The 288,358-nt window shown below is 43.8% G+C and overlaps 1 protein-coding gene across 1 annotated transcript; it reads left to right on the forward strand.

The window, feature by feature from the left end:
• The first annotated feature begins 159,212 nt into the window (after nt 1-159,212).
• On the forward strand, nt 159,213-159,833 carry LOC126249497 (uncharacterized). Its single transcript, XM_049951149.1, has one exon. The coding sequence runs from the start codon at nt 159,213-159,215 to the stop codon at nt 159,831-159,833; it is 621 nt and encodes a 206-aa protein (XP_049807106.1).
• The last annotated feature ends 128,525 nt before the right edge of the window (nt 159,834-288,358 follow it).

Genomic DNA, 288,358 nt, shown 5'->3' on the forward strand with positions numbered 1-288,358 from the left:
CTGGTCCGAAATAATTGTACTGCGAATTATAGCTGTATTATTTAAATGTTTGCTGTGGGCGTAGAAGTTGAGTGAAGTGTTTGGACAGAGCGGCGAGCTGTAGCGGAAAGTAAACAGAGGGGCTATTTAATCAGGTCGCTCATTGTCTTGGCCGGCCGCCGGCCGATACACACCGGCGCTGGCGGTGTTTGTATGCGGCGGCTGGCGTGGCCGACACGTGGCCCGGCACGGTTGCGGCCGCCCGCGCACACACACGCTCCTTCCTTTGACGTAAACAGAATGCGCGAAATGAAGCAGTGCACTGTTTGTCCGGCGAACAATACTCTGTTGTTATTGACCTGAAGTCGGCCAGCGCGTCACCGATATCACGAAAAAACTGCGCAGATCACAGAGTGATCGTTCTGGAAGCACGTAGGTGATTATTTTCAGGAGTGATGGAAATTTCTTCTGTGCATTGTTCTTGCGTCACAGCAAAGAGGAAAAAAAAAACGCTGTAACTGTATTTTTCTCACTTGCTATACGTTTACCCGACATTTCCGTGGTACGAGCTTTTTTCTGAGGAAATGAGCTGTCGTCATGCTAGCTAATGAAAGTGAAACGATATTTGTGGTCGAACGAGCCCGAGATTTGCTGAAGAGCCGCAGGGCTCGACACGGTATCAAGCGCTGTTTAAATTTCGTCAACACTGGAGGAACTAATAATAAATCCTGTTTTCGACATTCACAGTACGAACTACTGATTTGTTTGAAAAAACTTGTAATAAGGGTTCTCATACAGTACACATGGTGTTCCAGATATGGTATGTGCTCTGTAACTTACAAAATAATAAGCGAAAGGAATATTTATTTAGGTAGGCGGAAGTAAGAGATGTTGCTCTTTCTCCTGAGTTATGAACATAGCTTATTAATTAATTTCCAGAGAGCTACACAAACGAGTTGTTATTTTTAAACAGAACTTCTTTTTTTCTGTCATGTAGCTGAGGTATTTAAATTGACTGTATACAGATAAATTTATTTCAAGCTTCTATCAATTTTATCTAGTGAGCTAGGATCGTTCAAAGTTACAGGGATAGAGGCAACATGCTGTTTTCAGATGGATTTTTTGTTGGTGGAACGTGAATTTAAGTGAGATGTTCAAAGAAGTGCCCATGTTTTAAACGCACAATTTAATGCCTTCTTAATGACAGGCGGACGAGATGAAAAGCACTGGCGACACATAGCAACAGGCTTCTTAGACACGCTGTTTGATGTCACCTGCGGTTGTGGGCCGCCACTCAAAGAGAGACTGGTGTTAAGTTTTACGACAGTGCGGGCCATTCCTGAGGATCAAGGAGCCCTAACCATCTTCCAGGACATCTGTTGTTCAGTTCTTGCACAACATCACCCCTAGAGTCCGCAGCTCGTGGTCGTGCGGTAGCGTTCTCGCTTCCCACGCCCGGGTTCCCGGGTTCGATTCCCGGCGGGGTCAGGGATTTTCTCTGCCTCGTGATGACTGGGTGTTGTGTGCTGTCCTTAGGTTAGTTAGATTTAAGTAGTTCTAACAAGGGAACCTCCCCATCGCACCCCCATCAGATTTAGTTATAAGTTGGCACACTGGATAGGCCTTGAAAAACTGGATCCAGATCAATCGAGAGAACAGGAAGAAGTTGTGTGGAACTATGAAAAAATAAGCAAAATATACAAACTGAGTAGTCAATGGGCAACATAGGCAACATCAAGGAGAATAAGAGCTCAAGAGCGCCGTGGTTCCGTGGTTAGCGTGAGCGGCTGCGGAACGATAAGTCCTTGGTTCAAGTCGTCCATCGACTGAAAAGTTTAATTTTTTTATTTTCAGACAATTATTATCTGTCCGTCCGTCCGTCCGATGCAAGGTAACTGCGCCGTAGTATGGGGACGCCACACCTAAACAAACATCGAAACACACGACGTCAGTCGACTACAGTGCACGGAAGAGAGAGTATTCCTGCTAACGAGGCTCCCTGGCTGGCAGTTGACTGTTCACTACTTTGGACGAGAGTGCATTAAATAAGTGAGATGTATTCCGTGGGCAATGTGAATCCAGCAAATATAGCTCGGGCCTTCAATAACAATCGCACGGTTTTGAGGTGCGGTCGCAAAACACAGGCGCTAAACTTATTACAATGAACAGAGACGTCAGTGAACGAACAGACAGATCATAACTTTGCGAAAATAAAGAAAGTAAAATTTTCACTCGAGGGGAGACTTGAACCAAGGACCTCTAGTTCCACAGCAGGTCACGCTGACCACGGGACCACGGCGCTCTGAAGCTCCCACAGTCCTTGATGTTGCATATCTTGCACATGGACTACTAAGTTTTTATATTTTGCTTACTTTTTTCATAGTTCCACACACCTTCTTCTTGTTTTCTCGATTGATCTGTGTTCAGTTTTTCGAGGCCTATTCACTGTGCCAACTTATAACTAAATCTGAGGGGGGTGCGATGGGGAGGTTCCCTTGTAAGTTCTAGGGGACTGATGACCATAGATGTTAAGTCCCATAGTGCTCGGAACCATTTGAACCATCACCCCTAGAATGGGCTGGACGACCATCGTGACCGATTTAACACCAGCAGATCTCTTTTCGTGGGAACCCACAACTCCGGATAACTTCGATCACTGCATCAAGGAAGCCTGTCGCTTCTTGACACCGGATACTTTACATCTCGTCTGCAGACCGTTTAGAAGGTACACTGAGTTGTGCGCTCACAAAAATGGGCACAACACTTCACTTAAATGAACATTCCACCACTTTAGCATCCTCGCCGGAATCGGAAGTCGAGATCGAGATGCACGCACAAGCATTTTGGCGTAGACTTGGCGTCAGTTGTTAGGGCCCCATTGCGTTCGCCTCGGCAGCTGCGCGGTCAGCGCGGCGCAGTGATCACAGAAAGGGCCCGAGTTCGACTCAATGCCTGGTCGAAAACTATCTCCGTTCAAGCACTGGGTACTGTGTTGTCCTTACATTCGTATCGTCATAATTGACACTTCACTCTTCAGTGGCTGTATGGGCACGTCCCGAAAGCCAAAAAATTAAAAAAAAAACGCACCCTGCCGATATAAGAGAAAAGTATGGACGCTTTTTCCAAGCAGTTGTGTTGATGTTTCAGAAGCTTTCCGATTGCTGACATTACTTTCTCTCACAGTTCCACGCTTGCTCTTCGTTATTCTCTTGTTTTGCTATTGTGGTTTTGTTTGCACGCAGTTGACGATTCGTGGCTTTCACTTTTTGCATTTGTGTGCAATTTTTGCCATCGACGACTCGTTTCTTTCTGTCACAAGCCACTCCCACACCTTGGTAGAGCGTTACGAAATCCGCCAAAACTTCTTCCATCCGAATGCAGCCAATGACGCAGAGCATGTTGCACGCTTTGAATGTTTCTGGATCCCTAACTAAAACTGACAGAAATCTACATTTCGCAACACAATTAGGTCCTCTTTCGATACTCAGTAATTGTGTCCCTTTGTGACTCAGAAGTTTGAAATTTAATTCAAAGGTGCCTATAGTCTTCGTCCATAATGGTGCAAAAACGTGACGCCCTGCAACGTCGAACTCGGGCTCTGACGTGCCACATTGCAGGAAGGCTGTCACACCCTTTGTTACTCACGTTTCACCCCTTCAGCAATGGAGATCAGAACGGCGACGCCCAGCGCTGAAATCCATTTCTACACACCACAACTGAGTGGCGTTATGTCACTGAACTAGTGACTGTTGGCCACAGGCGAAAGCTAAGAGGAGTTGAGAGAGATGCCAGCGCCTAGGAATCGGTGAATGGCTGTCCCTGTTCAGGGGCTGAGGCGAAGCGCCTTCGCATCGCTCCTGTCACTTATGAGTCATCGACAGATGTCACCACCTGACATGGACCTGTGTTACAGAGCTGCACGTAGTTGTACTAGTAGGCGGCAGAGGTCAGCAGTTGATGGACAGTGCTAGCAGTCGTTGTCAAAAAAATGCTGTAAAGTTATGTTTGATTAATATTTAATGTATTTGCATAATTATAATTGTTTTATATGTGTAGTTATTAGCAGTGTGAGTGTTGTATGAGTGAAGAAGAACAGAAGTAAATGAAAATTGTTTTGTTTGTTCACGAAGTACCAGTTAAACTATACAGGGGATTTACCATAATTAAATGTGCAGTCAGTTTATGGTACTAAAAATCGTGAGTAGAACACAAATTAATCGGTAATTTCAGAAGGAGTAATTTTATATTTGATACTTTTCTAAATTTATTTATTTAGCAATTGACATAGAAAGAAATGTTTTACTGTGATTGGTTATTGAAGTAAAGCGCGGGTTAGCGCGGGATAATACTGCAACCTGATTTGCTGTTTGTGATACCAGCCAATCAGAAAAATGCAGGCTCGCGCCAAACTATGCTGGGAACAAAGCCTTTGGTGTGATCTAGAGAGTTCGGGGCTGAGGGTTCGAACTAGTAACATCTCATTGAAAGCAGCTCTGACGAAAGTACTGTAAAATCGCGGAAAAGTGCTAATTACGAGTTCGCGAAGTAGTACAAAGTGTATTTAAGTGAACGGTATAGTGGAAGTCGTGTGGAATTTCGGACGGAATATCAAAATTATTGCTTTTGACTGTTGTTAAAACCGCGTAGCGTGTTGTGCGATCTAAGACTGGAACAGGTATTACTTGTAGAGCAGAGTACACAACATTTGAGCGAGCATTTTTATAACTAAACGATCCGGTGAACACTATTAACTTCGGTAACAGGTGTAAACACCATAAACTGGCTACGTGTGTGATTGTGGTGTGCGTGTGAACTTTACATTGTGTTGCCACTTAGTACGGACTTGGTAGTATTAACTGTGATCTTTATCGTAAAAATTCACCAGAAAATTTACATTGCCAAGTTAAAACTTTAATTTCAGTAGCTAGCCACATCCCGTTTACCGGACAATTCTATGTATGTTGCGACCTGCAGTAGACAGTAGTGGTCTAGTATTTTCTACTACAGCTTTTAGCTAGACAAATGAACGTTGCTGGACACTGGCAGGGCGGTAAAAAGTAACGTGCTGCGCCGCAGGACGTTTGTTAGTGCCCAACGAAGTAGCGCGGGTGGCACCGATAATGTTCCCGGGAGGGGGGGGGGGGGAGGGTCTTAGAGGGCCGCTTTACCGTATTATTCACACATGTGTCAGTGTCGCAATCCCCATGATCACGCCACAGGCGGGTGTCAAACACAAGGGCTGAAAACGCATATACAGCCTTTGCTGCTTTAGGTCACATTCAGATTTCGTCCAATCGGTTTAAATAGAGCTACCTGTTTGCACCCTGTGCACCTCCCACACTCGGGAGGGGTGGAATCACATTCAGTGGGATTACAGGCTCACGATGTGTTTTGAGAAGTGTTGCATCGTGTGGGGGCTATCAGTAGTGTCAAAGGTTGTCTACAACGTCGTACTGTTGCTTATCGCACTGTGAACTGACGCTTTAGAACAGGGCTTAACAACTGGCCGGTTTTGAGCGCGAGTACTCGCGTCTGCTCAGGCACGTGCTCGCGAGCAGGTGCAAGGTCGCGGAGTAGGGAGGGAGGGGAGGGAGGGGAAATGCGCGCGCACGTTTGAATAGGGCCGCAGCTTGCCTATTGAAATCGCGATGACTGTGACGTTTAAAGTATTACGATCAGCTCTAACAGTCACTTCGCTGGTTAAGAATCATGTCAAGTCGCCGTTGTGTAACCCCAACCATGCCTCCGCAGTTGGGAGGAATTGTATCTGTTTACAGAAAAAGATGGTGTTGCAAAATGTTTAGTAGGTCACAAAACGCTGAATTCATTTCGGAAATTTAATTTGCAGCGACATTATATGTCGTACCATGCGAAAGACTACGGAAGTGGAAAATGTGATGGACCAGATCGTGCACAGGAAGTTATTAAACTTAAAAGGAAGCTATCCGAAGAAGATCTGGACGACGAAGAAAAATAAACTGAGGCAGCTCTCAGAGTGAGTTACAAAATTGCTTTGCTTTTAGCAAAATCCCTGCACCCCTTCACTGATGGCGATTTAATAAAAGAATGTTTGGTAGTTGCAGCGGAACATTTGTGTCCATCTCAAGTTGAACAGTTTCGGATTGTGCCATTATCTAACATGACCATTATGCGTTGCATACAGAAGATGGGAGACGACGTCCAGAGCCAGCTTGCAAATATCTGTAAAGATTTTATGGCGTATTCTCTAGCTCTGGACGAAAGTGTTGATATCACTGGAACAGCGCAGCTTTCCATATTTATTAGAGGTGTTAATAGAGATCTTCAGGTGAGGGAGGAGCTCCTCGATGTAGTAGCCATGAAGGACACTACAACCGGATGTGATATTTTAAGTAGTGTTGAAGAAAGTGTTGAAAATATTGGATTGTCGTGGAATTCTGTAGTTTCAGTGACTACAGACGGCGCACCAGCGATGATAGGGAAAAAATCAGGTTTCGTTGCGATATTGAAGGAGAAAATGCAAAAACTGACCGTGCCGAATGAAATAAGGGGCGTTCACTGCGTGATCCACCAGGAAAACTTACGTGCAAAGAGTATCACTCTAAAAAATGTGATGAGTGTTGTTGTTTGTACAACCAATTATATAAGGAAGCATGGGCTACAACACAGGCAATTAAAAAACTTTCTTGAGGATGTAGAAAGCCAGTATGGTAGCCTGCTTTATTACAGCGAGGTCCGCTGGCTTAGTCATGGCGAATTATTAAATCGATTTTTTTGCCTATTAGGTGAGATAAATATGTTCACGGAAATAAATATAATGTGTGTTCCTGAATTGAAATAGCCTTCATGGAAATGTGATCTCGCGTTCTTAGCAGATTTAACTAGCCATCTGAATGCTTTGAACATTTCACTACAAGGTAAAGATCTGCTAATTACTCATTTTATAGATCGAATACGAGCTTTTAAAATGAAATTGACACTTTGGGTGGGTCAGCTGGAAACAGGAAATCTAGCTCATTTTCCTAAATTATCATCCATGCAAGATGTTCACAACGACTGTGAACGTTATTCACATAATTTAGTTGCCCTTAAGGAAGAATTTGATCAACGCTTTCAAGATCTGACAGCACTAGACAGTGATTTTGATCTGTTCTCCTCTCCATATCCAGCGAATATTGAAGAGATTCGTCCTGAGCTGCAACTAGAAATTATTGACCTGCAGTGTGACAGAGAATACAGAGACAAATTTCAGAACAAGAAAAACATTTTGGAATTCTACAGGTACTTCCCTCAGGATAGATTTCCTCGTTTGCACGAACTGGTGGCTACAATAATATCAATGTTCCGTTCCACGTATGTTTGTGAACAACTGTTCTCTGCAATGAAATGTAACAAGACGCGCCTGAGAAACGCATTGTCTGATCGAAATTTAAACTGCACGCTGCGCCTACAATGCACAAGAACAATTACTCCGAACATTAGACGCAACTGTAAAGGGCAAAAAGTACAAGATAACCGAGAATCCCACACTTCAGTGACACCTTTTATTGTGTAAAAGTTCACAAATTAATACGAATGTAGAGGCATACACTAAGCTAATAAAATTATGTGGCACGTGTACATTCTCCTTTATTTGTTTCATTTGTCGCAGTAATAATTCGTGAGTGATATCCCTGCAGGTGGCCGTGGATTTACATTGACTGGCGGCAGCTGTTGTGTGCCCCACGTGACTCCCCCCACTCTCCGCTCTGGTCCGGTAGTGGGGGTAGCGTGCTCGTGCAGCTCCGTGCTCGCGCCTTGCTGCTCACAGCTTGCTCCGCGAGCACGTATGTTGTGAAGCCCTGCTGTAAGTGAACTTCGCAATTAGATTGGCTGACGTCGGTGTGGCGTATTCCTGCCAAACTGTGGACGTAAATTGCCTAACGTGGTGTCGATAGCGTACGACACCACAGGAGACGTATTTGCAACACATTGCAACTACTTCTAAGAAGCCAATAATGCAGCGTAACGGGTGATTCAAAAAGAAAAAATAGATTTCCGTTGTTTACAACAGACAAACTACGAGGGTTGGAACTTAAATAGTGGCAACTGCTTATTCACAACCGATACAAAATAGTTACATGTTTGCACCTGTTACTGCCGTTCAAAGTAGTGACTAGCGTTGTGTAGAACCCGTTGCCAGCAATGTAGAAGGCGTAGAATACCGTCAACAGAGCCTGCTTTGTTGATGGTGCGAATGGAGCGGTCTACTGCCTGTCGAATCTCTGGAACAGTTCTGAAGCGAATGCCACGAAGTAGTTCCTTCGTCTTCGGAATCAAATCAAAGTCACAAGGACTTAAGTCCGCGGAGTATGGTGATGGAACTGTACTTCCCAGTCCCATCGACGAAGCAGAGCAGCCACAGCTTGCGCTATATGCGCCCGCGCATTGTCGTGCAAAATGATGGGTCGGTTGCGCAGAATGTGTCGCCGCTTCTTTCACAAAGCTGGTCGCAGGTGATACTACAAAGACGAACAGTAATTCTGTGCACTGACGGTCGGCCGTGGAGGAACGTAATGAGTTAGGATAACACCATCACAGTCGTACACGAGAATCACCAAAACTTTAGACCGCTCCATTCGCACCATCAACAGAACAGGCTGTGCTAAGGATATACTACGCCTTCCATCGCTGGCAACGGGTTCTACACAACGCTGGTGACTACTTTGAAGGACAGTTCAAAAATGGCTCTGAGCACTATGGGACTCAACTACTGTGGTCATCAGTCCCCTAGAACTTAGAACTACTTAAACCTAACTAACCTAAGGACATCACACACATCCATGCCCGAGGCAGGATTCGAACCTGCGACCGTAGCAGTCGCACGGTTCCGGAATGCGCGCCTAGAACCGCGAGACCACCGCGGCCGGCTTGAAGGACAGTAACAGGTGTAAACATGTAACTCTTTTTGAATCGGTTGTGAATAAGTAGTGGCCACTATTTAAGTTCCAGTCCTCGTATAAAGGATAGAAACACATTGTGCATACCAGTCGACAGGAGATGGTTTAAAGTTATGACACAGGTGTACTGTTAATGGCGGAGAAGGAGGACATTAGTGTTTAACGGCCCGTCGACAATGAGGTTATTAGAGACGCAGCAAAAGCTCGCATTAGGGTAGAATGGAGAAGGAAACTGACAGCGCCCTTTCGAAGGACTCATCTCGGCATTGGCCTTCAGCGATTTAGGAAAATCACGGAAAACGTAAATCAGAATGCCGGATGCTCGTTTGATCCGTCGTCCTCGTGAATTCGAGTCCAGTATGCTAACAGCTGCGCTACCCCACTCGGAGCTCTGTTGTTCGGTTGTATCCACTTGACGGTTACACCACAGGAGAAATAATTTTGTACGTTGGAATTTGCGAGAAGTCAATGCACTGTTCAAGTGCTACATGCATTCCGTCGTCGATTTACCTAGAAGCTGCCTCTGCACAAATAGAGCTGTGACTGGCATTAAAAATTCTTGGAAGTTGATTGCATACGCAAAGAGAAGGTCACTGGCCGGCCACGCATATCTGATGAAAATGTGCAGCGTATCCGATATGCGTTCACACGGAACCCTCGCAAGTCCACATGTCGGACAGGCCAGGAACTTCAACATCCTCAAAAATTGGTGTGGTGCGTGCTGCAACGACGCTTGCATATGCAGCCTTAATAGCTGCAGCTACTGCAGCAACTGCGTCCCGGTGACAATAACAGAAGACATGAATTTTGCATTTCAGTTTTCCGGGATATGGCGAGGCCTACGTTATTCCGAACGACTGGGCTTTTATTACGAATCGACGTTCATCTATGAGATAAAGTAAACCATCATAATGTAAGAATATGGTGATTATAAAATCCTGGCTTCGTTGTCGAGCATGAAAGACACTGTTTCCTCAATTTCAAGAAGATTCCAGTGATTTCATATTAATGCATGACGGCGCCCGCCTCACTTTCACGTTGAGGTGCGGCGTTATGCTAACAAAGCCATACCGAAACGTTGGATTGGAAGAGATGGACAAGATTTTGTTTACTGCTTTTCGCTTCCCAGATCACTAGACCCCACACCTTGCGTTTTTTTTTCTGTGGGGCTACATGAGGGACTGAGCCTGTATCACAACAATGGCAGTTACTCTTCAAGAGAAGAAAATGGTATTGTTGAAGCTGTCGATTTAATAAAGAGCGACCTGTGGATTCGTGTTTGGAATGAGAGGACTACCGTTTTCATCTTTCTCGAGCAAGGCATGATGCTCACGTCGAGTGTGTAGCATAGCGTCTATGCGATCATAAAACTGTGAACCGTCCTATATCCAGTGTCATGCGCAGTGTGTTCCCTTCTTTCATAGTCTGTCATCTATAAACGACTAAAATCTTATCTTTCCTTTTGAAACACTCTCTGATTTCATAAGAAAGATATTATCACTAGTGTTTATTCTCAACTTTTCATTTTTCTCCGGGTGGGGTACCCGAGCGGTCTGGGGTGCCCTGTCACGGTTTGCGCGGCTCCCCCCGGCGGAGGTTCGAGTCCTCCCTCGGTCATGAGTGTGTGTGTTGTCCTTAGCGTAAGTTAGTTTAAGTTACATTAAGTAGTGTGCAAGATTAGGGACCGATGACCTCAGGAGTTTGGTCCCACAAAACCTTACTACAAATTTCCAAAAAAGAGGTATCATTTTTCTACAAAAGCAATAATTTTGTTGCTGAATTAAGTAAGTACATTAGAAAGTGCTAATACAGTGAACAGTGCCACATAAAGCCTTAAATTGCGGCATACAACTTTAAATTGTGATAGACATTTAGATTCTACAATACGTAATATATCTGTAACTATGGTTCTTGATACAGTCTAACACACGGAATTACACATCTTAACCCTAGGTTATTAAATCCTTGTAAAGTTTACGACTATAGTTGGCATCTCTTCGTGGTTCCCACGATTCTGAACACATTGGCGGCACGTGCTCTTGAGGACCTTTTTAGAAAGCATAGGTGTTAACAATGGCTGTATTTTTTATAGCCTGACTCCAACCGCTTGCTGGCACTGGAGTCCTGGTCGTAAATATCACGAATGTTTAGTAATGTTGTGCTTTTCTATAAGTCGGTATACTTGTTTTATCGCTTAGAATTTATCTCAGTGTGCACCGTACGTGAACTATCAAGCAGTGGTAGTTGGAAGAGTGTTAACTTATATCACATTGGCCCTCTTCAGTGCTAATCTTGCTACTGAAATTAGGACGATGTGGGTGGTTACGAGTATTAATATTGACACTAACATATTGGGCAATTTGCTTCAAGAAGCTGATGAAGAAACAGACAACGGAGAATTTAGTGAAGGACAAGATTTTCTTCAAGAAGGTAATATTGCGTGTATAGATGATAGTAATGTACAGCCAGATGTTGAAGCAGAAATTGAGGAAACGGTGAAGAATCCCTAGGTGATCATGAAAGAACGCAGAAGGCTCTATACTTATTTTGTGTATAAAGTATTCTTGGAGTCATAAACATGATAATAATTTGTTCAAATGGTTCAAATGGCTCTGAGCACTATGGGACTTCACATCTCAGGTCGTCAGTCCCCTAGACTCAGAACTACTTAAACCTAACTAACCTAAGGACATCACACAAATCCATGCCCGAGGGAGGATTCGAACCTGCGACCGTAGCAACAGTGTGGTTCTGGACTGAAGCGCCTGGAACCACTCGGCCACAACGGCCGGCTAATAATTTGTAAATAGTGCATAGCATATATCGTGACATCTTTCTCCATAACAATTTGCGCAGTAAAATTTTCATAATAGGGTGCAAAAGAAGGAATTTTGTTCTTATTTTGTATGTAACATAGCACTGGAGATCTAATAATTGTAATTAACCATTGCATAACTTACAGATTATGACGTTTTTGAATAAAATTTGGAGTATAATGATTTACGATGGTTTAGCAGTAACGAAACATTTTCCCGCTTTAGCGCTTTAGGGTTAAAATCTGTTAAAGCTGAACTTAGTCAGGACTATGATAGTTTGATAACAGAAGAAAAACTATTCACGCCCATAGATTGAAACAAAAATGAAGTACCTTTGGTGGCTTGTCTGCAGACGAGGATACTGCTCTTGTAATTGGACAAACAGGTCATTCAGGCAGGTGCTATACCGTTCATCTATCAGCTCAGGTTGGAGGTAGTAACGAGGTACATAAGCAGCCAAAAGCGAGAATGGTCTGACAAATAAATCATAATCAATCTTCAATGTGCAAACTCTTGGAGTCTTTTTCAGAACTCACGATTAAATTTTTCAAAAAAATGGTTCAAATGGCTCTGAGCACTATGGGACTCAACTGCTGTGGTCATAAGTCCCCTAGAACTAAGAACTAGTTAAACCTAACTAACCTAAGGACAGCACACAACACCCAGCCATCACGAGGCAGAGAAAATCCCTGACCCCGCCGGGAATCGAACCCGGGAACCCGGGCGTGGGAAGCGAGAACGCTACCGCACGACCACGAGATGCGGGCCTAAATTTTTCAGTTATTTAAACGTATTCAGTCATTAACTAAGTTTTCTCATAATAGCCGCCTAAAGTCCAGCCAGCGTTCAATCTCGTTCGTTAGGAGACAAGTTCATCTCTACGACAGGTAACGTAATTACGTTCCAGTGAATTTTTTTCCAGCTCAAAACAGTGCGATGGTGTGTTAACCCTAGATTACTAAACCCTCGTAAAATATACGACTGTAGTAGGGACATTTTGTAGTTTTTATGTGGTTAAGCACCTTCCAGAGACTTGAAACTATACTGAAAATAAAGCAATTCCCATTCAACATTGAATGATGTGGCTCCTCTTCTACCTTTCTTTTTTGAGAAGTGTGGACGCCATGGCATTCCTAACGTAGAACGTAAATATAATTTAGCGCTATTGGTATTGTTAATAAACTGTGAGAAGCCGACTGTTTAGTCTAGCGGCGTTCGGCATCTACCATTTCCTGTTCCTCCTCACCCAACAGCCCTCCTCACTGGTGGCCTCCGTGCCCCATCATTTGTTGTGTTGCCACTACGTACTCGTACATGTCAGGCAATGCGATAATTTTGCGGGTCGGTATAATAATTGTTGAGGAAAAGTGATTTAGGTATAGCCGTTAAGTTTACAGCATCTTAGCTTTATTAACTATTTTCAACATTATTTCAAGAATGCCACTTCCCTGTGCCAGATTGATTGTTGTAGGGATGCAGATTTAGGTTGACCAATAAGATCGAACAGTGCATTTTATTTAGGAATGATAGCACCATAGTGCGGAGGACATTTGACTAAACACGAGGTCTAATGCGTCACATACAGACACACTCCAAAACCATCATGCGACAAGTGACCCCATTTTCAAGTTTACTTCTGACGTAATTGATGGGGTCAGCAGTGTCCACCGAACATCAAAAATCGCGGCTTTGAGATATTATAACATAACTAGCTCCTGTACTTGCTACGACCATCAGATTTAATAATCGATAGAGTTAACGGCCCACAGATCACTCTTTAAGGGTGTAAATTCCACGTCGCTTAGGAGCGGACTTTGATCCTGACCCCCTAAACAGTACTAACTCGACGCACTATTATCTCCTCCCTATATGTGTCTGAACGCAATACGAGTCTTAGCCTGTAATTAAAACTTTGCCAGTCATGCCAATGTAACAGTATGATGCCGTACCGAAACAGAAACGCAAACACTAGCTACTCATATGTCATCAGAGAAAAACCCAATGAACTGAAGCGCATGTATATCAGTTGCCACTGAATGGTCGCGAAAGACGGTTCAGCACAGTGGAACGACTTCCAGGTCGTGCCCGTCCACCACTTATCATTTTCCCAAGATTGTGACAACGGCTACGTGAAACCGACATCTCCAAACTCAATAGGGCCGATTGTGGTCGTGGCCCGAGAGGTCGCACTGTTGATGTGGAAGACGGAGTACCCGTAACATCACAGATTTCGCGGATGTATTGCAGAGCAGCGTCTGGCGAGTTCTCCATGAACAGCTGCTTCACCGATACTACTTCCAAATGGTGCAGATGGTCCAGCTGATTCTGCGCCACATGTCGATTACTATGCATGGTTCCTACACCGTTGTGTCGAAGTTCCAGAATTTACACGAGTTATTCTTTTCACAGATGACGCACAGTTCACAAACGAAGGTCTGCTAAACCGTCGTAGTAGCCAGATGGTAGAGTTTTGGCAGGACTGGCTCTCCCAAGGCCGTCAGTAGTTCTAATGGAATGTTATCTACTCCCGGAGCCTTGTTTCGACTCAGGTCTTTCAGTGCTCTGTCAAATTCTTCACGCAGTATCTTATCTCCCATTTCATCTTCATCTACATCCTCTTCCATTTCCATAACATTGTCCTCATGTACATCGCCCTTGTATAGACCCTCTATATACTCCTTCCACCTTTCTGCTTTCCCATCTTTGCTTAGAACTGGGTTTCCATCTGAGCTCATGATATTCATGCAAGTTGTTCTCTTTTCTCAAAGGTCTCTTTAATTTTCCTGTAGGCAGTATCTATCTTACCCCTAGTGAGATAAGCCTCTACATCCTTACATTTGTCCTCTAGCCGTCACTGCTTAGCCACTTGGCACTTCCTGTAGATTTCATTTTTGAGACGTTTGTATTCCTTTTTGCCTGCTTAATTTACTGCATTTTTAGATTATCTCCTTTCATCAATTAAATTCAATATTTCTTCTGTTACCCAATGATTTCTACTAGCCCTCGTCTTTTTACCTACTTGATCCTTTGCTGCCTTCACTACTTCATTCCTCAGAGCTACCCATTCTTCTTCTACTGTATTTCTTTCCGCAGTTCTTCTCAGTCGTTCCCTAATGCTCTGTCGGAAACTCTATACAACCTCTGGTTCTTTCTGAGTATCCAGGTCCCATCTCCTTAAATTCCTACCTTTTTGCAGTTTCTTCAGTTTTAATCTACAGTTCATAACCAATACATTGTGGTCAGAGTCCACATCTGCCCCTGGAAATGTCTTACAATTTAAAGCCTGGTTCCTAAATCTCTGTCTTACCATTGTATAATCTATCTGATACCTTCTAGTATCTCCAGGATTCTTCCATGTGTACAACCTTCTTTCATGATTCTTGAACCAAGTGTTAGCTACGATTAAGTTATGCTCTGTGCAAAATTCTACCAGGCGGCTTCCTCTTTCATTTCTTACCCAGAATCCATATTCACTTACTATGTTTCCTTCTGTCCCTTTTCCTACTCTGGAATTCCAGTCACCCATGACTATTAAATTTTCGTCTCCCTTCACTACCTTAATAATTTCTTTTATCTCCTCATACATTTCATCAATTCCTTCATTATCTGCAGAGCCAGTTGGCATATAATCTTGTACCACTGTGGTAGGCATGGGCTTCGTGTCTATCTTGGCCACAATAATACGTTCACTATGCTGTTTGTAGTAGCTTACCCGCACTCCTACTTTTTTATTCATTATTAAACTTACTCCTGCATTACCCCTATTTGATTTTGTATTTATAACTCTGTATTCAATATTTTAAACATAGCTGCACAACAGCAACGGTTTCACGTAATAAAATTATAAACAGTAGACCAGTTGCAATGGATAAAGAAATTATTTACCTAGGTTTCGACAAATGTAAATTAGTTTCTTCAGAAGGTAGCCTAAGGACAATGAACATCATAGCTTACATTAGAAAAGTATGAAAATTTTAAGCCGAAAATAAATTTTAACACAAAGTAGAGAACTCTTGCATTACAGAAGTATGATAACGACGACTGGTACTTACAATTTTACATTAGTAAGGACTAATGTACCATCGCCGTTTTTACAATTGTCGGCGTAGATCCGTGTGTCAAAACTAAAATGTAGCCGTAGAATTAGGGTTTGTCACGTAAATATAAAATACCTCATGGATCTTGCAGAGCTCACAACTGACTGAGTGTAATCGGCGAGCGTAGTTACTCTGAAAACATGGCAGGTGGCGCTCGTGCCGAGAAACATGTTCCAATTGGCGTACAAAGGCAACGTGTAAATTATCAGTATTAATAACGTCCTTAGGTAGAGTAACAATAAAAAAGGAAGGAAATTAACACTCCCGTTATAACAGTATGAGAGCATTGGTACAAATAATGTAGTTATACATCAAAAAAGGCAGGTGGCGCTCACGCCGAGAAACTTACGCCCAGTGGCATATACAGCCAAAATATAATCAACAGTGCCTAGATAAAGACATTACCCCTGATTATGTGAAGGCGTACTTAAATTTGAAACAGTGTAACAAAGTGCCTTCCGTTAAAAAGAAATTGGTACGTTTCGTCTTTTCTGACAGCACAGTAAATTTATACAAGAAAAAAGATGATCTTAACATTGAAGCTTACTGTACGCAACTATTTTTAACAGAAGCCTTTAAAGATCTTTTTAATTTCCAAATTGACCACCTGTGGAATAGTATTAATGAATGGCTTTTTAATCGCAAAGAAGAAATTAGGGCCAGACATGAAAGAAAGTTGTTGAAGTTTAGTAATAGGGCCACAAGTAAAAATGTTAATATACCAGACAATAGTGTCAAACTCCAGTTTTACGAAAGAATACTGAATAAAACCAACATTTCTTTTATGCAAGTTGAAAATGACTTGCTATGTAAAAGCCTTAAATATAATTTGCCTGCTCAACTCGATAAAGATCCAGTTATCTGTAATCTTATTGTAGGTCTTAAAATCGGTTTGGAATGCCTTAAAGTAGAGAAAACCGAGCAAGTCAAATGTGCCTAAGAATGTAATAATATAATAGAAAAAGAAATTAAACTACATTCTAATGTTCAGTCGGGTGAATATAGAATAGTAAAAAACATTAATCGTAAACTGAGAGAACACGACGCCTTAGTCACTAAGAGTGACAAAGGGAACACTGCTGTCGTGGCTTATATAAATGAATATATTGAAAAGACTGTAAAGTTTTTTGAGGACAATGACATCGCTGAGGTTACCATAGATCCAACCGCGGAATTGCAAAAAGAAATCAGGCGTACTTTAGCTAGTTCTGTCAGCTTGTTCAATAACTTCCAAAAGAAATGGCTTATAAATATGAACCCGAAACCACCCGTGCTCAGAAGTCAGTTTAAACTGCACAAACAAAATAACCCGATTCGCCCTGTAGGTAGCCCACATCACGCACTCGCTAGGCGCCTCCATTTTAAAATTAAAGATGCTTTCATATTCGAAAATAATTTTCGGTGGAAAACTGCAAGGAATTGATCAACAATATTCCAACTGTAAGATGTACACCTGACACTAGACTGGTTTCCTTTGACATCGTCAGTCTTTATACAAATGTCCCTGTCGATTTAACCTTTGCCCTTGTAAAAAGGAATCTACTATAACATAAAAAACTAAGTGAAATTCAGATTGCGGAACTGATTAGTTTGCTTAAAGTCGTTTTGAAAAACAATTATTTCACGTTCAATGGGAAAATGTATATACAACAAAGATAGTTTAGCAATGGGTAGTACCCTCGATGGTACTTTGGCAGATCAACGCTCTGAAAATAACGTTCTTCAGTACAAGTTCAGAATTACGCCACAAAATCCGCTATTATGCACGTTATGTTGACGACATTGTCATTGCTTTTGACGGTACTGATTATGAGTTAGAGCAATGGTTTACATGAAAAAATTTTTTTGGTTCATTGATATAAAAAAAATTTCCTTCACAAAAGAACTCCAGAAAGAAAAAGGTGAACTCAACATTCTTGATTTAAAAATTTCTATATAGAATAGTTTCTTCAATTTCTACATATTCCGTAAGGAAACGTATTCAGATAATGTCATCCCTGCTGACTCAACTTTTCAAAAGCTCATAAACTGGCGTTTTTTCATTCTGCCATTCACCGTATTGTAACTACTCCTTTATCACCTGCCGATCAATAAAAAGAATTGAATGGCATCAAAGCGATTGCGGTTAATAATGGGTACAATCAGAATATGATTGATTACATGTTCAGTAAGAAAACTTCCCAAAACTGTTCGACTTTGAGCAACAGCCTCCCCACTGATAGCAAAGAAGCTAAAAAATTTATTTCTATTTATTTCTATTTATTTATTTCTATTCCTTTCTTGGGCAATATATCATATAGGGTAAAACGTCTTCTAATGAAAAAATATAACTGTAACGTCTCCTTCTCTACAGATAACAGTTTAAAGGCAAATCTTGTACATTCAGTAGAGATCCCCGGCGATTGGTTTTCCAATTCAGGGGTTTACAAACTAACCTGTAACAACTGCCCTTCATATGGTATTGGTCAAACAGGCAGAGCTGTGAAAACAAGATATAAAGAACACCTATTAGGTAAAAAAGGAGCGAATATACACAATTCTACTTTTGCTGAACACCACCTGATAGCCAGTCATACGCCAAAGATTTAGAAGACACTGTTATCGTACACAGAGAAGACAAAGTGCGTAGATTAGATCTGTGGGAAGAGTTACAAATTTTCAAACACCTTGAGCTCAAGGATGGTAATATACCGAACGATCAGTTGAACCTTGTTTGTAGAAAAATTTTCGAAGGCTTTAAACCTGTACTGTTTACGGTATAACATTAATGCTGGTAACCTTAGTGGCTTATTTCCTCAGGAAGCTATGATGCACCTTCAGTGCTTTAAGCTCACTACCCCTTATGTAATGGTGTATGTTTGCTACTACATCGGCTCTTATGTGATTTAGCCTGGCTCTAAAATTTTGGTTTTCCCTGTGAATGTGTATTAACAAGATCGTGTACCAGTGTTCGTAATTCTTTCTTGACAAGAGCCATTATTGTCAATTTTAAAGTTCTGACATGTATACCGTTGGTGGGCTTCACGAATATAGTAATTTAATTTTTTATATTTTGGCTGTATAATGTCGCTGCAAATTTGCGCCGAGAAACTTAGGCCCAGTGGCATATACAGCTGTCTTGGAAACGTTAAGAAAAGTGTCAGGTAGGCAGCAGATATGTAAAACAGGAATGTCACTTCCACCATGAACCGAAAGCGTTTTCTGTGACTAATGTAAGAAGCTTAGGTTTTCCTGAGAGTTAGTAAGTGTTCTGCTCAAGAAACTCACTGAGGCACCAGTGTGCAACTGCATGCGTGTATGGCAATTGGCAATCTGCAGAATGACAAAAAAATTATCAGCATGACGCTGGATGGAAGAAGTGTGTGACTTCTTCACTGTTGCACTAGATTTGCACGATCGGGCACTAGAGACACTACTTGGCTTTGAAAAATTTGCATTGACGTTAATTGACTGAGATTTAGGAGAACGTTCAGAGTGCGTGATGAGTTTTTGCAAACAGACAGCTTGAAAGTCACCGTGCTTGCCATAATGATAATACCTAGCGTCACGACTGGGGTACGCCTGGCGCTTACGAACTGTGAAACATCGAGGGAAAGATTTATCACCGCCAGTCTGCTACCTAGCATACTTAATATGTTTACGTCGCTGCCCTGGCGGAGACTGGGCACAACTTGTTTACTACTGCTCTGTATGGCATAAACAGCAGCGGAATCAATGTCAACCGCTGCGCTGTCATACAAATGCTGACGCTCCTCTAAATCCAAAACCTGTTGGTAACTAAGATCAGGATACTTAAGAATTTGTTGTTGTCGTATGCGAGGATATGATACATTTTGAGTAATGGCGTCATTAATCGTAGCATCAGTGTAATAATGTTCACACTCCCACTGAAATTTGCAGTCGTGTGTAAGCACTTGTAAGACTGTTACCCATTATTAATGAGTCTGATTAGGTTGCCTCCCCAAACGAAAGAATTTGTAATGCGCAGCTGTTACATTAACCTGGTTATCGAACTATTTGTCAATCGTAGCAATAAATTCTTCATGGAGAACATTTTCAGGGTAGGTGGTGGGGAAAAGTTTGTAGGCAAACCTGTACAGTGAGACGCCGACTGTTGTAAGAAAACAAGATTGGCTGACCTTGCCTTCGATGTGATGCACCGTGATGTGCTCGTCGAGCTGTGATCGGTATTCGAACCATTCCCTGTGTGTTGAGTTAAAAGTTCGAAGTGGTGGTATGGAGACAGGCGCTTCTGGTGGTGGCTCTGCTGCGGCAGGCGTAATTCGGCAGCTCCTTGTTAGCGTGTGCCATGAGTTGTCTTGTCATTTCCATCAAAGTCCACAAATTCCGTGCCTCAAACTGAACAATGTGTATTACTGACAAGTCTTCCGAAGGTCTAACCATGATGAATACGCACAAAAATTTCAGTGAAAAGGTATAGACACTGAAAAAATGGATCAGGCATTGAAAAGCGGAATAAAAAATAAAGTAGAGGCAAGTCCCGGCCAGAGTTCGGAACACCCGCGAATACAGTCTCGTCACCTGTTGTTCGGTGGATCCCGGTGTGGATTCGGAGGAAATGGTGGATGATGTAACAAAGAGAAAAATAATCAGAAGCAAACGCGATGGATATGTAACATCGTTTATTTAACTTCCTTCTGCAAGTCCAAGAAGTATTCCACAGTAGTCCGTTACACAGGCAAGTTCGTAATACACAATCACAACAACAGAGAGGCAAACTATTAGCGCTCAAAGGCTGTAAGTCAGGGCTTAACAACTGGCCGGTTTTGAGCGCGAGTACTCGCGTCTGCTCATGCACGTGCTCGCGAGCAGGTGCAAGGTCGCGGAGTAGGGAGGGAGGGGAGGGAGGGGAAATGCGCGCGCAAGTTTGAATAGGGCCGCAGCTTGCCTATTGAAATCGCGATGACTGTGACGTTTAAAGTATTACGATCAGCTCTAACAGTCACTTCGCTGGTTAAGAATCATGTCAAGTCGCCGTTGTGTAACCACAACCATGCTTTCGCAGTTCAACCCCCATTAGGAGGAATTGTATCTGTTTACAGAAAAAGATGGTGTTGCAAAATGTTTAGTAGGTCACAAAACGCTGAATTCTTTTAGGAAATTTAATTTGCAGTGACATTATATGTCGTACCATGCGAAAGACTACGGAAGTGGAAAATGTGATGGACCAGATCGTGCACAGGAAGTCATTAAACTTAAAAGAAAGCTATCCGAAGAAGATCTGGACGACGAAGAAAAATAAACTGAGGCAGCTCTCAGAGTGAGTTACAAAATTGCTTACAAAATCCCTGCGCCCCTTCACTGATGGCGATTTAATAAAAGAATGTTTGGTAGTTGCAGTGGAACATTTGTGTCCATCTCAAGTTGAACAGTTTCGGATTTGCCATTATCTAACATGAGTATTATGCGTCGCATACAGGACATGGCAGGCGACGTCCAGAGCCAGCTTGCAAATATCTGTAAAGATTTTATGGCTTATTCGATAGCTCTGGACGAAAGTGTTGATATCACTGGAACAGCGCAACTTGCCATATTTATTAGAGGTGTTAAAAGAGATCTTCAGGTGAGGGAGGAGCTCCTCGATGTAGTAGCCATGAAGAACACTACAACCGGAGGTGATATTTTAAGTAGTATTGAAGAAAGTGTTGAAAATATAGGATTGTCGTGGAATTCTTTAGTTTCAGTGTCTACAGACGGTGCACCAACAATGACAGGGAAAAAATCAGATTTCGTTGCGATGTTGAAGGAGAAAATGCAAAAACTTACCATGCCGAATGAAATATGAGGCGTTTACTGTGTGATCCACCGAGAAAACTTATGTGCAAAGAGTATCACTCTACAACATGTAATGAGTGTTGTTGTTCGTGCAACCAATTATATAAGGAAGCATGGGCTACAACACAGGCAATTTAAAAGCTTTCTTGAGGATGTAGAAAGCCAGTGTGGCAGCCTGCTTTATTACAGCGAGGTCCGCTGGCTTAGTCGTGGCGAATTATTAAATCGATTTTTTTGCCTATTAGATGAGATAAATATGTTCATGGAAATAAATAACATTTGTGTTCCTGAATTGAAAGAGCCTTCATGGAAATGTGATCTCGCATTCTTAGCAGATTTAACTAGCCATCCGAATGCTTTGAACATTTCACTACAAGGTAAAGATCTGCTAATTACTCATTTCATAGATCGAATACGAGCTTTTAAAATGAAATAGACACATTTGGGTGAGTCAGCTGGAAACAGGAAATCTAGCTCATTATCCTTAATTATCATCTATGCAAGATGTTCACAAAGACTGTGAACGTTATTCCCATAGTTTAGTTGCCCTTAAGGAAGAATTTGATCAACGCTTTCAAGATCTGGCAGCACTAGACAGTGCTCTCCATATTCAGCGAATATTGAAGAGATTCGTCCTGAGCTGCAACTAGAAATTATTGACCTGCAGTGTGACAGAGAATGGTTCAAATGGCTCTGAGCACTATGGGACTTAACATCTTAGGTCATCAGTCCCCTAGAACTTAGAACTACTTAAACCTAACTAACCTAAGGACAGCACACACATCCATGCCCGAGGCAGGATTCGAACCTGCGACCGTAGCAGTCGCGCGGTTCCGGACTGAGCGCCTAGAACCGCGAGACCACCGCGGCCGGCAGTGACAGAGAATACAGAGACAAATGTCAGAACAAGAAAACCATTTTGGAATTCTACAGGTACTTTCCTCAGGATAGATTTCCTCGTTTGCACAAACTGGCGGCTACAATAATATCAATGTTCGGTTCCACGTATGTTTGTGAACAACTGTTCTCTGCAATGAAATGTAACAAGACGCGCCTGAGAAACGCATTGTCTGATCAAAATTTAAACTGCACGCTGCGCCTACGATGCACAAGAACAATTACTCCGAACATAGACGCAATTGTAAAGGGCAAAAAGTACAAGATAACCGAGAATCTCACACTTCAGTGACACCTTTTATTGTGTAATAGTTCACAAATTAATACGAATGTAGAGGCATACACTAACCTAATAAAATTATGTGGCACGTGTACATTCTCCTATATTTGTTTCAATTGTCGCAGTAACAATTCGTGAGTGATATCCCTGCAGGTGGCCGCGGATTTACATTGACTGGCGGCAGCTGTTGTGTGCCCCACGTGACTCTCCCCACTCTCCGCTCTGGTCCGGTAGTGGGGGCAGCGTGCTCGCGCTGCTCCGTGCTCGCGCCATGCTGCTCACAGCTTGCTCCGCGAGCACGTATGTTGTGAAGCCCTGCTTTAGAATGTGGAATGTGTAGGAATCAACACCCAAAGGGCTGCCACCAAGGCCCTCTCGACAGCATGTAATTAGGCTGCACCACTGACGGAAGGGCCTCACCGCCTCACTCTGGCTACGACGACAGTACATAGCGATCAGATTAGTGCCTATAGCGGGACCAGCAGTGACAGTTTGTAATAGAGCAGCAGTGACAGTTCGTAATAGACAGATTACCGATATTGTCTGCAAGAGGGCTATTACTGATGAACTTCTACCACAACACATAGACTCTATTCTTGTTAAGTAACAGCTTCCTTTTTATGTAAATAAAGAACCATATTAATCATTTATGTTGTAGAGAGAGGATACTGGCCACCCGTAACAACATCCTCTCCCTTGCTTCATTGCTGTACAAGACATTACAGTTTTATTGACGCCCATTAAGCCAGCCCTGTGGTCTTTTCGCGTGTATTCTGAGCGGCGTTGTGTCACCCATAAGATTTCTACACTGGGAGTCGCGTTTTTGGCCTCCATTGAAAAGCCCTCAAAAGAAAGGGTGAAATGTGGGTAAGAGGGAGTGTGACGACGTTCTCATTGTGTGACACATTCACGGTGGCGTTGGGCAGAATTGCGGTGAAATTTGGTGCCAATATGACATCATTAACCCACCTTACACCTCACATGAAGTTGTGAGCTCTGGCCTTTCTTTCGCATGTGTCGACAAATTGCTGACTGAAGCGCCGCCGAGCCCGAGGGCTGCACGCTTTTGTACCATTACACAGAAAGGTTACAGACACCTTTGAGCCAGATTTAAAACCTCTCTGTCACAATGGGAGACGATTACGTGGTTAACAAAAAGTGACACTTAATCTGTGTTGCGAAATGTATTTTACTAAATCTCTATCCCGTCACCATAACGAGTTGCAGATTGCCTATCTACTAACTTTCAGGGGCAACAGAAAATTTTATTTTCAGTATTTCGCATAATTAATAATCGAATTTAAAATTTAAAATGCTGTCGTAATCTACTCGTTAAGAGATATAACCTTATGTTACAAGCTCAACACAATTAGACAGGTATTACAATTAGAAAATATGTTACTGTTGAAATTTCCTGGCAGATTAAAACTGTCTGCCCGACCGAGACTCGAACTCGGGCAGAATGAGACCACTTAGAGACTTCCGAAAAACTTAACACATAATTTCAAATCCTTACGAAACTTTTTCTCGGTGTCACCCTCCACAATATGATCAAAGGGGAAAAGGTTATCGGTCACCACATTTTCGTTGTTCATGTGGTCAAACTTCTGCATCAGGCATGACAGTTTAATTTACTACTTCTTTACTAGTGATTCTATTTTGCAGACAGTATCCACATATACCACTGAATATATCTGCAAAATAATATCACTGTATGACTCACAATTCAGGGGGTGTGACGTCATGAACATTGCGATGAGTGAAAAACTAGCGTTCGTTTAAAATGGCGTGCCAATTAGCCAAACTATATTTATCTGTTGTTTCATAATAAGAGCACAGACTGAAGCATAATTTCAAACCTTTCCCACTTTCCCAAACTTTTTCTCCCACACATGCTTGAAGTTAAGTATTGAACACATTAACTTATTTGTAAAGTAATTAAAAGTTTGAAGCTGTTTTACGCATGGCAGTTCGATTCCTTAAAGAATAACTTACTAGAGTGACATGAATCGATTTGCACACTGTTGCTTTTAATGAATCAGCTACATTACAGAATTATATAATGTTCTATTTATAAACTATAACTCGTTGCTGTAAGATTAATGTTACTTAGGTTTGTCTATCGAAATAAGTGTGGTGTCACCGCCAGACACCACACTTGCTAGGTGGTAGCCTTTAAATCGGCCGCGGTCCGTTAGTATACGTCGGACCCGCGTGTCGCCACTATCAGGGATTGCAGACCGAGCGCCGCCACACGGCAGGTCTAGAGAGATTTCCTAGCACTCGCCCAGTTGTACAGCCGACTTTGCTAGCGATGGTTCACTGACAAAATACGCTCTCATTTGCCGAGACGATAGTTAGCATAGCCTTCAGCTACATCATTTGCTACGACCTAGCAAGGCGCCATTACCAGTCACTATTGATGCTGTAAAACATGTACCGTCAAGAGCGATGTTCACCAATTATGGATTAAAGTTAAGTATTCCAGAAGCTACGTACGTTTTTTACTAGTCTCATTTCCGTGTCCTGTTCCAGACCTCACACCAGCCTGCGTGAGCTTAAAGGTGTGCCTTTCGGCTTCTTCCTAGTTGGTTGGCTGTCTTGCCAATCCACAACAAGTGGCGACGAGGCCACGCCGCGTTCGTAACTATACTGCCCTGATTTACTTGTGTAATGGCTTCGCCACAATCTCCAGATGTACTGTCCGAATTTTATCGCTTACGGAATCAGCAGACGTAGGCCTTACTGGATGCCCTTGGACAGCTCGTCCAGGGTCAACGTGCAATGCAAAACGATGCGGCAGCCGCCGCTCCACCGCTCACGCAGCCACAACACGCAGTTGCACCGCCTTTTCGTCCTTTTGATGCGGCACTGGAAAGCTGGACGGAGTGGTCACGCCAATTTGGATTCCATCTCGCCGCCTACAGAATTCAAGGTAATGAGCGGCAGTCTTATCTCCTTTCGTCCGTCGGCGTCCACACGTACCGTGTGATAGTCAAATTATTTCCCCGATGCGACGTAGCAACTCTGTCCTACGACGAAATTTTGTCTGCATTAGATGCATATTTCAAAGAATCAGTAAATGTAGTTGCAAAAAGGTATACCTTCTTTTGTACAAAACGTACGGCAGGTCGGACTAATCGGGAGTGGGTTGCAACCTTGCAAGGCCTTACTAGGGATTGTGCTTTTGAGTGTGAATGTGGACTCCCTTATTCAGATACTATGGTACGTGATGCAATTGCACAGAACGTTTCTGATGTTCGTATAAGGGAACAGATTTTGAAGCCAGTCAACCCCTCCCTTCAACAAGTGATGGACATATTGGTTCGGCAGGACACACTTGACTTTGCTCAGGAATCATTTGAAACTTCGCCACCCGTGTGTCAGGTTAACCAGCACACCGGGCTAGCTGCACGGAACAGTAAACAGTCCTCGCGCCCGGCCGCGCCAAAGCCGCCTGGCTCTCAGCCACGTGTACCGCGCCAGCAAGCAAATGCGGTGAAATCATGCCTGCGGTGTGCTACTAGACATTTGCGTAAGAATTGCCCGTCACGCCAGGCTATTTGCTTTTTCTGTAATAAAAAAGGACATGTTCAAAGTGTTTGGCAGCAAAAGCTCAGATCGGACACTCACAACCATTCCAGGCCCTTTGCTTCGCGCCGGAATCAGAATCGAACCAAGGATACTCCGGCTCGTGAAACATCGCCCATGGAAATTCATATAGTTCATGCCACTCCGCCCAGTGCCACTCTCTCTCACAGTGACTGTGTTCGTCCCACAAATAGTGTGCGTCGACATCGCCAGAAATCCCGTCAAGTCGCAAGTGATTCTGTACCAGTGTCAGTTCACGTTGCACGAGACAGTCGCTCTTGTCGTCAGCAGGACAATAAACTTTTTGTGGACTTGGACATTAACGGCAAAGTGATACCATTCCAGCTCGATACTGGAGCTGCAGTTTCATTGATAAATCACGACACGTACAAACAGCTGGGCACGCCTCCGTTGCGTGCCGCAAATGTTAAGTTAAGTAGTTATTCAGGACAAGCGATCCCTGTGTTAGGACAGTGCAGCCTTCTTGCCACATACAAAGGACACACAAAACGTGTGTCATTTTATGTCCTTCGTTCTTCTGCTGCAGTGAACTTGTTTGGTTTCGATTTATTTCAGTTGTTACACTTGTCTATAGTAAATCAGCTCCTCTCAGTGAACCAGACTGTGCCTTCCGCCAGTGTTTCTCGTCTATGTGAAGAATTTGCAGACATTTTTGCACCGGGCCTCGGTTGCGCTAAGAACTATAAAGCACATTTGGAACTGAAAGTAACCGCGCAACCGAAATTTTTCAGAGCGCGCAATGTTCCCCAAGAATTGCGTGATGAGGTCGCAAAAACATTACACGATTTGGAATCACAAGGTGTCATTGAACGTGTGCAGGCTTCTCTCTGGGCATCACCCTTAGTAATTTTGCAAAAACCTTCCGGAAAATTGAGACTTTGTGTGGACTTCAAGGCAACAGTGAATCCACAACTAGTGACTGCAACTTTTCCTTTCCCCCGCCCAGAAGATCTTTTTGACAAACAGTGCCCAGGTAAATATTTTTCGAAGTTGGACCTAGCAGATGCGGTGGACGAAGAATCCCAGCGTGTTTTGGTGGTTAACACACATCTTGGCTTGTACCGATTCAAACGACTGCCATTCGGGTGTGCATCCGCCCCTACATTGTTTCAGCAATATTTACAAACTGTTTGTGCGTCGGTCCCTACTGCAGCAAACTATCTGGACGATATTGTGATCTCCGGAAAGACGGAAGAAGAACATTTAGCCAATCTCAGAACATTATTTCAGGTCTTGCGACAAAATGGTCTTCGCTTGCGGAAGGACAAATGTGTGTTTTTTGCTCGTGACTTACCCTATCTGGGACATGTTCTCAATGCCCAAGGCATACATCCCAGTCCAGAGCACCTTCGTGCCATACAAGACTTGTCTTCGCCGCAGAATTTGAAGCAGCTACAGAGTGTGCTGGGAAAAATTAATTATTATCATCGCTATGTGCGCCACGCCTCTTCCCTTTCAGCTCCGCTTCATCGCTTACGCCGCAAGGGTGTTCCGTTCGTCTGGACGACGAAATGCGAACGCGCCTTTCGCCAGTTGAAATCGGCGTTGATTTCCAATACTTGCCTTACGCCATTCGATCCCCGGAAGCCCCTTTTGTTGATGGTGGATGCATCGGATTTCGGGATCGGTGCTGTGCTTGCGCACAAAGATGGATCGCACGATCGCCCTATTGCCTTTGCGTCCAAATTGCTCTGGTCTGCGCAAAGAAATTATTCACAGATCGAGAAAGAAGCATTGGCTCTCGTATTTGGTGTTACAAAGTTTCATGATTTCTTGTATGGTCGTCAATTTACCATCATCAAAGACCACAAACCTTTGAAATCACTTTTTCATCCGACCAAGCCTGTACCTCCAAGTACAGCGCAGAAATTCATTCGCTGGTCTATTTTCCTCTCTCAGTAACGCTACGATATCTTGTATCGGTCCACTGCTAAGCACAGAAACGCCGATGCGTTGTCCCGTTTGCCTGTAGATGAGGATAGAGTATTCGATTCCTCCGAACATGCTTGCATGTTCATTGATGCGGAAACCGATGACGTGGTCGAATCGTTTCCGATTGATTTTCGTCGTGTAGCTACAGCCACAGCTGCTGACCCTGTCCTTGCTACCGTTCTGCGTTTTGTTGCTACGCAATGGCCCTTGTCAAAGTCATGGATCGAGGATCCGTTGGTTCGCCAATTTTTTGCTCACAAGGAGAAACGTTTTGTACGACGTGGTGTTTTGCTGTTGCGTTCTGATAATGATCAGTCCAGGGTCGTGGTCCCACGTTCGTCACAGTCCTCTGTCTTACAGCTTCTCCACCAAGGACATTGGGGTATAGTGAGAACGAAACAACTTGCTCGTCAGCACTGTAGTTGGTTTGGAATCGATGCTGCGATTACGAATATGTGCTCTTCTTGCATGGCGTGTGCCGAACCACAATCCGCACCACCGCGGAAATTCTTTGCATGGCCAAAAGCCACTTCCCCTTGGCAACGCTTACACATCGATTTTGCTGGTCCATTCTGGAATGCTCGATGGTTGGTTCTGATCGATTCATTCAGTAATTTTCCTTTTGTTGTCTGGATGTCTTCCACGATGTCTTCTGCCACCATCCAACCGTTATCCGCTATCTTTTGCATTGAAGGTCTTCCACAGACTATTGTTTCCGACAATGGCCCACAATTCATGTCCGCAAAATTTCAGTCATTCTGCAAGGCCAATGGTATTCAACATCTGACGTCCGCGCCGTTTTCGCCACAGTCAAACGGTGCCGCTGAACGATTGGTCCGGACTTTCAAGTCACAGATGTTGAAGTTGAAAGAGTCGTATTCTCGGGAGGACGCGTTATTGCTCTTTTTGTCCTCGTATCGCTCTCAGCCCTGAGATGGTCGCTCGCCGGCTGAGTTGCTCCACGGTCGCCCTCATCGAACCTTGATGTCTTTGCTACATCCGCCGCATCAGGTTCCTGTGCAGTGGCAGACACCTGCTTTTGCTCCAGGCGACGTTGTCTACTACCGCAACTATCGAGGTTCACGGTGTTGGCTCGAAGGGCGCATTCTTCGCTGCTGCGCTATGTATCTGGTTTTTGGGGGCCTCTGGTGAGGTGCGTCGGCATCTCAATCAGCTGCGCCTCTGTCGTTGCACGGAATCTGCCACTCCCTGTCTGCTTTCAGCGACGGTGCCGTCCGGTCAGCGCCCTGGGGACCCATCTACTGGCTCGCATCAGCCCCAGGTGTTACCGACGATGCCTTCCATTTTGCCCCATGGCGACGCGCCGCCACCGCCGCCGCCACCGCCGCCTGTTCTCCCGCCGGCGCCGCCCGCAGTGGACGCGTCGCTGCAACCGCCGGGCGCCTCCCTGGGTCACGCGCCGCCGATCGCTTCCCGTGACCAGTTGTCCTCCGACATGGAACTCTTGCCCGATCCGGACCATATGTCGTCTTCGCCCGTCGGGTGCCCCGGCCCGATGGAGGTCGACCCTTCGGCCCCTCCTGTCTCTCTACGGGCGCATACACCGCATGTTGGCGTGCACCCTGGAGTAGGTTTTCAGGCGTTTCCTAGCTCCCCTCGGACCGAATGGCAGGGTGCGGGTGGCACAGCCTCACCTGTTGTTAGGCTCCCCACCTCGTGCCGGCCGAAGTGGCCGTGCGGTTAAAGGCGCTGCAGTCTGGAACCGCAAGACCGCTACGGTCGCAGGTTCGAATCCTGCCTCGGGCATGGATGTTTGTGATGTCCTTAGGTTAGTTAGGTTTAACTAGTTCTAAGTTCTAGGGGACTAATGACCTCAGCAGTTGAGTCCCATAGTGCTCAGAGCCATTTGAACCATTTGAACCCCACCTCGTCACATACGTCAACATGGGGTCCTCCCCACGGCGGGCGGAAGCCTTATAACACAACCTTCCGCCGATTTGCGGGGGAGGAATGTGGTGTCACCGCCAGACACCACACTTGCTAGGTGGTAGCCTTTAAAACGGCCGCGGTCCGTTAGTATACTTCGGACCCGCGTGTCGCCACTATCAGTGATTGCAGACCGAGCGCCGCCACACGGCAGGTCTATAGAGATTTCCTAGCACTCGCCCAGTTGTACAGCCGACTTTGCTAGCGATGGTTCACTGACAAAATACGCTCTCATTTGCCGAGACGATAGTTAGCATAGCCTTCAGCTACATCATTTGCTACGACCTAGCAAGGCGCCATTACCAGTCACTATTGATGCTGTAAAACATGTACCGTCAAGAGCGATGTTCACCAATTATGAATTAAAGTTAAGTATTCCAGAAGCTACGTACGTTTTTTACTAGTCTCATTTCCGTGTCCTGTTCCAGACCTCACGCCAGCCTGCGTGAACTTAAACGCGTGCCTTTCGGCTTCCTCCTAGTGGGTTGGCTGTCTTGCCAATCCACAACAATAAGTTTTGCTTACATCTATTATTTTCTGAGTTTCTTATCTGATTTCACAAAAGAACAGTAAATAGGTTATTTCAGTGTAGCAGTTTGTAAGTTATTCACTGAACGTGCAACATGTCTAACAAATATTTAATGGAAATAGAACTGTACATTTATGGTTTCTCTTTATTTCACTTTCTGAAAGTTATTATTTCCTCATAAAATTTCATTATTTTGATGTCCATATCCTGTAACTGTAACGTTATTCCCTCCTGTGTGGCACTACAATGAGTTCCTCTCAAAACACATAAACGTATTTATGCGTCTTGCTTAAATGTTATGCCATGGAGTCTCTAATCTTGCTCGAAAATATTTCGCTTGATGACGAACGTTTTCGCCTTTGACTGTTAACTTTATTTCCAGTCACCACGATTGTAATTTCGATTGCAGTATCATTTTCAAGTGGAAGATTTTGAGCTTAGCTACATGTCAAATAATTAAACACACCTTGTCACACATACATATGGTATGGTAATTTCCAGTTAAAGTGAAAAGTAAAAGGCGAAAATATTATCATTTAGAAAGTATTACATGATTGTAAAGTTGTCAAAAGCAGAAATATTGTTTCAATTGGTTTTCCATCGAAGTCTTCCATGACGAATTCCTCGGATAAAATGTCCGTTAGCACCTATCGTTCTAGGATGCCCTGTCTCTGAAGATCCGTGGACTCAAATATTTGTGCATTTGACGCTATTAATACATTAGACCTTATCATTCTGGAATGTCCTGTTTGTGAAGATTTGCAGTTTCAAATAAAAGACAACTGAAACACACATTGGCATTGTTAAAGATAAAGAAATCTGGTACCTGGTGAAAGAAGTAGCTAATATGGTATCCTGGGAGGAACTTAGAAAAAGTTTAGAAAATAAAGACACAGTACGAGAAAACCCGATTGTGGTATACCGGGAGTGCAGTGAATATCACCTGGAATTCATTGACATCGGAATTAACTCCTACACAGAGGAGAACCAGAAGCAGTGGATATTTGGCTAACAACGTAGCAGTTATGGCAGTACTAGCAGAATGAATAAGAGCTGATAGGTGACTTATATGGGTCTCCCAGCAGAAGAAGGCTGCCGGAAGTGTCGTGACTCCAATTATTCAGCGCACTGGGACTGTGAATGACAACACTAGTTCACCTGTGACTCTGTCTGAGGGCTAGAGAGCCGCAGGGTGAGCTCGGGATTGTTAGATGACTGTGTATGTTCTAGAGATTTAGCATGTTGTCCCCAGTATCTGAGGCTCCCTCGCATGGACGTAAGAAATATTAGCATTGGCCATAGACGTCAAATTCCCCAACAGGGATTTCCTGAAGAGTATAACTTTCTTAAGCCTGAAGAGTCACAGTAATATCAGGCACTGCCAGTAAGCCATCTGCTGCAATCATAATGTAGATAATCAACGAACGTTGTACCACGGTTTAAAGGTTTGAGGTGTTTTTGCTTTTTTATGTTTGATTTAATTCACCAATTACATTAAATGCTTAACTACATTACAAATCAGGAAACGAATATTGCTCGCATTATATTCCAAGTGCTGGGTATCGTGATTGTAACCAATAATAAATGAATAAATAAATTGCTGAGTGCATAACCGGTTCTCTATTGAAGTTGTTATCATATAGCCTAATTTGCACTGTTTTACTGATCGAAGTGTTAACTAGAATTCTTGAATGTTCTAACTTAGCCTTCTGATTATTTATTTAATTGAGCTTGATCACCGCTGATTCTACATCGAAAATATGAACGCTGTTGTTGTTGTGGTCTTCAGTCCTGAGACTGGTTTGATGCAGCTCTCCATGCTACTCTATCCTGTGCAAGCTTCTTCATCTCCCAGTACCTACTGCAACGTACATCCTTCTGAATCTACTTAGTGTATTCATCTCTTGGTCTCCCTCTACGATTTTTACCCTCCACGCTGCCCTCCAATACTAAATTGGTGATCCCTTGATGCCTCAGAATATGCCCTACCAAACAATCCCTTCTTCTAGTCAGGTTATGCCACAAATTTCCCTTCTCTCCAATTCTATTCAATACCTCCTCATTAGTTATGTGATCAACCCATCTAAATTTCAGCATTCTTCTGTAGCACCACATTTCGAAAGCTTCTAGCCTCTTCTTGTCTAGACTATTTACCGTCCACATTTACTTCCGTACATGGCTACACTCCACACTTAAATCTATACTCGATGTTAACAAATTTCTCTTCTTCAGAAACGCTTTCATTGCCATTGCCAGTCTACATTTTATATCCTCTCTACTTCCATCATCAGTTATTTTCCGAAATAGCAAAACTCATTTACTACTTTAAGTGTCTCATTCATAATCTAATTCCCTCAGCATTACCCGATTTAATTCGACAACATTCCATTATCCTCGTTTTGCTTTTGTTGATGTTCATCTTATATCCTCCTTTCAAGACACTGTCTATTCCGTTCAACTGCTATTCCAGGTCTTTTGCTGTCTCTGACAGAATTACAATGTCATCGGCGAACCTCAAAGTTTTTATTTCTTCTCCATGGATTTTAATTTCTACTCCGAATTTTTCTTTTGTTTCGTTTACTGCTTGCTCAATATACAGATTGAATAACATCGGGGAGAGGCTACAAAACTGTCTCACTCCCTTCCCAACCACTGCTTCCCTTTCATGCCCCTCGATTCTTATAACTGCCATCTGGTTTCTGTACAAATTGTAAATAGCGTTTTGCTCCCTGTGTTTTATCGCTGCCGCCCTCAGAATTTGAAAGAGAGTATTCCAGTCAACATTGTCAAAAGCTTTCTCTAAGTCTACAAATGCTAGAAAAGTAGGTTTGCCTTTCCTTAATCTATCCTCTAAGATAAGTCGTAGGGTTACTATTTCCTCAAGTGTTCCAACATTTCTACGGAATCCAAACTGATATTCCCTGAGGTCGGCTTCTACCAGTTTTTCCATTCTTCTGTAATGAATTCGCGTTAGTATTTTTCAGCTGTGCTTTATTGGATTGATAGTTCGGTAATTTTCACATCTGTCAACACTTGCTTTCTTTGGGATTGGAATTATTATATTCGTCTTGATGTCTGAGGGTATTTCGCCTGTCTCATACATCTCGCTCACCAGATGGCAGAGATTGGCAGGGCTGGCTCTCCCAAGGCTATTAGTAGTTCTAATGGAATGTTGTCTATTCCTGGGGCCTTGTTTCGACTTAGGTCTTTCAGGGCTCTGTCAAACTCTTCACGCAGTGTCATATCTCCCATTTCATCTTTATCTACGTCCTCTTCCATTTCCGTAATATTGTCCTCAAGTACATCGCCCTTGTATAGACCCTCTATATACTCTTTCCACCTTTCTGCTTTCCGTTCTTTGCTTAGAACAGAGTTTCCATCTGAGCTCTTGATACTCATACAAGTGGTTCTCTTTTCTCCAAAGGTCTCTTTAATTTTCCTATAGGCAGTAACTATCTGACCCCTGTTGATATATGCCTCTACATCCTTACATTTGTCCTTTAGCCATCCCTGCTTAGCCATTTTGCACTTCCTGTCGATCTCATTTTTGAGACGTTTGTATTCCATTTTGCCTGCTTTATTTACTATATTTTTATATTTTCTCCTTTCATCAATTAAATTCAACATACCTCCTGGTACCCAAGGATTTCTACTAGCCCTCGTCTTTTTACCTACTTGATCCTCTGCTGCCTTCACTATTCCATCTCTCAAAGCTACGCATTCTTCTTCTCCTGTATTTCTTTCCCCCATTCTTGTCAATCGTTCCCTAATGCTCTCCATGAAACTCTCTACATCCTCTCGTTCTGTCAGTTTACCCAGGTCCCATCCCCTTAAATTCCCCCCTTTTTGCAGTTTCTTCAGTTTTAATCTACAGTTCATAACCAATAGATTGTGGTCAGAGTACACATCCACCCCTGGAACTGTCTTACAATTCAAAACCTGGTTCCTAGATCTCTGGCTTACCATTATGTAATCCATCTGAAACCTTCCAGTACCTCCAGGCGTCTTCCATGTATACAGCCTTCTTTCATGATTTTTGAACCAAGTGTTGGCTATGATTAAGTTATGCTCTGTGCAAAATTCTACCAGGCGGCTTCCTCTTTCATTCCTTAACAGCATTCCATATTCACCTACTACGATTCCTTCTCTTCCTTTTTCTGCTATCGAATTCCAGTCACCCACGACTATTAAATTTTCGTCTCCATTCACTGTCTGAATAATTTCTTTTATCTCACCATACATTTCATCAATTTCTTCGTCATCTGCAGAGCTAGTTGGCATATAAATTTGTACTACTGTGTTAGGCGTGGGTTTCGTATCTATCTTGGCCACAATAATGCGTTCACTATGCTGTTTGTAGTAGCTTACACGATTCCTATTTTTTTATTCATTATTAAACCTACTCCTGCATTATCCCTATTTGATTTTGTATTTATAACCCTATATTCACCTGACTAGAAGTCTTGTTCCTCCTGACACTGAACTTCACTAATTCCCACTATATCTAACTTTAACCTATCCATTTCCCTTTTTAAATTTTCTAACGTTCCTGCCCGATTAAGGGATCTGACATTCCACGCTCCGATCCGTAGAACGCCAGTTTTCTTTCTCCTGATAACAACGTCCTCCTGAGTTGTCCCCGCCCGGAGATCCGAATGGGGGACTATTTTACCTCCGGAATATTTTATCAAAGAGGACACCATCATCATTCAACCATACAGTATAGCTGCATGCCCTCGGGAGAAATTGCGACTGTAGTTTCCCCTTGCTTTCAGCCGTTCGCAGTACCAGCACAACAAGGCGGTTTTGGTTAGTGTTGCAAGGCCAGATCAGTCAATCATCTAGACTTTCCCCCCAGCTACTGAAAAGGCTGCTGCCTCTCTTCAGGAACCACACGTTTGTCTGGCCTCTTAACAGATACCCCTCCGTTTTGGTTGCACCTGCGATATGGCTATCTGTATCGCTGAGGAGGAGTGGGTTAAATCTGATGGGAGGGGTATATGTCAGGACGGATTTGGTTGTCAGGGAGTGGGGTCTGTTAAAACTGCGCTGGGAGAGGATAAGGAGAGAGCCTGCGTCGGACGTATTGATATATGTGCGGCAGTACACCAGGATTTCTGGTTAGGGAGGAACCAGTGTGTTTCATTGGGGTGAGTTTGCGGGAAGTGCAGGATATATGGAGGTGCTCAATGTGAGGAAGGAAGTGGGAAAAAGAGATGAGCTGATAAAGGGTTCCTATTGTAGGGGATGGTAGGCGGGTTCGGAAAGTAAGACCGAGTGCGTGGCGTTCAAGGATTTGGAAGGTTATAGAATGTTGATGAGACAGATATCCAGGCGACATTTGACTAGGAGAGGACAAGTTGGATCAAGGCTTTTTGATTGTGTGGATGTTGGAGTGTTGTAATCTCCATTTTCGGCCTGTTGGTAATTTTAGTATATCGTGGTCTTTCTGTCGGATGGTTAGCAGGTGGGGTTTCTATGCGAGTTTACGATCAAGGGTTAGTTAAAGATATTTTAGTGTGTTGGTTAATTTTATATGACGGTCATAAATAGTGAGATAAGAGTCATGGAGGTGGAAACTGTGAGTGATTCGCCCTATAATAATTTCCTGGTGTTTGAGGACCCACAGGAAGTGAAATAGTTGAGATGGATGTAGAGGGAGTACTGGACTTTCTGAAGGGCAGGGTAGAGGGCTAGGCAGGCGGTGCCATCGACATGTTCGAGGAGGTGGTGGTTTAGGCATGCCAGCAGAAAGGGTATTAGCGTGTTAGCGGTACAGGTGCAGATATTTTTATTGGTATCTGAGCACAGTACACTGAACCACATTACATCAGTAATTACTTCATTTGGAGACTAATAATTATAGCTATTAGGACTAGTATATTTTGAGATTGGTTAGTACTCCCAAGTACATGCGGCAAGAGCAAGCCACTAATGCTTATTTTCCCGTGGACAGCAGGTCAGGTGCTCAAGTGTGGACACGTTGACGCAAAACAGTTGCCTGTATTGACAGACGTAGTCCACTTAATGGTACAGAGACTACTGTGCAGAAAATATCGGGTAGTGAATTATGTGACGTATTTGCGGGAAAACTGTTAGACACAGGGAAAAACAACTAACACACTGAAGTGAACGCATATTAAGGTACCAATAATCAAAAGATTTGCACTTATACCGCTAACAACATATGTAAGAGAGGAGAGAGGACACAGTCTTGAGACGCATCCGCCAGTAGGGTCGAAGATATGGGGACGCATATTGTTAATAATGACAAAAATTGACGGTTAGATAGAAAGGAACCAGTTAGGCGGACATAGATAATTAGAAGAGCGTATGTCGGGAGTTTGAAGAAGAGACCGGAATGCCATACGCAGTCATAGGCTGTTTCTAAATCAGGGGATAAAAATCGGCGGCTTTATGAATATTAAGCTGTTGTGATAGGAAATGGGTTAGATCAAGAGTCGTTAATCGGAAGATAAATTCGGGGAAGGCTCTCTGATTTATAGGCAGAGTTATTAATCGGTTAGATAGTTCTGAATGCTTTGAGAGAGGATGGTTCAAAGACCTTGCTAAACAGTGAGGTGAGGCCGATGTGGCGGTAGGAGGAGCATTCACTAGGGAGTTTATTCGGTTTTAGGGAAAGTAGGATTCTGGAGGTTTTCCACGTTTCAGGATGACAACTTGTATGGAGGATAGTGTTGTAAAGAGTGGTAAGGGTTGCTCGGAAGGTAGGAGGGCATTCTTTTAGATGTATACGGATAATGCAGACGTGACCAGGAGCAGCGTCACGTTTCTTGTGGAGGATCTGTTTAATCTTATGTGATCTGATTGCTGTACTTCGTTCTGTCTGTGCTACGTTGTATAAGTACTGGAAACTGGGGGCAGGGGTCGGGGCAATCGTATTTGTACGTTTATGGACTGTTGAGAATATGTAGCAGTCGAAATGAGTGTCATGAGGAATTGCAGAGATGTCGGACACACAGGTTGCAAAATGATTAGCGTACTCAGGTCGTCAGAGCCCGCCCGGTTGGCCGTGCGGTCTAACGCACGGCTTTCCGGGTGGGAAGGAGCGCCTGGTCCCTGGCACGAATCCGCCCGGCGGATTTGTGTCGAGGTCCGGCGAACCGGCCAGTCTGTGGACGGTTTTTAGGCGATTTTCCATCTGCCTCGGCGAATGCGGGCTGGTTCCCCTTATTCCGCCTCAGTTACACTATGTCGGCGATTGCTGCGCAAACAAGTACTCCACGTGCGCGTACACCACCATTACTCTACCACGCAAACATACGGGTTACACTCGTCTGGTGTGAGACGTTCCCTGGGGGGTACACCGGGGGCCGAAACGCACAATAACCCTGGGTTCGGTGTGGGGCGGCGGAGGGGTGAAGTGGACTGCGGTAGTCGTCGTTGGGTTGTGGACTATTGCGGCTGTGGCGGGGACGGAGCCTCTCCGTCGTTTCTAGGTCCCCGGTTAACATACAATACAATACAGGTCGTCAGAAATGAAATGGTTCTTGTAGAGGAAAGGATAGTAAGGTGCAGAGCTGTTGCTGGTGAACTGGTGGAAAGCTTTCTAGTACGTGAAGTTTGTAGGGATTCAAGAATTATGTCCGGTATATGTCTGGCTCCAGTCAAAACCTTTTTACGTTCAAAATGCTTTTAATGTACGTCTGTAGTTTTCTTTGGCGTGTGAGTGTATCCTGGTTCACCATCCCGTGTGAAGGACAGTTATAATCGATGGGATTGCTGTGGGCGGAGTAGAACTACAGGAGGGAGAGTGGCTGAGTTAGGATAGATAGATAGATAGATGAGAAAAATAAAACCAAGATCATTTTTGATTTGGATAGCTTTACGGATTTCGATGTTAGGATGGGGGATAATACCTTCTCACCAGTGATCTAAGTCGATCCTTGTGATCAAAGTTTTGGGGACGGGAAGAGGGAAGGGAGGTTGGTATGGGAAGTGGTAGGAGTGACAGAGCTGGGTAGACACTGGAGCTGACGTCAATACATGGGAGTTTATGGAGATGTCTGTGTGGCAGTTAGGATTGGAGGATTTGATCAGAATTGAATCCTTTCCGAGGATTATTTGCTACATGGCAAGGTTTGGGATTTGGGATGTATTTTTCGATTTTGAGGGTATCCATAAATTTTGGTTCACCGCTGGACAGGACGTAGTTGTGAGACTCGGCAGAAGGTGAAGGAGGTGTAGGCGTTGCGTTAAGGTATTCAGTGATTTTTAATTGTTTTTACGTGTTTACTGCCATTGTGAAATTCAAATACCTATTGGTAAATGTTTTTCCTTCTCACACGAGACATAACAAGATCATCTCACAAGCAAACAACATTCAAATGCGCTTCCTGAATAAGAAACCCGCTGGGTAAGCTTTCTTTATGTACAGAATGTAGACTGCGTTACTCGTGCCTACCTTTTGCAGTAGTGACAAAGTGCTAATCATTTGCTTATCTAAGCATATGTCACGCCAATTTGACGACTGTTGCATGTTGACTTCATTGTGTTACAGACTTTGGCCAGAGAACACACTGGTTTGATTTGCTTAATTTATTCTTCGTGATATGGTATCTGCCGTCTGCATGGGAAGTATGATAATTAAGAAGTTCTTGTACAAAACACATGTAATAACAGAGGAATAGGGGTACAATCGTTTTTATTAATTCACTTTTAAAGACGTATTTTACCTTTAAGTGTTCACAATGTTATCTCAGTTTGCACCATGTTTACACTTCGTGATACATTGTCAATATTGCTTCCCCTCTTTCAACGCTTTACGTTCGCCAAAAGCCCCTAAATACAAAACTTCACCACTCTCCTCTTTTATCCACCCTCGCATCTCTGATCTTCCACCACTGAACTGATACTTGTCCGGGTGAGTCACAATTCAATCATAGGCTTCAAATATCCACACCATTTAAATGTATTGATTCTCATTGATTCATGTACTAAATTCGGTTTCAGATTTCTACATTACCTGCTACTGGTCCCATTAATAAATACCAGTTACAATGCTAGGCACTTCCATGTCAATTACATTTTGTTATGACATTATAGGATAGGTACTAATAACCCATTTCACTTATTGTTTCTAAGCTATGTTACATTAATATCTTCGTTATCTAACAGAGAAAGGGAAGTGTATCTTCTGTTGCAATAGTTCCAATTTCGACCAGACATGACGTCACTTCCTGTTGCACTAATGTCGTCATCTTCCCATCTTCCCATTCGCATGACATCCCTCTTGCTAAAAGGCTTTTCGAAGTTTTCATCGTTTTAATTTGATCAGGGCAAGAAATTCAGTGTGTACTCTCCGTGCATACCCGGAGCACTCATCCCATATGTGGAACGGGTCCTTCCAGATGCCACAAAGAGCACAGTTTATCCTAAACCCTCTGAGGCATTGACCATCCCACTGGCTGCTCCTGCTTGGCGGTTTTCTCCATGGTCTCCCACACTCTGCCCTCCAAGGTGCTGGATTTTCTGTTGTACCGTTTTGTCATGGGTGGATTTAATTTGCAATCTCCCTGAATGACCCCCCCCCCCAGTCTTTGTACAGGGTGAAAGTTTCTGATTTTATGACAGCTGGCATGTAATCTGTGAGCCCCCGTCACTTTGTCGCCAAATGAAACAACGAGAAAATTTGGGAAATCAGAGCTAAAACAGAGGGCTGCAGGCAATCATTCTTCCCACTTGCCATTCGCGAATGAAGTATGGAAGGGAACGGGGGGAGGGGGGTTCAGACAGTGGTACCGGAAGTACCAGCCGCCACACACAGCAGTCAGGTGGCTTGCGGAGTCTTGACGTAGATGTAGATGTTCCTCATTGTGGCACTGGCTGAAATCTTCCCAATGACTGGCACCACGCTAGACATTACTTAATGTTCCGTGTGAGTTAGTATGGGCAGAGGTCATTGTTGGCAACCGGAATAAAATAATAATTGGATCCTATTACGGAGCTCCAAATTCAGATGATACAGTTACTGAAAGGTTCAAAGAAAACTTGAGTTTGATTTCAAACACGTACCCGACTCGCACGATAATAGTTGGTGGTGACTTTAATTTACTCTCGATATGTTGACGGAAATACATGTTTAATTCCGGAGGTACGCATAAAATATCATCCGAAATTGTGCTAAACGCATTATCTGAAAATTATTTCGAGCAGTTAGTTCATGAGCCCACGCGAATAGTAAACGGTTGTGAAAACACACTTGACGTCTTAGCAACAAATAATCCTGAGTTAATAACCAGCATCGAAGCCGATATGGGGATTAGTGAACACAGGGTTGTCGTAGCGAGATTGAATATTCTAATCCCCAAATCCCCGAAACATAAGCGAAAAATATAACTGTTCAAAAAAGCAGATAAAAATTCACTTGACGCCTTCCTGAGAGACAATCTCCACTCATTCCAAATTAATAATATAAGTGTAGATCAGATGTGGCTTAAACTCAAAGAAATAGTATCGACAGCAATTGAGAGATTTTTACCAAATAAATTAACAAACGACGGAGCTGATCCTACTTGGTACACAAAACCGCTTAGAAATAACGAAATAACGAAACAACGAAATACACTCCTGGAAATTGAAATAAGAACACCGTGAATTCATTGTCCCAGGAAGGGGAAACTTTATTGACACATTCCTGGGGTCAGATACATCACATGATCACACTGACAGAACCACAGGCACATAGACACAGGCAACAGAGCATGCACAATGTCGGCACTAGTACAGTGTATATCCACCTTTCGCAGCAATGCAGGCTGCTATTCTCCCATGGAGACGATCGTAGAGATGCTGGATGTAGTCCTGTGGAACGGCTTGCCATGCCATTTCCACCTGGCGCCTCAGTTGGACCAGCGTTCGTGTTGGACGTGCAGACCGCGTGAGACGACGCTTCATCCAGTCCCAAACATGCTCAATGGGGGACAGATCCGGAGATCTTGCTGGCCAGGGTAGTTGACTTACACCTTCTAGAGCACGTTGGGTGGCACGTGATACATGCGTACGTGCATTGTCCTGTTGGAACAGCAAGTTCCCTTGCCGGTCTAGGAATGGTAGAACGATGGGTTCGATGACGGTTTGGATGTACCGTGCACTATTCAGTGTCCCCTCGACGATCACCAGTGGTGTACGGCCAGTGTAGGAGATCGCTCCCCACACCATGATGCCGGGTGTTGGCCCTGTGTGCCTCGGTCGTATGCAGTCCTGATTGTGGCGCTCACCTGCACGGCGCCAAACACGCATACGACCATCATTGGCACCAAGGCAGAAGCGACTCTCATCGCTGAAGACGACACGTCTCCATTCGTCCCTCCATTCACGCCTGTCGCGACACCACTGGAGGCGGGCTGCACGATGTTGGGGCGTGAGCGGAAGACGGCCTAACAGTGTGCGGGACCGTAGCCCAGCTTCATGGAGACGGTTGCGAATGGTCCTCGCCGATACCCCAGGAGCAACAGTGTCCCTAATTTGCTGGGAAGTGGCGGTGCGGTCCCCTACGGCACTGCGTAGGATCCTACGGTCTTGGCGTGCATCCGTGCGTCGCTGCGGTCCGGTCCCAGGTCGACGGGCACGTGCACCTTCCGCCGACCACTGGCGACAACATCGATGTACTGTGGAGACCTCACGCCCCACGTGTTGAGCAATTCGGCGGTACGTCCACCCGGCCTCCCGCATGCCCACTATACGCCCTCGCTCAAAGTCCGTCAACTGCACATACGGTTCACGTCCACGCTGTCGCGGCATGCGACCAGTGTTAAAGTCTGCGATGGAGCTCCGTATGCCACGGCAAACTGGCTGACACTGACGGCGGCGGTGCACAAATGCTGCGCAGCTAGCGCCATTCGACGGCCAACACCGCGGTTCCTGGTGTGTCCGCTGTGCCGTGCGTGTGATCATTGCTTGTACAGCCCTCTCGCAGTGTCCGGAGCAAGTATGGTGGGTCTGACACACCGGTGTCAATGTGTTCTTTTTTCCATTTCCAGGAGTGTATATATGCCAAATTTAAACAGACGCAAAGTCCCCAAGATTGTCTATCTTTTACAGAAACTCGAAATTTTGCGCGGACTTCAATGCGAGATGCCTGTAACAGTTTACACAATGAAACGTTGTCTCGTAACCTGGCAGAAAATCCAGAGATTCTGGTCATATGTATGTTAGCGGCAAGAAACAATCAGTGCCTTCTCTGCGCGATAGCAACGGAGATACTATCGAAGACAGTGCTGCCAAATCAGAGTTACCAAATACAGTCTTCCGAAATGCTTTCACAACGGAAGACGAAGTAAATATTCCAGAATTCGAATCAAGAACAGCTGCCAACATGAGTAACGTAGAAGTATATATCCTCAGAGTAGTGAAGCAACTTAAACCACTTAATAAAAGCAAGTCTTCTGGTTCAGACTGGATACCAATTAGGATCCTTTCGGAGTATGCTGATGCAATAGCTCCATACTTAACAATCATATACAACCGTTCGCTCGACGAAAGATCCGTACCCAAAGGCTGGAAAGTTGCACAGGTCACGCTAATATTCAAGAAAGGTAGTATGAGTAATCCACTAAATTACAGGCCCATATCGTTAACGTCGATATGTAGCAGGATTTTGGAACATATATTGTGTTCTAACATTATGAATTACCTCGAAGAAAACTGTCTATTGACACACAGTCAACATGGGTTTAGAAAACATCGTTCCTGTGAAACACAACTAGCTCTTTATTCACATGAAGTGTTGAGTGCTATTGACAAGGGATTTCAGATCGATTCCGTATTTCTGGATTTCCGGAAGGCTTTTGACACTATACCACTGTACCACACAAGCGGCTCGTATTGAAATTGCGTGCTTATGGAATATCGTCTCAGTTATGTGACTGGATTTGTGATTTCCTGTCAGAGAGGTAACAATTCGTAGTAATTGACGGAAAGTCATCGTGTAAAACAGAAGTGATTTCTGGCGTTCCCCAAGGTAGTGTTATAGGCCCTTTGCTGTTCATTATCTATATTAACGATTTGGGAGATAATCTGAGCAGCTGTCTTCGGTTGTTTGCTGACGATGCTGTCGTTTATCGACTAATAAAGTCATCAGAAAATCAAAACAAACTGCAAAACGATTTAGAAAAGATATCTGTATGGTGCGAAAATTGGCAGTTGACCCTAAATAACAAAAGTAGGAGGTCATTCACATGAGTGCTAAAAGGAATCCGTTAAACTTCGGTTACACGATAAATCAGTCAGATCTAAAGGTCGTAAATTCAACTAAATGCCTAGTAATTACAATTACGAACAACATAAATTGGAAGGAACACAAAGACGATGTTGTGGGGAAGGCTAACCAAAGACTGCCTTTTATTGGCAGGACACTTAGAAAATGCAACAAATCTATTAGGGAGACTGCCTACACTACGCTTGTCCGTCCTCTTGTAGAATACTGCTGCGCGGTGTGGGATCCTTACCAGATAGGACTGACGGAGTACATCGAAAAAGTTCAAAGAAAGGCAGCACGTTTTGTATTATCGCAAAATATGGGAGAGAGTGTCACAGAAATGATACAGGATTTGGGCTGGAAATCGTTAAAAGAAAGGCGTTTTTCGTTGCGACGGAATCTTCTCATGAAATTCCAATCACCCACTTTCTCCTCCAAATGCGAAAATATTTTGTTGGCACCGACCTACATAGGGAGGAACGATCACCACGATAAAATAAGGGAACTAAGAGCTCGTACGGAAAGATATAGGTGTTCTTTCTTTCCGCGCTATACGAGATTGGAATAACAGATAATTTTGAAGGTGGTTCGATGAACCCTCTACCAGGCACTAAAATGTGATTTGCAGAGTATCCATGTAGATGTAGATGTAGATGTAGATGTCTGCAGTCCTGAGTTATCAAGAAAGCAGACACCCAACAGCAAACTTGCTAGTTTCTAATGAGAATGCTTGTTATTTCCTCATGTCTAGTCATGTGCTCGTGATGTGGTGGCATTGCAGTAGGTGTCTGTCAGGTTTTGCACACGATACTCTTCCCGAGCAACGCAAACAGTTTAGTTATACTGTTACTGTCTGGCTTTTGGAAAAATCCCACGTCCTAGTTTTAGCTCAAGCATTCCTCTCAGCCCCGGTGCCTGGTGGCTCCTTGGCATGTCTCGTAATCTTTTGATAAAAGAGGGTTAGAGTGATGGTAATGTAGCCCATATATGCTCAGTTGAGCTGTCACACTAACACATTTCCTATAATTAAAAATATCTCTACTTCCTACTGAAAAATTTCGTTTGTGCCCAAGCGTGTCAAGCCCAGCGGATAACTAACACAAATAAATCGCTTGAGAAGTTATTACACGACCTATTACTACTAAAAAGTATGTTTGGTTTCTGTTTCTAAAGCTGAGCTGTGTCAGGTTGGTTTCTGAGTTATTTCTTGATATGGCGATGAACTGAAGTTCTCGTACCCAGGTGTGTCTAAAGGCAGAATTCAAATGGAAAACATCCAGGTTCCTGGAAAGGGGAAGCTTCGTTCTTAATTTTAGTTATCTTCTTACTCTTCTTAATTACACAGAAGAGCCAGAACAACTGGTACACCTGCTTAATATCGTGTAGGGACCCCGCGAGCACGCAAAAGTGCCGCAACATGACCTAGCATGGACTCCACTGACGTCTGAAGTAGTGCTGGAGGGAACTGACACCATGAATCCTGGAGGGCTGTCCATAAATCCGTAAGAGTACGAGAGGTAGATATCTCTTCTGAACAGCACATTGCCAGGCATCCCAGATATGCTCAATAATGTTCATGTCCGGGGAGTTTGGAGGCCAGCGGAAGTGTTTAAGCTCGGAAGACTGTTCCTGGAGCCACTATGTAGCAATTATGGACGTGTGGGGTATCGCATTGTCCTGCTGGAATTGTCCAAGTCCGTCGGAACGCACTATTGATATGAATAGATGCATGTGATCAGACAGGATGCAACGTGCGTGTCACCTATCAGAGTCATATCTAGACGTATCAGGGGTCCCATTCACTCCAAATGCTCACGCTCCACGCCATTACAGAGCCTCCACCAGCTAGAACAGTCTCCTGTTGACATGCAGGGTCCACGGATTCATGAAGTTCTCTCCGTAGCCGTACACGTCCATCTGCTCGATACTATTTGAAACGAGACTCGTCCGACCAGGCAACATGATTCCAGCCATCAACAGTTCAGTGTTGATGTTGATGGGTCCAGGCAGGCGCAAAGCTTTGTGTCGTGCTGTCATCAAGGGTACACGACTGGGCCTTCTGCTCCAAATGCCCATATCGATGATGTTTCGTTGAATGGTTCGCACGCTAACACTTCTTGATGACCCAGCATTTAAATCTGTAGCAATTCGCTGTAGGGTTTCACTTCTCTCACGTCGAACGATTCTCTTCAGTCGTCGTTGGTCCCGTTCTTGCAGGATCCTTTTCGGGCCGCAGTGATATCGGAGATTTGATGTTTTACCGGATTCCTGATATTCACGGTACACTCGGGAATTGATGGCACGGAAAAATTCCCACTTCGTTGCTACCTCGGAGATACTGTGTCCCTTTGCTCGTGTGCCGACTATAACACCACGTTCAAACTCACTTAAATCTTGATAACCTCCCACTGTAGCAGCAATGACCGATCTAACAACTGCGCCAGACACTTGTTGTTGTCTTATATAGGCGATGCCGACCGCAGCGCCGTATTCTGCCCATTTACATATCTGTGTATTTGAATTTGCCTGCCTATACCAGTTTCTTTGGCGCTTCAGTGTACTTTTAATTGTAAACTCAATCAATTTTTGATTCGTTATGACTCACAACAGTTATGAACTTGTTTGCACTGGCTTGTTGTCCTATGCTACATCATACTGAACGTTGTGCATGATCAAAATAAATATTTTCTTATCATTCATTTTTTACCGATTTTGAAGTAATATTTTGCTCAGAGAATATGCTATTCAGTTTAAATTAATTTAATGAATGTAACATATTGTTCAGAACAAATCAAATTCATAGTTTTGTGATGATACTTACTGACTTTATCAATAAATGGGTAAATGTTGCACTGTTAATCCAAACACACTCAATCTATTCCATGGCAAACTTATTATCTGCTGGTGGTGCTACAAAGCCCAATGCTACTGAGCCCAATGACGTAAGTGTTTCTACTGCTGCAATTTATGCACCGCTTGAAGAAATCTTAGATCTCATGGGGAACGTTATACTCCCACTCAGGTAGGGAAGTTGCAGGACCGTTTTAACCACTACCTGCATAGAATGGGTGAAATAGTGGGTGTACACAAGACTCAGGAACAGTGTTTGGAGGCCAACAGTAACTCTACTAAGAATATAGGATAAATAATTCTATTAAGGCTATTCTTAATATCGGAACCCTTTAGAAGTCCGAACTGTAACTTTCATGTGGTTAAGAAGCCGATTGTATATTACCTTTCCTAAAATTGTCGAGAACGATGCCAAATGTGAAACTGAACGGAATTTTATGACATTTATCTCCTTTCTTAAACCAACACTTAATTTCAGAATATCTCAACCATTCAGGAAATGTCCCACTGATAAATGACTGGGCACCATGATGACTTCAAATATTACTAAACTCAGAAACACACTCCTTAACAAACTTTGTTGATATTTTATTTATCCACCAGAATTTTTTTGATTTTATAGGTTTTATGGTGTATATTACTTCTATTGGCGTAATGAGGGTCATATTGATACCACTGAAGATATTTGCAATGACTGATGTGAGCTATTCCATGGTAGTATCTACTGAACCTGACAACCCCATCCTTTCACTAAGAGATATAAAATGCTTCTTAAAAAGTTTTGTAACACTGCACACACCTATTGCCAATATATGATTTACTCTTAATGCTACATTCTCTTCTTCTTGTCTGGTTCCACCAGTCTCCTCCTTCACTGTAACCCAATGTTGTCTTTAATTTGTTACGTGATGTGAATATCTTTTTCACATAATTTATTCGTATTGATGTCCCTGTTACTGTTTTTGACTGAGCTGTCTTTAACTGACACATACAGCTTCATTTTTATTTTACATGTTTATTCGTTGAGTAATCCGTGGCTACTCTAAAGGCTTTGGAGTAATGTATATTAGTTTTGGGGAAAACAGTATTCAGATAAGTTGATGACTATATTAATAAAAGTGGTGCGGAGGAGGGGGGGGGGGGGAGGGAAGACAGGTTCAAATGGTTCAAATGGCTCTGAGCACTATGGGACTTAACATCGATGGTCATCAGTCCCCTATAACTTAGAACTACTTAAACCTAACTAACCTAAGGACATCACACAACACCCAGTCATCACGAGGCAGAGAAAATCCCTGACCCCGCCGGGAATCGAACCCCGGAACCCGGGCGTGGGAAGCGAGAACGCTACCGCACGACCACGAGCTGCGGACTTCATAGGTTAAGATAAATTTAATCAAACAAACATTTATGCTCTTAAGAATGGTCTTTCTCATCACGATGCACTGCTAGATACTGTATATGATATAGCTCCATACAGTAATGCAAAACAGTCCTCTGAAATGTGCGTTCAGTTAACGATTTAACGACTGCAAATTTTAGGGAAAGCTTCCAGCAGTCAGACTGGGATGATGTGTACCGGGAAGCTGATGGTAATTTGAAATATATCTTACTTCATAATATGTTTGTGAGTATTTCTGGAAACAGTTTCCCTAAGAAAACAGTGAATTATTATTTTAAGAAACCATGTAGAAAGCCATGGCTTATAGTGAAAATTCGAGACGCCTCGAGCTAGTGATGAACGCTTGCGTTAGATACGTATGCAATATACGGTTGTATGATCATATCAGTCCTTCATACTCCCAGCTAGGTTGGATACGCCCACATAAGGCACGCGATCTCCACACGATGTGCTTACTTCATCGATTTCTTAGCCACTGGTGCCCCCAATACTTATCTTCTCACATTAAACACCTATCATCATTCCACAACCGCAATACCAGATCGGATACGTCTAGCATCTTGGCTGTACCTTTACATAACACAAAATCTTTCTCCATGTCATTCGCCATCTCAGCCATACGACTATGGAACGCGCTCCCCTGTGATCTGCGTCTTATCCGGAACCACTCAACATTCAAGAGTGAACTCAAGACTTACATATTAGGGACGGTTTAGCCACCATTGTTGGGCCCCTCTCATCTCTTTCTTTCTCCTCTCCATCATAGCTTCGAATTTTACCATTCTATTTCTCTTCCTCTAACCTATCTACCTCTTCTATATCTCTTTCACCCCATTCTATCGTCTTATGTCTCTGCTTGATGAGAATAACTCACAAGCTGCAAGAATATAACGAGAAAATTCCCAACTAGCAATAGGACTGACATTCATAACAGAAAAATATGTTTACTTTCATATACATAGTCATTATTATTATTATTATTATTATTACTATTATTATTATTCTTGATTGTTATAATTAATTTTTGATTGTTATAATTATCATTGTACTACGTTTATAATCTCTATTTTTTTTCTTAACATTAATACTGTATAACATGTAATATGTCCTTAATGCTCTGTAGAAACTGAAATTTGTTGAATCTGAGTATGCCTGGTTAGGTGTAAGAGAGGGCCTGAAGGCCCTAATCTTGCCAGGTAAAATAAATGCATAAATAAATAAATAAAGGGGTAAAAATATCTTGTAAGCGGAAAAGGGAAATATATCTAATAGCAGGAAAGAATAATGGCTCAGAAACAGTGAAATATTACAAAAGCTACTGTAATATACTAAGGGAAGTTATTTAAAAGTCCCGAAGTATGTGTATTATGTCTGAGATTAGGAAGTCTGATAATAAAATTAAAACAATTTTTTATATTGAAATAAATGGCTGCAACTCCGTCATAAATTGCGTTGAGAAGTATCCTTTTTTTATTTCTTGATGGTGACTAGTTTCGTATACCCGTGTCCGTTTTCAAACCATCCTACAAAGAAAATTACTGTTTACATGACATGTATATAGAGACGAGGTCCATATTTGCAATGCAATTATACTATTCTAATATGCATGTAAGATATACAAATTTGTCATGGTTATTTAGTCTAGTTACGTAACGTACTGTAAGTGTGACAAATAGAGGCGATAGCCTATGTACAAAAATTTCCTCTGCAGTGATGATCAGAGCGTCACTATGACCGACTCAACAGCATAGACCACATAGTACGGACAATAGAGAACTGGTGTGCAGAGGCGCCAGTGGTTACCAGGTAAAACTCTTACAGGCTGCTGAAAGCGGCGCGAGCCGAAGATAAAATGTTCACTGACCAAACAACACTTTCTTTTTATTTAATTAACTTAATATAGACTTAAAAAGGGTACAATGGCCAAACTTCTTTTGCTATGACCACTCATTGGTCTCCAAAGTGCCGAATTAGAGCAAAGCGCTATGCGTTACGTCATGACTTGACGTCACCTGCAGAAGATGCTCCAGTTACGTGAGCTACGCTCAGTAGCTATACTGTTATGCATTACACATAATTTATGCCCAGTTCCAAAAAAGTTACATATCCTTACTACAACTCAAAACAAAAAATTGTGGCAGCCCCCACTCTAAATATAAATTAACCTGGCAATTTACAAGAAGACTGCCCCCAAGCAGATCATCTCAACAGTAATTCATTAGTTTCTATTCAGTCTTCTAATAGAGAAGAGAAGTGTCTTACTTTCATATAAAACATAGTAAAACAGTTTTACATAGCGACCAAAAATTACGTTTGATTATAATAACCTAAAGCCACAACGTGCAGCATTATGCCCAAAGACTAAAACATAGAATCTAACAACCAGCATATAGTAAAACACCCTTAGACAAGCCATTTACAACAGATTTATGGTGTTACGTACTGTGCTCTAATGAGCAAAAATTACATTTCTTTTTGTTAAAATTTAAATCCATAACGCAACTAGTGGGACAACACATCTAATATTGAAACACCAAGTCATTTACAACAGTTTTACATAGTATTGCGTACAGTACTCCAATGAGCAAAAATGGCGTCTCTTTTTTTTTTACAAATTAAATCCATAGTGCAGCTAGTGCGACAGTACATCCAAAATTGAAACGTTTCGCACGGTCGATTGACGAAAACCAGAGGGAATGACCAAAATACCTTTTTAAAAAGTTTTTAAGATCCGTCATAAAAGGAATAAATCCTTTTTTTTACAGACTGAACTTCATACTATACAACTCAACTCGTTTGCATACATTAAAGATACTTATAGGACAGTCCAAACTTCTGTGAACATGGTATAAATGATGGCACTTATTCACTCTACAATATCAAAAAAGCTAAGAATATACACTGGTGTCAAGTGGCCAGAAATACAAGAAAGTGCTCTTGCGCTGCGTCAGTGCCGCCACGTGTAGATGGCGCCACAGTACCATAGACTACGCTCAGTAGTCGTACTGCTATACATTACACTTCGATAAAATATAGCACCTAATGAAAAGACAGTCATCCACACGAAGTCGTCTCAACAGTTGACATTAATTGACATACAGTTCTCTAATGCCTGAGAGAAGAGATTTTTTAACTACAACTTACAAACCACAGTAATGACGGTGTTTAAATTCATTCTTACAATGAACAAAAATCTTTACAATTTCATTATTACTGCATCGAAAACCATAATGTACGCAAACACGAACGGAGACCAAAATAACTACCAGCTTATAATAATCCGGTTGCCATGTAAACCGCCGACAAGTAAAACCAGGTGACACTAGGAATGATTACAGTTCCTTTATAACCACTTAAAAACAATGTCAACTAAATTCTGACGTGCAGTAACCCACCAGGTGCAAATCAAATGAAAAACCGCATTAGACAAACTATTAACAGCCAAATGAGCAGTTTCATGGTATTAAAATTTGACTGCAGAAAGCATATTTTAGTCCTTAAACCATTGTAAGGGACAACAGTCATATCAACGAATAGGCTATACAACTTCGTCCCCGATGTCCGAATGTAGAGATGTTCCTCACACTGCAAAATAACAAGAATATTATGTAAGTAACAGGTCAAAAATGGCGTAAAATACATGATGTCATTGTGCCGTGACATACGGTAAACAACTGTTTACTATCTGTTTATGCTAGCAGTACACACTCCATCGCAGCAGGTGGTATCTCCTCCCCCACATGTTAGTAACTACGGTTCCTGCTTGAACAGAGCAAAGAACCTTTTATGTCTAAAATCTACTTCCTCAATGAGTACTTAGTCTGTTTCTTTGATTTTATTCCCGTAAATTTCTAATGCTTCAAGAATCTCCAGCTACAGGCCTTTAGGAGCAACGTGCTAACTAAGATGACAAAATTTGCATATGGCACTTTACAATAACTTAACCTTACAGATTACATGAACGAATTAAATAAACATCCAACAGATGGCACCAAAGGCTGGTCAGGTAGCGCCTATGCACAATCAGTATATGCAAAACAGTTTGGAAAGTAATAAACTAATACACTCTAAGACAAAAAAAAGTGCACCACGAGGGAATTATCCAAGTAGGACGGAAATCGGTAAGTGTGATGTACATGTACAGACAAACAAATGGTTACAATTTCTGAAAAATTGTATAATTTATTCAAGAGAGAGATTGACTTTTCAATTGGTGACGGTCTTTCTCTTGACTAAATCAACTAATTTTTCTGAAATTGTAATCACTTACTTGGCTGTACATGTACATACATCACATCTACCTGTTTCCGTCCTATTCGGATAATTCCTTCATGGTGCGTCGTTCTTTCTGTCTTAGAGCGTATCTAAGCGTGTAGCCTTAGTATTATGAAGTGAACAGATGTCCACAGTCTACTGCAATAATCGTTTGTAGTCGCTGGTGCACAGACTTTTGGATAGACTTACGTGTTATAGACTGGTATATCATGGTACGCACAGCAGCTTCGTGAACCGGCTCCACACGTCATCGAGGAGCTATTTGTCCGACGATGGTCGCTTGGACTGAAACCGGTTACCAAAGTGAATGAATAAATAAATAACTGTAGCTATCTGGTCCGACTTTATCTGTTATACCACCGATGATCTGGCTTGGGCGAAGGATGTGAGTTGCACAGTACGTGGGTAGCATGGCATATGGGTAATATACCTTTTGGTGCTTTATAACTGAGTAATTGTTTAAAGTTCTGAGCCAAATTATCACAGATCTCTTTGCTGTTCAGGCACAGCTTTCTATTTTCATCTACGAAGTACTGGAACGTCAGGTTTACTATTGGTGTTTTATTTTGTGACGAAAGCTAACCGTTTGCAACGTACCAGTTGGTTTGTAGCAACAAAATAAAGGGTAGTTAATCATCAGATGAATCATTTTGTTGCTACCTAACGACAGGTGGGCAAGCACACAACAGTTTAATAAAATCAGTGGCTGGTTTGCTATCTTAGGTATGAGGTTCTGGGCTGTTGCACTGCATGCATAAGAAATTCCGTAAATAATAATGAACCAGCCTAAATTAAGTACCATTGGATGAATAGATTAAAAAGTGCAAATAAATATGAAATCCATAGATATTATAAAAATGAATGTATGTGTACATGTATGTATGTGAAAGTACAGGGTGTCCATAATTAAAGTTACAGTTTCAAAACGCCGTAGAAAGAGAATAACTACTCGGAATGACCTCTAATTTGAACAGCATAATACTGACGCAGGGGAAAAAGTCATGGAACAAGAAAACAACTATCGCCAGGGAGGATCGCACGCTGCTGGTCAATCTCTTTTGCAGGAACGGTGTCTGTGCGCCACTTGCCCTTCAGAAGTTCCGAACACTCGAGTGCGTGAAGAAAGGCGTTGCCCCACGTCTGCAAAAGGTCTGGAGAGATCAGAAAACTCGAAAGACAGGTTGTTTTGAAGTGGAAGGAAAGCAGTTGATCTGACGTCTGTCGAAGATGTGGCCACAGCACAGCAGGAGGAGTCGAGCAGTGGTGTACAAACAGGCAGTGCACGAAGAATTGCCGAAAGTTGGAAATGCCTGCGAGCACGGTGCATAAAATCCTACGAAACATCCAGCATTGTGATCCATACAAAATCATCTATGTTGAGGAGTTGATTCCCGCTGACCTGCCAGCAAGACAAACGTTCGCTCTAGAATTTCTTGCTCGCATGGAAGTGGACAATGAATAGCCATGGAACATTCTGTGGACAGACGAAGCCCATTTTCATATCGAATGATATGCCAATAAGCTGGATTACAGACTATGAGCAATGGGGAATCAGCACGCACATCAACCTGTACTACTTCATTCTGCAAAGGTGAGTGTGTGGTGTGGGTTGACAGCGTCGTTTATCGTAGAGTCGTATTTTTTCGAGGAGATGAGTCCTTAGGGTCTTGTTGTCTGTACCATCAATGGTAAAAGCTATGAGAGTCTTTGCGCACCAATGTCATTCCAACACTTCAACAGCATGAAAGTGTTGGTAGGATAATTTTTATGCAAAATGGCGCTCCTGCGCAGACTGCACAGTCAGTGAAGCGGCTGCTGCAGAGACATTTCGGAAATGCTAGAATTATCAGCTGTCATTTCCCTACAGCCTGTCCGTCCAGATCACCTGATCCTAATCCGCGTGACTTTTGGTTGTGGGGTTAGCTGAAATATGTTGGGTTCAGTGCTCCAATTACGAACGTAGCTGAACTGAAAGTACACATTGTGTATCGCATTCTGAACGTAACCCCAGAGACACTCCGATCTGTTGTGGAACGTGAGGTTTCTCGATTTCAGCTTGTGGCAGAAAACGGTGGACAGCATGTTGAACATGTCTTGCCCCAGTCTCACGACAGTTAGAAACTGATTTCATTTCGCTTTTTGTGCAGTTTCTGGCCCCAGGACAATTAAAAACCGATGCCTTTTGGTTTTTATGCGGTTTTTTCCTCAGGACAATTAAAAACCGATGTCATTTCGCTTTTTATGGGTTTTTGGACGCAGTACAATTAAGAGACGATTTTTACAATCCGATGTGGTACGATCTTGCCGTGGTGAACGGGATTACCTAAGTAACAGTGGCACAACGGTTGACTGTCGAATTTGTGTAGTCAAGCACAGTGGACAGTACGAATAGTGTAATGTGGAACTCAAACCATATCCGTCATATTGCGATTCGTATGTCATTTGTAGTCGACATAATTTACGTTAAGATGCTTACAGCTCCAATTATTGGTAAAATTTTCGTTAATTTTCTTTCTGGTTCCATGACGTTTCCCAGTGTGTCAATAATACGCTGATCAAAGTTGACGACATTCTGAGCAATGGTTCTCTTTCTACACCGTTTTGAACTGGAAGTTTAATTATGGACACCCTAAATGTTCTATATCTCCTCCTAAACCAAACTTCGTACACATATCACTGATTAAAAAGAATCGCTGCGGGGTTAAAAACCACCTACCTAACAAAGAAGTGGCGTGAAAAAGCAACGTAGCCCACGGCGTGAGAACATACTTACTTTAGTCATCCAATATTTGAGATTGAGAGTACTTAATGCCTTGCAACAAACGTTACAAATAATTTCAAACCTTCACGAAACTTTTTGTCGCTGACAGTCCCCACAAAATGATGAAAGGAAAAAAGTTTATCGCTTACTACATTTTCGCTGTTCATGCTTTAAAACAGCTGCATCAGGCATGACGTTTTAATTTGTTACTTCTTTATTTCTAATTATACTCGCGACACACTTTGCAGCCAGTATTCACATATACCACAAAATGTACCTGTAATTTGATATCATTGTTCAGGAGATTTGACGTCAAAACACTGAGATGCGTGAAAAACTGTCGCATCTTGTATGGTTGGTTCAAATGGTTCTGAGCACTATGGGACTTAACTTCTGTGGTCATCAGTCCCCTAGAACTTAGAACTACTTAAACCTAACTAACCTAAGGACATCACACACATCCATTCCCGAGGCAGGATTCGAACCTGCGACCGTAGCAGTCCCGCGGTTCCGGACGGAGCGCCTAGAACCGCTAGACCACCGCGGCCGGCGCCAAGTAGGGTATATAGTGAGTGTTTGTTTTGTTTAACTGGCCCATAAAATACTGGACTGTGATTTGAGGAGGGCGAAAGATGTGTATTTTCGCTCAGAAGATCTCTGACCAACCAAGGGTGTGGCTTAAGAAGGAGTTGAAACACCGTGTCCAGTGAGGTACAGTACATGCTAATTGCCAGCTTCATTTTAATGGCTGGTGAAATACTTGGATTTGATTGAGGGAGAGGATGGAGTGAAGGGGAGGAGAGCGGACGTGACTTAGGAAGGTGCGTGGCTTAGGAACAGGGTGTGGCCGGCACCCGCCACGGTGCGAGGAATGGCCGTTTTGCATATTTGGTCCGAATGCCAATTGCCCTATCCATCTATCTTCACATCTTCATTTTCTTCGTCTTTTTTTAAATATTGTTTTCAAGCTTTCTTCCCATAAAAAGACCTTTTATGTATTCCTTCTACCTTTCAGCTTTCCCTATTTTGCTAAGTATGGGCTTACCACCTGAACTTTTAATATTGATATAGATTCTTTTCTTTTCTCCAAAGGTCTCTTAATTTTTCCTATACGCTGCATCTAAATTTCCATAATCAAGTTTCGTTCAGCAGCCTTGCATTTTTCGTCCACCCATTCATTCCTGCGAGTTTGCACTTCGTGTCAGTCTCATTTTCAGACGTCTATATTTACTTTTGCCTTCTTCAATTACTTCTTTTAAATATTTTCCCCAATTGTCTTACATTAAATATCTCTTGCAGTAGCCAAGAATTTCTACTAGGGCTTGTCTCTTTGCCTATTTGATCCTCTGCTGCCTTCTATATTTCATTTCTCAGGCTTATCCGTTCAACTTCTGTTGCGTTCCTTGCACCTCTTTCCGTCAATATCTGCCTAATTTTCCCTTTAACCTTTGAGCGACATCTTTTTCTTTCAACTCACCGAGGTCTTATGCCCTTAATTACTTACCTATCTACAGTTTCTTTAGTCTACTCTTAAAGCTTTTAAAATAAAAGAAACGTTATTCACATTCTACATCTTTATTGTTCGTGTCCATGTATTTGCAGCCCTCTGCCTCTAGAGAGCTCCAAGTTGTAGTAAATAACATGGCGGTGTGTACTGTGGCTATGTCGATACGTGAGAAATAATGTGTTGTTACGGATTTTCGAGTTCGGAAAGTTCGTCCACACATGGAGCGCCCTTTCCTTCAGCATGACATTGCCAGACGAGTCGAAACAAGAGCGTTGCAACATCTGCAACAATCCGACGCCATGGGATCACTGTCATTGATCATCCTGCCTACAATTCCGACTTGGCCCCATCAATTTTCATGTTTCCAAAATCTGAAGAACACATTACAGCACTTGAGTTTATGATGAAGCGGTGGAAGCGGAGTTGATGTTGTGGTTTCATCAACGAAGTCAAACATTCTGCTGTGACGGTATCAACAAATTGATTTCTCTTTGGGAGAAATGTCTTCGTCGCCAGGATGACTATGTTGAGAAATAAATACCTAGAGATGAAGAATGGTTCAAATGGCTCTGAGCACTATGGCACTTAACATCTATGGTCATCAGTCCCCTAGAACTTAGAACTACTTAAACCTAACTAACCTAAGGACAGCACACAACACCCAGTCATCACGAGGCAGAGAAAATCCCTGACCCCGCCGGGAATCGAACCCGGGAACCCGGGCGTGGGAAGGATGAAGAATAAATATGTGGTATGTTAATAAAGTTTGTTTTATTTAAAGGTTTAAAATACTTTAAAACTTTTCACATAAAAGATTCTGAGGCATTACTTTTCAGCATGTCCCCGTAATCTACAGTCCATAATCGATTAATTATGATCACAGTTCATATCTCCCTCTGGAAATATTTTGCAGTATAAAATAAGGTTAACAAATCTCTATCTTAACATAATGTACTCTATTTGAAACCCACTGGTCTCTCCAGGTCTCTTCCACGTATTGAATGTGGTTTCATGATCTTTTCACCAAGTTTTAGCAATGATTGAATTATTCTCGGTTCTAAATTCCCCTTTTCCTTTCCCTTATCCTATTATTCTTCTCATCTAATCCATGTTCTCCTTCTATTTTTTCTTTTCGACCTTTTCCTGCTATGGAATTCCAGTCCCTTATCACAACTGAATTCTGATATTTCTTAAAAATTTGAATAATTTGTTTTGTCTTAGCATACATTCTTTCAATCTCTTCATCATCTGTGGGACTTGTAGGCGTATACTAGTGTGGTGAGTGTCGTCTTTGTGTCCACCTTGGCCACTATAATGCGTACACTAGACTCGTGTTCCTATTTTGTTATTCATTATTAGACTTACTACTGAAATATCCCTATTACCTTATGTGTTGATGACGTAGTAACCACTAAGCCAAAAGTCCTGTTATGCTCCAGTTCTGATCCTGTTCTGTTGCTACTAATTTCCAATTTATCTAACCACAGCTTGCCAATTTTCCTTTTTAAATTCTCTAACCTAACAGAATCAGGGATCTAATGCTATATGTTTCGACCCGTAGAATGCCAGTTTTTTTTCTGTTGATGTCATTCTCCTGAGTAGTTCCTGCCTGCAGATCCGAATGGGGTCTATTGTATGTCAGGAATATTTTTCCCCGGGGGGATACTGTCATCATTAAGCTATACAGTAGAGTTGCATACTTTCGGAACATGCAACGGCTGTGGTTTTCCCTTTCTTTCAGTCATTTGCTGTGTTGTATCCGCCTGATAGTCAATTCATATGTACTCCAGGCCGGCCGTGCGGGTAGCGACCCTACCAGCGGACGTGCGCAAGTGGCTCATGCCATAGAAGGGAAATACACTACTGGCCATTAAAATTGCTACACCAAGAAGAAATGCAGATGATAAAGGGTGTTCATTGGACAAATATATTATACTAGAACTGACATGTGATTACATTTTCACGGAATTTGGGTGCATACATCCTGAGAAATCAGTACCCAGAACAACCACCTCTGGCCCTAATAACGGCCTTGATACGCCTGGGCATTGAGTCAAACAGAGCTTGGATGGCGTGTACAGGTACAGCTGCCCATGCAGCTTCAACACGATACCACAGTTCATCAAGAGTAGTGACTGGCGTATTGTGACAAGCCAGTGCTCGGCCACCATTGACCAGACGTTTTAAGTTGGTGAGAGATCTGGAGAATGTGCTGGCCAGGGCAGCAGTTGAACATTTTCTGCATCCAGAAAGGCCCGTACAGGACCTGCAACATGCGGTCGTGCATTATCCTGCTGAAATGTAGGGTTTCGAAGGGATCGAATGAAGGGTAGAGCCACGGGTCGTAACATATCTGAAATGTAACGTCCACTGTTCAAAGTGCCGTCAATGCGAACAAGAGGTGACCGAGACGTGTAACCAATGGCACCCCAACCATGACGCCGTGTGATACGCCAGTATGGCGATGACGAATACACGCTTCCAATGTGCGTTCACCGCGATGTCGCCAAACACGGATGCGACCATCATGATGCTGTAAACAGAACTTGGATTCATCCGAAAAAATGACGTTTTGCCATTCGTGCACCCAGGTTCGTCGTTGAGTACACCATCGCAGGCTCTCCTGTCTGTGATGCAGCGTCAAGGGTAACCGCAGCCATGGTTTCCGAGCTGATAGTCCATGCTGCTGCGAACGTCGTCGAACTGTTCGTGCAGATGGTTGTTGTCTTGCAAATGTCCCCATATGTTGACTCAGGGATCGAGGCGTGGCTGCACGATCCGTTACAGCCATGCGGATAAGATGCCTCTCATCTCGACTGCTAGTGATAAGAGGCCGTTGGGATCTAGCACGGCGTCCCGTATTACCCTCCTGAACCCACGGATTCCATATTCTGCTAACAGTCATTCGATCTCGACCAACGCGAGAAGCAATGTCGCGATACGATAAACCGCAATCGCGATAGGCTACAATCCGACCTTTATCAAAGTCGGACACGTGATGGTACGCATTTCTCCTCCTTACACGAGGCATCACAACAACGTTTCACCAGGCAACGCCGGTCAACTGCTGTTTGTGTATGAGAAACCGGTTGGAAACTTTCCTCATGTCAGCACGTTGTAGGTGTCGCCATCGCCGCCAACCTTGTGTGATTGCTCTGAGAAGCTAATCATTTGCATATCACAGCATCTTCTTCCTGTGGGTTAAATTTCGCGTCTGTAGCACGTCATCTTCGTGGTGTTCAAAAATGGATCAAATGGCTCTGAGCACTATGGGACTTAACTTCTAAGGTCATCAGTCCTCTAGAACTTTGAACTACTTAAACCTAACTAACCTAAGGACATCACACACATCCATCCCCGAGGCAGGATTCGAACCTGCGACCGTAGCGGTCGCGCGGTTCCAGACTGTGCGCCTAGAACCGCTCGGCCACCCTGGCCGGCTCTTTTTGGTGTAGCAGTTTTAATGGCCAATAGTGTAGCAATGATTCTGCGTGGCACGAACTCGACAAGGGGTGGAAGGTTTCGAACGGAATGCGGCACGAGATGTCTGCCAACAGACCACACAAATCTCCTAAAATATTGGCCGGCGGTTTGTAGACTCGTAGCTGACGCACAATAGCAAACTAAATTTATCTCAGCGTGTCCATATCACGCGAATTCGGAGGCCGACACATCAACGTGATTTCACTACCGTGCTCCTGAAATCGCTTCCAACGATTGTTGCCATGTGACACAGTTATCCTGCAGGAAGTTGCCTCCGCTGACGGGAACGACATCAAGCACGGAACGATGCAGGCGATCCGCAGTAATGTTCACGTAGTCCACAGTTGTCATGGTGGCTTCTATTACTACTACAGGTCTCTTGGAAGTCAATGCGAACGTAATCCATAGCATAATACTGACCTCACCCCACTGCATCTCTAGTACGGTGCATGTTTTGGCTGATGGCGTTTCTGGACACTACTGTCGACTGGATGTAACAAGAAACGTGATTCCTCCGACAAGCTCCATACGTTTCCATTAACCCACGATCCAATGTAGATGAACGCGTCCGCATTGCAATAGTAACCGTCGGTGTCGTTGTGTTAACATGGTTACACTGTGCTGCAGAGAACTAAACAGTATGCTCTGAAACACTTGTGCCTGCATCAGCATTGTACTCTGTTATCAAATCCTCCAAATCGGCACACAGTGAACAAGATTCCGACATTGACGTTCTGTGATGAAGTGTGGACGTCCAACATCTTACAGTTTACTCGTGGTTTGACCGTCCTTCGACCACTTTCCGTAGCTGCTGACAGTAGTAGCATGTGGTCAGTCGACCATCTTCGCTGTTTCCGAGATGCCCATTCCTAGGCGCCATGCCATAACCATCTGTCCATTGTGACAGTGGCTTACGTAGTGAATTTCCCAATTTACAGCCCGTATCGTGGCTAGAATGATACCCCATTGCTCTGTGCTCGACTTAAATGCTTCCGCTGTCTCCACCAGATGGAATTTAATCTCTCGATGGGCAGTGGTCGCAATGTTTTGGCACATCAGTGTAGCTACACTGCACAGGTAGAGTAAATCATAGGCATAAATGAAGTCCTATCTGGCTCGTATCGTGACAGAATTAAATTAAAGTACTGCTCATTACACGATTCTAATAAGATTTTCGGGAGGTTTCCCTTGGTTGTAACGCCCATGCTGGATTCCAGTTTACCTAATAATAATAATAGTAATAATAAAAAGCTTACATTCAGAGTTTCTCGCTGCGTCGCTTTCTCAGATCCTTGTTTACACTGCTCTTCAACTTTTTAATATCTTTTCTGGTGTTGAGGCTTGTGCTACTGACTGTTCTTGCTTAGAAAGTTCCTACACCGAATTCCTTTTCTTCCTTCAATGACGACGCAGCTCTAGGTCGGTCGTTATATAACCCTGTATCAGCTCGTTTTGAGCTATAACCGTAAAATTTTAATAAACTCGTGTTGGAACAAATACGAAATTCACCTTCCAGTGAAATCCGTAGTTCTACTAGCATTCCTCCATCGCAGACATCAGTATAATCTACTGAAGCATGAATAAATTTCTTGGCCACTGCATACATCGGCAGGACGTAATTCTGCCGATTTTTGCATACAAAACACCAGCGCAGGATCAGTTAAAATAGCGACACAGATCATAATGATGAAGAAAGTAGGCAAAAGTTTGAAATAGTCTTCAAACCTAACGCGGCAAGAAAACTAAGAGAATGTGTTGCAGCAAATTCATTTGTTGAAAAAAAGTTATTTGGCTAGAAATAATGGGAGATTTGTGCGCTAAGATCACATACGCGTCTTTGTTTAACTGTGTGATGATCAGTTATTCAAAATATTCATCGAGACTGATTACCATTATGTGCTAATTACTTCTAGCACAAACAACTATTTTTGATCTAATAGGGGAATTAAATGAAGTTCTTGTATAAACGGCAGCAAGAAGCAGTGATCCTCCTCAAAAAGTGCACAATGTACCACAAGAAATACTTTGTGTGCCGAAGCTGGTTCCTGTAACGCAACTCCTTTATAAAAATCTCGTAGGGAGATTCAACTAGTAATCTGGAATACGTACAGCCTAATATATAGTTGGAATTAGTGACATATTCGTGAAACACGAACTTGCCTGCATTCGGTAGTGCAGCAAGTCGCTGCTAAGTATTTGGCAGAGGTCACTTTGCTCGAATGTAAGCCACTTCTAGTTCCATTCAGTTCACGAATGGAGCGAGGGAACAATGACCGTTAGTGCGAATGCAAGATCCGCAGTCTTTCTCATTTTAGTCTCATGATTCTTAAGTAATATGTGCGACGCCTCGAAAACCGGTACTGTGAATTTATCCCACACTATTTTACGATAAGCTTATATTTTCACCACGGAATCCAGTGCTTTGAGAATCTCTTCTAGATTTTCGTATGGTTTAGCCCATATTTTTTAAGATTGTAGGTGGTACGATAAGAGGATTCTTGTCAGTAGGTGCATTTTTTAACACAGAAGTTGGCGACATTAAGTTTCAACATCAGATTGACCTATCAGGACCTATATGGAAGATTTGAAACCGTTCGCCGAATAAAAAAATTTCGTAAAGACGTTCCCCAAGATATGACTGAGGAAATTGTCAACTGTATGCTTAATCCTTCCTATTTTTGCACAGCTTACATCCCCTTCCGACGCGAGAAAGAAAAAACTTCAGTTTCATTCGTTGGTACCATGAAAATAGAATAGCTATTTGCTTATCCTTCACTAAGTATCAATGTAAAGCAGGAGTGTGCCTGGGTTTTGAACGCAGCTCTTTTATGGCTATCAGCTGTGAACTAAATGTTTTCAGCCGATGCTAGTGTTTGTTATTTATGTCAAATAAAAACAGTTTCATAGTGATCTTGATAACTATTGGCACAACAGTAGCATCATGATAACTAATTCCTTTCTCTTTGACGACAGTGACGACTAGATTACGTGTGCTGGTATCCAGGACGTAGGTGTTCAAGACAGTTATGACAGAGTGTTCATTATTATTTCAGATTTATGGTTATCTTCATGGATAGAATAGATAAGTAATCATTCCAGTCAATACTAGGAAAATTAAAATCACCTATATCTGATACCTTCTGTTCCACGTTATCGAATGTAGAAGACCTTTGAGCGAGTCTAATACTGACCTGTCTGCATCTGATGGCCAGTAAAAATCTCTTATTGTTAATCTACATTTCACTATCCCAGTTTATCTCATCCTCTTAAGTTCTCAGTTAAATCATTTACCTAGTTCGAGATGTACAGAGTGAAGGTACGCAATAATTTAAACAGCCTGGATGCTGACTGATGTAAAAATAGTTCTTTATCTAACGAGATATCATCTTTTCATCATTGTCAAATTTTGCAGAAAAACAGAAAAAGCATCACAATTATTGTCAGGCAAGTGGCGATGCTATGGCACTAAAGATCATAAAACTGATTTTTAGTACGTCTCAATACATGAGACACAATGAGTTGAAAAGATCTTTTAGTTGTACATTAAAGTGAAAGTAATGCACTAACAAATCTCCATATACAAGTTATAAACAGTGACATAGCCATTGGCGTCCATAAGTAGAAAGAAGGGAAGGAAAAATGTTCGGTTGCACACTCAAGAAAACTCTATTCGACTTTCGGGCAGATCTCCTTGATTTATCGGTCAATAAAAAAAATGTTTCTGGTCTTCGTGACTGGCAGCGATATTTCTGTTTATTGAGCAATCACACGGGCGGTTAGAGAACTCGGAAAAGTACCCTGTGTGGATGTAGGTTATATTACATTCTGTTTTCTTCCTTACATTCGCTTCGAATCGTCAGAAGCATGCAGCAAGCAATTCTTCCGTTAAACGGCACTATCCGCTGTTGCTTAACTCTAAATTGAAATGTTGTTACAAGCATTTTATTGGAAGCAGCAACGAAGAGTCATAAAAGAACAGCTAAGGACGAATATTTTCGTTTATTGGAAGTTTTGTAGTGTAACGGCGATAAGCAATGTTTCTCTGGTACTTAGACATCATGTAACAGTTAAAGACAAAAAATGGAAATTATAATACATGGACCAAAAACTATCAACGCCTGATTACAACAGTTAATAGCATGGAGACATATAAGAGGGCTGTAATGGATCGTGCAGCCACGCCTCGATCCCTGAGTCAACATACGGGGACATTTGCAAGACAACAACCATCTGCACGAACAGTTCGACGACGTTCGCAGCAGCATGGACTATCAGCTCGGAGACCATGGCTGCGGTTACCTTGACGCTGCATCACAGTCAGGAACGCCAGCGATGGTGTACTCAACGACGAACCTGGGTGCACGAATGGCAGAACGTCATTTTTTCGGATGAATCCAGGTTCTGTGTACAGCATCATGCTGGTCGCATCAGTGTTTGGCGACATCGCGGTGAACGCACATTGGAAGCGTGTACTCGTCATCGCCATACTGGCTTATCACCCGGCGTGATGGTATGGGGTGCCATTGGTAACACGTCTCGGTCACCTTTTGTTCTCATTGACGGCACTTTGAACAGTGGACGTTGCTTTTCAGATGTGTTACGACCCGTGGTTCTACCCTTCATTCGATCCCTGCGAAACCCTACATATCAGCAGTATAATGCACGACCTCATGTTGCAGGTCGTGTACGGGCCTTTCTGGATACAGAAAATGTTCGACTGCTGCCCCGGCCAGCACCTTCCCCAGATCTCTCACCAACTGAAAACGTCTGGTCAATGGTGGCCGAGCAACTGGCTCGTCACAATACGCCAGTCACTACTCTTGATGAACTGTGGTATCGTGTTGAAGCTGCATGGGCAGCTGTACCTGTACACGCCATCCAAGCTCTGTTTGACCCAATGCCCAGGCGTATCAAGGCCGTTATTAGGGCCAGAGGTGGTTGTTCTGGGTACTGATTTCTCAGGATCTATGCACGCAAATTGCGTGAAAATGTAATCACATGTCAGTTCTAGTATAATATATTTGTTCAATGAATACCCGTTTATCATCTGCATTACTTCTTGGTTTAGCAATTTTAATGGCCAGTGGTGTAGTATGCCTGTTTCTACAATTGAAAGATGATGTCAATTGAAATATCGCGCCAGTCGCATAAGAGTGGTACTAGTAGCGCTACTATGAGGATGCAAATAAGGTTCCTCGCTCCAGAAATCCCACTTCCCGTATCTGACCAGTATTTGTTGTACGGCTACATGTAACGTGATCGTTAGTTACCTTTGAGAGTGGATGTGGTGAGTTGATGTTAGTACCTCACTGTACCACTCTGTACCTCACTGACTTTGAACGAGGTTGTGTAATGGACCTACGAGATGCTCCATGTTCCTTCTGCGATACTGCAGAAAGGTTTGCCAGGAATATAGCCAGTTACACGATTGCTGACAACGGTGGTTACGAGAATGTATGGTCACAGGAAGACCGGGCTCCGGACGGTCACTTGGCACTACCGAGAAGGAGGAGGGAACACCGTCGTGCTCGGCGCATGGCTCTGGCGGATCGTTCTGCATCTGTAGCAGCATTCGCAGCAGTAGTTGGCACCACAGTGGCACAACGAACTGTTACAAGTCGGTTACTTCAAACATAGCTCCGAGCCACAAGCCCTGTAGGGTGTGGTCCACTGACCCCAAACCACCGCTATTTGAGGTTTCAGTGACGTCAAGCGAGAGATAATTGGAGGGCAGAGTGGAGTTCTGCTGTGTTTTCCGATGAAAGCTGATTCTACCTCAGTGCCGGTGACGGCCGTGTGTTGATGAGGTAGGAGGCCAGTTGAGGGCCTGCAACCAACCTGTCCGCGTGCTAGACACACGAGACCTACACCTGGAGTTACGACGTAGGTTGTGATTTCGTACGACAGCAGGAACGGTCTCGTGGTTATCCCACGCATCCTGACCGCGACGCTGTACGTCAGTCTGGTGATGGGACCCGTTGTACTGCCATTCCAGGGGTGCGTTTTCCAACAGGGTGACGCTCGTCAAAATGCCGCTGTTGTAACCCAACATGCTGTACGAAGTGTCGAGATGTTGTCTTGGCCTGTTCGATCACTATATCTGTCTCCAATCAAGCACATATTGGACATCATCGAACGACAACTTCGGCGTCATCCACGATCAGCATTAACCGTCCCTGTATTGACCGACCAAGTGCAACAGGCATGGAACTCCATCCTACAAACTGACATCCGGCACCTAACAACAAAATGCATGCAGGTTTGTATGCTTTCATTCAACATTCTGTCGGTTACACCTCTTGCTAATGAACCAGCGTTTCACATTTGCAATGCCTTATCCCGTGCCGGCCGGTGTGGCCGTGCGGTTCTAGGCGCTTCAGTCTGGAACCGCGAGACCGCTACTGTCGCAGGTTCGAATCCTGCCTCGGGCATGGATGTGTGTGATGTCCTTAGATTAGTTAGGTTTAAGTAGTTATAAGTTCTAGGGGACTGATGACCACAGATGTTAAGTCCCATAGTGCTCAGAGCCATTTGAACCTTATCCCGAGCTTACATTAACCTGTGATCTTGCAATGTTAATCACTTAAATACACTATGTGATCAAAAGTATCCGGACACCTGGCTGAAAATGACTTAAAAGTTTGTAGCGCCCTCCATCGGTAATGCTGGAATTAAACATGGTGTTGGACCACCCTAAGACTTCATGACAGCTTCCACTCTCGGAGGCATACGTTCAGTCAGGTGCTGGAAGGTTTCTTGGGGAATGGCAGCCCATTCTTCACGGAGTGCTGCACTGAGGAGAGGTATCGATGTCGCTCGATAAGGCCTGGTGCGAAGTCTGCGTTTCAAATCATCCCAAAGGTGTTCTATAGGATGCAGGTCAGGATTCTGTGCAGGCCAATCCATTACAGGGATGTTATTGTCGTCTAACCACTCCGCCACAGGCCGTGCATTATGAACAAGTGCTCGATCGTGTTGTAAGATGCAATCACCAGATTGAAAGATGCTCTTCAACAGTGGGAGGCAAGAAGGTGCTTAAAACATCAATGTAAGCCTGTGCTGTGATACTGCCACGCAAAACAAGTAGGGGTGCAAGCCCCCTCCATGAAAAACACGACCATACCATAACACCACCGCCTCCGAATTTTACTGTAGGCACTACACACGCTGGCATATGACGTTGACCGGGAATTCGCCATAGCCACACCCTGCCATCGGATCGCCACATTGTGTACCGTGATTCGTCACTCCACACAATGTTTCCCACTGTTCAATCGTTCCATGTTTACGCTCCTTACACCAAGCGAGGCGTCGTTTGGCATTTACCGGCGTGATGTGTGGCTTATGAGCAGCCGCTCCACCGTGAAATCCAAGTTTTCTCACCTCCCGCCTAACTGTCATAGTACTTGCAGTGGACCCTGATGCAGTTTGGAATTCTTGTGTGATGGTCTGGATAGATATCTGCCTGTTACACATTACGACCCTCTTCAACTGTCGGTGGTATCTGTCAGTCAACAGACGATGTCGGCGTCTACGCTTTTGTGCTGTACGTGTCCCTTCACGTTTCCACTTCACAATCACATCGGAAACAGTGGACCTAGGGATGTTTAGGAGTGTGGAAATCTCGCACACAGACATTTGACACAAGTGACACCCAGTCACCTGACCACATTCGAAGTCCGTGAGTTCCGCGGAGAGCCCCATTCTGCTCTCTCACAATGTCTAATCACTACTGAGATCGCTGGTATGGAGTACCTGGCAGTAGGTGGTAGCACAATGCACCTAATATGAAAAACGTATGTGTTTGGGGGTATCCATATACTTTTGATCACATAATGTATGTTACCTAGGAAAAAGTGTTCCCAAAATTTCATTACACTACATTAATTATTTTTGGTACTGCGATATTTTTTCCCATTAGTGTATTGATGGTGATATTTTAGACGTCCTTTTGAGACGGGACATTTCAAAAACGACTCTTTAGACATGAATTTGATTCGAGAAGGAGTCATGAGTGCAGTGTATTAACAGAGCAACAGGCAGTATATCAGAACATGAAATGAAACAAATGGCTCCGAGCACTATGCGACTTAATGAAATGAAACAAAATACCTTTCGACGTAGTCGCTTTGTTTTACCACTGAAGTTTCTTAATGAACAGCTGTATTTATCTAGAAGGATCGAAAACTCTTTATAGAAACCAACGGGCTTCCTTTATGTTATTAACTTTGGAGTATCCAAGACGAAAACTCGTTCGAATTTTTAGTATTTTAATTTGGTAAAAAATACTGTCCAATAGCGTGTAGGATGCTTTACCACATCACTTGTAACATTTCAGTTTTTAAAACCAGATGTCTGGTATTTTGAACGGCTAGAGGCAGGCAGTGCGGTATCACCACATGAATACTTTTATTAAAAAACTGCTGCACTATGATGCCTTGTCCCGTATCGTCTCTTCCTCTCTCCAGAAATCTCCACTTCCCATATCTGACCGCTATTTGTTGTAAGGCTGCATGTAATGAATGGTTCAGCGAAGTAAATCGACGTTATTTCCGCCAACACGCCTCATTACCGCAAAAGATAATAATTTTACTGTGAGACAGAGAAATGAGAGCACATTTGTCCCAGACACCGAACGACGCCAACCTAGCTGCACGCGGCTTCTGGCATGCGACAATGATCCGCATCGGCTGGACCATCACAGAGGCAGATAGCTGCCCTCGAACACCGATGTGATAATCAGAACTGCCGCGTAACGGAGTGACGTGATGGAAAGGGTAGCCCTGACGAATGAGTCCTGGGTGTTGGTCTTTTCAAGAAGCATTAATAATCTAAATAAAAGGCGGTTCATCTGTCTAGTGGGATAAAATATCGGCCCAATTTCACTCCGATTTATTACAAGCCTCTGTCACAAATACATAAAACGAATTTTCAGACAAAATGGAAAAGAGAGGATCAACATCGTTACGAAATCCCACAACTAATCTTTAGGATGATGATGAGTTTATACTAATAACTGCCGGCCGCGGTGGTCTAGCCGTTCTAGGCGCTCAGTCCGGAGCCGCGCGACTGCTACGGTCGCAGATTCGAATCCTGCCTCGGGCATGGATGTGTGTGATGTCCTTAGGTTAGTTAGGTTTAAGTAGTTCTAAGTTCTAGGGGACTGATGACCACAGATGTTAAGTCCCATAGTGCTCAGAGCCATTTGAACCATACTAATAACTGATTCACTTGATGATGGCCGCTGGGATACGTCAGAAGAGAATAATCGTCAGCCGCGCTGGATAGCCGTGTGATCTTAGGCGGCTTGCTATGGTTCACGCGGCTCCTCCCGTCGGAGGTTCGAGTCCTCCCTTGGACATGCGTGTGTGTGTTGTCCTTAGCGTAAGTTAGTTTAAGTTAGATTAAGTAGTGTGTAAGCCTAGGGACCGATGGCCTCAGCAGTTTGTTCCCATAGGAACTTACTCACACATCATTCATAAAAAGAAACGACTGCGATGTCAGCACAGTGACGTTCCGATCTCGCCACAGGCCGTAGGATATTACATGTAATTAACATAACTATCTGAATCGTTAACGAACCTTGGAAACCACGTCAAAAATATCAAGATTCCGGAATCTAGCTGGTAGAAATCACGCGCCTGCCTGCCGACTGAAAACTGCCATTCCCGATGACGTGTGCTGCAGATGCCAGTACGATTTGAGCTGCAGGATAGGGAAGTGCTGAGAGCTGCCAACGGAATGGCCGCTGGACACCGCTAGTTCTCACAGAGATGTCGAACCAGAGACCCTCGGCAGAGCTGTGTCCTCATTGCTGACTCCCAGTCTCACCCCTGCAACTGTGTACCAAGTGTCCTCTCCGAAATCTCGAACCTGAATGCCCTCGTCGGGGCGGTCTCCTCTCTGCTCTCCCGGCCCGCAGTTCGTGGTCTCGCTGTCGCGTTCTCGCTTACCGAGCACGGTGTCCCGGGTTCGATTCCCGGTGGGGGTAGGGATTTTCAGCTGCTTTGAGATGACTGGATGTTTGTGTTGTCCTCATCATTTTCTCTTCATTTATGAAACTGGCGAGATTGGACTGAGCAAATTTGTACGGGCGCTGAAAACCGCGCAGTTGAGCGCCTCACAAACCAATAATCATCATCTCTGCTCTCCCGAAAATTCACATAAAACCTTCATTTTCCAGTGCCGAGGCTACATTAAGGTCTGGGAAACGAAAATGTTGGTAACAGAACTGCTAAACTCCACTACTAGGAAACAGTTTATGAGCCAACCAAGGAGCACAGTTCCTATATGTTAAATACAAAATTCCCACTCTTCACAGGTGTAATAACTTTAGCCAACCCGCGGTTCTCCCACATATGTCATACTCAGAAAGTGGCCTACTATCTTATACTTTCTGGAAGTTTTTGGGAGCGGTCATTGGGGTTCCTTCCCACGTTTTCTATGACACCAGATGCCGTTCACATGGAATGGAGACCACATCCGAAGAGCAGCACCTCGCCCCTACAAACGAAGAAAAGAAATTCTGAAACGAACTCAGCTATTTCTTTTCCCAAGAAAAAGAGTGAGATCTTTATCTGTGAATGGCGTCCCACTATCTTGTTTTCTAGGAAGGCTACTGGCAACAGCAAAATAATTATATATAACGGAGCTTTAAGCAAATAGGTTTGGCTTCGTAAAAATGGACAGTATTCTGCACAGGGCCAAATTTTCGTCACATCTCTTTATGTTGTTGTTGTTGTGGTCTTCAGTTCAGAGATTGGTTTGGTGCAGCTCTCCATGCTACTCTATACTTTGCAAGATTCTTCATCTCCAAATAACTACTGCAACCTACATCCTTCTGAATCTACTTGGTGTATTCATCTCTTGGTCTCCCTCTTCAATTTTTACCCTCCACGCTGAACCTCCAATGCTAAATTGGTGATGCCTTCATGCTTCAGAACTTGTCCTTCCAACCCTCTTCACCCCAATTCTATTCAGTACCTCCTCATTAGATACGTGATCTGCCCACCTAATCTTCAGCATTCTTCTGTAGCATCACATTTCGAAAGCTTCTATTCACCTCTAAATAGTTTAACTGTTTATCCTCCATGTTTCAGTTCCATACAAGGCTACACTCGATACAAATACTTTCGGAAAAGACCTCCTGACACTTAAATCTATTCGCGATGTCAACAAATTTCTCTTCTTCAGAAGTTCTTTCCTTGCCATTGCCAGTCTACATTTTATATCCTCTCTACTTCGAACATAATCAGTTATTTTGCTTCCGAAATCCCGAAACTCATTTAATACTTTTTCTTTATCGATTTCCCTCAGCATCACCTGATTTAATTCGGCTACATTCAATTATCCTCATTTTACTTTTGTTGATGTTCATCTTATATCTCCTTTCAAGACATTGTTCATTCCGTTCAACTGCTCTTCCAGGTCCTTTGCCGACTCTGACAGAATTACAATGTCATCGGCAGACCTCAAGGTTTTTATTTCTTCCTACTCCAAATTTTTCTTTTGTTTCCTTTACTGCTTGCTCAATATACAGATTGAATAACATCGAGGATAAGCTACATCCCTGTCTCACTCCCTTTCCAACCACTATTTCCCTTTCATGCCCCTCGACTCTTATAACTGCCGTCTGGTTTCTGTACAAATTTTAAATAGCTTTTTGCTCCCTGTATTTTATCCCTGCCACCTTCAGAATTTGAAAAAGAGTATTCCAGTGAAGATTGTCAAAAGCATTCTCTATGTCTACAAATGCTAAAAACGTAGGTTTGCCTTCCTTAACCTATCTTCTAAGATAATTCATAGGGTCAGTGCTGCCCCACCAACCATTCGTCTGTAAAGAATTCGTGTTAGTATTTTACAGTCATGACTTATTAAACTGATAGTTCGGTAATTTTCACACCTGTTAACACCTGCTTTCTTTGCGATTGGAATTATTATAGTCTTCTCGAAGTCTGAGGGTATTTCGCCTGTCTCATATGTCTTGCTCACCAGATGGCAGAGTTTTGTCAGGGCTGGCTCTCCCAAGGCTATCAGTAGTTCTAATGGAATGTTGTCTACTCCCGGGGCCTTTTTTCGACTTGGGTCTTTCAGTGCTCTGTCAAATTCTTCACGCAGTATCATATCTCCCATTTCATCTTCATCTTCAGCTCTTTACACCGAAGTTTTAATGTGTAGTTGACTGTCCCTCATGCTGTGCGAGCACTGGATTCAGAGGAGGCAACTGCGCCCACACCCGGTCGGAGCCTGGCTGGAACAAAACATTCGTCGGGCTACCTGGCCCGTAGGTGGCCCACTGACCCACGTCGCTACTCCTCTTGCAAGGTAAAATGGAAGGCAAGCAGAGAAGAACATCAGACGCATTACTCTCAAGCGTAAATAATACTTTTTGCTGAAAAATATGGTAACAGGTGGGACAGACGAGAGCTCAAAGTGGCTGAGAACGAAATTCACTGGCTGGCGCAAAGGAAGACATCCTGAAGTCGAAGAAAATGTTTTGGAACTAGAATGTGGAAGGAGAAATAATGGGCAATCTGTGACTAGTAACATCATAAGGAAAAAAGCAAAAGAAGTGGCTACAGTTCTTAATATATCGAGGCAAGAATTTAAGGTTAGCCGTATATACGTTGATCGCCTTATGAAACTGGTGGGATTATCTGTACAATGTCGTACAACTTATGCCAAAAGCTTCCATAGGATGTTGAGAAAAAACTTCAAGAATTTCAGCGCTATGTCACCACACTTCGGAAAGAAAAGAATTTTTAGATGGGCCAAATAGGCAACGCTGATGTGACGCCAGTTTGGTTTGATATGCCATGCAATTACATGATTAATGAGAAAGGGCAGTATAAGGTAAGATTGCTCATCAGTATGGGACCCTTACCAGGTTGGATTAATAGAAGAGATAGACATGATCCAGCGAAAAGCAGCGCGATTCGTCATGGGGACATTTAGTCAGCGCGAGAGCGTTACGGAGATGCTGAACAAGCTCCAGTGGCGGACACTTCAAGAAAGGCGTTACGCAATACGGAGAGGTTTATTATCGAAATTACGAGAGAGCACATTCCGGGAAGAGACGGGCAACATATTACTACCGCCCACATATATCTCGCGTAATGATCACAACGAAAAGATCCGAGAAATTAGAGCAAATACGGAGACTTACAAGCAGTCGTTCTTCCCACGCACAATTCGTGAATGGAACAGGGAAGGGGGGATCAGATAGTGGTACAATAAGTACCCTCCGCCACACACCGTAAGGTGGCTCGCGGAGTGTAGATGTAGATGTAGATGTAGATCAAGAAATCAGGGTGTGAAAAACAGTGCATAACAGTAATGCTGGCAATCACAGCAGGTGGGCGCAAACTTTCCCCTTTCTTAATCTTCAGGCAGAAAACAAGCCCCAAGACCCCTAAAATGTAGAGCTGTTCCCTGATGACGTCGTTGGTCGAAATCAAGGGAAGGGATGGATGACTGAAACTTTAATCTTGACTGACTCCGAAACATATGGGAACTTCTTAGAGGTAGGCTTTCCAAACTACCATACTTCTGTGTTACAATCCCTGGGCGTTAGTACAAATAAACCTTTCAGAGGTTACGTTGAGGAACAGTACGAAAAATGATACTGCGAACCACACTGTGAACTGACGCCGACAAGAGCGTGCTGTACCCCACATTGTTACACAATGTGTCTCCGCTGTTTCATCTGTTTCTGATGTTGATTTCTCCAAGGATACCAATAATCCTAATATTACTGTAAAATGATGAGTAACGCCTGTAATTTACCGTATGTTTGTTTGCATGTAATGTATGTATGAATACATCCATAGCTCTGTAAAGTAAATTTGACATACCAGTGATGCGCGAACAAACTCATTTTTAATGGTTTGAATTCTTAAAACTGTGGTGCGCATTACGTTCTACGGTGCATTAGGCATAAATACGGTTCTATGAAATGAACACAGTTGGTGTGCTAGAAATGTAAAGTAAGTTGTCAGTTACTCAAAACAATTAATGTTTCTATTTTCTGAAATACAGCAATCTTCAGGCTTTCCCGGCATAATGAATACTGGTTGACGTTTCGGAATCGCAGGCGGTGATCGTGTACTTACCTGTACGATATTTCAACTCAAAATCTGTGTCACCTTCAAGTGAGTGGTTAAATATTGCAGTAGATTTGCCACACCGAATAAATTTCGCTCATTGGTTGTGGCATGCTTTGGCATGCTATGGCACTTCCGTGGGTAGTGTTGACAGTCTTATAAAGTCACAGGAAGCTTTCTCTAGCAGCGACTTATTCGAAAGAAAATACATTTGAGCTAATATGTGTATACGACGTAACTGTATATTATCCAGTTTTAAATTAGGCAAACCTCTTGCGAATTACATAAGGAGCCCGCATCTCGTGATCGTGCGGTAGCGTTCTCGCTTCCCACGCCTGGGTTCCCGGGTTCGATTCCCGGCGGGGTCAGCGATTTTCTCTGCCTCGTGATGGCTGGGTGTTGTGTGCTGTCCTTAGGTTTGTTAGGTTTAAGTAGTTCTAAGTTCTAGGGGACTTATGACCACAGCAGTTGAGTCCCATAGTGCTCAGAGCCAATTACATAAGGAGGAGCGATAGCTCTGGAAAATAGTAACTAGAACCACCTGCCTTACTGAGTGTGTATCAAAACCTGGAAAAGATGTTCTAACATAATTATATATTTTCAGTGACGTTTTGTATGCAGTTCAGCTGAATACATCGATCTAGGCGTTGAAAGACAGAAAAAAATGGAAATATTAATCCCTTCAGTGATATATATATATATATATATATATATATATATATATATCACTGAAGGGATTAATATTTCCATTTTTTTCTTTCTTTCAACGCCTAGATCGATGTATTATATATATATATATATATATATATATATATATATATATATATATATATATATATATATATATATTTATTACTGTTTCACTTATCAGAGCACATGAATTAAAATGGGTATGTATTACCAGTTTTCACTATGGCAATGTGACATGTGTTGTAAGCTAAAACCTTTCAAAAGCTGAAGGCTCGCCAGAGGGCAATGGATTTTTGCATATTGAGAACTATTAGTAGTGACACCAAAGCAGACAGATATATCACGGAAATAACTGGAGTAAAATACATTCATATGACTGTATTGAAAATAAAACGTAGATGGGCAGGGCAAGCTAGTTCAATAAGATTCGTGACTGGATTAATAAAAAAAATTTAGGATGGTGGTTTTAATGCTTCTGGTGTTCTACGGCGGCGTGCTGAAAAGTAAAACCTCCGAATTTTTTATTCTGCCCTCAGTACCGGTTGAGGTATTACATGTCTTGCATGTTACTCGGTCGACTTCCGCACTTCTCTGGCGCAAACTGCAACCCCTCTGCCGCTAGAGGGCTCAGAATCGTAGTGTGCAACATGGTCGTGTGTAACGTAACTGTGTTGCTGCGTGGGGAACAGCGTGCCTTAATCGAGTTTGTAACCGCAGAAAACGTGCCTCCAGTTGAAATCCATAGAAGGATGAAAGCTGTGTACAATGATGGTTCAAATGGCTCTGAGCACTATGGGACTTAACATCTGAGGTCATCAGTCCCCTAGAACTTAGAACTGCTTAAACCTAACTAACCTAAGGACATCACACACATCCATGCCCGAGGCAGAATTCGAACCTGCGACCGTAGCGGTCGCGCGGGTTCAGACAGAAGCGCCTAGAACCGCTCGGCCACACTGGCCGGCGTACAATGATGATTGAATCGACATCAGCAATGTGTGACGATAGATTGTTCGTTCTCGTAATGAAGGCGTCGGTGGTGGTAACTTCAACGCATTCGTCAGTACTCGGCGTGGAGTGTTGCGAACAGCCACCATACTGTCGCTAGTTGTGTTTATTATCTCGTACGAACAGAAACCCGACTGTCGCCGTGTTTTTTAATTGTGCCTGCCTACTTACTGTGTGTCTTCATCCGCATCGTAAACGCCGTGCTTTTATATTTTAAATTCCACAACTTTACGCCATTTTAATTTTTTACAATGTCACCCTTTTATCGCCTGTTTTTCTTGTTTGTTTATATTCTCATTATGTTTTTTTAACTTTTCTGTAGGCTGTAGAGCAGAATATTACGCTGCTGCCAACCTGCACCCTCCCTCCCCGGGGGGGGGGGGGGGAATCGAAATGCAAAAAAGAAAATAATAATACTCCGCGTGGACGACCGCGTGCGGCAACCGACGAGACTCATCGGACTTGCGTTAATGAACTCATCACAAAATATCGTCAGATAACACAGATGCAGCTGTCACCTAAGTGTGGCCTATCACAAGAGCGTTTACAGACGATCATTATAGAACTGTCCGCCCCCGTTAGCTGAGTGGTCAGCGCGACAGAATGTCAATGCTAAGGGCCCATGTTCGATTCCCGGCTGGGCCGGAGATTTTCTCCGCTGAGGGACTGGGTGTTGTGTTGTCCTAGTCATCATCATTTCATCCCCATTGACGCGTAAGTCGCCCAAGTGGTGTCAAATGGAAAGACTTGCACCTGGCGAACGGTCTACCCGACGGGAGGCCCTAGTCACACGAGGAAAAAAAAAAAAAAAAAAAGTTGTAGAACTGCGGTACAGAAAATTTTGTGCACGGTGGGTGCCTCAAATGCTCACTCCTGACTTGAAACAAGGGTCGTCGGACATCTGTCAAAAATTTCTTTATCGTTTTGGGAACGGGGGTGATGTGTTCCTTAATAATATTGTGATTTGAAACTTCCTGGCAGATTAAAACTGTGTGCCGGACCGAGACTCGAACTTGGGACCTTTGCCTTTCGCGGTCAAGTGCTCTACCAACTGAGCTACCCAAGCACGACTCACGCCCCGTCCTCACAGCTTTACTTCTGCCAGTATCTCGTCTCCTACCTTCTGCATGGTTCGCAGGAGAGCTTCTGTAAAGTTTGGAAGGTAGGAGACGAGATACTGGCAGAAGTAAAGCTGTGAGGAGGGGGCGTGTGTCGTGCTTGGGTAGCTCAGTTGGTAGAGCACTTGCCCGCGAAAGGCAAAGGTCCCGAGTTCGAGTCTCGGTCCGGCACACAGTTTTAATCTACCAGGAAGTTTCATATCAGCGCACACTCGCTGCAGAGTGAAAATCTCAATATTGTGATAGGTGGTGAAAGATTGGTTCACAGTTTTGATACCGAAAACAAGATAGCATCAATATAGTTCCGCCACAAATGATCACCGACGCCAAAAAGTGCAAGACCATGCCATCAGCAGGCAAATTCATGCTCACAGTGTTCTGGGATGTACACACGGTGGTGCATTTGGAATTTATGCCTAAGGACAGCGTCACATACTCCGCAAGTACTACGAGATCCTCAGGAAAATGAAAGCATGAATTCGAAGAGTTCCTCCACACATGGGGCACCCTCGTCTTCAGCATGACAATGGTAGACCATGCACAAGCGCTGCGACTTCTGCAACAATCAGACGCTTCGGGTTCACTATCATCGGTCGTCCTCCATACTGTCCCGACTTGTCCCCATCCAATTTTCATCTGTTTTCAAAACTTAAAGAACACTTTCGAGAACTTCACTTTGATAGTGATGAAGCGGTGCACGCAGAGGTGAGGTTGTGGCTCCGATAACAAAGTCAAATATTTTAAAGTGACGGAATCAATAAACTGGTCCCTCGTTGGGAGAAATGCGTTCGTCTCCAGTGTGACTATGTTGCGAAGTAATTATGTAGACACGAGGAATAAGGATGTACAATGTTAATAAAATTTATTTCATTAAAAATCTGTACGTTCATACATCCATGTGAAACTCTCAGAGAAGTATTTCTTTTGGATGTTGTCGAACCCGCGTGACACATTGGTTGGAATGTCCTCGTGTTGCCATAGCGTTGACCCTTCATGTGAATTTCTGCACTTTGTCTTTTGTGGCAAGTTAGTACTTATAAAACCAAATCTCTTCACCTATAATGATTTCTCCAGAAAGGAACTGTCCGCGTTTTGCATTTCAGTTAAGTCCATACATCGTTGCTGTTGTTCGGGAGACCAACTTTTCCACATATTTTTATCTTCTGAAAAACATTCCGGTGAATGTCTTGAACACTTTATTTAGAGATGGTGCTTCAGTGCGATTTATGACACAACAACTTGGACACACTATGGCCACGTGTTCACTATTTAACACTGCCTGCTTGCAACTGACTGTCAGAATCACACCTGTTGTTTACAGTTGTTAGTTCAAGCTGCCGCCGTAGTTACTTCACTGAAGTCGCTTACACACCAGGAACAAAATCAGTCTCGGAACTTTTCGGACGGACGGTGCAGGTAGGCGAATAGATTTAAGATGGAGTAAGGCACTTCTTTGATGGATTCTAGAGTATATGAAACGATCGATCCGACGATCTATTGCAGGGAACGAGAAATATGACAGAAACAATTCGAGAGTCCCATCGATTCTTGTAGCTAAAAACTGTAATTTATAAAGACGGTCTGGTCAGGCTTTTGCTCGACAGCAGATGACAAATCGTTTCTGATGATGGTATATTAATTACGGCTGCCTACAGCTAATTAAACCAAAGATAGACTTGTTTCGCACAAACACAGCAGCTACGAAAGTGCATTCGAAACCTTGCGTGTGAGATGGTGCAGTGATTAAGATACTGGTTTCACTTTCCGAAGGACGGTGGTTCAAATCCTCGTGAGCTCATCCAGTTATAAGTTACCTGTGATTTTCCTAAATCGCTTAAAACAAAGGTTGAAGAGTTTTTGTTCAGAAGTAAGAAACCCATATCCTTCTTTGTGCTAACTTATGACCTCTTGTGTCTCGTCTCTATTGACCTCGTCGTAAATATGACGTTAAACTTTAATGTTACTCCCTGTTGTTGTATAACTTAGCTAGACTTTTCGCATAACCGCAGGGACACGAATACGTGCCATTAAAGAAAAAATCATACGAATATACATGCAAAAGGAGCAGCCAAGCAAAAAGGAGGGTGAACGGAAACACAGCTATGATTGTTGAAAAGTGTGTCGATGTTTGAAATTGCTTCAGTCACTCTCATAGGTAGTATGCAAAGTAAATTGTAATGGCCAAGAAATACGTTTCTAATGCTATCTGACTCGAAAAACATCTATAAAATAATCACACAGCACACACTTTAATATAATTTGATGCAACAGATGAGATAAAGGCTTTCGTATCTTGCAGTAGGCAAGCTCACACATATCGATCCTGTCCCTGACAAATCGTACTTATCCTTAGGCCCTATGTGTCTTTGCTCCAGCAGGGTAAAGTCGCTAACGAGGAAGTCCCATTATACGGATAGGCGCGATTTTGGCCCCTCCTGTCATTTGATGTAGAGAATATGTATTCCAATATACCAATAACTAAAACAATAAACATTATAGACGAAAATCTTAAGACACACAGTGCACTTCCAGCTGAATTCATCAAAGAAACAGTCAGGCTTCTAGAGCTAATAATAGAACAGAATTATTTTCAGTTCAATAATGAATTCTGTTTACAAAGTGAAGGATTACCAATGGGATCTCCAGTGTCTGGAACCATAGCAAACATATTTATGAACCATGTAGAACAGATTATATTTAACAAAATAGTGCTAAATACGTACAACATCCTATATTGGATTAGATATATGGATGATATCTTGTGCCTGATAGATGAACCAAACAATGAAATTGACCTGTTCATGATAAAATACATTTTACAATAGAGAAACAGCAAAATAGACAGTTAAATTTATTGGACTTCGCCATAAAGGTTCAAAACAACCAACACACATTTGCCTTATACCGAAAACCGACGACAACAGACGCCATTATACATGAGACATCACAACACCCCAATTCTCAAAAGCAGGCAGCACTTAGATACATGCTCCAAAGACAAAACGCAGTACCATTAGATACAATCACAAAAAAGAAATGAATACTATAATAAAAATAAACACAAGCAGTGGATACAAAGAGAACTTAATAACAAAGCTGAACAAGAAAATCAAGAAACAGAAAAGAACAAACACCCAACTGTCACCAACACAACGACAACATCACACACAAACAAATACATAAAATAAGAGAATAGAAACAACAAAAAGTGTGAAAGGTACAGAAAGTAAAAGAATGGTACACAGTGACATACAACCAAAAATACACACACAGAATATTCAATATTTTCAAAAAACAAGGCATAAAAATAGCGCACCAAACCAACAATTCAACTGAGAAATACTTCCCCAAAACAATAGGAAAAACTGATCTGTATCAGAAATCAGGAATATACGAACTGAACTGCAATACATGTGATGGAAGATACATAGGTTAAACCAGGAGGACATTTGACACCAGATACAAAGAACATCTAAGAGCATGAAAGTGAAGGACAAATCAACTTCTGCAGAACTCTTACACAGACACCAATATAAAATTAGAACCAGAGACACTGACATGGAAATCATAAGGATAAACAACAACAAAAAACAACTCCTCACCTTACAAGAAAACTACCACATCCAAAAAACCATAACAGAAAAGAAACAATCCATAAATGATCAGATCTGCTTGGCAAACTACAGACTCTTTAAACTGATTGACCACTTAATATAACATGAAAATTACAAATATAACCGCAGGCTCCGTCTACCACTACAATTTCCTCCCAGATCTGTCCCATAATCACTGTCCAGGCCATCCCTGTCTTCCCAGTCCGCAGCTCGTGGTCGTGCGGTAGCGTTCTCGCTTCCCGCGCCCGGGTTCCCGGGTTCGATTCCCGGCGGGGTCAGGGATTTTCTCTGCCTCGTGATGATTGGGTGTTGTGTGATGTCCTTAGGTTAGTTAGGTTTAAGTAGTTCTAAGTTCTAGGGGACTGATGATCATAGATGTTAAGTGCCATAGTGCTCAGAGCCATTTGAACCATTTGAACCTGTCTTCCCTCCCCCCCCCCCCTCCGCCCACACCCCTTGGGGAAAAAGACCGCCACGTCTCTACCTACAACATACGAGACAATGTCACCAACTCTCTCTCTCTCTCTCTCTCTCCGTAAGTAGCTTGCAGACCAACTTCATAAAGGAAACGCTGTTTTTAACCTAAAAGAACCAAAAAGTAAATGTACAAACGTGTGTATCCAATTTACAGAATACCATAGAAGATGCTTTGTAAATTAAAGCGAAAGGCATTTGGTGTAAGTTTATTTTTAAATTACATTGGAGTCAGCTCAAGACAGATAACCTATAATAACAGATGTTATAAACATTCATCCACACTTAGACGATTCACAATACATATAGATAATGATTTGTTCATAAATAAATAAACCAGCATTTTTGCGCACGAGCGCTCGCGTTGAATGCCGAGAAAATGTAATATAATATTGTTTAAACAATTATTTATGCCTCCTTGACAGAAGTGTCTTTTGGTACTCTTTTCGTGGTGGAGTGAACTGACACATGCTACTGACGACTTTTAAATTTTCACATTCTTTCACACCAGCTGTAATCAAAATTTAAATAACGTTACTGGCAAAAAAGTTAAACGTTCCTTAAATAACTACACAGATGTGACAAGATATGAGGTATTCATGCTTTTTCAGTTCCTGTGTTATTGTGGAGGATATGTCCGCAATTCGTGGTCTTGCGATAGCGTTCTCGCTTCCGCCGCAAGGGGTCCCGGGTTCGATTCCCGGCGGGGTCAGGGCTTTTCTCTGCCTCGTGATGACTGGGTGTTGTGTGTTCTTCATCATCATTGACTTGCAAGTCACCGAAGTGGCGTCAACTAAAAATGACTTGCAATACGGCGGCAGAACTTCCCCACATGGGGCCTCCCGGCCAACACTCCATACGGTCATTTCATTTTTTTTGTGGAGGATATGATTTTCTGAAACACAGTTGAATAATGTAAAAGATATAAAAAGATTAATTATTTTATTTATTGATTTATAATTTATTTATTGATTATAAATCACTAAATAAAATAGTTAACATATGTAGCTTTCAGGGATGGTGGCTATAATGCAATGCTATCATCTGAGATTTCATTCGTTGAAATCTCATAATGCGTTTAAAAGGAGTTAATTCTATGGTTCATGGTGACAATATTTAGTCAAAATATTAACTTATATTATTGTTTCACTGGCAACGGCTCATCTTCATGAGATCGCCGATGTATTCAGATTTACTTTATTATGTAAATGTAACTCATTATAGAATTTTAAGGAGCCGTATTTCAGACTGTCTCACACTTCGCCACTTATGGTGCGTCTTCTACACAAAGGCCACGCGAGCAATCGCAGTTCAAATTCTCAGCTTTGGGATTTAGCCATTTCCGGCTGCTGGCTAATTGCCTTTGTACTCTGGTGGACCAGCAACGTTCGCTCGGGCTGGCCTGGCCCTGCGGCAGCCTGTTAGCTACAGTTACACAAACAAATTCACCTAACCTCGTACCAGTAAATCACCAACATGCGCGTAACGTTGCAGAGGTCGTCTACTTCTAAGTTACTCATGTTGGCAGCTGTTCTTAACTCGAATTCTGAAATATTTACTGTATCTTCTTTGGTAAAGGACTTTTGGAAAACCGTGTTTAGTAACTCTGCTTTAGTGGCCCTGGTCCGCAGCTCGTGGTCGTGCGGTAGCGTTCTCGCATCCCGCGCCCGGGTTCCCGGGTTCGATTCCCGGTGGGGTCAGGGATTTTCTCTGCCTCGTGATGACTGGGTGTTGTGTGATGTCCTTAGGTTAATTAGGTTTAAGTAGTTCTACGTTCTAGGGGACTGATGACCATAGCTGTTAAGTCCCAAAGTGCTCAGCGCCATTTGAACCGTTAGTGGCCCTGTCGTAGTTTCTATGCGGTGATGTTTTGAGTGCGTGTTGCCACAGGCGTACTTTACATATGAACAGATCGTCTTTGAATTTTCTGCCAGATTTCGAGACAAAATTCCATTATGGAAAATATTAAAAGCATCTCACACTGAAGCCACTCTAATTTTCGAACTTCTGTGAAACATCGCCAATTTTGAAGATTTAGCATTGTTTCAAATCAGGCATGTTTTTTTAGTTGCATATGTATTGCAGGACATAAGTGTGAGCCATTGCACAACTGACATTTTAACCCTAAGACGCCCAAGCCTTTTTTTCTAACTTGGATGCCTAAGGAGGGGGGGGGGGAAATTCGGCGAGCCCACAGGTATTAAATACGTGTACTGACGAAAAATTACAACTTTACAAATGGTTTATGTATTTTAACTAAGGCATCGGTTTATAAATGTTGTTAATTGTTATAAATATTGGATTGAGTGAATAAAAAGTTGACATATTACACTACAAAATACAGATATGTTCATATACAATAGACTACTCTGAGTCCTCAACTTCAAGGCAAGAGACACACTTCACAATTTTTTCTGATTGTGTGTTACACAATACTGTTTTGGTTTACTTAGATTGTTGTACTTCTGCTTCTTTGTTTTAGCTTCTCTTACACAAATATGGCACCGACCTTTCCCTGCAGGAGGCTGACTTGCTTCTGTTGTCACTTCTTTGATTTTCTTTTGTAGAATAGTCTCCATTGATTGAACAATTTGGTTAGATAACCATCTTGCGTTGCTACTTCTTTCTTCTGCCTGCAATTTCACTAGTTCCATCCCAGCTTGTAGATGATAAAGTTTCCGTTTGTTGTGTTTCTTTTCATTCCATCTTGGATGTTGTTGGATGAATATGATGGTTGCATTGATAGCACAAATGTCGATGAGAGAGTAAAATACAGATAGAGACCATCTGTTTGTTCCCCTCTTGTAGGTGTACATACGTGCCATTTGAACAATGGTATCAATTCTACCTTTAGTGGAATTATAATATGCATTTATCTCGGTTTAACTCTTCTCTCCTCCAACAGTGCCTTTATCTTGGTGCATTGTTGACAACATCAGTAAGTTCTTACTTGGTTTCGTTTCTGCTGTGTAGGATACCAAAGTTACTGGAGGCCTACGTGTTAGGAACTGCACTAACTCACTGCAAGTTTACAAGATAAATAACAGCTGACTTTAATCAACCATCACTTACTCTGAAAGTAAACCGATTGTTGTGAATATCAAGAATACCAACCAACAAAAAACTAAATTGCCGAAATCCTACTAAGGGAAATTTTCTATAGCATGGAAACCTAAGGGGGGGGGGGTTGTTGGACCCATAATAAGTTTATTTATTTTATCTTTCAAAGCAGGAATTTTCTATAAAATACATTGACACTAACGTTTCATAAAATAGCCAACAAACAATAACTCAAATGGAATATGTAGTATGAAAGTTACTTGGGCGAAAGCAGGGGACATAAAAAAATTGTGGGTTCAACGACCCCCCCCCCCCCCTTAGGCGTCCATGTCTGTCATTTCAACTTGGAACACGTGGGTTGTGAAGTAAGAGGAGTGGTGGGCCTGACTTCAGCACCATCACAAATAATATACTAGTGACAGAAATCAAAACTGTTACCTTGGGTTTTTTAAATTTTCCAAAATTTTTATTAGCGCGGGTGTGCTCTGTGATGGTGATCGCCGATCGTGGTCTGCATTTTGCATCAGGCAGTAGCGCCGGCAGCATGTGTAATGCGTCCTGTAGTGGGCCTAAGGCCTAAACATGGAGCTGTCAGTGGCCAAGTGGACCCGTGGCGTGGTGAGGTATGGGAGGTGGTGCGGAAATGGCGCCATGGCGGCCCTCCCATTGCGGCATGTGTTTAAATAAAAACGCAGTTATCCCTATCCTATTACACATATGCCATGAGTGTTTAAACAGCGCACAGTTTCAAACTTCGGACAACTATGCACTCACCATTGGCATGTGGGGTAAGGAACATTGTATAAACATTCAAGCTGTTGTGATGATACAGGGATTTTTTACAGTATCAATTATCGCAGCAACGGCATATGACAAATTCCGCCTGGACTTATTCGTGTTATGTATAGTATAGCACAGACAATAATTGTTCAAATGGCCCTGAGCGCTATGGGACTTAACATCTGTGGTCATCAGTCCCCTAGAACTTAGAACTACTTAAACCTAACTAACCTAAGGACATCACACACATCCATGCCCGAGGCAGGATTCGAACCTGCGACCGTAGCAGTCGCGCGGTTCCGGACTGAGCGCCTAGAACCGCTAGACCACCGCGGCCAGCAATAATTGTAGAAATTATGTTAATTTCTGTTTTGAAACGTACAAATGTGTGTGTTTGTTGTTTCTTATGTTTCATGAGTGGCGCTGTAACTAAGCAGTAACGGAAGGAATCATCCATCTGGTTCGGAACATAGAAGTCGCCCGATGCAGACGTGAGAAAGCAGAGGCCGTGTGCAGTAAGAAGATATCGGAAGCTCCACTTAGATGCTGTGGCCTATGTTTTTAACAATGAAATTATGTTTCATAAAAGGAAGTGTAATGTTGTAACTTCAGTTCTATGTCAGAGTTCGATGCTAGCTGTTCTGGAAGAGACACGCTTCATGGCAGATGTACATAGAAATACTCACGTGACAGTCATCTGTGTAAGGTGTTACGAAATAAAACGTTTTGTATCTTCTAAAAAGAAAAGCGCTAAAGAATTAGTTATGTTGGAAATTGATGAATCCAGATTCTTTATACTGAGATGTGCGTGAAGAATAGGAAGAGTGGTGATTTTTGCTGAATGAAAATTTATAACATTACGACGCTAGAAGAAAGTGATTCTAATCTCTGACTTATCGAGTTTACGAGGACTGATATAAACTGTCAATCCAGGAATGCTTTTCAAAGCATAGTGATCTGATAGAATATATCAGTGAAATGTTATCAGTTTTTTTATTCAAGAGGCGTCTACATTGAACACATATTACGTAATGAATAATTTACTACATTTGAGAATTTTAATACCCTTACAGACATAATTGTGCTTACGGAACTTGGTGTTAACACTAATCCTTGTTTCGCATACTAACGGATAAACGATGTGAAGAAGATCTTTGGTTTCAACTCACATAATTACGCCAAAAGACAATTTTTATGAAACATTTATGTTATTCAGTTTTCACAATTCGACCTCTAGAGCGGAGTGAACCTGTCTAAATAATAATTTTCCTAATTTTCGGATATATGGAGTTATGGTTAGCTGCGGTGTCTGTGAAGAAGAGAGTGGAATATACTTGGCCTACGAGCTACGTAAGATACGCTTGACTAGAAGAGTCCTTAAGCTTCTGATCACTAATATACCTATAGAGAGATTGTGACGTGACCCAGCCTGAGATAGTGACTTCTCAATTTGCCAGTAAACTGTGATGTTAGAGGAGTTGGTGAAACTGTTGAGATGTCACTTTAAACTTAAGACAACTGGGCTACTTGAATTTACCAGTATTTTGAGCTGAGCCCTTGGATTTTATACTTGTGACAAGATGCATAGATCCACTGTGATGGAGACTACCTTAGATTCTTTACTTAGTGTAAATGATCTGACAACCATGTAGGCTGTGCACGTTTGCAGAGGAGCATCTTGACTTCTGTATTTAACCCAAGTGATCTGGAAATGGCAGCCATGCAGCCAGTGCTTGTATGCCTACGTTTGTCATCTTGGGTCGTCATCTTGTATTCTGACTTCAGAGGGCTGGGGAAACCCAGTTGGGCAAATGTCCTGGCAACCCTGCAACCTGTGCTTGTATGGCCAAGCCCACCATCTAGAAATCTAGCTTAGCATAAGTGATCTGCCAACCATACAGCCTGCACTCGATTTATACTTGAGCAGTTGGTCTGCGTCTGCCCTCGTGGATGTTTTGAATTTTTTGCGATTTTTAATTTCTCACTATTTTATACAGGGTGGGGCAAATGAAAGTGGTCCAGAGATCAGAGTTGCCAGATACAGAGAAATACAGCAGAGGAAAGGAAATACAGTACTAACCTGAGTATGGAAGATATTGAAAGTGACCACTTTTCATCTCGTGCCACTTTTGGGCCCTGGTTCGGAATGCTTTTTTATTTGTTCAAAACGGAGTCTGTCTGACGCCATTTTCGAAATAAGCGTTGCATGGCACTCTTTGCTGTCACCTTGACACCATTAAACTGCTCAGTAAACAACTGACTACGCCATTTCCATGACTTTCTTGTCGCGTTTCATTCCACAACGAACATCCGCTGCTCCACTGTGAGAACCATCATCCTCTTGGCACTGATTCACTCACACTGACACAGTCCGCACTACACTCTGGACCGGTATGTATCACGTGGCTGGCGTACACGGGGTGTGCACGGACGAGTTGTTGTTACATGCATACATTCACGTCCAATCGTATCCACTCGTCCGCGCCCATTTTATTTGCCCCAGCCTGTACATAGGCGATTGGCATAGGTTCGCTGTGACGTCAGAGGATCGGGGAAAGCGGAGGCGAAAGATAACAACAATGCATGATGACCTCAGAGATGATGGACCTGGTATTTCAAATAGAAACAAAATATGAAATAACATTTAAATAAATCCTTGTTACAACTACATTCTATACAGAGACACCATAACGATAGTGAAGTTTGTTTCTAGCATCGTAGAGAAAAACCGTAATAAGTGTTTAATTGATAAAGAAGGATTCTTCGTGGTTTGTAGCCATAGAGCAAGGTAAAATTAAAACATAACTCAGCAGCTGTTGAAGGCAGCATTTGTAACAAGCATTTTTAGCAAATTGCGATTCTTTTCATTTCTGACATTTAGCAGCTTTCAGAAGTGGCTTTCAGAATGAGATTTCCACTCTGCAGCGGAGTGTGCGCTGATATGAAACTTCCTAGCGGATTAAAACTGTGTGCCGGACCGACATTCGAATTCGGAACCTTCGCCTTTCGCGGGAAAGTGCTCTACCATCTGAGCTACCCAAGCACGACTCACATCCCCTCCTCACAGCTTTACTCCCGCCAGTACCTCGTCTCCTACCTTCCAAACTTTACAGAAGCTCTTCTGGGAAACTTGTAGAACTAGCACTTCTGAAAGAAAGGATATTGCGGAGACATGGCTTAGCCACAGCCTGGGGGATGTTTCCAGAATGAGATTTTTACTCTGCAACGGAGTGTGCGCTGATATGAAACTTCCTGGCAGTCATCAGTGGCTTTGTTAATTTATTTCACTGTCTGAATTTTTTGTCAAAATGTGATACTGTTTGTGCGTAGCGAAGGACATCTGTGTACTTTGGAACAAATTGAGCTGTAGAATGTAAAGGGCATTTTTCGTGTTCTGCCCACTCGTCTAGTATATGGTGCCTAGGAAACCTCCTCTGTCGCCGGCCGGTGTGGCCGAGCGGTTCTAGGCGCTTCAGTCTGGAACCGCGCTACCGCTACGGTCACAGGTTCGAATCCTGCCTCGGGCATGGATGTGTGTGATGTCTTTAGGTTAGTTAGGTTTAAGTAGTTCTAAATTCTAGGGGACTGATGACCTCAGATGTTAAGTCCCATTGTGCTTAGAGCCATTTGAACCTCCTCTGTCGGATGGCTAGACAACAACTCAAGCAGATCGTATTACTGAAGTTTATTACGGTAAGATAAATGACAATACTTAAGTTTGAGAAATGTACAATGAGATGTCGAAAGCAAAAGGCGACATGAAACAAGCAATCTCTTCAGTATATATAATTCCAATACAAGTCCAGTAATACAGTACTAAGTTACTGCTGTAGAGCTCGTAGATCCGCTAGACTTGTGTTACGGCCATGCGGAGCGGTACTTATATTTTGTTGGCCTAGATGCCGCTACTGTGTAGGTGTCGTCCTAGAGAAGGGTCTGTCAGCGTACTATTGGCTGACGTGACCTCACAGCCGTCTCTGCTCTTCCCTTCTTGACCGTCGTGCCCGCGCTTGACGTTACGCCGGAACAGTATTTGTGCTTTGTACTCTTTCGTGTCTGAAAAGAGACTCAGATACCACGCAGTGAAAAATATAATATTTTGCGCTCTGTTTTTCATTTTCTTTCAATACGCTACTGGCTTAATTCCTCTTTCCTTTCCACAGACACAACATGGCGCAGTGCCTCCCACGTGCCAAGACACTTATTTCCTTCGTAGGACTGAAGTTTAACACATAGAGCGAGATGCCACTGTGTATCACACGAGACAATGCAATTAAAAAGTGCTTACGTGTTACGTTCCTCCATCAACGATGACACTTGTCGAGAAAGAAGCTACTGGAAATATATGTAAACCAGAAGAAAAGGAAAATTCTGACGGCTAGTGACGGGTTTCTGTAGCTCCAACGTAATCTCTGTACGTCTCAGTGCGTTTAAGAAGAATGGTGTCTCCTAGCTTACCATGAAGACTTTTCGTAACTGATGATGAATGCAAGGTGGTTGTAATTACACTTTCGCCACTTGAGAGGGCTCCCATGATAAACGAGTGGTCGTCAGGCAATGAATCTTCATCAAAACATTTGGAATGACATGTGGAAATGAAATGATAAATTAACCATTGAAAGAAACGACAACGGCCTTACCGCAGTGGCAGCACCGGTTCCCGTCAGATCACCGAAGTTAAGCGCCGTCCGGCTGGGATAGCACTTGGACGGGTGACCATCCGGTCTGCCGAGCGCTGTTGGCAAGCGGGGTGCACTCAGCCCTTGTGAGGCAAACTGAGGAGCTACTTGATTGAGAAGTAGCGGCACATTTCACGAAAACTGACATCGGCCGGGAGAGCGGTGTGCTGACCACATGCCACTCCAATCCGCATCCAGTGACGCCTATGGTCTGAGGATGACATGGCGGCCGGTCGGTACCGTTGGGCGTTCGTGGCCTGTTCGGAAGGAGTTTAGTTTTATTGAAAGAAACGCATTCAAATTTCCGCACGAGAGGCTCAAATTTGTTAATTGTGTACCATGTTTACGTTCGAAGTTACAAACGTTACTCAGTGTGGCGACCATCTGCATATACGATAGCCTGAAACCGCACTAGAGACTGTTCTACTGTTGCCCGAAACAACGGTGGACCGTGGAATGTTCAGTTGTCCTGACAAAGCACGTGATCGGGCTGAAGTTCACGCTCTGCGTGCAGTATTCCCAGCCATGGCAACAGTAACTTCTTTGACAATTTGTGGCACAGCTGGTCGTCGGCTTCTCCCAGGAGCAATTTCCAAATTGCCAGATAATTCGAATTTCCGAATCATATTCTTCAACCTCTATACGGAAAGAGGACCTCCCCATGTTTCTTTAATACGTCGATACTCGGGAAGAATAGCTGCACAAACGCTGTTTTTAATAAACAGCTTTATGAGTAAAGCCTTGCTCAACTTTTCCAGACCCATGCTGACTGTCTGCAGCTGTAATTCACACTGATGCCTATGTTTCAACCCTACGTCGCAGTACCAGTACCGGCGCTTAATAGCAAGTCATGGCACATTACTAACAACGCAAATCCTGGAGGGCATAATCTGAACATCGTTCCTATAAACTTGGGTATTCCTACGGTAAATAGTTTTGGGTTTTCACTGGACCAAGTAGTGAAGTTTAATTATAACGATTCTGTACGTGTGCACGCTATAAAAGACCGAAATTCTGCCCTCCGAACATTTGATATCGTCGGAGAAACAGTGAACGGTGCGTTGTCTGTACCCTGCGACGTACTGCCCTGTCAGCTGTGACTGCTGGCCATCGATCATTGTACTCATCAGCGGTGGTCTTGTTCCCGTTGGCAGCGCCAGTAACGGCTGTCGTTACTCTGTGATTCCCACTAGTTTATGAAACCCATAAATCACGTTGGGTCCTCATCTAGAGGTGCTAAATCGCTGATATTCTTGCTCCATCTACGGATAAAACGAAGTCAAGAATGTAGGATGTTTCCTGTACAACAATCTGCCAGACCAAAGCGATTAATAATTTATCAGTCATCACGTTCTAGTGAATATGTCTGCGCAGCCGAACTTACTAACACACGCTAGCATGGTGACCCTGGACCTCATGCAGGATGACTGGATTCGTGGTGATACAAGAATTTTCATTTTGTGGTGTCGGGAGTCTGCCACCAAAGATTGAGAAGATTTTTCTGATACACTCGGTGTGTTACTGTTAGTGCGAAAAGCAATGAAAAATATTGTGAGTGTTTCAAGGATCCTATTACAGGCTTCTAGGAATTGTAGAGGGGACTTAGTAGATACAGTTTTGACAAGGAACTCAAATCCGGAAACCCATCGTTTGGATGTAAAATAAGGTTGAAGATCGAATCACTTTTAAATATCATGCTTCAAGGTACGGTGTATAATGGCAGAGCTGGACAATGCATGTATGAGAATGTTTCCCGAATCGTCTCAGTCCACCACGTACCATTTTCTTTCGACTACAACAACGGCTGGAGAAAGTGCTACGTTCACAACCGTCGTGGTTGACGGTGGTGCTACATTGACGCGTAACAGGATTTGTGGATAGTGTGTATTGTAACATTGTCGTTAATTTTGGGCGTTACTCTAACAAGGGAACCTCCCCATCGCACCCCCCTCAGATTTAGTTATAAGTTGGCACAGTGGATAGGCCTTGAAAAACTGAACACAGGTCAATCGAGAAAACAGGAAGAAGTTGTGTGGAACTATGAAAAAAATAACCAAAATATGCAAACTGAGTAGTCCATGTGAAGATAGGCAACATCAAGGAGAAAGTGAGCTCAGGAGCGCCGTGGTCTCGTGGTTAGCGTGAGCAGCTGCGGAATGAGATGTCCATGGTTCAAGTCTTCCCTCCAGTCAAAAGTTTATTTTCTTTATTTTCGCAAAGTTATGACCTGTCCGTTCGTTCATTGACGTCTCTGTTCACTGTAATGAGTTTAGTATCTGTGTTTTGCGACCACACCGCAAAACCGTGCGATTAGTAGACGAAAGGACGTGCCTCTCCAATGGTAACCGAAAACATTTGATCGCAAGGTCATAGGTCAACCGATTCCTCCACAGGAAAACACGTCTGATACATTCTATACGATACTGGTGACGGCATGTGCGTCACATGACAGGAATATGTTGTCGACCCACCTAACTTGTACACTTGGCGAATGGGTAAAAAGATTCTTCTACCTTGCCCGATTTAGGTTTTCTTGTGGATGTGATAATCACTCCCAAAAAAGTGATGAAAACATAAGAGTTTGTCACATAAACTACAACAAATGAATGCAACAGTTTCACAGTCGCGCAGTTTTCCTTGTGCTCTGTCAAAACATGTTTTTAACGTTTTCAAATTTTTCCGTATGTAGACCTTCAAATCCTGCATATGTCCAAGCAAATCTCAACATGTCCTGGAATTTTGGAAAGTGAAGTTGATTATGTGTGAGTGCCTGAACTTTGATAGTTGTCTGAAAATAAAAAGTTTCACTCGAGGGAAGACTTGAACCCAGTACCTCTTGCTCCGCAGCTGCTCGCGCTAACCACGCGACCACGGCGCTCCTGGGCTCACGCTCTCCTTGATGTTGCTTATCTTGCGCATGGACTACTCAGTTTGCATATTTTGCTTATTTTTTTCATAGTTCCACACAACTTCTTCCTGTTTTCTCGATTGATCTGTGTTCAGTTTTTCAAGGCCTATCCACTGTGCTAACTTATAACTAAATCCGAGGAGGGTGCGATGGGGAGGTTCCCTTGTAAGAAAAGGAGCACCATTGCAACAGCATGTGAGGCGAGCAGGCAGGCGCAGAGGTGCTGGCATGTAATTTCATAAACAAGCCTGTTTACCTACCACAAGACGGTCCAGGTCGAGCGACGTCGCAGAAAAGCCGTCTAACTACGAACCGGCCTGAGAGAAGTTTCCTCACTCTTGGGCTACGAAGGTGTTGATGTGTACGTGTCTGGAAGCAGCGTATCGGGACTACAAACACGCCATTTACCGCCATAAGTTCCCTCTGAAACTGGCAAACCGATGCGCAATCTGACAGCACCCTTCACGTCTCCAGGGTCACCCAAGTCTCCACCGGTGTATGGGCAAGCGAGCAGCCGACGGCGGCCTGGACAACCTTCTCCACGAGACACTTCACGGGGCTAAACCAGCAACAATGGACGCAGGGCCTTACAACGGATGAGCCATCTCCGTTCTCTACAGCAGCAGCCGAGCTTCTGCCTTGGAGAGCAACGCTTCGCGGGCAGGACTATGCCCCTGCGAGTTTCTCTTCCGGTAGCAGTGGACCTCAACGAGAATCCAAGTAGACGTTCGCGTCGCTGACACTCCACGCCCGCACTGTCCTAACAGGGACACGTGATGCTGAGTGAATAAACGGGCTCATCCAAGTGGGACGCTGACGTCATCCACCAAGCATTCTGCCACGGCCATCAGCAGCTGACAGCGCAGCCGGTAGACCAAGCGCCTGCAGGGAGCATCATAACAGTTCGATCTTTGTAACGCAAACTGAATAAAAGGCGTTTGACCTTGCAGCCATGTTTCCCTAGGTACCACTGACCATCCCACAGTCTCGATACGCCGCCTCTCCGCCACCTGCGTCGCAAATACGCTTTGTGACAAGGGGGGCAGCTCCTGTAGAGAACTCGGGTCACAGCTCATTGGCTTCATTGTGTACGTTCCCTGAAGCGGGAGATATGAAAGTCAACCGATTTTCAAACTTATTTTAAATCCAAAAGATACATTTTCGGACGTGTTTTTTTTATTTTATAAAAACGTTGTCTACTGACTCCCTCCTACAACCCCTGCAAGTCTAATATGAGTTGTGAAATACAGGGTGATTCAAAAAGAATACCACAACTTTAGGAATTTAAAACTCTGCAACGACAAAAGGCAGAGATAAGCACTATCTGTCGGCGAATTAAGGGAGCTATAAAGTTTCATTTAGTTGTACATTTGTTCGCTTGAGGCGCTGTTGACTAGGCGTCAGCGTCAGTTGATGCTAAGATGGCGACCGCTCAACAGAAAGCTTTTTGTGTTATTGAGTACGGCAGAAGTGAATCGACGACAGTTGTTCACTGAGAATCCGCGGGAAACAACTCAGTATGAACGTGACTCGCCTAAGGTGAACGTTTTCTGTGCCATTTCAGCCAATAACGTTTTTGGTCCCTTTTTCTTCGAAGGTGCTACTGTAACTGGACTACAGTATCTGGAGATGTTAGAGAATTGGCTGTTCCCTCAGCTCGAACAAGAAGCACAACAATTCATATTTCAGCAGGATGGAGCGCCACCACATTGGCACTTATCTGTCCGTAACGACCTGAACGTCAACTACCCGAGGCGATGGATCGGCCGCCAGGCAGCCCGTGACAGAGCACTTCATCACTGGCCTCCAAGAAGCCCTGATCTTACCCCCTGCGATTTTTTCTTATGGGGGTATGTTAAGGATATGGTGTTTCGGCCACCTCTCCCAGCCACCATTGATGATTTGAAACGAGAAATAACAGCAGCTATCCAAACTGTTACGCCTGATATGCTACAGAGAGTGTGGAACGAGTTGGAGTATCGGGTTGACATTGCTCGTGTGTCTGGAGGGGGCCATATTGAACATCTCTGAACTTGTTTTTGAGTGAAAAAAAAAACCTTTTTAAATACTCTTTGTAATGATGTATAACAGAAGGTTATATTATGTTTCTTTCATTAAATACACATTTTTAAAGTTGTGGTATTCTTTTTGAATCACCCTGTACACTGTACTTGAGAAAGAAAACTTGTTTCTGCATCTCCAAGATTTCTCACTACAAGCTCGTTTTTCACTGCTACTGTTTCAGAGATGTTCATGCAATCTGGTGCAAGGAAGAAAGAAAATTATGCACGACCACTAATTGGCAGTTTCAAATACATCAAAATCATACAGCGCAAAGCAAATAAATTATGAGTCATTTAGGGTGATTATTTATCTGTTGGCTGGTTAATGGGGGACTTGACAGTTATTGATCTCGAGACCGTGCATATAAGCCATGCGTGAAATTCAGAACGTGTCCACAATGTCTTCTTGTACGATGGTATGACACATAATTGATGGTGATCCGCCTGTAGGATGAGAATATCATGCGTAGCACCACCTTTGGCGCTATTCGAGAGGAGTTCGCTATATGCTGACAGATTGGCTCTTGCCTCTCACATTGTTAGCTACAGCGCTGATACGACACTACAGCTGATAGACGTAACGCACATCAATTCGACAGGACGGCGTTTCAAATCCTCGTCAGGCCTACCTGGGTTAGCTTTCCTCCGGCTTCTCTAACTCGACTGAAGTGAATGACTGGATGGTTTTATTGGAGAGGATATGGTTGAATTCCTTCGCCGTCCTTCCCCTATCCGGGCATGTGTTTCGCCTTTAACGATCTCTTCATCGGCGGGACGTTAAACCTTGATCTTCCTTTGTTTCCTTTTTTTACGAAACAATAAACCACGCAAATCATTACGGTCACCTAATCTAAACATATACACTTAAGACACAAGCGGATTTCCGGAACGTAATATACCAACGTGCGTAGATTCGTAAATTCTCATATGTTTGAAGGTGTGTGTGTGAGGTGTGTGTGTGTGTGTGTAGGCTGAACCTGAAATCCACCGAAAAACATTAGGGCGCTGTCCAGGGATGTTTTCAGAGCATTTTGATATAAGAGACCAGCGAATTCCGGTGGTTCATTACAAGGTAAATGCATTTCGTTTCATTTCGTACTCCTATGTATCTCTATATCTGTATTTCACCGAAAGCATCTGCGCAGCAGTATTGATGTCTTCGGCACGCGCTGTGTGTCCTGTTTGAAAACACATTTTCTTCGTTCACTCATGGTACATGCTGCCGACAATATTAACATTACTCTTTGCCTCAAACTTGCATTCAGTACTGCTCGGTTCTTGGTTTTCTTCTTCCACCAGTATTTGCTGTAAATGAACTATGATACGCAGCAATATGGATAAAATACCTGATGAAGTGTTGGCCGCAATGCATCTCGTATATGGATTGACCGAATGCTGTGGAAGGGCGATAAAAGGACGCTATACTGATTTGGCCCTACAGTAACGATAGCCACATCACAGTACTTTTGTATCTATATGTACATAGGTGGCTAAGAGAATCCGGATCCTTCCACAGTGAATGTTTTGATTACTAGATATTACAGGCTTTGTCACTGTTGTGAAGGTGTTTTCACAGAAATAAGGGCAACTAGGATAACAAACTAAATAAACTATTACTCCGTAATGAGTCACTCTTATATCAAAATACTCAGAAAATATCCCTGAACAACCTCCGACGTTTTACACAGTATGCATCCACACAGTAAAATAAGTTCTTGTGGATGAACACTCATACACTATGTGAACAAAAGTATCCGGTCACCTGGCTAAAAATGACTTATAGTTCGTGGCGCTCTCCACCGGTAATGCTCGAATTCAATATGGTGTTGGACCACCCTAAGCGCTAATGACAACTTCCAATCTCGCAGGCATACATACGTTCAGTCAGGTGCTGGAAGGTTTCTTGGGGAATGGCAGCCCATTCTTCACGGAGTGCTGCACTGAGGAGAGGTATCGATGTCGGTCGTTGAGGCCTGGTGCGAAGTCGGTGTTCTAAAACATCCCAAAGGTGTTCTATAGGATTCAGGTCAGGATTATGTGCAGGCCAGCCCATTACAAGGATGTTATTGTCGTGTAACCACTCCGCCACAGGCCGTGCATCATGAGCAGGTGCTTGATCCTGTTGAAAGATGCAGTCGCCATCCCCGTATTGCTCTTCAACATTGGGAAGCGAGAAGGTGCTTAAAACATCAATGTAGGCCTGTGCTGTGATACTGCCACGCAAAACAACGAGGGGTGCAAGCCTCCTCCATGAAGAACACGACCACACCATAACACCTCCGCCTCCGGGTTTCACTGTTGGCACTACACACGCTGGCAGATGACGTTCACTGGGCATTCGCCATACCCAAGGCCTGCCATCGGATCGCCACATTGTGTACCGTGATTCGTCACTCCACACAACGTTTTTCCACTGATCAGTCATCCAATGTTTACGCTCCTTACACCAAGCAAGGCGTCATTTGGCATTTACTGGCCTGATGTGTGGCTTATGAGCAGCCGCTCGACTATGAGATCCAAGTTTTCTCACCTCCCGCCTAACTGCCATAGTACTTGTAGTGGACCCTGATGCAGTCTGGAATTCCTGTGTCATGGTCTGGGTAGATGTCTGCCTGTTACACATTACGACCCTCTTCAACTGTCGGCGGTCTATGTCAGTCAACAGACGAGGGCGGCCTGTACGCTTTTGTGTTGTACGTGTCCCTTCACGTTTCCACTTCACTATCACGTCGGAAACAGTGGAACTAGGGACGTTTAGGAGTGTGGAAATGTCGCGTACAGACATATGACACAAGTGACACCCAGTCACCTGACCAAATTCGAAGTCTGTGAATTCCGCGAAGCGCCTTATTCTGCTCTCTCACAATGTCTAATCACTACTGAGATCGCTGATATGGAGTACCTGGCGGTTGGTGGCAGCACAATGCACCTAATATGAAAGACGTATGTTTTTGGCGGTGTTCAAATGGTTCAAATGGCTCTGAGCACTATGGGACTTAACTTCTGAGGTCATCAGTCCCCTAGAACTTAGAACTACTTAAACCTAACTAACCTAAGGACATCACACACCATGCCCGAGGCAGGATTCGAACCTGCGACCGTAGCGGTCGCGCGGTTCCGGACTGTAGCGCCTAGAACCGCTCGGCCACCCCAGCCGGCTTTTGGAGGTGCCCCCTCCCCCTCCCCGTTGCGGGGCCGCCCATATTACCACCCGCGACGCCCCCGCAGTCAGCCCGCATGCTATTAGTTCGTTTCTTTCGTCAGTCAACTCAATTGAATCGAGTTATCGAGTAGTTGTACTTTCCTATGTAGAACGCGCATCCGCGTCATCGTATTTTATATGTTTCTGTCTGGCACATAGGGATCGACTTAATGGCTTAGCTGTGTTGAACACTCACCCTGACATTGATTGTGCTATTGACGATGTAATTAACCAATTTGCCACGAAGAACAGGCGCATAGAATTCATCACTTAAGGTTGGTGCAAATGGCTCTGAGCACTATGGGACTCAACTGCTGAGGTCATAAGTCCCCTAGAACTTAGAACTACTTAAACCTAACTAACCTAAGGACAACACACACATCCATGCCCGAGGCAGGATTCGAACCTGCGACCGTAGCGGTCGCGCGGTTCCAGACTGTAGCGCCAGAACCGCTCGGCCACCAGCGGCCGGCATCACTTAAGGAAGAGAACCACAATTGTAACTTTTTTATATCATAAGATGGCATTGTCTTATATATGTGGATAATCAGTTTAAATAAAACTTTCTTAAACTTTGCATGTGACTTGATTATTTTTTTATTACGGTACAAGTATAGGTAGTTCAGAATATCTTTAGCGCCCTCTCCTTGAGGTTTTTCTGTATCCGCCACTGATTTGAGCAGACAACAACGTGTTTAGAGCAATCGCTATCTTTGGTTCTCAGACGCTATATCTGGTTGTATTTTTAATGTAAGGTAGTTTGCTCACTTTTGCTAGTGATACATTTGACTAGAACAAATGTTACCGTAGGCAATGTCCATAGTGGTGTCTCGGATTGATACCTCTGGCGTGGGCTTTGCAGAAGCGACTCGCTTTGCCCTGGCCCTCACATAATGTGACGTTCCAATATGCGATGGTCACAGGGTGCCTACACTCTCGTGCGCAGGTGACCGGGTTCGGAAATTTAGCGGCCTTCAGACGTGCACCTGATGAGCGATTAATGTGGGACAGCATCGAGCTACGTATCTGACTACATCTATTCAGCATATGAGTCTAGTCGCCGAGTAATTGCGTAAGAAGGAAACATCTATACTTCTTTTAACCTTCAAGGCATAATTTGACGACGTTTCAAGAGAAACTCAAGACAGTTACATTACAACTCAAGAGAGTTACATTGGGTTTCATGGTATTAACGTTCACGTTATTAATGCTTATCCTAGCCAACTATTTCTATAGTTATGGATACATAACTATGCAGGATAGGATGATGTATTAATATTTGATTTTCAGAAATCATTTCTCATGTTAAGTTCTGGTACATGCGTTGCGTTCAGTTAAGGCGAGTAGTTTGATTTTTACCTGCATTCTGACACGACTATAGATATGTGATTAGATGTGAGTGTGTGATATGTACTTTTACTGTTTCATGCAGACCGAGGGACGCCTTTTTCTCCGCACCATAGTAAATTTAACTGTATTATTTCTCGATATGTTTGCCCATGTTATTAGTTAGGATGAGCTTTCGAATCTTTGTTGCAAATAGCAGGCATCATATTGAGGTAACAGGCTATGTTTTATATCAGTGGCCAGAGGGGCTCGCTCGTGAACTAATGTACAATATTTTAATGAAATAATAAGAAACACTTAGTTCAGAGCGTCATGCTTTCTACTTAGCAAAGGACTCCATAACCTCCATTTCCTTCCCCTGAGGACATCTCTGATTTTGGAACTCAATTATTTCTCGTATGTTGCACTTAGTCTTATAACCAGGTAAGATATTTTACAGCTTAAGTGTCGCTACGGACATATGAACAGTAAAAAAAGAGTAAGACCATTACTTAAGTTAATTTCTTGTTCCGTTGTGCAGAGTATTCATATAATCTCAAGCAGGTTCCTTCAATCATAGGTGCCTTAACTCTTATAACAATCACTGAGGAGTGTTAGAATCACAGTTGAAATTCGCTTATACATGATCAGTGTTACATAGACGGAGGACCACTATCAATTTTGATGAATATTTTAAAACGTTTATAGAGTTGTCAATGGCGGCCGTGATTTCTCTAAACTGTGTAAGGCGAATAAGGATCTGATTACTTTGAAAGGTTCACTCCCGGTTTCTTTCCAAATCCTTGTCAAATTTCACTTCACGCACCGTTTCTTACCGTATCGTTCCAATCTAATCTTCCTTCCTCTTTCTTTAATGCGACTTCAATAATTAACTCTGGGCAGAGTCGTACTGTATCTTCTTTGTTGAAACTGGCGAAGACGAAGCGTAAATTATTTCAAATTATCTGTTGCGCAGGCAGAGGTAAGTGCTGATTTGTGTTGAGAAAGACTCCGGTCGAGTAATGATGTTTTTATTCGGTTTTAGATATTCTATAGTTTCTTTAAATAATATCGGGAAGCAATGTAATTTATTCCTTAATAGAAACTGAGTCCCTGCAATGTTCATTGCAAAATCACTTCATTTCTAGTTATCTACGTGCCTTACATAGAAGACAGATGCAACTTATTTCAGTATCTCTGTAATATTCGTATTTTAATGGGTTACTGTAGCCTTTGTGAAAAAAGCGCACGGGCACGGTATGTTTTTCAAGACGTTTAAGCCTGGGCACAAATCTGTATACATGTTCATTTATCCCGCCCGGATTGCCCTCAGTGGCCTGATGAATACACCTTTGTTTGTGGTTCGTCTAAATGCAAATGAAAAGAATGTCATCTGTCTGCCAGATGAGTTTCGCCTCTTTTATTATTCAAACAGCATTGTCATCAACCTGAAAACATTTACATTAATAACTGATTTTGATTGCAGTTTTTCGCATATGTATGTACTTCATTTGATAGTCTTCAGGTAGTACTTTTCGGCATTCTACAGGGAACACAATCGTAAAAGTACCTAAATATTCATACTAGTTCTCTGTTGTTAACGCTGCAATAATAAAAGTTTCTAAAATCGTGGTGACAGTTATAGCACTCTTGTACTGTAAAGATTGTTACTATGTGTTCAGAGAATTAGTGCTGATAGAGAGCCGACACTTTAAAACGCGTCTCTAGTGCCGAAAAAATGCAACATTTTATTAATAGATGAGGTGACAGGTAGTTTATCATTGTAGGAGTATATGATAACAAATTCATACGAAGTGAAACACACACTTCACAGCAAAATTGTGCCAATCAGTCGCATCAGCACACCGTTACCCTCCTCTGGTGACAACGCAGGCGTGTATTCTTGCATGCAAACGATCATAAAGATGCTGAATGGCATCTTGCGATAGACTGTCCCAAGTATCTTGCGCCTTTTATTCTAATTCGGCAATGGTTACTACAGGCACTGAAGAACGAGTAAGTTCCCGCTTCGTCGTGTCCCATAGGTGTTCAGCTGGCAAGAGATCTGATGATCTTGCTGGTTATGGCTGCTGTTGTACACCACCATGAGCAGCCTTATGTGGACGTGCATTGTCCTGCTGAAAAAACAACGTCCTGTCGAAGAAATGGCAGTAGCATGGGGTAACAACCTGTACAATGTAGCGGGCACTGGTTACTTTACCCTGCATAAACACCAAATATGACCGCGACTTGTAACTAATGGCCTCACTCCGTGAAGCCTGTGATGGGACCTATGTGTCGTGCACACTGGAACAGGCGGCTCACCACGTCTACGAAATATACGTGTACGTCCATCACTCGGATACAAGACAGAACCTACTCTCATCACTATTTATTTAGTTGTTTATTTAGCGTATGGCAATATAAACTGAACTGCACGTAATATTAATAAATTGCATAACTTTAGAAAATAAATAGAATTAAACAACTAAATCAACAAATTAATATCCAAATTTCCAACCATCTACATTTGCATCTACATCCATACTCCGCAAGCCACCTGACGGTGTGTGGCGGAGGGTACCTTCAGTACCTCTATCCGTTCTCCCTTATATTCCAGTCTCGTAATGTTCGTGGAAAGAAGGATTGTCGGTATGCCTCTGTGTGGGCTCTAATCTCTCTGATTTTATCCTCATGGTCTCTTCTCGAGATATACGTAGGAGGGAGCAATACACTCCTTGACTCCTCAGTGAAGGTATGTTCTCGAAACTTTAACAAAAGTCCGTACCGAGCTACTGAGGTCTCTCCTGCAGAGTCTTCCACTGGAGTTTATCTATCACCTCCGTAACGCTTTCACGATAACTAAATGATCCTGTAACGAAGCGCGCTGCTCTCCGTTTGATCTTCTCTATCTCTTCTATCAACCCTATCTGGTGCGGATCTCACACTGCTGAGCAGTATTCAAGCAGTGGGCGACAATCGTACTGTAACCTACTTCCTTTGTTTTCGGATTGCATTTCCTTAGGATTCTTCCAACGAATCTCAGTCTGGCATCTGCTTTACCGACGATCAACTTTATATGATCATTCCATTTTAAATCACTCCTAATGCGTACTCCCAAATAATTTATGGAATTAACTGCTTCCAGTTGCTGACCTGCTATTTTGTAGCTAAATGATAAGGAATCTTTCTTTCTTTCTATGTATTCGCAGCACATTACACTTGTCTACATTGAGATTCAATTGCCATTCCCTGCACCATGCGTCAATTCGCTGCAGATCCTCCTGCATTTCAGTACAATTTTCCATTGTTATAACCTCTCGATATGCCACAGCATCATCCGCAAAAAGCCTCAGTGAACTTCCAATGTCATCCACAAGGTCATTTATGTATATTGTGAATAGCAACGGTCCTACGACACTCCCCTGCGGCACACCTGAAATCAATCTTACTTCGGAAGACTTCTCTCCATTGAGAATGACACGCTGCGTTCTGTTAGCTAGGAAATCTTCAGTCCAATCACACAATTGGTCTAATAGTCCATATGCTCTTACTTTGTTCATTAAACGACTGTGGGGAACTGTATCGAACGCCTTGCGGAAGTCAAGAAACACGGCATCTACCTGGGAACCAGTGTCTATGGCCCTCTGAGTCTCGTGGACGAATAGCGCGAGCTGGGTTTCACACGATCGTCTTTTTCGAAACCCATGCTGATTCCTACAGAGTAGATTTCTAGTTTCCAGAAAAGCCATTATACTCGAAGATAATACGTGTTCCAAAATTCTACAACTTATCGACGTTAGAGATATAGGTCTATATTTCTGCACATCTGTTCGACGTCCCTTCTTGAAAACGGGAATGACCTGTGCCCTTTTCCAATCCTTTGGAACGCTACGCTCTTCTAGAGACCTACGGTACACCGCTACAAGAACGGGGCCAAGTTCCTTCGCGTACTCTGTGTAAAATCGAACTGGTATCCAGTCAGGTCAACCAGTTCACGAGATGCCTCAATTACTTAAATCTTCTAGATTTTGATGGTAAGCTCGTCTGCTACAGCTTCTTATAATGTATTCGCTAGTCTGATGTTCATTGCCACAGTCAAATTGAGAAGATGAAGCCATTCCCCATCGGTGGAGGCTTTCTGCTCAAGCGTCGTGGCCAGTACGAATCCTATTAATTGTTTTCCCAGCACGTCGTGGTAATTCTGTGGCAGCTGGTCTTGTGCCACATCTTATGAGGATCTGATGATCCACATGAGCAATGTTATTCCATGTTTCTGACCACTTTCTGCTCAAGCTGAAATCCACTGCTTGCAGCGATTTTGGGGTGACTGCTTGGATTTTAATCAGTTCAGAAACTAGTACACCTACCTAATATCACGTAGGGCCCCCGAGAGCACGCAGAAGTGCCGCAACACGACGTCGCTTCGACTCGACTAATGTCTGAAGTAGTGCTGGAGGGAATTGACATCATGAATCTTGCATGGCTGTCCATGAATCCGTAAGAGTACGAGGGGGTGGAGATCTCTTCTGAACAGCACGTAGCGAGACATCCAAGATATGCCCAATAATGCGCATGTGTGGGAAGTCTGATGGCCAGCGGAAGTGTTTACAATCAGAAGAGTGTTCCTTGAGCCACTCCGTAGCAATTCTGGGCTTGTGGGGTGTTGCATTGTCCTGCTGGAATTGCCCAAGTCCGTCGGAATGCACAATGGACATGAAAGGATGCAGGTGATCAGACAGGATGCTTACGTACGTGTCACCTTTCAGAATCGTATCTAGATGTATCAGGGGTCCCATATCACTCCAACTGCACTCGACCCACACCATTACAGAGTCTACACCAGCTTGAACAGTCCCCTGCTGACAAGCAGGATCCATGGATTCACGAGGTTGTCTCCATACCCGTACACGTTCATCCGTCGATACAATTTGAAACGAGACTCATCCGATCAGGAAACAGGTTTCCAGTCATCAATAGCCCAATTGACATAGGGCAAGTTTTAAGCCTCGCCTGAGCCCGTCAACACTGACGGGCTCAGGCGAGGCTTAAAACTTTGTGTCGTGCAGTCATCAAGGGTACACAAGTGGACCTTCGGCTCCGAAAGCTCATATCGATGATGTTTCGTTAAGTGGTTCGCACGCTGACACTTGTTGATGGCCAAACATTGAAATCTGGAGCAGTTTGCGGAAGCGTTGCACTTCTGTCAGGTCTGAAGATTCTCTTCAGTCGTCGTTGGTCCCGTTGTTGGAGAATCTTTTTCCGGCCGCAACGATGTCGGAGATTTGATGTTTTACAGGATTCCAGATATTCACTGTACACTCGTGAAATGGCCGTACGAGAAAATCCTCACTGTACACTCGTGAAATGGCCGTGCGAGAAAATCCTCACTTCATCGCTACCTCGGAAATGCTGTGTCCCATCGTTCGTGCGCCGACTATAACACCACGTTCAAACTCACGTAAATCTTGATAACCTGCCATTGTAGCAACATTAACCGATCTAACAACTACGCAAGACACTACGCAAGACAATTACCCACAGGTTATGTTACTGAAGTGTTTTTGAACATTCTTTACAATGCTACCGAAAGATTTATGTAGTTACACTCAAAAAAAGGTCGGTACTATAATTCAGCAGCTATAAACGTTAAAAATTACTCGCGTAAGTTAGAAAACTTGTCACGTTGTCAGTTATAACTTATCAAAAATCTCACCTCGATAAATTGAGCCGGCCGCGGTGGCCAAGTGGTTCTAGGCGCTTCAGTCCGGAACCGCGCGACTGCTACGGTCGCAGGTTCGAATCCTGCCTCGGGCATGGATATGTGTGATGTCCTTAGGTTAGTTAGGTTTAAGTAGTTCTAAGTTCTAGGGGACTGATGACCTCAGATGCTAAGTTCCATAGTGCTCAGAGCCATTTGAACCATTTGATAAATTGACTCCTGGATATATTTTGAGTGGTCTGCCTCAATTGCGTAACCCTGTTGAACCGTCTAACAAAGTCCAGCGATCTAAAAGGAAAGTATGCTGATAAATAAAGTGGATTTTACTGCGGATATCATGTCCATAATTGAGTCTTGAAGACTACAGCGGAATATTTTAAAGCTGCCCTCTGTCACGAGTAAGTAGGAGTAGTGGTTATTTGATTAGCTTCGAACTGTGTTAGAGGTGTGGCACTGGGTTGTCGATTGTTGTGATAGGTGTCACAGTGTCAGCTCTCTGTATTGTTATGAATGAGTATAGAATGAATGAAAGAGAAAATATGGGTCTTGGTGCTGTCGTACAACGGTCTCGTCTCATCAGTCACCAGGAGGAGAAGGAGGGGGAGGGGGGGCTGAGATTAACGTAAACGTTTTCGTACAACGACCCGATCATCATCAATACTATCACATCTCGTCACTGCATTAGATAGTACGATATGGGTTTGGATTTGACTCAGGGCACTGGTACACAGTTTCAAACAGCAGATAAACTCCGCCGTAAGCCGCTGGGAGTTAACCGAAGACAATCTCATCTTCAGTCTGTGGCGCCATTTGCGGTCACATAAGAACGAACTAGTGGTCGACACATCAGTCTCACAGTCGTTAATGTCAACTCTTTTCCTAGCAGAGACGCTAATTGTTTCTTAAGTAGCTCCTCGCTGATCCGCCAAAATATTGGCGAGGAGAATTTCGTTATGCAGACGAATTACAACTGTTTCGATCATCAAAACACTAAGAGTTCGTTAGAGATTCGGCTACGAAGGCATGTCAGCATATTCAGATGCTGAACTCTAGGTACCTTCTAATCGGTTTCGCGCATCACAAAAGCTGTCTCAGTCCTGCTTATGGATCGAGGTAAAGTCAGTCAGCTGAGGTGTCTGACTGCCCTTATCACGTACATTCACTGGGAACGCCAAGTTACACGCAGCAGTTACTAGGGCAAATGAGAATATTTGTTGCAAGGATCAGTTGCATAAAATAATGTTGTATGACATTGTTGGCTGGGAGAAACTGAAGGAGGAGGTTAGTCACATCTTTCTTTGCTGCCAGTGACTTCTTTACCTCACGGAGAGTAAACGTTTTGTCATAAAGTGTATCTGTTTAGTGTAGATGACTGTGATGAATACGCGTGGAAACTGAGTGTCATGTTTCTGTTGATGATGATGACGATTATGGTGATCATGACCACGATGAGAGAGAGAGAGAGAGAGAGAGAGAGAGAGAGAGGCGCAGTGCTCGAATAGCAAGAAGGAGAAGACTGATGAGCTTAACCTCCCCGTCTAACTGACAGAAAAAAAGTGTGTCACTCGCCCTCACTGCACGAGTAGCTGCGGGAATGCTTGGAATTTAACTTAGAACAGTAATGTAAATGGCTGGTTCAAATGGCTCTGAGCACTATGGGACTCAACTGCTGAGGTCATTAGTCCCCTAGAACTTAGAACTAGTTAAACCTAACTAACCTAAGGACATCACAAACATCCATGCCCGAGGCAGGATTCGAACCTGCGACCGTAGCGGTCTTGCGGTTCCAGACTGCAGCGCCTTTAACCGCACGACCACTTCGGCCGGCTCAGTAATGTAAATAATTATATTGATGAGGAAGAGTACGCCATACATTTAAACGCCTTGCTGGGGAAATGTTGGTGATAATTCCTCTGTTAACAAGAATCGAAAGCCAGTAACCTTGCCACTGAATGCTGGTATTCAGTTGCATGATCATACAAAGCGAGATTCCGCGGTGGTAAGACGATCGACTAGTACTTGGGAGGGACGTAGTAAGGCAATGGACTTGTATTTAGGAGAACGGTGGTAAGACAATGGACTACTATTTAGGGGTGACAGTGATTCAAATCTCTGTCTGGCGACCGAGATTTCGGTTTTCTGTGCTGAATGCTGAGATGTTTACTTTGAAAGGGCAGAGTCGTTTTCCTTCTCCATCCTCACCCAATCCGAGGTTGTGCCCCGCCTCTGATGACCTCGTCGGCGATGGGACGTGAGACCCCTATCTTTCTCCCTTGTTTGCGCGGTCGCCGCGGTCGGCGCGAAGCCGTCTGTCGCCAACCGATACGTCCCTCGGGGCGGCCCAGAGATTCGCTGCGACTGCAGCTGAGCCAAGGAATTTTATTACGGGTAAGATGAAACGACAAACACGGGAGGCCAATTTATAGGAACGACAAATTACGAAAAAAAGTGAAGACATATCTTACTGTTGGAAGACCCTGTCTTGTTTTTCAGAAGTGTCTAGAGCTGCTGCCGCCATTTGATCTAATATATTTAATTTTTCTTTACGTGCGTGAGCGTATCCTTGTATGTGTTTTGACAAAACTTACGCAATACACTATAAATCACAGAAATCTAAATGCTGTAGATGCAATTAAATATTATGGGATTACAATTACGAATAACTTAAACTGGAACGATCACATACGTAATGTCTTGGAGAAAGCAAAGCATAGAGTGTGATTTATTAACAGAACACTAGGAAAATACAACGGGTCTACTAAAGAGATCCCGCGTCCGGCCATCCTGATTTAGGTTTTCCGTGATTTTCCTAAATCACTCCAGGCAAATGCCGGGATGGTTCCTTTGAAAGGGCATGGCCAACTTCCTTCCCCTTCCTTCCCTAATCCAATGAGACCGATGACCTATCTGTTTGGTCTCTTCCCCCAAAAAACCCAACCCCACTCTACTAATGAGACTGCTTAAATAACGCTTGTCCGCGCTCTGCTGGAACTGCTGTGCGGTGTGGGATCTGTCTCAGATGGGACTGACAGGAGAAATCGAAAAGGTTCTATGAAGGGCAGCTAGTTTTATGCTATCGCGAAATAGGGGAGACTGTGCCACAGACATGACTTGTGAATTGGGTTGGCAATCGTTAAAACAAAGGTGTTTTTCGTGGTGGAAGGATCTTCTCGTGAAATTTCAGTCATCAGCATTCTCCCCCGACTGCGAAAATATTCTGTTGGCGTCCACCTACATAGGGAGAAATGATTATCATGATAAAATAAGAGAAATCGGAGCTTCCACAGATAGATTTAAGTGCTCGTTCCTTCCGCGTGCAGTTCGAAAGTGGAGCGGTAGGGAAATGGCTTGAAGGTGGTTCGATGAAGCCGTGTCAGGAGCTTAATTGTGAATTGCGGAGTAGTCATCTAGATGTAGATGTACAAGTGTAGCAGCTGACAACAGGGAAGGATGCAGTTACCTGCGAAATTAAAGAAATTTTGTCATAAACGAATGAATTATTGGTTAATTAGATAGCAAAATTATTTTCTACGGTGCAAAAGGGGTAAGATCTTGAAACTTTCTGGCGGATGAAAACTGTGTGCCGGACTGAAATTTGAACCCAGAGCCTTGCCTTTTGTGGCGAATGCTGTTACTGCCTGAGGTCTCTTTTTTAAAAATAATCTTTAATTTTTTGAATACTGTACACTGAGGTGGCAAAAGTCATGGGACAGCGATAGGCACATACACAGATGGCGGTAGTAGGCGTACACAAGATATAAAAGGTCAGTGCGTTGACGGAATTGTCATTTGTACTTACGTGATTCATGTGAAAGAGTTTACGATCTGATTATGGCCGCACGACGCGAAATCACAGACTCTAAACTCGGAAACTCGGAATGTTAGCTGGCGGTAGACGCATTGGTGGTGGCGGGGAAATATCCACAATTGTTGATACTCCGTTATTGAGCTTGTGAAAAGACACTTAACTTATCTGTGCGTGCTTTACACCTACCTTAGCCGTTTACAAGAGTCAGAAAACCATTTAACGGTCAGCCAGAAAGCGGTGGAGAACATACTGATCATAATTTCCAGTCTGAAAGTCCATATTACTCTTTGAAGGCACTGAAGCAAAATGTTCCTGCTTGCTGTTTACTCAGCAGGATCTGAAACTATGACTATAAATAAAAGTTTTGAGTTATAACTGATTGAAATATTCTTTAAAAGCACAAAATGTAATAATATCCCTTATAATAATAGTATTAACAATAATAATAATAGTATCCCTATCGGAAACAGCACTATTAACAGTTCAGAGGTGACCTCTACGGGAAGTTCCAAGTAAAATGGTTTATCACCCTGACTCCTAATCACCAAAGTTAATTGCCCGCCTTGAAAGTGAAGCTTGCCACGCAGTAACATTACGGGCGGCACACAAACAGTTACTTCCGTGAAATCTGAGTGGTCCAGGACTGTGTACAGTACTCGCGAGTTCACTTCGTACGCTTTTGGTAGTTGGCCGGCTCTGACGTCATCCGAGGCACAGCCCACGCAGGCGTTTGACTGACGCGAGCAGATTGATACCTCGATGCGAAGTGTCTCTCTCCTGCCTCTCTGGCTGTATTTATTTATGAGCCCAGTCGACCGGCAAACGGAACATCTGATACCAACTGCCCTAGGCACAGGTAGCGGTATCTAAATGTCCCCTTTCTTGGACCCATGTTAATTCAAATCTCTCTAGTTTAACAATTTACAATCTTCTTAATTTCTACGAGGGTTGGAACTTAAATAGTGGCAACTATTTTTTCACAACCGATACAAAAGAGTTACATGTTTGCACCTGTTAATGTCCTTCAAAGTAGACACCAACGTTGTGTAGAACCCGTTGCCAGTGATCTGGAAGGCGTAGTATACCGTTAGCAGAGCCTGCTCTGTTGATGGTGCGAATGGAGCGGTCTACTGCCTGTCGAATCTCTGGAACAGTTCTGGAGCGAATGCCACGAACTGGTTCCTTCATCTTCGGAATCAAATCATAGTCAGAAGGACGTAAGTCCGTGGAATATCGTAGATGGTAAAGTACTTCCCAGCCCCATCGACCGAACAGAGTAGCCACAGCTTGCGCTGTATGCACCCGCGCATTGTCGTGCAAAATGATGGGTGGGTTGCGCAGAAAGTGTCGCCGCTTCTTTCGCAAAGCTGGTGGCAGGTAATGCTCCAAAACCGAACAGTAATACTGTGCACTGACGGTCTGCCGTGGAGGACCGTAATGCGTTAGGATAACACCATCACAGTCATACACGAGAATTGCCTTAACTTTAGACCGCTCCATTCGCACTATCAACAGAACAGGCTCTGATAACGGTATACTACGCCTTCCAGATCGCTGGAAACGGGTTCTACACAACGCTGGTGACCACTTTGGACAGTAACAGGTGCAAACTTGTAACTTTTTTGTATCGGTTGTGAATAAATACTTGGCACTATTTAAGTTCCAACCATCGTATATAAATAGAGTTTAATTTGCTTTACTTACTAAAAGAGTTTTAGCTCGACTCCATTTAAACTCTGCTGGCTCGAATTTTTAGAACGAAAGTGACAGTAGAACATGACCTATGAACTGCCTCTTTAAGATTCCTTGCAATTATTATTATTTACAATATAGTCTTGAAACTTGGTACAGCCGTATTGTTGGATAAATGTAATCGAGTTCTTTAATTAGAACTTTCCATTAGAAATACAAATGACACTTAATCTACCATGAATAAGGACGTTTTCGTTCCAAATTTGGTTTTTAGTAAATAAATTGATAACTAATTTACTATTAGTGTCACATAGTTAATGTTTTTATTTGTAACTACGAAAATCCGAATTTTCATCTTTCTGAGCCTAATATTTAGCGCCTTCTATTTCTCATAAAAAATCCAGTTTTGACGGAAATATTGCTCACATCAAGTTGAGACTTGTAACTTTCTGTTGTCATATACATTTGCATACTCTGAACAATTTTTGGCTTTGTAGTGTTATCATTCTGCGCCACTTATTTTTTTCGTAATATCGTGTATGTTGTCTGACATTCATTTGATCATTCTGAGACCTTAAAATGTTAATACTAATATACTGAAGTATGCACTGAAGAAGTCTGGAAAAATTATTTTAATTTTTAATTTCACTCTTAGATTATGGTGCAATCCTTTGTATGTTAAGCACAGGCGCTCTATGATGACATGGCGCTGGTGGTGGTGAACTGGGATAAGCCCTGGCACACTCTCTCACCTCTGATACCTTTTACAATGACACAACACTTGTTTCGCTTCAGCATGGGACATTCCATTTTGGAAGTCGTTATGGAATTCAATATTCAGAGATCCGCAATATCAAGAGTCTGCCGAGAATACCAAATCTCAGGCATTAACTCTCACCACGGACAACGCGATGGCCGACGCCTTCACTTAACGACCGAGAAAAGCGGCGTTTGCGTAGAGTTGTGAGTGCTAGCAGGTAAGCAACACTGCGTGAAATAACCGCAGAGATCAATGGTGGGATATACGACTAACGTATCCGCTATGATAGTGCGGCGAAATTTGTCGTTAATGGGCTATGACAGCAGACTACTGACGTAAGTGCCTTTGTTAACAGCACTTCTCCTGGGCCTGACCCTAGACTGTGATCCGGTGAGGTCAGTCCCGATTTCATTAGGTAAGAGCTGGTGGTAGGGTTCGAGTGTGGCACAGGTCCCACGAAGCCATGGACTCCGGTTGTTGTTAAGGCCTTGTCCAAGTTCGTGGTGGTTCCATAATTGTATGGGCTGTCTTTGGTCCAACTGAACTGATCATTAACTGAAAATGATTATGTTCGATTACTTGGAGACCATCTGCAGCCATTCGTGGACTTCACGTCCCCAACCAACTACGAAACTTTTGTGTGTTCCCAAACAAGGACAGAATTTTGATGGATAACAATGCGCCATGTCACGGGGCCACAGCTATTTGCAATTGGTTTGAAGAACATTTTGGCCAATTCAAATGGTTCAAATGGCTCTGAGCACTATGGGACTTAACTTCTGAGGTCATTAGTCCCCTACAACTTAGAACTAGTTAAACCTAACTAACCTAAGGACATCACACACATCCATGCCCGAGGCAGGATTCGAACCTGCGACCGTAGTGGTCTCGCGGCTCCAGACTGCAGCGCCTAGAACCGCACGGCCACTTCGGCCGGCTTGGCCAATTCGAGTGAATTATTTGGTTACCCAGATGGCCCGACATGAATCCAGTCGAACATTTATGGGACATAATCGAGAGGTCAGTACGTGCACAACATCCTGCACCGGCAACCCTTATGGAGGGCTATACAGGCAGTATGGCTCAGTATTTCTCGTAGCGGGCTTCCAGCGACTTGCTGAGTCCATGACACGCCGGGAAAAAGGAGTCCGACATGATATTAGGAGGCATCCCATGACTTTTGTCACTTCAGTGTAAGCTACAACGCTGTACACATGTTGACACAAATCTCAATCTTTATCCACACATTCTTTATGTTATTTGCATTAAGCGAAGTGTTACAAATAGCAGTGCACATTTTGTACAACATTTTCAAGCAATATAAATTGATTTGAACTTCTTCTTTTAGAGACCTTCTGTGCTATGCTGATGTACTGTTTCAACCAGTTTTGGATGTAAATTAGAGAGCTCAGACAGCGGAACTACTACTATCCTAAGGTAAAAAAAGCATGTGCACTACCAAAAATTGAAGATGTACTATTTATCCTGAAGACGCGAGTGACATGTTGAATTTCGATGCAGATTAAAGTATTTTGTTCAAATTTTTGTTAGCTTAACATTTTACCCACTAAAATTTTCTTCGTCTACATAAAAAGAAAAAAAACCCACCAATATTACTCAAAAGAATGCTTTTGTTTCTATTTTTTCTTGTATGTAGTCTTAAAACAGTATACAATTTAAATATTTTTCCCTTACCATTCTACGAATGAATTTTTCCAACTGTCTTTTTCCATGAGTTGAGATATTGTTGGTTCCCACGTCACGTCGTAGCACCTTCACTTCTGATAGTGACGGTGCGAAGTGAAGCTAAGAAGGAGGGTCGTGAGCAATGGCCGGATGCATCAGTCGGCACGAGACTTGCACGTGTAAAGCAAGGGTCTGTGCTAAAGTCCCGGGCCCGCGGGCAGTTTTACTCTTCTGGAAGCTTCAAAGCAGTTCACACTCTACTGTAGACTGAAAATTTGATTCCGGAAGTCAGATCTTGTGAAATCTAAATAAGCACGAGCTACATTAACAGGTTAAAAGTCGGAACAGTCAAAAGCTCAGTACAAGCCGGTATTGATTAATTTGCTGTTTCGGGGGAGATTTCAAGAGCGATGTCTGTCCTATAGTATGAGACACGGATTATATGACTCCTGCTGTCCCATCAGTAGTGACACTACCTCTTCTCGTCATTGTAGCACACAAACTCGCACATCTGTCTCTGAAGGTGCCTTTAAATAACGCGATGTCCGCTGGGAGGGGAATATTCCTGCCAGCTGGAAAACTGTCATTTTTAAAAATGAAGATAGGTCAGAATACAAATTACGGAGGAATAAGCCTTCTTAGGGAAGCGTACAACATACACTATCTGATCAACAGTATCTGGACACCTTAAAGCGATTGACAATTGACCACTACATGTCACGAGAGGCAGATCCGCCACTATAAATGTAACTGGGGACTGTTATTTTCAGCCAGTGTGAATCATGGGTGGCCCCATCCCTTGTTCACACACTGCTAAATACCTCGGCGTCACACTGGGCTGGTGCCTGACATGGATGGCGCACATACGGGAGGTGAGGGGTAAGGCGTCGAGCAGGATGCGCTTGGTAAACCCCACGACGACGCTGTCATCACACTGTGGCATCACATTGCACCTAGCACTCTAGGCCACTGCTTGAGGACGCTGCTGTGGTGTGGGGAAACGCTGCATACATGTTGCTACAGCCCAGAGTGGCCGCGCGGTTATAGGCTCCACGTCACTAATCGTGCGGCCCCTTCCGCCGGAGGTTCGAGTCCTCTCTCGGGCATCGGTGTGTGTGTTGTCCTTAGCGTTAAGATAGTTTGAGTAGTGTGTAAGTCTAGGGGCCGATAACCTCAGCAGTCTGGTCCCTTAGGCATTCACACTCATTTGAAATATTTTTTTTAAATTTTTTTTTTTACACGTCGCTGAAGGTTCTGCAGACATTGCAGAACAAAGCATTTCTGGAATTCTGACGTTTAAAGGAATATTCCGGCAACACAAGAATATTTTCGGCAGCAGTGGATTGGGCAACTAGCTTCACCGGCGACCGTCCACGAGATGACAGGACCTGTGCTTAAGTAATCATACCACTCAACATGAGATGAAGAATTCACCAAGTGGCATCGAGAGGAGAAAAATCACAAGGAGAGGCCACGCAACACCAACCTCGTGAAGCAGCAGGAACAGCAGCTACTGCTTAACCTGCAACTAAACTAGGCAGGAAGCCTCGCGGAAGCCACAAATGAGTGAGTGTGTTGCCAGGAGAGAAGCAGTAACACCAGAACTGGTCCATCAGGAGGATTCACTGACTTAGAACTTGCACTTGTCATCGGATGTCACGCGAACAACAAATCCATCACGAACATTTCAACTGTTCTAAAACTTCCCAAGTCGACTGTTGGTGATTTGGTTGTGAAGTGGAGATGCGAAGAAACAACCGTAGCTAAATCAAGAGCAGGCAGACCTCATTGACGGACGGGGACCGTTGAGAATTGCAGATTTTGAGTTCAACAAAACTTTTATTTCAAAAACTTACTTCCTGACTGTTGAGTTCCCAGTGTGAAGTGTCATTGTGCGCCGTCGAACGCTTACAGAGATTAACAATGCCGTCGTCATCCACAGACCATTGTGGACACACGGCACACGGGCCTGCGAACCTCTCCCTGCAGAAACGCTGCTACCTTGAATGGCACAACAAGAGCTGTAGCCAAGAGAAAATAACATGAAACTACTAGTAACCTGCGCCATTTAGTGACGGCCGCTGCAGCTTCACTACCTTCCCACTACAAATTATGTTGTTGTTGTTGTTGTGGTCTTCAGTCCTGAGACTGGTTTGATGCAGCTCTCCATGCTACTCTATCCTGTGCAAGCTTCTTCATCTCCCAGTACCTACTGCAACCTACATCCTTCTGAATCTGCTTAGTGTATTCATCTCTTGGTCTCCCCCTACGATTTTTACCCTCCACGCTGCCCTCCAATACTAAATTGGTGATCCCTTGATGCCTCAGAACATGTCCTACCAACGGATCCCTTCTTCTGGTCAAGTTGTACCACAAACTCCTCTTCTCCCAATCCTATTCAGTACCTCCTCATTAGTTATGTGATCTACCCATCTAATCTTCAGCATTCTTCTGTAGCACCACATTTCGAAAGCTTCTATTCTCTTCTTGTCCAAACTATTTACCGTCCATGTTTCACTTCCATACATGGCTACACTCCATACAAATACTTTCAGAAATGACTTCCTGACACTTAAATCTATACTCGATGTTAACAAATTTCTCTTCTTCAGAAACGCTTTCCTTGCCATTGCCAGTCTACATTTTATATCCTCTCTACGTCGACCATCATCAGTTATTTTGCTCCCCACATAGCAAAACTCCTTTACTACTTTAAGTGTCTCATTTCCTAATATAATACCCACAACATCACCCGACTTAATTCGACTACATTCCATTATCCTCGTTTTGCTTTTGTTGATGTTCATCTTATATCCTCCCTTCAAGACACCATCCATTCCGTTCAACTGCTCTTCCAAGTCCTTTGCTGTCTCTGACAGAATTACAATGTCATCGGCGAACCTCAAAGTTTTTATTTCTTCTCCATGGATTTTAATACCTACTCCGAATTTTTCTTTTGTTTCCTTTACTGCTTGCTCAATATACAGATTGAATAACATCGGGGAGAGACTACAACCCTGTCTCACTCCCTTCCCAACCACTGCTCCCCTTTCATGCCCCTCGACTCTTATAACTGCCATCTGGTTTCTGTACAAATTGTAAATAGCCTTTCGCTCCCTGTATTTTACCCCTGCCACCTTTAGAATTTGAAAGAGAGTGTTCCAGTCAACATTGTCAAAAGCATTCTCCAAGTCTACAAACGCTAGAAACGTAGGTTTGCCTTTCCTTAATCTTTCTTCTAAGATAAGTCGTAAGGTCAGTATTGCCTCACGTGTTCCAGTATTTCTACGGAATCCAAACTGATCTTCCCCGAGGTCGGCTTCTACTAGTTTTTCCATTCGTCTGTAAAGAATTCGTGTTAGTATTTTGCAGCCGTGGCTTATTAAACTGATTGTTCGGTAATTCTCACATCTGTCAACACCTGCTTTCTTTGGGATTGGAATTATTATATTCTTCTTGAAGTCTGAGGGTATTTCGCCTGTTTCATACATCTTGCTCACCAGATGGTAGAGTTTTGTCAGGACTGGCTCTCCCAAGGCCGTCAGTAGTTCCAATGGAATGTTGTCTACTCCGGGGGCCTTGTTTCGACTCAGGTCTTTCAGTGCTCTGTCAAACTCTTCACGCAGTATCGTATCTCCCATTTCATCTTCATCTACATCCTCTTCTGTTTGCATAATATTGTCCTCAAGTACATCGCCCTTGTATAGACCCTCTATATACTCCTTACACCTTTCTGCTTTCCCTTCTTTGCTTAGAACTGGGTTTCCATCTGAGCTCTTGATGTTCATACAAGTGGTTCTCTTATCTCCAAAGGTCTCTTTAATTTTCCTGTAGGCAGTATCTATCTTAGCCCTCGTGAGATAAGCCTCTACATCCTTACATTTGTCCTCTAGCCATCCCTGCTTAGCCATTTTGCACTTCCTGTCGATCTCATTTTTTAGACGTTTGTATTCCTTTTTGCCTGTTTCATTTACTGCATTTTTATATTTTCTCCTTTCATCAATTAAATTCAATATTTCTTCTGTTACCCAAGGATTTCTACTAGCCCTCGTCTTTTTACCTACTTGATCCTCTGCTGCCTTCACTACTTCATTCCTCATAGCTACCCATTCTTCTTCTACTGTATTTCTTTCCCCAGTTCTTCTCAGTCGTTCCCTAATGCTCTGTCGGAAACTCCCTACAACCTCTGGTTCTTTCTGAGTATCCAGGTCCCATCTCCTTAAATTCCTACCTTTTTGCAGTTTCTTCAGTTTTAATCTACAGTTCATAACCAATACATTGTGGTCAGAGTCCACATCTGCCCCTGGAAATGTCTTACAATTTAAAGCCTGGTTCCTAAATCTCTGTCTTACCATTGTATAATCTATCTGATACCTTTTAGTATCTCCAGGGTTCTTCCATGTATACAACCTTCCATCATGATTCTTAAACCAAGTGTTAGCTATGATTAAGTTGTGCTCTGTGCAAAATTCTACCAGGCGGCTTCCTCTTTCATTTCTTAGCCCCAATCCATATTCACCTACTACGTTTTCTTCTCTCCCTTTTCCTACACAAATTATGTTATCTCTAAATAATTTTATTGAAATATGGCTTCTTTTTTATTATGTCACGTTTGTTTCCTTTCAGTTTTAATTTTTATCACTTGTTGTTCTCATCACGCTATGCGTCATATTGGAATGTAATAGGCAGTCTGATATAAATGCTCTCTTGATCTCATCCATCCTTTGCTATGCAAATGTTGCGTGGGTCTCTGCCCATCAATGTTCTGTAAGTACCTCCAGATCCTGGAACGCCATGGACTTCGCCTCTCTTCACTCACATTGAACACTTCCTAGCTATGTACACCATCTGCAGCCTCGGATCTGACTATAATTTCCACTCTGCTTTCCAATCGTCATATGCTACTGCATTTTTACCGACGTATCCCACCAACGCTGTACCTACACACCCACCAGATACTCCTCCAAAAAGCTTCAATCATCTCCCCTTGCCAGATCATGAACTGAGCACCAAAATTTACTCATTCTACCAGCTCCGTCTCAACCCCTCACGTTCTACCTCATCAGGGCTACCTCTCCCTCCCTTCCGCATATTTCCTTAGTCCCTTTTTCTCCCCACCTTCCTTTCTTTGCCTACCCTCTTTATCTACCAATTTTTAACCTCACCAACACCGCTCTCTACGCCACCCCCTCTTCTATCTCAACACCCACTCCTGCCCATTAATTCTGTGCACCAGTCATCCATCCTTATACCACCACATTACTACACTGCCGACCGGCTTAACGTTTTTCCTTCAAACAACAGACTCCCTATACCAGGCAAGTCCTTCCAATTTTATTACCAGGGAAGTGCTTCTTTTAAATATCAGTCTTTCAGAATCATGCTTTAAATGTTTGTAACTATGCTCTTATTGTGTCCCGTTCTACCTTTTATCATTACTGTTTTTAACTACAAGTGTAAAAAGTGTTGCCTCTTGTATATATAAAGACTTCCACTCTATTTTCACTTTTAAAAAGTTTTAAAGTCATTATAAATATTTCACTTCTTTATTTCTTGTTTTTCTTCTCACATAGTTTATGTTGTCATTTGGCTGAAGAGCGGGTTGATTGTACAGGAACTCAAGGGAACACTTTTGGTATGAGTTAGAATGTGGACTTTGCTAAAGATCATAGCGTTCAACATCACTACATTTTCTCGTTTTGGCTATTGAGGAAGAATGGCCTGCCATTCCTCCACATACATTCAGTCACCTTACGTGTCATGAAACCTTCAGTAGTAGGACAAGACAGGAAAGAGAACAAATGGTCCATTGTTATCATATGCGAAGGTCACTGAACATCCTCCCGTCCTCCTCCACTCCCGTGGGCACATGGTGACGTCACGAAACCACAGCTCAATTTCCAGAATAAAGGGTCCATTTTTCTATAATGTCAAGGTCAATGAACCTTTCCCCCAGGCACATGACGACTCCCAGGGCCAATAGGAATCAAATTCCCCAAGCTCTCGCTGCTTTTCATTGTTGCAGTTGTGTGACTTCCTTCATTCATTCGAGGTTTCTACTCCGTAGTGAAAGAACCATGTTCGTTTGGGGATATCTCCTATAAATCATAATAGTAAATTAATATTGCGTTTATTATTAACAGTAATATTCATCCCCTCTTCTAATTCATTTTTATCTCAAGAGGAAATCGTCATTTATACCTCTTAGTGAGAGTTTCAGAGACTTTCTCTTTGTGAATAATAAGAATAACTTTTTCAAAATCACTTCACAATACAATCGCTTTTTACTTCAAAAGAAAACTTATATAGAAATAGTGATACTCGGTTTACCATTTGTTATTTATATACTTTTATACAACACATGTGAAAACGAGACTAATTGGTACAACTAGCAGAAGGTAAAGAAAAAGAAACAGTCGCACAGATGTGTACATAATGTGCAATATATACAGGGTGGTCCGCTGATAGTGACTGGGACAAATATCTCACAAAGTAAGCGTCAAACGAAAAAACTACAAAGAACGAAACCTGTGTAGCTTGAAGGGGGAAACCAGATGGCGCTATGGTTGGCCCGCTAGATGGCGCTGCCATAGGTCAAACGGATATCAGCTGCGTTTTTTAAATAGGAACCCCCATTTTTTATTACATATTCGTGTTGTACATAAAGAAATATAAATGTTTTAGTTGGACCACTTTTTTCGCTTTGTGATAGATGGCGCTGTAATAGTCACAAACATATGGCTCACAATTTTAAACGAACAGTTGGTAACAGGTAGGTTTTGTAAATTAAAATACAGAACGTAGGTACGTTTGAACATTTTATGTCGGTTGTTCCAATGTGATACATGTACCTTTGTGAACGTATCATTTCTGAGAACGCATGCTCTTACAGAGTGATTACCTGTAAATACCACACTAATGCAATAAATGCTCAAAATGATGTCCGTCAACCTCAATGCATTTGGCAATACGTGTAATGACATTCCTCTCAACAGCGAGTAGTTCGCCTTCTGTAATGTTCGCACATGCATTAACAATGCGCTGACGCATGTTGTCAGGCATTGTCGGTGGATTACAATAGCAAATATCCTTCAACTTTCCCCACAGAAATAAATCCGGGGACGTCAGATCCGGTGAACATGTGGGCCATGGTATGGTGCTTCGACAGCCAGTCCACCTGCCATGAAATATGCTATTCAATACCGCTTCAACCGCACGCGGGCTATGTGCCAGACATGCATCATGTTGGAAGTACATCCCCTTTCTGTCATGCAGTGAAACATCTTGTAGGATGGCTCTGAGCACTATGGGACTTAACTGCTGAGGTCATCAGTCCATCTTGTAGGAGCATCGGTAGAACATTACGTAGGAAATCAGCATACATTGCACCATTTAGATTGCCATCGATAAAATGGGGGCCAATTATCCTTCCTCACATTAACCTGCCAAGGTCGCCTGGTGTTCCACTTGTCACAGCCATCGTGGATTTTCCGTTGCCCAATAGTGCATATTATGCCGGTTTGCGTTACCGCTGTTGGTGAATGACAAAAATGGTTCAAATGGCTCTGAGCACTATGGGACTTAAAATCTATGGTCATCAGTTCCCTAGAACTTAGAACTACTTAAACCTAAGTAACCTAAGGACATCACACAACACCCAGTCATCATGAGGCAGAGAAAATCCCTGACCCCGCCGGGAATCGAACCCAGGAACCCGGGCGCGGGAAGCGAGAACGCTACCACACGACCACGAGCTACGGACTGGTGAATGACGCTTCTTCGCTAAATAGAACGCGTGCAAAAAATCTGTCTGCTCTTGTGCCCAGTGGCAGAACGGTACACGACGTTCAAAGTCATCGCCATGCAATTCCTGGTGCATAGAAATATGGTACGGGTACAATCGATGTTGATGTAGCATTCTCAACACCGGCGTTTTTGAGATTCCCGATTCTCGCGCAATTTGTCTGCTACTGACGTACGGATTAGCCGCGACAGCAGCTAAAACACCTACTTGGGCATCATCATTTGTTGCAGGTCGTGGTTGACGTTTCACATGTGGCTGAACACTTCTGTTTCCTTAAATAACGTAACTATCCGGCGAACGGTCCGGGCACTTGGATGATGCCGTCCAGGATACCGAGCAGCATACAGAGCACTCGCCCGTTGAGCATTTTGATCACAATAGCCATACATGAACACGATATCGACCTTTTCCGCAATTGGTAAACGGTCGATTTTAACACGGGTAACATATTACGAAGCAAATACCGTCCGCACTGGCGGAATGTTACGTGATACCATGTACTTATACGTTTGTGACTATTACAGCGCCATCTACCACAAAGCGAAAAAAGTGGTCCAACTAAAACATTCATATTTCTTTACGAACTGCACGAATATGTAATTAAAAATGTGAGTTTCTATTAAAAAAAAAACGCAGTTGATATCCGCTATCTGGTTTCCCCCTGCAAGCTAGACGAATTTCGTTCTTTGTAGTTTTTTCGTTTGATGCTTAGTCCATGAGATATTTGGCCTGGCCACTATCAATGGACCACCCTATATATATATATATATATATATATATATATATATATATATATATATATATATATATATATATATACTCCTGGAAATGGAAAAAAGAACACATTGACACCGGTGTGTCAGACCCACCATACTTGCTCCGGACACTGCGAGAGGGCTGTACAAGCAATGATCACACGCACGGCACAGCGGACACACCAGGAACCGCGGTGTTGGCCGTCGAATGGCGCTAGCTGCGCAGCATTTGTGCACCGCCGCCGTCAGTGTCAGCCAGTTTGCCGTGGCATACGGAGCTCCATCGCAGTCTTTAACACTGGTAGCATGCCGCGACAGCGTGGACGTGAACCGTATGTGCAGTTGACGGACTTTGAGCGAGGGCGTATAGTGGGCATGCAGGAGGCCGGGTGGACGTACCGCCGAATTTCTCAACACGTGGGGCGTGAGGTCTCCACAGTACATCGATGTTGTCGCCAGTGGTCGGCGGAAGGTGCACGTGCCCGTCGACCTGGGACCGGACCGCAGCGACGCACGGATGCACGCCAAGACCGTAGGATCCTACGCAGTGCCGTAGGGGACCGCACCGCCACTTCCCAGCAAATTAGGGACACTGTTGCTCCTGGGGTATCGGCGAGGACCATTCGCAACCGTCTCCATGAAGCTGGGCTACGGTCCCGCACACCGTTAGGCCGTCTTCCGCTCACGCCCCAACATCGTGCAGCCCGCCTCCAGTGGTGTCGCGACAGGCGTGAATGGAGGGACGAATGGAGACGTGTCGTCTTCAGCGATGAGAGTCGCTTCTGCCTTGGTGCCAATGATGGTCGTATGCGTGTTTGGCGCCGTGCAGGTGAGCGCCACAATCAGGACTGCATACGACCGAGGCACACAGGGCCAACAGCCGGCATCATGGTGTGAGGAGCGATCTCCTACACTGGCCGTACACCACTGGTGATCGTCGAGGGGACACTGAATAGTGCACGGTACATCCAAACCGTCATCGAACCCATCGTTCTACCATTCCTAGACCGGCAAGGGAACTTGCTGTTCCAACAGGACAATGCACGTCCACATGTATCCCGTGCCACCCAACGTGCTCTAGAAGGTGTAAGTCAACTACCCTGGCCAGCAAGATCTCCGGATCTGTCCCCCATTGAGCATGTTTGGGACTGGATGAAGCGTCGTCTCACGCGGTCTGCACGTCCAGCACGAACGCTGGTCCAACTGAGGCGCCAGGTGGAAATGGCATGGCAAGCCGTTCCACAGGACTACATCCAGCATCTCTACGATCGTCTCCATGGGAGAATAGCAGCCTGCATTGCTGCGAAAGGTGGATATACACTGTACTAGTGCCGACATTGTGCATGCTCTGTTGCCTGTGTCTATGTGCCTGTGGTTCTGTCAGTGTGATCATGTGATGTATCTGACCCCAGGAATGTGTCAATAAAGTTTCCCCTTCCTGGGACAATGAATTCACGGTGTTCTTATTGCAATTTCCAGGAGTGTATATATATATATATATATATATATATATATATATATATATATATATATATAGCACACCCTTGCCACCCACCGCGTGGATGCCTTCCTCCTCAATGAAACCTTCCTCCAACGCCACCATAACGTCCACACTTCGCCCTACCTCCTTCACCGTTCCGATAATCCCCTCCCGATTGCGCGTGACGGAGTTGCCATTGGTCACCACCGCCAGATCCCAGTTCGGCTCCAACCTCTTCTTCCCGACCCCACCGAACCCCTGATCCTTAGTCTCTTCTTCCCCGGCCTTACTGTCACCTGCGCCACCATCTATGTCCGCCCTAACGCCCCTCTTCCCTTCGACTTCCTCTCCCACATTGACTGTACATTCTCCACCTACGTGATCGCCGCAGACCTCAACATCCATAGTCGTTCCGCCGCCCAGTTACGGCGGTGGCATTGGTTCCTCTCCTCCCTTCAAGGCGACCTCATCCCCATTCCCCAGCACACCCGTCCCGAATCCAACTCCACTCCCGATATTATCCTTTCCTCCCCTAACTTCCTTGGCCGCCTAACGGTGGATGTCCTGGAGCCTATTGGTAGCGACCATCTCCCCGTCCTCCTCACCGTTTCAGACGGTCGTCGCCCCCGCCCCGACCCTCGTAATGACCCTCCCCCAAAGTACGTCCATGACTATTCCCGTGTCAACTGGAATGCCTAGCGGGATACCCTCTCCACCCCCGCCGATAGCCACACCTTCACCTACCACCACCCTGACGATATAACCCATGCCGCCTCCTTTCTCCAGCAGACCTTGTCTGAGGCCGTGGAGGCCCACGACCCTACTGTCGCCATCCACCCACACCGTCCTACCTTATCCCCACAGGCCGTCCTCCTCCTCCATGAATCCCGCCGTCTCTACCGTGCCTTCCTCCACACGCGTGACCCGGACACACTACGACGCCACCGGCAACTCCAGCGACACATTCATAATTTACTCGCGGCTAAGAAACGCCGGGACTGGCGACAGACATGCACCCGTTTAAATGCTGCCCTACCTATCAACTTGTCCAAGTTTTGGTCAGCCTTCCGTCGCCTTACTGGAACTAAACCCTCCCCCTACCATCCTCTTCTCCATGATGGTCACCCCTTCCCTGACTCCCTTAGTAAAGCCAATCACTTTGCCTCCTACCTCTCCGATGTGTTTTCCATCCCCGATGAACCCCAGTTCGATTACTCCCTCTTCCCGGATGTCCGCGATCAAACTGACACGTCTGTCCCTCCCCTCGCACCTGGTTTCCAGTACTTGGACAACATTGCACACACGGAACTCAAAGCCCCTATCACTACACAGGATCTCATTGCTACACTCCGCAAAAAAGCAACACCACTCCTGGTCACGATCGTGTCGCCTACCGTCACCTCCGTGAAGCTACTGTCTCTTTCCTCTCTACCCTGGGCAGGCTCTACAATGTAGTCCTGTCCACCTGTTACTACCCCGACCTGTGGAAAACCTCCCGTATCCTGATGTTCCTTGAACCTGGCAAACCGCCGTCCGCCGTCTCCTCCTACCGTCCCATCAGCCTTACCTTGGTCTTCAGCAAGGTCCTGGAATCTATCCTCACCCGACGCATCCACCAGCATCTCCGCCAGCACCGCCTCCTTCCCGTTAATCAGTGTGGCTTTCGGCCGTCCTTCTGGTCCAACGACCTTCTCCTTCACCTCACTCATCTCCTTTCCTACCAGCTTAATTCCCGTCGCTCTGCGGTCTTCCTCTCCCTGGACCTTGAACGAACTTATGACCGCGTATGGCATTCCGGTCTCCTCTTCAAGCCCCAAACCTTCGCCCTTCCCATTAACTGTGTCCGTCTGATCGGCTCCTTTCTCTCCCACTGTCCTTCCTACGTCACCATCCATAACACGGATTCCTACACCTTTTTTCCCCCCGCTGGTGTGCCCCAAGGCTCCGTCCTCTCCCCCCTTCTGTACCTTTTGTATACGGCGGAAATGCCGCCGCCGTCACCCCCCGTCCACTTTCTCCAGTTTGCTGATGACACCGCCTTTCTTGCCCTTGACCCCACCCTGCAGCGCTCCCAACACCTTCTCCAATCCCATCTTGACCGGTTCACCGCTCGGTGCAACCAGTGGTTGCTCAAGGTCAATCCCTCCAAAAGCCAGGCGATCATTGTAGGCAAACCCACCCCTTCCTTCCCTGATTTCTATCTCACTGTCTAGGGCCGTCCTATCGCCCTCACCCCCACCCTGAAGTACCTTGGCGTCACCCTCGACCGTCGCCTCTCCTGGACCCCCATCTCTGTACACTCCAAGCCAAGGCACGCTCCCGACTCCGTCTCCTCAAGCTCCTTTCCGGCCTTATGTGGGGTCAGGACCCCTTCACCATCCTCCACACCTATAAATCCCCGGGCCAGCCGGTGTGGCCGTGTGGTTCTAGGTGCGTCAGTCTGGAACCACGTGACCGCTACGGTCGCAGGTTTGAATCCTGCCTCGGGCATGGACGTGTGTGATGTCCTTGGGTTAGTTAGGTTTAAGTAGTTCTAAGTTCTAGGGGACTGATGACCACAGATGTTAAGTCCCATAGTGCCCAGAGCCAACCTATAAATCCCTCATCCGCACTATCCTTCGTTACGTCCATCCGGCCTGGATCTCCGCCCCCCCCCCTACCTTTTATAAATCCCTTCAAATCCTTGAACGCCATGCCCTCTGCCTCGCCTATCACATCCGTCTCCCCTCCCCCACGCGGATCCTGTACGATCTCATTCCGTTCCCCCACCTCCTCCTTTTCCTTGAAAGAATACGCATCCTGTACACCTCCCGCAAACTCGATCCTCCTCACCCGCTTGTCTCGCCCATCATCTACCACCCCCGTCCGCTGCCGCGCCTGTATTCCCACGTCCCATCCGGTCTCCATCTCTCCACCCTCCTTACCCTTTCCCAAGGTGGCTTCCGCCAGCTCCCCCTCACTGATGATGTCCTCCTCCCCTCCATCTACCCCTCCTATCAACTTTGATCCTCCCCACCTCACTTCCTGTGTCCTTTCCTTTAGGCACCCTCCCTCCCTTCTCTTTCCTTTTCCCCCGTCCCCTTCCTCCACCCCTCTTCCCCCGGGCATCCCCTCCCCGTTCCTCCCTTCCCCCTATCTCCCCTGCCCATGGCATCGGCTCTCCCCTCTGCCTCTCCCACCCCCCCTCCTCCTCTCTTGGCAGGTCCCCGGACTCGTACACAGCTAGTGAACTTTCGCGCGCCGGAGATCAACGCCTCGTGTTTCTGTGTGTGCCGTCGTTTTGTGCTTAAGTGGTTCAGTGTTATTCGTTTTGTGCACCTACGTTGACGTGTGACAATTTTCATCTATGTATGTGTCCAGGTGCCTGAACAAATTTTATCTTGGACTACACCCGTGAACGGCTCCATGTATTTTAAAAAGTGTTTGTCTCCGTTTATATGTCCTCCATATTTTTTTTCTCTAAATGTCTTTTGTGTTTCTCTGAGGCCAAAGAGCGGCGTAGTATGCTGCTGCTGTCTTGCCTGTAAACAGGTTTAAAAATAACAATAAAGAAAAAAAAACACTATCATACAAGCGAGTAGTGTGAGAATGGAAGGGTGCCGATCCCACCGTCACAGATAAACCATTCGTCATCCTAATGTGACAGCTGAATTTCAGCTGCAGTGCAATATGTGCCTAATGCCTCGTGATCGGAAAACTACATAGCACACCAAGTGCAGAGGTCGAGAAGGAACACCGCCAATGCCCTCGCGTATTCACTCCTCGTAATCTTCAATCGTTAGAGCCTCTGAGGCAGCATGATGCAAACCCTTATCCTGTCTTTGGATGGCGCCTGCATCAGTATGATATGTGTACATTTTCGGTCTGAGACCCACAAACTCCACAGACCCAGTCACCTCATCTTTCATTAGGCATATAACATTCTTGTTTTTAGGTACAATAGCATAAGGGCTATGAGCTTCAGATGCAGATACTCGTATGTCGAATGTTTCAGAATGGTACCTTATTACTTAATATGTTTTGCAGCCGTGTACTTAATTGATGAAAGTGTTTGCATCCATCTAAAGTAACTTTGTATCAGCGAAGCATGGTTTCGCAAACTCATAATGGAAGAGATACATGTGGAATTTGGAAAGGTCTCGTATACTCTTACTGACAGGTAGGTTTCGTGAGCTCCACTGAGGCCTTAGCCATCTCCAGAGCAACTAATCCTTGATGGAAGATAATGGCTCGCTTAAAATTTGGCCTGGCGATGTAATCTCTTGCACCATAATTTCCATCCCAATGGTAAACTAAACGAATTTCGTAACGCTTCCTCAAACTTTCCATTGTTTCACCAAAATCTGAGTTGATAATTACACTCCTGGAAATGGAAAAAAGAACACATTGACACCGGTGTGTCAGACCCACCATACTTGCTCCGGACACTGCGAGAGAGCTGTACAAGCAATGATCACACGCACGGCACAGCGGACACACCAGGAACCGCGGTGTTGGCCGTCGAATGGCGCTAGCTGCGCAGCATTTGTGCACCGCCGCCGTCAGTGTCAGCCAGTTTGTCGTGGCATACGGAGCTCCATCGCAGTCTTTAACACTGGTAGCATGCCGCGACAGCGTGGACGTGAACCGTATGTGCAGTTGACGGACTTTGAGCGAGGGCGTATAGTGGGCATGCGGGAGGCCGGGTGGACGTACCGCCGAATTGCTCAACACGTGGGGCGTGAGGTCTCCACCGTACATCGATGTTGTCGCCAGTGGTCGGCGGAAGCACGTGCCCGTCGACCTGGGGCCGGACCGCAGCGACGCACGGATGCACGCCAAGACCGTAGGATCCTACGCAGTGCCGTAGGGGACCGCACCGCCACTTCCCAGCAAATTAGGGACACTGTTGCTCCTGGGGTATCGGCGAGGACCATTCGCAACCGTCTCCATGAAGCTGGGCTACGGTCCCGCACACCGTTAGGCCGTCTTCCGCTCACGCCCCAACATCGTGCAGCCCGCCTCCAGTGGTGTCGCGACAGGCGTGAATGGAGGGACGAATGGAGACGTGTCGTCTTCAGCGATGAGAGTCGCTTCTGCCTTGGTGCCAATGATGGTCGTATGCGTGTTTGGCGCCGTGCAGGTGAGCGCCACAATCAGGACTGCATACGACCGAGGCACACAGGGCCAACAGCCGGCATCATGGTGTGGGGAGCGATCTCCTACACTGGCCGTACACCACTGGTGATCGTCGAGGGGACACTGAATAGTGCACGGTACATCCAAACCGTCATCGAACCCATCGTTCTACCATTCCTAGACCGGCAAGGGAACTTGCTGTTCCAACAGGACAATGCACGTCCGCATGTATCCCGTGCCACCCAACGTGCTCTAGAAGGTGTAAGTCAACTACCCTGGCCAGCAAGATCTCCGGATCTGTCCCCCATTGAGCATGTTTGGGACTGGATGAAGCGTCGTCTCACGCGGTCTGCACGTCCAGCACGAACGCTGGTCCAACTGAGGCGCCAGGTGGAAATGGCATGGCAAGCCGTTCCACAGGACTACATCCAGCATCTCTACGATCGTCTCCACGGGAGAATAGCAGCCTGCATTGCTGCGAAAGGTGGATATACACTGTACTAGTGCCGACATTGTGCATGCTCTGTTGCCTGTGTCTATGTGCCTGTGGTTCTGTCAGTGTGATCATGTGATGTATCTGACCCCAGGAATGTGTCAATAAAGTTTCCCCTTCCTGGGACAATGAATTCACGGTGTTCTTATTTCAATTTCCAGGAGTGTAATTTAAAAAAATTCTTTTCGAAATCATGCGTCACGAGACCCCTCTTTTCGGTATTCATATCGATGTACTCCTTCAACCAGCATGGCTGTTTGAGATGATGTGGTGGTAAGAAGTTCCATTCCCAAGCTAAGGCGTTCCTCGAAGTTTTTGCAGTGTATGATGTATCTCTGTTTGTTCCTCATTGTCGTCATCAGTGTAGTGACGGAACCATTGTGCGGGACTAGTCGTTCTGGACACAGCCACAAGTCTCTGTGTCCACCACTCAACTGGGCAGAATATATCATATCTGACTCAATGACATATCCATTACTAGAATCTGCAGCCGCATCATAGAACTTTCCAATCCGGTAGTTTTCTCTTCGGACAGCCATCGAAATCCTCTAATACGCATAAATTGTTTCATGATGTGCTCGTATGTGTTGTTTACACCCAAATACATGATGAAACTCAAATTGTCAGATGACTTGTGTTCCTCCTTGCTGTAAGGTAACGGGCGAGTTGTGGAGCCCTGGAAATATTCTTCTAAGTTCAGAGTTGGCGTGGCAGCGCTGGAGCCTGTTGGCGGCCCGCAGCTCGTCGGCGGCCGCGTGGAGCCAAAGGTCAGCCGGGGTCCATCGGCCGCGTGGCTGGGAATTCTGTGGCGGCGCTGTGTCGATGAGGGAGACATGCCGAGGGTGCCAAGGATGGCAAACTTTGTGAAACCTTAATGGCAGACATTTCACAGTTCGTATAGAAATTAATAGTAGCCAGATTAATCATGATACCTCACGACGTTTCTGATGGTGTAATCAGATTTTCAATATCTTTATTAGTTTAAAGTTTAGTATCTGATGATAAATAATACAAGTAACACCCAGCAACGAATTTCCTAAATCTAAATGGTTCATCCGATTTTGTCGATCGACGTGTCTTTAGAAAGCTATTAGCGTAAACCTAAATTGGTATGAATTACAGGCATGTAACTTGAGTAGTACATGAGTTATTGAAGGTCAAAGTGGCCGATTACTATTAATCGCGTCAGGCCATAAGTACTCCACAGTTACACAAGAAAACGGTAGCAGCATGCTTTTAAATATATTTATTCATCTATGTCTTTGTTTATATCCGATATATACTATTCATGAAGAAATTGGTCAATTATTTACTGTGTTTTAGAAAGTACAGGGACATTAGGCTACTGGCTTACTTCTTTTCTATTCCTTTGATATATGTTTACTCAGTTTGTTTATGTATTTAATAATGTGTGTTAGAGCTTGTTTATGGCTCAGCCGTAGGAATATTTATTTAATTTCAAGTTATTTAAATGTAAATCCAGTATTTCGAATGTGTTTCATTATGTTTGTGAGTGTGCGTTGGCTTGGAGACAGGGCGGGAGCGCTCTAGCCAGTCACAGCCATCGTTCCAAATAGGACACGTGGAGGGACTGTATGGAAGTGGGGGAGGAGTATCGTTTTGAGAGAGGACAGGGGGTTCTGGACAGGACGGGAGACGACACGAGAAAGTCCTGGACAGTACGGCGCGACGGACAGTTGCGGGAAAGACTTGGAGAGTGGAGCAATTTGTGCATGGCCGCGGGAGTGCCGACTTGTGCTCTTGTGAAATTTCCGTGGCTTCTGCAGTGAAGACATAGTACGCATTTAGAAGTGAATCTCTCGCGAGCTAAGTTGTTGTTCATAACTAATTACGTGAAGCAGGAATCTATTGTTTTCCTGTTATTCAGCTTATATTTTATTTAATTGCTGGACCATCGATACCAATAAGGGTTTTACAGTAATAAAAGGCATTCTTAAAGGTACTTCTGCTATCGTTCTCATCATTTAAAGTCGTTAAAATACTACCTGCAGAATTTATTTAGTTGCAATATCTATATTACGTTCAAAATTAGGAATTACCGAGTGATAGGAACCTTCGACCATTCAATTCACGTGTATATTCATATTTTATACTGTAGACTCAGCAATATTTGGCATCTAATGAGGCAACTACGTATCCCAGCCCCTAGACAATGAAACCAGCCAAAACTTTTAATGTTTCAATTCTGAGTCTGAGGGTACGTAGTTGAGGGCCACAACACCACTCATCATTTTTTATTTGAAAGCCCGTTTGCTCATTCACAGTTTATTTGCCCTGTCATACCAGTGCACACCACACCAGGGCTCTCGTGGAAAGTGTTGTTAAAAAGGACACCTGTCGATATCGAATTGTTGACCGATGTTGACATGCTGCTCCTCCTTAAATGCTGGATTCGTGTCGTCTCCCGTCTTACTGTTCATTGGGAAGACAAACTGCTGCCAGCGTTCGATATCAGGGACTCAAAAAAGGGAAGACTTCCAGCCGTTGTTACATTTGGTGATAGTGAACACGTTAATGGTGTTCCAAACTGTACAGAATGGTTCTGATATAAAGCAAGCGAACCCTGTCTGAAATGCTTTAATTTATCAGGGTATTGAAGACTACGTAAAAATTGTCTGCAGTGACACAACTGCCTCAAACAATGGCCGTTTTAAAGGGGCTGCATCTTACTGCAAAACAAATTGGACAGGAATTTGTATTTCCCATGATGTAATAACATCTATGACCTTGTTTTAAAAAGTGTGTTTGAATGTAAAGTACGTGGTGTAACAAGCAGTCCTGAGGTACCAGTTTGTCAACATTTGAGATAACACTGGAAAAGTATCAATGTCAGAAACTTTCACACTGGCAAAGTAGATTGTAGATTTCTTTTTCAGTGAGTCAGAAATAAACTATATGTTGGAATTTTATGAAAGAGAATTAGATAAACCCAAAGTGAGTGGTGATTATTGTGAACTCATAGAGATGTGTGCAATATTTTTTGGAGGAGATTTTGGAAGAAAACCTGAAAATATACCCTCTAGGAGGAACGCATCAAGCAAGAAGGGTGGCAAGAGCATCTTATTGCTTGAAAATGTTTCTACTAAGATCGAAACTTGGAAAAACTATTGAAAATAATAATTCACTGAGGGATGTCTTTCTTTTCATTGTAAGAGCTTAAACCAAAACTTGGCTACAGTGCCGTGGAGCTATAAAAGCTTCTTATCTGGATCTCTGTTTCTTAAAAGATATGAAATGAAGAGAAAGGGTAAACCCCACGATTTCAAAAGCAGTTATAAAGAAATTTAGCAATTGTTTGTAGTATATATCGTAACAGTTGTATCTCTAATCGCTCTTTGATGATGAAGTTGGACTGGAAACCAAAATCGTAGTGAATTTGGACATGAAGAATCTACAAATGGAAATGATATATATTCCTTTTTATGGAAAACTGGACGAATCGTTATAGGGTAAGTTTAATATTTTACTGATTACCATTTATTATTGGTTTTAATTCGTTAATTTACATGTCCTAATTCAATATCATCTTCATTTCAGAGAAATTATTAACCGACTTCATGTCAAACCAGAGCAGAAATCTGTTCTCCTACCTGAAGATTATGGAGACTACAGTTTTACTCAAGAATACTCTTCGACATAGACGAGTAGCACTTCATATTTAGACGTTAAAGGATAGTTAAGGAGCTAAAAACTGTTAATGACTGCTGAAAGATGTTTCAAATAAATGCAAGATTTTTCAGGAACTATTGCCGGCAGATGAGGAGCAAAAGGAATGTATTGCGTAGTTTTCAAGAACATTGTAGGATGTGCCCGTATTGCAAGAGAGAAACACTGAAAAGACAATATTCCCGAGAATACTAAATGCACCCTAAAAAACGAAAAAGGTATTTAATGTTGATTATATGCAGTCATTAGTAACTTCTACACCAATCAAAAACAACAAAACGTAAGACCCCAATATTATAAATTTACGGTCTAGTCGGTATGGGTTAACATCATCCTATTGAGATGACTTTTTTTTCCAGAGTATATCTATCGTAATGGAAAACTTTTAAAGAGTGAGCGTAAAATTTATTCAAAACAAATTTTTGGGGCGAAATAAGGGACACCCTAATGACCATATTCTTCATCCATTATGAAAGTACCTATAAGTTTAACGGTGAATGTGGCTATGCTGGGCAATGCGTTTATGTGGAGTCTCTGTATTGAATCCCGGTATTCGTAAGGAAAGACCCGCTTCTTCGTCATAAGCTGAATCTTTGCGCTATCAGGTTGTGTAGCTCCAGTGATGTGCATGTCCTCCCGATGCATTGTACGTGCATGAAGCATAGGGACTCTAGAAACTGAAGGGTTATTTTCAGCGTGATTGGAGAATGAGATGTATTTTTCGACATTATCAGGCAGGACACATACCTTATCTTGTATCAGACTGACAGCATCCAAGTGCTCAACAAGGAAGTTAGCATCATATCCACTCAGATCGTCAAACAGCACAGGTGTATGTCATGGCCGTAAGTATTTTAAGCTGTATACGTCGTGTGCTGCGATTGAGAACGTCCTCAGCAGATGCCAATGGTCTCTACGTGGAGTTTCCTCACTTCTATCCAGTGAAAGCCCGCAAATATGACAAATATGACAATCTACTACTATCTTCTGTGATTTGGTCATGGGAATGTTTTTGCAATAAATCCGACGAATACTTAACTAACATTTTTCGAGCTCTGTGAGCAATGATATTACAGTACTCTCCTCGTCGTATGATTTTAGTTGATTAAGACTGGAATCATATGGGCAATCAACTTGATGTGCAGCCGCATGAGGTTGTATGAGAGGCAGCGAGGTCACCTTCACCACGTGCCACAGGAGCTAGTAGGCACTCGAAATACCCAAAAGGACAAAGTTTTAACCTTCCTGGTGGTGGGCATTCTTAAACTTAAGAAATTTGTTTGCCTCAGCAGGCATGTTTACGCACAACGGTTCCTGGCAAGGGCAATCAATCAGTTGCTGTTCTGAGTAATCGCTATTAGTAAAGAAGTTTAGACATATACAGAAAAAGTGCCATACACATTTCCTTGTACTCATTTCAGCAGAAAGTAGTTGGGTCATGCCTTTGATCCAGATGTAATATTGCTTCTCATTCTCGGAGAATAGCAACAAGTCTACGTATTTAGGGCACTGACCAGCTGCTTTTGAAAAATAGAGTGTTCCACCTACATTATGCTTCACATTTTCTGTGTTCTGCACAATATGCTCTTCAGTTTCTTCTTCTTCTTTTTCTGAATTATTTCTTTTATCTTCCATCAGAAACTTAACAGGCTGGATTCATTCTCTAAAATTTTAGAAGGTCCTGAGTTTAACGGGAGATGAGATCCCAGTGAAGTTGTAATGCTCGCTGAAATCAGACGTTTCGAACAGTCATACGATGAGAATTTTTCTTGTAGTTTCTGTTGAAAACCTGAAGTGACCATGCAAAGTAAAATTTGTTCCCTTTAGACGTATTTTGAACATTAATACACTCCTGTTTAACAGCAATATCTTTTGGAAGACAGATAAAACTGGACCCATTCAATTATTGGATTGTACACATGTGGGTACAAATAGAGGTAGAGTAAACGATTGACTGCCTTACAAGATCATCTTTCCTGAATTTCGGAAACATGGCCCAGTATGACACTCTTGTTAAAAGTTGTAAACCAATGTGTAATTGAGTTGCCCCATGACATCACTACGTTATCCCCCCAAATGTAGACAATGGACTTTGCTCAACACCATTACTGCCTTCGTTTGGAGAGGGGTAGGGGGTTGGGTTTGTAGCATATAACTGCATTGCACTTAATGACGCGATACTGCACGTCATTGGCTATTCTGGGACAGGTAGCCATGTATTACGGAAAGTATATGGGTACCGGTAGGCCGCATTAGAATTATCTATGTAATCTTGCGAGATATTATCTCTAAATTGCCAGCAAACACAGAGCAGTCCAACGTGGGAATGTTTTTTAACTAGTGATCATTAACAGGGCAGGCTGGTAGTCTGCTGCTAGGTCCAGGACGATGATGGTGAGATGGTCCAGGGAGTGTGGCTCACATCATGGTGTTGTCAGTCCGTACCAAGTTGATGATGCCACTGATGCGGTATTTCGCGGTGACAGTGACGTTTGCACGTCGATGGTGTTGACGCAAGCCCACCTCCAGGCTGGTCCAATACTCCTGCAAACGAAGAGGGTAACTGATAAGTATCATGTGCGTGTAAGACACACATGCAGAGCCCACAAATAATAATAATTACCAGTACTTACGTGGAGAATCACTAGAGTTGGTATTGCCACATAGGGATTTCAGCCATTCATCATCCTCAGCACTGAACGGAATATTCGTCTTTAATATTTTGTCTGCTCAGTGAGAGCGGGTGTGGCATCACTCGGTTTAATGGTTTCCAATATTTTATCCGGTTTGTAACACCATAGCTTTAATACTCTACTGATTTATTTTGCCTTTTGTTTTATTTAATGTTACATTGAGCTTCAGTAAATGTGTTTGATTGAACCGATAACACAAAATTGTATACTCCTTTCTTTGTTAAAACTTTGATGTCATGGTTTGATTCTATGCAATGTAGTATATCTGTCATTTAAATCCTTTGTCCCAATCGGAGGGAGACCAAATTTCTGTATACATGGTGAATAATTTTTTGTAGAAACACTAATATGTGCAAATGTTCTGCTTTATTTAAAATTTTTGTTTGCTGTTATGTAAACTGCTGACCTTCACTTAGGGTTCTTAGTTATGCCATACCTAAATCTTGTTGTGGTTCCCCTCGGGAAGCATGCAGCGCGCGCAAATTGTGGTTGGCATAGGCAGAAAAGGTGGAACCAAGAGTCAGTTGGGGACGAGCTACCAAACTGTGCACTGCCCATGTAAAAGTTGTATATTGTGCTGGTTCCGAGAGAGGCTTTTCCTGCCGCTTTCCAATGCCCCGGATGGATGAATAAAGAGCTGGAACTATTCTGAAATTGATATCTATCATCGCCACCAAGAAATGACAGAGTCCAGCAATTCTACCTGCAATTCCACCTACCAACATGCAATCGCCACCACATTGCGCAATCACTGTAGTGCAGCACTATAGTAATGTACAGTGAAGGACCAGCTCATTGGATGTTTTAGTGTGTATAAATATAAAGTAACTTATAACTGAATTTATGTACCTGCCTTGATTTTTTCCTATCACAACACCTCTCAGGTTCCTCTCCATTTGAACTATGATTTACGGTCGCAGGTTCGAATCCTGCCTCGGGCATGGATGTGTGTGATGTCCTTAGGTTAGTTAGGTTTAAGTAGTTCTAAGTTCTAGGGGACTAATGACCTCAGATGTTAAGTCCCATAGTGCTCAGAGCCATTTGAACCATTTTTTTGAACTATGATTACCGAGTGTCCTAGTTTGTGGAAAAAATGAAAGCCTCAAACCCAAATAGTTAATTAAATAATGTTGTTTGATCTTTGGTAAGAAGGGAGTATTCAGATTTACTGTGGATTTAGTGAAATTGTGGGAGGTAGTAAATGTAGTTTTGTGAAAGCCTCCCAGTGATGGAAACAGTCCAATGTAAAGTTTTGTGGAGTTTCAAAGTCACCTATTTAATCATTTACTTGAAAGTAGAAGACTGTAGTAATAAAGACAATTTAGTGTTTCTTTTCAAGATTAAAAGTTCTTAAAACTGAGGCTTATAAAGTTTTGCTTAGTTAATGATCATAGTGCTGCATGTAGTAAATTTTAAAAGGTGAGTCAGTTTCTTGCAAATTTCTCAACATTGTGTCTCACTGTAGTAAAAGTGGAAAACTGCAATAGTGGATTCAAAAGACAGTGAGAAGTAACGTGTTAGTGAATTCCAATTAACTTTCATTGTAATTAAAATAGTATTTAGCTAAGAGAGACTTAACCTGTGATCAGTTCATAATTTTGCATTGAACTACATTTACGATTTTATGTCAGCTAGGAAAATGTGTGAAAAGTAATAGTGTGTAATGTTATCTGTTATATTTATGCAAATAATCTGTTTTGCTCTGTCAGCTTCCAATCTTAACCGTGAACATATGCAGGTGTCAGAGTTCATTGCACTCGCGTGTGGCAAAATATAGGTTGTGTTTGTTGCATTAAATTTATTCATACCCACTTTCTTAAACAAGAATGTTAATCATTCTCTTGCCTAATTAGGCTGGCGACCTTTTTCCTTGTTCTTTGAACAGTGTAGATAGGTAAAATATTGGTTGTACTGTTCAAATATTTACGTAATTCTGACTTTCATTTCCGATAAACCAACTCCGCTAGGTAGAACACGGTCAACATAACAAAATTCCTCTCAGAGGGTAACACTGCTCTGTTAAGTTATACCATAATTGCTTTAACAAGATAGTTTTATTTCACGACCTGTTTCCATCCTTAAGGAATGGTATAGCAGTAGCGGACGGAAGTGTTATAAGTACAAAATAAACATTAATTTCAATGTGATCAGGTGTGGCATCGACAGTAGCTGGAACGGAATAAAAAGAACATCGCATAAGTAATACACACAAGCGTGAATTAATAGTGAGAAAATGTCAATTATATATGTATGATAGGAGCCCATCTCTATGTGGAGATTTATGCATCTACCTTACTACATATCTCTAAGATCATATCGAGGTGCCTAAAATACAAAAACCAATAAAATTTCTTAAACATCGTATGAGTTTGTATATAACACTTATGTGAAACACTCGCATATTCAAGGATCCCGGGAGCTCACAACAGGGACCTGATTAACCCTACCACACAATTCGAAGATCAATCGAGGTCTCCTAAAAGTCGACAACCACCTTTTATAAGTATGTGTAATTAGATATCAGACTCCTGTATGAAATAGTAATACCATTTACGTATTCGAGGGTCCTAGGAGTTCTAAAAGTGAAATGTGTGATCTTTCTTGATGCTATGCTCTCCTATCGTTGTTTTCTCTGCCTGTCCGTGTCGTACATGCCTGATGTGCTCCTCGCAGAGTTTAGAAATACATACAGCGCTGCGTTTGCCCCATGTACTCATTCGCATGAGATGCTGCATACTCCAGGTACGTTCATTTTTAGTGGACCTTTCGCAGAGCCAAGGCACTCTTTCGTCTTCGGCACTGGTTGGAAGACGATTTTAAAGTTAGTTTATGGTAAATTTTTCGAGTAGCCTCGTAATTTTGGCAGAGAGCGGCCACAAGTGCGAAAATGGAGTAAGTCTCTTGTCTTCTTCTTCGTCGTCACGGTTTCCAGTATCTTGTCTCGCCTTGAATGCCCTACTAATCTGCACTTCACTGTACCCATTTTTGCGGAATACTTCCTTCAGGTATTGTAGAGCCTCTAGGTGGCTTTTTTTTTATCTCAGATGACGCGCGCCCTACGTACGAGTGTGGTCAGCACTGTCTGCCGTGGCTCTATTAAAGAATTCAGATCCAGGAGAGCCAATGAAGAAGGGCCACGCCTGTACCTGTACAGACTGCCGAAAAGCCACGAGAAAGGGGTGCCTCTGCACACAATACACGACACCATCATTACATACAGTTACGGACTGACCAAATATTTGGAGACACTTCTAAAACCCCTTCTGGCTAGCTGACGTCATCTTGTTAATAACTTGCCTATTTCGTGAAAGTAGTTAAGGACATGCGATGACGAAGAGATGACCTGTTTAGAAGTTTCATCGCTTTTCACGAAAGTACCTCTGAAAGACGCCTTTCTGTTTTCTAAACATTTTGAGTTAAACTCTTTGAATACGCACTAGCGAACACCTACTCCAATTGCAACGGAAAGTTTTACGAATAGATGGATGGAATGGCCATGGGATGCCCACTGGTTCCACGGCTCGCAAATCTCTACATGGAGACATTGAGGAGGTGGTACTTCAAACAGTTCACCAAAAACCCAAGGACTTTTTCCGCCATGTCGACGACACTTCTGTGGTATGGGAGCTTGGTAGACAGGCACGGGATGAGTGTCTGGATCACCTTAACAGCATCATTCAAAGCATTGCTTTCATTATAGAAATAGAGGAGAGTGGTTCGCCATTAAGTGTGTAGGAAGAAGGCACACAGATCTGTAGCTGCATGCAATGAGCTGCTGTCCTACAGCGCAACGGCAGACAGGCTGACCACTCTCGTACAAACGGCGTGCGTCATCTGCGATGAAGAAAGTCTCTCAGATGAAATACAACACCCTTAGGAAGTATTCCGCAAAAAGGTACAGTAAAGCGCAGGTTATTAGGGCATTCAAGAAGAAACAAGATACTTGAAACCTGGAAGACGAAGAAGAAGAAAAGAGGCTCGCTTTGATTTCGTACTGGGGTCCACTCTCAGTCAAAATTGTTTTGCTACTCGAAAAATCAAACATAAAAACCGTCTTCCGACTACCATCGAAGATGAAAGAGTTGCTTGGCTCTACGAAAGCCTCACTAAAAATAAACGTACCTGAAATATATATAGCGTCTCCTGCGAATGTGGCCAACAGGAGAGCATAGCCTCAAGGAGGATCACATCTTTGGCTTTGAGAACACCAAGCTACTTTGCCAAGCAATCGTCTATTGGAACAGCGTCATAAAGGAATCCACAGAGATACTGCTTACGAGAATCTGGTCAACAGAGACGAAGCATACCAAGCTGGTGCAGCATGGAATACCGCCTCAGCGGCAATGCGCCGAGTGTTTTGGCCAGCACCATCAAACTCGAAGACGCAGAGAGATGGGAACGGTGTGTCCGCCGGCTGAACAGTACCCGCCCGCCCGTAGCCAGATGGAGGGGGGCACTCCACTCGTATAAATATTAAAGCAATCGTATATCTCCATACTCCGCCAGAAGACGCTCGTCGAAACGTCGCTGTATTTTAACAATGACATCCGGTTGGAAACCCTAGAGCTTTTCGCCAATTGTGTATTTGTTTGTCCACACCACAAGTCAATTAACAGAATAAATTTGTTCTGCCGTACAGGGCTTCATCACATCACTCAAAATTTGTCTTGTACAGTTTGATGAAGTAAGACGTCATTCATATATTTTGCCGCATACGTACCCACCGTTTTTACATCCTTCGTCCTAAATTTTCCTTTCTCTTTCTCTTTCATATACTTTATAAAAATACTAATAAATATAATATATTGAGCAATCTTTATGTTTGTTTGCAGTGTAAGTAACATAAGAACTGAAAAAAAAGTTTCCGCATACGGATTTCACCCCGCGGTCCTCGGGTTACCGTTTTGGGCTCTCTCTGCTGCGCCAACCGCTGCCTGCATAGTTCACTCACCTGTCAGAAAATCCAAAGAGATTCTGGCCGAATGCAATAGGAATGGAAATACTATCGACGACAGTGCTGCCAAAGTAGAGTTGCTAAACACAGCCTTACGAAATTTCTTCACCGAAGAAGAAGAAGTAAATATTCCAGAATTCGAATCAAGAACAGCTGCAAACATGAGTATCGTAGAAACAGATATCCTCGGAGTAGTGAAGCAACTTAAATCACTTACCGAAAGCAAGTCTTCCGGTTCAGATTGTATACCAGTTAGGTTCCTTTCAGAGTATGCTGACACAATAGCTCCATGCCTAACAATCATATACAACCGTACGCTCGACGAAAGATCCATACCGAAAGATTGGAAAGTTGGACAGGTCACACCAATATTCAAGAAAGGCAGTAGGAGTAATCTAGTAAATTACAGGCCCATATCATTAACGTCGAAATGCAGCAGGATTTTGGAATATATATTGTATTCGAACATTATGCATTACCACGAAGAGAACGGTCTATTGACACACAGTCAACACGGACTTAGAAAACATCGCCCTTGTGAAACATAACTAGTTCTTTACTCACACGAAGTGCTGAGTACTATTGAAAAGGAATTTCAAATTTATTCCGTATTTCTAGATTTCCGGAAGGCTTTTGACATTGTACGACACAAGCGGCTTGTAGTGAAATCGTGTGCTTATGGAATATCGTCTCAGCTATGTGATTGGATTCGTGATTTCCTGTCAGAGAGGTCACAGTTCGTAGTAACTGACACAAAGTCATCGAGTAAAACAGAAGTGATTTCTGGTGTTCCCCAAGGCAGTGTTATAGGCCCTTTGCTGTTCCTTATCTACATAAACGATTTGGAAGACAATCTGAGCAGCCGTATTAGGTTGTTTGCAGATGACGCTGTCGTTTATCGACTAATAAAGTCATCAGAAGATCAAAACAAATTGCAAAACGATTTAGAAAAGATATGTGAAAGGTGCGAAAAAGTGTGAGGTCATCCACATGAGTGCTAAAGGGAATCCGTTAAACTTCGGTTACACGATAAATCAGACTAAAAAGGCCGTAAATTCAACTAAATACCTAGGAATCACAATTACCAACAACTTAAATTGGAAGGAACACACAGAAAATGTTGTGGGGAATGCTAACCAAAGAGTGCGTTATATTGGCAGCACACTTAGAAAATGTAACAGATCCTTCAAAGAGACTGCCTACTCTCTGCTTGCCCGTCCACTTTTGGAGTACTGGGATCCTTACCAGATAGGATTAATGGAATACGTCGAGAAAGTTCAAAGAATTTCAGCACTTTTTGTATTATCGAGAAATAGGGGAGAGGGTGCCACGGAGATGACACGGGATTTGGGTGTACATCATTAAAACAAAGGCGTTTCCCATTGCGGTGTGCTCTCCTCATGAAATTTCAATCACCAACTTTCTCCTCCGCATGTGAAAATATTAGTTTTGACGCCAGCCTACGTAGGGGGAAAAGTCATCATAATAAAATAAGGGTCATAATAAAATAAGGGAGATCAGAACTCGCATAGAAGGATATAGCTGTTCGTTTTTCCCACATGCTGTTTCCGAGTAGAATAACAGAGAATTGTTGTGAAAGTTGTTCGATGAACCCTGTGCCAGGCACTTGAGTGTGATTTGCAGAGTATCCATGTAAATGAGGATGTAGATGAAGTGCCTGATGCCGACACTCGAGAAAAACCCTGTTATTGCTAAACGCTTGGCCATTTGGAGCTGTCACTTTCGTCACTTTCATTTCTGGTTCAAATGGCTCTGAGCACTATGGGACTTAACATCTTAGGTCATCAGTCCCCTAGAACTTAGAACTAGTTAAACCTAACTAACCTAAGGACATCACACACATCCATGCCTGAGGCAGGATTCGAACCTGCGACCGTAGCAGTCGCGCGGTTCCGGACTGCGCGCCTAGAACCGCGAGACCACCGCGGCCGGCTTCATTTCTGGCCAAGGCCTTGTTATAATAGGGAATAACACAATAAATATTTCACCGCTCTACGGTTTATTGACACAACACTAATACAAATAATTCTGTTACCAAGCGCCGAGTTGTAGATGAACACTTTATGGAAAATTGTATAAATTGATGGTGGTTGTACGAATGTCCAGGAAGTGCATGTGAAATGCAGAATTCCTCCAAATCACAAGTCCGTTGACATACTAAGCTTAGTGAAGTCTGAAGTCCAAGTTCCAGTATAACATTCGGATTCTAAGTCCTCAGCGCAGCCAAATCAATATCGAACAGCAAGTCCACCGCAGCTTAGCACTCCCTAATTGTGTAGTGGAACATAGTGCGATGAGAACTGGTGTGGAGACTTGTTTTCCTTTATTGCATTTCGATTGCGGGCTGGCAGCAGCGTAATATGCTGCTCTACAGCCTACAGAAAAGTTAAAAAACATAATGAGAATATAAACGAACAAGAAAAAAGGCGATAAAACGGTGACGTTATAAAGAACTGTAAAATGGCGAAAGTTGTAGAATTTAAAATATAAAATCACCGCGGTGACGACGCGGATGAAGACACACAATAGGCAGACAGGCACAATTTTAAAAAAACAAGGCTACAGTTTGGTTTCTGTTCACACGAGATAACAAACACAACTAGCAACAGTATGGTGGCTGTTCGCGACACTGACAGGGGACGCATAACACTGAACACTCACTTAAAACAGCGCTGTACAGGTGACACGTCGGCAGATTGGGGGGGGGGGGGGAGGAGGAGGGAGGATCCAGACCGATGATGGAGAAAAGGGGGGGACGAGAGGAAAAGAAAAAAAAGGGGGAGCCGATAGAGGGAGGGGACATAGAAAAGGGGCGCCGGGCGGACGCGAGAACGAGCGGGAAAGGCAGTGGAGGGGAGAGGGGCAGAGTGCATGGCGCTCGAGGGTCTGGAGGGACTTATAGAATTTGGGGGAGGGGGAGGGCAGATATCCAGGCGGGACTGACATAACAGGGGATGGGACAGATTTAAGGATTTTTAGGTGTGGAGGATGGTGGAAGGGTTCAACCCCCATGTCCGGCCAGAGGGAGTTTGAGCAGTCGGAGGCGGTTGTGGGCTTTGGATTGGATAGAGCGGAGATGTTGGATCCAGGTGAGGTGACGGTCAATGGTGAGGCCAAGGTAGGTGAGGGTGGCGTGTAGACGTCAGTAGCGGTGTTAAATAGGGCCGGTCTGTTGTCACTGTATTTTCTGGCCGGCCAATCGCTGATTGTTACGTGTGGCCAATCGCTGTGGTTTGAAGCGCGCACGCGTGAAGGCGGCCTGCGCTGTTAGCAGCGGACCGCGCACGGAGAAGTGCGGCCAACAATGCGTTCCTCGGCCTCGCGTAATGGAGCGTGCCGCTGCTCGGTGCGGAGCTTTCATAGTGGTGGATATCATAGGCCCACATATACCATAAATTTTAACGAAATCGGCGATGACGACTATGCGCGCTCCACTTGTTATTTGGAAATCGCTGTTTTTAGTAACTCATCATGTAGCTGAATCTCTATAGATTCCTTTAAACCCTATCCTAGAACGCATTTACCTATTTTCAACAACTTAATGCCATCAGAGTTCGTGCTATGTCCTTTGGAGAGACAACAACTGAATCTGTTTGTTGTTTCTTATCTGTGTGACGCTTGCGTTCTGTGCGTCTTATCTGTGCCATCCGGATCGTCTGATTCTACGTACATTTTTTCGCATTAGCACGGAATACGGTAGAGTTCTTGGTTCCGGAGTCTTTAACGTACCAAACATTGCTTTTGTCGTCGGTGGTGGGCGAAATACATTCTTGACTTGTTTTAAATTTATGACATTTCCGGGGGCAGGTGTGAACTCTGAAGACAGTTCACTGGTTACGAACTGTTGATTAAAACTGAAGAAAGTGCAAAAAGGTACAAAATTAAGGAGATGGGATCTGGGTAAGTTGTAAGAACCAGAGGTTGCTGAGAGTATCAGAGTGATGATGACGATGGTGTTTGATTTGTGGGGCGCTCTACTGCGCGGTCATCAGCGCCCGTACAAAGTCGCAATTTTTTCACAGCCCAATTTTTTTTCCCACAGTCCAATCTAGTCACTGCCACGAATGATGAGGATGATGATGAAATGATGAGGACAACACAAACATCCAGTCCACGGCAGAGAAAATTCCCAACCCGACCGGGAATAGAATGCGGGACCCCGTGGTATCCGAGGGAGCATTAGGCAACGGTTGACTAGAAGAAGGGAAAGGAAAACGGTAGAAGACAAGTGGATAGCTTTCAGAGATGAACTAGCGAAGGCAGGAGGGGATCAAATACGTAAAAAGGCAAGGCCTAGTAGAAATCCTTCGACAACGCAAGAGATATTAAATTTAATTGACGAAAGGAGAAAATACAAAAATGTAGCAGATGTAACAAAATGGTTCAAATGGCTCTGAGCACTATGGGACTCAACATCTTAGGTCATAAGTCCCCTAGAACTTAGAACTACTTAAACCTAACTAACCTAAGGACATCACACACACCCATGCCCGAGGCAGGATTCGAACCTGCGACCGTAGCAGTCCCGCGGTTCCGGACTGCAGCGCCAGAACCGCTAGACCACCGCGGCCGGCCAGATGTAACAAGCGAAAGGCAATACATACGCTTAAAAAATTAAATTAATAGGAAGTACAAAATGGCTAACCAGGAATGGCTATAGGACAAATGTAAGGATTTTCAATCATGTATACTAAGTTGAAGACAGATATCGTCTATAGGAAAATTAAAGAGGCTTTTGGAGAAAAGAGAAGCAGCTATGCGATTATAATTTAGAAAACTCCCACACACAGGTACAAATTTCAACACACTGGCACAACACAGAGACATCTGAGTTATACAGACATGTCAGAACCGTGGCTGCACCTCTCTCGATCGAGTGGAGCCCCTCAATCGGTATGTTTCTTTAGGCAGTAGTAGGTTTCTTGCACCGGGCAGAGGACCTGTGCTTGCAATATCCCTTACCACCCACATAGTCCACGAACAATGTTTCTGCTCTGTCAACCAACCACTTACAGCACACGTAGAAGAATTGGCAGTCAAAAAACGATGAAATTTATTTTATGCTGTTTTCGCGATGGAATCATTTCTGGAGGTTAATTATATGTTTATTTGCATAACATGAAAATCTGACATGTAAACTATTACAGTAAATCTTTATTCAGTGCCAAACTTTTGGTAATCGTCCTCTACGTCATCTTTGCCTTCCTCTGCAGCTTCGTCGCTATCATTTACGATCATTAGACTTACTGGCTCTTGCGAAAATGGGACACTTCTTATGTTACCTTGGCCTGCTACAACTTAAATACGTCTGTATTTAGTAACACTCTTTGTAGTACATCTCTGTTACAATCCGCACGTGAAAATTTATGGAAAAAAATTTATTCTGTGTTTCCGTCGGTGCTTGTTGCCAGCCTGAGCTGCTTCCTCCTGCAATTGGCCTGTGGGTAGAACTGTTTTAGATATGACTTCGGTTCAAATGGTTCAAATGGCTCTGAGCACTATGGGACTTAACTGCTGTGGTCATCAGTCCCCTAGAACTTAGAACTACTTAAACCTAACTAACCTAAGGACATCACACACATCCATGCCCGAGTCAGGATTCTAACCTGCGACCTTAGCGTAACTAACATAACATTTCACTTTGAATGAATAAGCAACAACATAGTGGATGAGGGCGGACAATGCTTTTATGTTAAAGAACCGTGATCGATCTAAATTTCATACTTGTAAAGGAAATATAGTTCAAAGAGACACGACAGGTAAGTAAGAGCACTGAATTCTCAAGGTTTGAGATAACAGAAATACCAGTTGAAATACTGTCAATAAATATGCAAATTCAACAATAAACATTAAAGAGATCATTTAAGATAAAGTACAAACCTTCCATTTCTATATTCAGTAGGTGTTTTAGCTAAATTTAACCACAAAAGCGAGAGAAACAAATGCGAGTGAAACAAATGTCACAAACAAGAGAGCACGAAGTAGCACGTGTATTTCCCACTATGTCTGGTTCGCGACCGACTTTACAACAGGTGGTGTGAACGTAGAGGGAGGTTCTGAATGCCGAAAGACCGGCACATAATCGACCTTGAAGATTAACACGTTTGAAAGAATTTAAAGTAACTGGAAAATTTTGATTTTTGACCTGTTTTAAAGTTCAACGATGCCAATATGTGGACCCATCATGCATATTCGTACTAAGGGGAAGTTGTGCTGAGGAAGCTACGTTCCGTAGACTTCCTCAGAGTCAGAACCTAACCTCATTCTAGCCTCGTTCCTATTCATTCGTCTTTTACTTTGTCCTTGTAGAGGATAACCCGTTCGGACACATTTATTTCGTGGGGTTACATGACGTGGTTGTAGGGTCATGGTCTATGGCACTCTAAAGTAAGGTCATGGTTGCTGTTGAATACATTTACCACGGTAAGCAGCACCGTAAAAATACTTTTGCTACACTGTCCTAACATTTCATGGTAGAAATTGGTTACAAATTGTACGTCACAAGTACGGAGTCCTAAGGAGTTAGTGCCGATTGGCTACAGCTTTAGCATCTGCCACAGAACTTCATGCTGCATCGGGAACGATCAGTTCTATCTTCATACCGTTTATTATTTTGTTAATTTACATCTGGAGCATAATGCAAAATGGAAGATCCAGATCCAATTGATACTAGTTATCATCAAGCAGAAAATGTTTTTTGAATGACAGCCTCTCACTCGAAATAACCTCAGTAACACACCTGGGCATTTATTTTCTTCTAGCTCTAGCATTTGCCTGAACTGGTTGCGCTTGATAGCAGGATGTACTTTACACCACGCGCTTCCTGTGCATCGCTTCATTTCGTTTCTGCGAGCTATCAGTAGGTTTCAGCATCTGATTGAAGAAAGCTCTTCATCGCAGTGTTAGCATGGTTTCCAGAAATAAAAGTGATTTCTGGTTCCTTTTGGTTATTCTAAACTAGAAAGTTTTTAGAAAAAGAAGTAATATGCTAGTATATCTTACGCTATCGAATAAGTGATGGTTTATTTCCTCACAAAAATATGGTGATACTTTTTTTCGATGTATCACTGAGTCTACTTTCGGCAACGACCTATACGTTCACAAGAGAGAATGCAAAACAAAGAAGTGAGGAATATGCGTTCCTGTACACATGTTTTAGAGAGACCAAACAGCTAATTCCATCAATATATTATTCTGCATCTGCCTGTGAAACGGAAATAGGCTGCACGAATGCATGACTTCATTGCTCGAAAACTAGGCATTTCCTTAACAGAGGATCTACACCACTGCGTTCACCGACTTGAAAGATAAATGAGTTTCTCCCAAATAAGACTCGTACAGTTGAAGCACCTAGTTCGTCAGAACAGTTTGGATTTCAATCCGAACATACCACAGTCCACCACTTGCAGCAGTTACAAAGAATCAAGGAGACGGCATTGGTAATGTGTTCTTCGATGTAAGAAAGGCTTTTGGCCGTGATAGCTACTACAATATATTTTGTAATCGCGATGCTGCACAGCGTGTAAGTATTTAAAAAAGTTAAAGACCACCTGCGAAGACCTGCTGTTAAGCATTTCTTTCACACAACAGCTTTTCGTCTTCATTCCTGAGCATGTATCTTAGTCATTTGTAACAGCTTAGATGACAATATTAAAACTGTGGCGTCAAATAGCATAAAATCTATCCTACGTCACCGCTTATCGTAACAATAACATGATTAACACGCTCGCTGCCATCGGCGCACCAGCGCGCCCGGCCGATACTGGTGCAAATACCGTAGACGCGCCAGCGCGGCGAGACACTTAGCTGTTGCGAGGCACCACGGTTTAGTCGGGAACAGCCATTCGGTGTGGTTTATTGCGCAGGCACTCTAAGAACGTACTGTTTTCAATTTTTACGGGTGCGGTTCGCGTTTTTTCCCTACAATTTTTCTCTGTTGTGGGACTGAAAACGGAAAAAAATCGTGTCACGGCGGGCTCTTCAGAACCTAAGAAACGTAAAATACGGGACGCAATAAATGTAAAAAACCTAACGGATGCGGAATTATTACGAATATTAGAAGAAAGCGATTCGGAGACGGAATTGACCAGTGGGGAGGACGGGTGGGAATCCAGTGAAGAGTCTGACGGAGCCGAGTTTGCTTTAGATGAGACTGTAGATCCAAGCGACAGGGAAAGGGCAGAAGGAGTGGTAACAAGTGCTAACATAGCTGATACAAGTGTTGCATGGGAAAGCGAGCAAGTTGGAATGGTAAATTGCCCGTTTATAAAAAAATGAGGGACTGCTAATTCAACCAACGGGAAACAGTCCCTTAGAGTATTTTCGTCTTTTGCTGACGGACGAATTTCTATTGAAAGTTGTAGAAGGAACAAATCGAAACGCAATTGAATTTTTCCTTTCTGTGGAAACCAAAGAACAATCATGAATAAATTGTTGGAAAGATGTGACGGTTAGCGAATTGTTAGTGTTCTTGTTAGTTTTCCTGCACATGGGGAATGTAAAGATGAGGAAGGTGCAGGACTATTGGAAAAAGGACCCTTTATTTCACATGAAAGGAATTGCCTATAGTGTTTTCTTCTAATATTACGTACGTTGCATTTTTCTGAAAATCCAAAACAGGGCGAACCAAAACCATCCGACAGGTTGTCTAAAATACGTCCAGTTATCATTTTTTTTCAATGAAAGGGTGTGCCAAGTGTACTGCCCTGGACGGGAACTGTCACTGGACGAATCAATGACGCCGGCCGGTGTGGCCGAGTGGTTCTAGGCGCTTAAGTCTGGAACCGCGCGACCGCTACGGTCGCAGGTTCGAATCCTGCCTCGGGCATGGATGTGTGTGATGTCCTTAGGTTAGTTAGGTTTAAGTAGTTCTACGTTCTAGGGGACTGATGACCTCAGATGTTAAGTCCCATAGTGCTCAGAGCCATTTGAACTATTTTTTGAATCAATGATCCTTTGGCGTGGAAAATTACTTTACCGCCAATACATCAAAAGTAAAAAGCACAAATATGGCATAAAGCTATATATTTTGACAACTACCACTGGAATGGTCCTAAAATTCGCGGTATACACTGGCATGCTGGACGATTTAGGAGGAAGAGGCCATGCCCAAAAAATTGTTCTTCATTTACTGGATGAAAAGTTGAATGCTGGTCACCACGTGTACATGGACAATTACTACAATAGCTTCGCATTGCCCAAGTTGCTCACTGCACGGAAACTGAGGGCGAATAGGAAGGATACACCCAAGGAAATACAGAAGGTAAAACTACGAAAAGGTGAAGCCCTTGCCAGATTTGCGGAAGGAGTTATGATAGGTAAGTGGGGTGATAAGAGGGAGGTATGCTACATTTCTAATGCATTTACAAATGAAATGGTTGAGGTTGAAAACAAAAGAAAGGAGAAGAAATCCAAGCCCTTGGCCATTGTAAACTACAATAAATTTATGTCGGGAAATGATCGGCTAACCGAGCGGTCTAGGCGCTGCAGTCATGGCCTGTGCTGCTGGTCCCGGCGGAGGTTCGAGTCCTCCCTCGGGCATGGGTGTGTGTGTGTTTGTCCTTAGGATAATTTAGGTAAATTAGTGTGTAGGCTTAGGGACTGATGACCTTAGCAGTTAAGTCCCATAAGATTTCACACACATTTGAACATTTTGAACAATTGATCGGCACGATCAGATGTTATCATATTACCTCTCGGAACGACAAACCATACGCTGGTACAAGAAACTTTTTATCCACGTTATGGAAATGATGCTGACAAACACACATGCCCTACACAGTAAATATTCTGGCAGAAAAATGCCCCTCCAAGAATTCAGACTCAGTATTATAAGAGCACTATTGCCACAAAAGCAGGTACAACGGCCAGTCAGAATTCCCCAACAGGTTGTTGTAAAACGAGAATCAACTGGAAAATCAAAAACACCGAGAAAAAAGTGCAGATCATGCGCCAGCCGAGGACAACGAAAAGACACGATTTACGAGTGCCCATATTGCCCAAATAAAGCAGGGTATTGTTTGAATTGTTGTGTTATTCACCCCCTCTAAAGGCAGATAGCACTTTCTTTGTTCTTTCTTTGTATAGGTACTATTCTTGAACTTTGTATTTATTTAATTTGTTTGAGTGTAATCGGTAAAGTTCTTGATTGTATCTTTTCTGAGATTTGACATACATTGTATTTCAGAAGTTTCTTTAACATCTGATATTTGTTTTTGAATGCTGTTTCTACTATATTTTTTGTTCAATAAATGTGTCGTTTGTCAGTAGGATGTTTCATTTTAGTTTTGAATATAAAATAAATATGTAGTACTCTAAACTGTAACAATTTTCAGGAAAAATATACGAGACGCACTAGCGCGTCCATGGCCACCCACTACAGAATGTGGTCTGATATGCCACTGACGCCTTAGTGACCCCCCCCCCCCCCCCTCCCAAAAAAAAAATGAATCACGAGAAAAATTTTATCTCTTAATTATAAAATAAATACATTTTATATTACTTTTAGCAATACAGTTTTAGGTTCTATTTATAAAAATAATTGGTTACGTAGCAACGCAAGGCCAATTACAGTGGCAGCGAATGTGTTAATAATAAAATGTACCAAAATGGCTTGAGCACTATGGGACTTAACATCTATGGTCATCAGTCCCCTAGAACTTAGAACTACTTAAACCTAACCAACCTAAGGACAGCACACAACTCCCAGCCATCACGAGGCAGAGAAAATCCCTGACCCCGCCGGGAATCGAACCCGGGAACCCGGGCGTGGGAAACGAGAACGCTACCGCACGACCACGAGATGCGGGCTGAAATGCACCAAAAACTGTCTATCTCCGTCTACAGGTTAGTTGCGTTGCAACATTTTATGCCTCCTAGGTGGCACATGTACCAGGAACTAATATGTGCTTCGACTACAAGACCTACAAATGCTCCATTCATCCGCCAAACGCAAAAAACGCATAACACGCAAAAAACATAAGCAAAACATGCAAATAACTCGCAAAAACCACAAAACACATACAAAATTAAAAAAAACACAGGAACAAAACCTCGTAATACCTGGTAATTGAGGTGTGGACGGCGATGGGTTGCAAGTGAGAAGATTACGCAAACTGTGTTGTCTCGTGCGTCCTTTCCTTTATTTGGTGGTCGTTGATAGGCTCTTTTGACACCACGTCATTAGCTGACACGTTGCCTTTCGAACAGTCTGGCACGGGTTGAATAGAATACTGATAATACCTGAGATATAATCACTTAAATGAATGGTCAAGGGTTCCCTTCTCGGTCGGTCATAGGATTTTTCTGTTAGTTACCGCCTCTTTCACCTCTTTTTTTTCCTTTATTGGTATTTCAATACCCTACACAAAAGGTGGGCCGGCAGCGGCAATATTACGCCGCTCTTCGGCCATAGATAGAACAAATAGACATAAGGAAGATACAGAAAAACAAAATATAATGGTGGACAAAAAACAGCAGACACTTGAGTAAAAAACACGGATCCGTATACAGGCGGAGCATAATAAAAAATAACGTTCAGCGCTTGTACACGGACACTGATGACTGAAACGACACATGCGAACGATGGAGCGTGGGCGGTGGAAACACTAAAGTACTAACACGACAGCACACACACAGAACCAATGGCGATGATCTCTGGCGCGCGAATGTTCACGTGACGTGTGCGAATTCGGGGACCTGCCAAAAGGGGAAAAGGTGGGGGAGGAGGGAGAGGGGAGTGTGTAGATGCCAGTAGCAGTGGATATGGGAGGGGGAGGAAAAGGTACGGGGGTAGGGGAAGCCCAGGTGGAGGAGGGAGAGAGGAAGGGAGGAGGGAGAGAATAGGGAGAGGGTTCCCTAATGAAACACAGGGTGAGGATAGGGAGGATCAAAGTTGATAGGAGGGGTATATGGAGGGGATGAGGGCATAATCAGGAGGGGGAGTTGGTGGAAGCCACCTTGGGAGAGGGTATGGAGAGTGGAGAGATGGAGAGCAGGTGGAACGTGGGAATACAGGCACGGCAGTGGACGGGGGTAGGAGAGGATGGGAGAGCCTAGCGGGTGAGGGGGATCAAGTTTACGGGAGGTGTAGAGGATCCGTATCCATTCGAGGAAAAGGGGGAGGTACGGGAACGGAATAAGGTCATACAGGATCCGCATGGGGGAGAGGAGATGGATGCGATAGGCGAGGCGGAGAGCATGGCGTTCTAGGATTTGAAGGGATTTGTAAAAGGTAGGAGGGGCGGAGATCCAGGCAGGGTGGGCGTAGCAGAGAATAGCGCGGATGAGGGATTTTTAGGTGTAGAGGATGGTGGAGGGGTCCAGACCCCATGTGCGGCCAGAAAGGAGCTTGAGAAGACGGAGTTGGGAGCGTGCCTTGGCTTGGATTGTCCGGAGATGGGGGGTCCAGGAGAGGCGATGGTCTAGGGTGATGCCAAGGTACTTGAGGATGCGGGTGAGGGCGATAGGACGGCCATAAATGGTGATATAGAAATCGACCTCTTTCACCTCTGCACAGCTTTGTTAATGTGAAAAAATGCCAAGTCGCAGCCTGGGAAGGAGTCCACGTAAAAATGTAAGTCCCCCTGCAACTGGCTGGTAAGTCACTTCAGGGCATTCCACCTCCATTCCAAGTAAAATGCAACCCTTTCAAAGCATCTTTCGGGTGGACACGTGGTAGTTGTTGTGGCCTTCAGTCCAAAGGCTGATGCAAATGGCTCTGAGCACTATGGGACTTAACTTCTGAGGTCATTAGTCCCCTGGCAATTAGAACTACTTAAACCTAACTAACCTAAGGACATCACACACGTCCATGCCCGAAGCAGGATTCAAACCTGCGACCGTAGCGGTCGCGCGGTTCCATCCTGTTGCGCCTAGAACCGCTCGGCCACTTCGGCCGGCAAGACTGATACAACTCGCATCACTAGTCTATCGTGTATAAGTGCTGTCACTCCACCGGACGCAGTACGCAGCTCTAGTCTCTAGAGGGCGCCACACCACAGGCAGTTTCAATATAGCGCCACACATGGTATGGGCACCTGCCTCCTAGGTGGCACATGTACCAGTCTGTGCTTCGACTACAAGACCATCTAATAGGCCATTTATCCGCCAATTGTTACGACTGCTACCACAAAGAATGCAGAAACCACGATCTATTTTATGCATCTGCTAAATAATTCGCAGGATAAGATTCATTCGCCGAGCACGCGATTTAAGTGACTGCACGCCGACGCTCTACCACTTCCAGTTCTCACCAGTTCCACTTGTCAGCAGCTCCAGTTTCAGTCATGACTCAGTTATTGCACGGGAGCCGTCAGCAGTCAACGCCACAGGCTTCTACCGTTGCCAGCCTGTGCGGAGCAGTCTAGTCGGGTAGTTTACGCCAAGTGTCTAACAAAGGGCTGGGCAAATACCGTTTGCCCGCAAGGCCTGCCCGCGGCTCTCCCCAACACTGCCAGCCAGCAGTATCCCCAGCATATACTCACCTAGCCACGCACGTCAATGCACCGCGCGGAGCCACTCGGTCCTTTCATTTCCCGTCGTTTCTGTTGTCTGTGTAGACATCGCGTTCGGTGTTTGCGATAAAACAGAACTTGTGGGTAGAAAATGGCTGAGAAGGAGTTAAAATCGTCGAAAGGAAAGTCGTTTGAATCCATACTCGTTAATCCACAGTGGGAAGAAGAGTACTTTTTGTTGGCACGCAAAACGGACCTCAGTGTTTGATTTGCAATGCAATATTGTCTTCACGGAAGAAGTACAATGTGAAGCGACATTATCAACTGCTTCACGAGAAGGATATAGTCGGTTTGAATAATGACGAAAGAAAAGCCAAACTTATTGAACTGAAGCAGACGAAGGAGAAAGACATACGTATAGATGTAGATAATTATGACATTGACTCACATTATTACTGTTATTAATAATATGTTATGTGCATTTTCCATCACTTTAACCGGCCAGGGTGGCCGAGCGGTTCTAGGCGCTACAGTCTGTAACCCCGCGACCGCTACGGTCACAGGTTCGAATCCTGCCTCGGGCATGGAGTGTGTGATTTCCTTAGGTTAGTTAGGTTTAAGTAGTCCTAAGTTCTAGGGGACTGATGATCTCAGAAGTTAACTCCCATAGTGCTCAGAGGCATTTGAACCATCACTTTTATCTTCTTCTGAAAGTATTTACAGGACAGAAACAAAAAGAAAAAAAAAAAGAAACCAAAAGAAAAGGTTCAAACGGCTCTAAGCACTATAGGACTTAACATCTGGGGTCATCAGTCTCCTAGACTTAGAACTACTTAAACCAAACTCACCTAAGAACATCACACACATCCATGACCGAGGCAGGATTTGAACCTGCGACCGTAGCAGCATCATGGTTCCGGAGTGAAGCGCCTAGAACGGCTCGGCCACAGCGGCCAAAGACGAAAACATCATCCACAACGATGCAGCGAAGACAGTAAGCTATCATGTAGCTCATGAAATAGCTAAAACAGCACGGCCCTTCGGTGATGGAAATTTTGTGAAAGAATGTTTTGTTGCTGCCGCAACAATTTTGTGCCCAGCAAGTCTTCCTGTTTTTGAAACGGTTCCTATTTCACGGAGAATGGTTTGCAGGCGCATTGAAGAAATGGCACACGATGTGGAAGCACAATTGAGGAACAGGATCAAATATTTGGTTTTCTTTTCATTAGCATTGGACGAAAGAACTGATGTAAGTGATGTTGCTCAACTTGCAGTCTGTTTGCCAGGAGTTGATGCTGAGTTCAACGAAGGCGGACGATATATTTTCGTGCATAGAACATATAATAGAGAAATACGAGCCGGCCGGGGTGGCCGAGCGGTTCTAGGCGCTTCAGTCTGGAACCGCGCGACCGCAACGGTCGCAGGTTCGAATCCTGCCTCGGATATGGATGTGTGTAATGTCTTTAGGTTAGTTAGGTGTAAGTAGTTCTAAGTTCTAGGGGACTGATGACCTCAGATGTTAAGTCCCATAGTGCTCAGAACCATTTGAACCATTTTAGAGAAATACGACCTACGTTTGGAAAATCTTTCATCGATTGCAACAGATGGAGCTCCTGCAGTTAGTGGTCATAAGTCACCGGTAGTAGACAATATCCCATTAGAACTAATGACAGCCTTGGGAGAGCCAGGCTTAACAAAACTCTACCATTTAGTGAGCAAGATGTATGAGACGGGAGAAATACCCTCGGACTTCAAGAAGAATATAACAATTCCAATCCCAAAGAAAGCAGGTGTTGACAGATGTGAAAATTACCGAACGATCAGTTTAATAAGCCACGGCTGCAAAATACTAACACGAATTCTTTACAGACGAATAGAAAAACTGGTAGAAGCCGACCTCGGGGAATATCAGTTTGGATTCCACAGAAATGTTGGAACACGTGAGGCAATACTGACCTTACGACTTATCTTAGAAAATAGATTAAGAAAAGTCAAACCTACATTTCTAGCATTTGTAGACTTAGAGAAAGCTATTGACAATGTTGACTGGAATACTCTCTTTCAAATTCTAAAGGTGGCAGGGGTAAAATACAGGGAGCGAAAGGCTATTTACAATTTGTACAGGAACCAGATGGCAGTTACAAGAGTCGAGGGGCATGAAAGGGAAACAGTGGTTGGGAAGGGAGTGAGACAGGGTTGTAGCCTCTCCCCGGTGTTATTCAATTTGTATATTGAGCAAGCAGTAAAGGAAACAAAAGAAAAATTCGGAGTAGGTATTAAAATGGAGAAGAAATAAAAACTTTGAGGTTCGCCGATGACATTGTAATTCTGTCAGAGACTGCAAAGGACCTGGAAGAGCAGTTGAACGGAATGGATAGGGTCTTGAAAGGAGGATATAAGATGAACATCAACAAAAGCAAAAAGAGGATAATGGAATGTAGTCGAATTAAGACGGGTGATGCTCCCGGAATTAGATTAGGAAACGAGACACTTAAAGTAGTAAAGGAGTTTTGCTATTTAGGGAGCAAAATAACTGATGATGGTCGAAGTAGAGAGGATGTAAAATGTAGAATGGCAACGGCAAGAAAGCGTTTCTGAAGAAGAGAAATTTGGTATCATCGAGTTTAGATTTAAATGTCAGTAAGTCGTTTCTGAAAGTATTTGTATGGAGTGTAGCCATGTATGAAAGTGAAACTTGGACGATAAATAGTTTAGACAAGAAGAGAATAGAAGCTTTCGAAATGTGGTGCTACAGAAGAATGCTGAAGATTAGATGGGTAGACCACATAACTAATGAGGAGGTATTGAATAGAATTGGGGAGAAGAGGATTTCGTGGCACATCTTGACTATAAGAAGGGATCGGTCGGTAGGACATGTTCTGAGGCATCAAGGGATCACCAATTTAGTATTGGAGGGCAGCGTGGAGGGTAAAAATCGTAGAGGGAGACCAAGGGATGAGTACACTAAACAGATTCAGAAGGATGTAAGTCGCAGTAGGTACTGGGAGATGAAGGAGCTTGCACAGCATAGAGTAGCATAGAGAGCTGCATCAAACCAGTCTGTGGACTGAAGACCACTACAACAAGTCTAGTGTCGTTGCTTTGATACCAAAAAAGTTGAAAGCCGTCGGTGTGCAGCAGGGACTACCAGCAATACATTGCGTTCTTCACTGTGTTCTTCACCAGACTAGTTGGCGTCATGGACATGATTATAAAGACAGGTAATATTCAAAGATAGCACGGTTTGGGACACAGACAATTCAGATCGTTTCTGGAAGATCTCGAGTGTGAATACGGCGATGTTCCATACTTTTGTGAAGTACGCTGGTTGAGCCGAGGTATGGTTTTAGAACGATTTTTTAATTTACGTAAAGTTACAGCGTTATTCATGGATGCGAAAAGAAAACCGGTGAAAGAATTGGACGACACACAGTAGATTTCAGACATTGCGTTTTTAATTGACGGAATCAAGCATCTGAATAGCTTGAATGTAGCTTTTCAAGGTAGAAATAATGAAACTTCCTGGCAGATTAAAACTGTGTGCCCGACCGAGACTCGAACTCGGGACCTTTGCCTTTCGCGGGCAAGTGCTCTACCAACTGAGCTACCGAAGCACGACTCACGCCCGGTACTCACAGCTTTACTTCTGCCAGTACCTCGTCTCCTACCTTCCAAACTTTACAGAAGCTCTCCTGCGAACCATGCAGAACTAGCACTCCTGAAAGAAAGGATATTGCGGAGAAATGGCTTAGCCACAGCCTGGGGGATGTTTCCAGAATGAGATTTTCACTCTGCAGTGGAGTGTGCGCTGATATGAAACTTCCTGGCAGATTAAAACTGTGTGCCCGACCGAGACTCGAACTCGGGACCTTTGCCTTTCGCGGGCAAGTGCTCTAACAACTGAGCTACCGAAGTACGACTGACGCCCGGTACTCACAGCTTTACTTCTGCCAGTACCTCGTCTCCTACCTTCCAAACTTTACAGAAGCTCTCCTGCGAACCATGCAGAACTAGCACTCCTGAAAGAAAGGATATTGCGGAGACATGGCTTAGCCACAGCCTGGGGGATGTTTCCAGAATGAGATTTTCACTCTGCAGCGGAGTGTGCGCTGATATGAAACTTCCTGGCAGATTAAAACTGTGTGCCCGACCGAGACTCGAACTCGGGACCTTTGCCTTTCGCGGGCAAGTGCTCTACCAACTGAGCTACCGAAGCACGACTCACGCCCGGTACTCACAGCTTTACTTCTGCCAGTACCTCGTCTCCTACCTTCAGTTGGTAGAGCACTTGCCCGCGAAAGGCAAAGGTCCCGAGTTCGAGTCTCGGTCGGGCACACAGTTTTAATCTGCCAGGAAGTTTCATATCAGCGCACACGCCGCTGCAGAGTGAAAATCTCATTCTGGAAACATCCCCCAGGCTGTGGCTCAGCCATGTCTCCGCAATATCCTTTCTTTCAGGAGTGCTAGTTCTGCATGGTTCGCAGGAGAGCTTCTGTAAAGTTTGGAAGGTAGGAGACGAGGTACTGGCAGAAGTAAAGCTGTGAGTACCGGGCGTGAGTCGTGCTTCGGTAGCTCAGTTGGTAGAGCACTTGCCCGCGAAAGGCAAAGGTCCCGAGTTCGAGTCTCGGTCGGGCACACAGTTTTAATCTGCCAGGAAGTTTCATATCAGCGCACACTCCGCTGCAGAGTGAATATCTCATTCTGGAAACATCCCCCAGGCTGTGGCTAAGCCATGTCTCCGCAATATCCTTTCTTTCAGGAGTGCTAGTTCTGCATGGTTCGCAGGAGAGCTTCTGTAAAGTTTGGAAGGTAGGAGACGAGGTACTGGCAGAAGTAAAGCTGTGAGTACCGGGCGTGAGTCGTGCTTCGGTAGCTCAGTTGGCATTCCGCCGCCGGCGGCCGTGCTGTGCGGACGTGCGGAGCGGCTGTTGCGGTGTTTACATCGTCGCTGCGAGCGGCCGGCGCTGTGTGGTGAGTGCGCGCATTCTGCGTTAGTTATAGTCCACGATCACATTTCTAGAATGACATAATGGAGCAGACAACGCGACGCGATACTTTGAAGTTGATTTTCGATCCGAACTACTCCCGACCGAAATCTTACGAAGTTGAGGCATTTATCGAAGAAACTTTTAAGGTCAAAGTGGATGAATTGATTGGAATTCACCTGTCGATTGTCAGTCCGACTGTGTTCCTTAAGTTATCCAGTTCTGACAAGTGCGACCAAATTGTAGAAGCATGTGGTGGGGTGGCAAAATTCAAACATTCAGACGGACACATAGGGCAGGTCACGGTTTCGCGTGCCGGAATGGGAATAAGAACGGTTCGAATCTTTGAGCTCCCCTTTGAAATAACGTCCGAGGAGATTAACAACAAACTGAGAGACTATGGCACCATTATCAGCAATGTCGCCGAAAAATGGTCTAGCTTGCACAAGTATCCAGTATTAAATGGAGTCAGGCAAGTTAAGATTGACATGCTGAAACATATCCCATCGTATCTCTGGATTGGTGGATATCGAGCGATCATCATTTACGATGGGCAGCCGAGAACCTGCTCGGGTTGTGGTTCGACCCAACACGTCCGCGCGCAGTGTGTTCAACGGCGTGTGACGCAACTGCCGACTGGGGAGCGAGACCCGCCTAGTCAGATGGCCACGCTACCCGTGACGTACGCCGCCGCAATTCGCAGTGACGTCGCCCCAGACATGTGTTTCGACAGGGCGGTAGTTGCTTATGCCGACGTTCCCGATGGTAACGTAGCCATGGATACTAGCAACACAGAAGCTACAGGTCCAGCACACTCACAAGACGAGGAAACTGACAGACGTGCAGAACAAGACCAGGCTAAGACGGCAGAAGAAGGCATGTGCAAACCACTCGAAGAAGTCGGGCAACAAAAAGAGGACACGGTTGCCACGTCGGAGGATAATGACCAGCAGCCTACAACTGTTTCACCGAAGAAACGGAAGAAACGTCGAATAGCCCGACAGGGAGCAGCAGAAATCGCGCCAATCCTGCGTGAAAAGGCGAAACAGATAGGCCAAGAACTGGCGGAGACGACACAGGCAACTCCTCTGGAAGATCGAACAACAAAGAAGAAGACCCGAAATGAGGACACTGAACCCGACCGTGGAATCCATATTCCGGACGGTACAGCTAGTCCGAAGGACCCTCCACCTGTACCAAAAACGGACACGCGGGAAGTTACGTGCACGCGAGATTGGGCGGATGACATCGAGGAGCAAAACCATGATGCAGAGATGGCTGACATACCACAACGTTCAGGACGGACGGCACCCGACCGTCGACAAGATGTGTCCACCCGGCAACAAACCACCATCAAAGACGCTCGTGCAGAAGATGATGATGCCGACTTCTTCTGAGTAGAGCACACATCCACTTCACCTGGCAAATAGTATCCCACCTGACGCGGTATAGTCGACATGACGTCCTTGCAGGCGTACAGAATTGCGACCTTGAATATAAATAAAATTAGCAGCACCCTCAATCTGAGAAATCTCCAAGATTTTCTGTACGCCGCTGATGTTGACATCTTAATGCTGCAAGAAGTACCGGCCATCCGTTTGGACGACATCACTGGCTACAACGCCGTCATCAATCCTGGCAATGACAATAGCCTCGGCACAGCGATTATGACTAAAGAGGGGATCCTACTTGCAGACGTGACGAAACTGCCGAACAGTAGAGGTCTCGCTGTCACGATAAACAACACCAGGTTTATCAACATCTATGCCCCGTCAGGAACCGGAAACAAGCGCCGCAGGGCCGAATTTTTCAAGGAGGACATCGCCTCCCTTTTCGCGGTGCGATTTGAACAAATAATATTTGCGGGTGACTTTAATTGCGTGCTGAATCCCAAAGATCAGACGCCAAATTTTAACAAATCTCTGCAGCTGGAGAACATCGTCAGAGAATTCCATCTGTTAGATACTTGGGAACTAAAACATGGTGATCAGCTCGGTTTCACCTATATCACCAGCCATTCTGCCAGTCGTATCGACAGGATTTACGCAACGTCCAATTTAAGGCGACACGTTTTACAGTCCGAGCTATGGCCCACTATTTTCTCTGATCATATCGCGTACATATGTACGATAAATTTAGAGAAACAAGGCACTTACAGGGCGAGAGGTTAGTGGAAGCTAAACGTTGCTCATCTTTCGGATCCTGGATGTCACGCCGCCTTCCACACCACTTGGGCAGAATGTGAAAGGAAGTTCCACTTGTATGGTACGGCGCTGAATTGGTGGCTCAACTGCGCGAAGCCCGCAATCATAAAGACAATGAAAACTTACTCCCGTGAAAAAGTCGCCTGGCGGAAGCGGACATTAGACTTTTACTTCAGCTGTCTGAGAGACTTGTGCGTTCGGGATGCTACAATCATAACAAACTATGGGCAAATCAACAGAATAAAAGCAAAATTGCTCATCCTGCAGGGGCACCATCTCGAAGGCTGTAAAATACGAACGCGTTTGCAGAACGGTACACGAGAAGAAACAACATCGATGTACCACATCCTCCAAGAGAACAAAAGACAAAAACGGAAAATTCTGACGGAACTCAGAACTTCAGACGGGAGACTCTTGACAGATCAAGCTGCAATACGAGACGAGATCCATCGACACTTTAGTGAGTTGCTGGCCAATACACAGACAGATGAAACAGAGCAGCAAGCTCTCACTGCTAGGACGACAGAGCGACTCACTCCAGAAGAAGCTGATGTGCTCGCAGCAAGAATAACGGACGAAGACGTCGAAGATGCCATCTCGAGGAGTCCAAAGAATAAATCACCTGGACCAGATGGGCTACCCGCTGAATTTTATCAAACTTTTCGCGAAAAGATAATTGCTAAATTGACACTCGTCTGCAATGAAATACTAAATGCCGACACTGACCTTCCGAAGGAATTCTGTGAAGGTACAGTGGTCTTAGTACCCAAAACACCAGGAGGCAAAACCGTGGAGAATCTTCGACCCATAACACTTCTCAATAGTGATTATAAAATCTTCGCCCGTATCATGATGCAAAGGTTTAATTCAGTTATTCGTACAGTGACAGGAGCTTACCAGACAAGTGTGGGAAAGGATAGAACGATATTTCAGACCTTATGCGACTACAGAGACATTATAGCGATATCGGAAGCCTGCAACATTCGCTGTGCCCTGATGTCGCTTGACTTTGAAAAAGCTTTTGATACAGTTAATCATTCGTACCTGTTCCGGTGTATGACATCCATGCACTTCCCACAGAAAATTATAGCCTCCGTGAAAAACATACTGACGAATAGCACGTCAAGAATCAGTGTCAACGGTCAACTCAGTCACCCGATCAATATTCACAGTTCGGTAAGACAAGGTTGCCCCATGTCCATGACGCTTTTCGCGATTGCGCTTGAACCTCTCTTAGTATCCCTGACTCGGCAACTCCGTGGACTACATATACACGGACAGAAGATCATATGTCAAGCCTACGCGGACGATGTAGGGGTACTTGTGACTGACGAAAGCGAGGTGGCTACAGTACTTGAAGTTGTGGCGACCTACGAACTGGCGTCAGGAGCTAAACTCAACCGCAATAAATCTGGTATTATGAATCTTGGTAGGGGCATAGAGATCAGAGCCGCTGGACGTATTAACACTGTGGAAAAACTAAAATGCCTTGGAATAGAATATACGAATAATATCCGCCGCACAGCCGCTCTTAATTACAGAAAATTACTTGCCACATTACGAGCAAGCATAAAACAACACAGCTTGCGTAATTTAAATGCAATACAAAAAGTGCAACTAGCCAATACCTATATAACCTCCAAAGTAAACTATGTTGCTCAAGTGCTTCCTCTGCCACGCACCATAGCACGCCAAATGCAAGCAGCGCTTGGTTATTTTGTCAACAGAGGTCAGATATTTAAGGTTTCCTATGATACCTTGACGCTATCGACACGCAATGGAGGGCTACATCTAACAGACATCTACCTTAAAGCGCAAGCGCTATACGTTAGCAAAACTTATAAACAGTGGCAACGATCACCGCGGACCTTAGTGGCTCATCTCTTACGTGAAATCACCCCAGTCAGCAGAGATCCACCAATCGATGTGCATCACATCTCCCACGAGCTGTACCACTATAAACACTTTCTTGTGGAATACAGCTATGTACGCCATAGAATACCGGAGAAGGACATATATCAGGTTAAGGAGGTTTACAACACCTTGCTGGGAGGAAAATTGCGTAATCGAATAGAAAACAAGTTTCGACATTATAACTGGAAAAACATATGGGAAAACATATCTGACCCCCATCTACCATCCAATGTGCGATCGACGTGGTACCTCGCAGTCAATAGAAAAATCCCCACCAACTGTAAACTGCACGCGATACGTCTGGCACACACACCAAACTGTCCCAGCTGCGATGTCGTCGACACCGAAGAACGTCGTTTCGTCTGTGAGGATGTGAAAGACGTGTGGAATCTCTTCAGGCAAAAACTAGCACGTGTGCTCCGCACGTCACCTAACACCATTACACCGACACACGTCCTTCTGCCAGATGACGTGCCATATCCTAACACCAAAAGAAGGTCAGCCAACTGGCTCAAAGGACTGACAGTCCATTACATCTCAACGGCTATGACGAAGAGCACAGAAGACTATTGGATGTACCTGATGACAGAACTTCAAAAGCTCGAACGACAAAAGAAATACAAAGAAAATTACGCAAATTTCTTGAACCGAACTTTGTCCTACCGACAGAGCTGAAGAACGATTAAACGATATTTTTTTAATTTTTTTTTGTTTTTTATTTTTTATGAAATTCTCTATTAAGTTTCTCATTCCTTTTGCGCCAACAAGGTGGCTATTTCGTTTACCCTTTGCCCTCGTGTAGCAGCACTAATAGGTTGCTGACGCAACCCTGAGACGCCAGCGGGCTGAAGTACGCCTGGCTCTCCTATAAAAATCGCTACCGCACAATGATGGAAGAATGTAGCGGACCTATTTTCTTTCCACAACTCCAAAAGAAGGGATTTTGTTCACTTGTACACATTTACTTCGTTGGTCAACTATCTCTTATGGAACAAACATAGCACAGAAGCTAGCCGAAGAAGGCACAAATGGCAAAAAAAAAAAAAAAAAAAAGTGGCTAGGATACCTGGCTTTCACCCAGGAGGCCCGGGTTCGATTCCCGGTACCGGAATGTGAATTTTCTGGGCTGGGATGAGGAAACGTCTCACGGCCGTTTTTCGTCTTCGTGGTGTTGCTGCTCTGGGTTCCATGTATAAGGTGAGAGAAAGTCAAGAAAAAGAGATACATGCTCACGTGAATGGCGGACCGCTTAGGAGGAAGAGGAGATAAAAAAAAAAAAAAAAGTTGGTAGAGCACTTGCCCGCGAAAGGCAAAGGTCCCGAGTTCGAGTCTCGGTCGGGCACACAGTTTTAATCTGCCAGGAAGTTTCATATCAGCGCACACTCCGCTGCAGAGTGAAAATCTCACTCTAGAAATAATGTAATTAGCGAAGTGTTCGACACTAATTTGGCATTCAAGAGGAAACTGCTTTGTGGGCAAAGCAAGTGTCAGGAATGTCGTGTGTACACTTCCTGAGCATTGCAATATTTGTTACTGAAAACAATTTGAAACAGGTGAGGCTCAAAGAACACTATGATGGGTTTTGACGGTGCTACAGTCTCTCGATGGAATTTTTGATAGTAGATTTGAGGACTTAAATGGACTTGAGTGCGATGTCAACCTTTTTGTGACCCATTTTGCAGTTAACGTTGAAAATGTGCCTTCTAAAATTCAGTTAGAACTCATTGACTTTCACTGCAATCGTGTGCTGAAGGAAAAGTTTCGCACTGCAGAAACCTTGGAAAGCTTCTACAAATATTTCCCACGTGAACAGTTTCCATTATTATTTAAAATAGCTGCTCGTGTGTAAAGGTTTTTGGAACAACATACTTATGCGAAAGTGTTTTCTCCATAATGATACTGACAAAATCGAAGCGTAGGAATAGTCTTACTGATGTTCATCTGACTGGTGCAGTGCGCCTAATGACCAGTAATTTCACACCAAATATCGAGATGCTAGTTCAGAATCATTGCAAAAACATCCAGGATGATGAAAATTAATGCCTATGCCCTATTCGTACGTAGCAGCCCCCCTGAACTACACACGTCTGTGTAAATATACTACTAGCCATTAAAATTGCTACACCACGAAGATGACGTGCTACAGACGCGAAATTTAACCGGCAGGAAGAAGATGCTGTGATATGCAAATGATTAGCTTTTCAGAGCATTCACACAAGGTTGGCGCCGGTGGCGGCACCTACAACGTGCTGACATGAGGAAAGTTTCCAACCGATTTCTCAAACAAAAAACAGCAATTGACCGGCGTTGCATGGTGAAACGTTGTTGTGATACCTCGTGTAAGGAGGAGAAATGCGTACCATCACGTTTCCGACTTTGATAAAGGTCGGATTGGAGCCTATCGCTATTGCGGTTTATCGTATCGCGACATTGCTGCTCGCGTTGGTTGAGATCCAATGATTGTTAGCAGAATATGGAATTGGTTGGTTCACGAGGGTAATATGGAACGCCGTGCTGGATCCCAACGGCCTCGTATCACCAGCAGTCAAGATGACAGGCATTTTCTCCGCACGGCTGTTACGGATGCTGCAGCCACGTCTCGATCCCTGAGTCAACAGATGGGGAGGTTTGCAAGACAACAACCATCTGCACGATAGTTCGACAACGTTTGCAGCAGCATGGGCTATCAGCTCGCAGACCATGGCTGCGGTTACCCTTGACGCTGCATCACAGACAGGAGCGCCTGCGATGGTGTACTCAACGACGAACCTTGATGCTCGAATGGCAAAACGTCATTTTTTCGGATGAATCCAGGTTCAGTTTACAGCATCATGATGGTCGCATCCGTGTTTGGCGACATCACGGTGAATGCACATTGGAAGCGTGTATTCGTCATCGCCATACTGGCGTACAACCCGGCGTGATGGTATGGGGTGTCATTGGTTACACGTCTCGGTTACCTCTTGCTCGCATTGACGGCACTTTGAACAGTGGACGTTACATTTCAGATGTGTTACGACCCTTGGCTCTACCCTTTATTCGGTCCCTGCGAAACCCCACATTTCAGCAGGATAACGCACGACCGCATGTTGCAGGTCCTGTACGGGTCTTTCTGGATAGAGAAAATGTTCAACTGCTGCCCTGGCCAGCACATTCTCCAGATCTCTCACCAATTGAAAACGTCTGGTCAATCGTGGCCGAGCAACTGGTTCGTCACAATACGCCAGTCACTAATCTTGATGATTTGTGGTATCATCGTGAAGCTGTATGGGCAGCTGTACCTGTACACACCATCCAAGCTCTGTTTGACTCAATGCCCAGGCGTACCAAGGCCGTTATTACGGCCAGAAGTGGTTGTTCTGGGTACTGATTTCTCAGGATCTATGCACCCAAATTGCGTGAAAATGTAATCACATGTCAGTTCTAGTATAATATATTTGTTCAATGAATACCTGTTTATCATCTGAATTTCTTCTTGGTGTAGCAATTTTAATGGGCAGTAGTGTATAACGTAACATTTACAATACAAATGTGTCCGTTTCTTAATCCTTTATGTCTGTGTCCTGCTTGTGGCTATGAAAGTAGAACGTGTTACAATGGTTCGCAACTTTGTTTCATCCGTACATGGCCAACCGTTGCATGGCACAGGATACACAAATCTCGGGTAAACACGTTTTACACTTACGTCCCCCACACGCATGCTGTGCCACATATGATTGGTCTCCCGAGAACCGAGTACCGGTGCCGAGTTACGGACACCACATACGCTCGAAACGACCTCGGAATAGGTGTGTTCCACCGGCCCATACTGAGCTCTCACAGCGGCACGGTTGCCCCCCGTGCAGCGTGCGCGCCCAACCGGCCAGCCACATCTCACAGCTCTGCTACCCGCACTACGTGCCCTCACAGCTGCTCACCGTTGGCCTCGCGGCTCACGGTGCCCGCGGGCAAGCATACGGGCAGCTCTCGTGCAAACCCCTGGTCTTCAAATGGCTCTGAGCACTATGGGACTTAACATCTGAGGTCATCAGTCCCCTAGAACTTAGAACTACTTAAACCTAACTAACCTAAGGACATCACACACATCCATGCCCGAGGCAGGATTCGAACCTGCGACCGTAGCAGTCGCGCGGTTCCGGACTGAAGCGCCTAGAACCGCTCGGCCACACCGACCGGCCCACTCCTGGTCTAACATCAGTTAAGTGAAAGACAAGTAGTTTACCTGGTGAGGTAAAGAACTTACACCTCAGAAAGATAGTTGAAAATGATCTACATTGTACAGTGTTAGGCTAGATTAGGTTCGTCGGTATCACGGCTTCTCACAAACAAATGTTGAATATCTGTTATTTCATGTATTTTCTTATAATAAATGATGTTTGTTGTACTCACGTGTTGCCACTAACGGTTCTGTTTTAAAGACACCGTCCTGTGAAGAATGTACAACTAGTATGCCAGCTGGCCACTTCCATTTAGCTACATACAACTGTAGTAGCGGATTCGCTTCCAGCTGCCTTTATGTTTGATACCTACCTTAGCTGTACGTTGTTCTCCTTGTGTAAAGAAACAGGCCACATCACCCAGGCCTCTTACTGGCCCTTATGTACACAAGCCACACACTTGGCTGTGACCAACAAACAAACAAAATGGCCGCCAATGCTTTAGCTTTAACTAAACCAATCGGTCACTTGGCAGTGGCTCTTATATAAAAAAGATGGCCGCTCATGGGAAGATAAGCAAGACCCCACGCTGCCGTCCAGTCACATCTTTATGAGATCTTTCCATACATCTAATCATGATTAAACTAGTAATGACGGCTTCGATAATTTTCTCGTGAAATTCTCCTAGAAATTCATCTTTTCTTCAAAAATGGTTCAAATGGCTCTGAGCACTATGGGACTCAACTGCTGTGGTCATAAGTCCCCTGGAACTTAGAACTACTTAAACCTAACTAACCTAAGGACAGCACACAACACCCAGCCATCACGAGGCAGAGAAAATCCCTGACCCCGCCGGGAATCGAACCCGGGAACCCGGGCGTGGGAAGCGAGAACGCTACCGCATGACCACGAGATGCGGGCCTCATCTTTTCTCAACACACCTAAAGCGTTATACATATACTGACAGAAAAAGTTACAACATCAAAAAAATAATTAATGTAGAGTAATGAAATTTCGAGAATACATTTGTCTAGCAACACGTCTAAGTGATTAACAAGCCATTGCAAATGTGAAATGCTGGTACATTAATAACCGGTGTAACCATCAGACCGTTGAATGCAAGCACTCAAAAGTGCGTGCATTGTGATGTACAGGTGTCCGATGTCAGTTTATGGGATGGTGTTTGAGGTCTGTTGCACTTGGTTGGTCAATAAATGGACGGTTAATACTGTTTGTGGACGACACTGGTGTTGTTGTCTGATTATGTCCGATATGTGCTCGATTGGAGACAGATATGGTGTTCGAGCAGGTCAAGCTAACGTGTCGACACGCTATGGAACATGTTGGGGTACAACAGTGGTATGTGGGCGAGCGTCATCCTGTTGGAAAACACCCCCTGGAATGCTGTTCATGAATGGCAGCACAATAGCTCTAATCGCCAGACTGGCATTCAAATTTTCAGAGATTGTGCTTCGGATGAACACGAGAGTGCTCCTGCTGTCATACGAAATCGCACCCCAGGCCGTAGGTCCAGGTTTAGGTCCAATGTGTGTAGCACGCTGGCAGATTGGTTTGCAGGCGTTGGTTACTTCTAACCAACAAACAGCCATCACTGGCACCGAGGCAGAACCAGCTTCCATCAGAAACACAACAAATTTCCACCCAGTCCTCCACTAAGCTCTCGCTCGATACCACTAAAGTCGCATATGGCGGTGGTTTGGGTACAATGGAACGCACGCTACAGGGCGTCTGGCTCGGAGCTGTCCTTGATGTAACCGACTTGTGACAGTTCGTTGTGTCACTGTGGTGCCAACTACTGCTCAAATTGCTGCTGCAGATGCAGTAGGATGCGCCAGAGCCATGCGCCGAACACGATGGTCTTCCCTCTCGGTAGTGCCAAGTGGCCACCTGGAGCCCGGTCTTCTTGCGACCATACTTGTCGAGATCACCGCTGCCAGCAGTCTCGTACAGTGGCTACATTCCTGCCAAGTCTTCCTGCAGTATCGCAGAAATAACATCCTGCTCCTCGTAGCCCTGTCACACGACCTCGTTCAAACTCAGTGAGTCTTTGTCGCCTTAGAGGCGTTCTTGACTAACATCCACTCATCTCATCCAGTCTCAAAGGAAATTAACGCCCACAACCGTTAGAGCGTGCATTCAAAGCCAAACTGATTTGCACCCTCACAGCGGCCCTACCAGTGTCACCCTTATTCGACTGGCGCGAAATTTGAGTACACATCTTTCGGATATAGAAGCACGCACACCAACTTTCGCTTATGTCGCACAACCCTTTCTTTTTTTCTGTTGTTGTATACGAAATGAAAAATGAATTTAATGCTTCGTGGTTTGCATCACTTAGCAATGTTACATGGAACAACGAGATGTATAGTGATTGATTGAAATGTTCATTTTTACCAATTCTGTTTGAAAGTGGAACAAGTTTAACATAAGATTTAGGGTAGAGGCAGCATATATCTCATCCATCTACTACAGGAACCTGGAGGAATTTCTTTAATAGGGATCTGTCTAAGTCTATTAGACACATCGCCTCATTTTTTAAAAATCTGTGGAATAACAGTATTTATGGGAACAATTTGCAATGCTTTATTCTTAAAGCCTATAGAACATTAAGAGGCATAGTGGTCAGTACGCCACATATTGATACAATGCTGTCACCTTTCTTTAAGAAATGGCTGTTTCATAATATACTTTCATAATATACTCAAGAGCAGACCTATATTAAAAAAACAGATCGTCTACACTACCCCAAGTCAGTGTCATTTTAGAGTATTGCTGCATGGTACCGCTTTTCCTCATATTCTTACCGTTAACAACTGTTCCGTTAAACTATGTTCTTCAATGTATATAATTTACATCTCCAACTTCCATTTACCAACTCTGAAATCTAATTTTATTATTGGATGCACAGTTCTATCATCCTGATTTTGAAATGCAACATGCGTATTGCTCTCAGCACTTTCCTTTACACTAATCCTACATAATAATTTTACCATCATCCAACACAATGTACTAATCTATCGTTATTTTTTCTGTAGTTGTAAACTCATTCCACGACTACGAAATCGACTGTTCCTATGACTTCCGCGTTACAGTGAAGAACCACTATGTATTATAGAAGTTCATTCGCATTTGATGGTAGCTCCCAACGTCAGTGACCTTCGATTAGATGTAGAGCAGGGTGGTCCATATCTTCTCTTACATAGGCAGTGCACATGCACACAGTGGTAGTTATTTAGTTCCAAAGATGCAAGCTAATTGTACTTTAGAGCCGGTAAGTGGCACATAGATGTGATTTACCTGACTGACACAGGTCAAAGATTCATATTTAGAATTCCTGGTCAGAATCTTTGTTGAATACAGTTCTTTAAATATACCAAATAGCTTATCACTAGAGGTAGGCCGCAATTTTTTTTCGAATGAGGGTATTCAAAAACAATACGATTCTAGCAGTGTTATAGAGCTTCCGAAGTGGACTGGCAGTTGGCCAGACGTAAATAACTGTAACTGCTGCACATAAATTGGCCTAGCAAGGGGGTCAGGGATTTTCTCTGCCTCGTGATGACTGGGTGTTGTGTGATGTCCTTAGGTTAGTTAGGTTTAAGTAGTTCTAAGTTCTAGGGGCCTGATGACCATAGCTGTTAAGTCCCATAGTGCTCAGAGCCATTTGAACCATTTTTTTGGCCTAGAAATCCCTTTCTGTGCAGTTACAGGAAGTGAATCCCTTGCTACTGATGTACACTCAAAGACGAAGAAGAAAAAGGAAGGATGCACCATGAAGGAAGTATAGGAATGGGTTGAAACTCGATAGATGTGATGTAAATATACAGACAAACAAGTGATTACAGTTTCAGAAAAACTGGATAATTTATTCAAAAGAATGAGCTTCAAAAACTGAGCAAGTCGATAATGTGATGGTGCCTTATGTAAATTGCACTTCGGCTGGGCACTGATTTACAGGGTACCTTGCCAAATGCTGTCCAATTGGCACGTTAGATCGTCAAAATCGCGAAATACACTCCTGGAAATTGAAATAAGAACACCGTGAATTCATTGTCCCAGGAAGGGGAAACTTTATTGACACATTCCTGGGGTCAGATACATCACATGATCACACTGACAGAACCACAGGCACATAGACACAGGCAACAGAGCATGCACAATGTCGGCACTAGTACAGTGTATATCCACCTTTCGCAGCAATGCAGGCTGCTATTGTCCCATGGAGACGATCGTAGAGATGCTGGATGTAGTCCTGTGGAACGGCTTGCCATGCCATTTCCACCTGGCGCCTCAGTTGGACCAGCGTTCGTGCTGGACGTGCAGACCGCGTGAGACGACGCTTCATCCAGTCCCAAACATGCTCAATGGGGGACAGATCCGGAGATCTTGCTGGCCAGGTTAGTTGACTTACACCTTCTAGAGCACGTTGGGTGGCACGGGATACATGCGGACGTGCATTGTCCTGTTGGAACAGCAAGTTCCCTTGCCGGTCTAGGAATGGTAGAACGATGGGTTCGATGACGGTTTGGATGTACCGTGCACTATTCAGTGTCCCCTCGACGATCACCAGTGGTGTACGGCCAGTGTAGGAGATCGCTCCCCACACCATGATGCCGGGTGTTGGCCCTGTGTGCCTCGGTCGTATGCAGTCCTGATTGTGGCGCTCACCTGCACGGCGACAAACACGCATACGACCATCATTGGCACCAAGGCAGAAGCGACTCTCATCGCTGAAGACGACACGTCTCCATTCGTCCCTCCATTCACGCCTGTCGCGACACCACCGGAGGCGGGCTGCACGATGTTGGGGCGTGAGCGAAGACGGCCTAACGGTGTGCGGGACCGTAGCCCAGCTTCATGGAGACGGTTGCGAATGGTCCTCGCCGATACCCCAGGAGCAACAGTGTCCCTAATTTGCTGGGAAGTGGCGGTGCGGTCCCCTACGGCACTGCGTAGGATCCTACGGTCTTGGCGTGCATCCATGCGTCGCTGCGGTCCGGTCCCAGGTCGACGGGCACGTGCACCTTCCGCCGACCACTGGCGACAACATCGATGTACTGTGGAGACTTCACGCCCCACGTGTTGAGCAATTCGGCGGTACGTCCACCCGGCCTCCCGCATGCCCACTATACGCCCTCGCTCAAAGTCCGTCAACTGCACATACGGTTCACGTCCACGCTGTCGCGGCATGCTACCAGTGTTAAAGACTGCGATGGAGCTCCGTATGCCACGGCAAACTGGCTGACACTGACGGCGGCGGTGCACAAATGCTGCGCAGCTAGCGCCATTCGACGGCCAACACCGCGGTTCCTGGTGTGTCCGCTGTGCCGTGCGTGTGATCATTGCTTGTACAGCCCTCTCGCAGTGTCCGGAGCAAGTATGGTGGGTCTGACACACCGGTGTCAATGTGTTCTTTTTTCCATTTCCAGGAGTGTAGTTGGAGGGCCACGCCCATAATGCTCTGAACGTTTGCAGTTAAGGTGAGAGCCGGTGGGCTTCCTGTCCAGGGTAGGGGTTACAAGCATGAAGAAAAGCAGTTGAAACATCCGTCGTGTGCGGGCAGGCATTAACTTGCTGAAATATAAGTCCAGGATGGCTTACCATGAAGGGCAACGAAACAACATGTAGAATATCTCACTGTAAGCGAGCCGTGAATGACAACCAAACCGGTCCTGCTGTGAAATGAAATGGAACCCCAGACCATCACTCCTGGTTGTCGGGGCGTATGGCAGACAACAGTCAGGATGGCATCCAACCGATGTCCAAAGAGTCTCCAAACACATCTTTGTCAGTAATTGGGCCTCAGGTCTCAGTGGTACTCATTCTTGAGTCCCGCTTCGAACGGAGCCCGATGACCAGCAAAGACGTGTCTGGAGGCGCCCAAGACAGTGTTCAGATACCAACATGACTGTCGCCCACCATACGACCCGACAACCGGAAAGGATGGTTTGGGGTGCCATTTCATTTCACAGTAGGATCTCTTTGGTTGCCATCTGCGGGCTGCACTTACAGCACAGCAGTACGTCGACGATATTATACTCCTGGTTTTCTTGCAATTCATGGCAAGCCCTCCTGAGCTTACATTTCAGCAAGATAATGCCCGTCCACACACGGCTAGAGTTTTTGCTGCGTGTCTTCGTGCTCGCCAAAAGCGTACCTCGGCCAGCAAGTTCGCCGGATGTCTCCGCAGCTGAGAACGTCTGGAGCATTACGGGCAAGTCCCTCCAACCCGCTCGGGATTTTGACGATCTAACGCGCCAGTTGGACAGCATTTCGCAAGATATCCCTCAGGGGGACATCCAAAAACCCTGTAAATTAGTGCCAAGACATAAAACTCATTGCATATAGGCCAGATGTGGACAAACGCGTTATTAAAATTGCTCACTTTGTGAAGCTATTTTTCTCGAATAGATCATCTAGTTTTTCTGAAAATGTAAGCATTTGTTTTTCTGTACAAATGTATGACATGTACCGATTTCCGTCCCATTAGAATAATTTCTTCGTGTTGCGTCTTTTTTTGTGTCTTCGAGAGCATGTAGCTAATGGACTTGGCCTGCTGCCACACTAGTCAGACATTCTTCATCGGGCAATGTCTTTAAATAACAATGATTAATGGCAAAATATGAGCACAATAACAATTACTTATTAACAGAAACTAAATCACAAAATAGATAGTCAACTTTAATTCGTGGGAAGGTGTGGCAATGATGAAGCTATCTAACGTAGCAGGTTAGATGACTTCTATCTAACTGAAGTGATGTTTCAATTTCTCCTGTCTTACTTCATGACGAAAGAGTTCATGGGTGAAGAGCTGGGTGTTAGTGTTCGACAGGTACAACATTTCGGCAAGCGACCACGTTGCCATCACCAGGTACACTGACGAACTGGCCACGGAGTCGTAGGCGCCGGGCTTTTATCTCCTCCCCCCCCCCCCCCCCCCCAGGTGTTCAACGTCGCTTGTGAGCTGACTCACACATTACATTATTTTACTTAAGTTGTGCTTCTTGTTTCTGTTGTAGTGCAGATCATTACAATTACGGCTTTACCCTCCAAAACCTAGGATGCTTTCTCTGTGACCCTGTAAATACCGGAGCTAATAAATGTAGAACAACAACGTACGTTACAAGCATAGCATTCGGTATTACTTCATTTCCTTATTCCTAACATTTTAAAATTGTACGTCGACTTCAGATGACATGTCAATCATAGATGTTCTTAACTCTATTTAGTGAACGTATTTTCAGTCATGTTTTGTACATTGTCTCGCTACACTTTACTAACTAATGTTTCGTCGCAAGGGATATCGGATTTTAGAGAGTAAATTAAAATGGAGCATGTCGTTATTCTTTCCAAACATTCACATTCCCATTTCTTCTTTCCTTATTGTCTTTTGGGCATGCAGTTGTAGTAATTAAAGTAGGCACAAATGCAGTGATTAAAAAGAAATGATTAGCGTACATTCACATTCTCTTTACATCGTCCCTTTCTTGTTGCTCCCATGCCGATGGACTGTTTCTATCGAAATCAGTAAGCGTGAAAGGAAGCTACCCTACAGACAGAGGGATCTACTGTATATTTATACTGGGCAGAGCTAATTACATACTGACACAATCGTCGGTATTGCTTTCGTTTCCCAAAAGTTATAAATATTTCGATTTCTGAAAAGAAGTTCTATATTTCCCCAAGAGGTCGAAGAAGAAGGTCCCTTAGGTGCTGGTTGTATCGAGTAAGATGTGGAGATGGTGGTTTGAAAGCGGACAGAAGTAGTACGAGGAAGGGTGTCCCTTACCTGAGGGATCGCTACTCAAGCTACCTGGCGAAGGGGCAAATGTGGAAAATGTCCGGCGTGGCAAATGTCCGGCATTCCTTCTCAACGCAGTCTGCGCCCGGGTGCGCGTGCCGGCGGCGTCTTCTTAGTATCTCTACCTGTTCTCGAAGTCAGTTCGGGGTGGGATACCTTCTTACTCCTTTTAACCAGATTAACAGCGGGTTCCCAAGCCTTACTATGGATGTAACCGCTATCTCGATTGATCAGCGGATTTGTTAACATCGAGTATAGATTTAAGTGTCAGGAAATCTTTCCTGCAAGTATTTGTATGGAGTGTAACCACTTACAGAAGTTAAAAATGTACGATAAACAGTGTAGACAAGAAGAAAATGGAAGCTTTTGAAATTTTTTGCTACAGACGAATGCCAAAAATTAGATGATCACGTCCCTAATGAGGAGGCACTGAATATATTTATTTATTTATTTATTTATGCATTTATTTTACCTGGCAAGATTAGGGCCTTCAGGCCCTCTCTTACACCTAACCAGGCATACTCAGATTCAACAAATTTCAGTTTCTACAGAGCATTAAGGACATATTACATGTTATACAGTATTAATGTTAAGAAAAAAAATAGAGATTATAAACGTAGTACAATGATAATTATAACAATCAAAAATTAATTATAACAATCAAGAATAATAATAATAGTAATAATAATAATAATAATGACTATGTATATGAAAGTAAACATATTTTTCTGTTATGAATGTCAGTCCTATTGCTAGTTGGGAATTTTCTCGTTATATTCTTGGAGCTTGTGAGTTATTCTCATCAAGCAGAGACATAAGACGATAGAATGGGGTGAAAGAGATATAGAAGAGGTAGATAGGTTAGAGGAAGAGAAATAGAATGGTAAAATTCGAAGCTATGATGGAGAGGAGAAAGAAAGAGATGAGAGGGGCCCAACAATGGTGGCTAAACCGTCCCTAATATGTAAGTCTTGAGTTCACTCTTGAATGTTGAGTGGTTCCGGATAAGACGCAGATCACAGGGGAGCGCGTTCCATAGTCGTATGGCTGAGATGGAGAATGACATGGAGAAAGATTTTGTGTTATGTAAAGGTACAGCCAAGATGCTAGGCGTATCCGATCTGGTATTGCGGTTGTGGAATGATGATAGGTGTTTAATGTGAGAAGATAAGTATTGGGGGCACCAGTGGCTAAGAAATCGATGAAGTAAGCACATCGTGTGGAGATCGCGTGCCTTATGTGGGCACTTGAGGAGAAAATAAATTTGTGGCACAACCTGACTAGAAGAAGGTATCGGTTGGTAGGACACATTCTGAGACATCAAGGTATCACCAATTTAGTACTGGAAGGCGGCGTGGGGCTAAAAAGCGCAGAGTGAGATCGAGAGATGACTACAGTAAGCAGATTCAGAAAGATGTAGGTAGCAGTAGTTACTCAGAGATGAAGAGGCTTGCACAAGATAGAGTAGCATGGAGAGCTGCATCAAACGTCTTCGGACTGAAGACCACAACAACAGAAAATATGATACATACTGGGTCCAATGTTCGATGCCGAATGGTATATAGCTTTAAATGAAATTAACTGATGTGTTTGTTGAGCCATCTCATAAACGATATATTGGAAGTTAGAAATGCAAATATAGTTGACAACGTTTTCCGTGTTTTAGGCAATTCATATGCTTTGACATACTTTTTGATAAATATTCTGGATACATTTGAGAACAGTCCAAATGGGGCTACATTGTAGTAGCAATAATAGGCTTTCAGTGGAGGAGTGTAGGGAGAGGCGTGTGACATACTCTTTGGATAAATATTTCAGGTCCTCTGGTAACATCTGAGCACAGCCAAGATGGGCCAACATTTTAATTGGCTCTTGTGTTTTAATAATAGATTCTGGTAGGAGGAGAGGGGAGCCGGGAAAGGGTTGAGGGGAAATGGAAGAGAGAGCGAGGTATATATCTATATACTCCTGGAAATTGAAATAAGAACACCGTGAATTCATTGTCCCAGGAAGGGGAAACTTTATTGACACATTCCTGGGGTCAGATACATCACATGATCACACTGACAGAACCACAGGCACATAGACACAGGCAACAGAGCATGCACAATGTCGGCACTAGTACAGTGTATATCCACCTTTCGCAGCAATGCAGGCTGCTATTGTCCCATGGAGACGATCGTAGAGATGCTGGATGTAGTCCTGTGGAACGGCTTGCCATGCCATTTCCACCTGGCGCCTCAGTTGGACCAGCGTTCGTGCTGGACGTGCAGACCGCGTGAGACGACGCTTCATCCAGTCCCAAACATGCTCAATGGGGGACAGATCCGGAGATCTTGCTGGCCAGGGTAGTTGACTTACACCTTCTAGAGCACGTTGGGTGGCACGGGATACATGCGGACGTGCATTGTCCTGTTGGAACAGCAAGTTCCCTTGCCGGTCTAGGAATGGTAGAACGATGGGTTCGATGACGGTTTGGATGTACCGTGCACTATTCAGTGTCCCCTCGACGATCACCAGTGGTGTACGGCCAGTGTAGGAGATCGCTCCCCACACCATGATGCCGGGTGTTGGCCCTGTGTGCCTCGGTCGTATGCAGTCCTGATTGTGGCGCTCACCTGCACGGCGACAAACACGCATACGACCATCATTGGCACCAAGGCAGAAGCGACTCTCATCGCTGAAGACGACACGTCTCCATTCGTCCCTCCATTCACGCCTGTCGCGACACCACTGGAGGCGGGCTGCACGATGTTGGGGCGTGAGCGGAAGACGGCCTAACGGTGTGCGGGACCGTAGCCCAGCTTCATGGAGACGGTTGCGAATGGTCCTCGCCGATACCCCAGGAGCAACAGTGTCCCTAATTTGCTGGGAAGTGGCGGTGCGGTCCCCTACGGCACTGCGTAGGATCCTACGGTCTTGGCGTGCATCCGTGCGTCGCTGCGGTCCGGTCCCAAGTCGACGGGCACGTGCACCTTCCGCCGACCACTGGCGACAACATCGATGTACTGTGGAGACCTCACGCCCCACGTGTTGAGCAATTCGGCGGTACGTCCACCCGGCCTCCCGCATGCCCACTATACGCCCTCGCTCAAAGTCCGTCAACTGCACATACGGTTCACGTCCACGCTGTCGCGGCATGCTACCAGTGTTAAAGACTGCGATGGAGCTCCGTATGCCACGGCAAACTGGCTGACACTGACGGCGGCGGTGCACAAATGCTGCGCAGCTAGCGCCATTTGACGGCCAACACCGCGGTTCCTGGTGTGTCCGCTGTGCCGTGCGTGTGATCATTGCTTGTACAGCCCTCTCGCAGTGTCCGGAGCAAGTATGGTGGGTCTGACACACCGGTGTCAATGTGTTCTTTTTTCCATTTCCAGGAGTATATATATATATATATATATATATATATATATATATGATGGATTTTTTAAAAGTAATTCAGAATCATTCAGATATTTTAGAACAGAGCCCAGGTGGTGTGCGTATATAAGTAATGTAATTTCACACTATTTTTCAAGCAGAGCTGATATATTCTGGAAATAGTGAGTGTCTATGACTTTAATCTGAGGGTTACGTAATTTTTGCTGCATATTTTAAGCTATTCTTAATACTACTCTCCAATTGGTTGAAGATATGGAAGTGTACAGTCTTAGACATTAAAACTGACCGCCGGCCGGCCGCCACAGAGACTAAGTCCGAGTCGTTCACTTAACGTGGACAATAAAACTGACCGCCCCTGAAAACGCTAAGTCCGGCCATCTGCACAATGTGGCAACACTGTAAGATGCGGAAGTGTTAGGAGGAAGTTTTGTCTACTTTCGAGATGTTCTCGGGTTGTGTGAGCCCGTGGTCTAGTGGTACGATGTTGTTTCCCAATGGTACGTAGTCGTTAATGGGAAGCTGGTGACGCAAGAACGTCTCTACAATATCCACATGGCAGAATCTCCCAATTGTGTGGGTTGCAATACAGTAGATTCTGACGAGCACCGCCTCAGCTGTGGAGAGGCGGAACCGGTTTGGCTCCTAGTGCGGTAGATGTTGGCTTATCTCTTGCGAGTTAGGCCGGAGCATATATCTGCACGCACATTATTGTTTCCGGATGAGACATTTTACCCTAAGACTCGAACCAACTCTGTCACCTGGATACGTGGACATGCGGTCCATTACCTGTGTCGTGACGGACACAAGAACTTACTTGACTTCTGGCTCTATTTGCAAGAAAGACATCATGCTATTTCCGGGCATACCAAATATCGACAATGCTTCGCAAACTACCTCTGGAGTGCCTTTCACAGCCCGCCGTGTAGCTGGAATGTTGCAGGCAGTGGTCGATGAGGTCAGAACGAACTGCAAACGATCATATATTGAACAATCCTTATCAGTGGGCGCAGTCTCTGGGAAGCCTAATTACGATGTGGTGGCTTTATTTTCATGTTATTTATGTTTACTACCTTCGATGATGTCTTCATTCTGTTTTAGTTTTCCAGGCTTGATTAACTATGACTGTTCGCACATTGATATCTATATAAATAAAAAAATAAAAATAAAAATAAAAAACAATAAAAAAGTAATAAAAAAATACCTTTCGCACCCTACTAGAAATACCCTTCCCCCATTCCTTTCTTCGTGTTTTTGTGGGTTGATGCACACCCGTTAGTCCCGTATAGTGTAGTTTCTTCACATTTTCGATGGGGGGTGGTTACATATAGTTAGAAAGGCAACGTCTGAAGAGGTAAGAGTTCATTTTTGTTTGGCAGGGACACAAGTGGCGGTGCCCCGTAGAGATGGCTATGATTTTGTTTTATTTCTTTTGTTAGGAAAAACAATTAAAAAAAGGGGTGTAGTGATAAAAAACTGACACTTAATAACCCGAAAAAAGGTATTTCAGTTGGTAGAGTACATATAAAAAAAATTTAAAAACAGTGGTAATCTTCGTGCATTTTAAACTTATTGTCGCCTGTCCGCGCCCAACTGTAGTTTTTTTTTTTACCACTTTTCGGTCTGAAGTTATGAGTCTGATTGAACATCGAAGATAATTCGCTTAACATTCTACCCACCAGCAATAACAAGTATTCCAGAAACAACTCCGCAGGACAGCTCGTGGCTGCGTCACCATCATAGCAGCTTACGCTCGAGCGTTTCCCCGCGGCTACCGGCCACCGGCCAGACGCCACCCGCCGCCTAAAATCCGGCGCCGCCCATGTGAACGCGGCGCCACGCTGTCAGTGTATGTATCAACTGTCATTTTCGAATTTGAAGTTCTCGTTATCATCTTGCAGTTAAGCATAGGATTTTGCATACTTGAAAATCATGAACTACAGTTAAGCATTGTAAAACTGAGTCGCAAGTGGAAAAAGGTGTAACATCTGCAATATAACGTTTACTTTTGGTATAACAGAGGGGTGAATGCAGAGGAGGCAGCTAGAAAGATTTGAACTGTGTTTGGAGCGAGTGCTTTTGGGAAAAATACGCCAGAAAAAGATATTCATGTTCAAAAAAGATCGTTCTGGCATGAATGATTTTCCACATTAAGGAAGTCTCGACTACTGATATATGTGATAGATTACCATTTTACCATCATGCGGCATTTGCATTCAACAGGCAAAGTTCAGAAGTCTGGTGTAGGAGTACTGCATGCTCTAATTCGAAACAACAAAAATCAGGTGAGTAACTATTATTGAACGTCATCAGGTCGCTCATTGAACATTCCTATGCAGTTTTTGAAGAGCAGAGATGAGAAATTTTTGTCTGCCGATTTCTTTTGTGAGACTATTTAGTTTTCGTGTTTGGATCAATGTATCGATGTTCAGATTTTAAATGCATGTTTTCTGATTGCAGGGAAATTTACCAGAGATCTTCGATATTCTCTGCCGCGCTAACCTGGACTCCCCAGAATCCGAAAATCCAACTGCCGCCTGTCGACAGCCGTGTTGTGTACCACCTGGGGTAAAGTTGACTTTGCTTGCATAGTTCATGTTTGCTTGTGTTTCATTGGTTTGACTTGGGCGATACCAGGACCAGACAGGACCAGAGGGTATGGAAGCCTTTGGAAGCATATATTTTCAGCCAAGCTCATTGAGCTAACAGACGGTGACCAGAGTAGCGGTGATTTTCACTCAGACGTGTCTGGATTTTGGGTTCAACGGATTGAGTAGCCGTTCACGATTGTGTTAGTATTTGGTTCACCCCTAGTATTTGATTTCCTCGGTACCACCCATATGGGGGTGGGTTCCCCTATCCCCCACACACGATTATTATTATTATTATTATTATTAAATGATGATGGCGTGATCTTGGGCAAAATATTCCGGAGTTAAAATAGTCCCCCATTCGGATCTTCGGGCGGGGACTACTCAAGAGGACGTCGTTATCAGGAGAAAGAAAACTGGCGTTCTACGGATAGGAGCGTGGAATGTCAGATCCCTTAATCGGGCAGGTAGGTTAGAAAATTTAAAAAGGGAAATGGATAGTTTAGATATAGTGGGAATTAGTGACGTTCGGTGGCAGGAGGAACAAGACTTTTGGTCATGTGAAAACAGGGTTATAAATACAAAATCAAATAAGGGTAATGCAGGAGTAGGTTTAATAATGAATAAAAAAATAGGACTGCGGGTAAACTACTACAAACAGCATGGTGAACGCATTATTGTGACCAAGATACACTCGAAGCCCATGCCTACTACAGTAGTACAAATTTATATGCCAACTAGCTCTGCAGATGATGAAGAAATTGATGAAATGTATGATCAGATAAAAGAAATTATTCAGGTAGTGAAGGGAGACGAAAAATTAATAGTCATGGGTGACTGGGATTCGTCAGTAGGGAAAGGAAGAGAAGGAAACATAGTAGGTGAATATGGATGGGGGGTAAGAAATGAAAGAGGAAGCCGTCTGGTAGAATTTTGCACAGAGCATAACTTAATCATAGCTAACATGGACGATAAATAGTTTGGACAAGAAGAGAATTGAAGCTTTCGAAATGTGGTGCTACAGAAGAATGCTGAAGATTAGATGGGTAGATCACATAACTAATGAGGAGGTATTGAATAGAATTGGGGAGAAGAGGAGTTTGTGGCTCAACTTGACAAGAAGAAGGGATCGGTTGGTAGGACATGTCCTGAGGCATCAAGGGATGACACATTTAGCACTGGAGGGCAGCGTGGAGGGTAAAAATCGTAGAGGGAGACCAAGAGATGAATACACTAAGCAGATTACGAAGGATGTAGGTTGCACTAAGTACTGGGAGATGAAGACGCTTGCACAGGATAGAGTAGCATGTAGAGCTGCAGCAAACCAGTCTCAGGACTGAAGACCTCAACAACAACAACATTATTATTATTGTCATTATGTAATCAGTAAATCCGATATGGTGTATCTTCCCACCACTGAAATAGTTGTGTATTGTTCGATTCAGTATTTCCATCACATAAATATGGGTTATAATTACGTTACAATGCTGCTGGTAGACATATTTCTCACTTTTTCTTAGACTGTTGCTACCTATCACCCCATCATAGGAATTTATGTGCGCAGCATTGTTAGAATACAGACGTTCAAATTATCCGATTTCTGTAATTTCATTTCGATACCAGATCGTTCTAATCGGATTCAGCCAGTCAGTCTTAATGTGGATATCCGACTACGACTCTCATCATATGATAGACTGGGTAAACCACATTCTTAATCGGACTGTTGAATCTACATCACTTATCTACGACAGGGCCTGAATTCTTAAACACTGTGGAAAATAATAATCCAATGTGCTTATTACAAATACGTTATTTAAATATAAATATATGAACTAACGAGATAACAGATTATTTACAGGAGCAGAACCCCCTCCATCATAGCAGAGCAGTGCGAGATTGGTTTCAGGGCCAAGAGAGGATAAAGCTGTTGCCGTTTGTTCCACGATCACCAAACATCAACCAGATAGAGAATATGTGGACAGAGGTAACAAGGTCATTGCCACGTGGACCTACAAATGCAGGCGACCTTTGGACGAATTTAGAAAACATATGGTGAAAAGTAAACCATCACGCTCCACTGTGGACGACTTAATGAAATCAATTCCCCTACGCCTTCGAGAAATCTTACGTAATGATCGTGGGTGGGTTGATTACTAAGAGCATAAAAAAAATGTTCAAATGTGTGTGAAATCTTATGGGACTTAACCGCTAAGGTCATCAGTACCTAAGCTTACACACTACTTAACCTAAATTATCCTAAGGACGAACACACATACCCATGCCCGAGGGAGGACTCGAACCTCCGCCGGAATCAGCCACACAGCCCATGACTGGTGCGCTCCTGACCGCTCGGCTAATCCCGCGCGGCTGCTAAAAGTATACTCGTCCACAAAGCCCATGTGGACAATTATCTGATAATCGGTCACGCTTTGCTTTGTCGTAGCTCTTTAGCATACAGGTCCATTTACTTTCAGTCTCCTCCTTACAATTCTTGCAATGCGAGGTAATTGAAAAAACTAATTCACTCGACGCCAACTGAGGAACTGACTGGTGCATGTGTTGTTCAACACACAGTAGTTGTCACCCTCACTGGAATCAATGACTGTGTGTGTGTGTGTGTGTGTGTGTGTGTGTGTGCGTTTTCGTGTTCATGCACAATCTGAATCAATACTATTAACAATAGATAAAAAAATGTTAAACCATTCCTTATATTTGTTATTCTTCTTGAGCTTAAAATGTTCTTCTGAAACATAAAACATATACTCTTCTAAGTTTAGTTTATTATGACGTAAAACACAAACTGTCCCAGAAGCCACGAATAACTGTTATTCTTTGCGGACGGGTAACATTTCCAGTCGGGTTGTAAAGCTTCAGTTATCGGTATATGACTTTCTGCGGTTCTGTTGATAGTGCTAATTTCTTCCTAGTTCAGTTTCAAATTCTGATTCTATTTTCACATAAGAAGGTGTGCGCTACAGTTTCTACAAGCCGACATTTATCGCAGTATGGCATTGGCCACTGCTAATCCCTGCGCTTGTCGCGACCCTCGACAACAAGAGCGCACTGTCTCTGCTAACGATACTATGGAGTTAATACATCTTACTTAACGTAATATGCAGGACGTGGGTAGGGTGAAAATTCTGTTTGTAACTTCCCATCGCACTAAAATACTTTACAGTCATATTTGATGCAATATTTATTGATGGTTGTCTCTCTAATGTTAATAGTATTGATTCAGATTCTGCATGAACACGAAAACGCACACACACACACACACACACACACACACACACACACACACACACACACACAGTCATTGATTCCAGTGAGGGTGACAACTACTGTGTGTTGAACAACACATGCACCAGTCAGTTCCTCAGTTGGCGTCGAGTGGATGAGTTTTTTCAGTTACCTTGCATTGCAAGAATTGTAAGGAGGAGACTGAAAGTAAATGGACTTGTATGCTAGAGAGCTGCGACAAAGCAAAGCGTGACCGATTATCAGATAATTGTCCACATGGGCTTTGTGGACGAGTATACTTTTAGCAGCCGCGTGGGATTAGCCGAGCGGTCAGGGGCACTCCAGTCATGGGCTGTGTGGCTGATTCCGGCGGAGGTTCGAGTCCTCCCTCGGGCATGGGTATGTGTGTTCGTCCTTAGGATAATTTAGGTTAAGTAGTGTGTAAGCTTAGGTACTGATGACCTTAGCGGTTAAGTCCCATAAGATTTCACACACATTTGAACATTTTTTTTATGCTCTTAGTAATCAACCCACCCACGATCATTACGTAAGATTTCTCGAAGGCGTAGGGGAATTGATTTCATTAAGTCGTCCACAGTGGAGCGTGATGGTTTACTTTTCACCATATGTTTTCTAAATTCGTCCAAAGGTCGCCTGCATTTGTAGGTCCACGTGGCAATGACCTTGTTACCTCTGTCCACATATTCTCTATCTGGTTGATGTTTGGTGATCGTGGAACAAACGGCAACAGCTTTATCCTCTCTTGGCCCTGAAACCAATCTCGCACTGCTCTGCTATGATGGAGGGGGTTCTGCTCCTGTAAATAATCTGTTATCTCGTTAGTTCATATATTTATATTTAAATAACGTATTTGTAATAAGCACATTGGATTATTATTTTCCACAGTGTTTAAGAATTCAGGTCCTGTCGTAGATAAGTGATGTAGATTCAACAGTCCGATTAAGAATGTGGTTTACCCAGTCTATCATATGATGAGAGTCGTAGTCGGATATCCACATTAAGACTGACTGGCTGAATCCGATTAGAACGATCTGGTATCGAAATGAAATTACAGAAATCGGATAATTTGAACGTCTGTATTCTAACAATGCTGCGCACATAAATTCCTATGATGGGGTGATAGGTAGCAACAGTCTAAGAAAAAGTGAGAAATATGTCTACCAGCAGCATTGTAACGTAATTATAACCCACATTTATGTGATGGAAATACTGAATCGAACAATACACAACTATTTCAGTGGTGGGAAGATACACCATATCGGATTTACTGATTACATAATGACAATAATAATAATGTTGTTGTTGTTGAGGTCTTCAGTCCTGAGACTGGTTTGCTGCAGCTCTACATGCTACTCTATCCTGTGCAAGCGTCTTCATCTCCCAGTACTTAGTGCAACCTACATCCTTCGTAATCTGCTTAGTGTATTCATCTCTTGGTCTCCCTCTGCGATTTTTACCCTCCACGCTGCCCTCCAGTGCTAAATGTGTCATCCCTTGATGCCTCAGGACATGTCCTACCAACCGATCCCTTCTTCTAGTCAAGTTGTGCCACAAACTTCTCTTCTCCCCAATCCTATTCAATACCTCCTCATTAGTTATGTGATCTACCCATCTAATCTTCAACATTCTTCTGTAGCACCACATTTCGAAAGCTTCTATTCTCTTCTTGTCCAGACTATTTATTGTCCATGTTTCACTTCCATACATGGCTACACTCCATACAAATACTTTCAGAAACGACTTCCTGACACTTAAATCTATACTCGATGTTAACAAATTTCTCTTCTTCAGAAACACTTTCCTTGCCATTGCCAGTCTACATTTTATATCCTCTCTACTTCGACCATCATCACTTATTTTACTCCCTAAATAGCAAAACTCCTTTACTACTTTAAGTGTCTCATTTCCTAATCTAATCCCCTCAGCATCACCCGATTTAATTTGACTACATTCCATTATCCTCGTTTTGCTTTTGTTGATGTTCATCTTATATCCTCCTTTCAAGACACTGTCCATTCCGTTCAACTGCTCTTCCAGTCCTTTTCTGTCTCTGACAGTATTATAATGTCATCGGCGAACCTTAAAGTATTTATTTCTTCTCCATGAATTTTAATACCTAATCCAAATTTTGCTTTTGTTTCCTTTACTGCTTGCTCAATATACAGATTGAGTAACATCGGGGAGAGGCTACAAACCTGTCTCACTCCCTTCCCAACCACTGCTTCCCTTTCATGCCCCTCGGCACTTATTAACTGCTATCTGGTTTCTGTACAAATTGTAAATTGCCTTTCGCTCCCTGTATGTTACCCCTGCCACCTTTAGAATTTGAAACGGAGTATTCCAGTCAACATTGTCAAAAGCTTTCTCTAAGTCTACAAATGCTAGAAACGTAGGTTTGCCTTTCCTTAACCTTTGTTCTAAGATAAGTCGTAAGGTCAGTATTGCCTCACGTGTTCCAACATTTCTACGGAAACCAAACTGATCTTCCTCGAGGTCGGCTTCTACCAGTTTTTCCATTCGTCTGTAAAGAATTAGTGTTAGTATTTTGCAGCCATTGCTTATTAAACTCATAGCTCGGTAATTTTCACATGTGTCAACAGTAATCATCAAAGAGAAATTAATCAGCAGCAGAATTTTCTTTCACGATATCTAAAACGATATGACAATGCAAAAGTTGTTTACAAGTTCTACGCCAGTAGAAAACTACTGGTTCTAACGATGTCATGAAACCAGAGTAGTTTTAAGAGTATTTTCGTCTAGAAACGAATTGCGTTGACAGTTGATCGATCAAGAGCGGGAAAGGTAAAATTTTACAAATATATAACGAGAGGGACAAGTGCTTGAGAGAGGACTTGCCTATCAATACAAGTACCTGAGAGACGACTTTCCTGTCAATTCCTGGATAGTTTTGTTTCTCAAATAAACATAGTGCGTTATCAAGCAGTAGCACAGGTGATGTAGTTTTGCCGGCCGAAGTGGCTGTGCGGTTAAAGGCGCTGCAGTCTGGAACCGCAAGACCGCTACGGTCGCAGGTTCGAATCCTGCCTCGGGCATGGATGTTTGTGATGTCCTTAGGTTAGTTAGGTTTAACTAGTTCTAAGTTCTAGGGGACTAATGACCTCAGCAGTTGAGTCCCATAGTGCTCAGAGCCATTTGAACCATTTTTTTAAATGTAGTTTTGTTGCTCGATTTTTGTACACTGCGACCGAAAGGTGTCTCAGTTGTTGGCAACAAATTTCAGCTGTGTTGCACACACCCCTTGGGGCGGAATTCGTAGCGCAAAACACACTTTTGGATTTATCAGATGTAAAATATTATGTTCACACTACTCTTTGCTCGAGTTTACGTCTTTTGGTGGGGCTCAGCCTTTCATTTCTTCTTAGAAAGTTAACGATAAAGGCATCATAACACGTCACTAGTAACAGTACTGCATAGGAATGCTCAATGAGCGACCTGATAACGGTCAATAATAGTCACTCCGTTGATTTGTGTTGTTTCGAATTAGAGCATGCAGTACTCCTACACCAGATTTCTGAACTTTTCCTGTTGAATGAAAATGTCATACGATGGTAAAATGGTAATCTATCACATATATCAGTAGTCGAGACTTCCTTAATGTGGAAAATCATTCATGCCAGAACGATCTTTTTTGAACATGAATATCTTTTTCTGGCGTATTTTTCCCAAAAGCACTCGCTCCAAACACAGTTCAAATCTTTCTAGCTGCCTCCTCTGCATTCACCCCTCTGTTATACCAAAAGTAAACGTTATATTGCAGATGTTACACCTTTTTCCACTTGCGACTCAGTTTTACAATGCTTAACTGTAGTTCATGATTTTCAAGTATGCAAAATCCTATGCTTAACTGCAAGATGATAACGAGAACTTCAAATTCGAAAATGACAGTTGATACATACACTGACAGCGTGGCGCCGCGTTCACATGGGCGGCGCTGGATTTCAGGCGGCGCGTGGCGTCTGGCCGGCGGCCGGTAGCCGCTGCAGCGCGGGGAAACGCTCGAGCTCAAGCAACTATGATGGTGACGCAGCCACGAGCTGTCCTGCGGAGTTGTTTCTGGAATACTTGTTATTACTGGTGGGTAGAATGTTAAGCGAATTATCTTCGATATTCAATCAGACTCATAACTTTATCCCGAAATGTAGTAAAAAAAAAAAAAACCTACAGTTGGACGCGAACAGGCGACTATAAGTTTAAAATGCACGAAGATTACCACTAGACCACGGGCTCACACAACCCGAATACATCTCGAAAGTAGACAACACTTCCTCCTTACACTTCCGCATCTTGCAGTGTTGCCAGATTGTGGAGATGGCCGGACTTAGAGTTGTCAGGGGCGGTCAGTTTTATTGTCCACGTTAAGTGAACGACTCGGACTTAGTCTCTGTGGCGGCCTGCCGGCGGTCAGTTTTTATGTCTAAGACTGTACATTGGAGATAATGTAAGCTGACACCATTTAAATGCTATGCTCTGATTGGTTGGAAGGAGGAGGGGGTGTGGTGTATAAAGCACACAAATGGTTTATACCCATCATCTTGGATTTTTAATATTGCACATGATTGACTGGAGATAATGATTACTGCACTGTGTGACTGGCTGCAAATTGGGAAAGGGGAGAGGTTTTAAAGTTTCCAATAACACTGTTGAACTATTTCCATCATCTTGAATTTTTAGTGGTTGTTTCATTTTTAATACTATGATTGGTTGGAGACAGAGTGGAGGGGTGGGGAGGGGAAGGAGATGGGAGGGGAGACGGGTATAATTACGTCATGAGGAGAACGTTGTCTCATGGTCAAGTTCAAGGTGAAAGGTCATTGGTCCTGTCCCTAACTGTAGGTAACCCACTCGAACACTTGCAAAGTGTGTCAGGATGGCCATAGCATTAGTATTCATAAAAAATTTACAATACCTCAGTCTGTGAAAGAAATATGATTTAATATACGACAATTGAGAAGAAATGTTTATTCAGGATTTCCACTTTTTTTGCAATTGCACTGACATCTTCGTTCAGATTTCAGTTACTCAGTATCTTTGCAAGAACTGAAGTAGCCTTCTCTGCCGGGCCCGCAGCTTACATCAGTTCGTAATATGACATAATTTTTATACTTTTAGAAAATTGTTGTTTCTACATAGGATCACTACAAACTTGTTTCGGAATTTGTGCCATTTTCAAGCGTTCCTGTTGACATTACATTTATAAAGCATTGTGTTATGGGCCTATGTAACAGTACTATGAGATTTTTATCTTATACTTACGTCTACATGGTATGATGTCCATAAATCATCTTGGGATATAATTTCTGTTATTTACTACATTGTTAATATAGGTCACATATTTGCCTTCTACATCTTTGTTCTTCATGTCTACATATTTGCAGCGCTCTGCCACTAGAGGGCTTAGAATTGTTCAAAATGGTTCAAATGGCTCTGAGCACTATGGGACTTAACATCTATGGTCATCAGTCCCCTAGAACTTAGAACTACTTAAACCTAACTAACCTAAGGACATCACTCAACACCCAGTCATCACGAGGCAGAGAAAATCCCTGACCCCGCCGGGAATCGAACCCGGGAACCCAGGCGCGGGAAGCGAGAAACGCTACCGCACGACCACGAGCTGCGGACTTTTAGAATTGTAACGTGTAACATAGTGGTGTGTAGCGTAATTATGTCGGTGTCTGCAGTAATCGACTTTCGAATTCGGAGAGTCCTCCACACATGGACCACCCTCTCCTTCACCATGACAATGCCAGACCACACACAAGCGCTGCAAGATTTGCAAGAATCCGACGGCTTGGGTTATCTGTCATCGATCATCCTCCATACAGTTCCGACATGGTCCTATCCGATTTTCATGTTTCAGTAACTTAACGGACACCTTAGAGGAATTCACTCTGACAGTGATGAAGCACTGCAAGCGGAGGTGAGGTTGTAGCTCCGTCAACAAAGTCAAACATTGTACAGTGACGGTATGCACCGACTGGTTTCTTGTTGGGAGAAATGTGTTCGTCACCAGGATGACTGTATTGAGAAATAAATAAGTAGACATGAAGATTGGAGCTCTAGAATGTTAATACAGTTTGTTTTATTTAAAACGTATTAAGAATTTTCACGTAAAAATTCTGAGGCATTGCTTTTCAGCACGCCCCCGTATAATACGAATAGGCCCCTGTCACACACGGCTCGTAGTTCAAACGGTGATCTTCGCTATTTGTGGTTGTCGAAGTTCAAGAGGTCGCCATATTTGCAAGTAGTGCTAAGTCGTAGGTGACTGTTTGATCGCGAGTTAACCTTTTGACAGCCTGCTCGCTGCCGCACCGCTGCCGATGCTCAGGTCGCAGCCAGCAGCAGATTTGCTGGCGAGGCATCGCTCCGCCTGCCGGCGACAGCCGTGAATTGCTTTCCAGCCGTCACGTGCGGCGAGGAATGAGTGCTGGGCGCCGATGTCTGAGTGCCGTGCCACTACAGATACTCATGTTCTCTCTCCTAAATACACTGGACGGAAATGAAAAGTGTCACGCCACGAAGCAGCAGAACAATATTTGTCAAACTCTATTGAGATTTTCATTACACAGCAAGTATTAAATGAATAACTCTACAACACTTACGGCGAGTGTCCGAGACTCAATGCATTACAATTTCTTTTTACTAGCCATAATTATTTGTACTGCATTTCATCATTTAGCTATACTCCTAGCATCATGTTGTGCTCCTATAAATGATAAGCGCTAAGATTTTAATACCTAAATTCTTTTTTAAAATTATTCATGGATTAATACCTCAGCTGAGTCTCTGTGACTCATTTTATTTTTTAATTTCTTTGCTTCACTTACAGTTCATTGTTCACTGTACATTTCTGCAATGTAATGCTCCAGTGTAAAATCATATCTGGTAGCTACAAAACATATTAGCTATTAGTCTGAGTGGTGGCGCGGTTTGAGGCGTCCTGTCACGAACTGCGCGGCCCCTCCCGCCGGAAGTTCGAGCCCTCCCTAGGGGATTGTTGTGAGTGTTGTTCTTAGCATATGTTAGTTTAAGTAGTGTGTAAGTCTAGGGACCGATGACCTTAGCAGTTTGGCCCCCTAGGAATTCACACACATTTTTTTGCTATTAGTCTTACGGTATGACAAAGGGAAAATTGACACATGAAGAAATTCTTCAAGTATTGGAAGAATCTGATGATCTCAGCGATTTCAGTGATGAATATTCCGACTGAATGCCAAATGATGAAGATAAAGATGGGGAAGACGATCATGTGTTGTCAGCGAAGTAAGTAATGTACTTGCCTCAACAGATGTTTCGACCCTGAGAGATGAAGATGATACCAATAATACTGGAAGTATTGGTTCAAATGGCTCTGAGCACTATGGGACTTAACAGCTGTGGTCATCAGTCCCCTAGAACGTAGAACTATTTAAACCTAACTAACCTAAGGACATCACACACATCCATGCCCGAGGCAGGATTCGAACCTGCGACCGTAGCAGTCGCGCGGTTCCGGACTGCGCGCCTAGAACCGCGAGACCACCGCGGCCGGCTACTGGAAGTATTGATTGCCAATTTATTGGAATAATGGAGTTATATGGAATAAAATTCCACATGAGGAAAAAAAAGTAAGGAAAAATAATACAACAAAATCTTAAAAAGCTTCAGTCAAGTTCCCTGGTTTGTAAACACTGACAGACGCATATGAATTATACATTTTTTTTCAGATAATATACAGAAAATTGTAGAGATTACTAACAGTGAAGCTGAAAGGGTGCCCAAGGAAAAGAGTTTTGAGAAGACTTGGGGAAAATGTGGTAGAGTATATGACGTATAAAAAGTTTCGGTGCCTACAGTGTCGCGTCTTTCAGTGTCACACAAATTTTTATTTTTAAAGGGGATCGCTTAAGACTATTTCCATGGGTTCGCCTCTCAAAGTCCTCCCTCATATCACAAAATTGTCGTCTCATGTAGTACAAACTGAAAAAATAAATTCCTTTTAAAGCACTGGTTCGTATATAATTCATATAATCTTGGGAAATATTATCTACCAAACGAAAACTTGATGGTCGATGAACAACTAGTCCCATTCCGAGAACGGTGTGCGTATAGACAGTGTATAATTTCAAAACCTGACTGATATGGAACAAAATTTTTCCTCATATGTGACTAAAATTTTCTGTCCACTGAAAGGGCCACCAAATCTCGGAAAAGGAGGAAACGAAAAACATACTACAGAATTTTGTCATTCGCTATCATACTCTGCTACCATACATTCTAAAAAGGATAGAAGAGAAGTGCTTCTTTTTACAATTCAAAGTACACCAAATTACTGAAGATGCTTCTAAGCAAAACGTAATAAAGTACAATAGCGAGACGAAAGGTCAGGTGGACTCATTAGATCAGATGGTGCATATTTTTTCATGACAGAGAAGAAGAAGATGGCATTATCCATGAGCTCAGTTGATGTATACTGAGTTGCAGCATAAGTGGTATTTTTGAATGAAAATCTATCATATCACATCAAAAAGATGAAATCTAAGCGTCAGATTTTTCTTATCGAGCTCAGTGAAGATTTGATTCAAGCACATATCAAAAGAAGGCCAAAACAAGGACTTCAGAAACCTGTTCTTCATTGTATGGAAAGTGTTGCGCACGAAACTCAAGACTCCAGTGTAGTAGTAAAAGAAAAAACTCCAGCAAAGAAGAAGCATTGTTGGGTGCGCGGCCCTAAAAAAGTAAGACCGCAAAAAATCATTTTTTGTAACTGCAGAAGTAGTGAAGTGCAACTAGTGCTTTCTGTAAAAGCAGCACGCAAAAACAGAGCTTTCTCAGGAGTAAAGTCTAGCAATATAACATAAATAATTGTAACAGATATACATGATCCTTTTTTTCAATGTTTATCATTCAGCGAATTTTAGAAAAATAAAGTTTTGTTGCTTAAGCACATTAAATATTTATATTGATATTAATAAAACTTTTCTCATGATATTTATTCATATTTTCATTGCTCTCTTAGAGAAAAAATAACATTATGAAGAAAAAATACCTATCAATCTCGCAGACTCACCTCAGGTGTGTAACGTGATGAAGTAACTTGGGTATTCTAGGGTTAAACATGCATTGCATTCGGGACTGATGTCCATCATCAACATCAGTAGAAGATAAGACCCCCAAGGGCACAGATACACTCTTGTATTCCCTGTGACTTCGAAGTAAACTGCCTCTAAATCTCATCTTGAGGAGTTTCTTACCATGCCTGAAACAAATTCTGTGTCATCTTAAGAAGTCTGCAGGCTGGTATGAAAATGTATAAGCTCCCATCATAAACCTAACATGCTCTATGGTCGACGATAGAGGGACTCGATAGAAGAGTCAAGGAACCATGTATTCCGCAAAGCGTTTTTCGCATCAAATATTTTGTGGGGTTCTGTATTATCGTGCTGGAATATGCCATTTGGTACCTTGGTCATGTAGGGTAAGCAAACAAGATTTACCATTCTTGCCACATACTAGGGAGCATTCAACTTCCCTTAAACAATTACCAAATCAGTCCTGTTACTATAGACAATATTGGAGAGTATGTATCTCTAGAATAGTTGCTTCCTGAGATATTTTCATCCAGCCGTTTACAAGGACCTTCACGTCTACCTGTCCGTTACCAACAGAAGCGAGACTCATCGCTGAATACCACAGAATGTCACTAAATGTCCCAATTGACGCTGAATCTACATTATGTAATCAATGTAGTCTGGCGTGAGCTGTAAACTACGCGTGCTAAGTAGAGATCTCTACTCGGCTTCCAACAATCTGTTTCTAACGGTTGGTCGTGACACTGCGTGTTGCATCTGCGCAGATTATAACTTATGTCATCCGTCGACTCGTCACAGGCTTCGAACATACGATCTTCTTGTGGAGTCCTTCTGGAAAGACCTGTGTCTACTTTTCTTACAACATCGTTGTCCTTGGTACATCTCACCATCACTCCTTCCGCAGTCATTGCAGTACAGCCAGTTGTCTGTGCAGTCTGTTGGTGTGATGCTGCCTTGTCCCTCTTGCTTATTACTCGATCTTTCTCAAAGTCCGAAAGATGGAGATAAGCTATGCGCGCCATGTTCTCTGGGCGTACTGTGTTGAAAATTCCACCTGAAAAGTTCTAGCAACGTTAGGCAGTCGAATAGCCAGAATGTTCTCACACCATTCTTCAGGTGTAGGAATGGCCTTTTCTGTTCTGAGAATAAGCTCGCATAGATATGAAATTTTAATCAACATGCCCCACATGCATAAAAACAGTAGAGTAGTACAAGTTCCGTCAAAGTGTTGTTGGTGTAACACATTCCATTCAGATTATCAGCCGTTCTTGGAGCGCAATGGCCAAGTCGTCTAAGGCAGTTTGTTAACGAAAACATTTCTTTACAAAGCAAACAAATTGTAGCGACTCTGACGGATCGGTGTGAGCACTGAGATAGAAAGAGCAAAAGAAGGAAGATTAACTGCTCATGGATGAATAGCTAACACCAAGAACTTCTTTATTACGGTTTAGGTGCCATAACTGATCGCAAGGAGCATCGAGAAATAAAGAATGGAAGAAGAGCAAATGGTCAAAGATGAATTGCGAAAACTAAGAACCACTTTACTACATATTCTGTGCCGTAGCTGATCACACTCTGAGGAGGAGGTTGGATGGTGTACACTTAGCAGATAATTCCGTGTATCGTGTTGACTACTTTTAGGATGATTGGCAGAAGGACGTGTTGTCGCCAATTTGAAGGAGAATGGTGAGAGTAGTACAACGCACAGGATGGTGGGGAGTGGTGGCGTGGCTGCAGTAAAATCCTCATTAATGGAGGTGAAACTACACTGCTGACCATGTAAATTGCAACACCACAACGACGGCATGCAACAAACGTCAGACTGGCGCAAAGTGCACTACGTGCTGGGATATGCAAATGACTATCATTTCAGTGAAACCTCACAAAGTAGGTAGGAATAATGCCCTCTATATTCTGTATATAAGGAGAGATTAAGCAGCGGCATCCTTATTCATAAAACACATTTGAATGTGATCTGTTTCTGAGAAGACCGCCAGAGGCTATATCGTAGCCTCCGCGATATTGCTACATTCGTTGATCGGGATCCTACCGCTGTCATGCGAATATGGAATCTATGGGTACAGAAAGGCCATTCTCAACGCCATGCAGGATATCAACGGCCCCACGCGACGTATTGTTCGTTCCACTTTGTAACACCGTACGGCCATGGCACGCACATTGAGACGGGAGTGGGTTTAACTGAATGAAGTAAGACAGCCATAAACATGGAGAGTGCGATGATGTCTGGACCACGACTGTCTGTCAGGAGGGCAAACGTTGTCGAGGCTTCCCTTAACGAGGGTGTAGAGAGCGTGGGCGTGGACGGTGGTGCGCCCGACGACTGTGGACGTGAGAGTAATACCATGTAGTCTCTACACACGAAGCTCGGTCGTGTATAGAAGCGTCGAAAAGAACGGACGTTGAAAGACTGCATTCGTCATAGTCATATGGGGCAGAATCTATCGTAATGGTAAAGCGTGTAATTGTGTACAACATGATCACCTCTGGATCATGATAGGCGTTAAACTGAACAACGGGTGCTATATTTCAGTGACTGTGGCCTATCTTGAGTAAGATAATACTAGACCTCGTGTTGTCCGTGCTCTCCAGACTTACCTCGATACAAATGTTCGACTGTTTCCCTGGACAGTGCGTTTGTCACCCACTGAAATATCTGGTCACGGGCATGATGTCCGGACCACCACTGTTTGTCAGGAGGGCAAACATTGTCGAGGCAGTCGAGAGCGTGGGCGTCAGGGTGGTGCGACCAACGACTACTGTCGACATAAGAGTAATACCACGTTTTTCTTTTCAGGCGAAGCTCGGTCGTGCGTACAACTTCACTGCAAAGACTGACAGGCCACTGTTAGCCAGGCATTTTCACAGATGAACTCTAGCATAAAGTTAAACATGCATGAAATGCCGTGCCTACATATGATCCAAGCTCTTAATTGCGTGTTCTTTCTATCTTAACGTAAGAACACAAGGAGTAAATTTTTCAAGGAATGTTATTTTTTCTGGTTCCGTAATTTTAATGGCAAGTATTGTATACAGGATGATTCAGCTAAACTGCTTATCTCAAATGTTTCCCAAATTGTTTGATATACCTTACAAGGGAACCTCCCCATCGCACCCCCCTCAGATTTAGTTATAAGTTGGCAAAGTGGATAGGCCTTAAAAACTGAACACAGATCAATCGAGAAAACAGGAAGAAGTTATGTGGAACTATGAAAAAAATAAGCAAAATATACAAACTGAGTAGTCCATGCGCAGCATATGCAACATCAATGATTACATAAGATTAGGAGTGCTGTGGTCCCGTGGTTAGCGTGAGCAGCTACGGGGTAAGAGGTCCGTGGTTCAAGTCTTCCCTCGGATGAAAATTTTAATTTTTTTATTTTCAGACAATTATTATCTGTCCGTCCGTCCGCTATATTTGCTGGATTCATATTGCCCACGGAATACATCTCACGTATTTAATGCACTCTCGTCCAAAGTAGCGAACAGTCAACTGCCTGCCAGGGAGCCTCGTTAGGAGGAATACTCTCTCTTACGTGCGTTGTAGTCGACTGACGTCGTGTGTTTCGAAGTTTGTTTAGGTGTAGCGTCCCCATACTACGGCGCAGTTACCTCGCATCGGACGGACAGTTAATAATTGTCTGAAAATAAAAAATTAAAATTTTCACTCGAGGGAGACTTGAACCAAAGACCTCTTATTCCGCAGCTGCTCACGATAACCACGGGACCACGGCACTCGTGAGATCGCTTTCTCCTTAAAATTGCTTATGTTATGCATGAACTACTCAGTTCGTATATTTTGCTTATTTTTTTCATAGTTCCACACAACTTCTTCCTGTTTTCTCTATTGATCTGTGTTCAGTTTTTCAAGACCTATCAGCTGTGCCAACTTATAACTACATCTGAGGGGGGTGCGATGGGGAGGTTCCGTTGTTAGTTCTGTTTTCACCCAAATGAATTCGCTGAACAGTACAGTCTCTTTTCATAGCTACATTAATTACAGAGATATCTTTATCAACTTCACTTTTTCAAGTGGAGCTGTAATAATTTCTGCTGCTGGTATTGTACTTATAGAAAGGGCAAATTAAACGACGTTTTGGCTCTTCAAAGTCCAGTAAGCAATTTCGGAGAAATTACAATATTTGGAAAATAGGACATATCTGTTTTGAACATCAAACCGGTTGCTGCCTTATGCGGAAGATCGAGACTTCATTCCCAAATAAGCAAATATGTCACGTCGGACAGAGAAGGAACAGAGTGTTGCACGGCCTCGATACCGGTGTAGCGACGCTGCCGTGCGCTAATTCAAGCTCGCCGGTGTGTGTGTGTGTGTGTGTGTGGTGTGTGCGCGTGGTCAGTGCAGTGCTGTGCTGTCGTAATCACTGTGCACGACGTCTGTGTAGTTCCGCGCCCAACCTCTAGAGGCGCTGTGTTTTCTAGCTTTTATATACGTTCTGTTTATTATTATTATTCCTTGTTTTTTGAGTTAATTGGGAGTTCCGTGCCTCCTGGCTTGTGTGGACGAGTACTGTCTTCTCTCCAATAACTTCGGAAGTTTTCCCATGATTAAGGATCCTTCTGTAGAGGCCGGAAGCAAATTTTGTAACTCCGATCAGTCCATGCATGCCGGGCGTCGTCAGATACGTGCTCGCAATAAAGTTATTGTTGCTGAACTGAAGGTCTTTATTCTTGTGAATCACGTTAAGCAAAGGTCGGACAGCCACCAGTTTAGCTGAACCCAACACCGGTATAAACGGAGCAGAGAGGAAATGTAGCCCTCATTTTGCCTCTGTGATTCACGTGTCTCAGGTACTGGTTAGTTTGCAATAATAAATGTCTTTTGCAAACGAAGGGGAGGTAAGTACGCAGGTTCTTTGTGGAGAATGTAAAAGGAAGACGAAGAGTATAGTTGGGATGTTCACACAAAGTTATAACGGCAGATGGTCTCTATCACAAATGAGAATTCAGTGAATGTGCGTAAACGTGTTACTGCAAAGGCTCTGGTATACTATGTAGAAGGTAAGAAGGAAACCTGCAACAATGAGAGCGAACGAAACATGTTCTGGCAGCTGTTGACCATAATCCACACGTTATGCCAAGTAAAACTGCGAGTGCCTCTGCAGTAAGTCAGCACTGCCTTGATCTCACTTTGCACGCGAACACTTCCACCCGGGATATTTTAATGGCAGATTAAATGCCGCAATTGCGTAATACGTATGGAATACTGTCGCTCGCTTCTGATGCGACATATGACAACAGATTCTTTCGCCAAAGAATTTTCTTTGTCAGTGAAACTACCTGTAAAAATAACGGAAAACCCATTGTAAGTAAGATGCATTGTTGGGCCGCTGAGAATCCGCACTGGTCGAGGCACGTTCAACATTACGGGCAGTGGAGTCTGAACGTTTGGTGCGAGAGTATTGGAGACTACCTGACTGCTTCTCACTTCAAAATGGTTCAAATGGCTCTAACAAGGGAACCTCCCCATCGCACCCCTCTCAGATTTTGTTACAAGTTGGCACAGTGGATAGGCCTTGACAAATTGAACACAGATCAATCGAGAAAACAGGAAGAAGTTGTGTGGAACTATGAAAAAAATAAGCAAAATATACAAGATGAGTAGTCCATGCGCATGGTATGCAACATCAAGGAAAGTGTGAATTCCGGAGCGCCGTGGTCCCGTGGGTAGCGTGAGCAGCTGCCGAGCGAGAGGTCCTTGGTTCAAGTCTTCCCTCCAGTAAAAAAATTAATTTTTTTATTTTCAGACAATTACTATCTTGTAAATTTTAATTTTTTATTTTCAGACAATTATTATCTGTCCGTCCGATGCGAGGTAACTGCGCCGTAGTATGGGGACGCTACACCTAAACAAACTTCGAAACACACGTCAGTCGACTACCACGCGCGGAAGAGAGAGTATTCCTGCTGACGAGGCTCCCTGGCTGGCAGTTGACTGTTCGCTACTTTGGACGAGAGTGCATTAAATACGTGAGATGTGTTCCGTGTGCAATATGAATCCAGCAAATATAGCTCGCGACTTCAATAACAAGGTTCCCACTGGAGAGGCACGTCCTTTCGTCTACTAATCGCACGGTTTTCCGGTTTGGTTGCAAAACACAGACACTAAACTTATTACAGTGAACAGAGACGTCAATGAACGAACGGACAGATCATAACTTTTCGAAAATAAACTTTTCACTCGAGACACGATTTGAACCGAGGACCTCTCGTTCCGCAGCTGCTCACGCCAACCACGGGACCACGGCGCTCCTGAATTCACACTCTCCTTGATGTTGCGTACCATGCGCATGGACTAATCAGTTTGTATATTTTGCTTATTTTTTTCATAGTTCCACACAACTTCTTCCTGTTTTCTCGATTGATCTGTGTTCAGTTTTTCAAGGCCTATCCACTGTGCCAACTTATAACAAAATCTGAGGGGGGTGCGATGGGGAGGTTCCCTTGTAAGCACTATGGTACTTAACATCTGAGGTTATCAGTCCTCTAGACTTACAACTACTTAAATCTAACTAACCTAAGAACATCACACACAATCGTGCCCGAGGTAGGATTCGAACCTGCGACCGTAGCAGCAGCGCGGTTCCAGACTGAAGCGCCTAGAACCGCTCGGACGCTTCTCACTTCCTCGAAGAAAGCTTAAAAAGTACAATATACGCACAACTTATTACCGAAGAGCTACCATTTCTCCTGTTAGAAGTGTCACTTGAAACACGTAGATGTATGTGTTACCAGCACGATGGACGCCATCCTCAGTGTAGTGTTGGCAGAAGAGCCAACACCGTGTTGCTAGAGGAGGCCGAAATACACGCGTTCAAAGCTCACGCAGACTGGCGTGAGGTCTGGAACAATTAAAGGAGTTGAGTCTAATAAAGAAAGAACGTAGTGGCTTGAATACTTAACTTTAATCCATAATTGTAGAACATCGCTCTTGATGATACATGCTTCACAATATAAATATCAATTGAATACGGCGCCTTGCTAGGTCGTAGCACATGACGTAGCTGAAGGCTATGCTAACTATCGTCTCGGCAAATGAGAGCGTATTTGTCAGTGAACCACTCCTATGAACGTCGGCTGTACAACTGGGGCGAGTGCTTGTAAGTCTCTCTAGACCTGCCGTGTGGCGGCGCTCGGCCTGCAATCACTGACAGTGGCGACACGCGGGTCCGACGTATACTAACGGACCGCGGCCGATTTAAAGGCTACCACCTAGCAAGTGTGGTGTCTGGCGGTGACACCACACTCAGCACTCGCTTGAGGCTAGGAAAGCGCTCATCCTGTTTTCTGGTTACTAGATAGACATGAATGTGTTATAGTTGGCATGCTCATTAACCTTATTTCACCCCACTGAACATTTTTGTCTGGTGTAAACTCAAAGATGAAGTCTATACAAAAGTTCCAACGACTCAAGGGTATTTAAAACATCACATTGTTGCAGTATATACAATGATAACGGAGTGTTCAGTCTCTGAAGGCATCCTTGCACCAGCGGCTGAAAAAGTGCACTACAGTAGACGGTGCTCACTTCGAACAGTTGATGACATAAATGGAATTTTAAGGAAATATTCATCACCATATTATTTAGAGATATTTTTTTTGTTGCTATTGCTGAAGTAATTGTGAAACCTATGTTTGTATCTCAAAATTAAATTCATAAAACTAAGTTATTATTTAACAGTCTTTTTACCGCAGTTTCCCGTTTTATAGTCCGCAGCTCGTGGTCTTGCTGTAGCGTTCTCGCTTCCTGCGCACGGGGTCACGGGTTCGATTCCCGGCGGGGTCAGGGATTTTTCTCTGTCTCGTGATGACTGGGTGTTGTGTGTTCATCATCATTTCATCCTTATTGACTCGCAAGTCGCCGAAGTGGCGTCAACTAAAAGGGACTTGCAATACGGCGGCCGAACTTCCCCGCATGGGGCCTCCCGGCCAACAAAGCCATACGATCATTTCATTTCCCGTTTTATAGATGCATTCAATTTTTGTCTTTCACTTTTCTTTCAACGCTCTGGCATAAACAAGAGCAGAACTGTTGCCGCAGTGAAATGGCGAATCATCCTTGATGCCAAGTCCTATGACTTCCAGCTCTGTGTCGGTCCAACCACATACAGGGTATCTCAGGAGGCACTGCATGTATTCGGGGATGTAACACGAACCATCATTCGAAGCAAAAAAGGCTACTAAACATGGGCTCTAAAATGTATACCTTGAGAGATATGAGCACGTTCATCTTAGATATTGTGAAACAAATCTCTTCTTCTGCAAGTCCTTCTTTCCGTATGTTGCAGGAGGTAGTATGGACTAAGACAAGAAAAAATGCATAACTTAAGTGCTATGTGCACTTGTTCAGCAGAAAAGATGTATAACTGCTTATAGTTCTTAAGTTATGAATTCTGGAGCCCATTTTTACTAGACTTTTTTGCTTCGAATTATCGTTCCCGTCATTTTCTAAATATTAACCATTCCTCATGGGACACGTTATATAGCCAACTGTGGTTAATATGTTGAAATTTAACTTTCCTCCAAAATTCCGCTTTTGTATGTTGGCTTAGTTGCGTCAAGCAGGGGTACCCCGTCAGCCTGATACGAGATTTCTCTATTACATTATTTTCTGTATAAATCTTCCATCTGATCCGTATCGAAAACAGGTAAGTCCTAACTTCTAAGCACTGTAATTTCTCCTAAACTAGTAACTGGATTTTTAAGATTGTAACTCGGTTAGATTTGCCTCTTTTAGAACTCCGATACTATCAGCAGAAGTTACTATAGTTCCAAACGAAAAGAGAAGTTGATACCGGCAACTCTGTAACTACTGTAGCTATGAAAAGACACTAAACGTCATTTAGAGAAGACTTTGTTACAATTCATTTGGATGGAAATAGAATGCGATATCTTAAACGGTTCATGGAATAGGCGGTGAACAACTCCTCTGAATCATCCTGCATTGCCTCATCAGGTAAGAACAGACATTGAGACTAACGAAGGTTATCAGAATATTTATATACAGAGACAGCATACTGAAAATCAGACACAATGATGCAACGAAGCTACAAAACATATCTTCGACATTTGTTTTCCACAGCACGTTAACTTTTTAGAGGTGACGGTGTTTTCTATAATTTTTGGCAACCAAGAGTCTCATTTACCTGTTAATGTTATTTGAGTTTTTGCATGATAAAACAATTTCAAAGATCCACTGTAAGTAAACTGGTTTTATCGTTGAGAACTTACGTCGAGTCTGTGGACCCACGCATGAGGAAAAGAGTTATTTGAGTTTGCTGTAGGTCTATGAATTCGCAGACGAGTGTGACTTATTTGATTCGTTTGAGAATAACTGGCAGTGCCTGAACACATTGGAAACCGCGCTGCTTCACTTTAGACAAAAGTGCGATGTCACACACAACTGAGTGATGTGGTTTCTTTCCAGGAATTACGTTTCACGAATTTTTGTCCCAACGCAAGGAAGCTACACACTCCTGATGCGTTTCATAAATGAATGTAAAGCAATCGCATTCACTGCCAGACAAAAAAAAAAAAAAAAAAAAAAAAAAAAAAAAGAAGTGGATCATCCAGAAGAGGAGGAGGAAACGAAACGAAACTTGACAGGTTGTGAAGATATGTGATGTTATTTCAGTGATTACAAAACCGCGTCAAATTTGCAATGAACTTGGAAGTATGAAGCCACTTATCAGTATAATGTTCCACCCCCTCTGGCCCGGACGCATGCACTGATTCGTTTGGGAAGGCTGTCATAAAGCCGTCGTACCTTCTTCTGAAGCAAGCTGGCCCATAACTGTTGGTCTGGTTCTTGATATGCTGCACACAGTTTCCGACCGAACTGTTCCCACATACACTCTATTAAGGCATTCTGGTGGTCACTGGTGGCACTGTCGCGATTCATTACTGAATACAGTGAGACGCCATTTATCAGCAGTACATTTTGCCTAGTCACAGCACCAATCCAGACGCATCCATCTACATCTACATCTACATCTACGTGATTACTCTTCTGTTCACAATAAAGTGCCTGGCAAAGGGTTCAATGAACCACCTTCATGCTGTCTCTCTGCCGTTTCACTCTCGAACGGCTCGCGGGAACAACGAGCACTTAAATTTTTCCGTGCGAGCCCTGGGGTCAGATACATCACATGATCACACTGACAGAACCACAGGCACATAGACGCCATTTATCAGCAGTACATTTTGCCTAGTCACAGCACCAATCCAGACGCATCCATCTACATCTACATCTACATCTACGTGATTACTCTTCTGTTCACAATAAAGTGCCTGGCAAAGGGTTCAATGAACCACCTTCATGCTGTCTCTCTGCCGTTTCACTCTCGAACGGCTCGCGGGAACAACGAGCACTTAAATTTTTCCGTGCGAGCCCTGGGGTCAGATACATCACATGATCACACTGACAGAACCACAGGCACATAGACGCCATTTATCAGCAGTACATTTTGCCTAGTCACAGCACCAATCCAGACGCATCCATCTACATCTACATCTACATCTACGTGATTACTCTTCTGTTCACAATAAAGTGCCTGGCAAAGGGTTCAATGAACCACCTTCATGCTGTCTCTCTGCCGTTTCACTCTCGAACGGCTCGCGGGAACAACGAGCACTTAAATTTTTCCGTGCGAGCCCTGGGGTCAGATACATCACATGATCACACTGACAGAACCACAGGCACATAGACGCCATTTATCAGCAGTACATTTTGCCTAGTCACAGCACCAATCCAGACGCATCCATCTACATCTACATCTACATCTACGTGATTACTCTTCTGTTCACAATAAAGTGCCTGGCAAAGGGTTCAATGAACCACCTTCATGCTGTCTCTCTGCCGTTTCACTCTCGAACGGCTCGCGGGAACAACGAGCACTTAAATTTTTCCGTGCGAGCCCTGGGGTCAGATACATCACATGATCACACTGACAGAACCACAGGCACATAGACGCCATTTATCAGCAGTACATTTTGCCTAGTCACAGCACCAATCCAGACGCATCCATCTACATCTACATCTACATCTACGTGATTACTCTTCTGTTCACAATAAAGTGCCTGGCAAAGGGTTCAATGAACCACCTTCATGCTGTCTCTCTGCCGTTTCACTCTCGAACGGCTCGCGGGAACAACGAGCACTTAAATTTTTCCGTGCGAGCCCTGGGGTCAGATACATCACATGATCACACTGACAGAACCACAGGCACATAGACGCCATTTATCAGCAGTACATTTTGCCTAGTCACAGCACCAATCCAGACGCAGCCATCTACATCTACATCTACATCTACGTGATTACTCTTCTATTCACAATAAAGTGCCTGGCAAAGGGTTCAATGAACCACCTTCATGCTGTCTCTCTGCCGTTTCACTCTCGAACGGCTCGCGGGAACAACGAGCACTTAAATTTTTCCGTGCGAGCCCTGGGGTCAGATACATCACATGATCACACTGACAGAACCACAGGCACATAGACGCCATTTATCAGCAGTACATTTTGCCTAGTCACAGCACCAATCCAGACGCAGCCATCTACATCTACATCTACATCTACGTGATTACTCTTCTATTCACAATAAAGTGCCTGGCAAAGGGTTCAATGAACCACCTTCATGCTGTCTCTCTGCCGTTTCACTCTCGAACGGCTCGCGGGAACAACGAGCACTTAAATTTTTCCGTGCGAGCCCTGGGGTCAGATACATCACATGATCACACTGACAGAACCACAGGCACATAGACGCCATTTATCAGCAGTACATTTTGCCTAGTCACAGCACCAATCCAGACGCATCCATCTACATCTACATCTACATCTACGTGATTACTCTTCTGTTCACAATAAAGTGCCTGGCAAAGGGTTCAATGAACCACCTTCATGCTGTCTCTCTGCCGTTTCACTCTCGAACGGCTCGCGGGAACAACGAGCACTTAAATTTTTCCGTGCGAGCCCTGGGGTCAGATACATCACATGATCACACTGACAGAACCACAGGCACATAGACGCCATTTATCAGCAGTACATTTTGCCTAGTCACAGCACCAATCCAGACGCATCCATCTACATCTACATCTACATCTACGTGATTACTCTTCTGTTCACAATAAAGTGCCTGGCAAAGGGTTCAATGAACCACCTTCATGCTGTCTCTCTGCCGTTTCACTCTCGAACGGCTCGCGGGAACAACGAGCACTTAAATTTTTCCGTGCGAGCCCTGGGGTCAGATACATCACATGATCACACTGACAGAACCACAGGCACATAGACGCCATTTATCAGCAGTACATTTTGCCTAGTCACAGCACCAATCCAGACGCAGCCATCTACATCTACATCTACATCTACGTGATTACTCTTCTATTCACAATAAAGTGCCTGGCAAAGGGTTCAATGAACCACCTTCATGCTGTCTCTCTGCCGTTTCACTCTCGAACGGCTCGCGGGAACAACGAGCACTTAAATTTTTCCGTGCGAGCCCTGGGGTCAGATACATCACATGATCACACTGACAGAACCACAGGCACATAGACGCCATTTATCAGCAGTACATTTTGCCTAGTCACAGCACCAATCCAGACGCAGCCATCTACATCTACATCTACATCTACGTGATTACTCTTCTATTCACAATAAAGTGCCTGGCAAAGGGTTCAATGAACCACCTTCATGCTGTCTCTCTGCCGTTTCACTCTCGAACGGCTCGCGGGAACAACGAGCACTTAAATTTTTCCGTGCGAGCCCTGGGGTCAGATACATCACATGATCACACTGACAGAACCACAGGCACATAGACGCCATTTATCAGCAGTACATTTTGCCTAGTCACAGCACCAATCCAGACGCATCCATCTACATCTACATCTACATCTACGTGATTACTCTTCTGTTCACAATAAAGTGCCTGGCAAAGGGTTCAATGAACCACCTTCATGCTGTCTCTCTGCCGTTTCACTCTCGAACGGCTCGCGGGAACAACGAGCACTTAAATTTTTCCGTGCGAGCCCTGGGGTCAGATACATCACATGATCACACTGACAGAACCACAGGCACATAGACGCCATTTATCAGCAGTACATTTTGCCTAGTCACAGCACCAATCCAGACGCATCCATCTACATCTACATCTACATCTACGTGATTACTCTTCTGTTCACAATAAAGTGCCTGGCAAAGGGTTCAATGAACCACCTTCATGCTGTCTCTCTGCCGTTTCACTCTCGAACGGCTCGCGGGAACAACGAGCACTTAAATTTTTCCGTGCGAGCCCTGGGGTCAGATACATCACATGATCACACTGACAGAACCACAGGCACATAGACGCCATTTATCAGCAGTACATTTTGCCTAGTCACAGCACCAATCCAGACGCATCCATCTACATCTACATCTACATCTACGTGATTACTCTTCTGTTCACAATAAAGTGCCTGGCAAAGGGTTCAATGAACCACCTTCATGCTGTCTCTCTGCCGTTTCACTCTCGAACGGCTCGCGGGAACAACGAGCACTTAAATTTTTCCGTGCGAGCCCTGGGGTCAGATACATCACATGATCACACTGACAGAACCACAGGCACATAGACGCCATTTATCAGCAGTACATTTTGCCTAGTCACAGCACCAATCCAGACGCATCCATCTACATCTACATCTACATCTACGTGATTACTCTTCTGTTCACAATAAAGTGCCTGGCAAAGGGTTCAATGAACCACCTTCATGCTGTCTCTCTGCCGTTTCACTCTCGAACGGCTCGCGGGAACAACGAGCACTTAAATTTTTCCGTGCGAGCCCTGAGGTCAGATACATCACATGATCACACTGACAGAACCACAGGCACATAGACGCCATTTATCAGCAGTACATTTTGCCTAGTCACAGCACCAATCCAGACGCATCCATCTACATCTACATCTACATCTACGTGATTACTCTTCTGTTCACAATAAAGTGCCTGGCAAAGGGTTCAATGAACCACCTTCATGCTGTCTCTCTGCCGTTTCACTCTCGAACGGCTCGCGGGAACAACGAGCACTTAAATTTTTCCGTGCGAGCCCTGGGGTCAGATACATCACATGATCACACTGACAGAACCACAGGCACATAGACGCCATTTATCAGCAGTACATTTTGCCTAGTCACAGCACCAATCCAGACGCAGCCATCTACATCTACATCTACATCTACGTGATTACTCTTCTATTCACAATAAAGTGCCTGGCAAAGGGTTCAATGAACCACCTTCATGCTGTCTCTCTGCCGTTTCACTCTCGAACGGCTCGCGGGAACAACGAGCACTTAAATTTTTCCGTGCGAGCCCTGGGGTCAGATACATCACATGATCACACTGACAGAACCACAGGCACATAGACGCCATTTATCAGCAGTACATTTTGCCTAGTCACAGCACCAATCCAGACGCAGCCATCTACATCTACATCTACATCTACGTGATTACTCTTCTATTCACAATAAAGTGCCTGGCAAAGGGTTCAATGAACCACCTTCATGCTGTCTCTCTGCCGTTTCACTCTCGAACGGCTCGCGGGAACAACGAGCACTTAAATTTTTCCGTGCGAGCCCTGGGGTCAGATACATCACATGATCACACTGACAGAACCACAGGCACATAGACGCCATTTATCAGCAGTACATTTTGCCTAGTCACAGAACCAATCCAGACGCAGCCATCTACATCTACATCTACATCTACGTGATTACTCTTCTATTCACAATAAAGTGCCTGGCAAAGGGTTCAATGAACCACCTTCATGCTGTCTCTCTGCCGTTTCACTCTCGAACGGCTCGCGGGAACAACGAGCACTTAAATTTTTCCGTGCGAGCCCTGGGGTCAGATACATCACATGATCACACTGACAGAACCACAGGCACATAGACGCCATTTATCAGCAGTACATTTTGCCTAGTCACAGCACCAATCCAGACGCAGCCATCTACATCTACATCTACATCTACGTGATTACTCTTCTATTCACAATAAAGTGCCTGGCAAAGGGTTCAATGAACCACCTTCATGCTGTCTCTCTGCCGTTTCACTCTCGAACGGCTCGCGGGAACAACGAGCACTTAAATTTTTCCGTGCGAGCCCTGGGGTCAGATACATCACATGATCACACTGACAGAACCACAGGCACATAGACGCCATTTATCAGCAGTACATTTTGCCTAGTCACAGCACCAATCCAGACGCAGCCATCTACATCTACATCTACATCTACGTGATTACTCTTCTATTCACAATAAAGTGCCTGGCAAAGGGTTCAATGAACCACCTTCATGCTGTCTCTCTGCCGTTTCACTCTCGAACGGCTCGCGGGAACAACGAGCACTTAAATTTTTCCGTGCGAGCCCTGGGGTCAGATACATCACATGATCACACTGACAGAACCACAGGCACATAGACGCCATTTATCAGCAGTACATTTTGCCTAGTCACAGCACCAATCCAGACGCATCCATCTACATCTACATCTACATCTACGTGATTACTCTTCTGTTCACAATAAAGTGCCTGGCAAAGGGTTCAATGAACCACCTTCATGCTGTCTCTCTGCCGTTTCACTCTCGAACGGCTCGCGGGAACAACGAGCACTTAAATTTTTCCGTGCGAGCCCTGGGGTCAGATACATCACATGATCACACTGACAGAACCACAGGCACATAGACGCCATTTATCAGCAGTACATTTTGCCTAGTCACAGCACCAATCCAGACGCAGCCATCTACATCTACATCTACATCTACGTGATTACTCTTCTATTCACAATAAAGTGCCTGGCAAAGGGTTCAATGAACCACCTTCATGCTGTCTCTCTGCCGTTTCACTCTCGAACGGCTCGCGGGAACAACGAGCACTTAAATTTTTCCGTGCGAGCCCTGGGGTCAGATACATCACATGATCACACTGACAGAACCACAGGCACATAGACGCCATTTATCAGCAGTACATTTTGCCTAGTCACAGCACCAATCCAGACGCATCCATCTACATCTACATCTACATCTACGTGATTACTCTTCTGTTCACAATAAAGTGCCTGGCAAAGGGTTCAATGAACCACCTTCATGCTGTCTCTCTGCCGTTTCACTCTCGAACGGCTCGCGGGAACAACGAGCACTTAAATTTTTCCGTGCGAGCCCTGGGGTCAGATACATCACATGATCACACTGACAGAACCACAGGCACATAGACGCCATTTATCAGCAGTACATTTTGCCTAGTCACAGCACCAATCCAGACGCATCCATCTACATCTACATCTACATCTACATCTACGTGATTACTCTTCTGTTCACAATAAAGTGCCTGGCAAAGGGTTCAATGAACCACCTTCATGCTGTCTCTCTGCCGTTTCACTCTCGAACGGCTCGCGGGAACAACGAGCACTTAAATTTTTCCGTGCGAGCCCTGGGGTCAGATACATCACATGATCACACTGACAGAACCACAGGCACATAGACGCCATTTATCAGCAGTACATTTTGCCTAGTCACAGCACCAATCCAGACGCAGCCATCTACATCTACATCTACATCTACGTGATTACTCTTCTATTCACAATAAAGTGCCTGGCAAAGGGTTCAATGAACCACCTTCATGCTGTCTCTCTGCCGTTTCACTCTCGAACGGCTCGCGGGAACAACGAGCACTTAAATTTTTCCGTGCGAGCCCTGGGGTCAGATACATCACATGATCACACTGACAGAACCACAGGCACATAGACGCCATTTATCAGCAGTACATTTTGCCTAGTCACAGCACCAATCCAGACGCAGCCATCTACATCTACATCTACATCTACGTGATTACTCTTCTATTCACAATAAAGTGCCTGGCAAAGGGTTCAATGAACCACCTTCATGCTGTCTCTCTGCCGTTTCACTCTCGAACGGCTCGCGGGAACAACGAGCACTTAAATTTTTCCGTGCGAGCCCTGATTTATCTTATTTTATCGTGATGATCATTTCACCCTATGTAGGTGGGTGCCAACAGAATGTTTTCGCAATCGGATGAGAAAACTGGTAATTGAAATTTCATGGTGATGGCTGGGTGTTGTGTGCTGTCCTTAGGTTAGTTAGGTTTAAGTAGTTCTAAGTTCTAGGGGACTGATGACCATAGATGTTAAGTCCCATAGTGCTCAGAGCCATTTGAACCATTTTGAAATTTCATGCGAAGATCCCGTCGCAACGAAAAACGCCTTTGTTTTGATTGCCACTACATTTCACGTATCATGTCTGTGACACTATCTCCCTTATTTCGCGATAATACAAAACGAGCTGCCCTTCTTTGTACTTTTTCGATGTCATCCGTCAGTCCCACCTGATGCGGATCCCACACCGCACAGCAGTACTCCAGAATAGGGCGGACAAGCGTAGTGTAAGCAGTCTCTTTGGTAGACATGTTGCACCTTCTAAGTGTTCTGCCAATGAATCGCAGTCTTTGGTTTGCTCTACCCACAACATTATCTATGTGATCGTTCCAATTTAGGTTATTTGTAAGTGTAATCCCTAAGTATTTAGTTAAATTCACAGCCCTCTGACTTGTGTGACTTATCGCGTAATCGAAATTTAGCTGATTTCTTTTAGTACTCATGTGAATAACTTCGCACTTTTCTTTATTCAGAATCAATTGCCACTTTTCGCACCATACAGATATCTTAACTAAATCATTTTTCAGGTCGTTTTGATCATCTGATGACTTTACAAGACGGTAAATGACAGCATCATCTGCAAACAATCTAAGACGGCTACTCAGATTGTCTCGTATGTCGTTAATATAGATCAGGAACAGTAGAGGGCCTATAACACTTCCTTGGGGAACGCCGGATATTACTTCTGTTTTTCTCGATGACTTTCCGTCTGTTACTACGAACTGTGACCTTTCTGACAGGAAATCACGAATCCAGTCGCACAACTGAGGCGATACTCCGTAGGCACGCAGTTTGATTAGAAGACGCTTGTGAGGAACGGTGTCGAAAGCCTTCTGGAAATCTACAAATATGGAATCAATCTGACATCCCCTGTCGATAGCACTTATTACTTCATGAGTATAAAGAGCTAGTTGTGTTTCACAAGAACGATATTTTCTGAATCCGTGGTGACTATATGTCAATAAATCGTTTTTTCGATGTACTTCGTAATGTTCGAATACAGTATATGTTCTAAAATCCTACTGCAAATCGACATTAGTGATATAGGCCTGTAATTCAGCGGATTACTCCTACTTCCCTTTTTGGGTATTGGTGTGACTTGAGCAATTTTCCAGTCTTTACGTACGTGTCTTTCTGTGAGCGAGTGGTTGTATATACACTCCTGGAAATTGAAATAAGAACACCGTGAATTCATTGTCCCAGGAAGGGGAAACTTTATTGACACATTCCTGGGGTCAGATACATCACATGATCACACTGACAGAACCACAGGCACATAGACACAGGCAACAGAGCATGCACAATGTCGGCACTAGTACAGTGTACATCCGCCTTTCGCAGCAATGCAGGCTGCTATTCTCCCATGGAGACGATCGTAGAGATGCTGGATGTAGTACTGTGGAACTGCTTGCCATGCCATTTCCACCTGGCGCCTCAGTTGGACCAGCGTTCGTGCTGGACGTGCAGACCGCGTGAGACGACGCTTCATCCAGTCCCAAACATGCTCAATGGGGGACAGATCCGGAGATCTTGCTAGCCAGGGTAGTTGACTTACACCTTCTAGAGCACGTTGGGTGGCACGGGATACATGCGGACGTGCATTGTCCTGTTGGAACAGCAAGTTCCCTTGCCGGTCTAGGAATGGTAGAACGATGGGTTCGATGACGGTTTGGATGTACCGTGCACTATTCAGTGTCCCCTCGACGATCACCAGTGGTGTACGGCCAGTGTAGGAGATCGCTCCCCACACCATGATGCCGGGTGTTGGCCCTGTGTGCCTCGGTCGTATGCAGTCCTGATTGTGGCGCTCACCTGCACGGCGCCAAACACGCATACGACCATCATTGGCACCAAGGCAGAAGCGACTCCCATCGCTGAAGACGACACGTCTCCATTCGTCCCTCCATTCACGCCTGTCGCGACACCACTGGAGGCGGGCTGCACGATGTTGGGGCGTGAGCGGAAGACGGCCTAACGGTGTGTGGGACCGTAGCCCAGCTTCATGGAGACGGTTGCGAATGGTCCTCGCCGATACCCCAGGAGCAACAGTGTCCCTAATTTGCTGGGAAGTGGCGGTGCGGTCCCCTACGGCACTGCGTACGATCCTACGGTCTTGGCGTGCATCCGTGCGTCGCTGCGGTCCGGTCCCAGGTCGACGGGCACGTGCACCTTCCGCCGACCACTGGCGACAACATCGATGTACTGTGGAGACCTCACGCCCCACGTGTTGAGCAATTCGGCGGTACGTCCACCCGGCCTCCCGCATGCCCACTATACGCCCTCGCTCAAAGTCCGTCAACTGCACATACGGTTCACGTCCACGCTGTCGCGGCATGCTACCAGTGTTAAAGACTGCGATGGAGCTCCGTATGCCACGGCAAACTGGCTGACACTGACGGCGGCGGTGCACAAATGCTGCGCAGCTAGCGCCATTCGACGGCCAACACCGCGGTTCCTGGTGTGTCCGCTGTGCCGTGCGTGTGATCATTGCTTGTACAGCCCTCTCGCAGTGTCCGGAGCAAGTATGGTGGGTCTGACACACCGGTGTCAATGCGTTCTTTTTTCCATTTCCAGGAGTGTAATTGCTAAATATGGAGCTATTTTATCAGCATACTCTGAGAGGAACCTGACTGGTATACAATCTGGACCGGAGGCCTTGCCTTTATTAAGCGATTTAAGCTGCTTTGTTACACCGAGGATATCTGCTTCTATGTTTCTCATCTTGGCAGTTATTCTTGACTGGAATTCAGGAATATTTCGTCTTCTTTGGTGAAGGCGTTTCGGAATTTGTGTGTTGTGTTAACGGCAGCCTGGGCATGGGACTGGAATTCCCTTGTCCAAATGCTGCTTGTCTCCGTCCAATGGTGCGGGGTAGCACACAACATTGCAAAGAGTTCATTACTTCTTCTTGGCTGGCAGGCATATATGTGAAGGGGCTATGATGTGCTTTGTGAACAATATGTCGGTACTCTCTTGTGGTGATCAGACGAGTATGTCTGCTGCCCACCAAATCCGGTTATTGCAAGATTCGAATAGTGCGCCAAATGGAGACTCGCAATTAGCTCCCTTTCAAGCTCTGACAGCTGCTATTAGCAATGATCACCCATTATCTAACGCTTTTCACGTCCCTTACGTGCCCGAGCACGGCTGGTAACAACATTAAACACGAACAGTGCTAACGCACTCTGTTGGCGATTCTGCCTGTCACAGAGAACTGGAGCTCTAATCATTTACATACCGCAGTTGGTATCTACATGCACGAAGCTACACTGACATCCGATACTGTCTTCTGGGCGCTTCACGTTTTTTGTCAGACAGTGTATTTATTTACTGAAAAAGAAGTAGGAACTGTTACCATAAAACTGGTGTGAAAGTTACTACTTAGACTACTCATGGTACTATAGTTTGCTTTTATTTCACGTAGTTAAGTTTAAGCGCCACCTGTACCGTCTTCGCTGCTTTACGATCTAGTACTTGCAGACGCTGCTAGATGTTTCTATATTTTTAATGCTGAGAAATTAGAGCTACGGTAATACTTCCCGTGTGAAGTTAATTTATGCAGTACCATCGTCTGCTTCATATGTTTACTAAAGATAAGAATAGAAAACTATTGCTATAAGTACGGTGAGAAAGTTAATGGTATACTTCTAGATGTACAGCAGAGCCGTTATTTCCATTTTCTGGTAGGAGTACACACAACAGCAAAACTCGCAGTACCTGAAGGAGACGACCTGGTCGTTTGTCGTGTTATTTAGCAAAAATGGGAAGACGTCAGCTCTACACTCGGAAGCATCCTTAATCTGTCACGTCAAGAAAACCTGGGAGATCACATCAAACTAAAGTAATAAGTATTGTCTTACATAGGAATAGTTACTTTTAGCAGCTGCGGACGTGACTGTACTGAATACTCTGAAAGTATACCGAAACAACACCTTGTGTCACCTATAATTGTGTTTTATTACACTAAACTATGCATTTGAGAACCTGTTGGCCCATTTTTAGGTGTGTCTATGTGGTAACATAAATTTTCTTCATCCTGAGTGCGATAATACTTCAGTATAGTGCGTTCATGTTATTATAAGTTTTTGTGTTAAATCTGGAAATCGTGGCTAAAGGAAACGAAATTTCTCTCAGCTAACCCCATTATCAGTCGTTTTGTATTATTCGCGATTTCCAAATTTAAGAGAACAACACGCTAAGCTGAAACATTATCTCTGTCAAGGACAAGAAATTCAGTGTTACTACCTAAATACACTCCTGGAAATGGAAAAAAGAACACATTGACACCGGTCTGTCAGACCCACCATACTTGCTCCGGACACTGCGAGAGGGCTGTACAAGCAATGATCACACGCACGGCACAGCGGACACACCAGGAACCGCGGTGTTGGCCGTCGAATGGCGCTAGCTGCGCAGCATTTGTGCACCGCCGCCGTCAGTGTCAGCCAGTTTGCCGTGGCATACGGAGCTCCATCGCAGTCTTTAACACTGGTAGCATGCCGCGACAGCGTGGACGTGAACCGTATGAGCAGTTGACGGACTTTGAGCGAGGGCGTATAGTGGGCATGCGGGAGGCCGGGTGGACGTACCGCCGAATTGCTCAACACGTGGGGCGTGAGGTCTCCACAGTACATCGATGTTGTCGCCAGTGGTCGGCGGAAGGTGCACGTGCCCGTCGACCTGGGACCGGACCGCAGCGACGCACGGATGCACGCCAAGACCGTAGGATCCTACGCAGTGCCGTAGGGGTCCGCATCGCCACTTCCCAGCAAATTAGGGACACTGTTGATCCTGGGGTATCGGCGAGGACCATTCGCAACCGTCTCCATGAAGCTGGGCTACGGTCCCGCACACCGTTAGGCCGTCTTCCGCTCACGCCCCAACATCGTGCAGCCCGCCTCCAGTGGTGTCGCGACAGGCGTGAATGGAGGGACGAATGGAGACGTGTCGTCTTCAGCGATGAGAGTCGCTTCTGCCTTGGTGCCAATGATGGTCGTATGCGTGTTTGGCGCCGTGCAGGTGAGCGCCACAATCAGGACTGCATACGACCGAGGCACACAGGGCCAACACCCGGCATCATGGTGTGGGGAGCGATCTCCTACACTGGCCGTACACCACTGGTGATCGTCGAGGGGACACTGAATAGTGCACGGTACATCCAAACCGTCATCGAACCCATCGTTCTACCATTCCTAGACCGGCAAGGGAACTTGCTGTTCCAACAGGACAATGCACGTCCGCATGTATCCCGTGCCACCCAACGTGCTCTAGAAGGTGTAAGTCAACTACCCTGGCCAGCAAGATCTCCGGATCTGTCCCCCATTGAGCATGTTTGGGACTGGATGAAGCGTCGTCTCACGCGGTCTGCACGTCCAGCACGAACGCTGGTCCAACTAAGGCGCCAGGTGGAAATGGCATGGCAAGCCGTTCCACAGGACTACATCCAGCATCTCTACGATCGTCTCCATGGGAGAATAGCAGCCTGCATTACTGCGAAAGGTGGATATACACTGTACTAGTGCCGACATTGTGCATGCTCTGTTGCCTGTGTCTATGTGCCTGTGGTTCTGTCAGTGTGATCATGTGATGTATCTGACCCCAGGAATGTGTCAATAAAGTTTCCCCTTCCTGGGACAATGAATTCACGGTGTTCTTATTTCAATTTCCAGGAGTGTACATCTAAACCTATGGGGACTGAAATGCACAGCGTAATGCACAAATATTAGTGACTAAATACAGTGTTTCAATATGTTTTCAGAAGAATAGCTGCTGTCTTGTACTTCCGATACCATATACTATATTTACAGTTTATCAAATTCAGGTTGAAAGGTTCATCGCAGCTGTTCCGAACTGTTTGTCTGTAAAACAATTTCCATAACGAGTATAATAAGAGATAACATTTTTTTTTAACTTACTGATGGTTTATCAATAGTACATGTAGCGTATTATAAACACAATCATGTGAACAAAAAAAGAAAACACAAATAAGTCTTCCACCACGAACAAATTCTACGAAGGGGCCGGAAATCGGTAGATGTAATGAACATGAACAGGCAAACAAATTATTACAATATCAGAAAAATTGGATGATACACTCAAGAAAAAGAGATTCACAAAATTAGCAAGTCAGTAACACGTTGGTCTGCCTCTGTCTCTTATGCAAGCAGTTATTCGGCTTGGCACTGGTTTATAGAGTTGTTGGATATCCTGCTCAGCGATATCCTGCCAAATGCTGTCCGATTGGAACGTTAGATCGTAAAAAGCACGAGTTGGTTGGACAGCCTGCCCATAATGCTCCAAATGTTCTCAGTTGGGGAGAGATCCGGCGAACTTGCTGGCCGCGGTGTGGTTTGGCAAGCACGAAAATAAACAGTATGTACTCTCGCCCTGTGAGGGTGTTCGTTATCTTGCTACACTACTGGCCATTAAAACAGCTGCACCAAGAAGAAATGCAGATGATAAACGTGTATTCACCGGACAAGTATATTATACTAGAACTGACATGTGATTACATTTTCACGCAATTTGGATGCATAGACCATGAGAAATCAGTACCCAGAACAACCACCTCTGGCCCTAATAACGGCCTTGATACGCCTGGGCATTGAGTCAAACAGAGTTTGGATGGCGTGTACAGGTACAGCTGCCCATGCAGCTTCAACACGATACCACAGTTCATCAAGAGTAGTGACTGGCGTATTGTGACGAGCCAGTTGCTCGGCCACCATTGACCAGACGTTTTCAATTGCTGAGAGATCTGGAGAATGTGCTGGCCAAGGCAGCAGTCGAACATTCTCCGTATCCAGAAAGGTCCGTACAGGACCTGCAACATGCGGTCGTGCATTATCCTCCTGAAATGTAGGGTTTCGCAGGGATCGAATGAAGGGTAGAGCCACGGATCGTAACACATCTGAAATGTAACGTCCACTGTTCAAAGTGTCGTCACTGCGAACAAGAGGTGACCGAGACGTGGAACCAATAGCATCCCATACCAACACGCTGGGTGATACGCCAGTATGGCGATGACGAATACACGCTTACAATGTGCATTCACCGCGATGTCGCCAAACACGGATGCGACCATCATGATGCTGTAAACAGAACCTGGATTCATCCGAAAAAATGACGTTTTGCTATTCGTGCACCCAGGTTCGTCGTTGAGTACACCATCGCAGGCGCTCCTGTCTGTGATGGAGCGTCAAGGGTAACCGCAGCCATGGTCTCCGAGCTGATAGTCGATGCCGCTGCAAACGTCGTCGAACTGTTCGTGCAGACGGTTGCTGTCTTGCAGACGACCCCATCTGTTGACTCAAGGATCGGGACGTGGCTGCACGATGCGTTATAGCCATGCGGATAAGATGCCTGTCATCTCGACTGCTAGTGATATGAGGCCTTTGGGATCCAGCACGGCGTTCCGTATTACCCTCCTGAACCCACCGATTCCATATTCTGCTAACAGTCATTGGATCTCAACCAGCGCGAGCAGCAATTTCGCGATACGATAAACCGCAATCGCGATAGGCTACAATCCGACCTTTATGAAAGTCGGAAACGTGATGGTGCGCATTTGCATATCACAGCATCTTCTTCCTGTCGGTTAAATTTCGCGTCTGTAGCACGTCATCTTCGTGGTGTAGCAATTTTAATGACCAGTAATGTAAAATGTAAGCCCATAATGTTTGCCATCAAGGGCAACAAAACATGGCGTAAAATATCGTCGACGTACCGGTTTTGCTGTAAAGGGGCAGCGGATAACAATCAGAGGGGTCCTGCTATGAAATGAAATGGCACCCGAGACCATCAGACCTTGTTGTTGGGCCGCGTGGAGTTCGACAGAATGTTTGGTATCCCACAGCTGTCAAGGACGTCTTCAGACACATCTTCACCCTGGAATCGGATTCACTGGAGTAGAACTGTCTTCAGTGATGAGTCTCGCCTCGAACTGAGTCTCGAAGACGTGTCTGGAGACGCCCCAGACAACGGTGGGATACCATCCTGTCACTCGCCATACGGCCTGACAACCAGTAGCGATGGTATGGGGTGCCATTTCCTTTCATAGTGGGACCCCTTTCGCCACCGCCTCACCCTTACAGCAACGCACTACGTTAACCATATTCCACACCCCGTTTTGTTGTCCTACACGGCAAGGCATCCTGGGCTTCCGCCCTCCCGCAGGCGTCGAGAGTTTCTACTGCTTGTCTTCGTGCTTACGAAACACTGCAAGTTTACCGGATCTCATCCCAGTTGAGAACCATTGGAAAATTATGGACAGGGTTCTTCAGGCAGCTCTGGATTTTTACGATCTAACGCGCGAATTCTACAGACTTTGGCACAATACCGCTGAGGAGGACATGCACCACTCTACCAATAAACGCCAAGCCGAATAACTGCTTGCTTAATGGTCAGAAGTGGACCAACGTGTAATTCAGTTGCTTAATTTGTGAAGGTCTTTTTCTTGAACGAATCATTGAATTTTTCATTTGTTTGTTCATGTACATCACATCTACCGATTTCCGTCTCATTCGGCTAATTTCTTCGTGACCCATCGTTTTTATGTCGCAGAGAGTATTTTGAAAAACTGTTAAATATAACTGTCTTGCAATACCTAGAGTTTATTTCATTCATAATTTTCATTTGTTTGTGAATAATGCTTTCTTGTAATTTATGTATATTTTGTTAGCGTTTATATTTATTTTGTACCGCATGTGAACCATTTCTATACAGGTCATGTAAGCTGTGAACAAATTGTATGGTTTAGTTGTCCATGTATAGGGTAGCTGTAACTGCAACGACAGGACGGAAAAAGCCAGGAGGAAGTACTTCTGCGTTAAGGAGGCAAAACCAAGCCGATGGAAAAGGTGGAGGGCATGAGGGGAGCACGCCAGCAGAGCACACAGCACCAGTAAGTAGTCAGCCATCAGAGTGCGAATATCTCGGCTTGGATACGACGCTAGAAATTGCTGGTTCTTTCAACTGGTAAAGATGCAGAGTGTTTAACATTGCTCTACGGCTTTTGTTATTTGAAGAGTCACATGTAAGTTATGTAAAATGTTCAAATGTGTGTGAAATCTTATGGGACTTAACTGATAAGGTCATCAGTCCCTAAACTTACACACTACTTAACCTAAATTATCCTAAGGACAAACACACACATCCATGACCGAGGGAGGACTCGAACCTCCGATGGGGGGAGCCGCGCGAACACTTATGTAAACGCCGAAGCTAAAGCCACATACAGACTCTACATCTACATCTACATCTACATTTATACTCCGCAAGCCACCCAACGGTGTGTGGCGGAGAGCACTTTACGTGCCACTGTCATTACCTCCCTTTTCTGTTCCAGTCGCGTATGGTTCGCGGGAAGAACGACTGTCTGAAAGCCTCCGTGAGCGCTCGAATCTCTCTAATTTTACATTCGTGATCTCCTCGGGACGTATAAGTAGGAGGAAGCAATATATTCGATACCTAATCCAGAAACGCACCCTCTCGAAACCTGGCGAGCAAGCTATACCGCGATGCAGAGCGCCTCTCTTGCAGAGTCTGCCACTTGAGTTTGCTAAACATCTCCGTAACGCTATCACGGTTACGAAATAACCCTGTGACGAAACGCGCCGCTCTTCTTTGGATCTTCTCTATCTCCTCCGTCAACCCGATCTGGTACGGATCCCACACTGTTGAGCAATACTCTAGCATAGGTCGAACGAGTGTTTTGTAAGCCACCTCCTTTGTTGATGGACTACATTTTCTAAGGACTCTCCCAATGAATCTCAACCTGGCACCCGCCTTACCAACAATTAACTTTATATGATCATTCCACTTCAAATTGTTCTGTACGCATACTCCCTGACATTTTACAGACGTAACTGCTACCAGTGTTTATTCCGCTATCATATAATCATACAATAAAGGATCGTTCTTTCTATGTATTCGCAATACATTACATTTGTCTATGTTAAGGGTCAGTTGCCACTCCCTGCACCAAGTGCCTATCCGCTGCAGATCTTCCTGCATTTCGCTACATGTTTCTAATGCTGCAACTTCTCTGTATACTACAGCATCATCCGCGAAAAGCCGCATGGAGCTTCCGACACTATCTACTAGGTCATTTATATATATTGTGAAAAGCAATGGTCCCATAACACTCCCCTGTGGCACGCCAGAGGTTACTTTAACGTCTGTAGACGTCTCTCGATTGACAAAAACATGCTGTGTTCTGTTTGCTAAAAACTCTTCAATCCAGCCACACAGCTGGTCTGATATTCCGTAGGCCCTTACTTTGTTTATCAGGCGACAGTGCGGAACTGTATCGAACGCCTTCCGGAAGTCAAGGAAAATAGCATCTACCTGGGAGCCTGTATCTAATATTTTCTGGGTCTCATGAACAAATAAAGCGAGTTGGGTCTCACACGATCGCTGTTTCCGGAATTCATGTTGATTCCTACAGAGTAGATTCTGGGTTTCCAAAAACGACATGATACTCGAGCAAAAAACATGTTCTAAAATTCTACAACAGATCGACGTCAGAGATATAGGTCTATAGTTTTGCGCATCTGCTCGACGACCCTTCTTGAAGACTGGGACTACCTGTGCTCTTTGCCAATCATTTGGAACCTTCCGTTCCTCTAGAGACTTGCGGTACACGGCTGTCAGAAGGGGGGCAAGTGAAATGGAGTCCCTGATTTCAAAATTAAATATCTAGAAAATTAAGATCGATAGACGAGTGCAATAAAAGGCACGTTTATTGTGAAAGCTGTAAGAATTTTATGTAGCAGTTATACAGAAGTTTCGGAATAGTTCGGAAACCTGCTAACGGATGGCGCTCTATGCTGTGCAGCCACATCACAGTCTTTTCGAAATGGCAGTACAGAGGTGGCAAATTTCAATGTTTGTTTGTGTCATCATATATCGTAGTGTCTAAACGTAAACTGGTTCAGATGCCACACAGATCGTCGATTCAAGCTCGTCCAGTGTGTTGGGATATGTTCCGGTAGACAGTGTATTTCAATGTGCCCCACAAAAAGTAGTCACAAGACCGGGCGAATACATAGGCCAATCCATCCTTGCATCAGTAAATTTGAAATAACCCGATGCAATGACTGTTCCCGAAATACACCTCAAGTAGGTGAAACACCTGTCCAGTGAGATGTGATGTGGCCCTGTCTCGCATGAACCACCCGCTGCCTGTACGATCCAAAAAAAAAAAGTTCAAATGTGTGTGAAATCTTATGGGACTTAACTGCTATGGTCATCAGTCCCTAAGCTTACAGACTACTTAACCTAAATTATACTAAGGACACACACACTCACACCCATGGCCGAGGGAGGACTCGAACCTCCGCCGGGATCAGCCGCACAGTCCATGACTGCAGCGCCCGAGACCGCTCGGCTAATCCCGCGCGGCTCAAACTCTTACTTCAGAATGCTAACCTCCTTTTACGTTTCAACTGTGGAACTGATCACCAAGCTGTGGTGCCCTGTTTATAGACAATGTGCAATGCGATTATAGCAAAATAATTCAGCAGCTTTCCGAACTATTTCGAGACTTCTATATAACGTGCTTACAGCTTTCACAGTAAAGATACTGTTTGTTGTACTCGTCTGTCGGTCTTACTTTTAGAGATATATTTAATTTTGAAGCCAATGGCCTTGTCACAGTGGTAACAACAGCTCCCGTCTGATCACCTAAGCTAAGCGCTGTCAGGCTCGACTAGCACTTGCATAGGTCACCGTCTGGGTCTGCCAAGTGCTGTTGGCAAGCGGGATGCACTCAGCCCTTGTGAGGCCAGTTGAGGAGCTACTTGATTGAGAAGTAGTGGCACCGGTCACGAAAACTGACATCGGCCGGGAGACTGGTGTGCTGATCACATGCTCCTCCGTATCACCATTCGGTGACGCCTTAGGGTTGAGGACGGCACGGCGGCCGGTTGGTGCCGGTGGACCTTCAAGGCCTGTTCGGACGGTGTTTGTTTTACATTTTTAATCAGGAACTCCTATGATGCATACTTTATATTATGCGACGATGCTATGCAACTTTTCGGATTGTTGGCTATTGGAAATCGCAAGTTCCATTAATAATTGTGTGTTGTTTTATCAATAAAGTTTAATTTACATGTGCATACAGACTGTTATAGAAACAAGTGATGCTACCAGTGTTAGGTTAGTGGTCCGAAACCTAAAATTTGCCATAGTGCTACAATTACAATGAAAAACCGTCTTTAACGAAGATTGTCAGAGATTTGTGTTATCCAAGAAAACAGTTTGCCGATTCATTATAATAAAGCTGTGTAGTCAGTTAGTTGCAAAGTATTTTAATATATTTTGAATTTTGTGAAAAGATAACAGGTAATCTAAAAATAATTTAATTCTGTCAGGAACATTTAGAAAAAAATTCATAATAAGTGATTTAAGTGTGTTTAGCATTTCATTGTTTGTAAAGTGTGTCAAGGGTGCATTCCTTTATCTGTATTTGAGGATATGGGATATCGTTGTAAAGGAGGACTTCAAGTTAATTTATTCAAACTATATATGACGGTAGTGTCTGTTCCCGAAAGAACAGTTACCGTGGATGACCATGCAGCTTTGCTAGAAATGAAATGATAATTCAATGGACACCGTAGCTGCAAACAGGCGTTGATGTACTTCATTGGGAACATGTTGAAAATGTGTGCCCCGACCGGACAGACACTACCGTCATATATAGTTAAAATATGACCTCCCGGCCATTGAACTTCTTGTGCGAACGCACACGCTATGCCTGAACTCGTACGGGACTTGGTAGATTAATCTGCCACGAGTAATGAGTATGATGGGCAAACATCTATTAGGCGCACTACGAATGTAGTGGTGTGGACATGTTGGGAATGTGGACCTCACGGGGAGCGTGCAAGGGGTAAGTCCCTGCAGACGCACTATCCTCTGTGCCCGCGGTGGCTCAGCTGGATAGAGCGTCTGCCATGTAAACAGGAGATCCCGGGTTCGAGTCCTGGTCGGGGTACACATTTTCAAAATGTCCCCAATGAAGTACATCAACGCCTGTTTGCAGCTACGGTGTCCATTTAATTATCATTTCATTTCTAGCAAAGCTGCATGGTCATCCACGGTAACTGTTCTTTCGGGAACAGACACTACCGTCATATATAGTTAAAATATGGCCTCCCGGCCATTGACCTTCTTGTGCGAACGCACACGCTATGCCCGAACTCGTACGGGACTTGGTAGATTAATCTGTCACGAGTAATGAGTATGATGGGCAAACATCTATTAGACGCACTACGAATGTAGTGGTGTGGACATGTTGGGAATGTGGATCTCACGGGGAGCGTGCAAGGGATAAGTCCCTGCAGACGCACTATCCTCTGTGCCCGCGGTGGCTCAGCTGGATAGAGCGTCTGCCATGTAAGCAGGAGATCTCGGGTTCGAGTCCCGGTCTGGGTACACATTTTCAACATGTCCCCAATGAAGTACATCAACGCCTGTTTGCAGCTAGGGTGTCCATTTAATTATCATTAATTTATTCAATTACTTCAGATGTTGCTTTACTCAAAACTACATAAAGTATTTTTGTAGTCGTTAATGTGAGGGAGTTATTTGCTGGTTAATTAGTGTCTCACACTAATTACATACGTAGATGTTACAGTTAACGCAGACAGCTTACTAGTCACTGAAATTTTTGCTTTTAAAAGACACCAACCGTTTCTTGAGTAACCAAAACGTCTAAAAATTGGTAATTAATTGTTTGGTGGTACGATCTAGCGGCCTATAAAAGGGACTTTTCGTAGCCGCCAGCTTCCAATTTAAGAAATGCAGTGTTTAATATTATCTAACTTGCCCTGACTGGCGAAGTCGCCTAAAGTGTCATTATCATTAACAGAATTTAGCTCTAGTACTTATCACAAGGAAAACGTGCCATGGAAGTCTAACAACAGGATTCAGACTAACTGATCAGGGATTGAATTTCACTATATGCTTCCGAATAACTTTCTGTTACAGGGTTCAAGAGGGTAGCGATCACAGGAGAAAGGATGGCGTGCTGGTGAGCAGCTTGGGGAGAATTTAGTATGCTAAAGGACATTTATTTAGATAGTGGAGTGTACTCCTGAACTGCATTATACATGGAAAATGTATAAGATCTTAATGCTATGGTGCCGTAAGAGCAAACTGTGTGATGATTATTACTCAGCGAGCATTAGGCTGGGTCGGGGGCACAACATGGATACACATATGCTCACATTCATAGAAATACCGAAGTCAGTATTTACCGTTTTCTATGCAAAGTTGAGTCCTGAAAACAGGCTTGTGTCTGGCAGTGGTAGGCAAACACGACGCATAGTCAGTATCACTATGCATGAAATGAATCGTGTCCGGATAAAGAACTATTTCTGCCGCACCTGACTTTAGTTAAATGATTGCAGAATCAATCACGAGAGCCCCAAACGATTCTGCCAAAGAAATTTAAAGTTAGAGAAAGTTTCCAATTCGAAAAATCTTAACTAATCGTCGTCCAAAGTCACCGCCTAAGTGATCACAGAAGCGGCACATCATACTCACTGCACAACAGCCAAGACACTCCTCAGCGATTCGACTACTGCATCTCCCTGACGTCTGACATAAAACCAGTCTGCCTCGCCTCCGAGTACAGAGGCCAAAAAATCCTGGAGGGGGCGAACAGACCAATCAAAAAGACGAATTCTTTAGTGGTATCAGGTATCTCGTCCAGTCAGAAGACATTCTGTATCAGTTAAAACGAACACAATACGAGCGATTTCGTTCCTCGGGTGTGGCTCTCAATGAACTAATTCCAAGGTCACTTGTTACGACAATTTGCGCAATTAACACTTCGTTGTTCCACAGGGTGGCGCCCAAAGACAGCTATGAAAGTTGTACTCAAACAGTTTCCACAACGAAACTTTGTCTTGAAACATGACAGAAAATACAAAGAGATTCTGGTCGTATGTGAAGTATGTTAGTGGCAAGAAACAATCAATTCCTTCTCTGCGTGATACCAATGGAGATATTATCGAAGACAGCTGTCAAAGCAGAGTTACTAAACACAGCCTATCGAAATGCCTTCAAAAAAGAAGACGAAGTAAATAGTCCAGAATTCGAATCGAGAACAACTGCCATCCTGAGTAACGTAGAAATAAATATCCTCGGAGTAGTGAAGCAACTTAAATCACTTAATTGAAGCAAGTCTTCTGGTCCAGACTGTATACCAATTAGATTCCTTTTGGAGTATGCTGATGTATTAGCTCCATACTTAACAATCAAATACAATCGTTCGCTCGACGAAAGATCCGTACCCAAAGGCTGAAAAGTCGCACAGGTCAAACCAATATTCAAGAAAGGTAGTAGGAGTAATACACTTAATTTCAGGCCCATATCGTTAACGTCGACATGCAGCAGGATTCTGGAATATATATTGTGTTCGAACATTATGAATTACCTCGAAGAAAACTGTCTATTGACACACAGTTAACATGCGTTTAGAAAACAGCGTTCTTGTGAACCACAACTAGCTCTTTATTCACATAAAGTGTTGAGTGCTATTGATAAGGGATTTCAGATCGATCCCGTATTTCTGTCTTTCTGGAAGGCTTTTGACACTGTACCACTGCACCACATAAGCGGCTTGTAGTGAAATTGCGTGCTTATGGAATATCGTCTCAGTTATGTGACTGGATGTGTGATTTCCTGTCAGAAAGGTCACAGTTCCTAGTAATTGAAGGAAAGTCATCGAGTAAAACAGAAGTGATTTCTGGCGTTCCCCAAGGTAGTGTTATAAACCCTTTGCTGTTCCTTATGTATATAAACGATTTGGGAGACAGTCTGAGCAGCCGTCTTAGGTTGTTTGCAGATGACGCTGTCGTTTATCGACTAATAAAGTCATCAGAAGATCACAACAAATTGCAAAACGATTTAGAAAAGATATCTGAATGGTGCGAAAATTGGCAGTTGACCCTAAATAACGAAAAGTGTGAGGTCATCCACATGAGTGCTAAAAGGAATCCGTTAAACTTCGGTTACACGATAAATCTGTGTAATCTAAAGGCCGTAAATTCAACTAAATTTCTAGGTATTACAATTACGAACAACATAAATTAGAAGGAACACATAGAAAATGTTGTGGGGAAGGCTAGCTAAAGACTGAGTTTTATTGGCAGGTCACTTAGAAAATGTAACAGATCTAGTAAGGAGACTACACTACGCTTGTCTGTCCTCCTTTAGAATACTGCTGCGCGGTGTGGGATCCTTACGAGATAGGACTGACGGAGTACATCGAAAAAGCTCAAAAAAGGGCAGCACGTTTTGTATTATCGCGAAATATGGGAGAGAGTGTCACAGAAATGATACAGGATTTGGGCTGGAAATCATTAAAAGAAAGGCGTTTTTCGTTGAGACGGAATCCTCTCACGAAATTCCTATCACCAACTTTCATCTCCGAATGCGAAAATATTTTGTTGACACCGACCTATACAGGGAGAAACGATCACCACGATAAAATAAGGGACATCAGAGCTCGTACGGAAAGATATAGGTGTTCGTTCTTTCCGCGCGCTATGCGAGATTGGAATAATAGAGAATTGTGAAGGTGGTTCGATGAACCATCTGCTAGGCACTTAAATGTGATTTGCAGAGTATCCATGTAGATGTAGATGTAGATGCTGTTCCAATGTCCTCTGATTCAAATACTAAACCAAGAACGTCCACCTGAATTCACCCCGTTGTATGAGTTTGCGTTTACACACACATTCGCTTAGTCCAGTGATAGTTCTTGTTCAGGACAGGTGGTTACAGTTGCACGATGTGCTGAATATCATAAAATGTAATAAGGATGAAAATGAAACACACTATTTCTGTCCCCAGCGTTATGTTCCTATCTGGCATGGAAAACATATGAGAAAACGCAGGCAGAGAAAAGACAATCGGCACAACTTGACAAAAAGACAGATTTATAAAACCACAAAATTATATGATAGGTGGACTGACTGCTGCGTTTCAGTTTGTTCATTTCAAGTTTCTCACTCACTACATAGTAAAAATTGGACTAGTGACCGTAATTTTGCCACGCTGCGAACGTTCGATGTTAGGAACAGGATTATTTGATTTTGGGGCATGTTACATTTGGATACAAGGATCCTTGATTGGTAAGCCACTAAGCCCTTCTATAACGGGCCTTCGCTCTTAAAACAGGCAATGCAAAGCAAGGGTGGCCAACATTACGGCTCGTGGAGCACTCCCGGGCCCGAGTGCCAATGCGCTCAGTCTCGCTTCACATTCTCCCACTGCCACACGGTGAAAGCGTTGCATTTAAACGGCAGTACAGTCGTAATGCATAACACATTGTTTTATATTTTACATTTCTCAACAACATGGTTCACAAAAAACTAAGGTTTCAGTATTAATTAATTATTTTCTGTTGGCTGAAGAGATATAATTTTTATCTGTTACAAACTGTCAGCGTGCAGACAGACGCAGACAGTTTCACAGAGTTTCGAACTGCAGTTGCCACGTAATCGTGCCTTATTTAGTTTCATAATCGAAAAAAGGTCTTGCACACAAATATGTCCATCGAAATGTAATACTTTTGCAACATCATTATGGAGACTTGGAAAATCTGCCTTAGAAAAGCAATGGAGATGTCCTAAATAGTGTTAACTTAAAAAGATTTGTAATTGAAACTTTAATTACCCTACAGGTCAGTAAGCTACGTCTGCACATGCAGAGGGGCTCTTACAACTCAAACGGCAAACGGTCTGGAAAATTTTAGAAGGAATATTTGCCCATCTTTTCCTGTACGAGGCTGTGTGCTTCTTAAAGGTAAAATACGTGCAATCGGGCAACTGAATCTACCTACATTGCTCTAAATTATTTCTTATGAGATACATTCGCTGAACTAAAAATTTTATTAAAAATACCTTGGTGACCACCTGTACAGCGCAAAATAAATATTCTTCTTAACGAAGCGTCGTTTCGTGTTGAACCTAGGCTTGCAATGACAATGTTACCAGCTACTTGCAACATGCGCTGTCGACTTATTTCGTACAGAAAGAAGTAAATGAAATAAACAATTTACCAACAATGATTTGGTAATCACTAAAGTCACATAACAAAAACTTTGTCTTACAATAAACTACCTTTATCCTTTGTTTAAGCATATGTTGAAACTATCGACCATGAACTCAAAGGAACATTTACAATCGCCTTTCGAAATAACGATGAACAGATTGAACTGGCGATTCGACGACACATATCGTCTGGCGTAGTTGAGGTTTCCTCATAGACTGCATCTTTGAATGCCCCTCAAAGAAAGAATTCAAGAGGAGTCAAATCGGGGCCCTCAGAGGCCGTTTGACAACATAATTTCGTCCCATCCAACGCCCAGGAAAGTTCTCATTCGGCATTTGCGTTGCAATACAAGTCAACCGAACAACCATCGAGTATCCAGTGATACCTCTTCTAGAAGAATCGGCAGAATGTTCATTACAAACTGCGCGTAAGAATTTCCATTTAGAACACTTGAGATGAGTAAGGTCCCACAGTGTAATTTCATATGGTACCGCATCATATATTTACACTCCACGGCCGTTGACATCGCGCCTGACGAAGCCAGTGTGGTTTTTCGGCTGTCTAATAGTGCGTGATTAGTAAACGTTGCTTCATCGGCAAAGAGCACACGCTGGAAAAACGTAGAGTCGTCATTTAATTGTTGAAGGACAAACCGATAAAATTCTATACGACGTTCTAAATCACGGTCGTCGAGTGCCTGATGTAGTGACACAACAGGGATGGAAACTCAGTCGATGCAGGATGCGAATGACGCTCCTTGGCAATATGTCTCTTACCACTGTGCCAATTCATTGGCGTCGTTGACAGAACAGCGTCTTCGTGTTCTATGTCAGTTGCAGTCTTCTTTCTTAGCCTCTTTTTGACGTTCAAACAGCCTGTCCGCACTAGCGCCTTAATAACTCGTGCAATTGTCTGGCGCATCGGACATTGGCGATCGGATAGATAGACCTATATCCATGAACTGTTTTTACGGCATTTCCTTCACATTCACCACTTTAAAGCAGTATATACAGCTTCTCCTCACTGATGTACATATCCGCACGCAACGAGTGTTGAAACAGAAATGTGCGGTCTGCAGTGCAGACCAGTAAAAAGCAGATGTGTTGACTTTCTGACACAGTGTAGCACGAGATCTCTGCTTGGCGGTCTTTGCACCGCTAATGCCGATTCCGACCACAGTGCTCCCAAATTTTAGGACATTTCTTGAATTCTTTTATGATTGGTTTCAACTTCAACACTAATAAACGATAGATCTTCTCAATAGCTATCGAATGTAGCTATAAAAAGTACATAGTTTCATTAAAAAAAACATACTTGCTTCAATATCTCCGTTGATAAGAGCGTTAAAAATATTAACCAAACAAAAAATACGTGCCCCTCGACGGTCTAACATTTGCTCGAAAACCACGTTTCTATATGTCTAACCGTTCACAAAGAAAGGGTGTGTTACATCTTACGAGACTCATCCCGTATGTAATCTCCATACTCTTCGACCATTTTCACTGAAAACTGTTGCGACTGATAATCGGATAATGGGTTGGACTTTAGAAATTTTACTATTCATACCACCAATTTTAAAGGACAAAGTGCTACTTAATTTTCAGAACAATGAATCATGTCTGTTGATCATCGTAATTTTTGTGCTTTCATTGTCAGCTTAAAGTATAAATTCTTTCTGCATGGTACTATGATGTCGTTTCGCAGCAAATAAGCAGTAACCGTCGCTTATGCGAACTGAGGCTTCTCATCTTGTCTTCTATCATTCCCATTCATTTTAAAGGATTGTGGCGACAGAGGGTAGTAGTAGGGCAAACTATATTTCAGCGCAATTTGTTAGTGTGGGTTGCCTACACCAGAGCCAAGCTTATATTCAGGGCAAACCAATTGCTCTCTTTTGATTGGCATATACTTAACCCCCCCATGAACCATGGACCTTGCCGTTGGTGGGGAGGCTTGCGTGCCTCAGCAATACAGATAGCCGTACCGTAGGTGCAAACACAATGGAGACGTATCTGTTGAGAGGCCAGACAAACGCCTGGTTCCTGAAGAGGGGCAGTAGCCTTTCCAGTAGTTGCAGGGGCAACAGTCTGGATGATTGACTGATCTGGCCTTGTAACACTAACCAAAACGGCCATGCTGTGCTGGTACTGCGAAAGGTTGAAAGCAAGGGGAAACTACAGCCTTGATTTTTCCCGAGTGCATGCAGCTTTACTGTATGGTTAATGATGATGGCGTCCTCTTGGGTAAAATATTCCGGAGGTAAAATAGTCCCCCATTCGGATCTCCGGGCTGGGACTACTCAAGAGGACGTCTTTATCAGGAGAAAGAAAACTGGCGTTCTACGGATCGGAGCGTGGAATGTCAGATCCCTTAATCGGGCAGGTAGGTTAGAAAATTTAAAAAGGGAAATGGATAGGTTAAAGTTAGATATAGTGGGAATTAGTGAAGTTCGGTGGCAGGAGGAACAAGACTTCTGGTCAGGCGAATACAGGGTTATAAATACAAAGCCAAAGAGGGGTAATGCAGGAGTAGGTTTAATAATGAATAAAAAAATAGGAATCTGGGAAAGCTGCTACAAACAGCATAGTGAACGCATTATTGTGGCCAAGATAGACACGAAGCCCACGCCTACTACAGTAGTACAAGTTTATATGCCAACTAGCTCTGAGATGACGAAGAAATTGAAGAAATGTATGATGAAATAAAAGAAATTATTCAGATAGTGAAGGGAGAAGAAAATTTAGTAGTCATGGGTGACTGTAATTCGGTAGTAGGAAAAGGGAGAGAAGGAAACGTAGTAGGTGAATATGGATTGGGGGTAAGAAATGAAAGAGGAAGCCGCCTGGTAAAAATTTGCACAGAGCACAACTTAATCATAGCTAACACTTGGTTCAAGAATCATGAAAGAAGGTTGTATACATGGAAGAAGCCTGGAGATACTGACAGATTTCAGATAGATTGTATAATGGTAAGACAGAGATTTAGGAACCAGGTTTTAAATTGTAAGACATTTCCAGGGGCAGATGTGGACTCTGACCACAATCTATTAGTTATGAACTGTAGATTGAAACTGAAGAAACTGCAAAAAGGTGGGAATTTAAGGAGATGGGATCTGGATAAACTGAAAGAACCAGAGGTTGTAGAGAGTTTCAGGGAGAGCGTAGGGGAACAAATGGCAGGAATGGGGGAAAGAAATACGGTAGAAGAAGAATGGGTAGCTTTGAGGGATGAAGTAGTGAAGGCAGCCTAGGATCAAGTAGGTAAAAAGACGACGGCTAGTAGAAATCCTTGGGTAACAGAAGAAATATTGAATTTAATTGATGAAAGGAGAAAATATAAAAATGCAGTAAATGAAGCAGGCAAAAAGGAATACAAACGTCTCAAAAATGAGATCGACAGGAAGTGCAAAATGGCTAAACAGGGATGGCTAGAGGTCAAATGTAAGGATGTAGAGGCTTATCTCACTAGGGGTAAGATAAATACTGCCTACAGGAAAATTAAAGAGACCTTTGGAGAAAAGAGAACCACTTGTATGAATATCAAGAGCTCAGATGGAAACCCAGTTCTAAGCAAAGAAGGGAAAGCAGAAAGATGGAAGGAGTATATAGAGGGTCTATACAAGGGCAATGTACTCGAGGAAATATTATGGAAATGGAATAGGATGTAGATGAAGAAATGGGAGATATGATACTGCGTGAAGAGTTTGCCAGAGCACTGAAAGACCTAAGTCGAAACAAGGCCCCGGCAGTAGACAACATTCCATTAGAACTACTGACGGCCTTGGGAGAGCCAGTCCTGACAAAACTCTACCATCTGGTGAGCAAGATGTATGAGACAGGCGAAATTCCCTCAGACTTCAAGAAGAATATAATAATTCCAATCCCAAAGAAAGCAGGTGTTGACAGATGTGAAAATTATCGAACTATGAGTTTAATAAGTCACAGCTGCAAAATACTAGCACGAATTCTTTACAGACAAATGGAAAAACTAGCTGAAGCCGACCTTGGGGAAGATCAGTTTGGATTCCGTAGAAATACTGGAACACGTGAGGCAATACTGACCCTACGGCTTGCCTTAGAAGCTAGATTAAGGAAAGGGAAACCTTCGTTTGTAGCATTTGTAGACTTAGAGAAAGCTTTTGACAATGTTGACTGGAATACTCTCTTTCAAATTCTGAAGGTGGCAGGGGTAAAATATAGGGAACTAAAGGCTATTTGCAATTTGTATAGAAATCAAATGGCAGTTATAAGAGTCGTGGGGCATGAAAGGGAAGCAGTGGTTGGGAAGGGAGTGAGACAGGGTTTTACCCTATCCCCGATGTTATTCAATCTGTATATTGAGCAAGCAGTAAAGGAAACAAAAGAAAAATTCTGAGCAGATATTAAAATCCATGGAGAAGAAGTAAAAACTTTGAGGTTCGCCGATGACAATGTAATTCTGTCAGAGACAGCAAAGGACTTGGAAGAGCAGTTGAAAGGAATGGACAGTGTCTTGAAAGGAGGATATAAGATGAACATCAACAAAAGCAAAGCGAGGATAATGGAATGTAGTCGAATTAAGTCGGGGGATGTTAAGGGCATTAGATTAGGAAATGAGACACTTAAAGTAGTAAATGAGTTTTGCTATTTGGGGAGCAAAATAACTGATGATGGTCGAAGTAGAGAGGATATAAAATGTAGACTGGCAATGGGAAGGAAAGCGTTTCTGAAGAAGAGAAATTTGTTAACATCGAGTATAGATTTAAGTGTCAGGAAGTCGTTTCTGAAGGTATTTGTATGGAGTGTAGCCATGTATGGAAGTGAAACATGGACGATAAATAGTTTGGACAAGAAGAGAATAGAAGCTTTCGAAATGTGGTGCTACAGAAGAATGCTGAAGATTAGATGGGTAGATCACATAACAAATGAGGAGGTGTTGAATAGGATTGGGGAGAAGAGAAATTTGTGGCACAACTTGACTAGAAGAAGGGATCGGTTGGTAGGACATGTTCTGAGGCATCAAGGGATCACCAATTTAGTATTGGAGGGCAGCGTGGAGGGTAAAAATCGTAGAGGGAGACCAGGAGATGAATACACCAAGCAGATTCAGAAGGATGTAGGTTGCAGTAGGTACTGGGAGATGCAGCAGCTTGCACAGGATAGAGTAACATGGAGAGCTGCATCAAACCAGTCTCAGGACTGAAGACCACAACAACAATACTTAACCTATTATTCTGCTAGGAGGATTAAGACTCCTTGGGGAGAATCCACCGTTTGATTGACACGTTATGACCCTCGGGGTGTACTCCACCCTTTTGACTGACAGGACATTAGCTTACTCTTCCTCCTCACCCTCCACCACCTCCTCCCAATCCCTCAGGGAACTCCACTCGCCAATACGAACACACTTTTGATATAAAATTGATTGATTAATTACTTAAACCCATCAGTTAATTAAATCAACCAGCTGGAAAACCCCCAACCCTCCCCCTCTCCTCCCCCTCACGAAAGATGGCGGAAAAAAGACTCATCAGATCGGTTATATGGTGGGAATTCCATTGCATTGTATGGAATATTGTTTAAAAAATTAAGACACTGTGTGGAATATCACTTATTTATTTATAGCAGTATATGGAATATAGTTTAATTATTTCGTTAAAGAATTTGCCAGGAAATCGATTGCAGTGTATGGAATATTTTTTGCACAATTTACACAATGTGTAGAATACTGTTCATTTAAACAATTTACGTGATTAAAGGTGGTGTTTGGAATATAGTTTACTTATTTAGTTAAAGAATTTGTCGGGAAATTGACTGCAGTGTGTGAAAAAAAAACTACAGACGGAAAAATCGGAGCAGTTACATATGTAAAACTTCATGACATTTGTCGAAATTCAACATCACTTCCTGCAGACTGACAAGTTACTAAAATCTCAGTGGCAAACTATTTTGTACAGATCGAGAACCATACAACCGTCATATTGCACTGACAGTTAAACCTTGCAAAATTGGTCTACAGGTTATGTCTGGAATGAAGTGCGGTATAGTAGCCACCGTTTGGGGTCTCCCGTGTGTGTCTCTATCGTTAAGGCACCGCAGCGAAGGTGAAAACAATCAAATGACCTAATTACGAATCACGTTACTTAATATCACCGATCACGGACCGGATATCGGCCTCCTTTTGTCTTGCGACCCCTAAACAAAGCATCAGGAGGCAGTATTCTGTTGATCAGCAAATTCCAGATTCGCTTCCTGTCACTCTCGCTCCCAAGAAGCCACTCCACGCTTGTCTGTGTGAACCAAAGTGTCCAAACACCTTACGATGATCCTTCTTCGTAACGAAACATATTTTCAACGTTTGAGTATCACACACAAACATTATGCAAATCAAGTAATGAGATATCCACTGCAAACAGATTGTAGTGCTAAATATATCCGAGGTGTTGTACATGCCTTCCTCAACCACAACATTTCCACTAAATATACCGACCATACAAACCAGCGATTGCGAGGCACGCGCCGTCCGCCGTCTTCAGTGTAGCCTCCATCCGCCCTGGCCAGTAGAGAGACCCATACACAAATGCATGCGTACACGCAATACCACTTTCTCTAAAATTTGTATGTATGTATGTATGTATTAAACCACGTACCTAGAAACGACAAAGAGGCGGCATCCCGCTGTAGCCTTCAGTGGTCGACAACCCCACAACAGGCCACAGCGGTCCACCCACCACCGCCTCCCCACACTGAACCCGGGGTTATTGTAGTTCGGCCTCCAGTGGGCCCCTCTGGGAATGTCTCATACCAGACGAGTATAACCCCAAATGTTTGCTTGGTAGAATAATGATGGTGTGTGTGGACATGGAAACGGTGTTTGTGCAGAAATCGCTGACACAGTGTAAGTGAGGTGGAATAAGGGAACCAGCCCGCATTCGAGGAGGTAGATGGAAAACCCCCTGAAAAACCATCCACAGGCTGGCTGGCACACTGGATCTCGACACTAATCCGCCAGGCGGTAGCGTGCTGGGGACCGGCACGCCTTCCCGGTTGGAAAGCAGCGCGTTAGACCGTGCGGCTAGCCGGGCGCAGACCACTAAAACTTGGTTTATAAAAGAATTAATTCCAAGACTAATGAGAACAAAGCAAAATTCAGTTATTTAAGCTGAAGTACTATTGGCATCCTACTGACGGTATTTTGAAATCCAAACTCTACTCAGCTCGCCACTTTGTGAGAAAATCAGAATCATTAATCATTAAGAATAGATAAAATACAAATGCCCAAAGAAATAGCAATAACAATAAACCCAAGAGCTTGCTGAATTTACACCAGACACTGGCTTGACTCATCTGTACAAATAATGTTTCAATGATAGGCATTCAGGAAAATGACGCACCTGGCTGAGCTGAAACATCTCAGACAGCTATTTGTACAATCCACCACTGTGCCCGAACCTAGCGTCAGGTTACTTTAACACTTACAATTATAACGGACTTATAAAACAGACAGAAAACCACAATTAGCTTACAAATTACAATAAAGCAAGTCATCTATTCATGAATTCAACAAATGGCTCAAGACAGGCACGAAGCCGGCCGTTGTGGCCGAGCGGTTCTAAGCGCTTCAGTCCGGAACCGCGCTGCTGCTACGGCCGCAGGTTCGAATCATGCCTCGGGCATGGATGTGTGTGATGCCCTTAGGTTAGTTAGGTTTAATAGTTCCAAGTCTAGGGGACTGATGACCTCAAATGTTAAGTCCCATAGTGCTAAGAGCCATTTGAACAGGCACGCAAATGGCTGAAACAGCTAGCTTGAATATTTGTGACTGAAGTAAATCACGACTGCATTAGTTAACAACTTAATATTAATACAAGGAGTGAACATATTGTAGTAGATCAATGTTTAGAGAGCGTATGCTGGCAGCCATGCATCTGGTAAACACAAGATGCAGTTTCACACATTAGTTTAAAAGCACAACTAAGAGAGTATACACTACTGGCCATTAAAATTTCTACACCACGAAGATGACGTGCTACAGACGCGAAATTTAACCCACAGGAAGAAGATGCTGTGATATGCAAATGAGTAGCTTTTCAGAGCATCCACACAAGGTTGGCGCCGGTGGCGATACCTACAACGTGCTGACGTGAGGAAAGTTTCCAACCGATTTCTCATACACAAACAGCAGTTGACCGGCTTTGCCTGGTGAAACGTTGTTGTGATGGAGAAATGCGTACCATCAGTATTCCGACTTTGATAAACGGATTGTAGCCTGTCGCGATTGCGGTTGATCGTATCGCGACATTGCTGCTCGCGTTGGTCGAGATCCAATGACTGTTAGCAGAATATGGAATCGGTGGGTTCAGGAGGGTAATACGGAACGCCGTGCTGGATCCCAACGGCCTCGTATCACTAGCAGTCGAAAGCATCTTATCCGTATGGCTGTAACGGATCGTGCAGCCACGTCTCGATCCCTGAGTCAACAGATGGGGACGTTTGCAAGACAACAACCATCTGCACGAACAGTTCGACGACGTTTGCAGCAGCATGGACTATCAGCTCGGAGACCATGGCTGCGGTTACCCTTGACGCTCCATCACAGACGGGAACGCCTGCGATGGTGTACTCAACGACGAACCTGGGTGCACGAATGGGAAAACGTAATTTTTTCGGATGAATCCAGGTTCTGTTTACAGCATCATGATGGTCACATCCGTGTTTGGAGACATCGCGGTGAACGCACATTGGAAGCGTGTATTCGTCATCGCCATACTGGCGTATCACCCGGCGTAATAGTATGGGGTGCCATTTGTTACACGTCTCGGTCACCTCTTGTTCGCATCGACTGCACTTTGAACAGTGGACGTTACATTTCAGACGTGTTACGATCCGTGGCTCTACACTTCATTCGATCCCTGAAAAACCCTACATTTCAGCAGGACACTGCACGCCCGCATGTTGCAGGTCCTGTACGAGGCTTTCTGGATACAGAAAATGTTCGACTGCTGCCATGGCCAGCATATTCTCCAGATCTCTCACCAACTGAAAACGTCTGGTCAATGGTGGCCGAGCAACTGACTCGTCACAATACGCCAGTCACTACTCTTGATGAACTGTGGTATCGTGATGAAGCTGCATGGGCAGCTGTACCTGTACACGCCATCCAAGCTCTGTTTGACTCAATGCCCAGGCGTATCTAGGCCGTTATTACGGCCAGAGGTGGTTGTTCTGGGTACTGATTTCTCAGGGTCTATGCACCCAAATTGCGTGAAAATGTAATCACATGTCAGTTCTAGTATAATATATTTGTCCAATGAATACCTGTTTGTCATCTGCATTTCTTCTTGGTGTAGCAATTTTAATGGCCAGTAGTGTAGTTTGTCACTGACATGCCACTTAACAGCCTAACCACCAAGCCAAATTAAGAATGAAGGTAATGTGGGGAAACTTTGTCCAAATGGAATGTCCGGCAGGTTCTCAACGTTAATCAGACTGCAGAGAAAGTTAAGACAGCGGCCTTCAGCACAGTCCGGCTAACGTGCCCTGCGCCGCAACCCACTGGGCCAACAATAGCACGCCGCGCTCTCAAGTACCTATTCCGGTCGGAGGCGGTTACGAGACAGCCTCCTTGCTCACCGTCCGCCACGGAACTGACTGCCGGCCCGTGCCCGATACAGATGGTGGCGTCGCTCTCCATCACCAGCGCAGCGTCCCGCTCTATGCTCGACAGCCAAAAACCGGACACAGCTCACTTTTGTGTTTGTGCGCGCCTTAAGACCCTTCCCTAGACAAACAGTACACATGCTATCAGCGGGAGGTCTAAACTCTTTGCGTGAGCGATACCTACCTGGTGAAGAATAGATACGGATTATCAGTGATATTCCTCGTAGTCACAGCTTTATGTGATCTTACAGAAACTATTTTCAGTCTTCATTTTTTCTGTACTGATTGTATGTTTGGGGGAAGAATGTGTATTTTGAGACCAAATGCCTGAACTAACAGTCAGTAAGACGATAATGGCCAAAATTTAGTCAAAACAGCTGCACCATAACAAGTATGCAATTGTGAGGGAGTGTGTTATCGTCTGTAGGATTACATTAATATTTTGTGGAATTATGCGGAATGACCCAAATGTAACGACTGTCCAAGTTTTTGACAGTTACTGAAATTTGTAATGAACTCTCGCTACTCCGTATTGACATTTGTGAATAATGCACTTTGTTAAGTTGGATGTGACTGTTTCACTTAAACAAATATTAGCTGGTTTTATTATCCCACATCAACTTATTTCACGTCTACATATTAACTGTGAAGTGATATTCAGAGTTTTTCAAGTGGTGGTGGTGGTTAGTGTTTAACGTCCCGTCGACAACGTTTTCCAAGTAAATTGATCAAAAGTAAATGCGCAAAATAATCCTGGAACGATCATACGGTGACGAGCGTAAATCATAAGATGTTTTTTAAATGAGTGCAAATGTTTTTGATATTGCCTGTACGTGCATTATTAAGAAGCCCGACAATATGTGCCGCATTCAGCGCACCTCAGGAAGTTAAATGATACTTGCAACACGACGGATTTAAATGTAATGTGATATACTCCTTACCACTTTGGAATTTTCACTGCGAGGGCTGAATAATCTTTGGTTCGTATACTTGATAGGGATTGTAGCTGAGCTACTTTATAAAATTTGAAGTAAGTTCCTAAGGGACCAAACTGCTGAGGTCATCGGTCCCTAGGCTTACACACTACTTGTGGTGTCACCGCCAGACACCACACTTGCTAGGTGGTAGCTTAAATCGGCCGCGGTCCGTTAGTACATGTCGGACCCGTGTGTCGCCACTGTCAGGATCGCAGACCGAGCGCCACCACAAGGCAGGTCTAGAGAGACGTACTAGCACTCGCCCCAGTTGTACGACGACGTTGCTAGCGACTACACTGACGAAGCCTTTCTCTCATTTGCCGAGAGACAGTTAGAATAGCCTTCAGCTAAGTTAATGGCTACGACCTAGCAAGGCGCCATTAACCATTTGTACCATTGCATGTATCTCAAGATAGTCTCACTTGTATCATCAAGAATGCTGTATACCAAAGGACAATATAAAAGTTAAGTGTTCTAGTAGCTACGTTCTTTTCTTTATCACATTCATTACGAATCCTGTTCCAGACTTAACGCCAGACGGCGTGAGTTGACGCGTGCCCTTTCGGCTACTTCACTGTGGACTGGCTGCCTTAACAGTCCACTACACTACTTAATCTAACTTAAACTAACTTACACTAAGGACAAGACACACATCCAGGCCCGAGGGAAGACTCGAACCTCAGACGGGGGGAGCCGCACGAACCGTGGCATGACCCCTAAGACCGCGTGGCTTCTCCGCGTGGCGAACTGGTTTCTTCTCTGTCCCTCTCAATAAAAAGTTGAATAAAATGTCACTTGTATGTATAATCAGAAAAAATAAATTTGTTAGGCTGTATAAAAAAATGGTTCAAATGGCTCTGAGCACTATGGGACTTAACATCTATGGTCATCAGTCCCCTAGAACTTAGAACTACTTAAACCTAACTAACCTAAGGACATCACACACATCCATGCCCGAGGCAGGATTCGAACCTGCTACCGTAGCGGTCACGTGATTCCAGACTGAAGCGCCTAGAACCGCAAGGCCACACCTGCCGGCTGTTAGGCTGAATTCATAGGTGTGATCTGTTAATCAGTTTCACACATTCAACAGGGACTGGTGTTGACAGATCTCACTGCTGTTCCAGTTTTGATCTAGGAGTACGATTTCAGCACCCATATAGTGGTTCCATAATCACTATTCATTTAAGTAAATACTTTTTGTAACAGCTTTTAAAATTTAAAATTCCTCTGAATCATGTATAAATTCACAGAACTGAAAGCTACAAAAATATAAATTGAACGCAGTCCGAATTGGCTGAGGCAGAATCCCAAGTACATGACCTGCAAAATAATTCAGAGGGCAGTCCGGCTGTGCAAGCAGCAAACACAATAAGCGGCTAAATCGCCTCCCAGAGCGACACGGATCTTGGGTCTTCAAACGCTTCCAGTACACTGCCCAAGGTCTACATGGCCACTCCTTTTATAGACAATACCCGAGTTTCGCCTTAATTGCGATGAGATATTAGTATGATCGTTCATCGATCCGAATTACATCTTCTACTCTTACGTGTTACTTAAAACTAGACACACCAAACGATGCACGCTGAAAGGGTGATTAAAATGGTACGTCATAATAAATATCTGGGTGAATAGTTCGCGCGCAATCTTAGCTGAAGTGAAAGTAATTTTTACCTAATTAGGAGTATATTTAGTCTTAATGACGTGTGCCTTGGGCACTTACAGGATACATCTAACATGGGAAACGCAATATCGCACTCCGCTCTGATTCAGTGGTATGAGGGGCCAGTGTACAGCCCGTCAAAAACTGAACACAAATAAAGTATGAAAACAAGAGGAAGATTTACTGAACTATGAAAAAAAAAAGCAAAGTAGAAACAGTGAATGTGAAAGGTTCCCTCTACTACTTCAGTTTAACACTACGCGCCACAGATTTATTTGCGGGGCCTTTGCATAAATGCCCGTACTTGAAAGCTATGTCAATTCTGCTTGCCCCAATGATTGACATTCAAACATGTAGTAAAATCATTAAATAAAATTTCTTTTTTCAACAGATAATAGAATAAAATAATGACAGGTATGTCTACTCTTATAGAAAGCATGTTCCGACTCTAATTTGAATTTTATATAACAAATGGTTTATTCATTAAACATTTCAGACAATTATAAGAACAAAAAATTCACTTCTGTAAACAAATTTTAACGCATCTGATCTGTACACAGCATGAAATTTGCATCAGATTCCACAATGTAAATTAAACGCAACAGACTTTCTTATTAACAATGTAAAATTTAAAGCATCTGACTTTGTATTTAAATTTATCGTTAATGCATCTGACTTCTTTACTAAAATTATCTTCTCCTACAGAATGGTTTCTCTTATTACCACAAATGTCCACTTTTGGATCGGAAGAAAAGGATGTTCCACAACTGTATCCATTAATCAACATGCACACAGAATTACTGCACCAACATATGCGCAGGAGAAACCTAAGGATCGAGCAGTTAGCAGTTCCGCTATTCACCATTCAATAACTCTCCCTACACAAAATTATCCCACCGAAAACCAAAATTATCACATATAAATTCCACTCCTATTTGATCATTCATTTTAATAGCCACTATTGTACTGCTGCCTACTCCCGACACAACTTCACCCATTGAAATATGAAAAACCTTCCAAAATTACACATACAAAATACACACACTCAAGTTGAACTACTTACTTTGTTGCAGCGAAAGTTCATGACTACGTTATCAGTTTACTAATCTCTTTCCCCGCTTTGCAATATTGATTATTCCGAAAATTCCCTACATGGCTCTACATTCCAATAAACATGAATAAGCAAGCATTATCTTCACTTGGTTTGCTAAAATTCGACACACGCTCTCACACGAAATACCACGTGTCCTTAACAAAGGATCCACTTTACTAAATCTTTCAAGATTGCAGATATGTAAGAAAATTGAAAAATTATAACAGTACTTAATTCAACACGCATGTTTCATGTAATAGCATGCTTCCTACTTGCATGCTATAGGTCCCTAGCACTCGTGCCTCCACTAGTTATAAGATTCTTGATGAGCCCCACGTAGTGAGTGACAGGTGTACCACTAAGTAAATTGCCACACGCACTTAAATATTTCATTTTTCCTAATGAACTTGCTTGCTCAACAAATTAAAATTAAATTATTCACCGCGAAATTGTTATAAAACCCCAAAATAGCGAATTACTATCACAAAGCAAAGCAACATCTCTACATCATTTACTATTGCACATTACCTACCTAAATAAATTTCGTTACCCCAAAATATTAATATTAATTTACGTCTAGCTGCAAAAAGAGGATTGTTTACCTAATGTGAAACCATTAATCATAAATATAGCACACTTCCCACACACAAATCGAGCAAGGCTCGACCCATCTCAGGAAAGCGTCCTCTCTCGTCCAAGTCTTCAGCAGCAGTTCCCGACTCGGACTCACGTTACTGTTCTGCTCGCTTGACCGCTCATGGTGGGGACGGCTCCCAGCCAAACATCAGCTCAGAATTTCCCCGTTTTAAAATTGCCGGTTGAACCTCCCGTTTACGCAATGGGAAAGATCCCGCGCCTTGCCTCCCAAAGACTGAAACGTAAGTTTTGCAGACTATCTAACCTTCCTACACTTCGCTTCAGCCAAAGACTGAAGTTTCAGAGCTTCCATAATCGATGCCTATCGACTAGTTGTTCCCTATCGTACACCCACAATTGCTAAATGTCGTTCGATCCTTATTCTCTCCCCAAACATTCTTCCTGCAATTATTTTCATACATTCATTTCTTTCTCCCTCCTGCTGTGGACTCAATAGGATAAGGAAATATAGGATACAGTGGGCATTCTTAACTTATACAATCAATAAAAACATTTCGATTCTTCTGGTCATTCTTTTATAACTTGGTGTTGATTTGCAGACACCGACAGTAAGTCTGTGCTAAGTAAATTAAATGATTTTATTACGATCAAACTCGTATTCTCAGAAGAACACGACGATCAATTGCATTAAATATTGTTACATTATTCGAAATATAAGTGAGAGTTGCCACTGCCGAAGACAATGGCCACCTCTCAAATGGTCGAAGACTAACAAGTGCCACATTAGGTATGATGGTTAATGCCGGCACGGTAGCTCAGCGTGTTCGGTCGGAGGGTTAGTTGCACTCGGCAATACAAAAAGCTGAGTGAGTGGATCAACAATGAACTTCAACGGTGTCATGGGCTGTCCGTCCTGAACAAATGTAACGAAAAATAATAAACGAAATGAGATAAGAAAAAAAGAAGTGTTCACGCTGTTGGTTTGCAAAGCGGGCGATCCGGTTTAAAGCTTCCTCATGCCTTATTTTCTTTTTTGATTTTTTTTTCGCTGTTCATTGTGTTAAAATTTGTGTCTGTGTCGTGGTGTAACGTCCATTTGCAACAGCGAGGTGTAAGGAATGAATCTACAATTAAAGTTGATTATGCACAACTACTCTATTAGCAGCCGAAAGGCATGGGAACCACAAAACTATGATGACAGGACGACAAATCAACGGAATGCTCCACCGGAAAACACGTCTGGTGTATCACACACGGTATTAGAGACAGTACATGTGCCCTATGACAGGAGCAAATTTGTACGGTTGGTGAGTGAGTGAGAAATGCCTCTTTGACGCGATTTCTGTGTTCGTATGAATGTAAATGTGATCACTCCCAAGGGAATGATGAAAACATATTAGTTTGTCACATAAGCTGCAACGAATGAACGCAACAGTTTCACAGTTTCTCTGTGCTCCGTCAAAATATATGTCTTTACCGTTTTTGAAGTTTCGTTCCGTTCTGGGAGTTTTGACTTTTGAATTCCTTTGTTGTAACATAGTTCACATCCGTTTGGAACCCATCTCACGTATTTCATGGTACAATAACGTGACCACTTATCCACGACGCCATGGCTGTTATCTTCTCCACACTCTTGCAGTTGTTAAAGTTGCACCGTTCACCGTTCCTGTTTTGTTTTCTTGTGATAATTCATTACACCTTCTTCCTGTTTTGATGCTTCCTCTGTGTTCAGTTTATGATGGGCTCTCCACTGGCCGTCCCACCACTAAATGTGATGGGGAGGTTCCCTTGTAAGTGGCACATCGGTTTCAAGAAAATGAGGTGTTCATTCTGATGGTGCCATTCAAATTTGTGCAGCTCTCGAAATATTTAAATTATGGGTAAATTTGTCCAGAAATCTAACAAATTAATCAAACATAACAATTACACACTATAAAATTACAATGTAATTGTAGTTCATAATGTGTGATTACGTTTTCCAACAAATGCTGCAATGTTATTTGTGTATTTGCTTTGTATAATTAGATGTGCTGACTTTAATTAATCACTTAATGCATATGCTTTTCATTGGCGAGTGAAGTGTATAAATAAACACGTTAGTAGCTCATACACTTTGCCTACTCTCGTGCTTTCATTTGGTAGGTCGATCTTTTGTGTGGCTTAATGAGTATAGATGTTATTACGGTTATTGTAAAAAGTCGTGACCGATTTGTTTTCCGCTCAGTAACTAAATAAATACTTCACTTCCCCAGGCAATCTATAGATAATCTAAACCTCTCATTGAGCTCTTTAATTTTTGTTTTTTTGTTTTTGCTGTGCTTTGCTGTGTTTGTTTACGCTCAATGTGCGTAAACGTCCATCAAGATGACTGTCGTTGTGCAAACTGTTAACGACATTCGTGACGTCACGTCCGAGCACTAGCGACTCTAACAGGGGCACCTGGGTTCTGTCGCTGCCTCAAAGTTCCGCCGCCACGTCCACCAGCCTCCCGTGAAATTTCAGAGCACATGGAGGAACTAATAAATTCCAGAGCGTCGCACAGACAAGCGGCCACGTGCACAAACCAAAAAAAGCCACCTCAGAGCTCTTTTCAGTTTACTCTGTCACATACTTTAAGGTCTCGTCCGCGTCGAGGTCACTAGGGATCACTAGCTCAATCGAAGAAAAATGTACCAAAAATCTGGACCCAGGTTTATTGAAGGAATCATCTCAGCATTTAGTAAAACTGTCGGAAAGCTAAACCGGAAGAACTGAAAGGGAACTGGAAACTCACAACTCCCCAATGCCACTTCAGTGTGATTTGGGGCACTATTAAGGTGCTGCACGAGTGGGGCTCTAAATTTCCGTGTGGACTTCAACATTAAGTAATTTCGTGTTTTTCTTAAATTGATTACTCCTAATCTTAGATTAGTTTCTTTCATTCTTCTACAATCCTGCACTTTTGCTGCACTTCTAATGCAAATAAATGCGAAGTTCAGTGCTCTGGCCCTGATGGGCCAACCAGGACCGACCGGCTGACGTGTTATCAGCTGCCATATGACGTCACTGGATGCGGAATGGGGTCAGCGCACCGCTCTACAGTTCGTTGTAGACATTCTTGACCGTCGAACAACTGTGTCTCACTCAAGAATCTCCTCAGCTGGTATGACGAGGCTGAGTGCATCTCGTTCCAGTCATCCTATCAATGAAAAATTCCTGGCAGTACCCAGAATGGAACCCAGGCCTCTAGAAGCACTGAATTACGGATGTGGACTGCACCTTTAACGACGAGGCGTACATCATCCTTTCCTTTCAATGCCTTAAGTTAGGCTTCCTTTAGGAATATGTGGTAATATATAAGATGTGGCAGTTAAGACTGGTCACCTTAGGTATACAGAGAACAAGTGCGGGTTTCGCTAATTTATAGTGGACAATATATGAAATTTTCTGACATACTTATGTAATTTTTAATGTTTATAGCTTCCTTTCTATGGCACGGACTTCTTTTAAATCGAACTATGTGCCCGTTCCTGTGATAGAAGAAAGAGGTTCGAAGAGGACTTCACCGACGCAATACGTGTGGAAGTTCATCATGTAGTAAGAAGGAAACGGCGCAGCAAACCGGTGTCGCCCCATCCCGCAAATCCTGCCCTGCTGTGTCAAACATAACGTAATGCTGGCATGGTTCTTGTCCGCCTGAAGCTCGTCAGTCTGTGATCTGAATTATTGATCTGGAGCTATTCAGACTTTCAAATAATACGAAAGTCGAAAGTGGATACGGTTGTTGTTTATGGAGAATGTCAATAAATTGCAAGAGTCACAATGCCATTCTACACTGATATGTGTTCAGAACGAGCCAAGGGCTGATGATCTATCTTTCCAAACATCATCAAAATATCAAGGACGGGAAGTGTGATGAATACAATACGCCAACGAAAAAGAACAACTAATGATAGTAATACAATTAACATTTTAGCAGCGATAACACACAGTACACACGCCACTACGAGGTAGTTTGAAAGTGCGAGTAGAGTCAACCATAGGATTTTTCAGCAGTACCACAGTACAAACAAAATCGATTCCACCTCTCCGAATGGTGTCCGATGCGATGTTCTTATATAATATTTTGCTGACGGATGAACCATCGTTTACAAAACCGTGGGCAAACTAGTCTTCGCAACATGTAATACTGTCAGTTACTGAAGATACACGCTGGCTGAGAAAAGTGCATAAACAGCGACAGTGATCTGTCAGAGTGAGGTGTGGGCTTTTCAAGAATTGCATCATTGGTTTTTTTGTACTGGTTGGACTATAAAGTAGCCTCAAGTATCAGTTCTTTACAAATATACTGCCGAAGATTTTGAAAGACGTTTCACTGAACACAATACAGTCTATGTTGTACCAACATGACGAATGCCCCGACAATTGCTCACGAATAATTACAGACCTTCTTAACAGAACATCTGGAGATCGTTGGATCGGTCGGTCGGGGACATAAAACGACACACACTAAATTTAACACCTCTTTAGTTTTATATGGGGGTAAATTAAAATAACAGATCTGCAAAGGAACAGTTACTATTCGCGACGACATGGAATGGGAAATAACACGGGCGTGTGGTAGTATAAGTCATATGAAGTTCAACGTGCAATATTGTCTGCGAGGAATCGTTTTATAATCATCTTGGGTTGAAGCTCTTTTCTTCCGTGTTTGCTTTAACAATATGTATGTTTTTGGATAGGGTCCGCCTTTAGCAAAACACATTTTTTTGTTTTTAGCCCAAACATGTTTCACTGCAGTTGCAGCATCTTCAGTGGGCTTTTATTTTCCATCTGTTAAAGATAAAGAGTGTTCTTTGCTGTTTGTATACATGTAGCTACTAGTTTTTAAATCGGAATTACAACTGTTTGAAAAAGCACATAAATTACGAATTCATACCTTTTTACCACATGGTATGGTTTTTCTGATGTGATGTGTTTCTACAGTGACCGTTTTTTTTTTCTGCACAGTTTGTCATCTGCAACCACTTATACCTTAAAGTAGACAAATTGTTTAAGCCAAACGTACGATTTGAAAACTTGTTATTTCTATGTCTGAGATTCACTTACGTTTCCCTTTTAATCATCTTCATCACTGTTGAAAACTATATATTGAGCTGTCACTGCCACTGTCACTGTAACTGTTTCACTGCTTTACCAGCTGTCAAAACAAACATGGCGGGCAGATTTTACACCTTCAATTACTCCACTGCCCGCCATGTTTGTTTTTACTTTATTTCCCCACGAAACATGGACCTTGCCGCAGTTTGTGGCTTCTTGACCGCAACGGCACAGATACTCGTCCGGCTGTCTGTGGAGAGGTCAAACTAACACATTGTTCCTGCAGAGAGGCAGTACCCTTCTCAGTAGTTGTACGAGCAACAGCCTGGGTGACTGAATGATCTGGCCATGTCCTTGCCGTGCTGTAGGAGCGGTTATTGCCCCTATAGGATAGTGTATCTAAGAACACACGATGTTTTTTGGTTGCTACTCGAACCTAGAGATTAATTTTAGACTCACAATATGTAATGCGCGCTAGAGACCACCATAAACAGTTGCCGCCATTTCTACTGTTTTTGTTGTTGTTTTAAATGAGTATGTGTTTTGCTCAGCATTTGTAAATATTTCGCGTTCTGCACATTTAACTGATGTATATTATTAGACAGAAAAGGACTTGGAGGAGCAGTTGAACGGAATGGACAGTGTCTTGAAAGGAGGATATAAGATGAACACCAACAAAAGGAAAACGAGGATAATGGAATGTAGTCGAATTAAGTCGGGTGATGCTGAGCGAATTAGATTAGGAAATCAGACACTTAAAGTAGTAAAGGAGTTTTGCTATTTGGGGAGCAAAATAACTGATGATGGTCGAAGTAGAGAGGGTATAAAATGTAGACTGGCAATGGGGAGGAAAGTGTTTCTGAAGAAGAGAAATTTGTTAACATCGAGTGTAGATTTAAGTGTCAGGAAGTCGTTTCTGAATGTATTTGTATGGAGTGTAGCCATGTATGGAAGTGAAACATGGACGATAAATAGTTTGGACAAGAAGAGAATAGAAGCATTCGAAATGTGGTGCTACAGAAGAATGCTGAAAATTAGATGGGTGGATCACATAACTAATGAGAAGGTATTGAATAGAATTGGGGAGAAGAGGAGTTTGCCGGCCGCGGTGGTCTAGCGGTTCTAGGCGCGCAGTCCGGAACCGCGCGACTGCTACGATCGCAGGTTCGAATCCTGCCTCGGGCATGGATGTGTGTGATGTCCTTAGGTTAAGTTAGGTTTAAGTAGTTCTGAGTTCTAGGGGACTGATGACCACAGATGTTAAGTCCCATAGTGCTCAGAACCATTTTTTAGAAGAGGAGTTTGTGGCACAACTTGACAAGAAGAAGGGACCGGTTGGTAGGACATGTTCTGAGGCATCAAGGGATCATCAATTTAGTATTGGAGGGCAGCGTGGAGGGTAAAAATCACAGAGGGAGACCAAGAGATGAATACACTAAGCAGATTCAGAAGGATGTAGGTTGCAGTAAGTACTGGGAGATGAAGAAGCTTGCATAGGATAGAGTAGCATGGAGAGCTGCATCAAACCAGTCTCAGGACTGAAGACAAAAACAACAACAACAAGATTATATTGAAGCTACTTGGAATATATTGTTAGTTCTTCAGGTAGAGAATTTTATGGTGAGCACAATACTACACCTGCCTCTGTAGCCGCGATCTCTAACGTACGTTTGTGCGACGGCGGTTGACTCGGAAGTAAACTGCTTTGAATCCTGGTGGCGATGATATTTTCTCTGCAGTGTTTGGCCGGCAAGGGGAGGAGAAGTGTTGTCGTACAGTTCTTGATCACCAGTCTTTGCGCTAATGTCCTGGATTGATTTCCAAACCTCTCAAAAATGGTTCAAATGGCTGTAAGCACTATGGGACTTAACATCTGAGGTCATCAGTGCCCTAGACTTAGAACTACTTAAACCTAACTAACCTAAGGACATCACACACACCCATGCCCGAGGCAGGATTCGAACCTACGACCGTAGCAGCATACGGTTCCGGACTGAAGCGCCTCGAACCGCTCGGCCACAGAGGTCGGCTCCAAACCTCTCCTCGGTGTCTCATGAAATGAGGGCATGTGACACTATTGATGATGATCCGTCCGTCGGATGGGGACACTGAGCTCAGCGCCCCCCCCCCCCCCCCACCCTCCTTGCGCTACTCGCTTGGAGTAGGCTATGTGCCGGCACCAGGTTTCACCCTTTGCTTTCCTTTCATCCATAACAACGCAAAAGCCAACACTACACCATACAAACAAGTCATTCACACGACGCAAATGCACACTTAACATTTCATAACAGGTCGGAGGAAATCAACGGCAAACCACTTCCATTCGGACCATGCCATGAGTGGCGGTGCAGGATTCCTACATCTGCCCCCCTACGCTCATGTATTGAGTATTGGACTACTTATTTATCATACTATGCTACAAAATTTTAGAATTATTTACATAAAAATTGCACAGTTAAGCCATACTTCTTCAGTCATAGACCCTGTTGTAACTTGCAACTGAAGAAGATCCTTTCCTATGGGAAGTGTGATAATTACAAATTAACAGAAATTCTTTGTGTCTTACCAATTTTTACCGTTTTGAAAAAGGAAATTTGTGTTTGTTTGAAATAAATGCTACTGCAAAACCTATTTAACTTGCAACTGGTTTCTGATAATACTTCTGCTCACTTTGAAATCACTTACTAACCGAGTAAGGTGGGGCATTGGTTAGCACACTGGACTCGCATTCGGAAGGACGACGGTTCAAACCCGCCTCCGGCCATCCTGATTTAAGTTTTCCGTGATTTCTCTAAAATCGCTTTAGGCGAATGCACGGCCGATTTCCTTCCCCATCCTTCCCTAATCCGAGCTTGTGCTCCAACTGTAATGGCCTCATTGTCGTCGGGACGTTAAGTACTAATCTCCTCTTCCCTCACTTACTGATTATTGGTGTGTAGTAGAGTAATAATGTAAGAGAGAGACGATTAAATGCAGTAGTAATAAGATTTTATTGATTGCGTAACATGGCCGTTTTTATCCAGTCTGTCCCATAGCTGATACAAAACCTGAAAGAAAAAGACAAATCAAATTGGGATAAATTAATCTTAACCAGTAACTGAAATATTGCCAGTATTTAACTGTGTAGATCACATTTTGCTGTATTGGACTGCACGTACATCTAAGTAAGAAGCCTCTATGAAAGCAAGTTGCCATTAGCAATAGGCGAGTGGGCACGCCGTGGCTCATAAAAGCTGGCAGGGAAACAGCCCTCAGTACAATAGGAAGGCCCACTCACACGTGGAAGGCACCGCTCCAGGGAGTCAGACTGGACAGTGCTTTGAAAGAAGCTGCCTTAGCGCTGGATGTACCAAAGTCATGACACAAATTGTATCTCTAAGCTGTGCAGGGACAATAGAGATTGTTTTTAGCGAGCTGTGTGGCTGGGGGCTTCGTGCCATTTCGGCAGAGTCCCGGAAGACCGGCTACTGCGTTCAGGACTGCAGGCAGTCAGAATTCATCGAAATTCACGGGAAATTAACATAAAGCCTTAGCAAGTGGAAGGGAACAGAAACGTTAAGGGCTCCTTTGAAGATTCTGAGACACCGACACCACGTACAGGACATGCAGAGACAGCTACGATTGCTTAACACAAATAATTTAGAAGTCGCAGTAAGAAATATAGCAGTGCTTACAGAGATCCACCCTGATTGGTCAGCAGTCGAATATAGACAGAGAGAGAGAGAGAGGAGGACACAGTTTTGAACAGCCAAATGTACGAATTTTGTAACTGGTGAAATACTTAAGAGTAATGGAAGGAGACCAGCATCTTGTAAGACAACTTCTCAGTCGTAGACACTCGCAATCTCTATCATTCAGCCAATCAAAGTTATGTGACGCGAGAAACACGCAGAGAACGTTGTCGGAAATGCACTGCAGAAAGTTACTTCTTATTCCAGCGTGTCGATGGGCGCCCTTCCGCGTGGGCTTCTCAGCGAGGCGACGTGATGGGCAGACTTTACATCGGAGACGGGAGGCTCTCATCTGGCTGAACTGAACTTAGATGCAGACAGAAGTGGTTGGTACAGAGCCAATGCTTGATACTGCGGGCACTTTAACCGCCAGTTGCAGATTGTGAGTAAGATGAGATACAGTTTCAATAGCGAGGCGTAATGTAGGGGAAGCAGAATCATTTTCAATGATATTCAGTAATTTCAATGATCATTCTGAAGACTTGTCTGCAGCTAGAGGCTCAACATGCTTTCAACTCTGCCTACATAAGCAACCGCATACCCTCCTGTAGTATTTTCTATCCTTTTCCACTAATCTTCGTCAATCACGGTATAACTTCTGCCCATGTAAATGTTTGATCCAGATACGCGTTCATTTGAATCCTATTTCAGATCCCTTGTCCAGATTTGCCAAGGTATTGGCTTATTGTTACCAATGATTGCTAAACCATTTCTTTTCATTTACTTTCAATAAACTGAATTAAATGAGATTCTTGTTTAATTTCGTATTAAATGGGACTCCTTTGTCGTAATTTTCATGGGGAGCAATTTAGTTGTGTCAGATATACAGGGCCACATTACTATTTCCAATGAACCATTCAATACAACGACAGCTTACAGTTGCTATGCTATTAAATTTCAGCAGAAAATTTGTTCGTAAGTACATGACCGTGTTGTGACTTGGAACATGTTTTACATTTTCACAAGCCTTATTATGCATTTGTAATTTTTGTAATTTCAGAAAAACACTGCAGCAGATAGAAAGTGTGTGCCATCATTTACGACAGTAATAAAAAAAGGTATTAAACTACACTACTGGCCATAAAAATTGCTACACCAAGAGAAATGCAGATGATAAACGGGTATTCATTGGACAAATACATTATTCTAGAACTGACATGTGATTACATTTTCACGCAATTTGGGTGCATAGATCCTGAGAAATCAGTACCCAGAACAACCACCTCTGGCCATAATAACGGCCTTGATACGACTGAGCATTGAGTCAAACAGAGCTTGGATGGTGTGTACAGGTACAGCTGACCATGCAGCTTCAACACGATACCACAGTTCATCAAGAGTAGTGACTGGCGTATTGTGACGAGTCAGTTGCTCGGCCACCATTGACCAGACGTTTTCAATTGGTGAGAGACCTGGAGAATGTGCTGGCCAGGGCAGCAGTCGAACATTTTCCGTATCCAGAAAGGCCCGTACAGGACCTGCAACATGTGGTCGTGCATTATCCTGCTGAAATGTAGGGTTTCGCAGGGATCGAATGAAGGGTAGAGCCACGGATCGTAACACATCTGAAATGTAATGTCTACTGTTCAAAGTGCCGTCAATGCGAACAAGAGGTGACCGAGACGTGTAACCAGTGGCACCCCATACCATCACGCCGGGTGATACGCCAGTATGGCGATGACGAATACACGCTTCCAATGTGCGTTCTCCGCGATGTCGCCAAACACGGATGTGACCAATCATGATGCTGTAAACAGAACCTGGATTCATCCGAAAAAATGACGTTTTCCCATTCGTGCACACAGGTTTGTCGTTGAGTACACCATCGCAGGCGCTCCTGTCTGTGATGCAGCGTCAAGGGTAACCGCAGCCACGGACTCCGAGCTGATAGTCCATGCTGCTGCAAACGTCGTACAACTGTTCGTGCCGATGGTTGTTGTCTTGCAAACGTCCCTATCTGTTGACTCAGGGATCGAGACGTGGCTGCACGATCCGTTACAGCCATGCGGGTAAGATGCCTGTCATATCGACTGCTAGTGATACGAGGCCGCTGGGATCCAGCACGGCGTTCTGTATTACCTTCCTGAACCCACCGATTCCATATTCTGCTAACAGTCATTCGATATCGACCAACGCGAGCAACAATGTCGCGATACGATAAACCGCAATCGCGATAGGCTCCAATCCGCCCTTTATAAATGTCGGAAACGTGATGGTACGCATTTCTCCTCCTTACACGAGACATCACAACAACGTTTCAATTGGTGAGAGACCTCGAGAACGTGCTGGCCAGGGCAGCAGTCGAACATTTTCCGTATCCAGAAAGGCCCGTACAGGACCTGCAACATGCGGTCGTGCATTATCCTGCTGAAATGTAGGGTTTCGCAGGGATCGAATGAAGGGTAGAGCCACGGATCGTAACACATCTGAAATGTAATGTCTACTGTTCAAAGTACCGTCAATGCGAACAAGAGGTGACCGAGACGTGTAACCAGTGGCACCCCATACCATCACGCCGGGTGATACGCCAGTATGGCGATGACGAATACACTTTCCAATGTGCGTTCACCGCGATGTCGCCAAACACGGATGTGACCATCATGATGCTGTAAACAGAACCTGGATTCATCCGAAAAAATGACGTCTTCCCATTCGTGCACACAGGTTCGTCGTTGAGTACACCATCGCAGGCGCTCCTGTCTGTGATGCAGCGTCAAGGGTAACCGCAGCCACGGACTCCGAGCTGTGTGAATGCTCTGAAAAGCTAATCATTTGCATATCACAGCATCTTCTTTCTGTCGTTTAAATTTCGCATCTGTAGCACGTCATCTTCGTGGTGTAGCAATTTTAATTGCCAGTAGTGTATAATTAAAGGGCGAACGTCTGAAAAGTGTACCACGGTACAACACTCCGCCTCCGCGGCGAACCAAAGTCAAGTAGAAACTACAGCATTTATATTTCTCGAGTACATGCAACTCTGATATATAATTTTATTATAAAAAAATCCTCATGAGTGAAGTGTTCTAGGCGTAAATTAGTTCCCCACTGGACCACTGTGTCGTGACTGCTTAAGAAGACGTTAGCAGAAAGAAAAAAATTATGTGTGGCATTCTACTGGTCGGAGAGTACAACCTTAATCGGGTTTGTAGGTTATCGAATCTAAAAAGAGAAATCGACACGTTGAAGTTAGGTGTAAAATAAAGCAGTGAAGAGCGGTGAGAAAAAAAACAGGATATCTGGTTAGGAGGGTACAAAGCGATCTACACAAATCCAAATAAGAGCAACGTAAGAATAGGACTAATAATACATAAGAAAACAGGACTGCTGGTGAGCTACTAACAATAGTATTGTGGACGCATTATCGTAGGCACGCCGGCCGGAGTGGTCGTGCGGTTCTAGGCGCTGCAGTCTGGAACCTCGTGACCGCTACGGTCGCAGGTTCGAACCCTGCCTCGGACATGGATGTGTGTGATGTCCTTAAGTTAGTTAGGTTTAAATTAGTTCTAAGTTCTAGGCGACTGATGACCTCTGAAGTTAAGTCGCATAGTGGCCAGAGCCATCGTAGGCACAGCTGACACAGTGACTAAACCGACCTCTGTAAAACAGGTTTATTTGCCTATTAGCTGTGAGGATATTGAAAAGATTGAAATAGCGCTCAATGAGATACACTGAGACGACAGAAGTCACGGTATACCTTCCAATATCGTGTCGGACCTTCTTTTTCCCGGCGTAATGCAGCAGTTTGACGTGGCATGGCTCAAAAAGTAGCTGGGAGTACCCTGCAGATATACTGAGCCATACTGCCTCTATAGCCGTCCATAATTATGAAAGTGTTGCCGGTGCAGCATTTTGCGTACGAAGTGACTTCTCGATTACGTCCCATAAATATTCAATGGGATTCATCTCGGACGACCTGAGTGGCCAGGTCATTCGCTCGAACTGTCTAGAAAGTTCTTCAAAAAATCGCGAACAATTGTGGCCCGATGACATGGCGTGTTGTCATCCATAAGAATACCTTGTTGTTTTGGAACATGAAGTCCATGAATGGCTGCAGATGGTCTCCAAGTAGCCGAACATAATCATTTCCAGTCTATGATCTGTTCAGTTAGACCAGAGGACCCAGTTCATTCCATGTAAACACAGCCCACACCATTATAGAGCCACCACCAGCTTGCATAGTGCCTTGTTGACAACTGTGCCACTCTCGAATCCTAGCATCAGCTCTTACCAGCTCTGGACTGATCTGTCCAGACCAAGACCACAGTTTTCCAGTAGTCTACGGACCAACCGATATGGTCACGAACCAAGGAGAAGCCTTGCAGGCGATGTCGCACTCTTAGCAAAACACTCGCGTGAGTCGTCTGCTTCTATGCCTATTAGTTTCGACCCACTCTCCGAATGGATACGATCGTCGCACGTCCCACATTGATTTCTGCGGTCGTTTCACGTAGTGTTACTTGTCTGTTAGCACTGAGGACTGATCAAATGCTGCTGCTCTCGGCCGTTAAGTGAAGGCCGTCGGCCACTGCGTTGTCTGTGGTGAGAGGTAATGCCTGAAGTTTGGTATTGTCGACACACTCTTGACACTGTGGGTATCGGAATACTGAATTGCCATGCGTCTAGCGTCAACTACTATCCCACGTTGAAAGACTGTTAATTCCCGCAGTGTGGCCATAATCACGTCTGAAACCTTTGAACATGAATGACTTGCGTTCAAATGACAGCTCCGTCAGTGCAATGCGCATTTATACCCTGTATTCGCGATATTACCGCCATCTGTGTATGTGCATGTCACTCTCCGATGACTTTTGTCACCTCGGTGTAAAATAAATTTAATTCATTAATGGAGACAGAAATTTAACGGTGATAGTAGGAAAAGGAAGAGAAGCAAAAATAGTAGGAGAACATGGACTAGAGGAGACGCATAGCTACCACGCACCCTGACGACAAAAGCTAAATAATAATGAGATCTGGTGACTGGTGGCCAGGGGAGGTACGACAACTCATCGTAAATCACAAAACCACACCTGGACGGTGTGACCTGTGTGAATACACCAACAAACATTGTACCATGGGATGGACCTGATCAGCCACAGTGACCGCATAATCGTTGGCGGTAATGTGACGCTGCAAAGTAACCATGGGGCCCGTGGAATTCCATGATGTGGACGCTCAAACAGCACCGAACCCTCACCATGTTTCACTCTTGGCGTATAAACTTTGCCGAATGTTGGAAACAGTGTGAAACAGGCCTCTTCCATTGGTTCATAGTCCCGTTTTGTGGCTTCAGCACAACGTGTCCCTGTCAAAGGCATGTGCATTACTGATGAGGAGTTTTGGAATTCCATCTCGCCCTGCGATTCCCTGCTTATGGACCTCCCTTCATATTGTCTTGGGGCTGATAGTGGTCGTGAGTGCGATATTCAGTTCAGCAGTGACTTTTGCAGCTGTCGTCCTCTTACATTTCGCCACAATTCTCTTCAGTGACCATCTGTCATGATCACTCAACTTACATATTGGTCCATATTGTGAAGTAGCGTATGAAGGTTTTGGCCGGCCGGTGTGGCTGAGCGGTTCTAGGCACGTCAGTCTGGAACCGCACGACCGCTACGGTAGCAGGTTCGAATGCAGCCTCGGATATGGATGTGTGTGATGTTCTTAGGTTAGTTAGGTTTAAGTAGTTCTAAGTTCTAGGGGACTGATGACCTCAGATGTTAAGTCCCATAGTGGTCAGAGCCATTTGAAGCATTTTTTGATGAAGTTTTTCCACTGTCCCTGTATGTGGTTAAAATTTTCGATGTAGTGCCTCTTGAAACACCAAACACTTCGTCTACCTTGGCTATGGAAGCAGCTACCACGCGAGCACCAACAATTTGCCCACATACGAATGCACTGAGCACTGACACAATGCACTCACAACTACACAGAACACTGTTCTGATCATGACTAACACTTGCAACGTATTTAGCACCTCACAGATTTATCATTTGTGGTCAAATACAACAATGCAACCTGAAGGCTTAGCTAGAATCTGCTGTTGAGTGGTACTTAAGTAAATAAATTAGTGAAATCAAAGTGAACTAGAAATTAGAATATAAATGAAAAACTTGGTTTAGTTTAGAGAGTTACATACTCGCAAACAGTGGGCCGAACAGCAGAACAGAAGAGACAATGACCGTGAAGTCAGCAAGTTCCACATAAGCGGGCGCTGTCGATTCAGCCGTCAGGGCATCGCCCGACCGGCTCACGTGTTTCTCAGTTGTCGTATGTGAGCAAAGGCCCTCGCCTACATCCCAAGAGCCAATGACCGACGTAAAGAAGATTCTTCGAGAAGCTATTCAACGTGACAGAAGAGGCAATACCCGGCTCACGTGTTTCTCAGTCGTCACATGGGATCAAAAGCCCTCGCCTACATTCCAAGAGCCAATGACCGACGTTAAGAAGATTCTTCGAGGAGCTTCTCAACGTGACAGAAGAGGCAATGACCGTGAAGTCGTTCACCTCCAGTAAACTGAAGTGAATAAATACGCGAGACGCAGTGGGCCAGACAGATGAAGACGGAGACGGAGACGAAGACGGAGACGGGGACGGAGACGAGACGAGAGACGAAGAAGGAAGAAAAGAAGAGTAGCAGTAGTTTTCAGTCAGTTTCGGTGCTGAAGACTGTCATGCAAGAAAAGTCTGCATCATGCACAGACGAACCAAGTCCGTCGCTGTAATGGAACAGCAAGCAGCAGCCGCGGCGCCAGAAGACAGAAGTTAAAAGGTATTTGAAGTCTGATCTTTACGTACCCGGGTGACTCGTGAGGACGGGAAGGAGACGGCCTCACATCAGCAGTCACCTGTGAGCTGGGATGAAGACCTGACAGCCGAAGACTGGCAAGCGGGCGTCCGTAGTTCGAGTCCGCCACACTGGCCTTCCCCCGCCGCGCCGCTCCGCTGGCCGACGTAGAACACACGCGGCCGCTTAGAGAAGAGAAACACTGTGACGCGACACCCAAGGTATCATCCGATGCACGATTTCGCTCGCAATAATTAAACGGGCCACCTCGCGCTGCGCGTCTCCAGTCAACTGGGCGAGACGGCGACACGAGATACACACCGCTACGCGTAATCAGACGCCGCCGCCGCCGCCGCCGCTGCCGCAGCAGAAGGCTTCACAAACGACACAGCTGCAGCTCTCCGAACCAGAACATCCCGTAAGATACAGTTGTACAAATCTTCAATAAAAGTTATCTTATGTAAAAATGATGTTTCATTCGACCTCATACCCGAGCCAAGGAAGAACCCACCCTGCCCACATGTTGTTAAAAGAGAAAAGTTAATTTATTTAATATTTTCACCCTGACAGAATGCTTTAGAATGCTCATCCTGACAATTCACATGCATCAAAAGAGAAAGCCCCGTTACATTTAGTGACAGAAGTGTCACATTTAGTAACACAACTGTTACATTTGGTGTCAGAGAAAAAACCCTTGGCTCAATATGAGGTGTGAGTGACAGTCACTAAAGGTCCACAGTTAGTATTGTTTAATGTGTGAAAGGGTAGAGGTTTGCATAGCAGTCGTAATATTTTCTTTATTTAGAAGTGTATTCTCTCTCATAATTTTAAGAGTTTGTCGAAAATATTTAAACATCTTTTGAATTCAGTGTGGTAATATTGCGTAACTAATAGTTTGTAAAATGATGACACAAAATCGTACAAAGTCAGAGTCAGCACCACAAGCGGTTTCTACTGAGGAAGCTATTCAGAGCTTAGTTAATCAGATAGCACAGCTTAAAAATGATAATAACGCATTATTTAAACAGTTGAGTGAGGTTAGGCAAACCAGTTCAATCCCTCCCACCCTAGATTCCTCAGCAGCAGCCTTAGTAACTCCTTTTTCAGGTAAACCTGGCGAGGACATAACAGCCTTTTTTGATGATTTAGTAGCAGCTGCAAAGTTAGGATCATGGTCAGATGAACAGCTCTTACAAATGACAAAGTTAAGATTGCTAGGAGAAGCTAAAGCACACGTATTATACCATGAAGAATTACGGAATGCTCCAACATTTGAGGAATTGAAGAAAGGATTGCTTAAATGTTTTCAAAAACAGAACAGCTGTAGATTTTATAGGGAACAGTTAAACACTATCACTCAGAGGCAAAACGAGTCGTTAGAAAGTTTTGTAGATAGGATTAGAAAAGTTAATATTAACACCTATCAGTTGACAACTAGTGATGAAGCAAATAAAGTTATTTTACAAGAGGCAGAAGATAGAGCTTTGGATATATTTTTACGTGGGTTACCTCCTGAAACTTCCCGTCGTGTCAGGGCAGAGTTTCCTAAAAATTTAGCAGAAGCTGCATCTGTGGCGACGGCTTTCGAAGAAATAGACATTGCCACCAGATACAAAGAGAAGCGAAATGTATTTTCAGCAGGAGTACGATGTTTTAGGTGCGATCGACAGGGCCATATAGCAAAAAATTGCAGACAACCTAAATGCACTAATTGTCAAAGAATAGGTCATACATTCAAGGAATGCTGGTCTAAGAAAGTTTTTGGAAATGGAAATCAGTTAAACTGAAACGGGAATGTCGGAGCCGCCGCCAGGTGTTCCCAATAAAATTTCATGCCATTAAGGCGAATGTGAAGGCGGAATGCTGGTTATCTGCTACCATACAGGATAAAGAGGCAAGGATACTAGTGGATACAGGTGCAAACGTATCAATAGTAAGTAATGAATGTATTGGAGAAAAGAAATATGACCCTCCAAGGTATAAATTGAGTGGAGTAGGAGGAGGGAGGAGGTACAGTGAAGTCATTAGGATGTATGTGGTGTCACCGCCAGACACCACACTTGCTAGTGGTAGCTTAAATCGGCCGCGGTCCATTAGTACATGTCGGACCCGCGTGTCGCCACTGTCAGGATCGCAGACCGAGCGCCACCACAAGTCAGGTCTCGAGAGACGTACTAGCACTCGCCCCAGTTGTACGACGACGTTGCTAGCGACTACACTGACGAAGCCTTTCTCTCATTTGCCGAGAGACAGTTAGAATAGCCTTCAGCTAAGTTAATGGCTACGACCTAGCAAGGCGCCATTAACCATTTGTAACGTTGCATGTACCTCAAGATAGAGTCTCACTTGTATCATCCACAATGCTGTATACCAAAGGACAATATAAAAGTTAAGTGTTCTAGTAGCTACGTTCTTTTCTTTATCACATTCATTACGAATCCTGTTCCAGACTTAACGCCAGACGGCGTGAGTTGACGCGTGCCCTTTCGGCTACTTCACTGTGGACTGGCTGCCTTAACAGTCCACTACAATGTACATCATTGATTTTCTATATTCACGGTGTACAATTTAAGGAAGATGTAGAAGTGGTAACAAAAGTAACTGACGGGTACGACGCGATCCTAGGACTGGATTTCCTGAATAAACATCACGCTAAAATCGACCTCAGACAGCAAACTGTAGAACTTAGCGGAATAGTGTTTCAGCTAGGTGACACCGCTGCAAAGGGCCCTCTGCCGCAAGATTTCCCTAACCGGAAGGCGAAATCAACTATACTGCGTGCAACGTCCTTGAAGGTTGATTCGCGGGATCAGATACCATCTGGCTCAGGAAAACTTCTCTGGATGACCGTTGACCCCGAAGTACCTACAGATACAGTGTGTCTAATAGAGCCTTTAGAGGAAAATGAGGAATTAGATGTATCACATTGTTTTGTACGTAGAAGTGTTGTACGGGTTCAAGACGTTGAGGGAGAAAGAAAAGTACCGGTACATATTGACAATTTCGGAGTGGAGGACAAAGAGTTGCATAAGGGAATATTAGTAGCTACAGTCAGTACTTTTGAAGAAGAAGATTTCATTTGCTCAGATATTAATGATGGTCAGAAACCAGACGCCTATAAAACCGCATTACGCCAGAAGATTGAGCATTTGAAAGGAAATGATAGAGACACGATAGAAGCAGTTTTAGTTGAGTTTCAAGATTTATTTAATACAGAAGGTTCACTGCCAGCAACAGATATCACACAGCATAGGATCCCAACAGGAAATAGCCCCCCAGTTTACAGGAAGCCTTATAGAGTTGCGCATCACTTACAGCCAGTACTGGATGAATTTATAGAACAGCATCTAAAAGATGGAATTATAGAATATTCTGATTCTCCTTATAATTCAAATATTGTAATTATTCCAAAGAAGTCTCCCGACGGTACGAAACGATATAGATTTTGTTGTGACTACAGACACCTTAACAAACAAACTATCTCAGATGTTTATCCTCTTCCAAACATTACAGATATCATTGACAGTTTGGGTGACAGTAAATACTTTTCAACAATCGATCTACGTAGCGGATATCATCAATTGGAAGTTGCTCCTGAAGATAGGCATAAAACAGCATTTTCTACCCCTGGAGGCCACTGGCAATTTAAAAGAATGCCTTTCGGTTTGAAAAATGCACCAGCAACTTTTCGAAGACTACTCGATGGAGTATTGCGAGGACTCAAAACTCAGCAATGTTGTGTATATCTAGACGATATTATTGTATTCTCCAAAAACATTAATGAACATGCTGTGCGTCTGCGTAATGTTTTTCAGAGACTTAGAAAAGCTAAATTAACATTAAATATGGAAAAATGTACTTTTGCATTGACAGAGGTTACATACCTAGGGCATGTAATTAGTGAAAAAGGAATTAAAACAGATCCTCGATTAATTTCGGCAGTTAAGGACTTCCCAACACCACAACGCGTTAAGGAAGTACAAAGTTTCATTGGTCTCGCATCGTATTACCGAAAATATGTTCAAAATTTTGCTGAAATTGCCCGACCCTTAACCCAATTATTGAAAAAGGGTGCAAAATTTCATTGGTCTGAAGATTGTGAATCAGCATTTCAAACCCTTAAAGATAAGTTAACACACAGTCCAGTATTAGCCTACCCAGATTATAATAAAGAATTTATTTTATCCTGTGACGCAAGTGGTCATTCAGTAGGAGTTGTTTTGAGTCAGAATATTAATGGCGCGGAACACCCCATAGCCTACGCTTCGAGACAACTAACAACGGCAGAAAGAAATAATTCCACAACGGAGAAAGAATTGTTAAGTGCTATTTATGGCATCAAATACTTTAAATGCTACTTGTATGGTAGGAAATTCAAGGTCATTACAGACCACGCAGCTTTTAAATGGTTGCTTGGATTAAAGGATCCATCTAGTCGTCTTACCCGTTCGGCCCTATGTCTTTCCGAAATGGATTTCGAAGTTATCCATAAACCAGGCAAAAAACACACGAATGCAGATTGCCTAAGTCGGAAAATAGCACTTTTGGAAGCAACAGGCCGAGATACTGAGGACTGGAGAAAGGCACGAGATGAGGATACAGAATGCAAAAAATACGCAACTCAAAAACAATTTTGCTTTGAAGATGGTGTATTATGCCGTAAAACAAAACTTGGACCGCGAATTGTTGTTCCCCTACACCTTAGACAAGAAATAATGGCAGAGGCCCACGACCATATCCTAGCAGGACACGGTGGACAGCGGACAACCGAAAGACGTGTAGCAGAGCGATTTTGGTGGCAAACCAGAAAGCAGGATGTTGCGCAGTACGTTCGTAATTGCATTGCGTGCGCACAACGAGCTGAACTTTCTCGTTCAAAAATACCCTTACAGAGGCTCCCCGAGGCTTCATGTCCATTTCAAATCTGCGGAGTGGATCTCTACGGGCCATTTCATAAAACACCGGCTGGTAATAAGTATGTCCTTACAATTATAGATCACTTTTCACGCTATCTAGCTATGGTGAGTCTCCCAGATCAGCAAGCAAATACAGTTGCCCAAGCTTTAGTTAACAACTGGATACTTAAATTTGGCGCACCTGAAGCTATTATCACAGATCAGGGATCTAATTTTATGTCTGAATTAATGAAACAGCTATGCCACTTACTAAAAATACGTAAATTACGCACAACTCCGTTACACCCTCAGTGCAACGGGCGCACAGAAAGAGTTCATCGGACAATTGGCAAGATGCTTAGTTATTATATTAACGAACAACATTCTAATTGGGATACGTATTTACCAATAATCGTGTCGGTATACAACGTCAAAACGCATGAAGCAACTGGCATGTCACCTTATGAAGTGGTCTATGGAAAAAAATGCCGTCCCCTTTTGATGTAATCAGGCAGAAAAACGGAAAAGTCGGAGAAACAGTAAGAGATTTCAGCCGAATGATGAAGGATGTATGGAAAAAGGTTCAAAAATCTAATACAAAGGCTTTGGAACGACAGGAAAGATTAGGTAATACCCAAGCTAAATATCCAAATTACAAAATCGGTCAGTGGGTGATGTTGTCAACTCCCTATGTTGCGAGAGGAAAAACGAAGAAATTTGTAACAAACTACAGAGGTCCTTATCAAATTATTGAGATCACGTCACCAGTCAACGTTAAACTGCAACTGCCCACCCGAACTACCATTGTCCATGCAAGTCGTTTAAAACCTTTTAAGGGCGCTCCAGATGTAATTCCTTCAACAATAGTGTCTGCTTTTCCGAAGGGTGGAGGAAGTTCCCGTAAAGGAAAAAGAGTGGCCACGCCAGCGCAACATACAGACATGGCACCATACAATCTTCGATCAAGGGTGCGAATGTCCTAGTTGAATCTCAGTAGACTGTGGATAGTATACATATGTAAATAATTAAAAAATGATAATGGTTTCTTTTTTAAGAAAAAAAAGTTGAACGTAGAAACATGTAGATCTTGTAGTTAACAATGTATTTCTTCATTTCTTTGTTTTTGTTTTTACGAGATTGGTAGGTTCATAACCATGTTGTTTGCTTTTTTCAGAAAACGCCATGCAAGCATTTCCTACACAAAACCTGTCCTACCTCAATGACTCCCTTGACAGTTCCCTTCTGAAGTCATTAGATACGTTCATAAACTCACAGCAAGGCAAAATTGATGCCAATGTTATGATGAAACGTGTCTTAAAATTAAAAGGTGAACGCAAAACTAAAATTATAATCCTAGGAACGGGTATATCTGGAACCTTTGTGTTGGTGTTTCTGCTTTGAACAGTTTTCTTTTATTTAAGACGAAAAAATAAGCGAAATAATAATATACCACTTTATCAAATCCCTGTTAACTGGATGCCACACTGTTAACTGATGTACTTCAATGATTACTTTTCAGCATTAGTGTATTAATTTTGTTTATTGTACTTCACTCTTTACTAAACAGTCTTATGTTAAAGTAAACAATACTGTAGAATAGATATTCTTGCATTAGTATAGGGTAGATTAAACAGGTTTTGCTATGTGACTTTCTAAGTGAATAATCTATTTTTGTTTATTCATTGTCATAAAGATTTGTTACACTTATTATAACCATTTATGTGTGAACTATGTGATTCATGAGCGTACATTGCTTTTGTAAAGTGATAAAGTATTTTCAACATACTTAATGTGAAACGTGTGTAATATTCTAAGTCGCGAGTTTTCATTGCTTGTGGTAGTGTTTTTGCCGTGTGAAGAGTGGAGGAATGTTGAGTGGTAAATTCGAGGGCGAATTTCTCCGAAGGGTGGAGGAATGTTGAGTGGTACTTAAGTAAATAAATTAGTGAAATCAAAGTGAACTAGAAATTAGAATATAAATGAAAAACTTGGTTTAGTTTAGAGAGTTACATACTCGCAAACAGTGGGCCGAACAGCAGAACAGAAGAGACAATGACCGTGAAGTCAGCAAGTTCCACATAAGCGGGCGCTGTCGATTCAGCCGTCAGGGCATCGCCCGACCGGCTCACGTGTTTCTCAGTTGTCGTATGTGAGCAAAGGCCCTCGCCTACATCCCAAGAGCCAATGACCGACGTAAAGAAGATTCTTCGAGAAGCTATTCAACGTGACAGAAGAGGCAATACCTGGCTCACGTGTTTCTCAGTCGTCACATGGGATCAAAAGCCCTCGCCTACATTCCAAGAGCCAATGACCGACGTTAAGAAGATTCTTCGAGGAGCTTCTCAACGTGACAGAAGAGGCAATGACCGTGAAGTCGTTCACCTCCAGTAAACTGAAGTGAATAAATACGCGAGACGCAGTGGGCCAGACAGATGAAGACGGAGACGGAGACGAAGACGGAGACGGGGACGGAGACGAGACGAGAGACGAAGAAGGAAGAAAAGAAGAGTAGCAGTAGTTTTCAGTCAGTTTCGGTGCTGAAGACTGTCATGCAAGAAGAGTCTGCATCATGCACAGACGAACCAAGTCCGCCGCTGTAATGGAATAGCAAGCAGCAGCCGCGGCGCCGGAAGACAGAAGTTAAAAGGTACTTGAAGTCTGATCTTTACGTACCCGGGTGACTCTGAGGACGCTAAGGAGACGGCCTCACATCAGCAGTCACCTGTGAGCTGGGATGAAGACCTGACAGCCGAAGACTGGCAAGCGGGAGTCCGTGGTTCGAGTCCGCCACACTGGCCTTCCCCCGCCGCGCCGCTCCGCTGGCCGACGCAGAACACACGCGGCTGCTTAGAGAAGAGAAACACTGTGACGCGACACCCAAGGTATCATTCGATGCACGATTTCGCTCGCAATAATTAAACGGGCCACCTCGCGCTGTGCGTCTCCAGTCAACTGGGCGAGATGGCGACACGAGATACACACCGCTACGCGTAATCAGACGCCGCCGCCGCCGCCGCCGCCGCCGCAGCAGAAGGCTTCACAAACGACACAGCTGCAGCTCTCCGAACCAGAACATCCCGTAAGATACAGTTGTACAAATCTTCAATAAAAGTTATCTTATGTAAAAATGATGTTTCATTCGACCTCATACCCGAGCCAAGGAAGAACCCACCCTGCCCACATGTTGTTAAGAGAGAAAAGTTAATTTATTTAATATTTTCACCCTGACAGAATGCTTTAGAATGCTCATCCTGACAATTCACATGCATCAAAAGAGAAAGCCCAGTTACAGTTAGTGACAGAAGTGTCACATTTAGTAACACAACTGTTACACTGCATTTGTGTTCAACCATGAACCTCTCGTGATGTTTCCATATTTTTGTCCATCCCCTGTAGAAACTGATGTACTCAGTGATTATAGGTTGTATCGTTGAGATAAAGGAGGATGTTTAGCTGAGACAGAGTGGGTAATATAAGTGAAGTTACTGTTTAGTTACTGTAGTACTATCTGTGATCTATCAGAAATCTTTCATGATTACATTAGATCCAAGATATTGAAGAATTCCCTTGCAACAGGTGCAAAAATAAAAATTCCTCTGGAAATTTCAATAAACTATTGAAGAGAGAAGTTGCATTATAAACAGATGTAGGAGGGGAACAGTACACTCAAACTTTTCTTGTAATTCCACTGCTGAGTGTTAGACTAATTATAGGCGCAGATTTAATGGAGAAACAAGAGGAAGCTATTTCAATGTGGCTCAATGTGAGATGGATAAATTAAAGGTTGTTGACGAAGTAAGAACGAAAATGACAGTGAGAGAATGGGCTTATTTTGCAGATTAGTGTGATATGTTCCTTTAAATAGTAGATTTGACAAAAGACAACAAAAATAATTCCAGCTTGTATCAACAGTTGTTACAATAAGCAATATTTTATTTCAATTTAGAGTATGTGAGACGCCTACTGATGAAACTGCTGAGTTAAAAAGTAGAGTGAGAGATAGAGAAGTTTAAGTGATATCTATGTGATAATCTGTGCAAGTCCTTATCTAAGATTTGCTCTGTTCAGTTGTGTGGGAGTAACACAGTTGTTTCCATACACTGATGCAAATGAATAAACTATTAGAAACTACGTAACGTGGATTTATGTGGACAGAGGACTCAGAAATGTGACTGACTCAGGCTGAAGTTCAGTAGGGAAACAAGAAGTCTTAAATGTCAAGCCAAGTGAATTTTTTTGTCTTTATATTTTTTGAGATTTGTCAGTTTCTCGTAGATCCTAGGTTAAGGTTCCGTTTCGGAATTGAGTAAAATATTTATTATGCAACATTAAATGTATTTGATTAAAATGTAGTCAAGTTGCTTGTAAAGGACAGTTGCTGCGGCTGGTAACGAGATAGAAACATGATGGTTTTGTTCATGAATTGCAGCAGTTTATAGTGCTTATGTTCTTTTATTTTGTCATGAAATAATGTGTCTGCAGTCAGCAGGCAGTTGATAAGATGTGGGAGATTAAATTTATTTGTTGTTGCAACTATATTGTGTTTTTATGCATTTTTGGGTGGTGATGTATCTTTTAGATACGTTCCCAACTTTTTGTATGTTGGGGTCAGCTATGAACAGATGGCACTTCAGCAGATTTTATTAAATTTGGTGTAAGTGTTAACTTAAAAGTTCGTTGGAATAGGAGTTGGATTAAAAGTAATGAAAGGATCTTAAGTTTGTTACTCTAGATGTACTTGATTTGTTGATTCCTATCCATGTTCCATGAAACGTGAGCACTGGTTAATGGGTCATTATAGATTTAGTGTTGTTTTGTATTCTTTACAGTAACGGTTAAACTTTTAATTTCGTGCCATACTTGCGATCAGGGATGATTTTGTCATTTCCATTGTGCAGAAAGATAATGGCTTTGCAGATATCTGTTTACAGTGGGAAAGTTGGGGTTGTTGAGCTGCAAGCTTGCAAATGACGCTAATCGTAGAAAATTGCACTTTCATATCTTTATTTACGCCATGTCTTCATCTTATTTTGCTTGAAGAGGATTTGTCTTAGAGCTGTGCAGTTTCAAAGCTTGTGTTCCGTTATATTAGAAATGCACGTGTTGTTGAAACAGTAATGACATGTCTGTACTAGCATTACGCCGTGTGAGTACAGCCGATATGTTTGCGGGTGCCTGGTATATTCTTAAATATTGTTTGTGACTGTGGCAAGTGTGGTTCAAATGGCTCTTAGCACTATGCGACTTAACTTATGAGGTCATCAGTCGCCTAGAACTTAGAACTAATTAAACCTAACTGACCTAAGGACATCACACACATCCATGCCCGAGGCAGGATTCGAACCTGCGACCGTAGCGGTCGCGCGGTTCCAGACTGAAGCTCCTAGAACCGCACGGCCACACCGGCCGGCGTGGCAAGTGTGAATAGCAAAGGAGACGGGTTTAGTCTTATAGGTTCTTGTCTCATAAGACGCACACATTGACGAGTGACTCACTGAGTCATTTTTCTTTGAGTTTTCCTGGCACCAAAACGGTCTGTCTGGTAAGAGAGACTGTAATAGCGCTCACGTTCAGGCTGCACCAGTGTCACGAGTGCAGGGATTGACAGAGAAGGCAACGAAAAGTGTAGTGAGAAGAGCCCATTGTGCTGTCAAGAAACATTAAATTTGTGTACAAATGTCCAACAGAAATAAATCGCGTGATTCATAGCGAAAACAAGTTCATAAATAGTCAGTATGAACGTGTCAGTCCACCTGAATAATTCAGCCACTTTTAGTGATTAATTTTTTTAATTACTCTAATCACTTTTAAAAAATTAATATTTGTTCATTTCACGCTCTTTGTTTGGCTATGAAAATTCGAAAGGAAAATCTCCCTCAAATCACTTATTAGAATTTTCTGAATTACACAGATTACTTGCAAGTAATTAAATCTTTCTTTGTATAAACAGACCTCACACTGGTCAGTTTCATACACAGTTTCACCATTTCCCACTCTACATTTGACTGTGAAAATGTGGACCAAACTACATTGTGCAATTTCATAGGAGTCTTGATTTCGATACACACAAACATTTGACCAAAGAGTAGTGGTCACAGTGCCACAAATAACATTTAAGTATACAGAGTCACCACTCGTCCATCCAGAAAAGAAAGGGATGTTCGTGTGTTGAATAACTCATTCACTTTTGGTGCTGGAAGAAAATCTGTCAAACAAAAGCTGCTTATCTTGTGGGAGGACATGATGCGATGTTCACCATTTTTCGTTGGTGGAAGGGTAGAGGAGATACGACAGCTTTATTATTTTAAATGGACTGGCATCTTATATTACTTTCCTTTGAATAATTCGTTTTAAGACGCGTACAACGCATTTGGTTCTGTTTGGTTTGATTATGTATGAGAGTCCGTTAGTCATGGCGTATCAGCGACAAAGAACAAGCACACTACGTGGTTGCTTTAATTTGCAGGTTACATCGAATGTAAACAACATTTCACTCATTGCAGGGTTAATGTGTTTATCTGTTGCATAAGGAAAATTAGTCTACCGTTCGCTGTCGTAGCAAGTAGATGACACCTTCATAAGTTTATCAGATCTTCACAATGCTCTAGGAACGAGCTGAGAAATCTGATATGGGTTTTATTTACCGCCAAAATATGAGAGCAGCAGTACGATTGTATGTTGAGAGATATCCTGACAGTGCTACAGCTTCGCGGTCTACCTCTGTTAACATAACAGAAAACAGGAAACGTCGATAGTAAAAAATTTAAACGGCTCAAATCAGCAACCGATGAGCCACACGCAGTTGACATCTGCGAATACTACATTCCAACATATGTCACCTATACTGTTGTGTTGGCAGAAGAGCCAACACCGTGTTACTAGAGGAGGCCGAAATGCACGCGTTTTAGCTCACGCAGGCTGGCGTGAGGAGGGAAGGACTATACTGACGTGAGGTCTGGAACATGACAAGGAATTAGAATTCAGAAAGCGGACGTAATTAGTTTGATATTTAACTTTAATCCATTAACGATGAACGTCGCTCTTGACGGTACATGAGTCACAATATTATCTGTTCAGAAGACATAGTAACTGAATATGGCGCCATGCTAGGTCGTAGCAAATGACGTAGCTGAAGGCTATGCTTAACTGTCGTCTCTGCAAAGGAGAGTGTATGTAGACAGTGAACCATCGCTAGCAAAGTCGGCTGTACAACTGGGGCGAGTGCTAGGGAGTCTCTCTAGACTAGACCGGCCGTGTGGCGGCGCTCGGTCTGCAATCACTGATAGTGGCGACACGCGGGTCCGACGTATACTAACGGACCGCGGCCGATTTAAAGGCCTAGCAAGTGTGGTGTCTGGCGCTGACACCACATATACCACATACCACTATATCAGTAGCTCCATGGCGATCACTTTCGACGAAGGGTACAATTTTCCGAATGGGGACTACGGAAACTGCAAACATATGACATGTTCTTGACATTATTGACCCAAGGACATACGAAAAGTCACGTGGTACCAACACGACAGATATCCTTCACATTTTGCACAGAGAATTACAGAGGGTATGAACAACAGATATGAGGTTCGTTCGACTGGTAGGTGCGGCAGCACAAAATGGCCTGCACGTTCGCCAAACCTAAGGCCTCTGGACTGTTACTTGTGCGGTACATTGAAAAACCAAGTTGACCATAAAATCTGAGAACTCCCAAAGACGTGAAAGACCGAATTACATGAGCTTGTCCTACTACCACCTCGGAAATTCAACGTGCAGTATTGTCCACATCCAATCGCTTTACAGCACGTACAGCTGCTAATGGTCACTATTTTGAGCACCTGTTGTAATAACGTTATCAAACGTCATTAGGTTACTTACTATACATTTTATCCTAGTCTCACTGCATGCATTTGCAGATACATAGTAAAAGGTCAACACTTTGATCTGATGTAAGGTAATTACGGCACAACCTAATATATTGTACGTGTCTTCAAACATATTATTATTAAAAGGTAAATAATATAACATGCCAGTCCATTTAAAGGAATAAAGCTATCATATCTCCTCTACCCTTCCACTAATGAAAAAATAGTGAACACCATACCATGTTTCCCTTCAAGTTAAACATCTTTTGTTTGAGAGATTTTCTTCTAGCACTAAAAGTGGCTGAGTTATTCAGGTCTTGGGCGCCTCACTCTGTATACTTAAATATTATTTGTGACATTGTGACCACTCATAATTCTGTTTCTCTTTGGTCAAGTGTTTGAGTGTATCGAACATCTAGTTTCCCTATGAAACTACACAATGCGTTTTTGTCCATATTCTCATAGCCAAAGGGAAAGTCGGAAACGGTGAAATTGTATAAAATTGACCAGTGTAAGGTCTGTTTATACAAAGAAAGATTTAATTACTTGAAAGTAATCAGTGTAGTTCAGAAAATCCTAGAAAGTGATGTGAGGGAAACTTTTTGTTCGAATTTTTATAGACAAAGAGTGTGAAATGAACATATAGTAATTTTTTAAAAGTAATAAGAATAATTAAGAAAAAATTAATTACTGATTTGAGGGAAAATTAAAATATTTCACGAAGAGCTGCTACTAGCTACGTAAATGAAGTGTTGAAAAGTTCAGCTCTTCAAGTTCTAGCTATTTTACGCAAATAAAAAGTTACATTGGTGCGTAAATTGTGGGATTCTGTATTTCATGTTGAAAAGATAAAATAAATATAAAATTACAACCTAAATTGGAACTTCAGTGTGTTCTCTTGACTTAGATACTCTTCATAATAACATAATATCGTTTAACATTATATATATTGCACTTCATGCTTTCTGAACAAAACATGAAAACGAAAAAATGAGACTATCAATGATCTAATGTTTTATGCAATAATTTGTCTAAAAGTAAAAATAAAATAAAATAGAGAAATATTTAACGCTCCTTTGAATGATGCTTGAAGTCTTGTACAGAACTGAGAGGCTTATACAATAGTGACATATGAACAGAAAAATTCCCCCAATCCATAACATACACAGGAACTTAATATCTCACGCAAAATGCCAACTCGGCAAAATTCCTGGCCCTTAAAATAAATGTAACTTAAGAAGAACAGACGAGCACAAGGTAAATCAACAATACTGCAATTAATTAACTGTGCAAGGTGGAAGGAACAATAATTTAAGATATCTGGGCACAAGCTAAGGTGGAATTCACAGATAAAATACAGGGTGGTCCATTGATCGTGACCGGACCAAATATCTCACGAAATAAGCGTCAAACGAAAAAAACTACAAAGAACGAAACTTGTCTAGCTTGAAGGGGGAAACCAGGTGGCGCTAGGGTTGGCCTGCTAGATGGCGCTGCCGTAGGTCAAACGGATATCAACTGCGTTTTTTTTAAATTGGAATCTCCATTTTTTTTACATATTCGTGTAGTACGTAAAGAAGTATCAATGTTTTAGTTGGACCACTTTTTTCGCTCTGTGATAGATGGCGCTGTAATAGTCACAAACGTATAAGTACGTGGTATTACGGAACATTCTTCCAGTGTGAATGGTATTTGCTTCGTGATACATTACCTGTCTTAAAATGGACCGTTTACCGTGCGATTTTCCCCCTCCCTGATGACGAACTTCGCCATGACATCTACCTTTCCTTCCAACTGTAACCTGGCCTTGTTCCCCCCCCCCCCCCCCCCGCTCCCCAGGACCCCCTTTTTCCTGTTCCCTCCTTCTCCCAGAGTGGATTTTCCTCATTTCCCCCCCTCCCCTGAGACCCTGCACCCCATACTTGCCTCTTTCCTTCCCACATCCCTCCCTACCTGGCCCTCCTTAGCGCGCCCCCCGCTATTCTCCCCGATCTCTTCCCCTCCCTCCCTTCTTCCGGTCTCCCTCATCTCGTTGCGCCTGGCAGATCCTCTGTTTTGATCATCGTCAGTGTGCCACATCAGTGTTGTGTTTAGTGCTGTTTCTCCTGTGCGTCAAGAGGTGTGATTTTAATTGTGTACTGCCTTGAGGTTCGCCGTCAGTGTTTGTTATGTGCTACGCCATCCGTCGATACCTTTTATGCTCCAGTCATACTGTGCCTTGTGTTCTTTTAATTGTCGCAGTGTGTGGCTTTTTGTGTGTGCTACTTTGAAACAGTTTTTTATCTCCATTTTTCAGTCACCCCGTTTTTTGTCTCTTGCCTTCCATGGTGTTCCCCATTTTTTATATCTATATTCACCATATTCTCTCCTTTGTTATTTTTAAATGTCTTCTATTGTTTGTTCTATGTCTATCGGCTGATGAGCAGCGCATATGCTGCTGCCAGCCCGCCCTGATGGGGAACTGAAATACAATAAAGAAAAAAATAAAATAAAAAAAACCGTTTACCAATTGCGGAAAAGGTCGATATCGGTTGATGTATGGCTATTGTGATCAAAATGTCCAAAGGGTGTGTGCTATGCGTGCTGCTCGGTATCCTGGACGACATCATCCAAGTGTCCGGACCGTGCGCCGGATAGTTACGTTATTTAAGGAAACAGGAAGCGTTCAACCACATGTGAAACGTCAACCACGACCTGCAACAAATGATGATGCCCAAGTAGGTGTTTTAGCTGCTGTCGCGGCTAACCCGTACGTCAGTAGCAGACAAATTGCGCGAGAATCGGGAATCTCAAAAACGTCGGTGTTGAGAATGCTACATCAACATCAATTGCACCCGTACCATATTTCCGTGCACGAGGAATTGCATGGCGACGACTTTGAACGTCGTGTACAGTTCTGCCACTTGGAACAAGAGAAATTACGGGACGATGACAGATTTTTTGCACGCGTTCTATTTAGCGACGAAGCGTCATTCACCAACATCGGTAACGTAAACCGGCAAAATATGCACTATTTGGCAACGGAAAATCCACCATGGCTGCCACAAGTGGAACATCAGCGGCCTTGGCGGGTTAATGTATGGTGCGGCATTATGGGAGGAAGGATAATTGGTCCCCATTTTATCAACGGCAATCTAAATGGTGCAATGTATGCTGATTTCCTACCTAATGTTCTCCCGATGTTACTACAAGATGTTTCACTGCATGACAGAATGGCGATGTACTTCCAACATGATGGATGTCCGCCACATAGCTCGCGTGCGGTTGAAGCGGTATTGAATAGCATATTTCATGACAGGTGGTCGTTGAAGCACCATACCATGGCCCGCACGTTCACCAGATCTGACGTCCCCGGATTTCTTTCTGTGGGGAAAGTTGAAGGATATTTGCTATCGTGATCCACCGATAACGCCTGACGACATGCGTCGGCGCATTGTCAATGCATGTGCGAACATTACGGAAGGCGAACTACTCGCTGTTGAGAGGAATGACGTTACCCGTATTGCCAAATGCATTGAGGTTGACGGAAACCATTTTGAGCATTTATTGCATTAGTGTCGTATTTACAGGTAATCACTCTGTAAGAGCATGCGTTCTCAGAAATGATAAGTTCACAAAGGTACATGTATCACATTGGAACAACCGAAATAAAATGTTTTATTTTTTTAGAAATCTTTGAAATTACAAATTATTTGGCACACGTAAGATTTCAGTTATTAATTACACTATCTAGTACTGTTTACTATGTTTATTTGTGGATTCATTTATGAAATAATAATCGAAACTAATAGAAATTGATTTGACAAGAAAAACTGCAAACCCTTTGGAATATTATTTCCAATGAGTGACACACTAGTAAGCATGCCTCAGATGATATCGGGTGTATTTTTGTATTTTGTGCGAAGAATGTAATTTCGCCTATGTTAATGCGGAAAATCAAAAGACAGTAAGATATACTAAAATGTGACAAAATATATTGACGTAACAAAAAAAATTCTGCAACAATCTTAAATTTATTTAGATCAACTCAACCATGAGGACCTAAAACGTAAAAAGCTTCAAAAAACAGACCCCTAGACAAGAAGAACTGGAGCCAACTCTACGTGAAAAGGTAAGTAAACTAGAAAGTATATTGTAATCTTCGCTCCTCTCAAATCTTAGTAAAAGACTAACGTGGATAGCAGCTGCAAGTAGGAAGGAGGGGTAAGATTGCACTGTGTCCTTAAATGTTGATTGTGGCTCTGTGACCACTTAAAATTCTGATTCTTTTTGGTCAGCTGTTTGAGTGGGTCGAAAACTAGACTCACTATGAAGTTATATAATGGACTAACGGCAGCATGAAACAGACAAGTTAAACAACACAGTAAAGGCCTACACTATGCTGGAAGATAGCCAGATCAAGCGAAACCAAACACAAGACCAATCGATTAGATCACAAATTAAAACATACACAATTATACAATAAAAACACAAACAATAGTTTAAGAGCAACCTCCCTCCCAAGCCTACTTCACACAATTTTTTAACAAGTGAAATGTAAACACACTTAGGCCTTTCAGTGACAACAATAAACAAGAACACTGAATCCTCCAGGTGCTAGTCTAGATTGAAGGTAAATATAACCAGATTGCAAGCCACTGCACAACCCATTTTTTCATCAAGCACCACAACCATGACACAGTGCTTGTAGACCGCCGATAAAAAGCGTACACTAGATGTAGTATGCACTCCTGTATCGTCAGCATGTCCTCCTCTGGAGCTAAGACGCCAGTCACCGTTTGTTGATCCAGAACAGGAAGCGATGTTCGTGTGATGATAATAAGTTCTACTGGCTGGTAGCTAAGGTCCGGACATGTGGCCTTGTGAACTTCCAGCTCTGTCCGTAGTGTACACACCCGCCTCTTTTGCCCCCTTGTTGTCGTTTCTCGGTAGCTCTCCATAGATTCTCGTCTTCCTGACTTCAGGCTCCAGTCCCCATGAAAAGCGCGGCTCCTCTACAGCCGGCTGCCAACAGTGAACCACCAATTATCCTCCGAGGTACCCCCTACCAGATTTCGCGTCTCCACTGCCGCGCGACCCGTGCGCTGACTGAGAATGAAAAAAGTCATAGGATACCTCCTAATATCGTGTCGGACCTCCTTTTCCCCGCCGTATTACAGCAACTCGACGTGGCATGGACTCAACAAGACATTGAAACTCGCGTCCTGATGTATTGAGCCATACTGCCTCTATAGCGGACCATAACTGTTAAAGTATGGCCGGTGTAGGTTTTTGTGCACAAGCTGACCTCATGATTATATTCATAAAAGTTCTACAGGACTCATGTCAGGCGATTTGGGACGCCGAACCATTCGCTCGAACTGTGCAGAACGTTCTTCAAATCAATTGCGAAAAACTGCGGCCTGGTGACATGTGCAATGGCATCCATCAAAATTCAATCGTTGTTTGGTAATGTGACGTTCACGAATGGCTGAAAATGTTCTACAAGTAGCTGAACACACAGAGGACCTAGTCCACTCCATGGAAACACAGGCCACCCAGCTTGCGCAGTGCATTGTTGACAACTTTGATCCTTGGTGTCGTGGAGTCTAAGCCACACTCAAACCTACCATCACCTCTTACCAACTTAAATCGGCATTCATCTGACCAGAGCACAGTTTTACTGTCGTCTCGTGTGCAAACGATATGGTCACGAACCTTGGAAATGTGCTGCAGGCGACGTCATGAAGCTAGTAAAGGCACTCGCGTTGGCCGTCTGCTTCTGTGCCGCTTGACGCCAAATTTCGCCACACTGTCGTAACGGAAACGTTGGTCGTACGTCCCACATTGATTTCTGCTGTTGCTTGTCTGTTAGCACTGACAGCCGTACACAAATGTCGCTGCTCTCGGTCGTTAAGTGCAGGCCGTCAGCCACTGTGTTGTCTGTAGTGAGAGGTAATGTCTTAAACGTGGCAATGTCGATACACTCTTGACACTGTGGATCGAGGAAAATTAAATTCCTGAACGATTTTCGAAATGGATTGTTCCATGGATCCAGCTCCAGCTACGAATCCGCGTTAAACCTTTTTACATGAATCACCTGAGTACAAATGAGAACTCCGCCAACGCACTGACCTTTTATACCTTGTGTACGCCGTACTACCGCATTTGTATGTACGGATATTGCTATTACACGACTTTTGTCACCTCAGTAAATTTCCCAAGAAGCAAAATCTTTCCGACCAAGCATACTCGCTGTTGCCATGAGGCAAAGATCTAAAACTAGCTAGAACTCAGTTTTGTCTAGCAATGTCTTTTCCCAGCCAAATATGCTCATTATGAAGAATTATGTTGAAACATTTTACGACTTGACGTAGTGCTACTGACATACGGCTCTGTTATAAGTACATAGATTTGCAACAGAAATTTAATCTGTTCTTTTAGCTTCGTGGCTAACCACATCTTCTGAAACTGTGGCATATTTTGAAACAAACAACCAAATATTTGTGACAAGCAACTACATCCTCGGCAATTGCTACGTATTCGTAAATGAACAGTCAAATGTTTGTGATAAGTAAGGAATATAAATGTCATTCCTGCTCGTCTTACTGGCAGTAGTTTGAGCTCCTACCTAATGATTCCCTCGGAAATCGCACATACACATATCGAAGAAGATTTTGCATCACCTCAGTCCGAGAGTCCCGGAACCTTTACAGAAAATTGGAATAGAGATCAACATAAACATCACTTCTGTCGTTTTTATTTATCATGAAAACCACACCTTGCATGTTGTACCACCATACAGCGAGACCTTCAGATGTGGTGGTTCAGATTGCTGTACACACCGATATATCTAATACCGAGTAGCACGTCCTCTTGCATTGATGCATGCCTGTATTCGTCGTGGCATACTATTCACAAGTTCATCAAGGCACTGTTGGTCCACATTATCCCACTCCTCAACGGCGATTCGGCGTAGAACCCTCAGAGTGGTTGGTGGGTCACGTCGCCCATAAACAGTCCTTTTAAACCTATCCCAGGCATGTCCGATAGGATTCATGTCTGGAGAACATGATGGCCACTCTGGTCGAGCGATGTATTTATCCTGAAGGAAGTCATTCACAAGATGTGCACGATGGGGGTGTGAATTGTCGTACATGAAGACGAATGCCTCGGAGAAGGCTAATCAAAGACTGTCTTTTATTGGCAGGACACTTAGAAAATGTAACAGATCTACTGAGGAGGCTGCCTACACTACGCTTGTCCGTCCTCTTTTAGAATACTGCTGCGTGGTGTGGGATCCTTACCAAATAGGACTGACGGAGTACATCGAAAAAGTTCAAAGAAGGGCAGCACGTTTTGTATTATCGCGAAATATGGGAGAGAGTGTCACCGAAATGATACAGGATTTGGGCTGGATATCATTAAAAGAAAGGTGTTTTTCGTTGCGGCGGAAACTTCCCGAATGCGAAAATATTTTGTTGACACCGATCTACATAGGGAGAAACGAACACCACTATAAAATAAGGGAAATCAGAGCTCGTACGGAAAGATATAGGTGTTCGTTCTTTCCGCGCGCTAAACAAGATTGGAATAATAGAGAATTGTGAAGTTGGTTCGATGAACCCTCTGCGAGGCACTTAAATGTGATTTGCAGAGTATCCATGTAGATGTAAATGTAAAATATGCTGCCAATATGGTTGCACTATCGGTCGGAGGATGGCATTCACGTACCGTACAGCCGTTACGGCACCTTCCATGACCAACAGCGGCGTACGTCGGCCGCACATAACGCCATCCCGAAACAGCAGGGAACTTCCACCTTGTTGCACTCTCTGGACAGTGTGTCTAAGGCGTTCAGCCTGACTGAGTTGCCTCCAAATATATCTCCGACGAGTGTCTGACTGAAGGCATATGCGACACTCATCGGTGAAGAAAACGTGATGCCAATCCTGAGCCGTCCATTCGGCATGTTGTTGGGCCCTTCTGTACCACGGTGGTGTCGTCGTTGCAAAAATGGACCTCGCCATGGACGTCGGGAGTGAAGTTGCGCATCATGCAGCCTGTTACGCACAGTTAAGAGTCATAACACGACGTCCTGTGGCTGCACGAAAAGCGTTATTCAACATGGTGGCGTTGCTGTGAGGATTCCTCCGAGCCATAATCCGTAGGTAGCGGTCATCCACTGCAGTAGTAGTCCTTGGGCGGCCTGAGCGAGGCATATCATTGACAGTTCCTGTCTCTCTGTATCTTCTACATGTCCGAACAACAACACTTTGGTTTACTCCGAGGAGACTGGACACTTCACACTTGTTGTGAGCCCTTCCTGGCACAAGCAACAATGCGGACGCGATCGAATCGCGGTATTGACCGTCTAGGCAAGACTGAACTACAGACAACACGAGCCGTGTACCTCCTTCCTAGTGGAATGACTGGAACTGATCGGCTGTCGGACCCCTCCGTCTAATAGGCGCTGCTCATGCGTGGTTGTTTACATCTTTTGGCGGGTTTAGTGACATTTCAGGACAGTCAAAGGGACTGTGTCTGTGATACAATATCAACAGTCAACGTCTGTCTTCAGGAGTTCTGGGAACCGGGCAGACGCAAAACTATTTTTTATGTGTGTATTAGGAGAAAACAGACAAATATTTGTGACAAGCAAGAATAAAAGTGTCCTTGTTGGTTGTTTCATCTGTAGCAGTTTAATTTTTTTGTTCTCCAATCGCCAGCCTGTGTGGCTGAGCGATTATAGGCGCTTAAATCTGGAACCGCGCGACCACTACGGTCGCAGGTTCGAATCCTGCCTCGGGCATGGATGTATGTGATGTCCTTAGGTTAGCTAGGTTTAAGTAGTTCTAAGTTCTAGGGGACTGATGACCTCAGATGTTAAGTCTCATAGTGCTCAGAGCCATTTGAACCATTTTTTATTCTCCAATCAGACAGGAATCACAAAACTGAAGAAATTCATTAGTGAGAGACCGCACTCTTCGTATGTAAATAACATAGAATATTGCAGAACATATTTCTATTACATGAACAAGAAAGTACACGAAAGTGTTACAAAAGCTGATATGAAAAGAAAGTTTTTAGTATGTAACAGGACGCAAACCTAATTCCTTATATTCCTGAAACCGAATCTACGACACTCTCAGTGCCCTATGCCGAGAACTAGCAAGGTGGAACTTTATTTATTTTCGAGTCTCTTGAGGCTCTTATCGATGATGCGTTATTGATGCGTTACTATTTACATTACTTATAAGAAATCGTGCAGGGGTTGATGTTTTTATGATAAATCCTCAATGTACCGTTGCTTTGAAACGGCATACTGAATTTACAATACCATAACTGTGAAATACGACAAATCAATACGGCGTCTGATGCCTGGACGCATCGATTGACACGTCAAAAAAATGGCTCTGAGCACTATGGGACTCAACTGCTGTGGTCATCAGTCCCCTAGAACTTAGAACTACTTAAACCTAAGTAACCTAAGGACATCACACACATCCATGCCCGAGGCAGGATTCGAACCTGCGACCGTAGCAGTCGCACGGTTCCGGACTGCGCGCCTAGAACCGCGAGACCACCGCGGCCGGCCGATTGACACGTCATTTTGAAGTCACTTCCTAGCAAGCCGAGCGTGGTAGGTCTAGCTTCTCGCGCTACAGAAACTCTTGCTACAGAAGTTCTTTGGCTGAGAAGCGACTCATTGGCTAATAGCATAACCGAGTCTCATTGTTGCGAAGGAATTTTATGCGCGACCAAGTACAGAACTGCCGAAGAAATCGCGTGGCTCACGCTCCTTGCATATGGGGCAGGTCGCTTGTGTTGTCAGCTTGCTGCAGTGACACGGTTGCACAGGTGTCCATTGCACGACTATGCGCTGCCATTGTTCGCCAGCCGGCCGCTGTGGCCGAGCGGTTCTGTACGCTTCAGTCCAGAACCACGCTGCTGCTACGGTCGCAGATTCGAATCCTGCCTCGGGCATGGATGTGTGTGATGTCCTTAGGTTAGTTAGGTTTAAGTAGTTTTAAGTCTAGGGGACTGATGACCTCAGATGTTAAATGCTATAGTGCTTAAAGCCATTTGAGCCATTGGTCGCCGGCCAACTCTATCAACCATCCACTCTACGACGTAAACAAAACCGGACGGCGCATCGTCCGTGACCCGGCGGCACGCTCGGAATCATGTCCTGCGGCTGCTGCATGAGACCACGGCGATGGATCCAAGTTGTGTACGCTTCATGCTTCACTGTGGCACTCTCGATTGCTGTCTGCTGTCACTCGTAGCCGCTCGTCACGTTGTAGAGGCACTGGGCTTGGCTTCCATTAACAGAACAATAACAGGGTAACGCGACAGGTGTGTGACTGTACCCTAGATACGTACAAGGCCAATGAACTCCAAAATTCAGCCACGCACTTAGTTAAACTTTTTGCCACACATAACAGTATGAGGAAAGAATTAAGTGAATTGCAACAAATACAGTAAAAGACGTATGGAAGCTTTGAGAGACCAAGTATTGAAGGCAACCGAGGACCAAATAGGTAAAAAAGTGTAAAAACAACTAATGAAGCAATTAAAATGGAATAAAAGCATGTAAAATAGGATGGAAGTGAAGTGCAAAGCTGCAAAGTAGGAATGACTAGAGGCTATGTACAATATGTAGAAATTTGCATGATTATGAGGATGAAAGCTGCCATATACACTCCTGGAAATTGAAATAAGAACACCGTGAATTCATTGTCCCAGGAAGGGGAAACTTTATTGACACATTCCTGGGGTCAGATACATCACATGATCACACTGACAGAACCACAGGCACATAGACACAGGCAACAGAGCATGCACAATGTCGGCACTAGTACAGTGTATATCCACCTTTCGCAGCAATGCAGGCTGCTATTCTCCCATGGAGACGATTGTAGAGATGCTGGATGTAGTCCTGTGGAACGGCTTGCCATGCCATTTCCACCTGGCGCCTCAGTTGGACCAGCGTTCGTGCTGGACGTGCAGACCGCGTGAGACGACGCTTCATCCAGTCCCAAACATGCTCAATGGGGGACAGATCCGGAGATCTTGCTGGCCAGGGTAGTTGACGTACACCTTCTAGAGCACGTTGGGTGGCACGGGATACATGCGGACGTGCATTGTCCTGTTGGAACAGCAAGTTCCCTTGCCGGTCTAGGAATGGTAGAACGATGGGTTCGATGACGGTTTGGATGTACCGTGCACTATTCAGTGTCCCCTCGACGATCACCAGTGGTGTACGGCCAGTGTAGGAGATCGCTCCCCACACCATGATGCCGGGTGTTGGCCCTGTGTGCCTCGGTCGTATGCAGTCCTGATTGTGGCGCTCACCTGCACGGCGCCAAACACGCATACGACCATTATTGGCACCAAGGCAGAAGCGACTCTCATCGCTGAAGACGACACGTCTCTATTCGTCCCTCCATTCACGCCTGTCGCGACACCACTGGAGGCGGGCTGCACGATGTTGGGGCGTGAGCGGAAGACGGCCTAACGGTGTGCGGGACCGTAGCCCAGCTTCATGGAGACGGTTGCGAATGGTCCTCGCCGATACCCCAGGAGCAACAGTGTCCCTAATTTGCTGGGAAGTGGCGGTGCGGTCCCCTACGGCACTGCGTAGGATCCTACGGTCTTGGCGTGCATCCGTGCGTCGCTGCGGTCCGGTCCCAGGTCGACGGGCACGTGCACCTTCCGCCGACCACTGGCGACAACATCGATGTACTGTGGAGACCTCACGCCCCACGTGTTGAGCAATTCGGCGGTACGTCCACCCGGCCTCCCGCATGCCCACTATACGCCCTCGCTCAAAGTCCGTCAACTGCACATACGGTTCACGTCCACGCTGTCGCGGCATGCTACCAGTGTTAAAGACTGCGATGGAGCTCCGTATGCCACGGCAAACTGGCTGACACTGACGGCGGCGGTGCACAAATACTGCGCAGCTAGCGCCATTCGACGGCCAACACCGCGGTTCCTGGTGTGTCCGCTGTGCCGTGCGTGTGATCATTGCTTGTACAGCCCTCTCGCAGTGTTCGGAGCAAGTATGGTGGGTCTGACACACCGGTGTCAATGTGTTCTTTTTTCCATTTCCAGGAGTGTATAAGGAAAAATACAAAAAGAAATGGGTGGAAAACGGAGAAACAGCTGCATGAAGATTATGGCGATCCTGATCGCAATGAATAGTAATCAACGAAATTAGTGTGTGGTACCCTCCCTGTGTTACAACAGTTGGCACGTACTTGTCTACATTTGTACTGGTATAACAGGACGCGTAACGGGCTTACATTTTCTGGTGAAAAGTTTCGGGACAGCTATATATAAAGCCGAACTGATCAGCAGATGTCGGTAGGGGCGGACACGCCAGTACAAAATGAGGCGGGGAGTATTGTGTTGTCAGCAGAGAAGCAGTGACTGCAGAACTGAACGATCAGGAGAGCTCACTCATTTCGAACGTGCCCTTCATTGGATGTCACCGATGTCACCTGAGTAAAAAGTCCATCAGTGACATTTAAACCCTTCTAAAGCTTCCCAGGTCGACTGTTCGTAATTTTATTATGAACTGGACATGTGAAAGAATAACTGACAGACAGGGACGGTCAAGTTCTGCGGAGACTGTGAGTAAGCAGTTAAAAAGAGTAGAGTAAAATGATCAAGCAGATTCTCGTAAACCACACATTTATATAGTCATTAGCAAGCGACGCTTGGTGGGGTGTAAACAGCGACGTCACTGCACATTGGATGACTCGATACGAATGATTTGGATGATGAATGAGCTACATCCTGTGGCAATTCGGTGGCAGCCTTTCGGTTTGGCCACTGCCTAGAGAACATTAACTGACATCACGTGTAATGCCAACAGTGAAGAATGGAGGAGGTGATGTTATGGAATGGGGGTGTTTTTCGATGATAGGTTGTGGTTTTCTTATTGAGCTTAAAAGAACACTAAATGACGAAAGAACACATTATACAGCACAATGTACCGCGTATAGTAGTGGAACAGGTCGGAGTCGCCGATTGTTTGTATCAGTATGGCAATGCACACTGTCCTAAACCAGCATCTCTGAGATAACTGTCTGCGGACAATAACGTTCCTGAAATACAGTGGCCTCCGCAGAGTCGCGACCTGAATCCAATACAACACGTTTCGGATGAGTTGGAAAGTCAGTAGATGTACATAACACAATAAGCGCCAAATAAACTGGTATAGGCATGCGTATTCAAATACGGAGCTATGTAAACAGGTAAAATATGGCGCTGTTGTAGGTCACTCCTATATAAGACGACATGTGTCTGGGGCAGTTGTTAGATCGGTTAATGCTGCTACAATTGCTGGTTATCAAGTTTAAACGTGATGTTACAGTCTGCGCACGAGCGATGGGACACAGCATCTCCGAGGTAGCTACGAACTGGGAATTTTCCCTTACGATCACTTCCGAATGTACCGTGAATGTAATAAATCCGGCGAAACATCAAATCTCCGACATCGCTGCGGCCGAAAAAAGATCCTGAAAGAACGGGACCAGCAACGACTGAGAAGAATCGTTCAACGTGACAGAAATGCAGCCCTTCCGCAAACTGCTGCAGATTTCAATGCTCGGCCATCGACAAGTGTCAGCGTGCGAACCATTCAACGGAACATCACCCTTGATGACTGGACGACAGAAAGCTTTACGTGTCGCCTGGGCCCGCCAACACCGACGCTGGACTGTTGATGACTGGAAACATGTAGCCTGGTCGAACGAGTCTCGTTTCAAATTGTATTGAGCGGATGGCCGTGTACGGGTAAAGAGACAACCTCATGAATCCATGGACCCTGCATGTCAGCAGGAGACACTACAAGTTGGTGGAGGCTTTGTAGTGGTGTGGGGCGTGTGCAGTTAGAGTGATATGGGACCCCTGATACGTCTAGATACGACTCTGACAGGTGCCATGTACTTAAGCGTCGTGTCTGATCACCTGCATCCATTCAGGTCCATTGTGCATTCCGACGGTCTTGAGATATTCCAGCAGGACAATGCGATACCCCACACGTCCAGAATTGCTACAGGGTGGCTCCAGGGACATTCTTCTGAGTTTAAATATTTCCGCTAGCCACCAAACTCACCAGACATGAACATTATTGAGCATATCTGGGATGCCTTGCAAAGTGCTGTTCAGAAGAGACCTCCACCCCCTCGTACTCTTACGGATTTATGGACAGCCCTGCAGGAGTCATGGTGTTAATTCCCTTCATAACTACTTCAGACATTAGTGGAGGCCTTGCCAGGTCGCGCTGCGGCACTTCTGCGAGCTCTCGGGGGCCCTGCAAAATATTAGGCTGGTGTACTAGTTTCCTTGGCTCTTCAGTGTATATGAAGATTTCCATCCCATTCGGATAGTTCCTTCGTGGTGCGTCGTTTTTTTGCCTTAGACTGTATTTTCAGAAAAGACATTCATTTGAGAAACAGTATTGAAAGTGATGCTCATTGCTCTTCTCCGACTATTCACATTTTGTGTTCGATATGACGGTGAGTGTCATCGTTTACCGCGTGAGAAAGCTCAGAACAAACATTCTGCTGCAATTTCCGCAAGAATGCGAATTATTGCTCGATCTTACCACTAACGCTTCTTAATGTTTCGGATTTCCTAGTCTGAAAATTACACATACAACATCAAATGAAGAATTTTATCTATTAGATAAACTATGTATAAATTTTTTGTACAAACGAGTTCAGAGATTCAGTCAAAGAGTTAAACCTGATTAGTGCCACTAGAACTAGTAAGAAAGAAACAAACAAAAAATGTCCCTAGCAACACATATTTTTACAAAATGTCACTCAGAATGATTTTAATCATTTCATGATCGCTTTTATAACCACCTACACAAAAGTAGACGCAGTGTTGTAGATATAAATATTGGCCACATCCTTTCCATGTATAATTGGTGAGTATTGTCGTTTTATTTTCATCGTACCAGCAGGGTTGGCAGCAGTTCTTTTTGCGGACTTCAGTTTCAGATACAGCAAAGTTGCTTGAAGTTTGTGGTATTTGATCTTGAGTACGATGTTCTCGAAGACGTAAGGCCACAGTGCGTGGCAAGTGTGGGAACTTTGGTCGCCTAATTCAGCGGTCCTTTATGAGCTCTTTTCCCAGCTCACAAAGGAAAACTCGGCGGGATGGCATATTTTCGTCCGTTCCCCAGGCATATGAGCTGGCTGTTCATACCAGCTACGTTTAGAATATTGGAAAACACTACCATTGGTCATCTTTTTATGCTTCTTTGGGCACTGCGAGCAGAACACATTCTGTCAACCATGTCCACACGAAGTTTATGTTTACTATAATACGTAATCATTTCTGGTTTTCTTTCCTCCCCACTTCCTTCGTCAGCTGCTCCGTCCAAACGCATACTGGAAATCAAGAGTACATTCTTTTTATTCCTTTTGTTGTTTGGCACATATGAAACCATTGCGACTTCTATATGGAAAGCAAAAACGCTAGATAATGCCTCTGTTGTGTACATAGTTCCGCGTAGTCAGCGCGTACACAACTTTCCCACTAGAGCGCGCCCCGCTAAACACAACAGCGCAGGCGCAGCGCTCGTCCGTCTCCGCACTACGAGATGGCGCTGCCTTAGAGACGGACCAAATTCTACTTCCGCCGATCCACGTATTAATATGTAACGGAGGTAATGAGATTGCTGCTAACGTAGAACCTTTTCTCCTCGCGCAGTGATACCTGAACGCGCGAGGTATTATAACGAGTATACAGACCTCCGATCAGTCAGTCTGCATTTGTCTGCACCAGTCTGTACCAGTATGCACCAGTCTGCATTTGTCTGTACCAGTCTATAGTCAAGTTTCAGTCTGCACCTAATAAGATTACCATATTCCTGTACATAGCCATGAAGATAAATGAATAGACACTTTGTCAAGTATCAGAGATATGTGAGAATAAGATTAAAGTACCAAGACCAAAGGAACTTCAGATTGTCAATTGTAAACAGCATCCAGAATCAAGTTACGTAATGTCTATGCTTTTTATAATTTTAATAAATGTGTGTGAAAATTAATCAAGTTCTGTTTAAAGTTGGTCACCATCAATCAGCTACTCTAAGCGTGCAAATGGCTTCTCTATCGTCTGACTTAACAGCAGAAGATAAACACGCCACGATAAGACCACGAGACATATTGCTGACACTCGCCTACTTCGTTAGAGCGACAAGTCAAATAATCTGATGGTGTGTGTAACGAAGGTCTTACAGTACGCACACCACAGCCTGTTTCTCAAATCTTTAATTTCTTTTGGAATTTGTCATTTGTTCTTTTACAAAGTTCCCACACAGGACAGATGTGAAGGAGAGTAACATCACTGAACCAGTTGTCAGCTGTTATATTACGACCTGATGTACTAAGAGAGGCAACCAGGCCTTGAACGACATCCACAGACGTATTACTAACCTGGAAAGGACCATCAGGTTGCTTGCCTGCGTAAATTTCCACGGTGCATGTATAATAAACGCTAGAATCGACGGCAGCGAATATTTTAACACCATAATTAGCTGTCTTGGAAGGTGTATACTGAATAAAGTTGCACATACCATGAAAGCCTTCAATTTCTCATCGGTGGTGACGTCTTCTCCCATTTGATAACTCTCTTTACAGTTCCTGATGAATTTTTCAAAAATGTCCCCGATACGGGCAAGGCAATCTAGCGCTTTTTGCTCTTCTCTGGTTTGCGTGTCATCGAATCTTAGAGTTTGAAGTAAGAAATGAAACTTATTGATACACATGGTGAGACGGAATATCTTAAACCGGAGTCCATTACCAGCCCATAAATCTGAAAGGTTCTGTTTTCCTGCTTTATAAGTTTCAGCAATATAGAGAAGGCCAATGAATGCTTTGATTTCGGTTTTCTCTGTTTTTTTAGCGTCTCTGTCAAGTGAATAATATGTTGAATGCTACCAAAATATCGGTTAGCGAACATTACAGTCATTTCTAATATGCTGTCATAAAATAGATAGGTTGGTCTGTGACTCTTTTGCCTTTCCGACTGGGCTTGGGAGTTGTCTTATGAAGTTGTGTCTTCCCTTCCTCTTATGTGGATAAGGTGTTTTTCTCCATGAAATTGAAATCAATATTTTTCTTCCTTGCTTTTTGAGACAGGCATAAGGGGTCTCGTACTCTTCACAGTCAGGTGATGTGTCTGATTCAATTTTGTTCGGTGTCAGAGTTCTCTTCGCGTTATTGAACTTCTTTTTCTGCATTAGTGTCAACCCTCAACTTCTGGAACCTCTGGAATGAGGTTTGACGTTCCTTCAGAAGCTGAAGCTAATGAAGGTAGTCTTCCTTCGTCATCTCTCTGGTCAAAGCCATCAAATAGAAGTTGGTGAATTTGTCGGAAATCGGCGGGGTTATCGAGATCGTACTGTACTGTTTTTGACGATGAGTGTAGCTTGGACAAAATAAAGCTACTCAGAACATTTGGAATAGTCAAACTAACATAAATACATGCGTTCTATCATAGAGATACATGAGTACGTATCAGGTACGTAAATCCATTTTCACAAAAATAATTATAATCGCAAGGTATCACAACGTATACTAAAAAGAAAATTGAAGAGTAGAATCAAAAATTAAACATTTAAAGATACTTACCTAAAAGCATGCGACGTATCTATCAGATACAAAAGTAAATTATTAATTTACCTCTTGTGCATGGGGCGCGCGACAACGCTCGACTAACCCTTTGAGGACCACGCACTTGAGGTATAGGAGAAAGGAAGACAACGTCACCCTCACCCGGCTAAAAATGTCACCAAACACATTCAGCCGTATATCTATATGATACATAGCGTGTAATGGAGCGTTAATCCATTTGTAAGACATTTTTCACCTCTGGG

This window comes from Schistocerca nitens, chromosome 3 (genome assembly GCF_023898315.1).
Source record: "Schistocerca nitens isolate TAMUIC-IGC-003100 chromosome 3, iqSchNite1.1, whole genome shotgun sequence".
NCBI lineage: Eukaryota > Metazoa > Arthropoda > Insecta > Orthoptera > Acrididae > Schistocerca > Schistocerca nitens.

Coding starts and splice junctions, on each gene's coding strand:
- LOC126249497 (XM_049951149.1), top strand. CDS start 159,213: ATGGATACTAGCAACACAGAAGCTACAGGTCCAGCACACTCACAAGAC.